Consider the following 256,645-nt stretch of genomic DNA (forward strand, 5'->3'; position numbering starts at 1 on the left):
ATTATCCTTACTCAAATTGTACCTGCTATGTTTACTTCATTGCTTGGTATAGAGCTGGCAATATCAAGTATTGACTAAATTTTAAGTGAATTGAGGGCAGCAGAAGTTTAGACAGTAAAGCCTGAGTCTCGTTATCTCTAAAAAGATAGAGGAAGTAAAGATTTGGAGTTCTCCATGTTTAATCCCTTTTAATCCTTGACTCTGATGCTGAGAGGGATTGGGGGCAGGAGGAGAAGGGGACGACAGAGGATGAGATGGCTGGATGGCATCACTGATTCGATGGACGTGAGTCTCAGTGAACTCCGGGAGTTGGTGATGGACAGGGAGGCCTGGCGTGCTGCGATTCATGGGGTCGCAAAGAGTCGGACACGACTGAGCGACTGATCTGATCTGATCTGATCTGAATCCTTGTCAGAATATCTGATTCCTAGTGAATCAAATTCTGCCAAGCTTCACAGCCTTCTCGGGGAACCCGGTTCATTCTCTAGAATCACCCTGTGGCGCCATCTCCCGGAGCTGTCAAGAAACTTGGGATTTAAACCTCCACCCTCTTTCCTAGTTCTTTCATTACTCTCCTCCCGAGTCTTTTTCGGAGCCTCCCTGGACGCATGCGCCTTTGATGTGCAGCAAGCCATGGAGAGACTACAATTCCCAGAAGGCCTTGCCAAAGTGGGGGGAAATCCCATGGTCCGGAAAAGAGGGAGGGAAAGGCAGGAAAACTCGCGAGAGAACGAGCTTGCCGCGCCTGCGCGAAGTGGGTGGAGGCGGGTGGAGAAAGTGAGGAGGAAGAGGAGGAGGTGCTGTCCCACAATACCAGGCGGGAGGGCGGGCAGGCGGTTTGTATCCGGGCTGTGAGGTGCTGGGAGCCTCCGCGGACCTTGCTGTTGCCTCTGTCTCTTTAACGCGAGAGGAAGCGATGCGGAGGGGTGGAAAATGGCAGAGCTGCAGATGTTACTAGAGGAGGAAATCCCGTCCGGCAAGAGGGCGCTGATTGAGAGTTACCAGAACCTGACCCGGGTAGCGGAGTACTGTGAAAACAACTACATACAGGTGAGCCGCGCGGGCGGGCGCTGCCGGCCGGGCCGAGGACCCGCCACTGGCCGCCCGAGTGACCAGCCCACTGGGCGGGGTGGGGAACTGCCTAACCCCAGCGGCAACCCCAAAGCCCAGACCCAACCCCAAGCTCAGCCGGGGTAGATAGCGAGCGGCCAGGTTCGGGGAAGTCGGGCTGTGATACAGGAAGTGGCTGCGGTGGTTGAAACCCCAAGAAGCCGAAAGAGAAAATGGGCGAGGGATCCCGGAGCCGCGGCCGCCGCAGCCCGGCGCCCCGCTGCCGTCCTCCTCCCGCGCGGGCTCGGCCCCCAGGACCGCGCTGCTCTCCAGCCGCCTTTCACCGCTGGGCTTCCGTCCCGGAGTCCCCCGCCGCCGGCCGAGGGTCTCGGAGCGGCCGACTGAGCGTTTAGCCGAGGGGACGAGGAGAGTCAGGAGCCGGAGGGGAAGCGGGGGTGCATCGGGGGAGGGTGGGGTGGGGGCGATTATGTCAGTTTCAGCCCAGAGGGTGTGTCTTTTATTTATTTATTTTTTAAAAAAACTGGTCATGAGTCACATCACATAGACCTCCCCGAGGAGAGGAGGAAGCGGGTGGGGAGCGAGGGAGGGCGTAGAGAAGTTAACCTCCGAATTCCCTTTAATTGAAGGTTTGTAAATCTGCCTGCCTGTCGGTTTTCAAGTCGGGTTTTTTTTCCCTCTCATCAATTTCACTTCCGCCCCCACCACAATATATTCTAGAGACTGTTAGGGCGGTCGTTAGTGTAAAACACAAATTATCCTTAACTACTTGGGAAAATGGCTTGAATATTCTCTCTTCCCTAAAAGTTCTTGAACTGGTGGCTTCTTAAGTAAAAATAGAACGGTATAATCGCCGGTTGCTTTTTTTTCCTGAGGTTTGTCTCTTTCCATCCTAAATACATGGACAGAATGAATCTCCGAACTACAAGTGTAACGTCAAATATGTTACTGTAAATTTATTAGAAAATTCTTGTCACTTTTCTATGACAGGGGTTGGTTGTTTGCTTTTAATGTTTGAAAGTGAATTATGTTGTGTGATAGTTTAATTTGTAGATCTTTAACTGCGTAAACTTAACAGTTTGCAGTAGAAGCAAATAAAAGTAGCAGAGTCCTTTGAATCAATGTAATGGCACGAAAAACTTGCTTGTTAGTGGAAAGGCATGACCAAAACGTGCTTTGAAAGGTTGGGGTTATTGCAATTGAGAACTAAAGTATTTATAGAAATGCATCCCATGCGATTATCGTTTTTAAGAACCAATCGTCTCTGTGTTGGCAAATACTTTTCCTCTTTATTTTTAGAAGGAGATACTGTTTTCAGAATATTTTGAATATTTCTCAATTCCCATATTAGTAACATTGTATTTTCAGTAGCACTACTAGGAATTTATCTCATAAATTTTTTCAGGCTTTTAGTTTAGAAATTCCACTGATAAACTTGTTGAGTGCCTGCCCCAACTACTGTATTACTTGTTTTTGCAAACTTTATATTTGGCTTTTAAGAAAATATTTTTTTTTTAAGAAAATATTCTTAAATCTAGTAGGAATGTGAATATAGTTTTCAAATAGAAACGCTATCTTACAGTTTATCGATATTAAAAGTAAACGCGTTTTATTTAACTTCACATGAAGAACCTTAAAATTGAGGTGAATCTCAGTTTGCTGCAGATATTAAAGATTTTGAAAGCCAAAGGAAGAGCACAGAAAGTTAAATTACCCACGTTCTAGAGAAGTCATTTCTTTGTAGAAGTCAGCAGACAGGCGCTTCATAAAGGGCTGGTTTCTTTCTGTTTTGCATGTTGGGAAATCTGACAAATACATGGTGTGGTAACTGCTACGTGTTTTAACCTGTCTGTTGACTGTTTCTTTTTCACGTAGTTGTGTGCTGTTTTTTTGTTTTTTTTTCTTCCTTGACCCCTTTTCTTTTCCCTTCTTGCTACCATCATGTAATTTTGAAGCACTGTAAAATTTCATTATATCTGTAAATAAATAAATCATTCTGTTTCTCTTGTGGTCTTTTAAGCATGTTAGTACCATGGTGCTAAGATGCACTGTCACTGGCCCCAAGTTGGTTTTTTTTTTTTTTTTTGGTGATCCTCAACACCAATGAGATACTCAGAAGTACTGGGGGGGCAGAGGGAAGGATGAAATTCACCCACAGCAGTGTTTATCTTTGTACCTTTGGGCTCATGAAGCTGGTCACTAGCTGCTTTCCCAGGAGGCTCAGACAGGCTCCAAAGATGACATGCACTTTGTGGAAGTTGATGTGGTGGTAGCTGATTTTGTGATCTGCCATGGTGCTGTGGAGAGGGGACAAATAGTACTGGAAATATCCGTTTGGAAGTCTTTTGAGATCTCTCTGTATCCCTTCTATGACTGACTGGGTAATGGCCAACACCCTGTGTAAACATAGCTTCACTTGGAGAAAGTATATGGTCACTTGTGTTTTGAGAATTTTTTTATACCCAAGGTGAGTTAAATTATTGCCTGAGTGATTTTCATCCTGAGAATTTAGTTTTGTGATTTTGTTTCTTTCCTACACTTTGGAAGTACAGTTCTGGTAAGGTGTTTAGCTGGCAAGTTCTTTTGGCTGTAGTGCAGTTGAGTCCTTGAGCACTTTGTTAGCTCTTTTGATCCTGTTGACTTTATTAAATTTTATTATTAATAGCAAAACTCCTCAGAAGAGTCTGCTATCTTTTAAAAAGGACAGGGCTTTTGAATTTCTTAGGGAAAATAGTATTCAAAATAGTGTATTTTATTTAGATATAAAGAAAAATCTTTGCCTTTTTCTACCTTAGTTAGAATTTTCTGGTGGTTATGTCAAGGACAGTCACTGTTCAACTCGAATTCATTTGTTCTGGCCAGTTCTCTGCACTCCACTTCAGGGTCCATACTGCCTTTATCATAGGGACTCTGGGGGAGTAGGAAGGAGATACAAGTTAAAAGGAGCAGAAACTGTTTACGAAAGATTTCTCAGCATAGGTTAAGTAAGGACAGGAAAGTCTTACTTACCTCTCAACTTTTAAATTTTTTCCTCTGGAATCCCCCCCATAGGGGCTTCTTTTGGGTCAATAGGTATATCCTGAAGTCTGGGAGGATGAGGGGATACCATCAGTGAGCTGCTTAGTTTAGCTTGATTTCCTATACCTGTGATGTTATTTGTATTCATTTGTTCATTAGACTGATAATCTTGGAAGGCAGGTAATTTTTTGAGTGGGAGCACTTTGGAGTAGGTAAAAACTGACTCTTTTGGTACTCTATAGTTTATTCCAGTTTATAAAGTGATGTCACTTAGGTATTACAGTAATTCTGTGATCTTTTTCTTTCTCCTTTCCTTTTCTTTTTTAAACAAATGAGCAATCTGAGGTACTGAGACATTGAATACCTAGCCTAAAGTTCCATATCATGTATGAGATAGCGCCTGGAATCAAACCCAGATTTTCTGATTCTGCATCCGAAGTGGATAAAAAGAATGTATGAAGAGGGTAATAGAAAAGGGAAGAGGAAGACACCTGCTTTGCTTATTGAGTACCTACTCTGTCCCAGTCTTTGCTGGTTGATTTGTATTATCTTTAATCCTTGCAAAAACTCTGTGATAGACAGTATTCTCTTACAAATGAAGAAATTAGGACTCGGAAAACATAAATCAGTTTTTATTTTATCATACAGTTAGGGATTGGCAGTCAGGATTTCTCTAACTCTCACAGGCTCTAAAAGCCATACTCTTTCCATATCACACTGTCTATAGATGCGAAGGAGTCCAGAAATGTCATGGAATAAACAGACTCTTGTGGGTTGTGTCTGGGATCCTCACAACTATTTAACTATTGTTTCCTCTGAATTCCACGCTATACTATAAGAACAGGTATGTTTGTAATTTGGCAACTTGCCTGAATCACAAAATACAGTAGCTTTGGCACTTGAAGTATTGAATTACAGGAGTTGTAGGCTCGTTTTTCACTGAGCTCACTGGTCCCTTTTCCTTTCTTGTGTGTTTTTGCCTTTTTTTTTTTCCTCTTCTGAATCAGCTTTGCAATTGTGATAAGGAAATTTTTAGAAAAATTAGTAGACGTTAACAAAACAAAAAACGTCTTGAAATATTTTGAGTAGTTCTGATTTCCACACAAATTGTGTTCAGGTAAAGACAGTCAGGATGATTGCAGAGATGAGGACAGGTTAGAAATGGTAGAAATCTTAATTGTACTTGAAAGTTTGAGTAAAACAGTAGTTTGAAAAATTAGAGAAATTAGAGATGTAGTTTGGAAATCTATAATACATGAATTAGGGTTTAGTAATGCTCAACATGGTGATTCTAGTTAATATTGTGTAATTGCTAGGAGTGTAAATCTTAAAAGTTCTCAGTATAAGAAAGAAAACTTGTAAATTTGTGTGGTGATGGTTAACTGGACTTACTGTGGTGATCATTTTGCAATATATACAAATAATAATGAATTATTATATTGCACACCTGAAACTAGTAGTGTTATATCTCAATAAACAGAATGGAATTTTAGATAATTTTATGGAAATTCCTCAGTTAATTGTTAGATTGACCTATATCGTGTCATAACATTAATTGAACATTAACGGCAACCCATTCTTGCTTTGAGAATCCCATGGACGGAGGAGTCCATGAGGTCTCAAAGAGTTGGATATGACCGAGCAACTAACACAGTGCTGCCACTAAACAGGCAGAATCTGACCTTGCATGTTAGGTCTTAAAGAAAGTCCATTCGTAAGAGTGGAGTTTTATGCCAGTTCTTACTGATGCTCTCAAGAGTACTGAATATTCTTTAGGGCTGCATATCATTTGAATGTTTGTATTAAAACAAACATCTTTTTTTCACTTTGTAACTACAGTACCACTAAGAACTTTACATGTGATACTGTGATCTAGTTCTGGTCTGTGATTAGATTCTCAGTTTTAGCTTGTTTTTGTCTTTTGGAGAGAAGTGGTTTTTTTTTTTTTTTTTTTTTTGAAAATTGTTGAAATAATCCCTTCAAATAAGAACACTTTTGTAATTCCTCTTCTGTGTGTGTGCTTTCTCCAGTTGGTTCTGATAGGTGGTGAATGCTAATACTCCTTAAAGTAGAAAAGAGATGTTTGGGCCATTTGAGTTCTGATCAGTGCTATTTATTTATTTATTGACATATAGGATCTTAGTTCCCTGAAGAGGGATCAGCAGTGGAAGCATAGTCTTAAGCACTGGATGGCTGGGGAAGTCCCTCTAGGGCTATTTAGGATAACTGTTTATCTTAGGTTAAATTATATTCTAGGAATTAGGCATTTGTGAGTTAGCAGACAAGAATGTATTAGCCAGAGAGGAAGATGCTAATACTGGGACAAGAGGTTGAGTCAAATATTAGAAGAGATACAGACTGTAATTCCATGAAAATAGTGGTAGTACAAAAAGTAAGGTAAAAGTCATAGTTAAAAGCTAATTTTGGAGCATTTAAAAAGTTTGAATTTGGGGGGAGCTGTGTATTTTTTCTAATGCCTTTTATTGTTGATTATAACTTTTACTGAAATTACGGCTTGGTTTTTGAAGAATATTTTGAAGAATAAAGAAGTCAAGCCCTGGAACTAAAAACTTTTTAGACCTTAATATTTATTTAATACGACATCATGCTAAAAATAAGGGATTTTTTTTTAACTGCAAAATTAAGAAGATAAGGCATTTGGAAAATAGTGATTACTGGATTTTGTTTTTAAAGCAAATAGCTGACACATACTTTAATTCCATAGAAAGGAGACTTGAAGTTTTTTAAAGTACTCAAATAGGTACGCTTAACTAATTTACCAATTTTCTTCATTTACAAAATGAAGTTTTCTGAGATATAGTTGGTAGTGAACTAGTATTTGTGAAAAAAACCTAAAACCAAAACATCCTAAGGAATGTTATGTGTGTTTGGCGCATGGGCTTAGTTGCTCCATGGCATGTGGGATCTTCCTGAATCGGGGTTCAAACTCACATCTCCTGCATTGGCAGGTGGAGCCACCAGGGAAGCCCTGAAGTCTTATTTTACTAATTTTTAGCATAGTAAATTTCAAATGTACTCAAAAATAAAGAGAATAGTGTAATGATACCCCCAAATGTTCATCATCTGGCTTTAATGATTGCCAGCTCATGGCCATCTATCATCCTCTCCTGTCTCTTTACTGTTCTGGTAAAGTCCATCTTTGACATACCGTCTCATCCATAAATATTTTAATATGTATCTCTACAAGATAAAAGTCTTATTAAATCCACTGCACAACTGCTATATGTGGGGAAAAAGATAATGAATGTTACTATAGTTTATTTATGACAGTAAGGAGTAGAGAGCTTCAGAATTGTTAATATATTTTAAATTTACAACCAGTTTTGTTAGTAACTCCTGCCATAGATTGATTAGAATATTGCTATATTATTTGCTTCATAATGCAGTTTTAGAAATTGAGCTATAAGTCATATAATATAAAACCAGGAATTTTAAAGTATACAGTTCAGTGGTATTTAGTACATTCAATGTTATGCAACCACTGCCTTGATGTATTCTAAAACATTTTCATTGCTCCTCAGAAAAGCCTGAGACTGTTAAGCAGGTTGTCCCCATCTCAACCACCCTGCCCCCAGCACTTGGGATCCACCAATTTGCCTTGTGTCTATTAATTTACTTATTCTATATATTTCATATGAATGGAATTATACAATATGTGGCCTTTTGTGTCTCTTTGACTTGTATTAGGTGTAATATTTTTAAGCTTGGTTCATTCACTTGTTAGCATGTGTTAGTACTGTATTCCTTTTTATGGCTGAGTAATACTCTAGTGTGTGTATATAATACCACATTTTGTTTATTCATCTCTTGGCTCCTCCATTATGCTTCCCTGGCACCTCCTTACCCAGCTACCACCACTGATTGATCTGTACCACGTCCTGTTGATTCTTCCTCTTAAATCTCTCTTTAAATTAGTCTTCTCTGTCTCCATTGTACTACCCTAGTGTAAAGCTTAGCAACTGCTCTAGCTTCTGTCTTTACATTACCACATATCCCCTCTGATCACATCCCCATTATCCACACTGTGGCTTAACCGGCACTTTCAAAATGGAAATCTGATCATGTCACTCCCCTGCTTAAAAGTTAGTCAGTGATTCTTCATAAATATGCAGCCTCGCAGTGAGGCCTGTCAGGCCATATATGATATAGCTCCCGTCTTTCTAGTCTTGCTATGTTCATTCTGTTGCTCTAGTCTTACCAGTTATAACGCCCTTTCAGTTTTTTGAAATTTGATTCTTCTCTACCTTTGCAAATGGTGTTCTCTAACTAGAAAAATTGTTCGTCTTGGTCTAAATATCACTTATGTGTCAGGTCTTGTAGTTCAGGTGAAAAATTACCACATTCATTCATCGTTCTTCATTTGATCCAAATCTTTTGAGTACCTTCCAGGTACCACAGATAAAATAGTAAGTGAGGCCAAGTTCCTACCCTTAGGAAGTTTTCATTATAGAGGGGAGGGGACAGAGGATCCCCAACCCCCCCTCCCTAAAAAAAAACAGACTTTCACATAGGGAGAAGTGCTGTTTGGAAAGTTAAATAGGGTGACAGGATGCAGAAACCTGGGATTGGGCAGGAGGAAGTGACACTCTATGGAGGTGACCTTTGAAATGAGACCTGGAGGATAGGGCATCTTCCCTGTGAGGATCTAGGAAAAAGGCAAGTTCAGAGGCTCTGAGATGGGAAAAATCTCTCTAAGGGTAATGTCTACAGGGTAATGAGAAGGAGACTGGTGGGAGAGAGTCAGAGAGATTGTCAGGGGTCAGATCACATGTAGGCCTTGAAAAGTGGTTGGATTTTATTCCAGGTGTGATGGGATTATCATTGCAGTACTTAATTTACTTTTTGAAAGAATCATTCAGGCAACTGAGTGGAAAACATACTGAAGGGAAAGCAAGAGCAGAATTTCCAGGAGGAAGGGTATTATTATACTAGTCCGGGCAAAGAATGAGAATTGCTTGTACTTTGTTATGGGTTGAGGAATTCAGGGGAGAGAGGTTGGCCGTTTTTAAGGCAGAGCTGAATAGGGCTTACTGATGGATTGACTATGCGGTATGAGGGAAAGAGGAATTGAAGGATGACTCCTAGTCGGAATTATTTTCGTAACTGTGTCAGTGGATGGCTACACATGGGTGGGGGGCTATCAAGAGTGCACTTGTGGATGTGTGTTCAGTCCGCATTAGATTTGACAGTGAAGTAGATAGGCTAGGTAGATAGTCCTTCTGGAGTTTAAGGAGGAGTCAGAGTTAGAGATCCACATTTAGGAGTCATCACAGAATAGATTACCACTGCCTCATAGAACTATAATGTGAGTCCCATATCTAATTTAAAATTTTTATAATAGCCATATTAAAGTATAGAGAAATAGGTTGAAATTAATTTTAATAACATTTTATTTACTCAGTGCATCCAAAATATAATTATTTCAATAAGTAATCAACAGAGTTTGTTAATGAGATATTTGCGTTCTTTTTAAAGTACCAAGTCTTTGGAATTTGATGTGTATTTTATACTTGGAGCACATCTTAGTTGCAAAGTAGATAGTGAAAAACTGGGACAATTAGTGAATGGGAAGTCCTGTGAAATCTAAGGATTGTTTAAATTGAGGTGCTAGAGCAGGTGAACTGCAGAGATACAAGAAGAAATTGGATGTTCAGAATACAGGATTTTTAAAAATCTAGATTTTTGAAAATGGTGTAAATACTAGTGATGACCATGGCGGGTTTTGACAGTGATAAAGAAAAAAATGTTTTAGTTCAGGAAGTCTGGAGACTGAGAGGCCAGGGTTTGGGGTGGATTATCTGAGTGAATGTTGACATCACTAATAATAATGACAGGAATGGTGATGAATTAATGAGTCCTTAGCAAAAGAGGGAGTGATGAGGATGTTGGTAGATGACAGTAACGAGGTTACTTTCTTAGAGATCTCTTCCCTCCGAGCTCAGTTTATACTCCGTTCCGTGCTCCCCTAGAATCCAGTGTGTTTCCTCTGTGCACGCGTTACATCTGTTTGACAGGACGCTGATCTCCAAGAAAGCAGGTGTGCCAGGTTTGTCTTGTTCATGCCCATGTCTCCAGTGCCTGCCCGTTGCCTGGTATGTGAGCTCGGGAAAGTTTACACGGACTATTCAGGGAGTCTGGAAGGTTAGTTCTCATCCTCATTCTATCACGAATTAGTTGTATTTTAACCAACCTTTAACTCTTTTGTTCTTGATATTTAGTTACTAAGTCATGTCTGACTCTGCAGTCCCATGGACTGTAGCCCACTAGGCTCCTCTGTCTTTGGGATTTCCCAGGCAAGAATACTGGAGTGGATTGCCATTTCCTTCTGCTAACTCTTATCTTCTGTAAAAGGACAAGTTTAAACTAGATTATGTCCAATTGCAGTTCTGATGGTTTTTATTAGTTTGCTTCTGACTTTTTAGTCTTGTAATTCCGGTGCTTTTCATGTGTTTGTTTCTGAGTTATTTCTTCAGTTTCCTCTTAAAAACCCTCTGATTTACTTCCACTTATTCCTTCTGTTTTGTATGTTGAAATGTTTACTTTGTCATTGAATAAATAAGTTCAGTCTTACTGAGGAGAGAAAATATAAGTGAGATTGTGTTAAATTAGAACGTCTTTGTCTTTATCTCTTCACAGTATATATCAACCGTATCGAAATGTAAAGGTCTCAGGACTCCTTTATACTCCTAAAAAAAGCCAAAGACCCCAGAGAACGTTTTTTAGATGGGTTATATTTATCAGTATGTACTGTATCAAAAATTAAAATGGAGAAATTTAAAACATTTATTAATTCGTTTAAAATAACATGTGATGGGTTTTAACATAAATAATATAAATAGTAATATTTTGAAAAATATCCATAGGTTTCCAAAACAAAAAAAAGTTTGAAAAGAGTGGCATAGTTTTATGACTCCAAATCTCTTTAGTGTGTGGCTGCTGCTGCTGCTAAGTCACTTTAGTCGTGTCCGACTCTGTGCAACCCCATAGATGGCAGCCCACCAGGCTCCCCCATCAAGACTCCCCAGGCAAGAACAATAGAGTGGGTTGCCATTTCCTTCTCCAATGCATGAAAGTGAAAAGTGAAAGTGAAGTCGCTTAGTTGTGTCTGATCCTCAGCGACCTCATGGACACAGCCTTCCAGTCTCCTCCGTCCATGGGATTCTCCAGGCAAGAGCGCTAGAGTGGGGTGCCACTGCCTTCTCCAGTGTGTGGCTGGAAGACAACTAAATTCTCGTATCTACTTCCGCATTCAACCTATTGTGATACTTTATTTTGGTTGAAGTATATGGGAAAAATCTGGCTTCATACACTTATGTAGTTTGAAAAAGAGAAGTATTTTAATAGTCCATGTATAGAACTGTGGATAATTTTGTTTGATATTGTATCGAAACTTAGATAGTAGTTCTTAATGGTTTGTTGCAGTGTGGATTCTGAAACAATGTCAACATTTTATACTCCAGTACATTAAAAATTATTGCATGGGTCATTTGGATGGAAAATATTTGTTCACTTAGTTATGTGGATCCTTCTGAATGTTGACCCATTCCATTATAGGATATTAAAAAAAAAATCACATTCATTAATATCACTGTAGATCTTCATGAGTCTTAAGTATTGAAAAGCTTCCAAGCTCACATTGGTGGATTAAAGGTTTCCAAAATTCTAATGTTTACTTGAAAGCTCGAATTTTACTGTTGGCAACAAACATTGCCAAACAAAACAAACAAGAATTTTCCTTGAAATGATAGGCTTACTTCATTCACTTTAAGGAAGATGTCTGCCAAATGTCCAGTCTGATTAACCATAGTTTGTCAGTTGTCTTTCGAGGTAACACGTAGTTTTTAAAGTTGTTTTTTGAAGTTCCATGGAAAAATGACTTACTTAGCTTGCACAAGTGTTTTTTCCTATTATACTTAGAATGCAGCAGAATTATTTTAAAGTATTTTTCCTTTTGTTACACAGAATATTAAAAGACATCTTGTCAGAAAAACAGGCAAATAGCGTTAGTATTACTATGAAAACAATAGTTTTGACCTTGGGAATCTCCTGAAAGGGTGTGAGGGATCCTCAGTAGCCTGCAGACCACACTTGGAGAAACTTTGATATGAATAGTTGGTTTAGAAGGCTTAACATCAAGTTCCTTCTGCAAGAATTCTGTTAATACAGCATATTCTGTTTTAATCATTTTTGATAGTTTCTTATATTCTGGGTGTTAGTTTTCCTCTGTATATTTTACTTTTCAGCACTAATTTCCAAATAGTTTTAGTTTCATATATCTGTTTTCTCCAAATCTTACCCAAGTCCAAAGTTTGGTAATTTGTTTGAATAAATTTATTTGATTAATAGGAAGTTGTTTACATTATATGATTTTTATAAAGTAATATGAAACACTGATCTTAAATTGTTTATAGTAATCATTTAATTTTTTTCTAATTTGAGTATGTTCCAAATTAGATTTGAAGAAATCCGTTGTTGATATTACCTATGGCCACCTCATGCGAAGAGTTGACTCACTGGAAAAGACTCTGATGCTGGGAGGGATTGGGGGCAGGACGAAAAGGGGACGACAGAGGATGAGATGGCTGGATGGCATCACTGACTCGATGGACGTGAGTCTCAGTGAACTCCGGGAGTTGATGATGGACAGGGAGGCTTGGCGTGCTGCGATTCACAGGGTTGCAAAGAGTCGGACACGACTGAGCGACTGATCTGATCTGATGGTACATATATCCCTTTTCTGTACTGATTTATTTATGTCTTAAAAGAAACCCAACTAAAGTGGGAGAAAAAGTAAAAAAAAAAAACAACAACAACAACAACAAAAACTGGCTTTTTGTTTTGTTTCAGCTCTTTCTCTGGCATTTTTCCTCTTAGGCTTTTTTTATATTTTTAATAAAAAAAACTTTGGATTAATCCATCTCTCTTTCATAAAGGTTGAGAAGTCTTTTTGTTTTCAGCTCCATGTTTCATTACAATTAATAATTAATCATATTCAGAGCTTGCTTAGGGAGACAGACTGGTGATACTCCCATTCTTTCAGAATAATCAGAGAATGCCATAAAAATCCTAAAGAAAACAGGCAGATTTTTACAAGTTTCTAAGTTTGGAACCATGGGAATGCCCAGTAAAATGAAACATGCATAATTATATGTAATGTACTTCATTGTATTACAGAATATATTAGTTTGTCCCCTATTTACTTATTCAGCAATTTTTGACTGCCTATTATGCCCTGAGTGTATTTTGCGAATCAGATATAATTTCTGCCTCCCTCACTAATCAAATCATGTGCTGTAATAAATTTTATCTGGGGAAACACATGTTGACATGAGAGTGTCCTGTCAGGTGGTTCCACCTAGCCTGGCAAACCAAGGAAGGAACGCTGGGATGGAGATCTGAAGGGTGGCTATATTGATAGTTAACCAAGAAATTGTGAGGGAAGGAACAGCGCTGTCCCTACCAGAGGGAACCAGGAGCATTATATGTGCAGGCCCAAAGGTGAGGGAAGGCAGAATGATTTTGAATGAGTTATTAATATAAACCCTTGTGCTCTAAAGTATAGTGAGCAGAGAGAGGGTAGTGATCTGAGAGGAGTTAGGTGAGGACCAGATCATTAAGGTTTTATAGGCTGTGTTAAGGGTGTTGGTCTTTTTTTCTGAAGCTGATAAGAAGACATTGAGAATTTTAAGCAATGGGATGGCATTATCATTTTTACTTTTTAAAGATGACTCGTGTTTAGAGTGGAGAACAGATTGGAAGGAGGCTGGAGTACGTATGGATTGGAAAGAGCTCAAGAGGAGATGGGGGAGGCTGGTCTTGCATGATGATAGTGAGTGGTGGTGAATTATCTGAATTTTCTTGTGCCTGGAATTGTTGTGATAGGCTGTGACTACTTATTTTTCTTTGCTAGAAGGAAGAGTGTTTGAGGCTGTAGAACTGTTTTAAAAGTAACTCAACAAATAGTTATTTCATGCTCAAAAAATAGTTATTAATTGCATTCTCTGTAAAAGACTCTTTGCTAGGTGTTGTGATGTCAATATTATATGTAGTATAGTTATGTGAAAAATCATTGAACCATAGCTTATAAAGCCTTAAATTTTGGGAAGAGGAAACATTCTGTATGGAAGAAAATTGTTGCTTTTGAAAGGTTTTTGGTTTTAGTTTTGGCAGTCAGTAGAATTTTGCTTATGCAAAGAACAAATGTCAAGCAGCATTTTTTTTTTAAGGAGCACATAGGTAATGAAAAGATCGCTGTAAAAGATTCTCATAATTCAGTTGCAGTCAAAGCAGAACCGAAAGTCCCCCTTCCTCCTCCTTCCCATTTGCCTACCTACCCCTCCTCCCAACCAATGTCAGTCTGTTTTGTATCGTTGCACTTTTTGCTCGGAGGATGAGGATGCAGAGTGACCAGGTAGAGGACGGTTGCATTTGTCCACACATAAAGGGTATTTCTTGAATTGAGATAGCTGTAGTTAAGAGAGAAAAGGACGGAATAGGTGCCAGAAGAATCAGGAAGCTTGGTAAAGGGGATACGGTTGATAGGAAAGGGAGAACTCAGAGATGACTTATTTTACCTGGAACCGTTCTCCAGCATAAAGCTAGTACACCCACAGAAAGTAATTTGCAGTCACAGAAGTGAATCTATAGACCTCTTTTTCAGCTGTTAGTACACAGTTGGTTCCACCACACTCCAGCTTTTACTCCTCCACAGTTGAATTGATTGGCAGAGCAGTGGGCTGGAGAATAGGAATACGGCTTGATGTTAGCTGGCAGCGTGGGCAGCAGGGGAGCAGGAGAGAGGAAAGGGAGGGACCCTGAGTTCTTGGCTGTGTACTGTTGGGTCAGGAGGCGAGGGGCAAGTTTCTCCTTCTGATGTTAACTGATGTTCTGTCATAATCTCCTGTGTTACAGATCGCTGCATTTTTAGACATGTGGATTGAGAACTCCCCCTTTCAGAAAGGATCTTGTAGAGAGAATTTTAAGGAACAGAGCAGTGTTTGGGGGTTTCAGGGAAGTTTGAATGCCTCATAGCGTGAGTTTGTCTGAGTCATGAGTAACACGGAAGGGGAGGTTGACAAGCGAGGGATCTAGGTAGTAAGTACAAAATGTGCACCAGGGCACATTTGAAAGAGCTGAAAGTTGTTTGATTTTGATAGTGTCAGTTGCCAGGGAGGGTAGTGGGGGAGATGAAGGCTTGGTCAAAAATATCCCTCAACTACTGTCCTTCAACTGTAGAAAACCAGTGTAGTGTTTCCCAGCTTGGAAAACAGAGAAACCACATTTTAAATGTAAGGTAACATTGTTAAGGTAAAATTGTGCTTTTGCTATGTCCTGATATATACTCTGTTCTTTTGTGTGGACCCATTTGGTATAATCAACAGATGTCATTCAAAAGTGGGTAAATGTAGCAGAAATGAATTACAGGTCTGAATAAATCACTTTTGTATCAACCATGTGTCATAACTTGGGGACTCCTTGCATTAGTGGGCTTATTATTTGTATTTAATAATGTGGAATATAGAGCCACCTTATCTCCAGTTTAGTGGTGCATTTCTTTCACACTCATCCTTATTCTCCCTACTCCTCCTGCCTCACTCTCCACCCCACCCCATCCCAACCCCCCGCCAAAAAGAGAAGAAAGGCAGGCAGGGAGCAGGGTACTGTCTGTATGAAATCCTGCCACTCTGAGGATTTTTGTTTGTTTTTTGGGCTGTTGTTTTTTTGGGCTAAGAGGTAAGGTGAGAAGAATAAATATGTTCACAATCCAGAGAAAAATTATAATAAAGCTTTCCTTTTACAGTCAGGCTGAAGTCTTAGAAAAAAATTGAGTTTCACCAAAATGTTTTGACCTCACGGATACTGTAAATCCTATAGTGATCTTGTTTCTTTGCAGACTCGTGGAGATCAGAGCCAGACTTATGGCTCCAGTTTATCATGTAGTTCTCTGTGGTCTCTGTGGTCTGTGTATTAGGGTCCTGCCTTTATCTTCTGTATTATTGGGTATCCTGATTTTTATCTTGTATATTTTCCTGTTTTATTGTACACATGTTTCTGTTGGTATGGTAATAGCTAATGGTCCTACCCCTAGGCCAATTAAATTGTAATCTTTTTAGAGGGGAGGTAAGGATTAGGTTGGGTCTAGGGCTCTGGAATTTTTTAAAAAGCTCACTGGGAATGTCATTATCCACTTCAGGTTGGAAATCTCTGTTCCAGAGCAAGAGTGGTCAGTGTTTTCCCAAAGGGCCAGGTAATATCAGTATTTCAGGCATTGCAGGCCAAGGGGTCTGTCACAACTACTCAGCTGTGTCACTGTAGTAAGAAAGCCATAGATGCATGTGAATTAATAGCTGTGAAGGTGTTCTCATAGAACTTTGTTTGCCGAAGGTGAGTATTTGGCCTGAGGGTCATAGTTTGTTGAGCTCTGTTCCACAGCCTGCACTAGTCACACTGCTGATGCATCAGAACTGTGCTTGAGCTAACATACTGAGGTGAACGCATTTATTTTTTTTTCTTTCACTTTTTTCCCCCAATAGACTTTTTAGAGCAAGTTTAGCTTCACAGCCAACTTGAATGGAGGGCACAGAGATTTCCATATGCTGTCTGCCCCACATATGCACAGCCACCCCATTATCAACACCAAGATCGAATTGTCAGGATGGCATATTCATTACAGTTGAGGAACCTACATGGACACATCATTAGCACCCAGAGTCTAGAGTTTGTTTACGTAGCTTAGGGTTCACTCTTGGTGCTGTACATTCTTTGTTTTTGGTTTTCTTTTTCATTCTTTGGGTTTTGACAAACGTAGAATGACATGTGTCCACCATTATACTATAGTACAGGGTAGTTTCACTGCCTTGAAAATCCTTTGTTTTTCACTTACTCATCTCTCCCTCTTTCCTGACTTTTGGCAGTAAATGATCTTTTTACTGTCTCTACATGCAAATAGTTGACTCATTGGAAAACACTCTGATGCTGGGAGAGATTGGGGGCAGGAGGAGAAGAGGACGCCAGAGGATGAGATGGCTGGATGGCATCACTGACTCGATGGACGTGAGTCTGAGTGGACTCCGGGAGTTGGTGATGGACAGGGAGGCCTGGCGTGCTGCGATTCATGGGGTCACAAAAGAGTCGGACACGACTGAGCGACTGAACTGAATTGAACTGAAGGTTTGCTTTTTAAAGACTGTTATATAGGTGGACTCATACAATTTGTAGCCTTTCAGGTTGGCTTCTTTCACTTAGTAATACTCATCTAAGGTTTCTCTGTGTCCTTTCATGGTTTGATAGCTCATTTATTTTTGGCTTTGAATAGTATTCCATTGTGTGGATATACCACAGTTTATCTGTTCACCCAATGAAGCACACCTTGGTTGCTTCTAGGCTTTGGTAATTATAAATAAAAGCTGCTATACACTTTCGTGTACGGGTTTTTGTACGTACCTATGTTTTCACCTCTAAAGTGACTGTACAGTTTTGTATGCACATCATCAGTGAATGAAAGTTTAGTTGCTCTGTATCCTCACCAGCATTTGGTGCTGTTAATATTCTGGATTTTGGCCATTCTGATAGATGTGTAGTGATAACTCATTTTGATTTCGATTCCCCTAAGGATGTGGAGCATCTTTCCCTATGTGTATTTGCTATCTGTGTCTCTTCTTTGATAACGTGTTTGTAAGGTCTTTGGTCCATTAACTCGGGTGTCCAAATCTCTCTCCAGATTTGGGAAGTCCTGTGCTATTATTTCTTTAAAAAGACTTTGTGCCCTCTTCTCCATCTCTTCTTCCTGTGGGACTCCAATAATTCACAGATTGTTTCTTTTAATCATATCCCCCAAATCATGTAGCCATTTTTCACTCGTTTTCATTATTTTTTTTTCTCCAGTGTTTGAAGTTTCTGTCTCCTGTTTCACACATTCTTTCTCCTATTTGATCCATGCTGCTGTTGATGGTCTCTTGGATTTTTTATTTCATTGATTGCATTTTTTAGCTCCAGAACTTGTTTCTTTATTAGGATTTTTATCTCTTTGTTAAACACATTTTGTTCATGTGTTTACTGATTTCATTAAATGATCTTTCTGATTTCTTGTAGCTCATTGCGTTTCCTTGAAACACTGTTTTGAGTTCTTTATTGGGTAAATCACAGAACTCTTTGTCTTTGGGATTGGTTACTGGAATATTGTGAGCCTTTGATGGTGTCCTTTTTTCTTGAATTTTCATATTCTTTGAATTCTTGTGTTGCTGTCTTCACACTTGAAGTAGAGCTGTCAGCTCTTTCAGTCTTTACTAATTGACTGCAGGAGAGAAATATCTTGTCACATCTGCTAGGAATTCCAAGGCTTTGATAGATCTTCTAAGAATATGCCTGCTCTAAATATCTTGCTCCTCCTTGTGACAGAATTTTTAAGCTTGCTTGCATTCTTTTGATCCTGTGAAGTAACAGGCATTGTTTTTTGCTTTTCTGAGGGTGGTGCTTATGGCTCAAGTTTATGGTCTTTCCCAGGCCACAGGTTCAGTCTGCCTCTCTGCGTGCTCACTGATCTTTTGCAAAAGCTCACTCTGCCACTATCAGGAGCGCTCTCTTGAGCCAGTTATGAGGTGGGGATATGGAAGGCTGGGCACGTTGGGGCACTGTGGGCAAAGCGTTCTCAGAAGCTTGTGGTCGGGTTTCCTAGTGGAGTCTTTGACATGCTCAGTAGGATCTACATCCGTTTTGTTGTGTACCAGCCACTCACCACCTCCTAGAGGTGCTGTTCACACTTCAGAATTCTGGATGGGGCGAGAAGGAAATGGGCTTTGCAGTGTGTCCCACAGCCGGGAAGCCAGGGGCTCCCTCACCTGCTCTCACTTGACCCAGCAGAGAAGTCGTTGGTTGAGAAGGGCTCTCTTGGCACTGAGCTGTGCTGCCTTGGAGGGATGTGTGAAGTGGGTGAAATCAGACTGTTCTTCTTACCCTTTCCAGTGCATCTTATCTCGCATTTCTTTTGCTCCAGTGGTGGGCTGGAACTTCTCTATGGTACTCCTGGACTTTCACAGAGGTTCTCTCATCTCTGGGTGATTGTCTAAATTAGTGTTCTCTAGGGGCTCCTGAACTGCAGCTGCAAGGAACTGGAGCTGGTTCACAGGTCAGTGCATGGTTGACCTTTGAGACTGATGTCTGTATATGTATTACCTGATTACAAGTGGGTAAGAGTCCTCCTATGCCCCTGGCATCTGGTGCTGGTGTCAGAACCAAAGCTAACTGGGGCTGTAGCTATGGCCTCTGGTATAGAGCCAGTTTTAAATCCAGCTGAGACCATGGGTACAAGTCTGTTTTAAAACAGCTTTCCTTGATCTTGTACTACACCTGGGTTTTACAGTTTGTTCCCTGGATCCCACAGCTCCCTTTTGCCCAAGGATGGATGCAAAATTGTTGAAGGTAGATGTGACGAAGGACATCATATTCAGCTGTCTGACATCATCCTTCCATATATACTTCATAATCACTTTGTCGATATTCACAAAGTAACTTCCTCGGATTTTGATTGGAGTTCTGTTGAATCTGTAGATCATGGTGGGGAGATGTGATGTCTTGATAGTATCAGGTCTTCTTAGGCATGACAATGGATTCTCTCTGTTTAGTTTTTTTTTATTTCTTTCATCAGAGTTTTGTCGTTTTCCTCATACAGATCTTGTACATATCTTGTTAGATGGCTTTCTTTTTAATATTATTGTATATCCTTAATTGGTATTTAGATTTCTGAATGGTTATTTGGTTTGTATTCAGTATGTGGTATTTTGTTAATAAAGTGTCTTTTATCTCTGTTTTATAACTGATGGATGGGAACAGAATATCCCTCTGTCCATGTCTCAGGCTTTTTTTTGGAATACTTGTAAAAATGACTCTATGTCTCACATATTTTGGGAATAGCTATAATTTAGAAAATTTAGCTGCTTTCAATAAGACTTGTTAACTGAGTCTTAATATCACTGTAATTCTTACACTTTTATATAATAGATGAAGAAATTAGGGGAAAATATAGTTTGTCAGATTGTGTCATGCTCGTAATTTTTTGGTTTGGAAAATGTGGTCAGTGAGTGAATCAGTCTAGGATGGAGACCTCCAGTACTGATTCTGTGAGGCTGTTTTGTGAGCTGGTGTGAGGAAATAGGCAGTCAGTGGTAGCACAAGTTACTTTTGTCGGTATTTATAGGACCTTGATTTTTGTTTGTTTGTTTTAAAGCAGGAGTGCTTAGTTTTCCCCACTCAGTTAATTAAGGGTGGTGCTGATTGTGATGGTATTAACTACCACTCTACCTTGTAGTTTGTGAAACGATGCTTTGTATTCCTTAAGTAATTACCTCGCAAACTCGCATTTATTTGAGTATGAATTAAAGATATGAATGTGTTCCTGTATGAAGAATAACTTGGAAAAGTGTTAAATGTTTGTTTTTTTCTCCATTTATAGATCTCTTATGTAGAGCTTTAATTGTTTCATTGGCCAAGAATGAACTATCTGGAGGAACTATTTCTCCTCAACTATCTGGAGAAAACTTTCTCACTCTATTCCTTTTTCCCTTCCGGTTAATTAAAATTCACGTGGTGTTCAAATCTTGGAGGAAACACTTCAGTGGATTCACTGACATTTTAAAACTGTACTTCGTTCACTCCTAGAATCATAGGCTGGGAGGCAGTGGTCTCCCCCTATGCCATTTCTTTTTTTCTTTTTATATTTATTATTTTTTTTTGAAGGATAATTGCTTTACATATGCCATTTCTTTTTAAAAAAGCAGGTACATAGTCATTTTATAACTTGCTTTTATTACTGTTTTATATACCTTTTCTTGTGATGTATACTCCACAAGGTGTATACTTAAGCTCCTGTTTCTTTGCTTCTTCACTCTCAGTCCACGCTTACGGCCTCATGAGGAGTCCCAGTTAACTGAGGAAAAAACAATTTAGGTTTAGTTTACAAATGGTTCTACATGATATGCTGGTGCCAGCATGGGCATCTGTAGCCCTATAGCCACAGTCAGCCGTGACCTGGAGCGCAGTGGTGAAGGGAAATTCCCTCTATGGGCAGATCTTTTTGTTTTAATTGACGTATAGTTGATTCACAATATTGTGTTAGTTTCAGATATACAGCAAAATGATTATATATATATGTATATTTTTTTCTTTCAGATGAGTTTCCATTATAGATTATTAATTATTACAAGATACTGAATATAGTTCCCTGTGCTATATGGTAAATCCTTGTTGAAGCTCACTGGTACATCTTTGAGCAGCACACCTAGTTGTTTTGTCTGGAGAGAGAGATGGTTAGAGATGTGGACCCCCTCAGTTCATGGCAGTAGCTAATCGTTTGGCTAATTGATCATGGGCTTGGAAGGAACATAATTGGAAGTATGGGGAATAGATATACAGACATACTTCCAAATGGACACTAATATTTGGGTTTATTGTGAATGCCCATCAAAGAGCAGCCTCGGCAGAGAAGGATCTTAATGATCAGGTGGACAGGATATCACGTCTGGATTTCAGCCTTTCCCCGTCTACCTCAGTCCTTTCCCAAAGGGCTGATGAAAAAGATATCACAGTGATGGGCATGGAGATGGTGTGTATGCTCAGACACATCACGACTGGCTTAGAGCCCACTACCGCTGAATGAACACCTTGCTAATGGTAGAGGGCCCGCACTGTGACCCCCTAAGATGACACCATTTCTCTGGAGGGACCAGCCAGATACCTGGTGGCGGGTGGTTTGCGTTGGACTACTTCCATAACGAAGAGGACAATACTTTGTTCTCCTTGAAAAAGCTGCTTGCCCTGGGCATGTATTTGCTTCCCCTTCCTGCATTGTTTCTGCCAAAACTCCTTATTGACTTTCAGAATGCCTTAATTATGTCTTGGTATTTTGTATCACATTACTTCTGACCAGGCAATTGATTTTACAGCAAGTGAAATGTGGCATTGGGCTCATGTTCACGGAATCCCTGGTCTTAGCATATTCCCCATTACCTTGAAGAAGCTGAAAGGATAGAACAGTGGAATGGCCTTCTGAAGACTCACTGTACCTGCTGGTGGCAGTTCTTTGCAGTGCTGGTGTGATGTTCTCTGAGATGGGGTCTGGTCTCTGAATCAGTCACAGATGTGTGGTGGGGTTTCTCCTGTAGCCAGCATTCATAGGTCTGGGGCTCAAGAGGTGGAAATAAAGTGACCTTTTCTCACTTACCCCTAATGATCTGCTGGCAAAAATTTTTCTTCTTTATCTTCGACTCTGGGGCGTGCCAGTATAGAGTTCTGAGTTCCAAAGAGGAGTGCTTTTACTGGGAAATGCAGCATTGGTTCTATTAAACTGGAAATTGAACACCTGGCCACTTTGCCTTCCTTGTGCCAGTAAACTAACAGGCAAAGCAGGAGATTGCTGTATTGGTTATGGTGATTGATCCCAACTGGTGATTGATCCCCACTGTCAGTGGAAACTGGGTTGCTACTACACAGTGGGGTGGAGAGGAGTATGTCTGGAATGCAGGAGGTCCCTGGAGTGCCTCTTAACCACTCCTGAGTCCTATACTATAAAAGTTAATGGAAAGCTAATGCAACACAATACAAGAAGGGCTGCTGATGGTAAAGAAGGTTTGAGTCACTGGGCTTCCTTCCCCAGTGGCTCAGCAGGTAAAGAATCTGCCTACAGTGCAGGAGACACATGATGTCCCTGGGTCCTGAACATTCCCTGGAGAAGGGAATGGCAACCCACTCCAATATTCTTGCCTGAAAAATTACATGAACAGAGGAGCCTGGCAGGCTGCAGTCCATGGGATCGCAAAGACGCAGACACAACTGAGCAACTAAGCACAGACACGTCAGGCAAGGAACAGTGACCGGATGAGATGACTGCAGAGGGCAAACAAAATGGTGATGGATAGTGGGAGAAGAAAATGATAAACACTAGCTGCTCTTGGTCACCTCATGACCAGTTATAGAATGAAAACGAGTAGTTATGAATATTTGTTCTATATCTTTCTTAATATTTATGTATATAGTAACCAATTCTTCCCCCCTAGTCTTCTGTATTTAACTTAAGATATGTTATTACTGGTTAACCTTGTATTTCAGTATTTAAGTCACAAGATATCAAAGGGGAAGTACAACTCAATTAGGAAAGGAAAGAACTTTACTCGAAGAGAAGATAGACTTTGTATTCTGTTTTGAGGAGATAGCATCTTTTCGGTTGTATAAGGGATGGTTGCATCATGTTACACTGGAGTGTGATTTTGCTGTTGCTTTAATTCAGGAGTTGAATATGATGACAGAGCTGTGTGTGTACCATATTGACCAGGGGTGCCATGGTAGTTAGTACTGTGTCAGTTTACTTAAGCTGAAGCTGGGTATGGCTAGAATTGGCCGAAAGAGAATTAAGCAGCCCTCACTAAACCTCTGAAGGTTTTTGTGGTGATATGCAGTGAGAGACGTGGAGGTGTTGGTGAGGTCCAGCCAGACTTTGATCTCCTTTGCTCTGCATTCAGCTATTTTTTTCTGATTGCTGATAGTTTGGTTAACAGATGCATCAGGCCCACTCACTTGGTGGGAGACCTGAGCTTCTCAGATCTCTCCAGGAGTCTTTGCTTTGCAGCCACGTTTTTGTAGCTGAATGTGTCAGATGTCTCAAACAGACTCTCGTTGATGACTCTGATCTTCCTACTTCCCTTTGGGACCTTCACAGCTTTCCCAGCTAGTCCTATAATTGTGTAAGGTAAAATTCTATAATTATTCTGTAACTCACAGTGGTTCTACTTCCCAGTTTGAATTCTAACTTAATGCATTTTCCTTGTTGGTAAATATCTAGATTACTTTTATTGACTGCATGGTATTCTAATACATGAATATTTTAAACACTAATCATTGGCCACTTAGGTTGTTTCTGGTTTTTTTTGTTTTTCCTTTTTTGCTGTTTTAAACAAGGTGTGGACATTCTTGAACATACAGTTTCTTTGCACTTTGCCTTTTATTTAAGTAAATTCCTAGAAGTGAAGGATATATACATTTTAAAGAACTGTGATACTTGTTGTCTAATTGCACCCTCCAGCAGAATGTGAAAGTGTGTGTCCAAGCTGCACTCTTCATCATGGCTTTTTCAGTTTAATTCCTTTTAAGAAGAAATAAGATTATATGAGAAGATAGTTAACATGGAAGGAGTTGATGGAAGGAACCCAGTGTCTTGGACTCCTATGGAATATATTCTGTTAGTAATACATTTAACTAATTTTTTGTTTAAATGTAGTTGCTCTTTCTAAAATTTGGTTTTTGCAGGTTTTGCCTGTTTTTAATAAATATAATTCATTGACTGAGGCTATAATTAGGGTGAAACCTAAAATTTCAGAACTTAATTATCTAGTTATTGAAAGTGCCCTGGACGTATAAATTGACCTGTGAAGGTTTGAAAACATAATCTACGTTAGAGTTGAATTTGGAACGTTATTTAATGAGGATACTAGTTGTTGGTTGTTTTGTATTTGCTCTTCAGTTAAAGAGCATGCGCCACAACTCAGGTTCCTGCCCATCAGCGCTGTGTGACTCAGTAGGCAGCAGAGGTTTTCCCTGGATTTTGTTGGGAATGAAAGGATCATAGACTGTGAGCAGTTGCTTAAGTGGGAGGTGGTGGGGAGGAGCTATGCTGGGGTTACAGTGACTAGGTTTCAACTTGAATTGTTCTGCAAAAAATTTATTCTTTTTGCTGGATAAATACCAGCTGTAACCTGGTAGGGTTTCTTTTTATTTCCTTTTTACTTTTATTGGAATGGAAATTGTGTTGGAGAAAATTAGATCCTTTCACTGTTAGCTGGGTATTGCGCGTGTGCATACCCTGAGCCCCATGGCTCCAACCAGGATTTGGCCTGTGTGCTCCTGTCAGCCCTTGCCACAAAGGGATTCTGGATTCCCTCTGGAAATGTTCTCAAGCCAGACCTTTAAGTGGCCTTCAGCAAAATAGATGTTTTGTTTTGTGTATATATAACCCTTCCTTACAAGTATTGAAAGCTGACATTTTAAATCCTTAATTGACAGAAACCTTAACCTTATAGAGTATATTTTAGCAGTTCTAAGAAACTTTCTCCTCACCCCTACATTTTAAAATTTCTGTTCTTGGGATGCATTTTACAATTAATGTTGTCCTTAGAAAGCTATCAGCCAGGCAGCAGTTGTCATTGTTCCCACTTGTATGAATTTGGATGGTTTTACTGTTGGTATAACTGGATTATTGCAGCCTGTCATCAAACCATTTGAGGAAGGGCTAGAGTCAAAACATTTAAAGACCATTTGAGGGAAGAAAAGAGTCTTGGGTTTTGTCTTAAATTTTTTTTTTTTTTTTTTTGGTTACCCCCTTGTAAGATAGCACCAGCATCAAAGTTTGCAGAATTGGTGTCAGGAGTTTGGAAGAAAATCATGGAAATAAAGATGGAGCCTTATTTTAAAAGATGTATTGCTTATAGTGGGAAGTTTATAGCATCACCTGTTCTTCTAGCCACTCTGCTTAATCTGAATCTAATCATGAGGAAACAATCAGACAAATCCAGATTGTAGGACTTCCTATAAGACAACTGACCTGGAATTTTAAAACAAAGTCTGTGTTTTGAAAGAAAAAAAAAAAAGGTCAGAGTCGAAGGGGATGTTCTAGATTTAGAAACTGAACAGACATGACTGTCAAGACTTGGGAGCTGTGTTTTGTTGGATCTTGAATCATACAAAATAAAAGATACAAAGGGTTTCTTTTGGAAGTTGGATGAATCTATAGCTGGTATTACTGTATGATTAAGAGTGACCTTCCTTGGTGGCTCAGACGAAGCGTCTGTCTACAATGCGGGAGACCCGGGTTCGATCCCTGGATTGGGAAGATCCCCTGGAGAAGGAAATGGCAATCCACTCCAGTACTGTTGCCTGGAAAATCCCATGGACAGAGGAGCCTGGTAGGCTACAGTCCATGGGGTCGCAAAGAGTTGGACACAACTGAGCGACTTCACTTCACTGAGAGTGACATACAAAGCTCACCATCTAAATAAATCCCAAAGAGCATTTTCTGTTAAGTATAAAATAAAATTTATTCATAAGAAAGCATTCTGACATAATGGAGTTGGCCGGTTTTTCCCTGAGTGATACATAAAAATGGTGCATCTGACATAGCTGTTTTGTTGGAGTCATTGAAATATGGTGTGTTTTGGTAGATGTGGGTAATTTTTTAATGAATTACCATGAAATAGCTTCCATTCTATTAATATAATTGGAAAAACCTTATTTAAATATTCGAGATATTCTGTGGGAAAAATAACTTACTTTGGAAAAGTTTCTGGCAAGTTTGGATTAGAGTTAAGTTAAAGTTGTTAAAAAGATATGATGTGGTATCATTTCTACAAAGAGTGGGAGGAAAAGTAAAGACAGAAGCAAGATGGAGAAACTTTTTTTTAAAAAATGCGTAAGACCCCTGTTTTGTTACCTAGTTCGGTTCAGTACAGTTGCTCAGTTGTGTCCGACTCTTTGCGACCCCGTGAATCGCAGCACGCTAGGCCTCCCTGTCCATCACCATCTCCCAGAGTTCACTCAAACTCACTTTCATCGAGTCGGTGATGCCATCCAGCCATCTCATCCTCTGGCGTCCCCTTCTCCTCCTGCCCCCAATCCCTCCCAGCATCAGAGTCTTTTCCAATGAGTCAACTCTTCGCATGAGGTGGCCAAAGTACTGGAGTTTCAGCTTTAGCACCATTCCTTCCAAAGAAATCCCAGGGCTGATCTCCTTCAGAATGGACTGGTTGGATCTCCTTGCAGTCCAAGGGACTCTCAAGAGTCTTCTCTAACACCGCAGTTCAGAAGCATCAATTCTTCGGCGCTCAGCCTTCTTCACAGTCCAACTCTCACATCCATACATGACCACAGGAAAAACCATAACCTTGACTAGACGGACCTTTGTTGGCAAAGTAATGTCTCTGCTTTTGAATATGCTATCTAGGTTGATCATAACTTTCCTTCCAAGGAGTAAGCGTCTTTTAATTTCATGGCTGCAGTCACCATCTGCAGTGATTTTGGAGCCCCCAAAAAATGAAGTCTGACATTGTTTCCACTGTTTCCCCATCTATTTCCCATGAAGTGATGGGACCAGATGCCATGATCTTCGTTTTCTGAATGTTGAGCTTTAAGCTAACTTTTTCACTCTCCTCTTTCACTTTCATCAAGAGGCTTTTTAGTTCCTCTTCACTTTCTGCCATAAGGTGTCATCTGCATATCTAAGGTTATTGATATTTCTCCCGGCAATCTTGATTCCATCTTGTGCTTCTTCCAGCCCAGCATTTCTCATGATGTACTCTGCATAGAAGTTAAATAAGCAGGGAGACAATATACAGCCTTGACATACTCCTTTTCCTATTTGGAACCAGTCTGTTATTCCATGTCCAGTTCTAACTGTTGCCCCTGACCTGCATATAGGTTTCTCGAGAGGCAGGTCAGGTGGTCTGGTATCCCCATCTCTTTCAGAATTTTCCACAGTTTATTGTGATCCACACAGTTAAAGGCTTTGGCATAGTCAATAAAGCAGAAATAGATGCTTTTCTGGAACTCTCTTCCTTTTTCCATGATCCAGCGGATGTTGGCAATTTGATCTCTGGTTTCTCTGCCTTTTCTAAAACCAGCTGAACATCAGGAAGTTCACGGTTCACATATTGCTGAAGCCTGGCTTGGAGAATTTTGAGCATTACTTTACTAGCATGTGAGAAGAGTGCAATTATGGGGTAGTTTGAGCATTCTTTGGCATTGCCTTTCTTTGGGATTGGAATGAAAATGGACCTTTTCCAGTCCTGTGGCCACTGCTGCATTTTCCAGATTTGCTGGCATATTGAGTGCAGCACTTTCACAGCGTCATCTTTCAGGATTTGAAATAGCTCGACTGGAATTCCATCACCTCCACTAGCTTTGTTCGTAATGATGCTTTCGAAGGCCCACTTGACTTCACATTCCAGGATATCTGGCTCTAGGTGAGTGATCATACCATTGTGATTATCTTGGTTGTGAAGATCTTTTTTGTACAGTTCTTCTGTGTATTCTTGCCACCTCTTCTTAATATCTTCTGCTTCTGTTAGGTCCATACCATTTCTGTCCTTTATCGAGCCCATCTTTGCATGAACTGTTCCCTTGGCATCTCTAATTTTCTTGAAGAGATGTCTAGTCTTTTCCATTCTGTTGTTTTCCTCTATTTCTTTGCATTGATCGCTGAGGAAGGCTTTCTTATCTCTTGCTATTCTTTGGAACTCTGCATTCAGATGTTTATATCTTTCCTTTTCTCCTTTGCTTTTCACTTCTCTTCTTTTCACAGCTATTTGTAAGGTCTCCCCAGACAGCCATTTTGCTTTTTTGCATTTCTTTTCCATGGGGATGGTCTTGATCCCTGTCTCCTGTACAATGTCACGAACCTCATTCCATAGTTCATCAGGCATTCTATCTGTCAGATCTAGGCCCTTAAATCTATTTCTCACTTCTACTGTATAATCATAAGGGATTTGATTTAGGTCATACCTGAATGGTCTAGTGGTTTTCCCTACTTTCTTCAATTTCAGTCTGAATTTGGCAATAAGGAGTTCATGATCTGAGCCACAGTCAGCTCCTGGTCTTGTTTTTGCTGACTGTATAGCACTTCTCCATCTTTGGCTGCAAAGGATATAATCAATCTGATTTCGGTGTTGACCATCTGGTGATGTCCATGTGTAGAGTCTTCTCTTGTGTTGTTGGAAGAGGGTGTTTGCTATCACCAGTGGGTTCTCTTGGCAAAACTCTATTAGCCTTTGCCCTGCTTCATTCCGTATTCCAAGGCCAAATTTGCCTGTTACTCCAGGTGTTTCTTAACTTGCTACTTTGTTACCTAAGCAGGATCATTAAACCAATTGCAGTTAAAAGTGCAAGTCACTCAGTCCTGTCCACTCTTTGCAACCCCATGGACTATACCCATACAGTCCATGGAATTCTCCAGACCAGGATACTGGAGGGGGTAGCCTTTCCCTTCTTCAGGGGATCTTCCCAACCCAGGTATTGAACCCAGGTCTCCCACATTGCAGGCGGATTCTTCAGCTGAGCCACAAGGGAAGCCTTATGTCTTGCAGTTAAGACATGGAGAAAGATTGTTCCTCAGAGCAAACATAATTTTCCGAACTTCCTGTCAGAGTTTAGGGAAGGGTTCAGGTGAGTGATAAAAAGTACACTGTAATTTAACTTAACCTGTTTTTCTGAAATGTTTTTAGACAGGCTAGTACTACAGGGCATGTTCCAGGTCTCTCAGTAGTCGGGCCCTAACTTGGAAATGGTGTTTTTAGCCTTAGCTTACAGGTTAATGTTTGGAAATAATGCCATCTCTTGTTTGGTTATTTAGAGGAAGCTGGATTTGAATCTGCATACATTGATGTCCTGATTAAAATCAGGGTCTTAATATTAGAGGAATTAAAAGGAAAACAGTCAGCTAACAGTTACTGCCATTATTGTGTAGCTATTGAAAATTCTTTTTTGAAAAAGAATAGGAATAGAAGAATAACACATGGGGAAATGCTCATCATACATTTTTAAATGAAAAAAGCAGGGTTAGTTTTGCATTCTTGTAAGATAAACACATGTACTTGAGAGATTTGAAGAACTTATACTAAAATGTTAGTAAGGTCCATTTCCATGATGGTGCATTAATTTTGTAAATTTCTCTCTCTGTTTAAAAAAAGGCAAAAATTAAACCATGCAATTTGTTTTCACCTAGAATGTATTACTTTCTAAGCATACTTACTGCGAGGATGTTCTTAGTTGTAATAGAGGGAGAGAGGTTTTTCTTCTGATCACAGGTGGAAGTTGAGAACGGGGACGAGGAGGTGGGGTTAAAGATAAATGTATGAGTATGAGAGAGATTGCTTATAGCATCATCATTTCCATTTTAAACAGTGAAAAACAAGAGATTACTTTGCCTGTTTAGTCACCTTGAGGGGCAAGAAAAGGATGTAATAGGAGTAGGTACTGCTTGAAAAGGTTCTTTCCTCCAGCAAGCAGATCTTAACTCAGTAAAACTTGGTTTCCACAGGTGGATATGGGAGGAAGAAGACAGTTTTATATATGGGCTGTTGAGAAAATTCAGTTATCTAAGGAATTTCCTGTTAAGTTCTTGGCCTACATTATTTATTTTGAGTTTAGCTCTTTTAAATAATTAACTTTTCTTTTAAAGCCATATGTTTATTTCCATTTTAAGCCAACTTCCTCAGTGGCATAAGACAGGGATGGCAGATTGATTACAATCACATGTCACGTCCTAGAGTGATCAGTTAAGAGTGTTTAGACTTTTGGAGGAAGGCTGTTGTAATTGATTAACGATGTCTGTTTTAGCTCTGTGAAGAAGTCTTCTGATTTATAATCCATTTTGTGTGATCCTTTGGACATATTAAGGCTGCTTGGTATCAAAAGTTATCAAAAGCGAAAGTATCAAAGAATGAGGGAGACCAACTATTGGACACCAAACAAGTGAAATAAGTGAAAACAGTAATTCTTGTGCAGACTTAACTTTTAAATCCATGGTTTAAAGAGGAAATTAACTGTGACTAGAACTGCAGTCTCTCCAGTAAGGCCACAATCCATATATGACTGTTGAGCTGTTTAAAATGTGGCTAGTTTGAGAATATGAATTTTAAAATTTTATTTAATTTTAATTATTTTAAATTTAAAAATGGAAGCAGTGTACAACGGTTTCTGTTAAGTACAATTTAGTTTTTTTGATTCAGTTCAGTTGCTCAGTCGTGTCCAACTCTTTTCGACCCCATGAACCGCAGCACGCCAGGCCTCCCTGTCCATCACCAACTCCCGGAGCCTGCTCAAACTCATGTCCGTCCAGTTGGTGATGCCATTATACCAATCATCATACCAATTTTTTTGGTAGGACTGCATTTTACTTTTAACCTTTGCATCCAAACAATGCAGGGATGCTTTTATGTCTAGGCCTGGAAGTGGCACTTGTATCTGCTATCGACAGTACTTAGTTAGCACATGCATCACCTCATGTGTATCTCCCCTCCCCGCTTGCTGAGGACATCAGGCCTGTCCTTTTAGCAAATTTCAATTTTACAGTACAGTGTTATCAACTACAGTCACCATTTAGGCTTTTTTTTGTTGGCTATTGGTATATAAAATGTGATACCATAAAAATTAAGTTCAGATTAATGTTTTCAGCTTAAATGCAGAACTACAGGTTTTTCTTCTTACATCAGAATGTCTTTTGAATTATGCCCCAAATCTCAGCTCTCAGTGACCTAAACATATTTAATGACTTGCTTTATTCCACACCACACAAACAGCAGTCTCTGGGTAATAATTCCAAAACTACCATCAGCAATAAAGTGACTGAAAACAGATTCAGTATTTTTCTTCCCTCTTTTAATTGTTTTTGTCCTAAGGATAAACCCCATTAGAAATGTGCAATCAAATTACTGTGCTTTGAAGCCACTTGTAGGCTCTCTGGTTAAGCCACTAATTGGATGCACAGTTAGGCTCATTTGATTAATTTGACATTTAATTTTGGGGAATTCCTTTTTAAAATTTAATTTTGTTTTATAATTGTGTAAATTGTATGCATAGTTGCAAAAAGCAAATCTAAAAAACAAGGTATGTTTAAAGAATCTTATCCATATTCTTGCCAACCTGTTGACCCTTGGCCCCATATGCAATTATTTTTTAAAGATGTTATGTTTTATCCTTTTTTCTTAAAAAGTAAAGGAATATGTTTTTGTATCTTTTCCATTTCATAAGTGGTAGCATTCTATAAACATTTTTTTTTTATTTTTCACCTTAGCAATATTCTGGAGATTGGGTGTGGTGGTAATAACAGTATCTCTCTACATTACTTCTTACTGCAGTGTAGTACCCTAATGTTTGGAGATCCCATAATTTATTTGACCAATCCCCCATCAGTGGTTGTATTGGTTGTTTCTAGTCTTTTCCTATTGCAAATAGTGCTGTAGTGAATAATTACATATATATTTTTGCCAGTGATTCTTTGAGATTCCTAAAAGTGAGTTTGCTGGGACAAAAAATAAGCCCGTGTGTAATTTTGCTGGATATCACCAGCAGAGAGTGTATCAGAGTCTTTCCCTGCAACTTTGCAGAGTACTTTGTCCTGCTTTTAGATTTTTGCTGGGTGGATAGATGAGAAATATTATCTCATATTAGTTTGTGGTTGCATTGCTTTTTTTTTTTTGAACTCTTAGATCTGTTTCATTTTTTTCTATCCTTGGCCTTTTTGTTTTTAGATTCTATATTAATTGTAATATAAGTTGCTGGCTACCTTGCTTGCTTCCCACTCATCCCCTCCCTCACTCTCTCAGAGTTTATCACTTGTCTTTGAATTTTTCTCTGAACTTAGCTTTGAACTTGGTCTCTGAACATTTCTTACTGTCTGACTGTGCACTGGAGTTTGGGGAAAACGGATGGGTAAAGGATGGGGTCATAAGAGTACAGTAGTTTTTGTGGAGATGAGAAGCTTGGTTGTAATGGTTAACAGGTGGTTTGGTTTCTGATGTTCACTGATGTAAACAGGATTGTAAGATAGAATGGATTTAGTCCATATCATTGTACTAGTGGATGTTGTGATTTTTGTTGTTGTTGTTAAGTTACCGTTTGTTAAGTAGAGCCCTGGGGTGTCATGGATGGTGAGCTCAAAGTTCAACAAAAGACTGTAAGGGAAAATGAAATGGAGAAATTTATTACTCACAGGTCCTGGAGGAGGTTCATAGCTTGCCTTGAGGGGACACATGGGGAGGTCGGGGCAGGCAGAGAGTAAGCCAGCAGGACTTGAGGCACCTGCCTTTATTAGGGTCAGAGGATGGAGTGCTTTGTGGTTCATCAAACTGGTCTGCTAAGTTCTTTGATTCAGTTGGGCTTTTCTATTAAAAAAATATAATTCTAATACTGCCTTTCTTTTTTTTTATTTATTTAATTTTATTTTATTTTTAAACTTTACATAATTGTATTAGTTTTGCCAAATATCAAAATGAATCCGCCACAGGTATACATGTGTTCCCCATCCTGAACCCTCTTCCCTCCTCCCTCCCCTACCATCCCTCTGGGTCGTCCCAGTGCACTAGCCCCAAGCATCCAGTATCGTGCATCGAACCTGGACTGGCATCTCGTTTCTTACATGATATTTTACATGTTTCAATGTCATTCTCCCAAATCTTCCCATCCTCTGGGATATAATACTGCCTTTCTATAGAACAGATGTTTAATGAATGTTAACCAAAATAAATATTGGGCTTTTTTGTTCTTATTTCAGGCTACAGACAAGAGAAAAGCTTTAGAAGAGACCAAAGCCTATACAACCCAATCCCTAGCTAGTGTCGCTTATCAAATAAATGCATTGGCTAACAATGTGCTCCAACTGCTGGACATCCAAGCCTCTCAGCTCCGGAGAATGGAGTCTTCCATCAATCATATCTCACAGGTAACAGCTTGTAAAAACTTTAAATTCACATTTAATCAACTAGCAGCATGGTAGGTAGCCTGGAAATATGGATTCCTTACTCATCTTCTTACTGACTAGTCATTATCACTTTCAACTTTAGCTTTGAGTTCAGTAAGACTATTCTGTGTGTGTGTGTGTGTGTGTGTGTGTGTGTGTGTGTGTGTGTGTGTGTGGTAAAATACACACCCAGTGGTTACTGGTCTGTGGCTTTGTGTTAGTATAATGCCGACCTTACCAAATAACATTGGACAGTGTTCCCTTCTCTTCAGTTTTAAGCAAAGTGGGTGTAGAATTGATTTTCGTCTATTAAATTGATTTTCATTCTGGTCTTAATTATTTCTTTCTTTGTCCTTACCCATTTACCCTAAATGCTACATTTACTATGTATGTTTTTTTCCTGTAGTAAGGGAGTTTTTGAAAGGCAGTAGATTGTATTGTTATTTATTAAAAAAATTCTAGAACTTAGCACTAAACCTGTCATATTCTAAGCATTCAGTAAGTATTTGTTAAAATTTCTCTTTAGGAAGGATTGGTCTGTATACTATTCAGTACAATACCTGGAAATAGTTAATAAACATTTGAATAGAGAAATAAGTCCCATGGGCATGTCTTTTGGGTGGCATTGAAGGAGTGATGTTTAAGTTGGGGTTTGATGGGAGTCTGTGTATTTGATCATACGGACATGGAGTACAAATGCATTCCAGTCGGAGATAATGATCTTAGACAAAGTCATGATGACTTGTTCAGGGTGACTAAGATATCTGTTTTGTTTAGAATGAGGAATGTACCTGGAGCTTAGTTTTGAAAGATAAATCTGAAGTTCTAAGTTAAAATTCATTTCTCTCTGATTTGTTTTCATCGATGAAGCTGAATAATGGCTTGCATTTTGTTAGCGGAGTGGGTGTATCCTTTTGCTGCTTCTCTTATCTGCTTGCTGGGAAATATAAAACTCCTGAATCAGAGCAGCATGCTGAGCAGAAAAAGAGAGTATCCATCTTCCCTCACCATTGTCAGATGGCAGACTGATGTGATTCAGCCCTGAAGCGAAGATGGGAGTATCCTTCGAAAACTGAAGACTCTGTTCTTTACTTTCAAAGCAGACAGCAGCTATCCTGCCTCTGTTCAGTATGCTTTTTGGAGAAATGAATCACCCAAACCCACATTCTGCCTCAGATAATCTATTTGGGGTGTTGAGGAAGGAAACCTTCTGTGCCTCTTTTCTGTAATCTGTTTGTCTCCCTACTAATCACAAAGTTTGGGCTAAACCATATTTTTGTTGTTGTTTAGTCACTGAGTTGTATCCAACTCTTTTTGACCCCATGGACTTTAGCCCACCAGGCTCCTCTGTCCCTGGAATTCTCCAGACAAGAATATGGAGTGGGTTACCATTTCTTTCTTCAGGGAATCTTCCCAAACCGGGGATTGAACCTGAGTCTCCTGTATTGGCAGGCGGATTCTTTTCCCAGCCATTGGGAAGCCCAAGCCATATTTTAGTTCTGTCCTGATTAATAGTAATAACTGAAGACTGCTCTCATCTCACTTAGAATAAAGGCTGCGTTTTTCTAAAAAGAGGCTGGAGTCTTCCTTTTTCTGGTCTGATAATAAGAGGTTAGTTTGGGAGCCTCTTTGCAGATCTTCTGACCTTTTGGTTGTCTCTAAGCCGTGCCTCAGGCTACAGCTTGAACCTCCTAGTCAATTGCTGAGTCTTTACAGTTGCCAGTCTTGTTTCAAAGCCTGGAAATGGTTTTTTGCTTCCTATGGTTTTAAACCTCAGATGTCTTAGTGTGGTATAAAAGGCCCTTTGGTCTGGTCTCTTCCAACTCACATCACATTCCTGCCATGCTCAACTTGTTGAAGTCTTCTAAACATAGCATGCAATTTTGTGCCTCTTTTCTGTAATCTGTTGGTCTTACTTGGCATTAACTTTGTTCTGACTCTGTTCTGCTTAACATAAGCACCATCTGAAGTCTTCACTGATTAGCTCAGGGTAGATACTGCTGCTCTCTTTGTGCTGTGCCATCTTATTCGTTCCCCTGGTATCAGTGTCTTGAGGTCCATGTCTGTCTCCCCCTCCTCTCTTTAAAGGTGACGAGCATCCTGTGTAAGTACCATGTGCTGATTGTGCCCCAGGAGTTGTTTATCCGCAGTACATATCCTCTTTTTATCCTCAGTACATAGTTAACTGGCACGTAAGAGATGATTTAAAAAGTATTTTTTGGATGAGACAGTGTGGTGTAGTCTGCTTTGAACTCATAAAGATCTCAGTTTGAATCCTAGTTCTGCCTGCGTGTGATGTGTTCAAATTACCTAACTTTTTTGTGTTTAGTTTTGTCATATGCAGAGTTGGCCCATTAGTGCTGATCTTAAAGAATGAAATAAGGAATTGCATGTAAAGAATTTAGCCTAATACCTGGATATAGAATGTTGGCATTATTAGTCATCATAGCTAATCATCTGTTCTCTCCCTTTAACATTCGGCCTCTCTTGCATTAGCCCTCTAATCAACATTCAGCATTTTCTCTCCATCTTATAAAAAAGCTTTCCTTACCATACCTTTTGAGAGACTGCCTTTTCTCTTTTGACAATTCACAGACTTAAGTGCTTGAATCTGTCATCTTGTGGCAGTTTTCTTCCTGGAAACATATATGTGTGTCAGGCCATTGTGATTTGATTTTGTCTCTTATCCTTGGATGTTGCTTTTGCAAAAAGGAACAATGATATTTTTGTTCTAAATCTAGAAATACTTTTTCCCACCTCTTCCCTGTTGCTCTTATTTATGGCATGTGACAAATTTGTGATTGTGTTTGTGTGTTTACCTATTTAATGCGTGTTTCTTCTCTTAGAGGTAAATTTAATGATGATGAAACCTCATTTGTTGGGTTCATCACTGTGTCTTGTCCCCAGGGTCTCCCTTAGAATCTGACAAGGAGTAGATCCTTGAAACTTTAAGTTACCCCGAGGCACTTTTAAAAATCTAGTCTTCTGTGAATGAGGACTAATCATTTGTGAAATAGAGGAGAACAATAGAATGGAAAGACTAGAGATCTCTTCAAGAAAATTAGACATTCCAAGGGGACGTTTCATACAAAGATGGGCACAGTAAAGGACAGAAATGGTATGGACCTAACAGAAGCAGAAGATATTAAGAAGAGGTGGCAAGAATACACAGAAAAACTATACAAAAAAGATCTTCACAATCCAGATAACCACGATGGTGTGATCACTCACCTAGAGCCAGACATCCTGGAATATGAAGTCAAGTGGGCCTTAGGAAGCATCACTATGAACAAAGCTAGTGGAGGTGATGGAATTCCAGTTGAGCTATTCCAAATCCTGAAAGATGATGCTATGAAAGTGCCGCACTCAATTATGTCAGCAAATCTGGAAAATGCAGCACTGGCCACAGGACTGGAAAATGTCAGTTTTCATTCCAATCCCAAAGAGAGGCAATGCCAAACAATGCTCAAACTACCACACAATTACATTCATTTCACACTCTAGTAAAGTAATACTCAAAATTCTCCAAGCCAGGCTTCAACAGTACGTAAACCATGAACTTCCAGATGTTCAAGCTGGTTTTAGAAAAGGCAGAGGAACCAGAGATCAAATTGCCAACATCCATTGGATCATCGAAAAAGCAAGAGAGTTCCAGAAAAACATCTACTTCTGCTTTATTGACTACGCTAAAGCGTTTGACTGTGTGAATCACAACAAACTGGAAAATTCTGAAAGAAATGGGAATACCAGACCACCTGATCTGCCTCTTGAGAAATCTGTATGCAGGTCAAGAAGCAGCAGTGGAATAACAGACTGGTTCCAAATAGGAAAAGGAGTACGTCAGGGCTGTATATTGTCACCATGCTTATTTAACTTATATGCAGAATATATCATAAGAAACGCTGGGCTGGATGAAGCACAAACTGGGATCAGGATTGCCGGGAGGAATATCAGTAACCTCAGATATACAGATGACACCACCCATATGGCAGAAAGAGAAGAACTAAAGAGCCTCTTGGTGAAAGTGAAAGAGGACAGTGAAAAAGTTGGCTTAAAGCTCAAAATTCAGAAAACGAAGATCATGGCATCTGGTCCCATCACTTCATGGGAAATAGATGGGGAAACAGTGGAAATAGTGGCAGACTTTATTTTTGGGGCTCCAAAATCACTGCAGATGGTGACTGCAGCTATGAAATTAAAAGATGCTTACTCCTTAGAAGAAAAGTTATGACCAACCTAGACAGCATATTCAAAAGCAGAGACATTACTTTGCCAACACAGGTCTGTATAGTCAAAGCTATGGTTTTTCCAGTGGTCATGTATGGATGTGAGATTTGGACTATAAAGAAAGCTGAGCACCGAAGAATTGATGCTTTTGAACTGTGGTTTTGGAGAAGACTCTTGAGAGTCCCTTGGACTGCAAGGAGATCCAACCAGTCCATCCTAAAGGAAATTAGTCTGAATATTCATTGGAAGGACTGATACTGAGACTGAAACTCCAATACTTTGGCCACGTGATGCGAAGAACTGACTCACTGGAAAAGACCCTGATGCTGGGAAAGATTGAAGGTGGGAGGAAAAGGGGATGACAGAGGATGAGATGGTTGGATGGCACCACCAACGTGATGATCATGAGTTTGAGTAAACTCCAGGAGTTGATGATGGACAAGGAGGCCTGGTGTGCTGCAGTCCATGGGGTCGCAGAGTCAGACACCACTGAGTGACTGAACTGAACTAACCACTGTTGTGTTTAGAAAGTTCTCCATTTTAAAGGAAAATGAACATACCTTAGTGTAAATTTTGAATTACCATTTATTTGATGCAGAATCTTAAATATAGTATTCAGTGTGGTCACTGAATATATTTTTGCCCACTTGTTCCCTGAGAAAGTCCCAAGTATGAAGAATTAAGAGGCTGAAATGGATTAGGTCCTTTAATTAGATATTGTCAGTGTCTGCATTCATCTCCACACTTGGACTCTGCCTTGCAGTTCTTATGAAACAGCCAGGCAGGAGCTGGTCAATAAGTAAGAGCGAGAATTGACTTTTACCATTAAGAGGAAAATCTCTTTGCCTATTACTTTCATTAAAAACCCACCCATACCTTTGTCAAGTGATACCATGTCAGTGCTCACACTTTGCCTGCAGGACAAAGGCTGGATGGTTGATGGTATCAACATAAGCTCCGTCTTGTCTCCCCTTGCCTCTCTAGCTTCATTCTGTCTCTCCCTCCCTCCCCACTGTTGGCTTCACACCTCCTGATTCGCATAGTGCTTTAGCAGTGTGCCTTTGTTGTGGCCAGTCCCTTTGCTTGGAATGGGTACCTACTCGATTTCCTCTGCCTAACTCCTGGTCACTCTTCTGCTTCAGTGTAATTGCCTTGGCCTCATGGAAAGCATTTCATTGGTTCCAGAAGAGTAGATTTGATCTTTCCTAGTACTTCTGTTGGAGAAGGCAATGGCATCCCACTCCAGTACTCTTGCCTGGAGAATCCAACGGACGGAGGAGCTTGGTAGGCTGCAGTCCATGGGGTCACTAAGAGTTGGACACGACTGAGCGACTTCACTTTCACTTTTCACTTTGATGCATTGGAGAAGGAAATGGCAACCCACTCCAGTGTTCTTGCCTGGAGAATCCCAGGGACGGGGGAGCCTGGTGGGCTGCCGTCTATGGGGTCGCACAGAGTCGGACACGACTGAAGCGACTTAGCAGCAGCAGTACTTCTGTGCCTGCTGCTGTATGACAGATAAGTTCTGTTTGCTCTTCCTTGATTTTTCTCTCCCCTTTGGTCTTTGTCCTGGGAGGCTTACCGTATGGATTATGTCCATGGGCATCTGTAACTTCTGGCTTCAGAGAGAGTGCAGCCAGTGTGGACATGGGCAGGTCAGCAGCAGTGAGGAAGGAAAGCTCAGAACATTTATTACCCTGGTTTCTTCCCAGTGGACTGGCTGTGTTCAGGACAAGTCCCTGTTCCTCTCAAGGTGGCCTTGTCTGGGTGACTTCGTCCTCCTCATTCTGGTGATCCTCCTGCCCTTGTCCTTTTGGATTTAGGATTTTAGCTCTTCCTGCTGAGAACATTGGCTCCTGTACCTACTTCTGTTCCCGTGTCCCTTCCCATTCCTTTGTGTTTAATCCCTCTGTTATAAATGGTCTTTGAATTTTTCTAATTGGAATATTTCATCAGTTTCTGATTGGAAGTCTGGCTAATGCAGCCCAGCTTGTTATTTCTCATACTGAGCCCATCTCTTTTCTCCTGTTTTTGCCTTTGCTCTCACTTAGGAAAGCAGGAGGCTCAGCTGATGAAGTTCTAGAGCACTCTGTTTACACTTTAGCTAGGTTAGTGCTGCTTTTGTTTATATTACATATTGAGATTCTGTGTAAGCATTGACTTGAAATTAGGATGAACAATAAAAACGGTTTGGAAGTTAGTGACTGGACTGCAAGAATAAAAATCCTAAAATCTTTTTAACAGCATTTAAGGTTCTTTACGAGGCCTGGCACCTGCCTTTATTTTTGGCTTTATTTCTTATTACTAACCCATCTAGGATTTTTAAGTTGTAGGGATAAAAGTCTCTCTACATACATGACTCATATTGTTACAGGCATGTTTCATCTGGTCAGGTCCCTCCCACTCATCATTGAGGTCTTACCCTGAATTTTATTAAAGTGTGGTTTTCCTGAATGCCCCTTTCTGCCTTGTCTCTGACCTGTGCACATATTATTAGAATTCTCTGCTGATTGTTTTTACAGCATCCTATAGTTCCCTTTCAAATCATTTATTGTTAGAATTACCTAGTTAATTTGTCCTGTTCCTTTGCCTTCCATGGGGTTCTGCTGTGATCATCCCAGTGCGTAGCATGCATGCATCCATTAATTTCAACAAATGAAATTAAAGTAGAAGGTCACAGACTCTCTTTAGAGAAGCTCAATGCAAGAGACTTTAGAGTCATTGGAATTTGTTACAGTTTTGAATGGGGCCTGTCTCCTTTTAATTTCAGTTGATGGGGAAAAAAATCATTGTATCCTTATCTTAGAGAAATTTTTCTTGGTTGTGTTCCTTCATAGGTTAATGGAACATTGATTGCTAAATACCTCTGAATCAGGGAACTTAAAAAAAAAATCTTGCTCTCATTTTTGTGAGTAAGTAGTAAAGATGACTTCAAAATTTTTTTTTGGAGGGGAAGGAGCAACAATTTTAAACTCACAGAAAATTGCAAGTATAGGACAAAGAACTTTTTTGTTTTGGACTGTTTGAGAATAACCTGCTGCTGTGGTGCCCCATCAGTCCTGAAATCTTGGGTGTGTATTTTCTAGACACAAATACATGCTACTGGATAGCTGTTATACAAGCATCAAAATCAGGTGATTAACATGGATATATTACTACTCTCTACTCAAATTGCTACTTCAGTCTGCCAGTTTGTTCAGTAACTTTATGGGAAATTGAGCCAGTTCAGAAGCATTTAGTTATCCTGTCTCCTTGGCCTTCTTCAGTCTGCCACTGTTCCTCAGTCTACATTCAACTTTACCTGACCTTGATACTTTTGAAAACTATAGACCAGTTAATTTGTAGAATGTCGGTATGAATATGTTTAATCTTTCTTCATGAGTAAATTCATGTGATAAAGAGACTTTGGAGGCAGTAGCTTCCTATTTAAAAACCACTTTCATTGTCTTAATTTTTTTAAGAAAACTTTTTTGCTTACTTTTAAGTCTTTTTCTAAGTGTTTCTAGCATTAGGGCTTATAAATTCGTAATAATATCTAAAGATAGAGGAATTCTATTAAAGAATCTGGCATGACACACATCAAGGCATAACACTCCTAAGAATGTTTTGTTAGAGATCCAGCAAAATTTATTGTCATAGGAATTTTTATTTCAACTTGTCAAAAATAATTAACTGTGCTGTATTTTGCCATTAAGATCATTGCACATTTAAAAATCCTTTGGTCTCTGAGTTGCAAATGGTACTTGAGAACTTCTAAGACATAAATAAATGTATTTAATTATGGCAGAAATTATTTCTAAAATAACCCTCTTGGTTAAAAACAAATTGTGTGCATTTTAGCTCTGAAATAATTTGAAAATCCAAATGAAGGCATTAGACCGCTGTTCTAAGCCTATTTTTAGTTGTATTTCCTTTGAGCTGATTTCCTTTCTAGCCACCTGCAGTTTTATGTGCAGTTACACGTGTTCATTTTTTCTAAAATTGTCCCCTCCCTTTTCCAAGCTTGGCATGGAAGTAGCTTCTCTAATGTTTTTAGTTTGTTCTTTTTGAAGAGCAAAGTATAAATTATAAAACCTCCATTGAGTAAATTCATGTAAAACTATTTTTGATGAAAAACAGCATTAGTATGAAATAAAATATTCTCTGGCCCTCGAGTTTTTAAAAATTATAGCCTATTTTGTCTTGATATCATTAATATACTACATGTTAACATATAGAATATATCCTTCCCTTTCTTTTACTTTCCACTTTTTCCTGTTAAGATTTGCCTCTTCTAAGAATAACTGGATTTTATAAAAAATACAGTGTGGGAGTTCACTTGTAGACTAGTGGTTAGCATTCCTCCCAGCTTTCACTGCCATGGCCCAGGTTCAATCCCTCAATGGGGAGCTGACATCCCACAAGCCAACAATAAAAAATTAAAAACAAAAATAGTGTAACATTTCTTTTAACTGGGGCATCTATTGCATATACACTTAGTTATTGAACTATTTGGATTCAGATGAACCACCATTATTTTGTGCCTTTTATTCATGTCATCGATTCTCTTAGTTTCCTTTCTTCTGGATTAACATTCTCTTTCGGATTAACATCCTCTGGAGGCCTTACTGTGTAAGTGTGCACTTGTATATATGTGCGTATATGTGTGTATGCTGCTTCCTGCTTATGGTGAATTATTTCCTTATGTGTTGTATAAATTTTGGTTGTGAGCCCATCTTAAGATATCATCTTTGAGGTCTCTCTGCATGCTGAGGGTGATACATTGGTAAAATAAATTGAAGACGTATTCCTAGACAGTTTATTCTGTTATTCTGCCAAGTGTTCTTGGGGTACGATCAATCAAGGACTGTTAAGAGTTTTGTAGCTGAAAACATGGGAACTTGTTATACTTTCTTGGATAGCTGCCCTCCCCGCCCCCCCCTCAGGGGTGTGTGTGTGTGTGTGTGTGTGTGTGTGTATGTATATTAGTTTCGTAAACACTTTTGTGATGACATGAGCTCATATCAGTAATCCTGGATAATCTTTCTGTCTCAAGATTCTTAATCACATCTGCAGAGATCCTTTTGCCATGTCACTTCTACCTTCCCACATTCAGCAAACCAAGACCTTCTGTTTTGTTCCCATTTGAAAGTGAAAGTGTTAGTCGCAAAGTCATGTCTGACTCTTTGTGACCCCATAGATTGTAGCCTGCCAGGCTCCTCTGTCCATGGAATTCGCCAGGCAAGAATACTGGAGTGGGTAGCCATTTCCTTCTCCAGGGGGTCTTCCTGACCCAGGAATCGAACCGGAGTCTCCTGTATTGCAGGCAGATTCTTTACCAGCTGAGCTACCAGGGAAGCCCTTGTTCCCTTTTGGTGTAAGTCTTAAGTCTGTTAGTGGCCAGCAAACCCCTATGGAGTAACTTCTTTGATGTTTTCTGCTCTGATCTTTAGTCCCCCCTTCTCCCTCCTCCCTGGATATTGTTTGCTGTATTTAATATTGGACTCTGAATTTTTAAAGAGTCTATCAAGTATGTTTAGGCAGTTCATAACTGGGAGAGTTTGCAGGTGTCTAATCTGCCATATTGCCTCAGTTGGTATTCCTTTTTGTTTTCCTGTTATCTTTTAATTTTAAATGCTTTTAATTTAGCCTTAAAAAAAACCCTCAACCCCCAAACCTCAGTGAATCTCATCTTTGAACAAGCTTGTCATTTAACTGTGGCTAAAGTCAGTTTCTTGATGAAAGTGAAAGTGGAGAGTGAAAAAGTTGGCTTAAAGCTCAACATTCAGAAAACTAAGAACATGGCATCTGGTCCCATCACTTCATGGGAAATAGATGAGGAAACAGTGGAAACAGTGTTAGACTTTATTTTTTGGGCTCCAAAATCACTGCAGATAGTGATTGCAGCCATGAAATTAAAAGACGCTTGCTCCTTGGAAGGAAAGTTATGACCAACCTAGATAGCATATTCAAAAGCAGAGACATTACTTTGCCAACAAAGGTCCATCTAGTCAAGGCTATGATTTTTCCTGTGGTCGTGTATGGATGTGAGAGTTGGACTGTGAAGAAGGCTGAGCGCCGAAGAATTGATGCTTCTGAACTGTGGTTTTGGAGAAGACTCTTGAGAGTCCCTTGGACTGCAAGAAGATCCAACCAGTCCATTCTGAAGGAGGTCAGCCCTGGGATTTCTTTGGAGGGAATGATGCTGAAGCTGAAACTCCAGTACTTTGGCCAGCTCATGAAGAGCTGACTCATTGGAAAAGACTCTGATGCTGGGAGGGATTGAGGGCAGGAGGAGAAGGGGACGCCAGAGGATGAGATGGCTGGATGGCATCACTGACTCGATGGGCTTGAGTCTGAGTGAACTCCAGGAGTTTGTGATGGATAGGGAGGCCTGGTGTGCTGCGATTCATGGGGTTGCAAAGAGTCAGACAGGACTGAGCAACTGAACTGAACTGAAAGTCAGTTTCTTTTCTTTGAGTCCTCTGTTTTGCTCTTATTGACAAACTGCCTTTTTTCTTTTAACTGACCCCACCTGTCCTGGGTTATTCTGATTCTGATGCTCAGCCAGACCAAGACACTCTCTTATTACTTCCTGTTTCTATTCTTGACTGGTCAGGTGGTTCTCTTTCAATACAAATTTGTGTTTTCTATTTTTCTGTCTCGTTTGAACTAAAGGCGTATAGATATTATTCTCTACTGAGCAGTTATCATTGGACTTTGTTTCACAATTCCCTCCTCCTGTCTGATACTATGTGAGTGTGCCCAGGCCAGTCAGATACTACCAAAGGGATTATAGTTAAAAGCTGAGATCTGTTTTGCCCCTTTCTATACTCAGTCTTGTTCTCTAGAGCACTTTGATAGTAACTACTGGGTATCAGGCCTGCAATGCAGTAGACCCTGGGTTCAGTCCCTGGGTTGAGAAGATCCCCTGGAGAAGGGAAAGTCACCCTACTCCACTATTCTTGCCTGGGGGATCCCATGGACAGAGGAGCCTGGTGAGCCACAGTTCATGGGGTCGCAAAGAGTTGGACACGACTGAGCGACTAAGACACTACTGTGTATCAGATGTTTTACACATGTGAACACCTGTGAGTTAATTCACCCTCACAACAACCCCACTTCCCAGATGAAGAAACTGATATTCAAAGAGGTTATTTGACTTGTTCAGAATCATACGTTTATTAAATGGCATTATTTGAACCAGAAAGTCTGGCTTTAGAATCTGCTTTATTATCACTATGCTGGACTGCTTTGGTTTTAGAATGAAAATTATTTTCCCTCCATACTTTGAAAGGCAATCTAGTCCGTTTCTTCTAGCTTCCAGTATTGTCACTGAGATGTCTGATGTGTCTGATTCTTTGTATGTAATTTGCCTTTTTCTCTCTGAAAACTTCGGAATATTTATTCTTGTTAGCTGTGATATTTTGAAATTTCACAGGGATATAACTTGGTCTTTTGAAAGTACATTATGCTGGCATTTGGGGATATGCTCCTGTATTTTGGGGTGCTATGTGTTATTTCTTTGTTTTCCTGTTATTCTGGGAATATTCATAGATTCATATATTCCCATTTTTTCTAGATTCAGATATTAGACTTTTTAAATTAATGTTTTGGTGCTGTTTTCCTTTCTTGTTTCTTTACCTTTGGAAGACATCTCAAAAATAAATTTCAGTGTATCAGTTACTGTTCTTTTTAATTTTTCAGAATGTTTGTTTCTTTTTCACAAGTTGGGTTTTTGTCAATGAATTAATTACCTTCTATGCTTCATATAATACGTACATATATATTTCATGTAATATAAATCCTTTTCAGAAAAGGATTCCTCTAATCTGTGCAGAATTCGGGGGGGGAGGTTCTTTTTTTTTTAGTTTTAGTTTTGTTTTAGGTCTCCCCTCACCCTGCCATGCTGTGTTGTCTTAGATGATCTGGTGGTTCTAGTCTGCTTCTGTTTAAGAATGAGGGACTAAAATGCTTAAGTAGAAACTATAAATACGTGATGGAGACTGTCACTTGGTGGTGTGAGCAGGCCTTACCCAAATCTAATACAGTTAATTCTCCAGCTTTTAGCTCTGTTCCTCACTTTTTTTAAAAAATTTTTTTATTGAAGGATAATTGCTTTACAGAATTTTGTTTTCTGTCCAACCCCAACATGAATCAACCATAGGTATACATATATCCCCTCCCTTTTGAAGCTCCCTCCCATCTCCCGCCCCATCCCACCCCTCTCGGTTGATACAGAGCCCCTGTTAGAGTTTCCTGAGCCATACAGCAAATTTGTGTTGGCTGTCTATTTTACATATGGTAATATAAGTTTCCATGTTACTCTTTCCATACATCTCACCCTCTCTTCCCCTCGCCCCAAGTCCATAAGTCTGTTCTCTATGTCTGTTTCTCCACTGCTGCCCTGTAAGTGAATTCTTCAGTACCATTTTTCTAGATTCCATGTATATGCGTTAGAATATGATATTTATCTTTCTCTTTCTGACTTACTTCACTCTGTATGATAGGCTCTAGGTTCATCCACCTCATTAGAATTGACTCAAAGGCGTTCCTTTTTATGGCTGAGTAATATTCCATTGTGTATATGTCCACAACTTCTTTATCCATTCATCTGTTGATGGACATCTAGGTTGCTTCCATGTTCTAGCTATTGTAAATAGTGCTGCAATGAACAATGAGATACATGTGTCTCTTTCAATTTTGTTTTCCTCAGGGTATATGCCTAGGAGTGGGATTGCTGGGTCATATGGTAGTTTTATTCCTAGTTTTTAAAGGAATCTCCATACCGTCTTCCATAGTGATTGTATCAATTTACATTCCCACCAACAGTGCAAGATCATTCCCTTTTCTCCACACCTTCTCCGGCATTTATTGTTTGTAGACTTTTTGATGATGGCCATTCTGACCAGTGTGAGGTGATATCGCATTGTAGTTTTGATTTGCATTTCTCTAATAATGAGCGATAAAGGACTTCCCTGGTGGCTCAGATGGTAAAGCGTCTGCCTACAATGGGGGAGATCTGGGTTCGATCCCTGGGTTGGGAAGATCCCCTGGAGAAGGAAATGGCAACCCTTTCCACTATTCTTGCCTGGAAAATCCCATGGACGGAGGAGCCTGGTAGGCTACAGTCCATGGGGTCACAAAGAGTCGGACACTACTGAGTGACTTCACTTCACTTAATAATGAGCGATGATGAGCATCTTTTCATGTGTTTGTTAGCCATCTGTATGTCTTCTTTGGAGAAATGTCTGTTGAGGTCTTTTTCCTACTTTTTAATTGGGTTCTTTGTTTTTCTGGTATTGAGTTGTATGAGCTGCTTGCATATTTTGGAAATTAATCCTTTGTCAGTTGTTTCATTTGCTATTATTTTCTCCCATTTTGTGGGTTGTCTTTTCACCTTGCTTGTAGTTTCCTTTGCTGTGCCTTAAGTTTAATCAGGTCCCACTTGTTTACTTTTGTTTTTATTTCCGTTACTCTAGGAGGTGGGTCATAGAGGATCTTGCTTTGATTTATGTCATTGAGTGTTCTGTTTTCCTCTAAGAGTTTTATAGTTTCTGGTCTTACATTTACGTCTTTAATCCATTTTGAGTTTATCTTTGTGTGTGGTGTTTGGAAGTGTTCTATTTTCGTTCTTTTACATGTAGCTGTCCAGTTTTCCCAGCACCATTTATTGAAGAGGCTGTGGTTGCTCCATTTATACTCGTGCCTCCTTTGTCAAAAACAAGGTACCATTGGGCTCATGAGTTTATTTCTGGGCTTTCTGTCTTGTTCCATTGGTATATATTTCTGTTTTTGTGCCAGTACTGTACTGTCTTGATGAGTGTAGCTTTGTAGTATAATCTGAAGTCAAGAAGGTTGAGTCCTCCAGCTCCATTCTTCTTTCTCAGGACTGCTTTGGCTATTCGGGGTCTTTTGTGTTTCCATATGAATTGTGAATTCTTTTGTTCTAGTTCTGTGAAAAATGCCATTGGTAATTTGATAGGGACCACATTGAATCTGTAGATTGCATTTGGTAGTATAGTCATTTTCGTGATACTGATTCTTCCTACCCAGGAATTTGGAATATCTGTCCATCTGCTTATGTCATCTTTGATTTTTTTCATTAGTGTCTTATAATTTTCTGTGTACAGTTCTTTGTCTCCTTAGGTGAGTTTATTCCTCAGTATTTAATTCTTTTTGTTGCAGTAGTGAATGGGATTGATTCCTTAATTTCTCTTTCTGATTTTTCATTGTTAGTATATAGAAATGCAAGTGATTTCTGTGTATTGATTTTGTATCCTGCAACTTTGCTAAGTTAACTGATTGCTGCTACTGCTGCTAAGTCGCTTCCATCATGTCTGACTCTGTGCGACCCCATAGACGGCAGCCCACTGGGCTCCCCCGTCCCTGGGATTCTCCAGGCAAGAACACTGGAGTGGGTTGTCATTTCCTTCTCTAATGCATGAAAGTGAAAAGTTAAAGTGAAATTGCTCAGTTGTGTCCAACTCTTAGTGACCCCATGGACTGCAGCCTACCAGGGTCCTCCATCAATGGGATTTTCTAGGCAAGAGTACTGCAGTGGGGTGCCATTGCCTTCTCCGAGTTAACTGATTAGCTCTAGTAATTTTCTGATACTATCTTTAGGGTTTTCTATGTCCAGTATCATGTCATCTGTAAACAGTGAGAGCTTTACTTTTCCGATCTGAATTCCTTGTATATCTTTTTCTTCTCTGATTGGTGTAGCTAGGACTTCCAGAACTATGTTGAATAATAGTGGTAAAAGTGGACACCCTTGTCTTGTTCCTGATCTTAGAGGGAATGCTTTCAGTTTTTGACTGTTGAGACTAATGTTTGCTGTAGGCTTATCATATATGGGCTTCCCTTGTAGCTCAGTCGGTAAAGAATCTGCCTGCAGTGCAGGAGACCAGGGTTCAATCCCTGGGTTGGGAAGATTCCCCTGGAGAAGGAAATGGCAACCCACTCCAGTATCGTTGCCTGGAAAATCTCATGGACAGAGGAGCCTGGTGGGCTGCAGTCCATGGAGTCACAAAGAGTCGGGCACAACTGAGCAACTAACACTTACTTACCATATGTGGTGTTTACTGTATTGAGGTAGGTTCCTTCTATGCCCGTTTTTTGAAAAGTTTTAATCATAAATGGGTGCTGAATTTTGTCAAATTTTTTTTCTGCATCTATTGAGATGATCATATGGTTTTTATCTTTCAATTTGTTAATATGGTGTATCACATTGATTGATTTGTATATATTGAAGAATCCTTGCATTCCTGGAATAAACCCAACTTGATCATCAGCTTTTTGATGTGTTGTTGGATTCTGTTTGCTAAAATATTGTTGAGGATTTTTGCATCTATGTTTTTGCATTTATGTTGCAATACATTGATACTGACCTGTAGTTTTCTTTTTTGTGTGTGTTGTCTTTGATGGGACTTCCCTGGTGGCTCAGACGGTAAAGCGTCTGTCTACAATGCGGGAGACCTGGGTTCCATCACTGGGTCGGGAAGATCTGCTGGAGAAGGAAATGGCAATCCACTTCAGTACTATTGCCTGGAAAATCCCAGAGGATTTTCCTGGTAGGAGGACAGAGGAGCCTGGTAGGCTATACAGTCCATGGGGTTGCAAAGAGTTGGACACGACTGAGCGACTTCACTTTCACTTCATAGAATTGAGTTTGGAAATGTTCCTTCCTCTGCAATTTTTTGAAAGAGTTTTAGAAGGGTAGGCATTAGCTCTTCTCTAAATGTTTGGTAGAATTCTCCTGTGAAGCCATCTGGTCCTGGGCTTTTGGTTTTTGGGAGATTTTTGATCACAGCTTCAATTTCAGTGCTTGTAATCGGGTTTTTCATAATTTCTATTTCTTCCTGGTTCAGTCTTGGAAGAATGAGCTTTTCTAAGAATCTGTCCATTTCTTCCAGGTTATCCACTTTATTGCCATATAGTTGTTCATAATAGTCTCTTATAATCCTTTGTATTTCTGCATTGTCTGTTGTAACCTCTTCTTTGTTACTCACTTTTAAAAGAAAAACAGTTCTATTGAGATAGAATTCACATACCATACAGTTTTGTTATATTCATGGAGTTGCAGTGCATCACCACAGAAATTTTAGAATATTGTCATTACGTCAAAAGAAACTTCCATCTTCCTTAGCTCTCACTCCTCAGTCCCTGCCTTCTCTCTCCACCTAGCCCTCAGCAACTGGTCGTTTACTTTTTTCCCTATAGATTTGCCTGTTCTGGGAATTTCATGTAAATGGTATTATGTAGTAAGTGGTCGTTTGTGATGTCTTCTTTCACTTAGCATGATGTTCTCAAAGCTCATCCATATTGGAGCATGTGCCAGTGCTTATTCCTTTTTACTTCCAAATAGTATTCTATTTTGTGGAAATAGCAAATGTATCCATTTATTAGTTAATGAATATTTGTATTTTTTCCAGTTGGGGGTATTAACGGATAACACTGCTATGAACATCTGTGTACCAGTTTCTGTGTGGACATATGTTTTCAGGTACATTGGTTATATACCTATGAGAGGAATTGCTGGATCCTGTGGTAACTCTGTGTTTAACCCTTCAAGGGACTGCTGGCTGTTACCCTAAGTGGATGCACCATTTTACATTCCCACTGGCAGTGTGGCCCGGGTTCAGTTTCTCCACGTGCTCGGAAGCTCTGTTCTATTTTTTTTAAACAGCCATCCTAGTGGATATCAAGTAGTATCTCATTGTGATTTTGATTTTTTTCCCTCACTTTTGTAGTCTAAAGAACCTGTTGCTTCTGAATTCTCAGGCTCTCAGGGATCATTTTTTTTCTTGTAGAATAAATTGCCTTGCCATCTGAGGGTGTTTGGGGTTCTAGCTTCTCCTGTTGTTCTGTTCAGTTAGTTAACGTTGCCTCCATTTGCTTTCTGATATTTAACGATTTGTTGGACATTCTTGTCCACTCATTTTTCTCCTCTTATATCCCTTTAACATTCTGGAGAAGAAAAAAAAATGTGTATGTGTGTGGCAGGTGGTACATACCTGCCAGGTGCAGAGTGGTAAAGAATACACCTGCCAGCACAGGAGACGTAGGTTCAGCCTCTGGGTCAGGAAGATCCCCTAGAGAAGGACATGGCAACCCATTCTAATATTCTTGCCTGGGAAATCCCATGACAATCCATGGACAGAGGAGCCTGGCAGGCTGTAGGCCATGGAGTTGCAAAGAGTTGGACACAACTGAGCACCTAAACAGCACAGCAGCATGATGTGTGTATGTGTATAAATATATAAAACCAGTGTAATCAGTTCTCTTAATCTACCAACTTGTACCTTTAAATAATCTTTCTTTATGAATATCCCCAAATGATGTCCTTTCTTGTAAGAATTACAGGACCAAAAATATTCCTGTGATGAATATGAAAGAAATGAGGCTCGGAAGGGGTTATTATTAAGTACACTCCAAATCCCTTTGAAGTGTTGGGTTTAACCCTTCTGATTATACTGATTCGATTTGTACTCCTTATTATATGTTTAATGTAGCTGGAATAACATAAATGAACTAAGTAACAATTTTTAATTTCTAAGATTGCTTGTAAGAGTTGTGTTTGGTATAGGCTATAAGCTTTAACTGGTTTAACACCATCTGGTAAACTCAGTTAAACACTTGAGTATGGATTGGGGAACAAAGAATAACAACAAGAAAAGCTAACGTTAGTTTTTTCCAGATGATAGATAGTGTTGAAAATCCTTTATCCATATTAAAACCTTCATATTAACTGTGTGAAGTTGATAAAATTATTTGTTTTTAAACCTTGTCTGTTTGATAAGAAAACTGTGAGGGCATGGAATAGTTAAGTAGTTGCTCCAGGCTACACAACTAGTAAATGGTAGAGTTTACTTTTAAATCTATGCAGTTTGGTTCTTGAGTCTGTGCACTTGAAGTCATTATATTGCAATGCCTGAAATTTCTACAGAATTTTTAATGTATTATCTTTTTGAGAGGATAGGGACACTCCTGAAATATTAAAACATTTTTCGGGGCTCCAAAATCACTACAGATAGTGATTGCAGCCTTGAAATTAAAAGACGCTTACTCCCTGGAAGGAAAGTTATGACCAACCTAGATAGCATATTGAAAAGCAGAGACATTACTTTGTCAACAAAGGTCCGTCTAGTCAAGGCTATGGTTTTTCCAGTAGTCATGTATGGATGTGAGAGTTGGACTGTAAAGAAAGCTGAGTGCTGAAGAATTGATGCTTTTGAACTGTGGTGTGGAGAAGACTCTTGAGAGTCCCTTGGACTGCAAGGAGATCAACCAGTCCATCCTAAAGGAGATCAGTCCTGGATGTTCATTGGAAGGACTGATTTTGAAGCTGTAATTCCAATACTTTGGCCACCTGATGTGAAGAGCTGACTCATTGGAAAAGACACTGATGCTGGGAAAGATTGAGGGCAGGAGAAGGGGACGGCAGAGGATGAGATGGTTGGATGGCATCACCGACTCAGTGGACATGGGTTTGGGTGGACTCTGGGAGTTGGTGATGGACAGGGAGGCCTGGCGTGCTGCGATTGACAGGGTCGCAAAGAGTCGGACACGACTGAGCGACTGAACTCAACTGAACAACGAAAAGGAGTACTAGTTGGGAATAAGTACACGTTCATGACCTGACATGTAAAAGATGAACTGTGACCTAATGTTCTTTTTTTTTAAAAAAATTTTTTTGGGAGGAGAAAATTTCTTTACAGTGTTGTGTCAGTTTCTGCCATACAACACAAATCAACCATAGTTATATGTATATCACCTCCCTCTTGAGACTTCCCCCCTTCCTCCCTAATGTCCTCTTGAAAGTTCATATTTATTTTAAATCCTGGTTTGGATAAAATGATTAAATCAACCACATAACAAAAAATACATATTTTTGAGGTGGACACATAATTGCCATGTAGAGTGTTCTAAAGTGTGCATTATATTCTTAAGCAGGAGGTTAGCGGACAGAAAAATGTCCTTGGGTTGTACTAAAAAATTGGATGCAGGCCAGAGTATTAGTGACAGATTCAGTCTTTCTCAGGATAAAATATTTTGGAATAATTCTGAGTGTTTTATTATATTATGTTTTTCCACCAGAGTCTTATTTTGCAGCTCATCTTTTCTAAATAGATCTTTTTTTATAGTGTGTGTATATATAGGTCATTCTGAATCAAGTTAACTTCACAGTTGATTGGGACCTTGTTCCAGGCTTATTGAACAAAGGCTTGTAACACAGAATTTTGGGCAGTGGGCCATTTCCAAAGTCTGCTCCAAAAGAAGCCGTAACAGACAAAGATTGTCTCTTTCTCGGCTGAAGGCTTTCTGTGTGTGGCTTGTCTCAGGCCTCTTTTACACTTTTTCTACCCCTTTCATACTCCTCCTTTTTCTATTCAGGGCAAAAGTGTTTTGGTTTTCATTCTGTAGTTACTCTTTCAGTGAGCATTTATTGTGATTTTACTTACATACAAGATTCTTTGCTTGAAACCTATAATGCCTCCCTCTATGGGCGCGGGCATTTATGGGGACAGTAGCCCTCCCAATATGATAGTGTAGAAAATATGTGAAATATTAAGTAGTTTTGCTGCGTCATGTTCTTTCCAGTCTGTCTTTCGATAATTAAAAAGGATTTTTTTTTCTGGAGAATATATTTAAAAGGAGCATATGCTTTCTTTCCTTCCTTCCTGACTTTACCCCCTACCCCCTTTACCACCCTGGAACTTCCTAAAGTGCTAAGGGGGAGAATGGTTAAAACAATGTATTTCTGTACAATAACTTTATAAATAATCATGTCTTAAAAGGGAACAAGACAAAATGTTAATCTGTATTTAATCTGAGTGGTGTGTATGTGGATGTTTGTTTTATCATCGTATGTTTGAAGCATTTCATAATTTAAAATAGTTAAACCTGAAAAAAGGGCAATTTTAAATCTTGTCTACTTGTGAAATTTTTCTTTTTTATTTCAACATTCATTTTAGAAAACTTTTTCTTTCTAGATAGAATCACTCCTGGAATACTGTGCATGTTCTTTTCTTTGAACCTTTGCCTTCTATACAAGTTATTTTACCTATTCCTATTTACTTCCCCTTCCCATTTTATTAAGGGCTCACTCGACCCTTTAAAAAGAAACCATCAAATTTGGTTTTCCAGTTTTTTAGCCTTTCTTTAGTACCTCCTTAATATGAGTACTGTTCAACCTATTTTTATTCATGCTCTTTTAAATTGTCTCTTATCTCTAGGCAGATGTTGTGTTTTCATGCCTTTTGGCCTTTTTTTTGTTCTGTTCCTTTTGCTTGTTATCCCTCTCACCTCCACCTCCACTCCCCCACCGCCCCACCCCCAGTCTGCTTTCTTCTGTTTGGCCTGCCAAATACACCTGGCTAAAGTGAGGTTTCTTTTATGGAGTCTTATGATGGTGCTCCAGGAATATTAGTCATTTTTTTTCTCCCTGCTCTGTTTGTGCTTTTTGTGCAATTAAATACTTCAAAAAGTTATACTTAATAACATTCAAAAGAATAATGTGATGTAACATAAAATTTATAACAAAATAAACATGTGGTTCTACCACCAAAGTTTACTGGAAAATGGTCAGTTCTACCTGTGTGCTTCAGTCTACTCCCAAGGAGTGTTGTTATTTTCTTGCCCTTTTAAAGTTTATCATATATATGTGTATCCTTAAATAGTTTTGTTTGGGTTTGAGTTTTATAAAAATAGATTAAGGCTATATGTAGTCAAAACCAAAACCCTGTATATAACTTGCTTTTTAAAATTCAGCATTATGTTTCTACTATTTATCTGTAATTCGTATATTTTATTCATAGTAGTTCATTCTCATTAATGTAATAGTTCAAGTATAAATTTGCCACTTATTTGCATTTATATTTAATTAATCTGGAATTGGTTTTTCCTTCTAGTGAGTGTGAGATAGGGGTCCATTTTCTGTGTTTCTTTCTATCTGGCAAACAAGTTGCCCTATTTAAGTAATGCATTCTTTGGCCCTGTGCAGTCACTGTAAGGTAACAGGGTTCCTTATGATCATGAGTTTGTTTCTGAGCTCTGTCTTCTGTTGAATTGGTCCATTTATTTAACTCTGTTTAAGAACCCTGCTGTCTTACTTACTTTGGCTTTATAGTACATCTGGTTTATTGTAGTGGTTTCACCTGAGCTTCATGGGACCAGAGATTGCTGTAAGGGTGCTGCAACCTGCTAGTCCCTCTCAACTTGGGAGACTCTTGAATTTTATGTTTATTAGAATTAAAAATTAATTTTCTTTATATCAGACTGATTCTTTTGACAGCTAAAGATAAAGTGTGAAAGTAAGGAAATTCAAGTGTGAGAAGGAACCAGTCTCCCTGGAAAAGCTGACTTTGGCCTGGTGAACATAATCGTGCTGTCATACAGACGTTTCCGGCTTGTTCCCCTCCTGCTGCTGCCGCATTCACTCACCCTGCCATTTGGAGGGCTGTATACCACTGGTGGGGTAATGATGTAGACTCTCCTTATTCCCAGTTAGGAGACTGGTAAGGGAGTAAACTCAGAAAAAAGTTTTCAGGTAATTGGAAATAATGTCCTGAATAGTTCTACAGTGATTGAGGGAAATAAGGATTAAAAAAAAAGATGATTTTAAAGGGAGTTGTGGACACTGTGATATTTGAGCCATTTTGAATTTTTTTTTTCCCCATGAAGACTGGAAACTAAAATGGGATGTTCTTTTCAGAAGGATTAAGCAGATAGCTTCAGATTTTTTCATTTTGTCTTCGCAAGTTTAGTCTTTTTGGTGAAGATCACAGTGGTTATACTATGGAGAACAGTTGGAAAGAGGCTAGATTGGCTGCAAATGGGCCTGTTAGAAGACAGATGCAGTAGCCAGGGTGAGAGATGATAGTAGATTGACTAAATTGAAGTGTTGGAAACAAGGAAACACATTTCTGTTACTTAAAGGAAAATGTGACAAGATTTAATGATACTGGATATGAAGTGAGTTGTAGATGTCTGAACTGTTTAACTTGATAGAGAACTGAAGGAGGAAGGCTGGTTAAGGCAATTCTGTATATTTTGGGCACATTCATTTTGAGGTACCATTGAAATATCCAAGAGGAACATCACCGGTGTTTGTATGATTCTGTAGTGTAGAAGAGAGGTCTAGAATGGAGAAGAGCTTATGGAAGTGTAGTAGTAATTTAGACCTGAATGTGGATGAATTTGTCAGGGGTAGGTTGTAAAGGGGAAGAACCTATGACTAAACATGGAGGCACCTTACTTGTCAGGTGACCTTGTAAAGGAGACAGAGAATGAGCGTTGATGGGATCAGGAGCAAACCAAGGTGATCTATCTTTTTTAATATTCTGATGAAATCTCAGTATTTTCCCTTCTGTGGAGTAATAAGTAGCAAAACTTTAATTCCGTACCAAGCAAAATGTGTACTGGTTAATCTTGTGCTGGACCTGCTAGAAAAGAAAAGTATGTAAGACATGTAGGGGTACATGCGGACATGTGCACACACACATGAACACACACACACACAAATTTAGCTAACTCCAGTTTAACAAGTTAGCTCCCTCCATAGTTTCATGGATGTTGGTAGAAGACACAGGATTTCTCAGTAAGAGACATAAGACTTGATGACTCATGACAGGGGCAGGAGCCAGAGTTGGCATCCGTGCTGCTTTTCCCAACCCGGAGCTCCATAGACTGTGAGGAGGGTGGGTGATGCTTCCGGATGTGTAGTATAGTCTCTTACAGGAGAGGAGCCCCCCAGACTTCCATAATGGGCAGAAAGCCTGCCTGACCTTAACCCTGGTGGGAGATGACATCTTTTTGCGTGAGACAGTGAGCAAACCTGCCTGTTGTTCCTGAGGGTGACGTTTTTGTCCTTCCTGGCTGTTTACTATGTAGACGTACTTAAAACAGTCTGGGACAAAGAGACTGCCTCTACCTACAAGACGTACAGAAATGCGATGGGTCCAAGGGTAATTGCCTTCCAACAATATTCATTCCTCATTTCTCTACCTTCTTGGCTTCTGGCAAAATTTCCTGATTGACCACCCTGAGTAACCTGTCTAACAGAACCTGGGACCAGAGCCATTGAATTTGTCTCATAAAACATGTAATTCAGTTTACGTACTATCAACATGGTACTAGAATGAGGCCAAACTGCAATATTGACCTCAGTTTGGCTCCCCAGGGTCCTCGACCAGCCAGCTGAACAAATACTATAACCTTTCAGGGTCTACTCTAGAGAGCCAAGTGGCTTTCTCTTCCAAGTTTCTGCACTGACTTTCTACCTGATGCAAGTACTGCAAGAGAATGCTGTAGTGCACAGCCTTGGCCTGGTCTGCAGGAAGGAAGTCTGGGGCGGTTCTGTCTCATCCATAACAAGACTGGCCTGACCTGAATAGTTGACCCTGACCCGAATGGCTCCAGGGCTGATATGATGTCATTGTTCACCTCAGCTTAAGTCAGGGACAGTTCAAACCACCCTTTCTAATTAGATAACTCCCATTTTAGGGTTAAATAGTTTGGAACAGACTACACATAATTAAAAAATCAGTTATGCCTCTGGAGAGCTCTTCCTACTTAGTCAAGAATAGCTATACTTTGGAGAGGTCATAGCTGTCTGCGGGTATAGGATCTACTGGTGGTGCTTGCTTAAATGCTTGAGGATCTCTTAGAATCATCTCTAAAGTACAAGTCACCACATTTCTGATCTCTTAGAATCACCCCTAAAGTACAAGTCACCACATTTCTGGAGGGAGGTAAGTTAATGCCTGACTTCCGCTTAAGTACTTCTGTAAAGAGTGTCCTCCCCGTCCCCGCCCAGCACAGGTGTTAGGGAGCAGAGGCCAGCTGTTTCTCCAGTGTCCTCTCCTGCACAGATGGTAGGCATCAGGGATCCCAGTTCAGTACAAATATCTGAATCTAGTACTTGTTTTATTTTGGGAGGATTACCTGAAGGTAGTCAGTCAAATCTGTCTTACTTGTCTATGCCACCAGTGAGGTGGCATTCATCTGCCCCTTGCGGTGACTGAATGAAAAGCTACAGGAATTGGGGGTGGTGGTTGGAAAGACACCTGGAGGAATTGGCACCTGGAGTCAGCAGATTGGATCGGGATTGTAATACCATAACATGAAAGAGTGCCTTTGATGTGAGGCACCACTGATGGTCTGAAGATGGGGTTAAAGGTCTGTAGTTAGTAGTTAGTCTGCCAATAGTGGGAGATGTGGCATCTCTCTCCAGGAGACAGATGGGTCTTTCTCCTGGACTCACAGTGTGGGATGCAGTGGTTACCTCTGCATGAGGAACAGAGTCCTTTACTCTGCGTCTGTTCATGATGGTCCACGTGTTGACGCATCTGGAATGGTGATGGATCTGCCGGCAGTGATGGCGGCCTGGGCAGTGCAGGCTTCATCAGCAGCTGGACTGCAGCTGGCCTCGTCAAACCATGGGCCCTTACCGTGGCCATGTGTTAATGACCCACATGGTCTCATCAGCAACTGTGATTTGTCTCCACAATTTATATGGCCCATGTTTAAGATGTCAGTCTGTCATTTTCCAAGTAGCAGACCCAAACAGCTATTCCCAATGGGTACCAGCCTCAGATGAGTAAAAATCTCACAGGGTTTATCACAGGGAATATCGGCCAAATCTGTGAGAACATCCTTGAGCTCCGCCCACGGAGCATAGCAGCCATACCCACTTCTCAATTCTGTGTAGCTGTCTCTGAGGTCAAACAGCACAGCGGCCCATAGAACACCACGGGGTGTCAGCTTAGTTGAATTATTAATGCACCAGGCCCAGGCATTTAGAGGATCCTCTGTGAATCAATGGGCTTCCCTGGTGGCTCAGAAGTTAAAGCATCTGCCTCCAATGCGGGAGACCCGTGTTCGATCCCTGGGTCGGGAAGATCCCCTGGAGAAGGAAATGGTAATCCACTCCATTATTCTTGCCTGGAGAATCTCATGGACGGAGAAGCCTGGTAGGCTACAGTCCATGGGGTCGCAAAGAGTCGGACACGACTGAAAGACTTCACTTTCACTTTCTGTGAATCAACAGTGTTGGTTTAGGTAGCAGTATGGAAGAGACATTTTCCCTAAAGATGTAGCTGCCACTCTTTCATGTAAAGCTGGGATGTCATAGGAGCTGGACTGGCTGGATTCTTGAATACACCAAACCCAAGGGGCACCTCCAGTGGAGGCTGTTCCTCTTGCCAGAGGCTCCAGTCAGTACAATCATCCATGCACAGAAACTTGTACTCAGAAGGGTCCTAAGGATGGTGGGCACTGGGACCACTAGTGCTTTTCTACATGCCACTCTTTCCCAGTTGGCAAAATCTCCTCTGGCTCTTCAGAGCATTCACTGTGCAAGCATGAAGAATATCAATACCAATTATACATTCATTGTATAATTGGTGGAAGCATCACAGTAATCCATTGAGTTGGTCCCAAGAACCCCACCCAGAAGGGTGCATTAGCTTCTGTTCCCCACTGTGAACCACACCCAAAGCTGTAGCTGAAAGCAGATACCCTCTCCTTCCACAGGATGGGGACATGGGCTCCAATATGTTTATATCAGCCAGCTATAAAATGTCCTGCCTTCCCCAGAGTGCTCTCACACACCCAGGTATGCTTGGTCTTCAGTTTCTCTTGGGAACCTGGAGAACTTGGCCCCACCCTTAATCATCTTTCTCTTAAGGGTGTATGGGGAGGTTGGGAGAGAGTGGCTTTCAGTAAACAAGGTCAGTTTATTTGTTTTGAGCAGTGCTGTGGCTGGGAGCATTTCCGGCCCACCTAAAGGCCTGCATTCTGTTTTCTGTAGCAAAGTCATCATTACTGATGGACACCATCCATTCTGTTGGGAACACCTTTATTCAGCAGCTATAGCCTTATTACTTTTTGGCGGGGGGCCTGAATTTGTACTCTTTGGTTGACTTGGGCTTGATGTGCACGGTGGCATCATTGTTTTTAGGAGTTCACCTTATGTGGGCTCTTGGCTGCTCCATTGTCAAAAGACCAGCTCTATAATTCTTGTTTGATATCAACGTAGGACTGGGAGTTTTCTGAAGCTGGCAGGGCTGACAGAATTTAATCTTTGCGTGAGTTTCTCCTTCTCTGGTGAATTACCTTCATCATCATTTAAAACCCAGTTGAGGATGGAAGAGCCTGCAGGACAAATCAGTGCCCTTGGGAGATTGTTTCGGGGAAAGTTTCCCCAAAGGGCCAAAGCTGTCTCAGCAGACAGGGCCCACTGTCAAAAATGCCGAGGTCTTTGCCTCATCTCGAATGAATAGAAGGTTGAGAAGACAAACTGCAGGAGGGACTGAGCAGGAAGATAGCCAGCTGTTGCCTTTCTGCTTTAACAAACGTTATGTGTCCCCTCCGACCCCTCAGTCTCCCAGGCAAACTAGCCAGAGTTCTAGGTTCTCCTGGTTCTGTTTAGAGTGGTTACAGTTTTCCTTCTTTCATGCTCAGTATAGATACACTGAGAGAACCTTATATACCCTTGCCTCCCTCTGCAGATAAATATTACTAGTTGTTTTCAGGGTCCACCAGGTGAGCTTAGTGAGTAGCTGACAGTAGCCAGGGCATCATTCAGGCTGCTGTTTTTGAAACTACTTCCTGGTACTTGTCCTGAAGCTGCCGCCCCAGTTCAGCCTCATTACTAAGCCCTGAAGTAGAGGACCAGAGACTGCCTGGAGGACCACACGAGTTGATCATGTTCACTCACGATTCCCAGGGACTTCTCTCAGTTTTCATTAGCTATCCTTTCATTCCAACTCTAAAAAACTTTGTCTTTGTTAGCACTCCATCTTCATTACCAAAGCTTCAAACATTGCAAGGGTTTTGAGGTTTTACCCTTAGCGGATGCTCACAAGTTAAGCCAGCCACAATTCCATAGATGTGAGGAGAAGACGTGAGACTCCAGGTTAGAGACAAAGGTCATTATTGTCATAGTCAACACTGTATCAGACACCAGCCCCACTTTCTATAGGATATGTCCAAGACAGCCAGATGGTGCCTGGCTGTACACAGTCAGGTGTGTTCCAGGAAAGGAGCTCCCAGCTTAGGGGACCAGCTCTTTTATAATGGTCAGTAAGCCTTCTGCGGAGAAGGCAATGGCACCCCACTCCAGTACTCTTGCCTGGAGAATCCCATAGATGGAGGAGCCTGGTAGGCTATAGTCCATGGGGTCGCTAAGAGTCGGACACGACTGAGTGACTTCACTTTCACTCTTCACTTTCATGCATTGGAGAAGGAAATGGCAACCCACTCCAGTGTTCTTGCCTGGAGAATCCCAGGGACGGGGAAGCCTGGTTGGGCTGCTGTCTGTGGGGTCTCACAGAGTCGGACACGACTGAAGCGACTTAGCCGCAGCAGCAGCAGCAGCAGTAAGCCTTCTGACGTTATCTTTGTTATACTGGACAGTAAGCCTGCCTTTTGTACTTTGAGGAGACACTATGTCTTCTAAGGCCAGGGAATCAGCATCTCTTCTCACAAGGTGTGCAGAAATACACATAACATTAACCTTTATTTCCTGACAGTGCCCCCACCTCCACTCCCTTTCAGTTCATTTCACATGCTTCTGTTTTCTTACTGCTTTCTAACTGGTCTCATCCCAGTAGTCTTCTCTCTGTCCTCCTGTGCAAGAGGGATCTTTTAGAATATAGACCTGATGATATTGCTCAATTTGAATTTTTTATTGGTTTTTCATTACTATTGGGACTTCACTGATGGCTCAGATGGTAAAGGATCTGCCTGCAGTGCAGGAGACCTGAGTTCGATCCCTGGGTCAGGAAGGTCCTTTAGAGAAGGGAATGGCTACTCACTCATTACTGTTAGGCCAAAGCTTAAACTGCTGAGTGGTCGTGTAACTATTTCTCATGTGCTGACTACTATCCAGTTTTTTTTTTTAAAATACTGACAGTTAAATAAGAAAAACAAAAACCTACCTTCTTTAAAGCTATAAAGGCCAGTACTAATGACGTGCCAGACATCACCTCAGATGAGTGTGGCTCCCCTCGCTCCCAGGCTGCAGCCTGCCCCTCAACACCCAGAGCCCCCGGTGCACCAAGCCCAAGTGCCCATATGAACCTCTCTGCCCCAGCTGAGGGCAAGACTATCTTGAGGCCAGAAGATGCAGAAGCCAGAGTATGAAGTGGAATGAATGCTCCTGTTTTGAGAAGCACACTTGTAACTGCATCTTTTGGAATCTTTTTGGGGGGCAGGGATTTCTGTACTTTTATTTCAGAGATTCTCTGGTCACAGGTTTTCCCCAGGGAACTTCTGAGAAATTTGCAGTTTCTTACCAGATGAAACATGGAAATTTTGCCCTTAGTTCCATGCATCCCCACATCTCCTTCGCCCCCCCCCCCGACCCTTTTTTAGTTTTAATTTATTGGTTAAACTTATGGTGGCAATCCGTGAGGTGTGTCAAAGAATGTACAGATGTATGTGTGTATATTGTATGTATGCTAACATATTACTGAAGGACACATTTTAATAAATAAAAATTTCTGCCTTAAAAAAAAAAAAAAAGGCCAGTACTAGGTAGGCTGCAGATGTGTGGGCTCCTTGCTGCCAAATTGTAACCCCTGGTTTTCTCTGGTCTTCTTTTTTTTCCTTCTTAAACCTTTGTCTGTAATATGTTGTTCTTCTTGCCTTAAATAATTTCCATAATTTGCCTCTAATATTTGTTTATTTTTTAAAATGTACTTACTCTATTAAAGCCTTCTCAACCTAGTTGGATATCTTGCTCTGAACACCTTTAGAGTAATTGCAAATAAATTGTGCGTGTGTCACTATAGTAGTTACTTCATCTGGTTGTAATTTCTGATTTCTTTATCTGGTCTGTATCTACGCAAAATAAAGTGTAAGCGACACAGAGTAGGAGCCCTCCCTTTCCACACACACCAGGTCTTTGGGAGAGAAAATCGCTTCCCTCAGAATCACTTTGGAATCAAAACCAATAGTTTAGTTGGTGCTTTTAATCAGCTTTAGAGATCCCATGTTTCAGCGTCCAAGATATTAATTTGCTTAATTTTGAAGGGGAGCATGTAGTAGTATTCACTGAAAAATAGACATGTGATACATTCTTAATATGTGGACATTATATATATTATGTACTCTGCCAAACAATATTTTCTTGCTTTGTTCAAATTTAAAATATAGACTGTGGACATTCATAAAGAGAAAGTAGCTCGAAGAGAGATTGGTATTTTGACAACAAATAAAAATACATCAAGAACTCACAAAATAATAGCACCTGCGAACATGGAGCGACCTGTAAGGTATATTCGGAAACCTATTGACTATACAGTTCTGGATGATGTGGGCCACGGTGTCAAGGTAAGTGTCTTCATATTGTATTCTCTTAAAAATTTGCAGGCTATACAGTTTCAGAGTAAACTTGAATACATAGTAGAAACATTTAAAATTATTTGTTAATAATAATAGCTATAGAGCCTGGTTCATAACTTGTGAAGGATTTTCCACATATGTCTTTGTTTTCAAGCTTTGAAAAGATCATGTGATCTAAGGGTTGTTCTGTTTTATTAATGGAAACACTGAAGCTTTATAATACATAGGAATGGTGTTTTTAAAGGTTTCAGTTTTATTAAGAGGAATGAACTGTGGAATCATTTCAAAGAGGAACTGGCATCTTACAGACTTTCATTCCTGTGGTATGCGAAGCTTATGATCTACTTAGGGCCTGCAGAAAGGGTGGAATAAGAGAGTTCTATTGTTTTCAACCTTAGAGTCCAGGGAGCTGGTAAACTGACTCATCCATAAATGTAAATGTTAAGGAAATGAAGTGAGATCTTAAGGAAATAAAAAGCCTAGTTTTATTTCCTTAAGATGTTTTAGTTCTAAAACGTGCTTGGGAGACACTGAAATGGAAGTTTTTAAGTTGCTAACCAATTACATTTTGAGTTGTAAGGTATAGAGATCATTTCCTTCCAACGCTCCTAACATCTTTGTGTAAATTTACACACACTTAACAGAGGAGGCTGTGCTCCATAACAGGTAAAGGTTACACCATTACACAGTAGCAGAATTCAAGTAGAATTTTTATTCCCAAATAAATTATCCTTTCACCCTTTCATTTGGGACTAGTTTATACTTGAGTGCTATTTTTTTGTTTTCTCTTTGACTTGAAACAGCATATGAGGGAAGATGTATGGTCATATTTAGAATATTTCTAAGTTACTTTAGAATAGTATTTAGTGTATTTTAATGCTATCACATTAATATGTCTTTTCTTCAAAGATAATGAGGTTATTCAAATTTAATTTCTAAATCCAATTGTGAAATGTAGTGGCAAGGTAGGATTCCAGACATTGTTTAATCTAGATAATAATGAGCCGTGTTATTCTAAACAAATGTTAAAGAATACCAAAGTTCTGGCACAGTTTCTAGCAATAAGAATATGGGTCAAGCAAGGTATATTCCGTTTTTGGATGCTTTCCTTAATGTTGCTTTTATGGTCACTTGAAAAATGATAAGATACAAATTTAGAATGGCAAATGAGATGGAAAGAACTTGAGGGAACCCCTTTTTCCCCAGTGTAGAAAAAGTCTTCAATCTGAAGATAATTTTCCTTAAGTGGCATGTTGCAAGTAGGCTGCTTTGGACACATTAGTTCATATATATAAGCTGGCCAGGTTTTAAAGATGTAGCCTTTAGGATGAAAGCAGCTTTTTTTCAGTTCTGAATTTTGATCAGACTTGTTCAGAAGGAAATTTAGAACTAAAACAAACTCTATTTACTAGTGCTGGCCTCTTAGGATTTGGATTCTTAAGCTACACATGAGAGGGTTTCCAGACCCTATTTGTTTGTTTGTTCCTTAATTAGAATTTGGCTAAGATGTTATGGTGCATTGTAATTTTGTTTTAAACCCTGAGCTGCTAGGTCCTTTTCTGAATTTGGAAGCAACCCGTAATTTTGGATTTTAACATTTACAGTTGATCACTCTTTAAAATTCTGTACCATTCCAATAATGAAGCATGAGCATCCATTGTCCAGTAGGCTTAAGGTTTGTGCACTGAGGCATTAAAATAGCCATACGTTTAATGAGCTATGTGTTTGTATTTAAATCAGAGTTTGTTTTTTATCATCCATGATTCAGTTGAATTAGTTTGATAGGATAAAATACTGACCTAAGAAATTACATAATTTGCATGAGATTGGCATAATTAAGTGGTAATTTTCTTATGAATATATTACTTTGAATAAATATATGATACCTATGAATATTTCCCTACTGCTTGTGGATGTCTTTTCTTTATAAAATACTTAAAATATGACTGGGTAAAAGCTTATTAACATGAATCAAGTAATTGTCCTATCAGATAAGATATCTAGAATTAATTTCTACTTTTTCCCCCCTTTTTTGCCAACGTAAAGTGGCTAAAAGCCAAGGTAAGAGATACTACTTATCACTTGATCCACGGTATTCCTTCTGTATTGATAGAGGCTGCAGAGCCACTAAAACTTGAAAACTTCTCCTATGTCTGTCTGCTTTTTTCCCCATAGGATTTACATGGGTTAAATATACTCAAACCCAGTTCAAATCAGCAACATTTAGCTTGGATGTGTTAATATATCAAAGATATATTGACATCTGCATTTATATAGGAACATTAATTTTGCTAACATTTATTGCTTTGCTCATTTTTTGATAGTTGCCTTGCTTTTATTGACTTACAATTAGGAGGTTTCCCAGACATTACATGTGACTTTGTTACTGAGTTGTTGGGATAGAGATGATTTTTCAGATGAATATGTTAGCAAGCTGACACTGAGATCTGTAGTTTGTATTCATGCACACGTTTCGAAAATTTCAGGAAACCGAATATTTGAATTGCAGAAAAGTTAGATCTCAGTGAGCATGTATAACAATAAAATAATATATAAAATTGAGTAATCTCACCTGTATTTTGCAATTAATTGGCATGAAGGGCGCAAAATAATATGAAAAGCCAAGTGCAAGTGGTATTTTGACTTTTTAAAATATAGTACCAAAGTCTGTTATTAAAGCTGTCTGGGAATCCTTATTTCACATTCTGATATTTAAAAAATAATAATACATGGTGTCAAAACACCAAGAGAACAATTTGATATAAAAATAAAAGCGTTCCTTTCCACATTTTAGCATGGAAATAACCAGCCTGCAAGAACTGGCACGCTGTCGAGAACAAACCCTCCTACTCAGAAACCACCGAGTCCTCCCATGTCAGGCCGGGGGACGCTGGGGTAAGCACTCAGTTACATCTGTGTTCTTCAGATCCAGTGAAGGAAATCAAAGTGAATCCAAAATGAATCTGCCTGTTCTGTAATTTCTCTGAGGAACTCTGTACCAGAAAAGTTTTTTGTATGTGTATAAATGAGCATTGTCTATTATTTTCCAATTCATTATAAAAATTTTATATATATATATATAAATCTGACCTTAAAATGAAATATTTATTAAAATGAAATAACTAGAGGTTTCCGTATATATTGTCTTTACATGTATTTGCAATATTTATATTACAGAACTTTGAATAAGTGGCCTGTTTTGCATACTTGGTTTGGTAGCTTGCAGTTCTTCCATTTCCCCCATTTCTGCTTCCCCTGACACTTGGGAATCTTTACTGGGAATCCTTCTAACTGTGCTTCTGCTGGTCATTTTGGGGCCCTTCATTCTATAGTAGCTTTATGAGAAGGCCAGTGCAGAAGGAGAAAAGATAAGTTTGTGCCTTCTTCCTTCCCAATTTTCAATGCAATGCAAATACTGAATACTTGGTAAGACAGTCCTGAAAGATTATTCACGTTATTGTAGACTATAGACTCCTTGTTTTGGGGGGAGGGGTGGTAGAAGCGTTACTTTATAGTAACAGGAATCAGTAAGCAACATTTTTTGTAGGCTCTTAGTTTCAATTTTCATTTTGTGAACCCCTTGCCCCTGAAAAAAAACATGAAGTTGTTAAATAGAAAAGTTAAAATCATTTATTGGTAGAATCATTACTTTATAGTAACAGGAATCAGTAAGCAACATTTTTTGTAGGCTCTTAGTTTCAATTTTCATTTTGTGAACCCCTTGCCCCTGAAAAAAACCATGAAGTTGTTAAATAGAAAAGTTAAATCGTTTATTGAGAAATTAATGGCATCACTACTGGGGCCAGAATGTACTTGCCCATATATTAATATTCCCGTATTGAGGTAGGAATAAACTACAGAGGAGATATTTAGCTTCCACAATATATAAGGACAGTGCCTTGTGGGTTACTGAGTTGGGAATCATATGTATTTCAAAGTTTCATATTACTGAGCATTTAAAAAATTATAACTATTATTTTTAGAAAGAAAAGGTAACAGATTTTAGCTTTTGTTAAAGTAACAAAATTCATATGTTCCTATTAAAGCATTTTCTAAAAACAAACTTTAGTATTTAAAAAAAATTGTGTTATACTTGGTAATAAAGGGATAGTCACAAATTTGGGGGGGAAATACCATTTTATCTTTCTTATCCATTACTCCTTTCTCTATTATGCTTCTTTAGACGAAATACTCCTTACAAAACCCTTGAGCCTGTTAAACCTCCAACAGTTCCTAATGACTACATGACAAGTCCTGCAAGGCTGGGAAGTCAGCATAGTCCAGGCAGGACGGCTTCTTTAAATCAGAGACCGAGGACACACAGGTAAGTTTTTAGATTGAGCCTTTGAACAGCTGAGAATGTATGTTATTGATTGGTGACAGACTCCTGTAGAATTATAGGTAAAGGGCTCCTCTGATGCTAACATAGATGGTAAGGTTGAGGATGATAATACTGTATACATTTCTGTAAAGTTACATCATGACTTAACTATTTTTTTAGATTTTTTAGTATCTATACTGCTAGCAGATTGCTAGTATTTCTTCTTTTTGACAAAGGTACATATGTACATTTGGATGAAGACTAAAGAATTTTTTTTTTATGGTCATTTAGGAAAAAAAGATCAAGATAACCACTGTGAAATTTTTTGGGTAAATGGTTAAATATCAGAAACTATCCAATGAGATTTAAACTTGAAGCTCTGAGGAAGAATTTCTTAGGAGAGTTGATAGACTGCAGAGTATATTATTATATAAATTGTTTTTTTAAAAAGTTCTAGAAATCAACTACCCAGTGGATTTTTTTCCCCTTTGTTTTAAAAAATTTATTAATTTTTGGCTTGTGCTGGTTCTTCGTTGCTATGCGGGTTTTTCTCTAGTAGAGGTGAGCAGGGGCCACTCTCTAGTTGCAGCGCACAAGCTTTTCATTGTTGTGGCTTCTCTTGTTGTAGAGCATGGGCTTTAGTGGTGGCGGCACGTGGGCATAGCAGTTGTGCTTCACAGACTCTCGAGCACAGGCTCAGTAGCTGTGGCGCCCTGGGCTTTTAGTTGCCCTGCCGCGTGTGGGATCTTCGCAGATCAGGGATTGAACCTCTGTCTCCTGCATTGGCAGGTGGATTATTTACCACTGAGCCACCAGGGAATCTACCCAGTGGATTTTTAAAAACTTGATATGGAACATAACGTGCATTTCAGAAAAGGAGATAATTTATTAATATAAAACTTGATGTATTAATAGAAACTGAATATAGTCAAGTAACATCACGCAGATGAAAAAATGGAATAGTAGCAGCAACCCAGAAGTCCGCTTCAGGCCTTTCCCAGTGATTGCTTCTACTTCCCTCCCCCTAAAGTCACTACTTTTTTTGGGGAGTACTTTATTGTATAGTTTAATTTTTTCATTTAATTTTTACCTCTCTTTTAATAACTTGGGCAAGGAACTGCTCTTTCCCTTGATTTTTGGTTGGTTTTATTAGAGATATAACTTGGTAAAATTATTTTGAAGGATTCAGTTCCATAGGGTATACCAAGCTCTTAAATGCTATGTAATTGTTATTTGTTGTTACTATTCCTGTTAGTAAATAAATTGTCATATTGATGTCTGCAGTTATAGTATCAGTTACAGTATGAATTCAGTGAGGACCAAAATTGTTTTTTAAATTGTTTCTTTATATGTTTATTATTGAATTATTACATCAAAGTATGATTTTTCTCTGTAGTGATATAGTAATAGTTTAATCATATTCAACAACTAAGTTACTTCATTATACTAGGGATATATACCAGTGAGATAACGGTTTTTTTTTTTCCAGGAACTTGTTCTATTAGAATAGGGATCAACAAACTATTTTATCAAGGGCCAGGTTGATAGTAAAGTAAAGTCATTACTTTAGGATTTGTGGTCCATATGGTCTCTGCTGCAGTTACTCAGCTCAAGCACATAAGTGCATCTGTCTGTTATATGGTGGTGGCACAAAGCAGAGTATTGACTAGCTTGGGAGGAGGGAGGCCTTCACATCAGACCTTTTTTTGTTATATAAATATTTTTTCCCCTTCTGTTAGTATGTGACAGTGTAATTATAGATGGATCATATTGAAGAAAATAAATTAGACAGTGTAGATTATTACTCTGCTGGGTTTCTGGGCCTATTGAACCAATGATGTTGAGTTCTAAAAATATAATATGGAGCTTCAGGCTACATGGGTACATATGTATATTTGCATATGTGTACATGTGTACTCCTAAAAGGAATCAACCCTGAATATTCATTGGAAAGACTGAAGCTGAAGCTCTAATACTTTGGCCACCTGATGCAAAGAACTGACTCATTGGAAAAGACTCTGCTGGGAAAGATTGAGGACAAAAGAAGAAGGTGGTGGCAGAGGATGAGATGGCTAGATAGCATCACCGACTCAATGGACATGCCTTTGAGCAAATTCAGGGAGATAGTGAAGGACAGGGAAGCCTGGCATGCTTCAGTCCATGGGGTCACAAAGAGTCGGACATGGTTTAGCGACTGAACAACATGTCCACTCTACATTACTGAAACTGGTCAGTGTGAGGTTGTATACCTAAAGGGACAGTAAGTCCATAGAAGTTAAAATTTAATAGTATCCACTATTCTACAATGTTCCTTGGTGAAATTTCATTATTTTCTTTCTCATTTGCTTATTTTTCCAAAAGTTTCCCTGTCTTATTACTGTTCTTTGAGATTAATTAGAGATTAATTAGATTAATAAATTGCATACTAATTTCAGACTAAGGTTGGTTACCATTTTTATTCACTTCCATAGCATCTTTTGTGGCTTCCATCGCACTATTTTTTAACTTCTGTTTTCCCATTCTCAGCCAAGAGGTCCATGACAGTGTAGTTCATGTCTGCTTTGTTTACTGCTGTTTATACTAGGTTTTAAATAAATCCTTGCTGATTCATTGTATATGAGATTGTATTGGTCATTCATTTCTCAGTGATCTCTTAACAGTTCTGAGTACTATGTGATTATATTGGTTTTCCAGTAGATGGAGAAACATAGTGAAACACATGGACTTCCCTGTAGCTCAAACAGTAAAGAACCTGCCTGCGATGCAGGAAACCAGGGTTCAACCCCTGGGTTGGGAAGTTCCTCTGGAGAAGGAAATGGCAATCCACTCCAGTATTCTTGCCTGGAGAATTCCTTGGAGAGAGAAGCCTGGCGGGCTACAGTCCGTGGGGGCACAAAGAGTCGGACACAACTGAGCAACTAACACAAAGTCAAACACAAAAACCACTTCAGGTATTAGAGTTAAAATTTGTATCGGACAGTTAAAACGTTTCTTTCTATGTAAGCATGTGTATATATATCCACACACACATCCATCATAACAGTATCTGGTGGCTTTGAATTGATAATATTTTTTGAAGGAATCCCTAGAATTGCTGTTTTCATGGTTTTTCTCTCCCTTTTGCAGTGGAAGCAGCGGAGGAAGTGGCAGCCGAGAGAACAGTGGCAGCAGCAGTATTGGCATTCCCATCGCCGTGCCTACACCCTCACCACCCACCATTGGACCAGGTATGTCATCCACTAATCCATTGTCATATGTGGTAGTATTTATGAGCTTTATTATGGAAGTCTGAAGCAATTTAGTTACGTTAGATGAAACTATTAAATTTATGTGATTGTTGCCAGAATGAAAGCTAACACTTAAAAACAATTTTTGATTGGTTTTCAGAGTTTTTAGAGTTTTGCAGCTGTTTCTCTTTACTTATAAAAAAAGCATATTAAATAACTTTTGGGCCATTTTGCTTCAGAAATACTTGGTTACTAGTCAAGAATGATAATTATTATTTCAAGAGCAAACCAATAATTGTTGATAATTCAACTGAAAGATCAGTGTCTTTAATGTGAATTATGCATCACTGAACCTTGATGTTGCCTTGTAGGCTGCTAGGTGTATCAACTCTGGTGATAGCTGGTTGTGACCTTCCTGCTTTTATGTATGATATTCGATACATATGTCAGTAAAATGCTCTGAATGTAATGTGGGATTAAACTAAGAAAAGCTCTTTTACTTTTTAGATTATATAAAAATTTAAGAAATCATAGTAGAGCTATGATTAGTCCCTTGATTGTTTAGTAAATGAAAGGAAGACTTTTTGTTGTTAAAATATACATTTGAAAAGTGAGTTTGATAATCAAAACTGGGGAAAATTCTTAGTTTCTCAAGGATGTTGTTGAAAAAGGAGAAAAAGCTACTTATAAAAACAGGTGTATTTTATAGTTAATGAAAGTGTGAACTCAGTGACCTTTTTACCTTGTAAAATTCTTATTCTTTGGAACATATGCTTTGCATATGGGTATCTTTCTCTCTTTTTTTCTTCTTTCCAAAGCATTGTACTTTCTTACTGTTTCAGAATGATTAGTTCTCTTTCTTGCACTCTGACCTGAATTATAAACTATTTTATTAGAAAACATTTCTGTCCTTCCTCCTTCTGGAGCTCCACCAGCACCACCTCTTCCACTTCCCCTCCCTGCGAACACTGTGATAGGTGAGACTGCATAACCACTGGAGTGATTTAACTTACTGTGCCTAGTTCATAGTCAGCTCCTGTCAGACGGTTAGCTTGTGTAGTTATTAGGGGGTAGGTGGTAGTACAGAGTTTTAAGTATTAAATCTAATTTACACTAATTTCTCCTTGTGGAAGGCCTCTGAAGTTACACAGAAACTTCTCTGTGATGTCAAATGTGTCTCTGCCTTGTTTATAACCAATTTAATGTGGTTAAGCTTTTGTTTTGTTTAGATCTTTCTAAGAATATTATAGCAGTGATTGTTCAGAAAAAATTTTTTTATTAGTGATGCAGTATTTTTTAAAGTGAGACTTGATTTGGAACTCCCTGGTGTATACAACAGTCAAAGGAGTGGGGTGAAGGAAGAAAAATGGAAAAGAGAATGTATGGGGTGCTCTGAGGTTTTCCTGTGGCTCACAGTTGTAAGACTCTGATATAGTCGAGGATTTATGGCATCTGAGGGTGCAGTGAAAACAGTTTTTTTTATCAATAAAATACAGTTAAATTGTTCCCAGGTCGAGGGAGACTGGATTGAGCATATAAGAATTCTAAATATAGACTATATAAAACCATTCAGCCTAGAAATGCAGAGTAGCATTTGGGTGGAAATGGATAAAGAACTGTCTCAAATAATGGAGCTCAGGTGAAATAAAACCATCTAGCATCTTCTTTTAAAAACATTGGCACTTGTACTCAAAAGAAAAGGAAGTAATTAAAAAAGGCCCTAGTAATAGAAGTTGTTGGCAGAAAGTTCATCTGGAAAAAATAAATGCCCTCAACCTAATTAATAATCAGGAAGACAGAAAATAAAAACCAGTGGATACTGTTTTATAGCTACTAGATAGGTAAACATGTCAAAGTCCCCTAGTACCAAATGCCAGTGAGGGTGCGCAGTAACAGAAAGGTGCATTGCTGGGGGGAGTTTGTTAGTTAATATGCTCCCTTTAGAAAGTAATTTGTTGTTACTCAGTTAAGTTGAATCAGGTTTCTCACCTTAGATTTATCAATTTAATTTCTAGATATTTCCCCTAGAGTACTGGTTCTCAAAATATAGGTATGTGACTCCTGGGTGTTGCCAAAATCCTTTCTTGGCGTTTTTGAGGTTAGAATTATCTCCATAATAATACTAAGACTTGTTTGCCATTTTCATTCTCATTCTGGTACAAGGACACAGTGGAATTTTCCAGAGGCTACGTAACATTTGATAGCATCATTTTTGACAGCTAAAGGAATGTGTATTTGTGTATTTATGTGTTTTAAAGATAAATAAGTTTTAATTTCTAATATGGTAATTACCTATTCCTGTAACTCACTTCAATAAAATTTTTTTGAGGTTCTCTAATTTTAGAGTGGACCCTAAAGACCAAAAAGTTTAACCACCACTGTATTAGAGCAGTGGCTTTTGAAATATGATTTCCAGATCAACAGCATCATTGTTGTGGGAGCTAGTTAGGAATGTAAATTCTCAGGTCCCATTCCAGACCTCCTCATTCAGAAACTGAGACTGGAGCCAAGCAGCTTGTATCACAATACACCCTTAAGATAAAATTCTGATCAGTGTTTGAGAACCACTGTTTTCAGAGAAATTGAGGAACCATAATTAGGAATGTTCATAATGGTGGTATAATAATAGCAACAATCTAGATGCAATTCAAATGTCTAACAGTGGAATGGATAAGTAATTGTAATTGTGGCATGTTTGTATGTAAATAAAGCAAAAAAATGAATGATATATTGATATACTTATCAACGTGAATGAATCTTAATATAAAAGGAAAACAGCAAACCAACAGAATATATAATCCTGTATAATCAAATATACAAATAATATTTATATATATAAACAGATTATATATAACCATTGTAAATAGTTATATATATACATTAGTATATGTATTATTTATATGTACATAGCATATATAATTATATATACATCAGTCACATACGCTTTTTATGACTTATTTCATAATAAAATACTAAATTAAATTCTAAAATTGGCCTGGTTTGGAACTATATAAATAGGTCTATTTGGTTTTCAATCACCAAAAAAAATAACCTGGATTTTATATAGTTTTTATATAAGTCAAAGAAATATAAAAAATCATTTTAAGATTTCTATTAAAAATGGTTAAAGGATTACCTCTTAAGCTCCTTGGAAAACTTAGCTGTCCAGAATTACTCATTCTCAAAGGCATTTGAATAGACTGTTATTTTAAAAGTGTGTCTCTGTTTAGAAAATGAGTGTGTGAATGATTTAATTAGTGACTGCCTATGGCGGAGAAGGCAATGGCACTCCACTCCAGTACTCTTGCTTGGAAAATCCCATGGACGGAGGAGCCTGTTAGGCTGCAATCCATGGGGTCGCTAAGAGTCGGACACGACTGAAGTGACTTAGCATAGCATAGCATGGCTTGGGAGCTCCAAAATGTTAAATATTAGCACTTCTTTTAATGAACAGCCTCTGCTGTATGATTTTTCTAATAATTTGTATGGCCTCTAGGAGAGGTTAAATGAGATGACTGAATGAAAGGAAACCAGGATTCTGCCTTTTTATTTCTTCAGTCGTGATTAGATGTTTGGGAGAATGATATAAATCCTGAAGTTGCCTGGAAGATATAGTTAACTTTAGAGGCTTTGAACTTTATATTAACCTTTAAAATTTTAAACTTTGAAGATGTTGGTAAAGATGACATTGAATAACATTTTAAGTATTGTTAATACTTTAGTTAGTTTAAATATGTTTGAAATTAAAAAGAAAAGATTGCTTTGGATGTACTATGGGGGAAAAAAAGCCCTCCAAATATGTGGGGAAAGATAGTGGATTTTCTACCCAAAGCTGCCTTAAAATGTCCATATTTTACAGTCTTAAAGTTTTTTTCAGTTTTATCAGTCACAGAAATTATCAGTCACAGAAATTTAAGTGATAGGGTAAAGTGTGGAATTCTTAAAAGTTTGGCGATATACAACAAATCTGACACAGGTGCTTTGAAGCTAGAAATTGTGCTTCTCTAAAAAAATGATTCCACTATAATTTGCATTGATAATAACTGCTAATAACAGTAAACAGTCAAATATAGTAGTAAATGTGGAAAATAAGCTTACCTGTTTAGACTTTATAATTTAAGCGGGTTTGGCTGGCTAGATTCTTAGACTGTTGCTATAGACTTGCCAATGAAAAAGAAGTGTACAATCCAGATACTAAGGTATTCACATCTAAAAACAATGCTTTTCACCTCAGACTGTCATTTGGTACTTATCTTGTTGGAGAGACACAGTTGACATATAAAAACTATACATTCTGAAATAACAAAGAAAAAGATTATACATTTTATTAGCAAAATACCACTTGGGATTATGCTGAATTAAAAGGCTGAAGAATGTTTCATACTTAACTTTTGCACTTTCCACACAGTATCTGTTTTTTCTGCTTTTTTATAAGTTTTTTTAAGTTCAGAGATAGAGCTATTTGTGTTGTATCTTTACTTTTCTCTTTATTTTGTGCTGTGGACTTTAAAAAGTGATAAAAAGTGTTTCTTGCTGAGAGTCTGCTTCTCTCTGTTCTGCCATCGGAGGTTACCCGCGATGCTCAAGTTCTTTGTTGGTTGCCTTTGACTAATGCTTTCCAGCAGCCCCGGGCTCAGCTCCTGGTTCCCAGTATGGCACAATGACCAGGCAGATTTCTCGGCACAACTCTACCACTTCCTCGACATCTTCTGGTGGATACAGACGGACTCCCTCTGTGACGGCTCAGTTTTCTGCTCAGCCTCATGTTAATGGAGGTCCACTTTATTCTCAGAATTCAAGTAAGCTTGTGCTTAGCAGGCGCACGCAGCAGTGGAGCTCCTTTTGAAGGAAATTATTTTAAATTGTTCTTGCCAGTGATAGACAACAATTGAAACCATGTTATTTCATGTTTGTTTTAAGAAGTTAGACCTTGAATCATATAATTTTAAAAATAATTGCTTATCACTTTGAAAAACTTCCGATTCACTGAGTATACTGTAAATAGAACTAAAGAGGCAAAACTCTGAAATGAATTAAGCTGAATTTAAAAATAATGGCATGTTTGATACAGTTTGATAACAGTAAAATTAAAAATATTGTGACAATTTTTCTTTTCAATAATATAACAAAATTGCTGGCTATCACTTTTAAGCTTTTTAACCTATACTGAAATAAGTTCCAGACCATTAAAAACCATTCTTGATGTCTGCTTATTCTGTCTCTAATAATTATAACAGTGGGGAGGACTTTCTTTTGATAAATCCTTTCTGTTCACCTCAGAGTGCACATCTCAACACTAACTGCAATCAGTGTTTAAAGGCTGATAAGATTAGAAAATAACTTTGGCATAGAGTGAGTAGTCATTAATTTCACTTTCCATATCAGGATGCTCAATCCAACCAGGAGAAATCTGAAATGAGCCAGTTGTTCAGTATTTGTTATTGGCTTGAAACAGTGATCACCAGACATAGACTCAGACATGCTTTCTCATGTGGTTTTTCTGGCTACTTTCTGGAGCTGCATGTTATTTTATGTTACCTAAAAAATACTGAACACTCCATATTTACACAGGAAGTTGGGTTTTAAATTCTTTTTATTTATGATGCATGTTTTCAACAAGTGTTTTAAAGTAGAACTAAATTCTCTTTTTTTTGGTTAAATTTTAAAGACTTAATTGTGGTTATAAGCAAAAAGCCTTCTAAGAATTGAAAATCACTTTAGCAGAAATATCATAATTCACAAGTAATCCCAAAATTTATATTATAGAACCCTTTTCCAGACTGAAATTCTCATCCAAGCTCCTGAGAAGTGTTCCGTTAGAATTTTACCTCACATTTCCCCTATTCTCCTCTTGGTAAAGAAAAGTAGCTGGTGGCTGAGAATCCCGCAGTTAATCTGATCATTAGTCTCACTACTTTCATGAACCTTTTTTTTTCATATTATGCTGCATTTTTAGATCTCATCTTTGTGTTTTTTTTCTTTTCCACACTTAGACATTTACTGTTTACTCCGCAAATAGGGCTTCTGGTGACTCTTCACCTGATACCTGTTTGTGTAGTTCTGTTTTAACACCGCTTGGGTTGGTTGCTTATCCTCAAAGAAGACACTGTCATTACTGATTGTCCATATTTTTGGATATTGTAAAGCAAATTTGCTTCACATTTTAAACATACGATTATGTATTGTCAAATCAATTGTCCTTCAACCCGAGTTACTGTTGGTGTTGTAGTGGTAGCATGTGAGTGTTTTTAGTGTTTTGATGTGCATATTCTGTGCATATGATTAGTATTATTGCAGCATAACCTTTCTTTTCTTTATGTACTAACCAGCATGGCTAGTTACTAAGGGTTGTTTTTTAAAATTTTTAGGTTTGTGGAAGTTTTAAAAAAATTTTTTTTACATTGAAAAGGTATATAATCTTTTCTTTATTAAAACTATCATATATAAATGTGTATATACTGGAACATTATATACACACATGTATATACAAGTATATACACACATGTATATACTTCTATATACAGAGTATCAGAACGAACCAGGACTAATTTCATAGTGAATTCAGTGTTGTTTTTAGCCATACAATGGATATAAATACACATACATTGCTTTGTTGTTTATTTGTACACACTGAACCTCTTTGAGATTTTTATGCTTACCAATTTTTAGATTGGATTAATGGAAACAGTCTTTCAATTAAATGATCTTTGGGAGCCAGTAAATTTTCCCTGTCAATTTAGTGTCATTTCTTGGTGACTGCCAGTAAACAGAATTTTGTGATACAAAAGGAAGAAGGTCCCTTGAAATATCCCTTGAAATTCAGTAAACAATTAACATGGTATATGGAGCATTCTTATTCCCTAGTAAATTTAAGAGTGATGTATTTAAAATTGTCAACTTAAAAAATAATAGTAACCTTTTTTTTTTCCTAGAGAGCTGATACATAGAATATATTTAGCTACATAATGAGATTATATTACTGTATATAAGATTATATTATATAATCATACAATTGTTATATAATTATAATCATTATAATTTATTATTAAATCATGCAATTTACATGATAAATCATGATTTTATACTATCATGTAATTATATAATATACATTATATAGTTAATCTTATTATAACATACATGCATGTTATATATAATAAGATTATATTATATATAATTTAGATGTATGCTATAGATACATAAGAACTGTTTTTAAAGGAAACCTATAACTAATGCATTTATTTATACATGGAATAAACAGCTATACCATAACATTTTTGTTTTGTTTATGTGAATTCTGATTTACAGCATTACCCTTAAGCTAGACATACCTGTTAGGATTAGAGAGGTAAGGTAAACTAACAGTATCCTAGAAACCTTTATTGGTATTTTATTCTTACCTGTTTTGTTAAAGTCTTTTCTTAGAATTCAAAATTTTCATTGCATAAAAGTGAAGGTGATGGTAAATCTAAATCTTCCCCAAACACTATAACAGTAGGATTAAAATAAATGTATTTGTTTTTTAATAAAACTACCAGTTGGCTAAGCACAACTCAGCTTTAGGTTTGTTTGTGGGAAATGAAGGTTCTGCAGGTTTTTGTTTTGTTTCTTGTTTTGTTTTGTTTCATTTACAAACTGTTCTTTGCATACTTATGTTTGTGGTCCTTGTAACTGACTTCTGCTTTTTGTTTGTTTCCTTTTCTTTCCTTTATCTGTTTTACTTCCCCCATTCTGTGTTGTCATCGCCAGTTTCTATTGCTCCACCCCCTCCCCCTATGCCTCAGTTGACTCCACAGATACCTCTCACAGGCTTCGTGGCCAGGGTGCAGGAAAACAGTAAGTTTGGAAAACCTGAGCTGTCCAAGAGTAGAGGCTGTCTCCTTATAGCATGCATGGCTGATGAGTCATCATTTTCCTTACTTTTGTTGAGAAGCTAATCTTACCTTGAAAATAGGTGCAGATCCGTTATTGAAACTGAAGAGCACGATCTTCAGTTTTCCTCTGTGTGCATGGTTACTGACTCAGATGAATGTCACAACTGCAATTTCCTCTGTATTCACATGCTCTAAAACATGAAATCAGATCTTTGCAGATTCTTAAGGAAAGCATAATCAAAGCCTCAAATTAAAATTGTGTTGAAACTACTAGCTTTCAATAGTTTTTAGGGGAATTAGTTTTCTGTTGCCAGCTAACTCATCAAGATGCATCGTTACACTGTGAGATTAAATTTATTAGGACAGGTGGTTTGTTTTATTTTCTTTGTTTTGGTTTTTGGGTGGGTTTTTTTTGGCATTTTCTCCTTTAGTTACAAAACATTTGTGAAGAAAACTTTGTAGCCTTTGATTTTTATACATAAACAATTTTGAACTTATATAAAGATTTGTTCAAATTTTTATGCATAAACAGTTTTGAACCTATATAAAGATTTGTTATTAGGATAAACAAGGATCTGCAAGAATAAGTAAATTACATCCATGCACTCCATTTAAGTGATGATCCATGTAGAGCCCTCTTTATGTTTTGGCCCATGAGGATGATTTCTGAACAGGCAGACTTGTTACCTTTTTTAGATCTTTTTGAAGGAAGGTCAGATTGACTAGGAAATTCTTTTGAATATATGAATTAGGATAGAAGTTTTTATTTTTTAATTACCACCTGATTACTTTGACGTTCTGGGAGATACATAATCCTAACTACATGATAATAGTGAATGTTATTTGGCAAAATGGAAAATACTGCTATTATTGAATTATATTACGCCAAAAATGCTGAAGACGGTAAGGTGGTCGCGTACTAATTCACTTCATTTGGCATCATCACCATGCACATAAATCTCAGAAAGGTTTGAACAAGATGTGTAACTCAAATGACCAGCCCATCTTCCAGGAGAAAACATTGTGGCAAATTCCATCCTGCAGCTTCTCCTGACCTTGTTGTGTTATTCTCCACGTTTCCTCCCTTCGTCCAGTCAAATATTTGTTTACTCAGTGTTATGTCCCAGGCTCTGGGAGGAATATACATAGTCTAAGACAAAGTCCCCATCTTTAAGAAATGTGTGATTTAATAGACTTTCTATAAAAGTTTCATGATGCTGAAATTTCTGAGCCTAAACCAACCTTATCATTTACATTTGGTTGGAAACTCTTACGTGTTTAAACATGTAAAAATAAGCGAATCTTCTTTTTAAAAAATTAGTGGATAAAGGTAAATTGCTGATTCTTGGTGCTCCAAGAGTTTAAAAATTGTTTGCAAGAGTTTAAAAACAAAGCCAGTTCAACCTTTGAACTGCCTAATAGCCGAGAATTTTTAGGAAATGTTTTAAAATAGCCATAATAAACATCCATTTAGTGAGTCCAAAGCTCATTGATTAGATATTTGGTAATCCTTTTTTTAAACAGACATTCAGTGTAATGTACATGTATGGTCTTTGCTCTAGAAGCCATGGTACTATTTCAGTTCTTTTCCCAAACTTGTGATCTTGAGTCAGTAATTCTCTTGGTGCCACAGAATGCCTCGTTTCGTTTTATTTGGCATCTGTTTTCTTTGAAAGCATGTTAGGAAGATTGTTGTTAAATTGGTATCAGTATATTAAATGTTTTATGAATTACAAATTTTCTATGTTCTTTAATACTCACTTTCTTTGACAGAGTGGTAATAATGAATGCACAGAGCAGTTAACCTATTAATAAATGTGTTTCAGTTTAAGACATGAGCATCTAAAAAAGCAGTGTGTTTACATCTGTTTATGATTAACATCAGAAAGTGTTTTTGAACTAATTATACATGGTGTTAGACAGAGTATTATGCACAGAGAATTAGATGACAAGACGCTTGCCCCAGTGTATGCAATTTGAAGATAAGCCAATGTAAATTAACAGCAGTTGGGTATAAAGACAGTTGAATGAAAAATAGACTAGTAAGTTGTATATAAATCAAGAGTAAATGCACTTTAAGAATTCAGGCAAACATACATAATTTATTCATTAAGCCATATTAAGGATATGAGCTATGACTACTGTCAGAATGGATTCATATGCATTTTCTTCTCATCTCAATAATATTAGCAAGCTTTATGGAGAAGGGATTGGTAGAAATAAAATGGATCCTAGCATTTGTCAGAAGAATAAACTGCACACCTGTGTGAGAGCTGTCCATTCGAATGAGCATCAGCACACAGGACTTATTTCCTAATAGTCTTCTTTCTCACCCCAAATAGGATAAAATAGAAATCACAGAATTAAAGTGGTTGTCAGTAGGGCTCTTATGTGCATATGTTTTGCATATGTTTTAAATCTGGGTTCTTTGGTTATATTCTCAGCTCATTACTGCAAATAGGGTGTTGAAAACTTTAACACTATCTTAGAATAGATGATGACCATTTTCTTTGATCATATAAATAGCCCCAGAAATTGGCAGGTGAGGTAGTATGTTGGAATTATTAGTATGTTCGAATTCTGAATTCTCTCAGATACTGGAGACTATATAATTCTTTGTATCAAAATATTTTCTTTTTTTTTTTAAAGAAATTTGTGGATCAGAAATTTAAGAATTAGTTGTGCTTCAGCTCTGAATTCGTTAATATTGGGAGCATTTCTTACCTGGTATCATAGTAATTCATTGAAACAATTCTAGCATGACATTTTTTCCATTTCACTGTTTACACCTTTATTTAAATCACACATATACATACCACAGCCATCTAGAACTTGAGGTGTGAATCGTTTTTATTATTTTGCATGATTTGAGTTTTTTCTGTTGTTTTTTTTTTTTTTTTTTAAACATCTTCCTGCAGTACTTTATTTTTAAAATCTTTTATTGAGGATATATTCTTAGGAAATTGGATCTTTAGGATCTAGTCTTTCCCTCATTCCATTCTTAGTTTTATAAGCAATAATACAGAAGTCTTAGCTTGCTTTCTACATTGAAGAAGCTGATTATCTTTTTTTAAAGTTGATTATGAATACAAACATTAAAAAAATATTTAATGAGATTTTCTGCTAGCTTAGAATTATTTAACTTTAGATTTTTCTAAATCTTGTTAAATTTTCTTTTGTTAAAATTTAAATAATAGAAAACCTGCACACATAGAATCATACCTAACACCACAGCTTTTTTTCCCCCTTGCATAAAACAAATAAAAATCAACACATATCCACCCACTAGAGATTTCTTTGAAACTAAAGGTAACTAAAAGCCAAAATCGGGGACATGAATGTGCACAATAAATGGTTATCAAACCATTAAACTAACATTCATAATGTTTACCATAGTCCAAATGACAGATATGACATAAGGCTTATTTAAGGAGAGAGGCTAACTAAAGAGTGACATTTGTTGTGACCTGAACCTTGGAGTAAGGGAACTTCTTTCCTCCTGTAGTCTTATTTAAAAGAAAAAAGCAAAAAAAAAAGACATATTGTCTCCTAACCTCTGCATTCATTAATTTGTAGTACTTCCTAATACCTTTAATTTTAGCTCATTTTATTATTGCAAAATTATTCTTAAAAGTAGTAGAAGCTTTAACACACCAAGCTTTTATTTCTAATCTTGCATGTATTATTATAGTGCATGCTGTATATGATAGAGCTTCCTTAAATTCTGTTAACTTAGGAATTTCCATCTAATCTGATTTCTGATTTCAATTAATTATCTGAATTTTTTAGTTGCCGATAGTCCAACTCCACCACCACCACCTCCGCCAGACGACATCCCCATGTTTGATGACTCGCCACCTCCGCCACCGCCGCCGCCAGTGGATTATGAAGATGAGGAGGCCGCAGTAGTTCAGTATAACGACCCATACGCAGATGGGGATCCTGCTTGGGCCCCCAAGAATTATATTGAGAAAGGTAAGGTACAGTCATCACTGAATTGCTGTAACAGGAAGGAACCAGCGATGATCGTATTTTAGAGCTGTAAGGAACACCTAGTCCAGTATGTCTCTACCTTTTGAACACCCTTATTCAGCCAAGATGATTTAGTTCCTACACATTTCCCAATATAAAGCAAGGATTCTTTATTTTCTGTTTATTTTTTAATTGGAGTATAGTTGATTTACAGTGTTGTGTTAGTTTCTAGTGTACAGCAAAGTGATTCAGTTATATGCCGAAGTGTATGTGTGTGTATATATATCTGAATTCTTTTTCAGATTTCTTCCATTATAGTTTATTACAGGATATTGAATATAGCTTCCTGTGCTATACAGTAGGTCCTTGCTGTTTATATTATATATAGTCGTTTGTATCTGCTAATCCTAGACTCTTGAGTTTATCCCTACCCTGCCCCTTCCCCTTTGGTAACTTAAGTTTTTCTATGTTTGTGTGTCTGTTTCTATTTTTCTTTAAAATTCATTTTGTATCATTTTTTTGATTTCACATATAAGTGATATCACAAAGTATCTGTCTTTCTCTGACTGCTTCCCTTAATAAGTAGTAAGTGAGGTAATCTCTAGGGCCATCCATGTTGCTGTAAACGGCATCATTTTCGTCTTTACTATGGCTGAGTAGTATTCCACTGTATGTATTAAATACATATACCACATCTTTATCCTTTCATCTGGAGAGACATTTTTAATTTTTTAAATTGAAAATATAGTCTGTTAATTGTGATTTTTCAAATGACAAATTTCCAACTTGACTGTGATTTTTAAGATGATAAACAGATAAGGCACAGAGAAGGAGTTAAATGATTTACTAGTAAGTTCATGTAATTAAGATTTAAAACCAAGTTTCTAAGCTGTTACAATAAAAATAGAAAACTTTCATATCTAAATATTTTAAAATATATTGGGAGATATATGAGAAAAAAACCTCAATTAAGGTTTTCAGCTACTTGATCTTGTAAATGAGAAAATAATCACCAGAATGTTGAAATTATGTGTAACTCTGATGTCCAAATTCACCTGCATTATCTGACATTCACTGTAATTATTAAGTAGTAGTGGGTGGGAAGGAAACTGTTTTTTGTGAGTTTATTTGCTTTTTGTCATCTACTTCTATGCCAATAAAAATGTCTTTGTAGAGTTCTGAAAAATGCATGCTATGTAGTTGATCACATTTGATTGCCACCTTAAGCAAATACCTGTAGCATTCTTTCCTACCCAAGTTTTAAATACATGGTTGAAGTAAATAGGCTGTTTTCTTTTTATATTTTTAAACAGTAAATATTCTACATATTACTGAGGAAGTCTTGAATGTTCTACTTCATATTTAGATTCTCATGTACCTTCAAATAGATATGCTGTTGTTATTATGAGTGTGATAAATGTGAGCAGTCTTGAATTGTGTTTTGACCCATATTTTCTGGTATGGAAAAGCAAATTTAAATAACTATGAAAATGGGACAAGTTATATTTACATAACAGATTTGGAATGATATAATGGTTAATGTATTTGGTAATAGAGCAGGATTAAAGAAATCTCTTCACAAGTTGAATGAAATAATGAGTCTTAAACCAGGAGTCAGCAGATTTTTTGGAAAAGACCAAATAATAAACTTTTTAAGTAATCAAGGTATATTGACATATTAGTTTCAGGTGTACAACATAATTCTTTGATATTTGTATATATTTGCAAAATGAAATATCTTAAACTTTGCTGGTCATTCAGACTTGTCACAGCTACTCAACCCCACTGTTGTAGCGCAGAAGCAGTCGTTGAGAATCCCCTGGCGGTCCAGTGGTTAGGACTTCACGCTTCCGGGCTGAGGGCCCGGGTTCAAACCCTGGTTGGGGAACTGAGATCCCACAAGCCATGCAGTGCAACCAAAGGGGGAAAAACAAAACAAGCAGTCGTAGACAGAACACAAGTGAGGATGTGGCTGTGCCCCAGTAAAATCTATTGACAGAAAGCCTTTGGTTTGAATTTGGTCATGGGCCATTGTTTACGGACTCCTGGTCTTAATCAGAAAGTTGGTATTTAGTAGGGTTATATTTAAAGCCTTTAATAGTCACCTTTATAAGTCACAAGATGATTAAAACCAGGTTTAATAGGATTTCAATTGAATATGTTAATCCAACAGTACGACATGACTGTTGCAGAAGCCAGATTCAGTCATTTATATTAGACTAATAGTATGTTTAATTTTGAGGACGATATTCAGGAGGCTGAAATATTTTAATAAGACAGTGTATCTATAACGAGTTAAAAGCATTGTTTCTAAGTTGAGGAAAAAGAAGATTTCAGAGGGACTAGATAGCTATCTCCAAATTTTTATCATGTAGACAGATGTAGGGGTTTCCCTGTTGGCTCACATCTGCCTGCAATTCAAGGGACACATGTTTGATCCCCGGGTCTGGAGGAGGCATGGCAACCCACTCCAGTATTCTTGCCTGGGAAATCCCATGGACAGAGGAGCCTGGCAGGCTGCAAAGCATCCATAGGGTCACACAGAGTTGGACACGACTGAAGTGACTTAGCATGCATGCATTCATGACAGATGTAGATAAGAATACTAGATGTCTAGGCCCACAGAACCCTACAGTGAGTATATAGAGAAGGGAGAGTTCAGACCTTTATGTGGACTAGGCTCCTACACACTAGGATGGACGCACATTGTTAATGGTTAAATACTCAGCAGTGAGAACTGTTACATGAGAATATATGCATTGGGCAAGGGGAGGGGCGACTAAGTTTCATTTACAGAGGGGGTTTGGCAAATAGAGACAATGAGTTGGGTGTAGTGTTTTTTATCAGCTCTTAGTATAAGTGGAACTAAGAAGATGAGGAAATACTATTTTAATTTTGCTGAATGACTTTGAGGATATCAGGCATTGTCATGATCAGTTTAAAACTCATCTATACCACTAAAAATGTGACGGAATACAAAAGAAAATGTTTCTTTCTAGCAGTCACTTGGTTTTCTTGGGTGGTTATTTAGCCAAAAATACCAGGATAATTAATGTTATTTATGCTGTATGTTTTGGTGTTTTGAAACTGGGCATGTTAATTGAGCCTGTGATTACACTGTGATTTCACTGCAGGATTATAATGGAGGAAAATGTACTTGTTGAGTTTACTTCATATACTGTTTGGTAAAGGGGAAAAAAAAGATCGCCTGTTTTACTTTATCAAATGATGCTGTGGATCAGTACTTCGGGTCTCTTCCTTATTGTAATTTATTGATTCAGAATAATTATGGAGCATAGCCACCTTTCTTAAGGAAAAAATGAATTCCAAAATATCTTAAATGTCTTAAAAATCCTCTTTTAAGAAAAAGATTACATGAGGTAATGAAAAAAATTTTGTATGACATACTTTCACATATATTGGAAAATTGCATATTCCAGAATGATCATGTTATAAAGCCAGAAAGAAGGAATACTTAATAAACCAGTGGTTTGGAAAGCTAGTGATTTTTTGATGTCTTTCCTCTCCACAACTGTTTGCAAGGAAATGGATATTTTGTACTCAGCATAATCACAGATAACACAATAAATGGCAAAAATGTTCTCTTAAGTCTTATGTGAGTCTTTACTTACCTATTTCTCCTTTAAAAATAAAGAAAAATTCTTGCTGACCTCTAAGGTGTATATATATTTAAATCTAGGTATAGCCCCATAAATTATATGAACATATGAGTATTTTTCTGGGATGAGCAGGATGAGATTTACTTCACAATATATGTATATTTTTAAATTAGATAGCTCGGGTTGTTACCTGGTTTACTGATTGGCTCTGCAGCTTCACTCAATAGTTACTTTGATAAATGGTGCTTTGCATATGGTTGGCACTTAGTAGATATTTGAACAAATGAATTGAAACATGTAATAAATACTAAAATTCAGAGACCTTTCCGAAATAGGTTGGTAGAACTCTTGACTTCTCAAGTTATTTGTCAGTTTGGCCTGAAGATCAAGCTAGTGATTTAGGCACACAGTTGGGTACTTGACTTACCTGGATATATAGATTTAAGAATTAAGAGTATTCATAAAAAGCTTGGGTTTGCTATACTATTTGTTGGCATTACATTTAAAAATTCAATTAAACTTTGGATATAATGCACTCACATGATCTTCCAATTCTTCTCCACAGTTGTGGCAATATACGATTATACAAAAGACAAGGATGATGAGCTGTCGTTTATGGAGGGTGCAATCATCTATGTAATAAAGAAAAACGACGATGGCTGGTATGAAGGAGTCTGCAATCGAGTGACTGGTCTGTTCCCAGGAAACTATGTGGAATCAATCATGCACTATACTGATTAAATTTTTGCTTTTAAAGTAGATTCGTATTATCACTCAGTCATACTGTGGGACTATTATGGTTAACAGAATTGTCTTAAAATGTTTTAAAATGTGCCCATATTTTCAGAACATGCTGTTTTATTGGTATAATTGAATGTCTACTTATAAGCATAAATCTCTGAGGCAGTTTGTGGATTGCTGAGCAGCATTCTACACGAGGCTGCCTGTCACAGATTATGCTTACATACTTACTTACACATTGTTAACCTGATGACCAGCCTAAATATTCTGGGGGTGTGGGATCTATTTAATAAATCGTGATTCAGATCGTGCCATCACATGTCTCAGTGCAGCATGGTTACTAACGCTCTGTCAAACTAATACTAAAAATCAGAAAACTTAAATGCTGGTGCTGGTCATACTTTTTGTTTAGACTCTCTCATTCTTGAAATATAGTTTGTTTAAAGCATGCATACAAATTTATGTATTGAAATATACTTAAAAAAAATCCAAGATGCTTCCAATTTGTGTAATTCTTGGAGTACACGTACTTAGGTCTCTTGAAATGAACTGAGTCTCTAAGTTCTCCACGTAAAACAAAAACAAAGGGTTACCTGTAATGTTGTAATTTGTACCTAAGTTTTTTAATCAGTGAATTTGCATTATAAATTTTTTCCATTCATAAATACGTAAGTGAACCAAAGGTTTTTTTGTCCTTTCCTTCACTGGTTTGCTTTAAAAATAATGATAAATAAAAGATACCGATTTATTGCAGAATTATGGTTCTATTTTCTCAATATATTAACTTGGAAAAAAATTTAGCCTTATCTCAACCTATCCCAATAGCAGTGGCTGATTTTTGCAGAATTTAAAATCACAGATGGTTATTTACAAGTCAGTCTACTGAATTCCTTTTCTAAAGTAGCTTTTTCAAAGCTAAGATAATATGTCAAAGTGCACATGCTGTAGGTGAGATTCTTAAGGACTGCTCCAAGTCCTCTGGTTTTCCAGTGGACTGTCATATACTGATTCAATGATAGGAAATGCTAATTATCTTTTACATATTTTTTTTTTGGTAGAAGTGAATGCAATGGATTTTTGAATAGGCACTGTTTAACCCATTACCTGGCACTTGCAACATAAAAAGATTTTAAATGTAAAGTAATTGGGGGGAAAAGGTGCGCCATGTATTAATCATTGAACAGGGATATACCTGGCCAACAGATCTGTGCTGTCTTTTGACATAATTGAAATGCAACATGTGCACTTTGTGTGTCTCCCCTTAAGGGAGGGTTCGAGGGGTGTTTTCTCATCGTGTATAATTCTCTGTTGCCTAGGACACTGAAGTAGAGCACTCAGTCGTGGGTTTCTGTGTTTCAATGATTTGTTTGGATTTCTAGTTATGTACTACTGGGCGTTTCAGACTTACCACAGTATAGTAAATGTTAAGACTAGTGCAAGATGTTTATTTCTGAAAATTAAAGGCCATTATTGCTACCAAATCAATGTGACTGTTGCATACGCATTTTGCCTTTGTTAATCTTAAACATGATTTTAGTATCACTGGTGATCAGCTACCTTCTTCATTTTTTTCAAGTGGACTGTTCTCTTAATTTTGTATATAACCTGTTGTCTAAATTTTATGTACAGTCTTTTATAATAAACCATTCTCCTATATGAAATTTTGGATACTGTTAAAATCTAACGTGGACTGAAATGTAGACTTCAGTTTTATGATCTTTACTCCTATGGTGAAACAAGATAAACCATATGAATTTTAACATTGATTATTTATTTGTGTAATGGCTTTACATGTGGCTACTATAACTGTGTAAACAATACCACATATAACCATCAAGATACCTCGATTAGAGTTTATAGGACTAGAATGACAGATTCAGATGGTTTAAATACATTTAGAAAGTTTTCTGAAAAACTTTGCCAATAAAAAAAAAGTCCCATTAATAAGGAAATGATCTTTTTAAATGATTTTTTTGGTTATCTGCACATGAAGCAAAGTGTATTCCACAGAATTTTTGAGGCACAATCTGGTAAAATAGCTGCCAGAAATACCAGAAAGAGGTGTCATTTGTCTCTTGTGAGCACCATCTCTGAAAGCTGTATGAGGGCGTCTCTTTCTGGGGATGGTCGAAGTTTACTGATCTCGCTCACCGCTTTGTGGCAGTACCGCTGGGCGAGGTAGGTTGTCTGCTGCACACCGTCACTCTACCGGACGCGGAAGAAAATACAACAGAACAGATGCACGTCAGCCACTGGGGTCAGCTCTTTAAAGTCCTGCTACAGTGAGTTAAAACATCCTCTGGAGATCTGATTAAGAGCTGGACGTTGTTTCTAATGTTCTCTGTGTCTCTCCCACTTTCTCAGACTGAAGCACATTTTTATTCTATTACCATGCCAAGCAGTGAACTCATTAATACCAAGTAGCCATCTATTTTCCCCCTATTTTTCATTTAAGTATTAGTTTTTAAGTTACACATACACTAAAATTGATACAGTAAAACTCTAAGTGCAACTTAACATAATACATTCATAATATAGAAGAGCTTAAATGAAAATCAAGTTTCTTCTTCCAAAGGCACCAGTTTTGTCTGTTGGTTTTAATTATCTATTGCCTTTCTGTTAAGACGTGTTTAAGCCCAGCCGTACTGTCTCCCAGCTTGACCAGACTGTTTGTCTTCAGTCCTTCTATTGGTCACTGTTGTCGTCATGTAGCATCAACTTCTGACTTCATCTCATCTGAGACGAGGAAACCACTGCTCCTTCTCTTTCCTCTATCTTTACCCTATAGAGATTTGCATTCCATTTTGTAACCATGTTTTTATGTTGGTTCTTTCAAAAAGCTAAACACTAGTAAAATAATTATATTTACTATTTCTATTATGTCAAAATGTTTATGGAAATATCAAGACATATAGTTGATTTTATTTTCTTCTGCTTGGTTCCCTGTCATTCAGAACAAGATATCTGTAGCATCATGATTGAAAGGACTCAGATTTTCTTTACCAAGTGTTTCAAAATATGACACGTTTTAGACACAAAAATCCTCAACAAGGTACTACCAAACCAAATTTGACAACACATTAACAGGTTTATACATCATGACCAAGTAAGATTTATCCCAGGGATACAAGGATTCTTCAGTATATGCAATTCAACCAGTGTCACACACCATATTAACAAACTGAAGAATGTAAACCATATGATCATTTCTAATAGATGCAGAAAAAGCTTTTGACAAAATTGACAGAAACTGCAGAGAAGTGGACGTAGAGGGAACCTACCTCAACATGAAGGCCACCTATGATAAACCACCAGCAAACAACATTCTCCTTGGCGAAAAAGCATTTCTGCCAAGATCAGGAACAAGACAAGGATGTCCACTCACTGCTATTACTCAACAGTGATTGCCTCGCATAGAAAAGTAAAGCCATCATGGTCTGTAGATGATATACTATACTACACATCAGTCAGTTCAGTTCATTCAGTCAGTCTTGTCCAACTCTTTGTGGCCCCATGGACTGCAGCAGGCTTCCCCGTCCATCACCAACTCGTGGAGCTTACTCGGACTCGTGTCTGGGGACGGTCCATTGAGTTGGTGATCCCATCTAACCATCTCATCCTCTGTTGTCCCCTTCTCCTCTTGCCTTCAATCCTTCCCAGCATCAGGGTCTTTTCAAATGAGTCAGGTCTTTGCATGAGGTGGTCAAAGTATTGGAGTTTCAGCTTCAGCATCAGTCCTTCCAGTGAAGATTCAGGACTGACTGCTTTTAGGATGGACTGCTTGGATCTCCTTGTTGTCCAAGGCACTCTCAAGAAGCTTCTCCAACACCACAGTTCAAAAGTATCAATTCTTCAGCACTCAGCTTTCTTTACAGTCCAACTCTCATATTTATACATGACTACTGGAAAAACCATAGCTTTGACTAGACAGACCTTTGTTGGTAAAGTAATGTCTCTGCTTTTTAATATGCTGTCTAGGTTGGTCATAACTTTTCTTTCAAGGGGCAAGCGTCTTTTAATTTCATGGCTGCAGTCTCCATCTGCAGTGATTTTGGAACCCAAAAAAATAGTCTGTCACTGTTTCCATTGTTTCCCCATTTATTTGCCATGAAGTGATGGGACCAGATGCCATGATCTTAATTTTCTGAATGTTGAGTTTTAAGCCAACTTTTTCACTCTCCTATTTCATCAAGAGGCTCTTTAGTTCTTCACTTTCTGCCATAAGGGTGGTGTCACCTGCATATCTGAGGTTATTGACATTTCTCTTGGCAGTCTCGACTCCAGCTTGTGCTTCATCCAGCCCAGCATTTCTCATGATGTACTCTGAATATAAGTTAAATAAGCAGGGTGACAATATACAGCCTTGACATACTCCTTTCCCCATTTGGAACCAGTCTTTTTCCATGTCCGGTTCTAACTGTTGCTTCTTGACCTTCATACAGATTTCTCAGGAGACTGGTCAGGTGGTCTGGTATTCCCACCTCTAAGAATTTTCCACCGTTTGTTGTGATCCACACAGTCAAACGCTTTGGCATAGTCAATAAAGCAGAAGTAGATGTTTTTCTGGAACTCTCTTTCTTTTTCGATGATACTATACATAGAAAATCCTCAATATGCCACCAGAAAATAGTAAAGTTGCATAATACAAAATACATATAAATCTCTTGCATTGCTATACACTAATAATGAAGGATCAGAAAGAGAAACTAAGGAAACAGTCCCATTTGCCACTGGAACAAAAAGGATAAAATGCCTAGGGATAAACCTACATAAGAAGGCAAAAGAACTGTATGCAGGAAACGAAGATACTAATGAAAGACACCATGAACGGAGGGAGAGACATACCACGTCCTCGAAAGAATATTGTCAGAAGGACTTCTGTTACCTGAGACAAGCTACAGATTCAGTGCAATCCCTATCAAATTACCAACAATGGTGTTTTTCATAAAATTGGAACAAAAAATTTTACAATTTGTATGGAAACACAAAAGACCCTCAATAACCAAAACTATCTTAAGGAAAATGAAGCTGGAGGAATCGGGCTTCCTGACTTCAGACTGTACCTACTCTACAGCTATAGTAATCGAGACAGTATGATACTGGCATGAAAGCAAATGCAGGTCAGTGGCAGAGGATGGAAAGCCCACGCACCTATGGTCACCTCATCTCACAAAAGAGATGAGACTATACAGTGATTTTCAGTCTCTTCAGTAAACACTGCTGGGAAAACTGGACAGCCTCATGTAAAACTAAATTAGCAAGGACACTCCCTAACACCACACACAAAAATAAACTCAGAATGGATTAAAGACCTGAACATAGGCCAGACATAATAAAACTCTTGGAGGAAAACATAGAACACTCCCTGACCAAACTTGGTCTTGCATCTAAAACTCGTTACATTAATTTGGTTACCAAAGGACTCTTCCACTGCACCATACCTACTGTTGCCACTCTTCCTTTTGAAATCGTCTCACCTGTAATACGTACTGTAGCGCTCTGTCCACGTCTCCTGGTGAACCGAACCGTCTCATTATCATAGCATTCATTTCTGGGAACTAACCAGAAAGAAAACCTATTTAGAGCTCTTGGGAGAAATCAAATGTTAAAGCTTCAGTTTGTAAGAACAGGTTAAAAAAAGAAGATGATCAAAGGTTTAAATGATGGGGGTGGGGGAGCAGCAAGCTGTACCAATTACAGCAGCAGAGTGAAGAGGATGCCTCCTTCCAGGCCCAGCGACGAGCCACGCCCTGAGAGGTGCCTCGACCAGTGCTCACTCTGCCGCGTGTTCTCTGCTGGGTCCAACGCTGAGTGAGAGGGGAGGAGCCAGCGTGCACCCCGACAGCTGCTGGCTTCCCTCAGGGTCTCAAGCTCTCGGCTGCCCAAGTCACTGGGGGCCCACTGGGCCTCTCCCCTGAAGTTTCTGACTCAGCAGCCATGGGGCCTGAGGGTGCCCTTCTAGTGCATTCCCAGGGGATGCCGGTCCTGCCTACAAACTACGAAAATCAAATCACCGGCCTAAGACGAGGATGAGCCTTGTGCTTTTTAGTCCTAAACTGCGTCTCACTTGAGAGAGACACCAGTCTCTGAGCAGAGGGACTCCCAGGAAAAGCTCAGCTCATGGATGGACCAGGGCAGCACTGCTAGACGCCCACCGGCCCTGCAGTCAGCTGGGGAGGCTTCCGGTGCAGCTGCCTGGATCTGCTCCCTAAGGTTCTGACTCAGCTGGCTTGGGGTTTGGCCCCGGCGTCATATTTTAAAAACTTCGGGCATTTCTAATATGCAGCCAAGGTTGAGAATCATGGAGTTAGAGGAGACCAAGACAGAAGCGGCAGTCAGGTTACTGGAGTGAATTCTAAACACCAGTTTAAGCAGATGGCAGTTAAGAGGAAAACAGAAAACAGGTCCAAGGTGCAATGAGGAGAAAAATCTGTCCTGTAGTACTTAGCAACCAGGTAAGGGTACTGTCACCAGGAACAGAACCAGGAAGCCAAGACACCAAATCACTTCCTCCTCTAGACTCAAGCTCAGGGCCTGCCGCTGCCACAGCTGAGCTCCTCCACCTCGTCTATGTTAGGAAGGAGCCAAGCTACACGATCAGAAACCTGTTCTAACAGCTTATAGTCCGTGAAATGAGGTTACAAGGTGTGTGGTTCCGGCCAGGCAGTGCTCAGGGCAGTGGCCAGTGCTCCCCTGGCAGGGCGCCTGGGGGATGAAGTCAGCTTTGTCCTGGAACCACCATGGTGTTAGTAATCCTGGAAGGGAAAATAGGTCACACAGAAAAATCTCAACTAGATGGCAGCAAATGACGAATGAAGAATGTTCCTTTTGGAACAAAGTACGTGTCCAGACAAAGGAGAGGCGGCTGATAACTTTATGAAATGTAAAGAGCGGCACCTGGTTAGGTCTTAAAGGAAAACCAGTGATTAGTTTCAGGTACTGGTCTTTTAAGAACCAAAAATGTAAGTTTCATAGGAAAGCTCCCATCAGTCAATTTTAGTGGTAAGAGTCAAACCAAGTAGGGTCTCAGTTACTTAACACCACATTTCACAACTGGATTTCTAGAAGGCTGCGTATCCTCAAAGCTAATGTGATACTGGTCCAACAACTGGTAAAACTGCCTTTTTTAGGGGAGATGAGCATTTTCCTGCAGTACCAACAACTGGAGTAAAATATGCTGATGGGATGGTTTCTCTTGATTCCTTTTACTATGAAAAGCACTGAGAAAGCAAAATTTGGGGGAAAAATTTTTTTTTTCCATTGAGTGTTGACTACATCTTTCCTTTGAAGCATGAAGTATATGCAGTTTTAATATGCAAATATCAAACTCTTCCCGTAGGCGTTCCTGTTCCAGAAACTTGAGAGAATTCATGAGAAATGCACCAGGCGGGAGGAGTGCCGGCCTGCCTGCAGACGCACTGAGACAGGAAGGTTCTTCTTGCCTGGGCTCTGATCTTAAGAGGATGTCACCTGTGGCCGAAATCAGAGTCTTGACTGTGAGGTCTGTCCGTAAACTAATGACAAAAGGTGGTCGGTAAACTGTGGTGTGCTTGTTACTCAAGCAAAAGTTGGGGGTGACTCTAAGGCGGCAACACTCACAACAATAGCAGAAGCCCGTGCAGCTGGTGCGGGGCTGGTGGTGGTGGTGTCGGCAGTTGGAAGCATGACTACAGGTTGACATTTAGGTCTGCTGACTGATCACAGAAGGAAGAGATGCAGAAGAAGGAAGGAGAGAGCTTTTCAAGGGTATTTGGGAACAAATATAATCTCACCAAAGAAGAAAACAACTTCCATTTGGTTTCTGAAGATCCTGAAATCCAATCTCTATTCTTTAAAGGTTTACTTTAACGTTAAGGTTTGTGTCTTTTATAGATAGTAGCATGTGTACACATGCACATGGAGCGTGCTGCCATCTCCGGGACTGCCCCAGAGACGTGGAAGAGTTTCTTTAATTCCCAGTGGACTGAAAAACCCCTTCTGAGAGATTTTAAAAACAGTGAGTTCCAAACAGAAGGGGTTTCTATCAACAAACTCCCAACTGTAAGACAAGTCAGCATGCTAAATGAAAGGAATAGTGGTCTTCCAAAGTTGCTTGTCTTGGTGCAATGAAACTCAATGTTCTTAAGTGGAAAAATTCAAAAATTAATCTGCAAACAAAACACACCTACCTATGGAAAAAGATGACAGGCATCTTGGAATTACTCCACTAAATGGGCAAATAGCAAAGGCTTGACACGGACTCCTGAGTGTCTTCAGAGCCTTTCCAGCATGGGAGAAGCCAGTTCCCTGCTCTGGGTGGCCTCTGGGGGCTCAGACAGGCCCTTTGGACACCAGCGCTGATCCCCACAGGCAGCAGCAGTAATACTGAGCATGTGGGGACATGACACTGGTCTGAGAGGATGCAAAGCCTGCTGTACCATTTACCCGAGGCTTCCTTCTGGCCAAGTCTGAGCATCACTTTCTTATTTGCAGAAGGGACATACGACCTACCCACAAAGGAGCTGTGAGATCAGAGGTTAAGAGCAATGCGTTTGCCTTCAGTGGAGATACTGCACAGTCTCATGTTATTTTATGGAAACTGTTTTATCCCAAGTCAATTTTAGGCCCACAAATCTTGACAAATTTCTGACCAAGAATCTTAATTTTTGACAGTGTGAACTAGTAGAGCCTGGACATGATGTTTTATTTGAAAAGAACTAAAACATTTGACTAACAGTAGGCCCGTGCGCCTCAAGACAGAAAAGTCAGTCTGCTCAGGAAACAAGTCCTGTCTGGAGCGTCATCCTGCTCGGCCTCACTCCAAAGGCTGTGCCTTAACTCCTTTTCTGGGCAGGTGGGAGAAGCCTGGCCAGTGAGGGTGAGTCGCGATGCTGGGGCGTCCCCGTGATACACAGCTGTGCTTTCGTACACTGCATGCTTTTGTTTGTCCCTTTTCCTTTTTTAAAAGACCATCACTTCTTAATCTCGTAGACAACTGACAAGTCCATCTGTGGGAGTGCTCCACTGCCCTCCGATGTCACTCCCTCCATATCTGCAGGCAGAATTAGTGATACTCCTTCGAGGATAGGAAAGTAAATGTGTTTCTTCTGAAATAGATTCGTGGTCAAACACAATCAGAAGAGGCAAACACTCCGCATCCTAAGGTTGAAGTGGGACCCTGCTGTTAACTGAGTCCCAGGGGCTCAGGACAGTTAGGTAGGCTTGGGGAGACTTCTGACGGCACAGCCCCCTGAGACTTTCAGCAGACTGCAGGCTTCTTTAGGGAGAGGCGCGTTCCCCAGGCATCCTGATAGCCCAGGGACCAGGGCTTGTGGCTGGGCCACAAGAGTGCCGGGCCCAGCTTGTGGCTCCTCACCCTAGTTTTCCTCACTGGGGCCCGGGAAGGAGCCGCGGGTCTGCAGCCAGTGCTGCCTCTTTCTAATCAGAGGCGTGGATTACATGGACGTGGCTTGTGAATCCTCTGCTTTTTTGAGCTCAGAGTTAAAAAAAAAAAAAAAGTCCCTCACTCACGCTTTAATGCACACAAGGTGATCTGGCAGATTTCTGTCAGAACGTATTGCTCTGAATTCTGGCTGGGCAAGTCAGAAGAAAGGAGCCACTCCTAGCAGCCCTCACACTTCTCACCTCTGCCTCAGCTTCCCGAGGGGCCACCCAGAGCCTGTCCCCGGCCTCGCTCTTCTGTCCCCTGCTGCCCCCAGGCACCCGCCTTCTCTGAGTATCTCCCTGTGTATGGCTAAAAGATAAGACTGTTTTCTTATACCAGAAACTGAGCAAAAGCAAGGTCACTGGTTTTTAGAATATCAAAATGGATCCAATTTTTAAAAATCTGACCATAAGAAAAAACAAACACAAATGGAATCACTGAGGTCTATGGAAAACATGAGTTATCTTTGTAAATTCTGAGAGAAATGGAGGCAAAATCTTCAGCAGACGACAAGTTACAACATTCTGAACCAAAGAGCTAATTCTAAATTTCACAGCCTGGTGATGAACATTTAGCTTTGCTAAGTAATGAATTAAACATGAAGATGAAAATCTATTAGAAAGAAGTCCAAATACCAGCTAATGTCCTACTTCTTTCAAAGAGAGCATTTGGCAAGCCAGAAGCAGCGTGGCCGGGGGCCAGAGCAGGATCTGGACGGGTCCGCCCTGCAAGTCACTGAGGCTTCTCCGAAGCTTCCAGTTTTTCATGCATATTAAGGGGAAGATGATGGAAGCTTTACTTCCTTCCTTAATAGACAGCCCCTCAATCTGGACCAAGAAGAAACTGTGGTCCCAGTGCATCCCTCTGCTCTTGACATTTTTGAGGCAATGGCAGAGGCTCGCTGAGAGCAGCCAACAGTCCGGTTAAATTTCTAGAACTGGAGAATTACTCCTGCTGGGGGCCTTCCTGTGCCTGTTTAATGGGCTCTGATGCACAAAGTCCAGCCCTATAATGGAGATGTGGAAACTGCCTACCCTGTCAGTGCCCAAGACACACAGAAATGATCGCAGTGTTTCCTTAAATGCACATGGCACTTAATGCACACAGTATCTCCATGAATATCATCCTTACAGTGGCCCTGGAAGGAAGCTTATAATCTTCTCCATGTTACAGACAAGGAACCAGAGTTCAGAGGCAAAAATGACTGGCTTGGATGCTTCAGTCCTGTACTTGGGATCACATCTAGAACTCTGGTCTATTAGAAACGCTCCCACCTCATCTAACCTTCCCATCAGCTATGCCCGGCAGGTACCGGTCTCACAGGGCCTCCCGGAAGTGTGTCCCAGGCAAGTGCATAAAACCTACCTGCTGACATGCAAATAAGACGGGGCCAGTGGCTAACCCAAGCTTCAGGTCAGCTGAAGTCGGTTTGCCCATCTGTTCAGAACACGAGGTGAAGTCCAGGACGTCGTCTATCAGCTGGAGAGGAAGAAAGGGCTGTCACAGCCCCGCCACACCAGTATCCCCACCGCCATGCCCGCTGGACCGCACCCCTCCAGAGCAGTAGACCAACCTGAAAAGCGATGCCCACGTTCTTCCCATACTGATAGGCAATCTCATGCACCGCTGGGTCAGGGCATCCCAGGACAGAGACCTGAAACAGAGGATCCCGAGGTAAGCTGCTGGAGGGCAGACGCAGGGTGGCGGCCCCACGGGGATTCACACCACCTCCTCAGGAAAGGGGCCCTGAGGCTGGGTGTGCAGCCAGGAGAGACTGCTCTCAGGAGACCAATCACAGAGTGCCTGTGTGTCTGACCTATGGAATAAAGGACTTCAGTCTCAGACTGTTTTTTTAAATTTCAAGAAAACTCGCCTTTCCCACCTCTTTTCACTAGACAGGCCATCTTTCCCACCGCTTAGGGAAAAATGAGATAGGACTAGACCACTTCTGCAATGCGGGAGACCTCCGTTGGGAAGATCCCCTGGAGACGGGAAAGGCTACCCACTCCACTATTCTGGCCTGGAGAATTCCATGGACAGTCCATGGGGTTGCAAAGAGTTGGACACGACTGAGCGACTTTCAAAAGAAAAAAAAAAGACCAGTTCTGCTAGTCAGTCTTTCTGACGTGCAAACCAAACAGACTACAGTATCTGAAATGCTGTCTTCCAGTGCCTGGCAAACCTGGTCCAACTGCTGGCATTATTTTTATTTTTCTACTGACTTACCCTTATTTTAGGAGTAGAGATCTGATCTAATCGTACACAGGATGTGGCCATACTTCATTTCCCCATTTGTAGTCCTTATAATCATTTTTGTTGATTTCACTTGATTCTGAAAAGCTGTTTTTTCTTGGTGTCTGTACCAGCCTCAAGCCTCACGCTTCAGACACAGGTGTGGTTCTTGCGTTACCTAAGGACAGTCCCCGGTCCTACCGTTTCCATGCTTCTCTCACAAGAAGTCAGGTAACTGTATAAAAGCTTTTTTCCCTGGTCACTGAGGGAGTAGGACTTCTAAGTCTCCTGTAAAACTCAAAAAGCCCAGCTGGCACTGGTTACTCAGCACTTTTCCCACTGCTCTGCTAAGCATGCAAAGCAGGCCCAGCCACACTTCAGAGAAGGGGGGTGGGGTGGGGGAGAACACTCCTCCAGGGGAGAGAGGGCCTGGACTGGCCCCGAGAGCCAGACAGAGCTCTTCTGGGCCTCCTGTCTGACCTCAGCCCTCACCTTCGTCGGCCTCTGGGGACACGGGGGACCCTGCTGGGCACAGGCAGGTGGGCGCCACAGTGACCTGGGCCTCCCGTCTGACCTCAGCCCTCTCCTTCGTCGGCCTCTGGGGACACGGAGGACCCTGCTGGGCACAGGCAGGTGGGCGCCACAGTGACCTGGGCCTCCTGTCTGACCTCAGCCCTCTCCTTCGTTGGCCTCTGGGGACACGGGGGACCCTGCTGGGCACAGGCAGGTGGGCGCCACAGTGAGCCTGGGGGGCTGCTCTTCTGCCCCTCAGTTACCACGTGACCTTCGTGATCCTGTCTGTGCTTCAGTTTCCTTGTCTGTAAAGCCAAGGCTCACAAGCGCCCACAGCAGAGGCTGGAAGGAGGACACGTGACGCCACCCATGCTCTCTGCACACCGCGGGCGTCTAGCTGTAACCCCGAGTGTCTGCCGAGACTGTGACCAGCCCTCCTCCTCCGCTGCTGTGCCTACAGGAGCCGGGGAGTGTCCTGGTCTGCTGCCGCAGCCGGAACACATAACCTGAGCAGGTTTTCAGGGACTGAGTGAAGCCCATGCCTGTGTCATGTTTGGTCATGTGTCCTCGATAAAAACGCACACGTGGTAAAAGGCCAGGCGGCCGCTCACTTGAGTGAATGAAAAACTGAACTGCTCTCAACAGCAGAGACCTTACCACCGGCAGGCACTGACCCACAGTGGGCTGTAGGGAGGGATCCATGAGACCACCGGGGGAGACAGTGCAGAAATTGTGAAAGAAGTCAAGAAGTGCATCAACCTGGCTGAGAGAATGAGTGCATAGCCAGGCTCGGGCAGCCTGGGACATGCTGAGCCCAGAAAACAAAGACATCCCCTTTCTAGACAGAAATAACTCGTAAAGCAGTTCTGTAGAGGGTGATGCTATTTCCTATGCACAAAGCAGCACAGAAATACAAACTTCCTTCCTGAGAAGTCGATTTTTAAAAACGCCATTCTATTTCTAAACTCAGTGGATTAAAATGTCTGGAGTACATAGGATAAGCACTGTGCCTCATCTTAGATCTCACAACAGCCTATAATACCTCTTCTGGGGCTGATAAGGGTAAAAGTCAACAACCACTTAGCACTCTGCTGGGCACTATCCTGAGATTTCTCACGTTGCCACTCACTGAGGAGGCCGGCGCCGAGACACAGCGGAGACCAGGTGTCACAGGATGAGGAGGTGGCGAAATCAGGACCGAACCCCAGGCGGTCTGCCTCAGATTGGTCCCGATCACATGGATCTGCTGCCTTTAACGGGCCTCAAAGTCGAGGCTCAGAGAGGCCGGTCATGGCGCTCAGGAAGCAGAGAGCCCTGAGTTCGCCTCACCGCCCCCGCAAAGCCAGGCAGTAAAGAGACACTGCTGCTCAGATTGCCCAAGATGGCGTGAAGAGCACCCCTCCCCTGCTGCCCCTGCCCCGTGAGGCCTGTCTGACCAGGAAAGTCAGAAGGGACACAACCCAAACCAGAAAGGGGGCAGGCTGACACGCATGCGTCTCGTCTCAGCCTCAGAGTCGCCCCCCACCTGAGTCCTGGGGAGGGTGGAGCGGAGCTCAGCTAACTGTTCTGTCTGAAGCAGGTCCACAGCCAGGCCACAGGGCGCACGAGTCGAGGGTGGGCGGTAAGGACCACACCTCTCAGGAGACTCCTCTGCACCTCGCCTCAAAACCAGCAGAAAGATCACATCGACAAGGGCACAGCCCTTGGCATCTATCGAGCATCTCTGTCTCTAAAAGGAGTGTTTACATCACTATGAGAGTTAATATACGTACTGTGGTCTTATTTATTAAAAATAATGGAGATTATTGGAGCTCCACCATTATATTAAAAAAATACCAAAACAGGTGGGTGTCAGAAACCAATGGAAAACACTGGGAGAAAACTTTTTCAACATAAAATCACAGATAAAGGGTTAATGTTCTTCATATATAAAGAACTTTTTAAAACTGAGGAGAAAAGACCAACCACCCATCAAGAAAATGGGCAAAAGACATGAATATACAATTCACAAAAATTAAAGAACTGAAAACAGCCCTTCAGCATCTTAAAAGGAGTTCTACTTCACCAGAAAAGAGAGGTGTAAATTAGAACTCCATTGTAACACCATTTCTCATCTGTCAGACTGTCAAACACTCAAGTCTAAGGCTACATTTGGTTAGCGTGGCTGTGGGAAAACAGGCAACCATGTTAACCATGGGCCTTGGGCAGACAGCCCCTGGGAGGAGCACACAGCGGTTCAGTCCCCAGCCGACAGCTCTGGTTTGCCCGCCTCACACCCCTGCTTGGAGCTGGATCTGGGCCAACAGGTCCTGGGAGAGGCCGGCCACAGAGGCAGCCCAGGTCCCAGGCCACAGCCCAAGCTCCGCAGCCACGGTGCCCAGGCCCCAGCCCAGCCCACTCCACACCATGGCCTAGCACCACGTCTGCGACACACACACACCCAGCGTGCATGGCAGCAGCCTTACGAAGCCAAGACACGGAAGCAACCCAAGTGCCCAGCAATAGAAAACTGGTTTAAGAAGATGTGTATGTGTGTGTGTACACACACACACACACACACTGGAATATCCTTCAGTCACAAAAAGGAATAAAATACTGCTATTTGCAGCAATATGGATGGAACTTGAGAATACTATACTAAGTGAAGTAAGTCAGAGGAAAAATATTATACGATGTCACTTATATGTGAAATCTAAAAAATAATAAGAATGAATCATTAAATACAAACCAGAAACAGGCACAGCAAACAAACTTATGTTTACCACTGGATGCAGGGATAAATTAGGAATATGGGATTAAGAGACAGAAACTACTGTAAGTAAAACAGATAAACAACAAGGATTTACTATACAGCCAGAGAATTATATTCAATACCTTATAATAAGCTATAGTGGAAATAATCATATATATATATATATATAAAATCACTGAATCATTTTCCTATATGCCTAAAATACAACTACATTTCAAATTGAAAAAAAAAAAAAGATTCTCGACAACTAAATGCAACATGAGATCCTAGACTAGATCCTGGGCCAGAAAACAACGTTCCCACTTGTTCTAACAATATTATGAGAGCTACTAACATTTGAATAAGGACTACGTGTAGACTAGATAAGAATATCATATAAAAAGTAGGCGTTCTCCAGCTCTGACTCACAACCCGAGGCTCTGGGGCGGCCCTCTGCAGCTTTGACAGTAGCTCACTGATTCCAGGCCACATGCAGCACTCGAGAGAACAGAAATTCAGGGGAAAAACAAACGAGAAAATGAATGAATACATGAATCTGCAGGGTTATCATACCCAGTTCTGGTTCAAATCTCCGCTCAGCTACCGTCTGACTGGAAAACACTGGATGGGCTGCCAGACCCTCTGGCCTCATTCCCGTGAGGCTTTCTGGGGAACAAGGCACAGTGCTCACGGGTAAACTACATAATGTATTTTGCGTGACTATGTACAGAAACAAAGAGCCAATCACCTTTTAAGATTACTTCTATTTTAACATCAGTCAGTGTCCCAAAACAATCCTGAACAGCCCTCTCTTAGATTTAATACCATTTTTCATTAAACAGTCCTTAGGACAATGAACTGCAAGCTGTGAGGTTTCCTTCAAATTGCCATGACGTCCTGAGGTTCATTAGTTCTTCTCTAATGCTTCTGATGTTTAAATTCTTACCCCTTCTTTTTGGTGTCTCTAATTTGCTTTGCGTGTGTTCTCTCAGAGCCCACGTGTCTGCGTTTAAATACCAAAACCACATAAAAATAGTTTTGAATATATAACACCTCTGGAACATCTCTCCCCATAGGCACTTATATATAAAAACTTTTATTCAGGGAGCTCACACTAGCATCCTGCTTTATTAATTCTAACAGCTCTGGAGCTCAGGAATAAATCACAAGAAAAGTGGCAGTTCAGGGCTGATGGCAGCCTGCCTCCTAGTGGACAGCCTGAGACATTTCATTTTTAATGAGGTCCACCTGTACCTGCCTACCTGTGAGGGACCAGGCCCTCTTTATGAACGAATACACGTGCGGCCCTGTCTTTGGCTTCCTAAGCAGAGGACAGCGAATGCAGTCTCTCCTCGATGGCGTGGCTCACTGAGTGCGCGCTCCCGTTCTGGCTCCGGGGCAGCAAGCGCCGCTGCCCTGTGGAATGTCCACTCTGCGGACAATGACCCTCAGTGTTTCAGATCCAACTGCCCCACTAACGGCTGTGCTTCTCTCTCTGCAGCCTCAGGCCTGGGACGATTTCACTGTCACCTAACACACTAGTGAGCCTGGGTCTCCAGCTGCATGGAGACATTGGCCATCAAGGGTATGATGAACAATGAAACATCAATGTTCTTAAGATTAATTAAGATTGAAGGCCACCATTTAAAATTTTTCTTTTTTCTAATTTAGCATTCTCGGGCCTATCCTATTTTTGTCTCTCTTTTTTTAGAAAACCACACTCACAATTTCTGGGAAATTAAGAAAAAATGCTCTTTCAATAAAAAGACAAAAATGGCTGAGATTGTGGCCATCATGGTCTACATAATTCACATTCCTTTGGGTTTTAATTGGGTCTTTTTAGGAAGAAGTGTTGTCTTCATTCTTTTTTGGCTCAATTACAATTACACATTTCTTGATACTTTTCCAGACACATTACTGGCAAGGGGCTTTTTCACCTAAGAGGCCTGAGAAAAAGCTCTCTTCAACTGTAATTATGTTAAGAGTGTATCATGAGAGCAACTGACACGTGCCCCTTAGCAGTCTCCCCTTCTTGCTGCTTTAATCACAGGGACTCTTACTTGGCCCAGTTTTCATCCTGCGTCTCTGCTAGGCTGAAAGACGGTCAGATGAATAATTCTAGGTAGAGAACTGTCTCTCATCCGTGGGCTAGCACTGAATGATTAAAGACAATATTGATTTTTAAAAAAGGAAATTATGTGAAGAGTGGAGGGAAGGCCATGAGAAAGCAATGGGTACAGAAAAGTTATGGTTCAGGCTCAGCTGATACTCAGAAGCAGAAGGACTTTTTTATAGTCCCTAGAACTGGGAGGGATTTATTACTCATAGAAAAGGACACAGAACACTGGTACAATCTGTTAGTCGGATATTTTCACCCAGGTCAATATTTAAGAACACAGCAGAGCACTTTATAACTTTTTACATGTAAAATGTACAAAACGGGGTGTGGTAACCATGAGGGAGACCATTTAGTTGTTCAAAATGTTGCACCCATTTGGAAATCAGGTTGGGGAATATATTAGAAAGCTTGTCTTGATTCGACTCCTAGGAGGAAAGATAAAAAGTTGATGCCTAAACAGCAAAAATGAAAACCACAGCAGAAGTTCTCTGCTGTCTGGGGATGCAATTCTTTTCTCAATTACTCTTGGGATTTTGGTCACTATTTTAAGATTTTCCAGTGCAACTTTTTCTATGAGAATTAGCTCCCAAGAAAGAGCTGCTCCTGCTGCTAAGTCACTTCAGTCGTGTCCGACTCTGTGCGACCCCATAGACAGCAGCCCACCAGGCTCCCCCATCCCTGGGATTCTCCAGGTAAGAACACTGGAGTGGGTTGCCATTTCCTTCTCCAGTGCATCAAAGTGAAAGTGAAGTCGCTCAGTAGTGTCCGACCCTCAGCGACCCCATGGACTGCAGCCTTCCAGGCTCCTCCATCCATGGGATTTTCCTGGCAGGTGTACTGGAGTGGGGTGCCACTGCCTTCTCCGAAGAAAGAGCTAGAAAGCTTTTTTTTTTTAACTTGAAAAGAAACAGAACGTACATACTGCTTTACAACTGTTGGCGATCAGACTTGCAGTCTTCTTGAAAGTCTTCTCAAGGTAGTGTGCAAATCTTTCATTTTCATTTTCTTTTGACCCGAGCTGAAGAAATTCACCTACAAAGAAGGAAAGTGGCCAGGTGAGGGTTTTGTTTTGTTTTTGGCAGGGGGCGGGGGGGGGAGAGCTGGTAAAATACTAAGAATGAATAAAGAAGAAAAGTCAGAATTAACCTACCACGCACCAAATCTTCAATCACTTGGGTTAAAATAGATATAACAGTTGTATTTCCAATTCGTGCCAGAGCTATTGATGCTGCAGAAAGAATTAAGTCACCAGCAAGGACAGCCTAGAAAAGAAGAAAAACCTTCAGAGAAAAGTGTCCGAGCACTGGAGCCAACAATGAAGTTTCTCAGGAGAGAAGTCCAGAATGGGAGGGAGAGAGGGCTCATCCTGGGTCTCCGTTTTTCCTCTTCCTCAGCGGGATTATTTTACACGTTTGGGACCCTGTTTGAAATCTCTTGGCTCTCAGAGATTACCCAGTCTGTCTCTCCAGTTGAGAGCTGAAGAAACGAACGCCTGGAGATGGGAAGTGCCTGACGCCCTGGCTTCATCCTTGGCCACCACAAAATGCATCCCACTGCCTTCATTTAGTTCTGGACCATTCGTTCTCCCATCACACCGTGTGGCTACACCTCTGCACTTACTGTTTCTTCTGCTCAAAAAGCCCCTCCCCTTCACCTGGTGCCTCGTGTGCAGGGTTAGCTCAGGCGGTACCTGCAGGAGGTCCACTGAGACCCCTCGGTCTGACCTGTGAGCACAGCGCCCCTCGGGCACTGCTCTCTTCCCACTTTTTTCCTATTTGCCAAACCCCTAAGGGCACAGATTGTGAATCACCCAGCTAGTACTTGGCACACACCATGGCCCCACGCGTGCTTTGCTCAATGAAACCTAAACCAAGGAACCCTGGCTCCAAGTTCAAAGCTCTTAGTACACTATTACACGGCCTATCATTCCAGAACAAGACATTTTTTCACTGAACATGCATGGATACTTTTTCAATCTTCTTTAGATGATGAGTTAAATGTTTGCACTGTTTGCCATTAATTATAAACCATATGATTGGATTATATGCAATAATCAAGTATACTAATTTGCATACTTAAAGGATATGCATAAGTGTTAAAGAGTAGTTATAAATGATAGAGTTCATGGAAATTTTAATCCCTAGAATATGCAACATAACCACATTTTCAGTCTTTATTCCACACAGCACGTGGGACCTAAGTTCCTCAACTAGGGATTGAACCCATGCCCCCTGCAGTGGAAGCGTGGAGTCTTAACTGCTGGACCACCAGAGAAGTTCCAAGTTTTTATTGTCTATTAGTTCTCCGGCATTTAAAAATTAGTGATGTTCAGTTTGTTTACCAACTAAACATCATTTTATACAACATACACTGTATGAGGTACCCTGACATAACTGTAAATGCACACTGATAAAGTCACTGTACACATCGTGACTTACAGGCTCACAACATCCACCTCCACCCCACAGCTCGAGCAGCTGAAGGCTCAGGGTCTCCCAGCTCCTGCCTCTTTCCTCTCGGCCCTGGGGATCCCTGGGGCCAAAAGGGAAGTGAAGCTGCCAGACTGGGGATGGCTGGGATGAGGGGTGAAAGCAAAGCGGCGCTAGAGACACAGGCAGGGAAACCAGGGCTCACGGGGCAGTACTGTGTGGATGGACCTTTACTGGTAACACGCGGTCTTGTCTGAGGGCCAGGGAAGGGGAGGTGGCTCCGGGCAGGGCGGACCAGCCACGCAGCTGAGAGAGGCAGTGAGGGTCGAAACACGATCTCCCGTTTGCACCCAGGAGGCCCCCAACAGCAGAGGCACTCAGGAGAGGGGCCAGGCAGGAGAAAACGCCAACTTGTTCACTTAGCCTCCTCTGCCCAAGCGCTCAAGTGGCCCTGAAAATGGACACAGCAAACTGCAGGCCACGTCACAGGACACAAAACCCTTTCATCTAAAATTGGCGATAAGAGGCTTACAATTCAAACTGCGGACTTGATTATACAACAGAATTGTGTATACTACAGCAAAACTGGCATGCAAACATAGTAATTAAGGCGTTATTTCTTCTTTGAATACGACTGGCAAACAGGTGGGAACCAGGTACTACAGACATGTGAGGGATGGGAAGGAATGGAGAGGGAATACGTGTGTGCGTGTGTGTGTGTGTGTGCGTGTGTGTGTGTGTGTGTGCGTGCGTGCGTGCATGCTTGGGTATTTATACTTTTTTTTTTAGTTTTATTTACTTGCCCTGACACTCTCACATGTGGTGGTTAAGGAATTCAGGTGAATCTGAGTAATCTGAGCCCGAGTAAAAGGTGTGGCTCCTCATAAGAGACACTTTTTGGATAACTACAAATATGCTTTCCTTAACCGAATTCTATGTAAAACTGTGATTAAATAGAAATAGTAAGTTTATCTTTCTATGGTATTATCTACAATCAAACATCTGTATATAGACGAAAGCTATATACAAGAAACTATTTTGAAAGCTAGAAGACCACATTTGATGAAACACATTTTCATCATTTGAGACAAATCTGAAAAATAAATGCAATCCAAAGAGTGTGGCATTTAATATGAAAGATGAAAAAAACCAAAAAGCTGCACGTACCTTCTTTTCACCCCAGATCTTATTAACGGTGTGTTTTCCTCTCCGAGAACTTGCATCATCAATGATATCATCATGCACCAGACTGGCAGTATGGATCATTTCTGCAATTAAGGCAATGGCACGCTGGCTTGCTTGCACATTTCTAGTTAACAGAAAGCAATGCTTTTTAACAGAGATGCTGCCTAATAACCTTCTCAGCAATCATCTTGTGAAAAGTGGACACTGGATCTAGGATAAAGAATTTTATTTCTCTGAAAGAAACTGTATAAAAACTTCGGCTTCCCTACACAGCCAATGCTATCATTTGGAGAACATTTAAAAACACAGGAGATACTGTGAATCAAGATTATGCTTCCGGGACACCACATTAAGAAGTAAAATTTGTATAATGAACAACAAAAGGAGGATAAATAGCTTATAAGTCTGGGCACTGGACTGATAACAATTGTCTTTATGTCTTGTAACAGCGATCTTGGTCAGTTGATCAAGTTTACAATTAGATTACAACTAAATTTCAGAAATTGATGGGGAAGATAGGCGAAAAGCAACCTAGAGAATCGTGTGTTAAAGAACCACCAATCACTATTCAAACCTTTTTATACCATCTTACACATTTAGTATGGAGAAGGAAATGGCAACCCACTCCAGTATTCTTGCCTGGAGAATCCCATGGACAGAGGAGCCTGGCGGGCTACATTCCATGCGGTTACAAGAGTCGGACACGACTTAGTGACTAAATCACCACCACCACATGTTTAGCACGAAGACCTCCATAACCAAGATAGCTGAAATTCATAATTCCACTTGGCTACTGACACTGGTTATCAATATGAATTGATAATTCATTCATACTGGAGTATGAGTTCCAATTCATGTTTAACCTGTGCATTTGAAATTTAAACTTTCATTTCCCATATTTAACAGAAAATACAGGAAAAGCACTCCAAGAAGATACATGGATGTGAGTTCTACAGCTAAAAGAGGACTTCAATTTCTTTTTAATCATGATTATTATCACCATAATCTTCTAGGGAAATTTAAAAAAACCGAATTTTGAGAAAATCAAACTGGGAAAATAACCAACTGAATTTTCTGAACCTAAAAACAGAAGCCTGGATCAAACACATGCTAACCAAATGTTTCACTTATTCTCTAGCTTACTTTTCAAATATCACATTCTCTCAGGAGAAAAGTGAAGGGGATCCTGAAATGTGATGTTTTCTTTAAAAATCTAACCTGAAAATCTACAAAAGACAGTGCTCCTTCTAATGCCTCAGTTCTAGCAGAAAGCCATGAAAAATGATGTACAGCTACAGTACAGATGCTAGAATTTAACTACTAAATCAGCCTGAAGACTATCTTCCCGTTTTGCCTTATATATAATTTTAAAATATAGTACTTTGCCAGCAACTCTTACCTAAGATTTTTAGAACTAAACCTCAGAACCTTCCAGCTGCTTTTAGCTTGGAAACAAACTGTAAAGTGTGGCTTATTATTTATTAATGTCACACTTATAACTGTTCTAAATACTTCTGGATCACAGCCTCCTTCATAGTAGGGAGGGACAAATGATCTGGTAAGACCACTTTAGTGAGTGAGAAAATGGAGCTTCAAAGGGCTTCCAGGAGCTTGATCCAAATTTCTCAGTGAGACACTCACAGACCCTACAGGAAGAAGCTTGGACCTTAAATATTTTCCAGGTACATTTACTGGATCCTATCTTTTTTTGAGTTGAATGCACAAAAAAAGATGTATACTTTTATGGTCATTTTTTAAATAGACTATTTTTTTTAGAACACTTTCTCAATGAATTTCAGTCTGATGAAATATGTACTTGCTATTGGTTAATAGCAGAGTCACCTTCAGGCAACTGGGAGAGTCATCCAGCCTCCCTCGGGCGCCACTGCCATTATCGCAGCAGCAGGCGGGGCCCTGCCGAGAAGCTGCAGCAAAGTGGCAGTGCTCACTGAGACACTGGGGTGGCTTTTATTTTGTAATTTTTAAATACTTAAAAACAAAGATTTCTTGAAATATTTTGAAATTTCATAGACTCTTCATGTATGTAAAAATGCCATTTTGTATGCCTAAATTGACGAAACCAAGATTCTTGCTTAGAACATTCTGTGGCGTCATGACACAGCCCTATGTAGGATGAGCCTCACATTTTCGACGCTTCCTCATTTTATCTGATATACTTTTTCCTGCACACGTAGGCTTTCACGTGTGTGAGATTCTATCTGGAAAATGCTGCCACTGCATACCCAAGCACAGCATAATAGTCTGGAAGTCAAATTTACAGATTCCGGAAACGACTCACACTGTGTGAAAACGAAATCCTACAAGTACTGAACCGAATCATACCTTCAAAAAAATGGGCACCGTTTCTACTTCCCGCTGTGAAAGAGCGGCCACACTTTCCCAGCTCCTGAGAGAGGTGCTAGGAAAACCTGCCAGGCGAGACAGCAGGAGAAAGGAGGCCCCGAACCTCAGAAAGCAGAGGTTCTTGTACCCTGCACTCCACACCTGCAAGAGCGAGCGATGACTCAGCCAGCCCCTCACCACCATCAGGGGTTCCCCCTCACCAGATTCTAAATATTAGAATGAAGAATTAGAAGCACAGATGGGATAGATGGAATAATGACCTCTCCACGTACGCTTCACCAAGCTGACATGTGACTGAAATAAAACACTTTTTCCTCCCATTCATGCTGATATATAACGCCAAGTCTTTAAATGACAAGCAAACCCTGAGAGTGAGGTTGTCTCCAAAAAGAAAATCAAACCTTGTCAATGGATTACCCTGACTTGCAACAAATGAGGCGGCAGATAAATTTAAATAGTAAATGCGGTTTTCACTTTAACAGGCATAGTGGCACATCTATTCCTAAAACTACAGGGACTGTATGAAGACCAGAGAGTTCTCAGGTGGGTTACAGGAGGCTCTACTTCTAAATAGTACACTATGTTCTGTTTATCTCTTCTGGCAATTCTAAAGAGAAGCGTTTCACTTTGCTTGTTAGCACTAGCTTACTATTCCTTAAATCTCATCTCTGGCCCACCTCGTCAAAAACCAATTGTCTTGAAAACGCAGACTGAAAGTTCCTCAGACACAGCAATTGGGATCTCTCATGATGGGGCTCAGGAACTGGGATTCTGAAGTGGCAGACCCACTGAGTCTGATGCACAGAGTCAGGGAAATGCTGATCTGTGAGTGGGGGGCATTCACCTGCCTTACCGCAAGCCCCAAAACGAAGCGGCTCCTAAGGAATTTGACAGAAGCGTGGTCTCTGCTGCCTCCCTGTGGCCAAGCCTCTAAACTGCAGGCATGAGAAGTCTCTCCAGCCTGAAAGGCAACCTGAACTCGGCGGCTCAGTTCAAGCAAGGTCTTGTGCCAACTTCTCTCCAAGTGTCTTCACAGCTTGCGGGCAGGCAGTGCCCCCTGCTCTGAAGGGCGCAGTCACAGGAGGGTGACCTCTCCTCTGACACTTCATGTCATCTCGAGTTTTAAAGGATAAGAATGGACACTATCAGTTTGGTACTGAAGAAATTCTCTATTTAAAAGGCAACAAAGTCTCTGTCTCTAAAGTTCTTCAGGATGTGAACTGTTATCTGATGAAAGTATATATAGCCACGTTTTCAGTACACTGAATATATCCGCACAGACGCACTTTAGAGTCTCTTATCTGCCACTGAGCCGGGTGGGCCCGCAAAGCGCGACACGTGGACAGCGTCCCGCTTTCCTGCTGGGCCTGCGCTGCCAGTCCTGGCGCATCCCGAAGAGGCACCTCCAGAGGGAGGGAGCAGCCCGCCAGGCACACTCCCCGCACGGACAGGACACGATGCGAACAACGGCATTTATGCTAGTTTCCTGGGCTCTGAGACAGGTCACCACAAACGTGCTGGTTTAAATGGACAGAAATTCTCCCACCGTTCTGGAGACCACAAGTCCAGAAACAGTTCCCCTGAACTGGAACCAAGGTGTTGGCAAGGCCAGGCTCCCTGGAGGGCCTCAAGGGCAGGGTCCTCTCCTCACTCCTTCCAGTTCTCCTGGCTGCTGGTGACCTTTGCTTGTGGCCACAAGCTGGAAGGCGCCCCTGCAAGCCCCTCCATTTCGTCTTCACATGCCCTCTCCTGTGTGAGGCGATCTCCTCTGCCCCCCTCTTTAGGGCTACCAGTGACTGCATTTAGGGCGCGTCCGAAAACCCGGGATGATGCCTCCATTCCACAATCCTAGCTGAAAGCACACCCGCAAAGACCGTTTTCCTGCCACAAAATGCAGCACTTTATAGGTCCCAAGGCTTAGGACGTGGATGCCTTTTGTGGAGCCATTTTTCAGCTTAACACAGTGCCTGCTTTCGCCAGCCTCTTCTGTTGATGCTCAAATGTTTCCTTTTCAGTGATCTCATTCCTAAAATTACTTGATTTTGCTGCTTCTGTCTAAAAGCTTGTTTTTCCACATTATTGATACAACCTTGAAGTGTCTCCCCATCTGCAGCGGCACTCAGGGTGCAGGCTGAACTTGGGGTGAGGGGGCCATGGAAGGGTTCCTCACCATCTCTCACTCGCCGCATCTCGTCCTCTACCCGTTTCTTGGCCTTGGTCTCTGGCCCTGCAATCTGCTCTTTTGCTGTACTCCTCACTGGCACAATGGGGACACTACCGGCATGAACGTCAAAGGTGCCCTCCATCGCAGGGACAGCAGAGGTGCCTGCGAGCTCTGACTCGCTTTGCAGGTCACTGTCCTTGGTCACTGGCCACTCACCTCTGAAAACTCAAACAAGCGCACCAGACTAGTATCAAGACTGTCTTTCTTTGAAGGGAATGGCAGTTTTAAACTTAACCCTACAGTCATGAATCCATTAACAGTTTTAATATCAGGAGAAAAGAACTGACACCCAAGGGCAGCAGCTCTTGAATATTTCAGATCTATCTCCAGATAAAAATAGATGCCTGCAAAGCTGCCTTGTAAATGATGCAGGACCCACGCTATTGGCTGTTTTCTTGCCTCTGAAGCACTGCATTTAGAATCCTTAGACATGTGGAGAGTGACCCCCATGGTGATATCTCAGACCTGCAGTTGTCCAGGATGGCTTTCTCCACAGGACCCACGGTGACATCGAATGATGCAGTGCTGGGGTTTTGCAAATGGATCCAGCTGATGAAGGTGCAGAAGGTGATTCCTTCAGTGATGGACTCAGCCTCCCCTGGGGGCCAGGAGCCTGAAGAGCGAGCCCTACAGTCGTCCTGATCTCAGTGATGTTCCTTTCAGTTGGAGCTTGACCTCACCCATGAAGTGGACAAGCCTCTGGTTACTAAAGCCTTCTCTACCTCAGTAGGTGTCCTCTGTTACAGACTTTACTTGTAGATCCATGTTAATAATGAGTATGGACACATGAAAAGTGCCATCTCCTGGCTTAAAGACAAAAACATTTCCTAGGGCACCAAACTTCCTAACCCACAAACAGCCACGGCAGTACCTGGCTCAATGATTCACAACACATTCTAGACCAGGAATGGGTCTAGAATCTTTAGCGGCCTGACCCAAGAAATCATTCAAGTGAGCTGGTGCTCTTATGACTATTTTGTTACAGCTTTCCTACAGTAAGCTTTTGTAATTTCCTTTGCTGTCATGAGGATCATAAGTTACTTCCAATGAATTTAAGACTTTTTCACATTTGGAAGCTTGACCTGTTAACTAATGTGAAGACTGCGTTATTTAAACACACACACACACACACACACACACACATCATCCGATCTGTTCTATCTAATCAAATGTCTGGCTTTGCAAAGTGCAATAATAGGATTCAGGGGCACTTGACTGCCTGTACAGTCACAATCAATAGATCTGTGCCCAGTGTAACTGCAGTAGGCCTGTTATCTCACTGGTCCCGATACCCACTCTCCAGGGCTGCAAGATTTCCACGAGAAACAGGTGGTGTCAACACCAATGGTAAGAACAGGTACCTTTAAGGAGGTCTCTAAACAGGACAGGTTTGGCTCATTGGAGAAGAGACACTAATCGTGCTATGGTCGGTAAGCAGAGCATTTCACAGAAATCTTCTTTCTTACAGAGCTCGTTTTTCAACTGGATTCTCTGATAAAGTGAGCTCTGACTTACAGGTAGCTAGCTGGGTTTTACTGAACCCTTCTGAGGGCACGGTGCTCCAGGAAGCAGACTCTCAGGTTCGGAGCACAGGATGTCTGCTCAGGACCCCTGGGATGAACACGTGAGGCGGGGAGGGGTTTCTTCGAGGCAGGCCTGTCCGAAGCTGCTGCCATTTCACCGTGTGTCGTGGCGCTAGAATGGCCCTTCATCTACCAGTCCCTGCATGTGGACGGGCTCAGGTGAGAGGACTCTCGGCTGCCGGCACAGCCCTTGAGGAGCCCAAGAAGCAAAGGCTTTCCTCCAGCAACACGGGTTCAGCAGTGTGGCCAGAAGGTCCTTCATTTAAGGCGGGCTCTGGGCACATGGCTCGGAATCCACCACAACTCTGTGTTCTGGACTCTCAAGTCTCATTATCTGCTACGTGCATTCTACTTTACCTGGCCAGGTGCTGTGGTTACCAGGATACACAGAAGAAAACTGAAGATTAAGTCTTAAGCCTCTGGGGCCATATCACCCTTTGACAATATAAGCCATGTATGCCTTTCCCTTAGAAAAGGCAGAGGGACCAGAGATCAAATTGCCAACATCTGCTGGATCAGAAAAAGCAAAACAGTTCCAGAAAAACGTCTACTTCTGCTTTACTGACTACGCCAAAGCCTTTGACTGTGTGGATCACAACAAACGGTGGAAAATTCTTCAAGAGATGGGAATACCAGACCACCTGACCTGCCTGAGAAATCTGTATGCAGGTCAAGAAGCAACAGTTAGAACCAGACTTGGAACAGACTGGTTCCAAATCGGGAAAGGAGTACGTCAAGGAGAACGTCACCCTGTTTAACTTATATTCAGAGTACATCACGTGAAATGCTGGGTTGGTTGAAGCACAAGTTGGAATCAAGACTGGAGGCAGAAATATCAATAACCTCAGATATGCAGATGACACCACCCTATGGCAGAAAGTGAAGAACTAAAGAGCCCCTTTATGAAAGTGAAAGAGGAGAGTGAAAAAGCTGGCTTGATACTCAACATTCAAAAAATGAATATCATGGCATCCGATCCTATCACTTCATGGCAATAGACAGGGCAACAGTGGAAACAGTGACAGACTTTATTTTCTTGGGCTCCAAAATCACTGCAGATGGTGACTGCACCTATGAAATGAAAAGACGCTTGCTCCTTGGAAGAAAAGTTATGGGCAACCTAGACAGCACATTAAAAAGTAAAGACATTACTTTGCCGACAAAGGTCCGTCTAGTCAAAGCTATGGTTTTTCCAGTAGTCATGTATGGATGTGAGAATTGGACCATAAAGAAAGCTGAACACTGAAGAATTGATGTTTTTGAACTGTGGTGTTGGAGAAGACTCTTGAGAGTTCCTTGGACTGCAAGAAGATCAAACCAGTCTATCCTAAAGGAAATCAGTTCTAAATATACTTTGGAAGGACTGACGCTGAAGCTGAGGCTCCAATACTTGGGCCACCTGACGTGAAGAACTGATTCCTTGGAAAAGACCCTGATGCTGGGAAAGACTGAAGGCAGGAGGAGAAGGGGACAACAGAGGATGAGATGGTTGGATGGCATCACTGACTCTATGGACATGAGTTTGAGCAGGCTCCGGGAGTTAGTGATGGACACGGAGGCCTGGCATGCTGCAGTCCATGAGGTCACAAAGAGTCGGACACAACTGAGCAACTGAGCTGAACTGATACCATTCCCTAGAAAAATGAAAAGGTATGAACAATTTTGCATACGATTCCAAGGGGCTCACAGATTCCCCAACAACTTCCACAGACCTCAGGTTAAGAATTCCCAATAATCTAGTAGGGAACATATAATGGACAAGTGAAAAAGCTTAATGAAGGAAAAAAAATAAAGCAACAGAAGGTAGTTTTCCCCCTATTTCTTACGGTTTCTGTTCTGTTTTCTAAAGTCCCCTCCAGGATTACCCTTAACTTATTTAATACACAGAAGCAGGAGGAAAATGTCTGACACTCAACTTCGACTGTCAAATGATGAAGCAATCCTGACGACACTGACGAGGAGGTAGTTGAAGAGGGGAACAGGTTCTGGGGCCTCTGCTGCAAATAGGCCCGTGGGGCCCTCCTGGGATCGTCAGTCACCTTCGCTCACACTGTTCTCATAAACCTCTTACAGGAAAAGCACAGACGGCCCCTGCTCTCCAGAAGCTCTCCCCCTGCTCCCAAACCGCTCCTGTAAGAGGGAAGACACCCGGGCCACCAAGTGCCTGAAGCTCTCCCCCCGCTCCCAACCCGCTCCTGTAAGAGGGAAGACACCCGGGCCACCAAGTGCCTGAAGCTCTCCCCCCGCTCCCAACCCGCTCCTGTAAGAGGGAAGACACCCGGGCCACCAAGTGCCTGAAGCTCTCCCCCCGCTCCCAACCCGCTCCTGTAAGAGGGAAGACACCCGGGCCACCAAGTGCCTGAAGCTCTCCCCCCGCTCCCAACCCGCTCCTGTAAGAGGGAAGACACCCGGGCCACCAAGTGCCTGAAGCTCTCCCCCCCGCTCCCAACCCGCTCCTGTAAGAGGGAAGACACCCGGGCCACCAAGTGCCTGAAGCTCTCCCCCCGCTCCCAACCCGCTCCTGTAAGAGGGAAGGCACCCGGGCCACCAAGTGCCTGAAGCTCTCCCCCCGCTCCCAACCCGCTCCTGTAAGAGGGAAGGCACCCGGGCCACCAAGTGCCTGAAGCTCTCCCCCCGCTCCCAACCCGCTCCTGTAAGAGGGAAGGCACCCGGGCCACCAAGTGCCTGAAGCTCTCCCCCCGCCCACAACCCGCTCCTGTAAGAGGGAAGGCACCCGGTCCATTAAGTGCCTGAAGCTCTCCCCCCCGCTCCCAACCCGCTCCTGTAAGAGGGAAGGCACCCGGTCCATTAAGTGCCTGAAGCTCTCCCCCCGCTCCCAACCCGCTCCTGTAAGAGGGAAGGCACCCGGGCCACCAAGTGCCTGAAGCTCTCCCCCCGCTCCCAACCCGCTCCTGTAAGAGGGAAGGCACCCGGGCCACCAAGTGCCTGAAGCTCTCCCCCCGCTCCCAACCCGCTCCTGTAAGAGGGAAGGCACCCGGGCCACCAAGTGCCTGAAGCTCTCCCCCCGCTCCCAACCCGCTCCTGTAAGAGGGAAGGCACCCGGGCCACCAAGTGCCTGAAGCTCTCCCCCCGCTCCCAACCCGCTCCTGTAAGAGGGAAGGCACCCGGGCCACCAAGTGCCTGAAGCTCTCCCCCCGCTCCCAACCCGCTCCTGTAAGAGGGAAGGCACCCGGGCCACCAAGTGCCTGAAGCTCTCCCCCCGCTCCCAACCCGCTCCTGTAAGAGGGAAGGCACCCGGGCCACCAAGTGCCTGAAGCTCTCCCCCCGCTCCCAACCCGCTCTGTAAGAGGGAAGGCACCCGGGCCACCAAGTGCCTGAAGCTCTCCCCCCGCTCCCAACCCGCTCTGTAAGAGGGAAGGCACCCGGGCCACCAAGTGCCTGAAGCTCTCCCCCCGCTCCCAACCCGCTCCTGTAAGAGGGAAGGCACCCGGGCCACCAAGTGCCTGAAGCTCTCCCCCCGCTCCCAACCCGCTCCTGTAAGAGGGAAGGCACCCGGGCCACCAAGTGCCTGAAGCTCTCCTCCCGCTCCCAACCCGCTCCTGTAAGAGGGAAGGCACCCGGGCCACCAAGTGCCTGAAGCTCTCCCCCCGCTCCCAACCCGCTCCTGTAAGAGGGAAGGCACCCGGGCCACCAAGTGCCTGAAGCTCTCCCCCCGCTCCCAACCCGCTCCTGTAAGAGGGAAGGCACCCGGGCCACCAAGTGCCTGAAGCTCTCCCCCCGCTCCCAACCCGCTCCTGTAAGAGGGAAGGCACCCGGGCCACCAAGTGCCTGAAGCTCTCCCCCCGCTCCCAACCCGCTCCTGTAAGAGGGAAGGCACCCGGGCCACCAAGTGCCTGAAGCTCTCCCCCCGCTCCCAACCCGCTCCTGTAAGAGGGAAGGCACCCGGGCCACCAAGTGCCTGAAGCTCTCCCCCCGCTCCCAACCCGCTCCTGTAAGAGGGAAGGCACCCGGGCCACCAAGTGCCTGAAGCTCTCCCCCGGCTCCCAACCCGCTCCTGTAAGAGGGAAGGCACCCGGGCCACCAAGTGCCTGAAGCTCTCCCCCCGCTCCCAACCCGCTCCTGTAAGAGGGAAGGCACCCGGGCCACCAAGTGCCTGAAGCTCTCCCCCCGCTCCCAACCCGCTCCTGTAAGAGGGAAGGCACCCGGGCCACCAAGTGCCTGAAGCTCGCCCCCCGCTCCCAACCCGCTCCTGTAAGAGGGAAGGCACCCGGGCCACCAAGTGCCTGAAGCTCTCCCCCCGCTCCCAACCCGCTCCTGTAAGAGGGAAGGCACCCGGGCCACCAAGTGCCTGAAGCTCTCCCCCCGCTCCCAACCCGCTCCTGTAAGAGGGAAGGCACCCGGGCCACCAAGTGCCTGAAGCTCTCCCCCCGCTCCCAACCCGCTCCTGTAAGAGGGAAGGCACCCGGGCCACCAAGTGCCTGAAGCTCTCCCCCCGCTCCCAACCCGCTCTGTAAGAGGGAAGGCACCCGGGCCACCAAGTGCCTGAAGCTCTCCCCCCGCTCCCAACCCGCTCTGTAAGAGGGAAGGCACCCGGGCCACCAAGTGCCTGAAGCTCTCCCCCCGCTCCCAACCCGCTCCTGTAAGAGGGAAGGCACCCGGGCCACCAAGTGCCTGAAGCTCTCCCCCCGCTCCCAACCCGCTCCTGTAAGAGGGAAGGCACCCGGGCCACCAAGTGCCTGAAGCTCTCCCCCCGCTCCCAACCCGCTCCTGTAAGAGGGAAGGCACCCGGGCCACCAAGTGCCTGAAGCTCTCCCCCCGCTCCCAACCCGCTCCTGTAAGAGGGAAGGCACCCGGGCCACCAAGTGCCTGAAGCTCTCCCCCCGCTCCCAACCCGCTCCTGTAAGAGGGAAGGCACCCGGGCCACCAAGTGCCTGAAGCTCTCCCCCCGCTCCCAACCCGCTCCTGTAAGAGGGAAGGCACCCGGGCCACCAAGTGCCTGAAGCTCTCCCCCCGCTCCCAACCCGCTCCTGTAAGAGGGAAGGCACCCGGGCCACCAAGTGCCTGAAGCTCTCCCCCCGCTCCCAACCCGCTCCTGTAAGAGGGAAGGCACCCGGGCCACCAAGTGCCTGAAGCTCTCCCCCCGCTCCCAACCCGCTCCTGTAAGAGGGAAGGCACCCGGGCCACCAAGTGCCTGAAGCTCTCCCCCCGCTCCCAACCCGCTCCTGTAAGAGGGAAGGCACCCGGGCCACCAAGTGCCTGAAGCTCTCCCCCCGCTCCCAACCCGCTCCTGTAAGAGGGAAGGCACCCGGGCCACCAAGTGCCTGAAGCTCTCCCCCCGCTCCCAACCCGCTCCTGTAAGAGGGAAGGCACCCGGGCCACCAAGTGCCTGAAGCTCTCCCCCCGCTCCCAACCCGCTCCTGTAAGAGGGAAGGCACCCGGGCCACCAAGTGCCTGAAGCTCTCCCCCCGCTCCCAACCCGCTCCTGTAAGAGGGAAGGCACCCGGGCCACCAAGTGCCTGAAGCTCTCCCCCCGCTCCCAACCCGCTCCTGTAAGAGGGAAGGCACCCGGGCCACCAAGTGCCTGAAGCTCTCCCCCCGCTCCCAACCCGCTCCTGTAAGAGGGAAGGCACCCGGGCCACCAAGTGCCTGAAGCTCTCCCCCCGCTCCCAACCCGCTCCTGTAAGAGGGAAGGCACCCGGGCCACCAAGTGCCTGAAGCTCTCCCCCCGCTCCCAACCCGCTCCTGTAAGAGGGAAGGCACCCGGGCCACCAAGTGCCTGAAGCTCTCCCCCCGCTCCCAACCCGCTCCTGTAAGAGGGAAGGCACCCGGGCCACCAAGTGCCTGAAGCTCTCCCCCCGCTCCCAACCCGCTCCTGTAAGAGGGAAGGCACCCGGGCCACCAAGTGCCTGAAGCTCTCCCCCCGCTCCCAACCCGCTCCTGTAAGAGGGAAGGCACCCGGGCCACCAAGTGCCTGAAGCTCTCCCCCCGCTCCCAACCCGCTCCTGTAAGAGGGAAGGCACCCGGGCCACCAAGTGCCTGAAGCTCTCCCCCCGCTCCCAACCCGCTCCTGTAAGAGGGAAGGCACCCGGGCCACCAAGTGCCTGAAGCTCTCCCCCCGCTCCCAACCCGCTCCTGTAAGAGGGAAGACACCCGGGCCACCAAGTGCCTGAAGCTCTCCCCCCGCTCCCAACCCGCTCCTGTAAGAGGGAAGACACCCGGGCCACCAAGTGCCTGATCCACAAGGGCCCTTAGGCAGTGAGTATTCCCAAGAAGTTGGGGCTCAGAGGGTAATCGTGCTAGGCTACTGTGCCAAGAATGCACACCAGTCATGAGGCACGTCTCAATGCTGGACACAGCTCTGTGCTCAGTCTTCAGTCAGCCTTGCTCCCACCACGAGAAGAATGAAGCTGGAGCCAGGACATCCCCAGGGAGGGCAGAATGGAACTTACTTTTTAAACCAGCAATGCCTTTTCTGTATCATAGTCTCCTATTTATTCCTGCAAACCAACAATTTCTATAGTTTCAATGACATCAACTGAAGGCTCTGACAATGGGGATAACAGCTGACAGGATTTAAAGCAAGCAACGCAGAATATTTTCCTTCCCATGTCATCTCTGAGGGTGATGAGCTGTACCAGGTGTTAAATCTGAGGAATTAAAGATATAAACACTATCTCTACACCAGAGGTTCTCAGCCAGGGATAATTCTACTCCTCAGGGGACACCTGGCAATGTCTGGAGACATTTTTTGGTTGTCATCGACTGGGGAAGGGGTACCACTGGCATCTACTGGATGGAGGCCAGGAATAGCTGCCAAAAGCCCTACAAGACCCAGAACAGTCCCCATAGCAAGGGACTACCTGGCTCCCAAAGTCAGCAGAGGCAAGGCTGAGGAACCTAGTTCCAGACCTCATGAGAGGTATTTCAAGTTTGGTTCAGAGGGAATATTTCTGCTGCTCTGCCTTCTAGGTGAAGTGGTCCTGATGATGGGCAAACAGCTACCCCCAGAGACCCCACTGTTTGTCCAGACTCTCCTGTGAGCACTTAGAAAGTCTCAGGGCAAACGGGAGGCACAGCGTCGTGCCCTGGAGCTGACACAGAGGGCACAAGTAGCTGAGCATGTGCCAGGAAGCGACACCTGACGCCCACTCTTACAACGTCCTTACATTTGGTGCTGGCAAAGCTTTGCTGCTGTTGTTCAGGTGCCAAGTCTTGCTCGACTCTTTGCGATGCTATGGACTGCATCATGCCAGGCCTCCCTGTCCCTCACCATCTCCCAAAGTTTGCCCAAGTTCACGTCCACTGAACTTGGGCAAAGTCTGCGTGATAACATCCAACCACTCATGGTCCGTCACCCTCTTCTCCTGCCTTCGGTCTTTCCCAGTGTGGCAAACCCGAGGCCCTCCCTAAGGGCTACATCTTTTCTTGAGCTATCTACAGATAAAAGGGAGGAGAATGCAAACATTCAACACCAGGAAGACGTGCCAGCACAGTATGGTCCACTGCAGTGTCCATCCGTAGACTGCCTGATGTAAAAATAAACACAGTGAAGAGACTCCAGTAACATGGCAGAGTTTTAAGAATAGTGGCAATGGGTAAGTCCTCTGTCGTTTCAACGTTTCTTTTAAAGTTAAAACATGGCAGTTGTTTTAATAGTTGAAAATTTTACATATATTTGCAACACAGAAGTTGAGGACCAAAAGTCAAAATGCCTTAAGAAAAATTTTCTTTGGCATGTTTCTTAAGGCCACAGGAAGTCCGGGCCTGCAGGGGGTGTGGTGGCCAGAATCTGGGCCTAACTCATGACTTCATAAGCATCAACCTTCGGAATAATGGCCCCGTGTGTACGACAGTTACAAGTAGGCATACGTGCTGGCATTCTTTACTTCTGCATGAGAAAACTCAATGTAGCTTTGAAAATTCTTTCTAAAATGTTTATTTGCTGCTGAAGTTGCTCTCCCGTGGATATTAAAAAGCGTGGAAAAGGAAGATGCCCAGACTAGACTCCAGGGTGACCTTGGGAACACAAAGCTGGAAATTACTCACCACAAAGTAAGTTCGCAGACACAAGTACCAAGAAAGTAAACGGTAACCTTGGGAAGGAAGGTTTGCCGAATAGAAAACAGAGGAGAGAACGTAAGTAACTCACCGGGCGTTATTGTGATGAATGTTACAGGCTCGGGCCATTAGCACCACAATAATTGGTCGAAAGGCTTTTCCTTTTCCATCAAAATGGTATTCAGACATTTCCCTGAGTTCTGCTGTAGATATGAAGAGCTCCTGAAACAAAGTTTCTCTGCATCAACAGGGTGGCATAACTACACAAAACGTCAGTGGAATTTCTTTCACACAGCTTTGATTTTAGTGCATTCATTTCAACGGGGAAATCCAACACTTGGTAGGAAGAGGTGCCGACACCATGTGGCCACAAAGCTGGCTCCTGCGGCTGGGCCTCAGGCAGCGCCTGGCCACCCCCGCCAGGGGCCTAAGTGCTGGGTGGGCCTCCCGCTGGCGGAGACCCTGTGCGACCGCGGAGGAGGGGGATCGCCAGATGGCTGGTGACAGCTGGAGAGGGAGGGAAACAGGGCTGCTTGCAGCCTGGAGGGTGGAGGCAGGAGGACAAAGAGGCAGGGTGCAGGGGAAGCAGAAGGTGGGGGGGGGGTGGCAGACGAGATGAGGAGAGAGAAGGGCAGCGTCAGCGTCTGGCTTAGGTGTTTCTCAGCCACACAAGCCAAAGGTTCACAGGGAAAGTGTACCACACGCTATGCATGATTGCAAGGAGCTTACGATGGCATTAGGGAAGCAAAATTTTTTAAAATATGAAATATTCAGTGAGTGATACAGTGGCAACTTGAACAATGGCCGTATGTTAAATGCATTAAGGGTCAAAGAATGGAGAGATCAGTGTGGACGAGGAAATTTGAGCAGTTCACGGAGGAGACAAGCTATGCCTGGCGAACAGAAGCTCAGGAGGATTTTTGCTTCCTGAAGAGGAGGGAGAGCTGTCCTGGGGATGGGCACTTGTGTGTCCTGTCTCTCTCAGGGACTTGCTGGGAAGAATCAGAGCTTGTGTCCCAGGAGCAACAGACGGGCCCAGCAGCCCTTCACAGGGCTCAAGCGCACACGATCCAGCAGGCCCGGCACTCCCCCGTCGGTGCCAAGGATGATAATAAACGCAGAGGTTTCAGAGATAAATGGGACAGCCTCTCGTCTACACGGAGCTCAGAGTCTAGGCAGGGGAAGGGAAACAGGACTGCAGTGTAGTGTGGCAGGGTGAGGACTCCTGTCCTGGAGCTGAGAGCTGCTGCCCGGGAGCACACAGGAGGCACCTCTGGCTCAGGCTGAGGCAAGAGCCGGGGCAGTGGGGTGACAGAAACCCAGGGCTGGAGAATGAAGGCCAGATTCCGAGGAGGGACTTCCCTGAGGGTCCAGTGGATAAGAACCTGCCTGCCAATGCAAGGACACCGGTTTGATCCCTGGTCCGGGAAGATCCCACATGCCTCGGAGCAACGAAGCCTGAAAACCACAGCTACTGGATCCTGTGCACCTAGCACCCGGGCTCTGCAAGAGAAATCACCACAAAGAGTAGCCTGGGCACTACAGCTAGAGAGGAGCCCCTCTGCTTGCCGCAACGAGAGAAAAACTCTCGTGCAGCAACAAAGATCCCACACAACCAAAAATAAATAAAAACAACTTTCAGGAGAGAGAGAGAGAGAGATGAGATGAGGAGGGTATGGAGGAGAAGGAGAGTGCCAAGTCAAGGATCCTCCCCAAGGTCCTGGGTGATAACTTTGCATCAACAGGATAAACAAGAGAAAAAACAATTTGTAGGAAAAAGCGGAGCTTCAGATCTGCCAGTGTGAAACAGCGATGGACACTCCATAGAGCTGCCCAGGGAGCAGGCAAGAGTTTAGGAGAGAACATTCAGTCTGGGCCAGAGCCAGTACGTGGGAGTCTTTAGCACGGAAACGGGGAAACTGAAGACAGAGCAAGAAGAGGAGCAAACAACCCCAAGGAACAGCTGGAGGGGACGGAGAGGGGCCCAGGAAGCCGACTGAAGCATGGCCTGAGAAACACAAGGGCAGTGCAGAAGCCAAGGGCTGGGCTTCAAGGAAGGGCTGTGGGCAACAGGGTCCAATGTTCAGAGGGTCTGGAAGATTCAAGCCAGCAGTGCCTGTCGGATTTAGTAGAAGGGGGCAAAGGCAGTTTCAGGTGAGAGGCTGATAGGAAGGCAAAGGGCGGTGGTGGAGCCGTGATGAGGGGGCAGAACAGAGAGAGAGAGGCTGGCAATACTGGAGCGGAACCGGGAGGACAGAGGGTGAGGGGATGGTCCTTTAAATGATGAACAGGAAGAAGCTGGAGCATCTGAAATGGATCCAGAGGAGAATCAAGAGGGCAAGTCTGCAGACCTTCACGGAGAACAGGGAATTGGGGGAGAAGAACCTAGGGCCCCAGGGGAGAGGCAAAGGGCGTGGGACTTAACCAGACACAGGGCCAACGCTGGAGGAGGCAGGCACTGCAACGGCCGGGGCAGGCGTTCAGGGAGCTCCTCCTCCACAGCTTCTGCATGGCTCCTCGGACAGGAAGTGCTGGTGCCATGCGGATAGCAGAGTGGGGCGGGGGCTGGCGAGGGAAAATGCAGAACCTTGAAAGGGGAAGGAAGCTGACCAGGGGAACATGAGCATCTTGGGCAGCAGAGGAGAATCCACGTGAGGCTGGGGGCCACTGAAAATTTGGGCAACAGAATGCCTGATGAAGAAAGTCCTGTAGGGGGCATCCCAGCACTGATATTCAGAACTGGAGAGAAGGACAGTGGCAGGAGGCACTGGAGGCTTCAGAGCCGCACCAGGCCGGGTGCAGGGGGCCGATCTGGGGGGAAGAGTCAGAGGACTCTGTGCACATGCACTTGTGGCTGGAACCTTCTCTTTTTTCAGTTTCCCATTCCTGCCATCGCCCGCCTCCGGGCAGTGACTTGTATCGCATCTTCCACACTGCCCCATACTCACGGCTCAAGAAACATTTAAAACCAGACATTTGGGAATCAGGTCTGCAATGGCATGGCACACATGGGAAAACCTGCACTGTTTTTTCATAATTCAAAGAAATCAACCTAACTTCACAGTATCGTCAAAAATCTCTTACCTTCCTGATGTCCTCATAGAGACCTTTCAAGTCTCTCCAGCCAATCTTAAAAGGGTCGGTGTACTTCTCACCGCTCAGTGTTTCACTGAAGCAGCAAGCTACTGGCGTCGTGTGATGGAACCTAAGCAGAAATGCACACAATGGAAGACTGGGCACTGTTTTACCGAGTTACTTCATTTTAAAGTAAGAATTACACAGACCTGGAGGATGGCAAATTGAAGCCTAGACACTTGCTGGGAATTAAGCATGAATGCAAAAAGGTCATTATAATTTCAAAGATCATATAAAATTCTGATCCTGCTCAACACTACACCAATTTTCATAACCAGGACCTAGGGAGCCACAAAATGAAAAGAAATATAAACCATGTTCACTGTGTTCTGACTTTAAAATTTTTTTTAAAGGTCAGATTTTTTTTTTTTTTTTGGCTATGCTGGGTCTTCAGTTGCTGTGAGGGCTTTTCTCCAGGTGCAATGTATCAGGTTGGCAGTGCAGTGGCCTCTCTACCTGCAGAGCATGAGCTCTAGGGTGCACGGGCTCAGCAGCTGCAGCACAAAGGCTCACTGGTTTCCGCTTCTGGGCTCTAGAGCGCGGGCTCAGAACTTGTGGTGCATGGCTTAGTTGCTCTGAGGCGTATGGGATCTTCCCCAATCAGGGATCGAATCAGGCGGATTCTTTACCCTGAGCTACCAGAGAAGTCCAAGTTTAAATTTTATTATACAGTTGGGCCTCTCTGTCTATGGGTTCCACATCTCTGGATTCAAACCACCTCATTTTGAAAATATATATGTGTGTGTGTATATTTAATTCCAGAAAGTTTCAAAAAGCAAAATTTGAATTTACCATGCTTAGGCAACTATTTGGCTAGCATTTATATTAGGTATTATAATCATCTAAAAATGACAAAGTATAAGGGATGATGTGTGTAGGTTATATGCAAATATTATGCCATTTTATATAAAGGACTTGAGCATCCCTAATTTTGGTATCTGAGGTGAGAGTACCCTAGAACCAATGTCCCCTCCCCCGCCCCCACCAATGGACGACTGTTTTTTTTTTTTTTAAGAAGACCAAGATCACACAAAGCAGGTATTATGGCACTTAAATAGCACAGTCAATTTCCTGAATTGAATAGCCCACCGCAATTTAGAATAGACATTTACCGGCAATATATATAACTAATAATTTTAGCTGCAATATGGATAATAAACTTACCGTGATACACCATACATATTTCGAAAGGCAGATGTTAAACTCTTCATAAGATTACAATAGGACATCTATAAAATAAAATATTAAGAAACTTCTAAAAGAATATTCATGAAAAACTTTTATAACACTACATAAGAATTCCCATAATTTATAAAAAATAGTAATCTTTTATCTTTTACAGTCAGCAAAAACAAGACTGGGAGCTGACTGTGGCTCAGATCATGAACTCCTTATTGCCAAATTCAGACTTAAATTGAAGAGAGTAGAGAAAACCACTAGACCATTCAGGTATGACCTAAATCAAATCCCTTATGATTATACAGTGGAAATGAGAAATAGATTTAAGGGACTAGATCTGAAAGAGTGCCTGATGAACTATGGACTGAGGTTCATGACATTGTACAGGAGACAGGGATCAAGACCATCCCCATGGAAAAGAAATGCAAAAAAGCAAAATGACTATCTGGGGAGGCCTTACAAATAGCTGTGAAAAGAAGAGAAGCGAAAAGCAAAGGAGAAAAGGAAAGATATAAACATCTGAATGCAGAGTTCCAAAGAATAGCAAGGAGAGATAAGAAAACCTTCCTCAGCGATCAGTGTAAAGAAACAGAGGAAAACAACAGAATGGGAAAGACTAGAGATCTCTTCAAGAATATCAGAGATACCAAGGGAATATTTCATGCAAAGATGGGCTCGATAAAGGACAGAAATGGTATGGACCTAACAGAAGCAGAAGATATTAAGAAGAGATGGCAAGAATACACAGAAGAACTGTACCAAAAGGATCTTCACGACCCAGATAATCATGATGGTGTGATCACTGACCTAGAACCAGATATCCTGGAATGTGAAGTCAAGTGGGCCTTAGAAAGCATCACTACGAACAAAGCTAGTGGAGGTGATGGAATTCCAGTTGAGCTATTTCAAATCCTGAAAGATGATGCTGTGAAAGTGCTGCACTCAATATGCCAGCAAATTTGGAAAACTCAGCAGTGGCCACAGGACTGGAAAAGGTCCGTTTTCATTCCAATCCCAAAGAAAGGCAATGCCAAAGAATGCTCAAACTGCTGCACAATTGCACTCATCTCACATGCTAGTAAAGTAATGCTCAAAATTCTCCAAGCCAGGCTTCAGCAATACATGAACCGTGAACTTCCAGATGTTCAACTGGTTTTAGAAAAGGCAGAGGAACCAGAGATCAAATTGCCAACATCCACTGGATCATCGAAAAAGCAAGACGGTTCCAGAAAAACACCTATTTCTGCTTTGTTGACTATGCCAAAGCCTTTAACTGTGTGGATCACAATAAACTGTGGAAAATTCTGTAAGAGATGGGAATACCAGACCACCTGACCTGGCTCTTGAGAAATTTGTATGCAGGTCAGGAAGCAACAGTTAGAACTGGACATAGAACAACAGACTGGTTCCAAATAGGAAAAGGAGTACGTCAAGGCTGTATATTGTCACCCTGCTTATTTAACTTCTACGCAGAGTACATCATGAGAAACGCTGGGCTGGAAGAAGCACAAGCTGGAATCAAGATTGCTGGGAGAAATATCAATAACCTCATTTATGCAGATGACACCACCCTTATGGCAGAAAGTGAAGAGGAACTAAAAAGCCTCTTGATGAAAATGAAAGAAGAGAGTGAAAAAGTTGGCTTAAAGCTCAACATTCAGAAAACAAAGATCATGGCATCTGGTCCCATCACTTCATGGGAAATAGATGGGGAAACAGTGGAAACAGTGTCAGACTTTTTTTGGGGGGGCTCCAAAATCTCTGCAGATGGTGACTTCAGCCATGAAATTAAAAGACTCTTACTCCTTGGAAGTTATGACCAACCTAGATAGCATATTCAAAAGCAGAGACATTACTTGGCCAACAAAGGTCTGTCTAGTCAAGGCTATGGTTTTTCCTGTGGTCATGTATGGATGTGAGAGTTGGACTGTGAAGAAAGCTGAGCGCCGAAGAATTGATGCTTTTGAACTGTGGTGTTGGAGAAGACTCCTGAGAGTCCCTTGGACTGCAAGGAGATCCAACCAGTCCATTCTAAAGGAGATCAGCCCTGGGATTTCTTTGGAAGGAATGATGCTAAAGCTGAAACTCCAGTACTTTGGCCACCTCATGCAAAGAGTTGACTCATTGGAAAAGACTCTGATGCTGGGAGGGTTTGGGGGCAGGAGGAGAAGGGAACAGAGGATGAGATGGCTGGATGGCATCACTGACTCGAAGGACGTGAGTCTGAGTGAACTCCGGGAGTTGGTGATGGACAGGGAGGCTTGGCATGCTGCAATTCATGGGGTCGCAAAGAGTCGGACACGACTGAGTGACTGAACTGAACTGACTGAACTAATCTTTTAGTTGTCCATTTAGAGACTGCAAACCAGAGAAAATGGTAAGAAAGTTTCCCCTCCATATTACAAAAGCAGTATCTGTCATTACAGAAAATATAAATATGAAAAAAAGCAGGAAATAGAAAACATCTATTATCTATGCCTTCCCCCAAAGACTGCTCCACATTTATACCTATCTTTCCAGATCTGAAAGTCCCTTCCATTTAACTAACACTGGACAGAGAGTAGTAAGGATTAGTGTGGCTTACACTCTTAAAATCTTAAATTGGTTTAAGACAATAATCAAGATCCCCAAAGCACCTGCCCAGACAGTGAAAGAGGATTTCAGTGTTAAGAAATTTAGTTACACAAACACCGCCTGTGTCAAGCCACTGTTCCTGAATATACTTGGAAATGGTACTTCTTCAAAAGTAGTATTAACAAACAAGCTCAGCAGCACACTTTGATAATATTAACTTAATCAGAGATCAAGAACAACAGAAGATGGCCTCTAGAAGACTCAGAGGTTGTGGTGACAATTGCTGTGCACTATCATGGGTCAGGAAATGTGACAGGCCCTGGTGACCCAGAGATACAGCAGGCAAACTTGAAGAATTCAGGGACACAGGCATTTCAAAAACTACTAATCTGATGTAGGAAGGCCATTATAGGATATTTAAAGAAAACATTTTGACCAAGGACAGATTTAGCACTAGCAAAAAGAAAACGAATCCACTGTATTGGTCTTACAACCAAGACTTTACAATAAAGTTCTACAGTGTGGGCTTGACTCTGACAACTACGTGTTATACAGCCAGGGAACTTGAAATTCAGAAAAGTCTGAAAAACTGATCATACAGATATGTTTACAACACATCGATAGAGAAAAGCACCTACAGAAGAGTGCGCACTATGTGATTCCACTAAAAATTTGTATAACTATACAAATAAAATCCCGGGTTTGGAATCACATAAGGGGGGTATTAAAAATGGTTGTTTTGAAATAAATCAGATCATGGGAGTTTTTCTGCTTTTTGTTTTTAATTCATATTTTCTGAATTTTCTCTAGTGAACACATACTGCTTTAGATGTATTAAAATGACAATAGGGACTTCCTTGGTGGACAAGTAGGGGAGAATCCACCTTGCAATGCAGGGTACATGGGTTCAATCCCTCATCAGGGAACCAGGATCCAACATGCCTTGAAGCAAGGCATCCTTCCTATGCTGCAAGGAAGGATCCCATGTGTTGCAACTAAGACCCAAGGCAGTCAAATAAATAATTTTTTAAATGGCCCACTATTTAAAAAAAAATAAATAAAATGACAATAAATGCTGACTTTGCCTGGCAGGTAGTGGCCGAAGAAGGTGGCCCAGAGTTGTATCTTCTCCATGGCATTACATATCCATTAATGACGTCCCAGGCATTACAATGTCCTAAGAAAAAAACTGACAATCCTCCTTTGAATTCAACCTAACGTGACACTTAACCTACTTCTTCAGCCTTCACACATAAATAATTCACATGAATTTAGTATTTATTATAATACTTATTCAATTTGAAATCTAAGCTCTAAGTGCAGTGAAGAGTTAAAATTACACAGCTAGCATAGACGGCTCTTAATTACTGGGCAACGTGTAGCTTGTTTAAAGGTTAGAGGGTGGGTCTTGGCTCAAATCCCAACATTTCCTAGTAGTTATCTTGAGACAGCTTTCTGATAAAATGTATGCCAAAGACGCTGGGACTAATTGAGCGATTACAGGTAAAGCTCTCGGCTGTGAAGATTTACAGGATGTATTCAGCCAAGCTATCTTCTGCTTTAGAAGTATCTTGGGGTGAGGTTTTTTGAAGTGAGGTTAGAGATACACAGAAGAGCTGTATTCAAAGGGTGTTGTGGAACCAGGGCCACCTAGGGGCCACGACTAGTGCGAACATCAACCATCTCCCAAATCTGATTTTCTATCTTCCATCTCATACTCTCCCCTGAAGCTCAACTTGCCTCCCACGAAGCTACTTTAAAAAAAGAGAGAGAGAGAAAATGCTGAGTAAGAATCAAGACATACCGACTAGTGATTTGGCACAATCGGACACAGCCTGGTTTCTGTACTATCACAAGATACATGAACACTCTCAGTGAAGAGGTCGAGAGAACGTACAAACATCAGTAAGAGTGGAGCTTTGCTGGGAGAGCCGGGCGTGGCTTTACTGTTGCTGCTCTTTGTCCCCAAGGACCATGAGGCCCTATGAGACTTGAACTAGCCAAAACACACTCTCTCCTAAGGCAGACACCAGAAGGCTCCCGTATTAATTTACAGTGAAAAATACCACTGACACAGAAATCAGAAATATACGGGATTGGGTTTCCCTGCTGGCTGAGAGTTAAAGAATTTGCCTGCCAATGCAGGAGACACGAGTTCGATCCCTGGTCCCAAAAGATCCCACATGCTGGGGAGCAACAAAGCCTGTGTGCTACAATTATTGAGCCTGTGCTCTACAGCCTGGGAGACCAACTACCGAGCCCACGTGGCACAATTACTGACACCTTCACGCCCTAGAGCCCGCGCTCCGCAACTAGAGAAGCCAGTGCACTGCAACTGGAGAGTGGCCCTGCTCGCTGCAGTTAGAGAAAAGCCCACGCAGCAAGACCCAACACAGCCAATAAATAAATAAAATTAATAAAAGAGAGAGAGATACGGTACTGGGATTATCAGCAAAGCTCCTCCAACAATTCTCTCCAGGCACCCTTTATGTACCTAAGTTAATTGCTTAACAGGCATGGGTTTTTTTAAAAACAGGAGCGGCAAGGAAGAATCAATGTCATCAGTGGTGGGTGCATCCCTCTCTGCAAATCACATCCTCATTTGCAGTACTAGGAATATCTGAAGCCTGGCTAGGACAGCACCTACACGGATCCCACAGTCTCTCTATTCCCCATATTCTCTCTTTACTGTCTCTTCTGTAGACCAGCCCAACTGCCTTTCTCTCTTCAAGTGTCTGTTCTGAGTAAGTTGTGATTTATGTACCCATATGTATCCAAAAGCAGACACTTAGAAATGCTACATATTTCATACTGGGAAATGGTATTTGATGGGTACACGGAAGTGTACCAAATCTGAGAAGAAAGCCCTAAATTCAAATAAACTTTTTTAAAAAAAAATGAGTTTTGCATATGAGAGGCAAACACATAACAATAGCTATGTGACGGGAGACGTCTCCAAAAGACAGCGAGCCCATCGATCTTGCGTGGTTGTACTATCCAATATGAGCTTAGCCTACAGCAAGTTAATCACTAGAGTGCAGAAAAGGATTCACAGAGCCACAGAAACTTGTCAATACACAGGAGCTAAACTGACCACAAAGGGAGAAAGAGATGGAGTCCAAAGGCAGCAGGAGAGAACACCAAAGTTTAGTACTCAGATTCTGACTCTACTTCAAGAAGTCAGACTTAAACATCAAGGTTTCTCCACTTCTGCGGCATCCTTGGGCCTCTTCTTCCAGCCCGTCCAGTTAGTTGTGCCCTCCCTCCGAAGCAACTACCGCACAACCGATCTCCGGTTCACTCTGAGCATCATCCCTGCGTTCTCCACGAGACCTATTCCTAGGCTACCCCGGCCCTCCGCATGTCTGAGCGCTCAGAGCACCTTTTGCCCTGAAATCCCAATTAAGTTCGGTTGCCCCCGAAGCCTTGACTGTTAACTCGAAAGGAAACACCTGCAGGCGCTCTCCACGCGTTACACAGACTCCAGGAGAAAACTGGGCTACACCTGCGCTGCCCAGGATCCGGCTCCTCGTCGTCCCTTCCTGACACCCAAGATGCTCCCCGGTCCCAGGACATCGCTCTACAGACCAGCGTGGGGCAGTGTTAATTCAGGCGGCCGCCAGGCGCCCAACCCTCGGCTCGGTCCCATCCTCGGAGCTCCGCCAGCCCAGGGTGGCATCCCAGCGCGGCCCCACGGTCCCCGCCCGTCGCGCGTGCAGCTTGCTCCCCATTCATTCCGCGGCCCCGCTGTCATTGGCGCCGTGACCTCTGAGTCCGGCCGCGGCGTGCGCTCCCCAGCCTCACCTGCGCGCGGGCGACGGCGACAGTGGCAGCGGCGGCGACGGCGGCAGCCCGCGGCGCATACAGTGCCGCGCGGCCGGCGGAGTTGGGCCCGGGGCTCCGCGCCGCCGGCCTCCAAGAGCAGCCGCGCCGCCACCGCCACGGCCACCAGCACGAGGCCATGGTCCGAGTCTGAAAGTCGCGGCAGGGGGGCGGCTCCGCCTCTGGCCCGGCGGCCCCGCCTCCCGGGACCCGGAGCCGGAAGTCCGGAACCGGAAGAGCTTGGCGTCGCACGCCCCGCCTTTTCCCTCTCCTGATGGAGGACCTTCTAGCTGGAGAGCTGGAGGGACGGCCACAAAGGTTACCTTGCGACGGCTGGACCCTTCGTACCTCCGCCGGCCGCTGGGCCGGGAGAAGCCAGCGGGATCTTCCTCCCGGGAAGCGGCCTCTCCCGATCCAGCTCGTGCCTCCGGCAGTCACCGCCACAATCTACCCCTGGCGGAAACCAGCTGTCACCTGGAAATGCTGCGGGGCGCCCGACGAACAGTCCTTAACTTTCCTTCTCCGTTTTTAGGCGAAAATTGGACGCAGAGGATCAAGTTCCCGTTTTGCTGCCTAATTTGGAGGCTCCAGTTTCCGCCGCTGCTTCTCTTGGGCGTCACCTGCCACGCCGTTGTCGGCTCCTTATGGCGACCTAGCCTTCAGGGAAATGCCAACCTTTTGCACCTTTCCAGAAACAGGTCAAACCCCGAGCAGGGCTATTGTGAAAGAGGAGCTAGATTAGTCTCGTCTCTCGACTTCTGGACTCTCTCCTCTGAAAACCTCATAGGTATATCGTGGTCTAGTTTGGCGGTCTTGCTCACATCTGGATGTGTGAGCCCCGCGCGTGGGTGTACTGAGCTGTGTGGAGTTATTTCCTATTTGATAATGTTGAAGCTACTTGTAAACAGCCCAGGGGATACTGGAGAGTGGACAAGACTAATACCGAGAAGGGTTAGAAAGTCCTTTCCTTAATCCTATATCCACATCTATTCTTGTCATGGTACCAACAGGGCGTCTTTGGACTGTAGACCTCCAGGTTCTTCTGTCCATGGAATTCTCCAGGCAAGAATACTGGAGTGGGTAGCCATTCTCGTCTCCTGAGGATCTTCCCCACCCAGGGATCGAACCCAGGTCTCCCGCATAGGCAGATTCTTTACCGTCTGAGCCTTTATAACAGAAGTTGTGATACAATTAATCATTCAACACAAGCACATAAATGCACAAAGCTGATCAGACAGTGTAAGCATCAGGGATACAGAAATGGAAACTTGCTCTGTCCTCCTCAAAAAGAAACAAAAAATAACTCTCCTATGAGGAAGTAGACCAGCAAGCAGACAACTGTGATTCTCTGATATTTTTTTCTTATTCTTCTTACCCATGCATTTTGCACTTAAAAAAACATAAGTACCCAAATAGCTGAGCACAGTATTTTTAGATTTATCTTCAAAGTGTTTCTTCAACTGAATAAAAGAATAAAAAAAATTTTTTAATGTCCATTTAATCCAGGTGTTCTCCCACTCCAATCTTGAAAATTATGTAAGAGATGTGTCAGGTGCTTTAGATTAAGGTTGTTACTATGTACCTGGTGGCTTATCTTGACCTAGGTTTACATATTAAGAAATAACCAACAGGTAGAATTTGCCAAAATAGAGTTGCAGTAAACCCTTGAACTTGTAACAATCCTGTGACATCAAATAGGGACAAAAAATAGCCCTTTTTTTCTAGATAGGGAGACAGAGAGGAATTAAGTGTCTTGCCCAAGCTCACATAGTTGGTAGAACAGGATTCTGCATGATTCTGTTAAGCTGTTTTCATTGAGACATTGTTTGCCAGATTAAAACAACAACCTGGCTGTTACAAAGGTGTAGTAATGGCGAGGCTCAGTAGGGAAAGCAGCTGAAATTAGTCAAGGCCTCTTTCACTTTTCCCTTTCATGCACTGGAGAAGGAAATGGCAACCCACTCCAGTGTTCTTGCCTGGAGAATCCCAGGGACGGGGTAGCCTGGTGGGCCGCCGTCTATGGGGTCGCAAAGAGTCGGACACGACTGAAGTGAGTTAGCAGCAGCAGCAGCACCAACATTATAACTAAACTTCTGATGAACAATAACCCACCAACTGGACACCCAGAGTATACAAAGTAGTTCTTTTGACCCAACTAAGTCAAGCAGAAAGAGATGGGAATACCAGACCACCTGACCTGGCTCTTGAGAAACCTATATGCAGGTCAGGAAGCAACAGTTAGAACTGGACATGGAACAACAGACTGGTTCCAAATAGGAAAAGGAGTACGTCAAGGCTGTATATTGTCACCCTGTTTATTTACTTTCTATGCAGAGTACATCATGAGAAATGCTGGGCTGGAAGAAGCACAAGCTGGAATCAAAATTGTTGGGAGAAATACCAATAACCTCAGATATGCAGATGACACCACCCTTACAGCAGAAAGTGAAGAGGAACTAAAAAGCCTCTTGATGAAAATGAAAGAGGAGAGTGAAAAAGTTGGCTTAAAGCTCAACATTCAGAAAATGAAGATCATGGCATCTGGTGATGGACAGGGAGGCCTGGCGTGCTGCGATTCATGGGGTCACAGAGAGTCGGACAAACTGAGCGACTGAATTGAACTGAACTGAAGTCAAGCATGAGTCTAGGAAGTTAACACACAGTCTATGCCAAGCAATTAACTGCCAAAGAACAGGCTCCTTTTGTGTAGTCTTTTTCACTACCCTTAAAAGAAACAACTAGCAATACTGATAAAAATGGAATAAATGGATTGCTAAAAACGTTTTCAAAGTTATCTTGATATTGCAGAATTGGCAACATTTCCATCATGAAGATACTGTTGATAACACTAGGTAGGACTAGGCTTTACAGCCAAGGAAGGATTATACATATACTATATATGTGTTAACCATATATTGTTTCATAGTACTGCATAGAAGTACCTTATTTTGAGGTTATTCAATAACTGATAAAATTATCAATATAACTGTGATAAGAACATTTACTGAGAGAAGCGTTTCAAACATGATTGCACTGAAAGGTTAGCCATTTTTGTACATTGCATATTCTGAGGCCCCACTGAATTCTGAAGAATTGAAACGATACCCTAACTTCTATTACCAGTTTCTCCAAAACATTAAGATAAAGCGTTAACATATATTTGGAATTTTTGCTGGGGTCTTGGACTCGGACTGATGAGTTGGCTGAATGTAATAAGGGTGAGGACTGACTGCCTGTGAAAGTCTTTTTTTGTTCCATGGTCAGTGATCACAGGTATTAGCTGATGAACTACCTTGCCAAAGTATGAGTCCATCTACAAAATCACAAATATCAGTTAAACATCATATACTTGCCATGCTCTACTGAAATTGTATAGCACCGTAAAAGAAAATGCCTTTATTATATAATTTAGTCTGTTTCCACACAGTGGCTCTCCTAGAGAGAAGAAAACAAGCTATTGGATCATCTAGTAATCAGAGGTTTTGTTGGTGGATAATTTCCCATGATGCTGCCTTATTCCCCATGTACTTAGGGAAAACTATGAAGACCTAAATCTGACCCACATTTGCCTGTTTTTCACTCCCATGGAGGAGATATAAGAATTCTCTTGTTTCTATTATAACTGATACTTAGTTCACCTAGGCTTGGGTGGAATAATAGGAGTTATTCCAAACAGTTTAGCAAATCAACCTGATGCCACCTTTCTCCACAGATTCAAAAGAATCATTTTCATTATACAGGGAACTCTTACATTACTTTTACTGTGCTTTTGGTGTCCCATTGATTTTTGCATCTATTTTGGGGATAGCAATATTTTTATAAGTTTGAAAATGATAAGGAAGCTCCTATCTCTCTTAGTTTAAAAAAAAGTCTTTATTTTCCTATATTTACACTTTGTTTCTTCAAAAAAGAAATTCTACTAGGATTTTGATTGGATTTCCATTATGTTTGGTAAATAATTTGGTGACAGTGGTAACTTGATGATATCTTTATCCAGAAACATAGATTTTTGTGTTTCTTATATCTTAGTAATACACCTAGTCTCTTTTATATTTTTGTTTTAATTGGTTTAGATTAGGAGAACATTAAGGTTTTAAGAATTATACTTAAAAGTAAGCATGTTCAAAGCTCTCCCTTTTCCTCTACAGCTTTTAAAATATGTAGTTTAATGTATGCTGCTGCTAAGTCACTTCAGTCGTGTCCGACTCTGTGCGACCCCATAGACAGCAGCCCACCAGGCTCCCCCATCCCTGGGATTCTCCAGGCAAGAACACTGGAGTGGGTTGCCATTTCCTTCTCCAGTGCATAAAAGTGAAAAGTGAAAGTGGAGTCGCTCAGTCATATCCAACTCTTAGTGACCCCATGGACTGCAGCCTACCAGGCTCCTCCATCCATGGGATTTTCCAGGCAAGAGTACTGGAGTTGGGTGCCATTGCCTTCTCCAAGTTTAGTGTATGGACCTTATGAAACATAACTCTTTAGAGGCAATTGTTAAATTTCTAGCATTGTGAACAGGCATGTATCAAATGTTTTGAAGTTTCTCACTGAGACTGGAATCAGAAAATGGTTGAAAATAATGGGATAGCTTTAAATAGCAAAGTGTGAACAAAATAGTAGTTCAAGTCGATTTTCTTGAAGAACTGTAGCCTTTCTAAGGATTATTAATGCTGTATATGCAACAAATGAGAACATTAAGAAGGTCTTTTTTTTTTTTTTTTTGTCAGCTGTGTTGCCAACTGATCCTGTTAAAGAAAATTATGTGCGTAAAGTGAAAAACTGTGTTTTTTCAATTGCCTTCCCCACTCCTTTCCAATCAAGAGTACGTCTTGTAGCAGTTTCAAAGGTTAGGCTTTACTTTTTCACAACACAAATACTTAACTCACTATAATTTTGTCTAAAAATTAGTAACAGTTTTTGGAGTTAACTTGTTAGTCTATTGATAAATGATTTGTGTTTAAACTTTATAACTTGGAAAATGTCATTCTTAGAAATCACTTTTGAATACTTATTCCTGGGACTGGTACTTAGTTTCATTTTAAAATTATCTTACAAGGAAAACACACTTTTGTGGGAAAAAAAAAAAAAAAGAGGTAAATGAATTAAATTCTTAGAAAGGGGCTCTAATAACAAATTCTAAATTGTTCTCTCAAGATATAAATGAATTTGAAATTTAAAAAAAAGGACATTTACTTTTTTCTACTTCCTTGAAAAAATATGTGCTAGGAAGAATATTATTTTACCATGCATAATAAGAAATCCACAAAAATTTTAGAACTATCTAATAGAACTAATTTTCCCAAGTAGCATAAATAATCCTAAAAAGTATGGTACATCTCTTCTGGGAAGATATTAGTCTAATTTTGTAAGAAGTTTATTCTTTTAATTTTCCTTCTTCCATAAAGTTTATTTTGTCAAAAACTATTAAAGGATTACTTAAGTTTGCAAGAAGTTTTTTTTTTTTTTTTTTTTTCCCTGCCTCAGGAAGTGCTAGAAGATATTTTGGACCTTGATTTATCTGTCTCAGAAACAGATGATTTTATCCAGCTTGTAAGTGGTGGAAAGATAGTATTTGGATCCATTCCATTGGCTCACAGATATGGCGGCCACCAGGTAAGAATAGTACCAGGACTCTCCTGGTGGTGCAGTGGCTAAGACTCAGCACTCCCAAGGCAGGGGGCCTGGGATCGAAGCCTTCTTAGGGAACTAGATCCCACACACCACAACTAAAAGATTCCGCAGCCACAACACATTGAATATCCCAAGGGCCTAAGACCTGGCACAGCCAAATTAATTAATTACAAAAAATAGTACCAGTATCACTTCCTTATGCAAATATAAGCAGCTGGTGGAAATGCTATCCCATTATAGAAATGTGTGCATGCTAAGTCACTTCAGTCGTATCCGACTCTCTGCAAGCCCATGAACTATAGCCCATCAGGCTTCTCTGTCCATGGGATTCTCCCAGCAAGAATACTGGACTGGGTTGCCATTTCCTTCTCCTTGCATTAATTTATCTAATATTAGTATGTTGAAACTTCACCAAGATGTTTCTAGAGCAATGTGTCATGAAATGTTTAATCTATTAGCTGATGTGATTTCCTAAGTTTCTCTGATAAAACTGAGGAAACTGAGGCAGCACAATATAATAGCTGTGTGAATTACTGCAAAAAAACTCATTCTGTGGAGCTCTTGGCAAGAGATTTAAGTGAAGTCAGGTTGCATGATGCATCAGTATAAAAGCCTCAGAAGGACAAATAGAATACAATTTTGCCAGAATCGCTGTAAAGCAAAGTTTTAGAACTGCTTTTAATAGAAACTGGTAGAAATTAAATCGGGATTAATTGGGGATGTTGTACATGCAAAAGCAATTGGAAATAAAGCAAAGATGTTGCTTTATATCTAATGTTGTCTTCTAGAAGTAAAGCAAGATGTTGAAGCAAGTTCAAGGTGTGCAATCTGACTGATTTAAAAAAAAAAAAAGGAGGACACAGAACCAATTGTTGAAATTGCTGTGACTTTCTTGTGAGTTTGATTAATTTAAGAAAATAGAGTGATCTTTAACTTAGCAAGTAACCATTAGCAATAATAATAATTACCATTTTTTGAGCACTTGGGTGCGTTGGACATAGTGCAAGACATTTTTCATATATTAATATTCATTCTTACAACAATCTGGCAAGGGTTTTCCCATTTTATGTAAGTGAAAAGTCAGTCTCACTGAGATTAAGTAACCCAAACAAATTTCCACAGCTAGTAAGTGGCATAGCTGGGAGCTGAACAACCACAAACAAATCTTAATGCAAAAGTCTGGAAACAGTTAATCATGTCCATTCAAAAGCAATTTTTTCCAGGTACAGTATGTTCCTGGTTTTATATTGTATATGTATAGTACAGGCAAATTTTCTACTGACAATTATTACTAGTTCATGTTCTGGAATTAAATAGGTCAGTTGTCAGTATTCTACCAAACAAGCTTGAGCTCAGCTATAAAATGATGAAGAAATTAATTATATGTCTTAAATTTATAATTTTAAAATGAATTTGACTTATGGATTGAATTTTATTTTCACCTTTATTCAGGTTGTTGATTATTATAATCTTAAAAATGCACTGTTCCAGTATCATTTGACAAAGTAACTTTGAATATAAGATTACAATAAACACTTTAAAGTTTAATAAACATGAATAATTTTCTCTTTTCCCTTTTAGTTTGGGATATGGGCAGATCAGCTTGGGGATGGAAGAGCCCATCTTATTGGAATTTACATGAACAGGTACTGCATGTTTTCTTGTAGAATAGCTTTTCTGCTAAATATTAACACAAATCTTCTAATATTTAGTTTTTTTTTTTTTTCCCTAAGGCAAGGTGAAAAATGGGAGCTGCAATTAAAAGGCTCAGGAAAGACCCCATATTCCCGGTACATTTTGGTTTTGTTTTTTTTTTCTTTTTTAAATTTTAGTCATCTAAGTAAAAATTAATGTTATCTGAATTATAACTGAAAATCTTTTTTATCGTTTTACCCATAGAAATGGCGATGGCAGAGCCATCCTTCGTTCCTCTCTGAGAGAATTTCTGTGTAGTGAAGCTATGCATTATCTCGGAATTCCCACCAGCAGAGCTGCAAGGTAATTCCTTTCCTGTAAGCTAACTTTCAGCACTGCGTCACATTACCTTCAGAAACACATCAGTGAAGTGAGCAGATAAACCCCCAAGAGCGTGACTTCTCATTATTTCTTACAGTTTTCAGTTCAGTTCAGACGCTCAGTCGTGTCTGACTCTTTGCGACCCCATGGACTGCAGCACGCCAGGCTTCCCTGTCCATCACCAACTCCCAGAGCTTGCTCAAACTCATGTCCATTGTCAGTGATGCCATCCAACCATCTCATTCTCTGTCATCCCCGTCTCCTCCTGCCTTCAACCTTTCCCAGCATCAGGGTCTTTTCCAATGAGTCAGCTCTTTGCATCAGGTGGCCAAAGTATTGGAGTTTCAGCTTCAACATCAGTCCTTCCAATGAATATTCAGGACTGATTTCCTTTAGGATGGACTGGTTGGATCTCCTTACAGTCCAAGGGACTCTCAAGAGTCTTCTCCAACATCACAGTTCAAAGGGATCAATTCTTCAGCACTCAGCTTTCTTTATGGTCCTGTTCTCACATCCATACATAAATAGGTATAGCTTATAACTTGATAGCTTGCTAGCAGTTAAAAGTATAACTTGGATGGTTCTCTTACCTTTCAGTCTGGTTGTGAGTGATGATGTGGTATGGAGAGATCAATTCTACAATGGAAACCTTGCAAAAGAACGAGGTAAGACAGTTCTTAGAATGCTTACATAAAATCACTAACTTCTTCGGGAATAACAGATATTGGGCATCTCAGCAGTCTTCGTAAAACATGGCCTGTGGGGACTTCCTGATGATTTAGTGGTTAAGACTTCGCTTTCCAGTGCAAGGGGTGCAGGTTCAATCCCTAGTTGGGGAGCTAGGATCCCACATGGCTTGCAGCCAAAAAGCCAAAATATAGAAAGCAATATTGTAACAAATTCAGTAAAGACTTTAAAATACTAAATAACAAAAGATCAAAAACTTGAGCTGTGGATCGTCATGATGTAAGTTCAGCGTTATGATATTATCATAGAATATCCTTTCTCATATGCTTATATCACTAAGCCATCCTTTTGAAATAGCAAAACATCTGGGAAGTGAACATGGGAAATTCATGGACAACCAATACAAAACATCCCAGAACGTCACAAAGCCAGTGCACCAACATTCATACACTTCCTTCCCAGAAGACGCCCCCAACCCCCAATTGCTCTTACTTCCTGTTTACTTCCAGTAAGTTTGGTTACTTTTCCCATCAGCTCTTAGTAGGTCAGAAGTAAAAAATCAGAAAGTGCCATAGAGCAGTAAAAACAGAAAGAGCAAGGGAAACCTTGTCTCTAAATCTCTGGCGAGGGAGGAGACCTGAAAACCAATAATAAACATATTTAACTAGTTATAAAGCAGAGCTATTGAGAACGGCTGACAGCATTACTTGCTTTATTAGGTAAAGAAAGAGATAAAAGCCTTGGCCCTTTGTAGGATGTAAATTAATTGTTTTTCTGATAAATTCAATCACTCTATTTTTTATTAAAATAATTTCATTTTTAAGAAGAGCATGTTATGCTGTATTTGCACAGTTTAAAATAGTTTATGCTAAAATAAATGTTTCTTTTCCAGGCGCAGTAGTGCTGCGTGTTGCAAAATCCTGGTTTAGAATTGGATCATTAGAAATTTTGACTCATTCTGGTGAACTGGATTTACTAAGGTTAGAAAACCACTTTTGTTTTTTTTTTAATGGTAGAAGACAGTGGAAAGAAATGCTTGTTTATGTGCTGTGAAGTTAAAATATTTTTGGTTTTCTTGTAAGACTTCAAATTTCAATTAATAGATATTTTTAACATCTATTAGATACGTGTGTGTCTACTATCGTGTGGGTTTCTAGGAGGCTGAAAAAGATGTGTTTAGACTCAGTAGACTCTCTTCTCAAGAAGTGTTTTTATCTAGTATGAAACCCAGTTGGAACTGAGGGCCTCTGTGCCACCCAGACACCAGGTGGAAGCAACTCGAACTCCTGAATTCTGCAGCCTCACGAGGTTCCAGAGCTCTCCTCCAACATCAGGGGTTCCCAGGATGAGTGCTCTGGCTCATGTGTCTTCTTTCCCGGGCTCCAGTTTTGACATGTGTGTGATGCCTGTTACATACTGGGTTGACCCAGTCCCTTCAACAGGGCGAGAGCAAACAAACGGTAGACTGAAACTGCACACAGCATTTATGAACAAATCTTACTGAAGATTTCTTCAGGTAAGGCAGAGGAACAATGCCCTCAAAACATCAAAAGCTCTCCCCCTTGTGTCACGCAGCGTAGCTTCCACCAAACTCCAATGTCTTGGGGCCTACGGAATCAGCACTCACAAAATTCTGTCTTCCTCAAAGCTGACTTAGCAGGATGTTTCTTCAAACAAAAACATTTCCTCCTTTAAGAGGAATTCTGTTTCCATTTGTTAAGATCATACAGTTTTAAAAAGCCACTAGAAATAATATAAGAAAATTCTCTTGGACAAACTAGAATCATTTGGATCATGAATCCTCACTGTAGTTATCAGCTTGAAAGTGAAGTGAAAGTGAAAGTTGCTTAGTTGTGTCCAACTCTTTGCGACCCCATGGACTGTAGAGTCCATGGAATTCTCCAGGCCAGAATACTGGAGTGGGTAGCCTTTCCCTTCTTCAGGGGATCTTCCCAATCCAAGTATTGAATCCAGGGCTCTTGCATTGCAGGCAGATTCTTTACCAGCTGATCCACAAGGGAAGCCCAAGAATACTGGAGTGGGTATCCTATCCCCTCTCCAGCGAATTTTTCCAACCCAGAAATCGAAAACCAGGGTCTCCTCCATTGCAGGCGGATTCTTTACCAACTGAGCTATCAGGGAAGTTATCAGCTTAGTAAGTCCAAATTCCTGGTCCACGAAGAGTATGGGGAGAGAGAAAAGCAGAGAAGTCATCACCATTGTCATGACTCTTCTCCCAAGTCTCTTTAGCAAGTGTTTACTGGACTCAGTGGTGCTGGAGAAGACTCTTGACAGCCCTTTGGACTGCAAAGAGATCAAACCATGTCAATCCTAAAGGAAATCAGTCCTGAATATTCGTTGGAAGGACTGCTGCTGAAGCCGAAGCTCCAATACTCTGGCCACCTGATGCAAAGAACTGACTCATTGGAAAAGAACCTGATGCTGGGAAAGATTGAAGGCAAAAGAAGGGGACAGTAGAGGAGGAGATGGTTAGATAGCAGCACTGACCTGGTGGACATGAATTTGAGCAAATCCCAAGAGACAGTGAAGGACAGGGGAGCCTGGCATGCCTCAGTCCATGGGGTCTCAAGAGTCAGACTAGACTTAGTGACTGAACAACAACACTGAACTGAGGGTCATCCAAGCTTATTGAGAGAGGAGTCTCCTCTCAAAGGGCGCTGTTTCTAACTTTTCATTTTTCTGGGGGGTGGTCATTCCACTCAGATTTACCAGATCACTGAAATTGTTCCATCTGGTGTTCATACTTCAATTATATCTCACTTACTCTCTCTGACATTTGATGTATACTGGTGACCAGTTTATCCTGAAAATGCCTATGTTGGCTACCACAACCATGTATATATTCCGTTTTGTTTCCCAAGTGCCTGAAGCAGGTCTCTAATCCACTCTAAATAAACTCTAATCCACTCCTATTGTTTTGTTTTTTTTCACTCCTATTGTTTTGAATGGGTTTTAATAATTCCCAAATCATATCTGCAGTCCCCAGCTTTTTTTCAGGATTCTCTCTCATCCAGTGCAAGAAACACTAGTAGTCAACTAAGCAGAGTAGTCAGTTAAAGTACAGAATGGAACATGATACACAACTTTAATATTTTAACTTCAAACACTGACCAATTTCTTTGAAACCTTATTTGTGAAGCCTTACACGACCTTTTGTACATAAATAATCATTCCCTGCTCTGTTATCTTTGTCCTTTTTATATATTTCTATGATTGCATGTATTAGACAGTGAGGTCATTATTTCTTTGGATGTTTTTCTCCCCAGTAGACTCTGCTCTTTAATGTCTGGGTTTGGCTTTTGTCATTTTTCCTAGCACTTGGAGGTTCTCCATAGATGTTTGCTGAACCGATCTGAGTTGCATCATAAGATGGCATCTAATATGATCTTAGAAACGTATTTCCAGTTGTGATTGGCATTGAGGAAATATTTCTCTGTGGCTGGGCATAAAATCTTATTTAATTTTTAAAATGATAAGCATGCATTCTAATGAATTCATGAATGTTGGGAGTGGGCTGAGATGATTGATATTCGATACTGTATTCTGAGGAACACTGATGGCTATCTCCCCTTATCTCTAGGATGTTATTAGACTTCATCATACAGGAGTACTTCCCCTTAGTAGATGTCAAGGAACCTAACAGATATGTGGTAAGTTTGTTTTTAAAACAAAGGGCAATACTCTTTTTCTCTATTGGCTGGCCACCATCAAGGTTACAACCTAGTGCTTAAAAAACTAAAGTTAAAAAGGAAAACGTAGAGCACTTTGAACATATTGTGAAAGGAAAAGATGATGAACTACCTTGAAAACAAGACTTGGATAAGGAAGTTGTAAGACCATCCCCATGGAAGAGAAATGCAAAAAAGCAAAATGGCTGTCTGGGGAGGCCTTACAAATAGCTGTGAAAAGAAGAGAAGCGAAAAGCAAAGGAGAAAAGGAAAGATATAAACATCTGAATGCAGAGTTCCAAAGAATAGCAAGAAGAGATAAGAAAGCCTTCTTCAGCGATCAATGCAAAGAAATAGAGGAAAACAACAGAATGGGAAAGACAAGAGATCTCTTCAAGAATATCAGAGATACCAAAGGAATATTTCATGCAAAGATGGGCTCGATAAAGGACAGAAATGGTATGGCCTAACAGAAGCAGAAGATATTAAGAAGAGATGGCAAGAATACACAGAAGAACTGTACAAAAAAGATCTTCACGACCCAGATAATCACGATGGTGTGATCACTGACTTAGAGCCAGACATCCTGGAATGTGAAGTCAAGTGGGCCTTAGAAAGCATCACTATGAACAAGGCTAGTGGAGGTGATGGCATTCCAGTTGAGCTATTCCAAATTCTGAAAGATGATGCTGTGAAAGTGTTGCACTCAATATGCCAGCAAATCTGGAAAACTCAGCAGTGGCCACAGGACTGGAAAAGGTCAGTTTTCATTCCAATCCCAAAGAAAGGCAATGCCAAAGAATGCTCAAACTACCGCACAATTGCACTCATCTCATACGCTAGTAAAGTAATGCTTAAAATTCTCCAAGCCAGGCTTCAGCAATATGTGAACCATGAACTTCCTGATGTTCAAGCTGGTTTTAGAAAACGCAGAGGAACCAGAGATCAAATTGCCAACATCCGCTGGATCATCGAAAAAGCAAGAGAGTTCCAGAAAAACATCTACTTCTGCTTTATTGACTATGCCAAAGCTTTTAACTGTGTGGATCACAATAAACTGTGGGAAATTCTGTAAGAGAAGGGAATACCAGACTACCTGACCTGCCTCTTAAGAAATTTGTATGCAGATCAGGAAGCAACAGTTAGAACTGCACATGGAACAAAAGACTGGTTCCAAATAGGAAAAGGAGTACGTCAAGGCTATATATTGTCACCCTGCTTATTTAACTTATATGCAGAGTACATCATGAGAAACTCTGGACTGGAAGAAACACAAGCTGGAATCAAGATTGCCAGGAGAAATCTCAATAACCTCAGATATGCAGATGACACCACCCTTATGGCAGAAAGTGAAGAGGAACTCAAAAGCCTCTTGATGAAAGTGAAAGTGGAGAGTGAACAAGTTGGCTTAAAGCTCAACATTCAGAAAACGAAGATCATGGCATCCCGTCCCATCACTTCATGGGAAATAGATGGGGAAACAGTGTCAGACTTTATTTTTCTGGGCTCCAAAATCACTGCAGATGGTGACTGCAGCCATGAAATTAAAAGATGCTTACTCCTTGGAAGGAAAGTTATGACCAACCTAGATAGCATATTCAAAAGCAGAGACATTACTTTGCCAACAAAGGTCCGTCTAGTCAAGGCTATGGTTTTTCCTGTGATCATGTATGGATCTGAGTTGGACTGTGAAGAAGGCTGAGAGCCGAAGAATTGATGCTTTTGAACTGTGGTGTTGGAGAAGACTCTTGAGAGTCCCTTGGACTGCAAGGAGATCCAACCAGTCCATTCTGAAGGAGATCAGCCCTGGGATTTCCTTGGAAGGAATGATGCTCAAGCTGAAACTCCAGTACTTTGGCCACCTCATGTGAAGAGTTGACTCATTGGAAAAGACTCTGATGCTGGGAGGGATTGGGGGCAAGAGGAGAAGGGGACGACAGAGGATGAGATGGCTGGATGGCATCACTGACTCGATGGACATGAGTCTGAGTGAACTCAGGGAGTTGGTGATGGACAGGGAGGCCTGGCGTGCTGGGATTCATGGGGTCGCAAAGAGTCGGACACGACTGAGCGACTGATCTGAAGTGTGACTACATCCTGACTACATATGTTGTTTTTTGTAACTTGTCACATATATTCTTTTCTCACACATTTGATATATAGATATTTCTATAGTAGTGGCTGTAAAAAAAAAATACATACATCATATGCAAATGAGATTTTCTATTCATATGGAATTTGATCTATTCATATGGAAATTTTTGATCTGCATAATCTTTTTCTTTTAACAGCTACAAAGAAATTCCATTATTTTTCTTGGTGACTTATTTCAAATTTTAATAACTCATTTTGTTTACATTTAGCTCCATGTTTACATTTAACTCAGCATAAAACTTTATGCTGAATTCTAATGTTTTTCCTTTTCTTACTGTGCATGGAGAAAATCTGATCATAATACTGTGCCTGAGCCTTTTATATGTTATTTCTGGGTCAATAATTCTATGTTCTTCCGTTGTTTTCTTACACGTACTAATTTCCATCCCTTTAATCATCTTTTGGCCCACCTTTGAGGGGATCTTTCCGTGTTGGAAACAAAGATCCTAAAAGCATAGACACTACTGAGGAGTATGAAAATTTTCTAAATTTTATTTTAGGATTTCTTTTCTATTGTGGTGTTTGAGACGGCACAGCTCATTGCCTTGTGGATGTCTGTTGGTTTTGCTCATGGTAAGTTATCTACTGATGTTTCAGTCTTCTGATAAGAAAGTAGAATCAATCTGTTGAAGCCAGAAGACTTCTTTTTTGTGTGTATTTTAAATATTCCCACCAGTGAGCAGGAATAACATTTATAATATATGAATTTGTTTTTAGCAAAAGAGAAACAATTCTCTCATGTTTAAAATGATTTTGAATGGAACAGATACACAAAATAGAATAAGCATCCTTGATTTGATAGGGGTATTGTTACCTGTAAAGCTTTTTACCCTTGTGAGTATATATTATATTAGGTCTTTTAAAAGCTTTTTTTAAAAAAAAAAAAAAAAGAAAAAAACCTTAATCATAAAAGCACTATCTGCGCTTATGGTAAAGAATTTAAAATATACAGAAGTGCCTGTGAGTTCTGTCTTCCAGGATATTCTTGATCTTCCAGGATCATTAGTAATGATTTCATCTCAATTCTTCTAGACTTTTTTTGGATGGTATTCATACATCTATAAAAACAGGGCTGGCTTGTGTGTGTTGTAAGCCATTCACTGTGTGGGGTTACACTGGAAGGAATATCTGCCTGAACTGAGAATGCTATGCTATGCTAAGTTGCTTCAGTCGTGTCTGACTCTGTGCAACCCCATAGACGGCAGCCCACCAGGCTCCCCTGTCCCTGGGAGTCTCCAGGCAAGAACACTGGAGTGGGTTGTCATTTCCTTCTCCAATGCAGGAAAGTGAAAAGTTAAAGTGAAGTTGCTCAGTCGTGCCCGACTCTTAGCAACCCCATGGACTGCAGCCCACCAGGCTCCTCCGTCCATGGGATTTTCCAGGCAAGAGTACTGGAGTGGGGTGCCAAAAGCAAATCATATATATACTAAGATCTCTGGCTAAATACCAAAGAGGATTCTCACGTTGCAAAACCTCTTGAACTCTGCCTTAATTACATACTCACTATGTCTCACTTGGGATGGGTTGGGGTGGTGAGCAGGGAGGTGTTTCAGAGTTTTTGCTTTTACGAATTATGCTGCAGTGACCACAGTGCAGCTGTATCTGAAGGTGAGTTTCTGAGGATAAACTCCTGAAAGTGGAATGGCTGGATTAGAGAGTATATATATACTGAACACTTTGACAAGCTGAGTCATCCTGCTCTGATAAAGGGTGAAACCGTCTACCGTGGACACTGCTGCCACCACATCCAATTCTCCTACATTAGGCTGGTGTATGCACGCCCAGCCTCCCTCCTTCCCCGCACTCTGCCATGACCCCCTCCCCTAGGAGGTCACACTCCCTCCCCACTCTGCTGGTGGTCTGCAGCTAAGGACTGTTAGTTATGGGGTACATGGATATGTACCAATATGGATATTTTTACCTTTCCCCCACTCTTACAACTTTTGAAACTTAATGTTACTTTAGTAGTCTCAGTTGCATTCCAAACTACATATATTTTCAAATAAATGCTAGAAATTCAGGACAAATGAGAGGAACTTTTATTTCTTGGGGCTTTTATTCCTGTAGTATTTGAAATCTTTGGGGAGGGGAAGTATACAACAAAAGGCTAAATTTAATTTTAAAATACAGTTTTAATATATATTAAGCTACTTGACTTCACCAGTTAAACTTTCAATTGATAAACTGATTTTGTTTCATTTCTAAAACAGATGCATCTTCATGACCTCTCCTATTCTGTATAGTTTTATACAGTTAAAAATGCTTTATTATTTTATTATCATGCTTTTGGCATTTTGTTGTTGTTGTTAGGTGTTTGTAATACTGATAACTTCAGTTTGTTATCCATTACAATTGACTATGGTCCATTTGGTTTTATGGAGGCCTATAATCCAGGTATGTATGATTTATATATATATTCTTTATTTCACTAAAAAAAATTATCACTGGTTTATTTTAGATAAACCATTATGGCTAACACAAGGCTGAGGTAGTAGAAAGAATTGGGTTCATTGATTAAACAGTTGTGTTATGTGCTACTCAATCTTCCAGGTGCCACAGGGAGATAATATTGAGTCCTCAAAGATGGGAACTCCCATCCATGGGTGGTGCAGAGATTAGGACTCTGAGCTTTCACTGCCAAGGGCACAGGTTCAATCCCTGGTCTGGGAACTAAGATCCCGCAAGCCCCTAGGAGTGGCAAAAAAACCCAGAAAGCCAAAAAATTACTTATTAAGAGAAGATGCCATGAAGGGAGGAAGGGCCTTCATTGTCAGACAGACATGAGTCTGAACTCTGGCATCTGATCGATCCTTAATCTGTGCCCTTGGTCAAGTAATTTAACCTCCCCCTTACTAATCTGTTATAGGATCAGGGTTGGGGAACATGCTATTGAGATGGAGTGTGAAGTACATGTGATAACCCAGAAATTCTTGTAGGTTAGAAATGTGTGCCTTTATTAGGCAAATATTCATATTTTAAAAGATTTTCATGAGCATGGGTATTAAGTATTTACATTACTCTTGAGTTAAATGTTTAAATGTCAGAAATGTTTTTATCTAATAAATATAAATTCATTAAGTTTAAATGTAAACTTAAAAATGAAGAAAGAACTATTATAATTGTCATCATTGTAAAACGGTTGTTTTTTGTTCTAAACAGATTTTGTACCAAACACATCTGATGATGAAAGAAGATATAAAATAGGAAATCAGGCCAATATTGGGATGTTTAATTTAAACAAGTTGTTACAAGCACTAAACCCATTATTGAATCCTAGGCAAAAGCAACTGTGAGTAAACCTAAAATCTACTAATTAAATCAGTGTGAAAATATATCTGTATAGTGATCACTTTTTTAAAACCAAGAAACATTTTAAAAACAATCTTTAATATTTAATAATGAAGGCTTCCAAACTATATGTATGTTTATATATATATATTTTTTTTTTGGGGGGGGGAGGGTACATTGTTGGCCTTTTTCCATACTTATAAGGATAAAATGTTCTCCTATTTATTGTTTTTTAGGTGTTGTGAAATCATAGTTTATTTCTTCTTTGATCCAAAGGTTATTTATTACTGTTTTTCTGAATTTCTAAGTAGTCGGGCTTTTTATTTAACAGACATATATAGGCTATTCACATTGATTATAATAATTGATATATTTTATTCCTTCTGTTTTATGTTGTGCATTATCTTTAACTTTCCCCCTACTTTCCTTACCTTTTAATGATTTGAGCAGCTCACTCATTCCTCCCCCACCCCACCCACTTTGATTTGGAAACTATTACATTTCCCAACCCCCACAGTTATCTTCCCTTCTCTGCCACTTTCTCTACTGTTAAAAGAGAACAAGTTTTTCAGATATTTTCCCTCACTAAACATCTATTTGTGTGTTATTTTCCCTTCCATCCCATTCAGGCAAATAAAATGTCATTGTACTGAGTGAGGTATCTAATGCATTGTTTGGGGTTTAAGATAAGTTTTAAAATACACCAGATTCTTTTGGTATTATGGAGACATATCAGCATTTATCCTCTAAGCTAATTGTATATAGTGATATTTCAGGAGTGACATGATTTGACCTGTACTGTCTTCAAATCTTTGAGACAGTAAATTTATATGGACAATTTTCTCTAAGATATGATATATAATTAAATTACTAAAATAGAATCAGTAGACATATCGAACATTATTTAATATATGAGAAGGTTCACTTTGTTCACATAAAATGTAACTCAAGAATGTGAATATTAAATTCAGGTTTACCTATGCTCTCCTTTCTTCTCCCTACAGTGCCACTCAGATCCTTAAGGAGTATCCCGTTCTTTACTATACAAGGTTCGTTTGTTTGAACACATATTAAAGCATCCTGCTTGGTTTGAGGGCAATTCTTAAAATAGTGAGAATTTTAATAACGAATTGGCGTTTTCCCTTTTAGATTTAGAGAACTGTTCAAAGCCAAATTGGGATTACTTGGAAAAAGCGAGGGTGATGATGATTTAATTGCATTTCTCTTACATGTGAGTTTATTATCGTTTTATCTTTTTTTCCTGATTAACATTTGACTGAATACACTGTATATTCTTGGAATGACTGAGGTTGCTAAATGTAATTATTTTCATTAGCTCATGGAAAAGACAGAAGCTGACTTTACAATGACATTTCGGCAGCTCAGTGAGATCACTCAAAGCCAATTACAGGAACTAGTCATTCCTCAGGTATTTATTCATGCCTTTTGGCTTTTTTCTTAACTCACTTTTCTTTAACAGGTTTGATAAGGCATAATTTACATACCCTAAAATCCCATTCATTTTAAGTGTACAATTCAGTGATTTTTAAATAATGTGCAGATTTTTTGCAGCTATGCCACAGTTCAGTTTTAGAGCAATTCCATCACTCTAAAAGATCCTTTGTGCCCATTTGCAGTGAATCCCTTTTTTCTGCTTCTGTTCTCAAGCAACTACTAATCTTCTTTCTGTCTCTTAAGATTTCCTTTCTAGACATTCTCTGTAAATGGAATCATATGATATGTAATCTTTAGTATCTGGCTTATTTTTGAGGTTCACCCATGTCATAACCTATATCAGTGGTTCTTTCCTCTTTATTACTTTTAAGATCTCTTAAGTATATCTTAAAATATTATTTTCTGTTTATTACTTTATAACTCCCTTATAAGGATAGACCACGTTCTGTTTATCCAGTTACTAGTTGATGGACATTTGGATCATTTCCATTTTCTGGCTATTGTGGATATGGATATTAACTAGAAGTAATGCTCAAAATTCTCCAAGCAAGGCTTCAACAGTACACAAACCAAGAACTTCCAGATGTTCAAGCTAGATTTAGAAAAGGCAAAGGAACCAGAGATCAGATTGCCAACATCTGCTGGATCATCGAAAAAGCAAGAGAGTTCCAGAAAAACATCTACTTTTGCTTTATTGACTACGCCAAAGCCTTTGACTGGGTGGATCACAACAAACTGAAAAATTCTTCAAGAGACGGGAATACCAGACCACGTGACCTGCCTCCTGAGAAATCTGTATGCAGGTCAAGAAGCAACAGTTAGAACTGGACATGGGACAACAGACTGGTTCCAAATTGGGAAAGGAGTACAATATACAAGGCTGTATATTGTCACCCTGCTTATTTAACTTAAATGCAGAGTATATCATGCAAAATGCCGGGCTGGATGAAGCACAAGCTGAAATCAAGATTGCCGGGAGAAATATCAGTAACCTCAGATATGCAGATGACACCACCCTTATGGCAGAAAGTGAAGAACTAAAGAGCCTCTTGATGAAAAGTGAAAGAGGAGAGTGAAAAAGCTGGCTTAAAACTCAACATTCAGAAAACTAAGATCATGGCATCCAGTCCCATCACTTCATGGCAAATAGATGGGGAAACAATGGAAACAGCGACAGACTTTATTTTCTTGGGCTCCAAAATCACTATAGATGGTGACTGTAGCCATGAAATTAAAAGACACTTGCCCCTTGGAAGAAAAGTTATGACCAACCTAGACAGCATATTAAAAAGCAGAGATATTACTTTGCTGACAAAGGTCTGTCTAGTCAAAGCTATGGTTTTTCCAGTAGTCATGTATGGATGTGAGAGTTGGACTGTAAAGAAAGCTGAGCACCGAAGAATTGATGTTTTTGAACTGTGATGTTGGAGAAGACTCTTGAGAGTCCTCTGGACCGCAAGGAGATCCAACCAGTCCATCCTAAAGGAAATCAGTCCTGAATATTCATTGGCAGGACTGATGCGGAAGCTGAAACTCCAATACTTGGATGCGAAGAACCGACTCATTGGAAAAGACCCTGATGCTGGGAAAGATTGAAGGCAGGAGGAGAAGGGGACGACAGAGGATGAGATGGTTGGATGGCATCACCGACATGATGGACATGAGTTTGAGTAAACTCCGGGAGTTGGTGATGGACAGGGAAGCCTGGCGTCTTGCTGTCCATAGCGTCACAAAGAGTTGGACACAACTGAGCAACTGAACTGAACTGAACTAACCAGAAGACTCCTACTTATTATAGATTTTTATAAATTAGATCTACTTATAGGGTGTGAATCTTTTATATTGATCATTGTTTTTATTATTTTCAGATAAAAACATAGCCATATTTTTAAAAATTTGTTTCTTCATTATATTTTATGATCTTTTCTGTGTTAACCAAAGAAATATATACATATATACACACATAAAATTATGTGTGTATATATATATATATATATATATATAGTACTCACAGGTGTGAAATAGCCATAAATTATGTTTTTAGAAGTGATTTGAATAAAAGAATGTCTACTTATACAGTAAAATATTAACTATTAAGCATCTTGGATATAATTTTAAAATTAGAAATGATTTGCCTATCAGAACTAATTATCATATAATGTGTAGAAAACTGACACAAAGTAATGTTAACGTGATCTGAACAAGTTCTTGACAAGTGTTAATATTTAAATTACTGAATATTGGGAAAATCTAGGAGAGTAGATCATAACGCCTTTATTTAATAGTTCATTTCTGTGTCTTCTGAATTTGAAATTTTTTCAACCCCATAACACTTAGCTAGAGCTAATTGCTTATTTCTGTTCCCTTAACCATTATGTATATTTCTGTAACACTTCTAAAATGGCACTGAAGTATCTGTTTACACATTTTCCTTTTTAAAAGCAGAGGCTATGTCTTATTAATTTTTATATGCTTCCCAACTAACATAGTTCCTAACACATAGCTGACATAATGAATTGATAGATAAATAAAAGTTACAGATTAAATTTTGAAAGTAAATAATAAATTAAGCAAGTTAAGCATTAAGCAAGTTCCCTATTTAAAGGAAGGGTTTTGATAAGTATTCACGTGTAATGTCTATTTATAAGAACTCTGTATATTTTTTTATTTCTTTTAAATCATTCCATGACATGGATTTCCATGAATTAGAATTTGAGTTGAATGTTATATAAAGAAAAGGAAAACACTGTTCCTTTTTACTGCTTCTGCTTGAAATAGAGAACCTCAAAAGAAATCTGGATGTTATAAATTATTAATATTGGAACGTACAATTTAAGGAACATACAGTTAAAATAAGCAGTCTATTACTGTATTTTCTCTAGGAATTCTGGGCACTGAAAATGATCTCAAAGCACAAACTCTTTCCTGCCTGGGTGTCCCAGTACCTTTCGAGACTCAAGAGGTAAAGTAACCTAATCTTACTTCTTGAAAGAGCATGTAATGTGTTACTTTAGCATCATCAACCCATCAGATTCCTCACTTCCTTTCCATTTTCCAACACTTCCTTCTAACTCCCGGGAAGTCTGCTCTGGATGAGGCGTGTCTGCTAACATCTCACCCACACTGAGAGCACCCCCTCTGTTCACCTCAGCTCTGCTAACACCGCCCAAGGACCAACCCCCTCAAAGCCTTGAAGCTCTGGAGAGAGCCCACCAGGATTTCATCCAGTGTCTCGTAACTGTCCTCACATCTTCTACAATTGTCAGAAGTTGCTCTGCTTCATAACCATCACAATGAATCGGAAGCAACAAACAGCAAAGAGTATGCAGTTGTAGGTGGCACACGAAAAAGTTGAAGAGGGAGACCACAGCATGCACAGAAGCAAATAGCCTTTCACAGTTTAATGACAGCTGAGGGTTTTCATAAAGCTGACCGTGAGTAACAAAGAACAAGTTATTTTCAGAAAACTGTGTTTAAGATAAAAATAGGTGCCAGGGAGTTTAAATTCTTTTTTTAAGACAAAATTATTTTTTTTAATTGGTAAAAATAAAACTTTTGGGCTTATCTCAAATAACTAAATCGGCTTCCCTGGTGGCTCATACAGCAAAAAATTTGTGGGCAATGTGGGAGGCCTGGGTTCATTCCCTGGGTTGGGAAGATCCCCTGGAGAAGGGAATGGCAACCCACTCCAGTGTTCTTGCCTGGAGAATCCCATAGAGAGAGGAGCCTGGCAGGCTACAAGACCATGAGGTTGCAGAGTAGGATACAACTGAGTGACTAAGCACAGCACAGCACAAATAACTAAATAAGGCATTATTTTATGTATTGTTTAATCAAACAGTATTTTCTGTCTTCCTTTCAGGTACTGATTCAGTGTAATTAAAACTTTTTCTTTTCAATATTTGTCTTGTGAAATAATATTCACCCTTTTGGAAAAATGATATGATTTGGGGAGACAGTGATTAATTCCGTCCTTTGTTCTGTTCATTTTTTAGTAACATCAGTGACTCAGATTCTGAAAGAAGAAAAAGAATGACAGGTAAGTAATCCTTTTGATTTTTTTCATCTTTAAAGATTCTTATATAAAAGTGATAAGCTTTGGAACCTGGGAAGTAATTACTTGAGGGAACTGAATTTGTTGTTTTGCTTTTAACTACAGTAACTTTAGATGAGTGTATTTTCATAGAGCTGAAGTGTCAAATAGAAGCCTTTCTGGTTTGAGCAGGTGACTTAGTTTGAGTATGATACCCCTGCTTTCAATACATTTGCCGATTGATGTTTAAATAATATGGTCTTCAAAGATGGTGGAGAGACAAGGAAAATGATGTGGTTTATGGCAGAAAGAACATGAGTTTTAGAATCTGACAGATGACTCTCATCTTGCCACTTTTTTTGCTGTATAATATAAAGTTTCAATGCTCTCAGCTATTTTTAAAGGGGGAATATTTTGTAGGAATGTTGTAATCGTGAGTAATAATATTTGTAAGTTATCTTGTTACAGTGCCTGGGCCTTAATACACATCCACTAAATGACGGAGCTAAAAAAAAAAAATCACCTTTATATACTGCTTTCAGTTTACCATGCAACATCATGCTTGGTAAAAGAAATGGAAGAAAAAAATGGAAGTTAGTTCTTTCTGCACTGTGGGCTCTAAAGGATCAAATAAGTTAAGACAGAAGGACTCCAGTCCTGGAGAGGAGAGCTAGTAAGTTGGTATCATCAGGGCGGCTGATCCATGTGGATGAAATAAGGGGATGCTAATATCCCACATTAAGTTAGTGGATGAGATTGCTTCTTGACTCAGGACATCATTGTAGAAATAAAAGCAAGCAGAGTTTTTACAAGGAAGTGAATAACCTATTTGGGGCTCAGCATGGGTTCAGTTGCCAGGCACTTATGTACATTGATGCAGTCATACAGAATTTATAGGGAAGCTCAGTATGGATACTCTCAGCAATTAAGAGAAAAAAAGAAATTGAAAGAAGAAAATATGCCTGACAGGGAGGCCTGGCGTGCTGTGGTTCATGAGGTCACAAAGAGTCAAACACGACTGAGCGACTGAACTGACTGACTTTAGGATTTGGATTTGTTTGGTCATGACAGGATGGATGAGATGGTAAAATGAAAGATATTTAAGTGAATTCAAGGCTGCAGCTTTGAGTAAAAGAAATAATTAAGTGTTGAACAGTGTACTTTTAATTTCCACAATGAGCAATGGTCAAGTTCCAGACCAGATTTTACAAATGTATGGAATTAGGTAGCTCTTCAAAGAATTCTATAAGCAGATCTACAATTTTCTGATTTCAGATAGTTTGTATGTGTATAATTTGATCCAAGCTACTTCTGTTTGCAGCTGCAAGTCCTAGTATATTTTAACAGTATTCCATTGCCAGGTTTCTATAGTGTTAAGATTGTCAGACTTTAAATTGGGTGAGCTAATTTAAGATAACTACTTTTAAGATAACTACAAGATAACTACTCCCTCTGCCTAAGCTGACTGCTTCCACAATTTTCTTTGCATGCCAATTTCCTTTTCATCTATGGACTGTATATATTTATTGTATGTATGTGTTCTTATTTTAAAAGGGTTCTCTATGAATTCTTTATGTTTTTATGTATTCTTTAAAATTTGGAAAATGCAAATTTGTAGAAAGAATAAAAACACTTCCATCACTCAAGCACAACTGCTATTCACTCTTTGATGCATTTCCTTCTGGTCTCTCTTTTTCTGTGTGTATTGATTATGAGAAAATATTGTAGTAATCATATTATGGTATAATTTTAGATCTTTTTTAACTAAAAATATACATTTTTCTTACTTCACCCTTTATAATGTAACATTTTTAGTGACTGCATAATGTATCTTTGAAAGGATGTGTATTGTTTCACTTCAGTTCAGTTCAGTCGCTCAGTCGTGTCCAACTCTTTGAGACCCCATGAACCACAGCACACCAGGCCTCCCTGTCCATCACTAACTCCCGGAGTCCACCCAAACCCATGTCCATTGAGTCAGTGATGCCATCTAACCATCTCATCCTCTGTCGTCCCCTTTTCCTCCTGCCCTCAATCTTTCCCAGCATCAGGGTCTTTTCAAATGAGTCAGCTCTTCACATCAGGTGGCCAAAGTAATGGAGTTTCAGTTTCACCATCAGTCCTACCAATGAACACCCAGGACTGATCTCCTTCAGGATGGACTGGTTGGATCTCCTTACAGTCCAAGGGACTCTCAAGAGTCTTCTCCAACACCACAGTTCAAAAGCATCAATTCTTTGATGCTCAGCTTTCTTTATAGTCCAATTCTCACATCCATACATGACCACTAGAAAAACCATAGCCTGGACTAGACGGACCTTTGTTGACAAAGTAATGTCTCTGCTTTTTAATATGCTGTCTAGGTTGGTCATAACTTTCCTTCCAAGGAGTAAGTGTCTTTTAATTTCATGGCTGCAGTCACCATCTGCAGTGATTTTGGAGCCCAGAAAAATAAAGTCAGCCACTGTTTCCCCATCTACTTGCCATGAAGTGATGGGACCAGTCTAAGATGCCATGGTCTTAGTTTTCTGAATGTTGAACTTTTTAAGGCAACTTTTTCATTCTCCTCTTTCACTTCTTCTTCACTTTCTGCCATAGGGGTAGTGTCATGTGTATATCTGAGGTTATTGATATTTCTCCTGGCAATCTTGAGTCCAGCTTGTGCTTCCTCCAGCCCGGAATTTCTCATGATGTACTTTGCATATAAGTTAAATAAGCAGGGTGACAATATATAGCCTTGACGAAGTCCTCTTCCTTTTTGGAACCAGTCTGTTGTTCCATGTCCAGTTCTAACTGTTGCTTCCTGATCTGCATACAGGTTTCTCAAGAGGCAGGTCAGGTGGTCTGGTATTCCCATCTCTTTCAGAATTTTCCACAGTTTGTTGTGATCCACACAGTCAAAGGCTTTGGCGTAGTCAATAAAGCAGAAATAGATGTTTCTCTGGAACTCTCTTGCTTTTTTGATGATCCAGGGATGTTGGCAGTTTGTTGTTTCACTTAGTTACCTATTAATAGGTATCTATGTTGCTTCTCAGAGAAGGCAATGGCAGCCCACTCCAGTACTCTTGCCTGGAAAATCCCATGGATGGAGGATCCTGGAAGGCTGCAGTCCATGGGGTGGCTGAGGTTCGGACACGACTGAAGTGACTTAGCAGCAGCAGCAGCATGTTGCTTCTAATTTTCCATAATATAAATAATGCTTTTGAATGTTTAAATTTGTTTCCAAAGACTACATTCCTAGAGAAATAGGATTACTTGGGTCACAGGGAAGTTCTGTTTCAGAAGTTGTTTTCCAATTTAGATTATCTGTCATGTCTTGGCAGATATTTAAAACCAAGTTGAAATGGAATTTGTATGTTCTATCCATTCAAGTAACTCAGAAGAATGCTGTTGAGAATCACAAAATGGTGATATCAGGAGTCCTCTCTGAATTCCCATTATGCCACTGGGGAAAAACTTGCCTCCTCTCCACCCACTTGATAACTTATTTTGGAAAAGGTTCACCTCAAATAAAGACATAGTTTCTGCAGTGTCCCAGTATTATAATACTTTTTAGTATGAAAAATGCATGGTTACTGTAAAAAATATAAATTTACAGAGAGTTTTGCTTGCATGTAACCCATCCTGTTTGTCATTGGCAACATCAGCATTAAACAGTCTTAGAGTCAGACCTTAATTCTGTTTGAAGATGTTAAAAGCAACAAATTTTTTCCTTTCTTCATGTGGGCTACAGGATGAATTTGCTACTTTCTCTGCACTGTATAAAATGCTTAGTGAACTGAACATGGTGAAGAACCAAATCGATGAAGCACTGAGAAGATAAACCATAATATTGTTCATAATGCTAAACAAAGGTTTTTCTGTGCCACAAGGTCAGAATACTGTGCATTATTTGTAAACAATCAGAATTGACTGACACTGATCATTGTTCTCATTTGGGCCTTCCAGCAAAGTTCTTAAAGGTTATCTCATTTCAGTGGTAATTTCTTGTGGCCTGTGTGGACTTAGTAATCATTGTTCCACGATGCACCTCTCCCTCTTTGTTTAAGCTGTTAATCCTAGATATGTGCTGAAGAACTGGATGGCAGAATCCGCAGTGCAAAAAGCAGAAAGGAATGATTTTTCAGAGGTAAGGTCGTTGACTTTTCTGGACTTATTTTTTTTCATTTTTAAATGTATCATCTTTTAAACACACTTATTTTTTTTTCTTTGCAGACTTACTAACCACGTCATTGCTAGCACTAGCTTCCCAGGATTCTCATTGCCTGGTCTCTCTTTCTGTTTTCAGTGGAGCATTTTCTTGTATTTCAAAATTTATTCTTTAATGTGTTTAAAAATTTTAATATTCATTTGATATCACATACCTACATTATTTGAACTCCTGAGGGTCTGGGTCTGCTAGTCACTGTTCACGTTGGGGGTTTTGGATTTTAGTCTCAGAAATCTGGTGAAGCCTGATTTGAGCATCTCTCCAAAGGGAGTTAGGTTTTGTTTTCACCAGGCTTCCATGGCTCTAGTGACCTGGGTCCACTGAAATGAGCCTTGACATCCATGAAGATGAAGGTACCATCTACACTCTTCAGCTTGGATGAATCTCACATATAATATTAGCAAAATAACCCAAGGAATGCATATAATGTGTCACCACCCCAATTTCATGTAACACATGTAAAATCATACGTTTTTAGTGATACATGCATATATAATAGAAGTAACAAAAATGAAGAGAGATCATAACGTCACCTTTGGTCGGTGGTTGCTTAGCAACAAGGAGGAAGTTTGGGTTAGGGAAGGATACTCAGGGCTTGAGCCATACGGGAAGCATTTTATTTCTGAAGCTGAGTAGAGGGCACACAGGTGTTTATCATTCTGTATACCTTCTGTGTCTTAAATATTTCCTAATTGTTTAAAAATGCATCACACACAATGTATTTTTTGGAAGAGGAATGGGCCTGGCACTCGTGCTGTCGCTCTTTGGGCCTGCAGACACTGGTGATGGTCACGGCCCTCTCCTGCCCACATGGGTCACAGCCTCAGAATCTTCATCACAGCGTACTGGGTAGCCACCACAACTCACCAGAGCCGGCATGACAGAACTGTTCTTGCCATTTCTGATGTGGAGCTTGCATTAACTTTTCATTTCAGTAGTTCAATTAGCCTGACAAAATACAGGTTTTCATCTTAGAAAATAAAATATTTTAAAGTGTAACCTTCTTAGAGTATTAGGGAGAAACAAAGAGAAAGGAGTTGTCGGTATTATCTTTAGATAAATCAGTCTAAGCTGGGGAACTAAACAGTGTTTAATAAGGTGTTTTGTTGACTTGTTTTGCCTTCCTTCCCTCTCTTTTGTTCACTCCCTCTTTTCTCTCTCTCCTCAAAATTATATTTAAGTAAGGATGCAGTGTCCACCGTGGGAGGGGAGGTGTCTTCCTAGGCTCAAGTAAACATTCAGCGTCCTAAGATTATTACAGGCTGCTCTTGGCCCTACTTGATTCAGAAAGACATAGGACAGAAGCACAGCTTACCAGCAGGCACCAGCAGGCTCCTCTTTGCAGTTCTCGCAGTGTCCCCACAGGCAGGCAGGGACAGTGGTAAAGCTCGGGTGCAGGAGGACACGATCCATGCTGGGAAGACGCAGGGGTGGCCCTGGCTGAAAAGTCGCATGTTCCACATAAACCAGTGGCTCCTATAACTCCATGGGCATAGTTTCCAATATCCCCGCAGAGACCTGCCTTATCCCACACGTCCTCACACTCAAGGAAGCCCGGCGTTCTCTCAGGTGTTTACAGTTCTCCCAGGCCAAGTGTTGTCAGTCACGAGCCATGTTGTAAGGTGATACAGTGGACAAACCACTTAGCAGGTTATTAGGAAACAGACCCAGAAAGTTAACCAAGGGTTAAATTCTCATTGCAGGAAAAGAAGAAGATTCTGTCAAACCTTTAGACCTATAACCCTTGACACATACCTCTTGTGTTTACCTTTCTGCATCAAACATTTCTTGAGAATCCACTCTCTGCAAGGTGCTGTGGAAAAGTATAAACATATATTCAGTTCAGTTCACTTCAGTTGCTCAGTCGTGTCCGACTCTTTGCGACCCCATAAATCGCAGCACACCAGGCCTCTCTGTCCATCACCAACTCCCGGAGTTCACCCAGACTCACGTCCATCAAGTCAGTGATGCCATCCAGCCATCTCATCCTCTGTCATCCCCTTCTCCTCCTGCCCTCATCCCTCCTAGCATCAGAGTCTTTTCCAATGAGTCAACTCTTCGCATGAGGTGGCCCAAGTACTGGAGTTTCAGCTTTAGCATCATTCCTTCCAAAGAAATCCCAGGGCTGATCTCCTTCAGAATGGACTGGTTGGATCTTCTTGCAGTCCAAGGGACTCTCAAGAGTCTTCTCTAACACCACAGTTCAAAAGCATCAGTTCCTCGGTGCTCAGCCTTCCTCACAGTCCAACTCTCAGATCCATACATGACCACAGGAAAAACCATAGCCTTGACTAGACGAACCTTTGTTGGCAAAGTAATGTCTCTGCTTTTGAATATGCTATCCAGGTTGGTCATAACTTTCCTTCCAAGGAGTAAGCATCTTTTAATTTCATGGCTGCAGTCACCATCTGCAGTGATTTTGGAGCCTAAAAAAATAGTCTGACACTGTTTCCACTGTTTCTGCGTCTATTTCCCATGAAGTGATGGGACGGGATGCCATGATCTTCGTTTTCTGAATGTTGAGCTTTAAGCCAACTTGTTCACTCTCCACTTTCACTTTCATCAAGAGGCTTTTGAGTTCCTCTTCACTTTCTGCCGTAAGGGTGGTGTCATCTGCATATCTGAGGTTATTGATATTTCTCCCGGAAATCTTGATTCCAGCTTGTGTTTCTTCCAGTCCAGCGTTTCTCATGATGTACTCTGCATGTAAGTTAAATAAGCAGGGTGACAATATCCAGCCTTGACGTACTCCTTTTCCTATTTGGAACCAGTCTGTTGCCCCATGTCCAGTTCTAACTGTTGCTTCCTGACCTGCATACAAATTTCTCAAGAGGCAGGTCAGGTGGTCTGGTATTCCCATCTCTTTCAGAATTTTCCACAGTTTATTGTGATCCACACAGTCAAAGGCTTTGGCATAGTCAATAAAGCAGAAATAGATGTTTTTCTGGAACTCTCTTGCTTTTTCAACGATCCAGCAGATGTTGGCAATTTGATCTCTGGTTCCTCTGCGTTTTCTAAAACCAGCTTGAACATCAGGAAGTTCACAGTTCACATATTGCTGAAGCCTGGCTTGGAGAATTTTGAACATTACTTTACTAACGTGTGAGATGAGTGCAATTGTGCGGTAGTTTGAGCATTCTTTGGCATTGCCTTTCTTTGGGATTGGAATGAAAACGGACCTTTTCCAGTCCTGTGGCCACTGCTGAGTTTTCCAGATTTGCTAGCATATTGAGTGCAGCACTTTCACAGCATCATCTTTCAGGATTTGAAATAGCTCAACTGGAATTCCATCACCTCCACTAGCTTTGTTCGTAGTGATGCTTTCTAAGGCCCACTTGACTTCACATTCCAGGATATCTGGTTCTAGGTCAGTGATCACACCATCATGATTATCTGGGTCGTGAAGATCCTTTTTGTACAGTTCTTCTGTGTATTCTTGCCACCTCTTCTTAATATCTTCTGCTTCTTTTAGGTCCATACCATTTCTGTCCTTTATCGAGCCCATCTTTGCATGAAATATTCCCTTGGTATCTCTGATATTCTTGAAGAGATCTCTAGTCTTTCCCATTCTGTTGTTTTCCTCTATTTCTTTGCATTGATCGCTGAGGAAGGCTTTCTTATCTCTTCTTGCTATTCTTTGGAACTCTGCATTCAGATGCTTATATCTTTCCTTTTCTCTTTTGCTTTTCGCTTCTCTTCTTTTCACAGCTATTTGTAAGGTCTCCCCAGACAGCCATTTTGCTTTTTTGCATTTCTTTTCCATGGGGATGGTCTTGACCCCTGTCTCCTGTACCGTGTCACGAACCTCATTCCATAGTTCATCAGGCACTCTGTCTATCAGATCTAGGCCCTTAAATCTATTTCTCACTTCCACTGTATAATCATAAGGGATTTGATTTAGGTCATACCTGAATGATCTAGTGGTTTTCCCTACTTTCTTCAATTTAAGTCTGAATTTGGCAATAAGGAGTTCATGATCTGAGCCACAGTCAGCTCCTGGTCTTATTTTTGTTGACTGTATAGAGCTTCTCCATCTTTGGCTGCAAAGAATATAATCAATCTGATTTCGGTGTTGACCATCTGGTGATGTCCATGTGTAGAGTCTTCTCTTGTGTTGTTGGAAGATGGTGTTTGTTATGACCAGTGCATTTTCTTGGCAAAACTCTATTAGTCTTTGCCCTGCTTCATTCTGTACTCCAAGGCCAAATTTGCCTGTTACTCCAGGTGTTTCTTGACTTCCTACTTTTGCATTCCAGTCCCCTATAATGAAAAGGACATCTTTTTTGGGTGTTAGTTCTAAAAGGTCTTGTAGGTCTTCATAGAACAGTTCAATTTCAGCTTCTTCAGCGTTACTGGTGGGGGCATACATAGACTTGGATTACTGTGATATTGAATGGTTTGCCTTGGAAACGTACAGAGACCATTCTGTCATTTTTGAGATTGCATCCAAGTACTGCATTTTGGACTCTTTTGTTGACCATGATGGCTACTCCTTTTATTCTGAGGGATTCCTGCCTGCAGTAGTAGATATAATGGTCATCTGAGTTAAATTCACCCATTCCAGTCCATTTTAGTTCACTGATTCCTAGAATGTCGAAATTCACTCTTGCCATCTCCTGTTTGACCACTTCCAATTTGCCTTGATTCATGGACCTAACATTCAGGTTCCTATGCAATATTGCTCTTTACAGCATCGGACCTTGCTTCTATCACCAGTCACATCCACAGCTGGGTATTGTTTTTGCTTTGGCTCCATCCCTTCATTCTTGCTGGAGTTATTTCTCCACTGATCTCCAGTAGCATATTGCACACCTACTGACCTGGGGAAGTTCCTCTTTCAGTATCCTATCATTTTGCCTTTTCATACTGTTCATGGGGTTCTCAAGGCAAGAATACTGAAGTGGTTTGCCATTCCCTTCTCCAGTGGACCACATTCTGGGAGCTTTTAAACTAGCAGGTGAGATTAGATAGGTTTAATATATGTTATCCATACTTTTTAAATTGAGGTATAGTTGGCATGTAACATTTTATTAATTTCAGGTGTACAGCATAATGATTTGATACTTGTGTATTTTGTGAAATGCTTACCACAGTAAGTCTAGTTGACATCCATCGCCATACATAGCTACATTTTTTTTTTCTTGTGATGAGGACTTTTGAGAGCTATTCTTTTTTTTTTTTGAGATTCTCTAAGCAACTTTCAAATATACAGTACAGTATTATTAACTATAGTCACCATTCTGTATATCCCCATGACTTAATTATTTTATAACTAAATGAAAATACACATTTCGATCCCAGAATTTATTGTTGAAAGAGGTGAGTTCTTTGATGCCTCAGTTTACGTCACAGGGCAAAATTGCAAATGAGGAAGCAGCGTCAGTTGGAATCCATACCCTTGATCTGGAAATAGTGTAAATCACTGACATCCTCTTATTTTTATAAATGTTTTAGAAAATTATAATTCTCTTAATGCTGTGAAGGAATTAAGAAATGATCAGGATGTATACGTATTCTTCGTGACACTGTACATATTCACTCTCCTGTTTTAGCAAAAAAACTAGTACCTAAGGAACTTTCTGTGGAACAACAGAAATCGTAAGTAACAGCCATAGTTGTAATGAAACAGAAAATGTTTAAGCAGCTTCATATACATTTAAAATTTACCTAGTTGTTTTGAAAATTTAGAAAATTCATAAGGGTCCTAAGTAAGAGAATCTGTATTTATCTAGTTTAAATTGTTTCCCAGGTCCACCTCCTCCAGCAAGTTCTCCGCCATCCTTTCCAGAAGCATTCTGCAGCTGAGAGAGCAGGCTATTCCTCCCCAACTCCTTCCTGGGCCAGAGATCTCAGGGTTAGCTGCTCATCTTAATTTGGGGCAAATCAATTAAGGAATACTTCTGTCATCAAACCCAGGATAGAACAATCTATTTGATAAGTTCTTAATGACCACCTACATTTTCTTGACAATATTGCACTCTATAATAATGGTAATGTATACAAATATTTTTTTAACCAAATAAACTTGGCCTATTCTCTGGAACATCTTTGTGATCGTTTTTGTTTTAATTAATAAATTTAATAAATAATAAGCCACCTGAGTTATTTTCAATAACTAAAAAAAACATATGACAGTCTTTTAATGAATTTATAAGTTTTTTCTAAAACTAGCAACCTAACACCATGTACCTAGAAATTTGAGTTATATCAAATAATATAATTTAATCGTACTCCTCAAGCTTTTTTCGTCTATTATGGTAATTTCAGTCATTTACCAAAATAGAATAGTTTAATGAACCTGATTTTACCAATCTTACCAATTTTACCAATCTACCAATAAATTCAACCAATTTATTATCAATGCATGATCAGTCTTGCTTCATTTATACCCTTACACACTTTCCATTTCTAGTTATTGTTTTCATTGAAGTAGAATTTACATATCCCCAAGTATTTTAAAGGAATTCTAACATAGTTTCACTTAATCTATGAATATTTCTGTATCTCCAAACATTAATGACTTGACACATATGTATAATACCTTATCACCTTAAGACACTTTTCTGTCTGTACATAAACTGAATAACAAATATTCAGTGATCAATCCCTAACAGGCGTTGAAAGAAGGGATTTAACTGGTCACTGATCATGATGCATATCTGTTACTTTTATAGTGATTTGTGGGTTGAAAACCTAACAGCAAAGTTTGTACTCCATATAATTACTTACTAGTTAAAACTAATTACTGGTTAAAACGCTATGGCAGCATATACGAACCATGTTGGGGGTCTAGTGTTATTTAACTAAATTGTGCTAATTGCAACTTGTGCAGGCAGAACTATGCAAAGCAAGGGCTGTCTGGACCATCTACTTCCAAGTGTTTTCATTTACATCCTGTAACAAAGGCAGGGATAGAGAGAAACAGAGCATTCAACCTTTTGGTCCACTAAAACTGCCTCAATATTTTGACCACAAAATCAGCTAATTCTCTTCTGTAGTTTTTAAAAAATATATATCATCTAATACTAAAACTCAAGAACATTTTAAAGTTTGCATTTTTATATTTCTGTATGTTTGAATTGATGGTTTGGGGGTCTCCACTGAAGCCCGTAATAAACACCTCTCTCCCTCTCCCTTTCTCAGTCCCCTGGTCCTGCTCTCTGAGCCCTTCCTTTCCATGGCCATTGGTCCCAGTGTTTAGGAAAAACTGAGTGCACCTTACCAGGTTTAATGATTAAATATTTTGGTCTGAAAAGCTGAATTTGCTTTTTGTCTTAAATGTCAATTTAGAGCTTACTTTTATCCAAATAGTAAAATATCAGGTTAATCATCTTCCTTAAGTAGAAAATAACACATTAATTATTATTTTCTACCCACTTTAAGAAGATTTTGAGGTGTTTTACGTTTAAAAAGAAAATAAAACAGAACCATGGAAATAAAACTAAAAAAATCTAAAAGGATTCTCAGCCAATTAGAAAGAGGAGATAAGGGTAACAGGAACTTAGGATAAATTGGTTATTAAAATAGCATTAAGTTTATCTGAGGGAAAACATTCCACATTGAAGAATGATTGTCTATTCCTGTCTCTAAATTTTTATAGTAATTTATAGCATCATAACAACTTATAGCAAATAACAGTATAACAGAGAATCCAAAAACTATCTAAAAAGCTTCCCCTTCAACCAATTACTATGTTATTCAGCCACTAGAAGACCAAAACCAAGTTAGGGTATGTCCAGGACTTAGGGTATGTCCAACCAAACAATGAAATCTCAAAGAAACTAAATTCACTCTACGTCTCCTGGTTTTTTCTTTCTCCTCTTTCGACTTTTCTGAAAATCCTGGAGGTTACTGAGGCAGAGATGGAACATATTTCGAAGATCAACAAGACTTTAGAAGGCCTAGGATTTGTAAAAGGTCAAGTATATATTATAAAATAGGATTGATATTGCACTAGATTTATACTGATATTTCTAGAAATACAATTTTCAGATAAAACATTTTAAACTTTTATTAATTTGATGGTTCAGAACAAAAACGGAAGACAAAAATCTATCGAGATGTAAATACACAGAAAAGAACGTACATTGACGTAGATAGTCTCAATTCTGTGCAGGTTAAGGATTACTAATGTACTTGAGCAACTGGGAGAAGTTTACATTTGCATTTCCAGTCTGAATACGTCAATACTGTATCTAAAATGAACATGATGTCATGGAAACAAACTAGCAAAAATGCACTTCAGGTTAACAATGTTACGCCCATCACCCAAAAGTATTTCTAAGCTTCCCTTTAGGACACGTTGCCTCTCTTCTTCTGCAAAGCTTTCATGAGATCCGACATGAAATCTTGCTCCCCGCCTCCCCCGCCCGGTGGTCCTGGGTTTTCCTGCCTCTTTGGCGGAGGCGGCGGCCTTTTGACGACAACCGGGGGCGTCCTCACGGATTCGGGGGCGAGGGCGGGTGGGGGGTGGCGGCGGCGGCGGCAGATCCTCCGCAAAAGACGGCGGCGGAGGAGGCACGAAGTCCGGGGGCGCGTCGTTAAAGTCGGGGGGTGGCGGGGGGAGTTCGTCATCCTGCAGGGGCGGCGGCGGCGGCGGGGGCGGCGGCAGGAAGTCGTCGGGCGGGGCGGGGAAGCGAGCGGCCGCGCCCTTGGCCTTGGGGGGCGTCCCCGGGCTGCCACCGCCCACGTCCGAGGACCGGCGCACGGGAGGAGGGGGCGGGGGCAAGCTGGACTTGGGAAGGGGCTGGGCCCTGGGCGCTCCGGGGTCGTGGCTGCCGAGGCCGGGGCCGGGCTTCTTGTCCTTCAACAAAGCGACAACAGCGTTATGCTTGTGACCACAGGGCCGTGCGGATGTGACATTTACCTGGACAGCTGAGTCTGCGGATTTAGGAAGCATCTGTCCCGCCCCCCAACCCCCGCCAGGGGTGGCCCCCAATCTCTCAGTCTTGAGACTCCAGGTCGTTCCTGAGCTCTGTGAGCACGTCCCTCTGTGCTCTGGGCCACAGAACGACTCCAAATGCCCTTCAACAGGATCATCAATAATAAAACGTTATCACCTGGTGCTGATCTACCTTGTATTCCCTACATGGAAGACTTTGCCCTATTCCACAGGTATTTATTATAATACTAATAACGTATCTTCTAGGAACTGCTCGATACAAGGTTGCCAGTGTCTTAGAGCTCTAGTGGTACAGAGTTTAGTTTGGGGTTACCTCAGTCTTTACCCTTGTTTTTTCAGTTGCTAAGTCCTGTCCAGCTCTTTTGGGACCCCCTGGACTGTAGCCTTCCAGGCTCTTCTGTCATTGGGATTTCCCAGGCAAGGATACTGGAGTGGGTTGCCATGCCCTTCTCCAGGGGATCTTCCCCACCCAAGGATGGATCCAACTCAAGCCTCCTGCTTGGCAGTTGATTCTTTACCACTGTGCCTAGAGAAGCCCTGCTAGGGTTGTAGGCGTACACAGATACATTTTTCTTGGTCTGAGTTGAGCTGGTTGTGAAATGCAGTCGGCAGGAGCGGGCGTCTGAAATTCCTTTGCTCCTCTACCACACATACACAAGGGCTTCCTTCCCAGGTGGCCCTTTTAAAGACTTAATTTTTTTTCAAAAATTATAAGCAGCTCAATAACTATATGACTTGTTTCCACCACTGGCTGATGGGACAAAGTAAAAGGGGAGAGTGAGGTGGGAAACTTCTGAAGGTACATTTATAGTTGGTTTGAGTCACATATAAGATACATATTCAGTGCAACTTGTATAGTCAATTGAGATGTTAACAACTGGACTAGTAACTAAATTATAACTTGTAGCTAAAATTTTAGATTTAAATAACTCTTCATTATATCTCCTCTACTGAAAAAAAAAAAAAACCAGTTATGGAGAATGTTATACAAATTTGGCTATTATTTTCAAATGTGTTTTATTCTCCATTAGCCTGAAGATGTACGTAGAACATTAACAGAAAAATACAAAATGCATATTTTACAGTGGAGCCTTATCAGTGGTTTGGGGCCCAGTTAGCATTTAATAAAGGGCTTCTGACTATCACACTGCTCTAAGTTATTCAGAAAACAATAATTTAAAATCCCAAGGGTTTAAAATGTAGGTGCCACTTTCAGAGAGGGCTAAAACCACTTGAATTAAACAAACAAAAATCACTTCAGTCAAAATAAGTGTAGCTAAACTAAAAATAGTTACCAATCCTCACTATTAAAAAAGATTCTTACATTTTCCTGAAGCTGTGTTGGTTTTAATTTTCCTTTCTAGCCTATGTAATTTTAAGATAATATATATATGGAGCAATTGTCTAAATCAAATTATAGTGACTTGAATTGTTGGAACTGTATTTTTTCTTTTTTAAAGAAGCAGTTACTTGAACACAGTGTAGAATATGGGCCTACAAGAGACAGTCTGATAGAAGTGGGTCAGGTACCCCCAGTCTTACCTTGGTGGTTTCAAGCTGTCTCCAGTCTTCTCCGAGAGCAGTATTCATAGACTGTGTTGCCTGGGGGAGCTGACCATTGGCTTGGGTGGTGCCTGTTTTAACTCCTAAGAGGCAGAGAAGAGTAGATAATGGGGGAGGGAAAGTTAGGAGTATGGAATCAATAGATACAAACTATTGTACATAAAATAGGTGAGCAACAAGGAGTTACTGTATAACATAGGGAACTATATTCAGTGTCTCGCATTATAATAACCTATAATGGAAAATAATCTGAACAGAAAACTGAATCCCTTTGCTGTACACCTGAAACTAATACAATATTGTAAATCAACTATACTTCACTAAAAATAAGAATAGTCGGTGAGGTATTTGCAACATTCTTGAGAGTTAATCTGAAAAGATAAAGCAGTTTGTCTCCAAAGTGAAAGGATTCACAGGTACACAGGGTTTACAAAAAAATCTGAGCTTCTATCACAATACTTCATAAGGTTCAGCAAAACATGCAGGGAAGTGAATGCTTTCTACAAGCCACAGAATCTGGATTAACTGGGGTCCCAAACAATAGTATGTTCTGCTTTTAAAATCCTTTTGGTAACTGAGGAATAAATTTCAAAAACCTCCCTTCTAAAAGAATTCTTCCTGTGGGTGATTTTTCCTGAAATGGATGTATCTTGGTTTGCACCATGCTGTGTACAGAAACAACTTTTGAACGTTATCCTCAACAAAAAAATACTTTGGGCACAAAAACAGTAGACAGAGGGGACTGAGCAAAATGTACAAACCTTGAATATACCCTACCATTAGGTTTATTTTCCCCAGAAAGTTCTGGTATGTGCTTCTTTTCCTGTCTTTTTTATTTGCACTTTCGCACAAGTGTGCCTAGCTGAGGTTTCACAGTTCTAAGAGAGTCAGTCAGAGAGAAGCAGCTGTGTGTTGATCTCCGGCTCCTAAGAGGCATCCTGGGGTGGGGTGGGGGGCAGGTGGGGTGGGGATGGGGGGGTTGCAGGTGGCTGCTCCTCCCACAGCTGAACTGCCTCCTAGCCTGAGACATGAGGTCTCCCATTTGAGCGCATCTGAGCTTGCCTTAGCTCTCTGCTCAGGACCAGCTCTTCTGTCAAACATTTATGAAATGACTGTGTGCTTCCTTCTTCACATATTTTCCCAATATTTTGAAAAGCCCATAAATCTACAGAACAACTCAAAGAAGGTCATTAAGCACTTCAGGAAAAGGGGAAGAAGGGAAAGTTTGATACGGACTCAGACACTTCTGCTGTCTCCAAGTATCTGCACAAATTATTAAATACAACACGAAAAAGCTGCACAGGAGAGAAGCTGGACAGCGCCTTAGCTAAGCGGCCAGAGTGAATGTTCCCAGGGGGCCACAGACACCACAGGCTTCCAAAGGCAGCACCCCGAAAAGGACCCAGCAGCTCAGTCCTGCCCCAAACGCGTCACTTGAGATGAGTTATTAGGAAACATCAGACACATCCAAACTGAGGGACATTCTATAAAATAAATGGCCTTTATTCTTTAAGAAAAGTTAATGTCCCGGCAGACAAAGAAAGGATGAGGAAATGTGCCAAATGAAAGAGGAAGAAAGAAATATGATGTCGAAATGCAATTCTGGAGGGAACCCATGCTAGGAAAGAGCACCGCTGTAGTGGCACCACTGAGACATCTGGCAAAACGAAATACAGGCTGTGGTTTACCTAAAAATACTGTCTATCAACATGAAAAGTTAAATTTCCACAATTTGATAACTGCACTGTTGTAAGTAAGAAAATGGCCTCATTTTACTTTTTATTTTTTAGGAAATACAAAGGGAAGATTTAATGGGCCAAGGGACACGATAGTCAATCTACTTACTCTCAAGAGGTTCCAAAAAAATAATAAGCAGGAACACTCCCAGTATGGTTTAACATCTCAGCACATTTGTTCTCTGTAGGGCTTATTTCTGATAAAACTCTACAGCAGAACCAACATGGGTTAATTTACTGTCTACTAACGGATTTTCCATTACGGGAAAGATCCCTTTTTTTGATCAATGGACATCTCATCTGACTGCTGTGATAGTGTTCTACAAAAATTGGATTTAAGCAATTCATTTAGGAAAATGGATTGAACATGTATCGAACATTTAGTATTGAGTGTTTATATTACTTCACTTTCAGAGAAACCCTACAAGGTATTAATTTATTGTCATCCCAACCATGTTCAAATTCTAGCCTATTGTCTGCCAAGCATTCTCCTTCCTTCTGGGAAAACTTACCAAGCTGGCTTTAAGCTCAACATTCAAAAAGCTAAGATCATGGCACCCGGTCCTATCACTTCATGACAATGGAAACAGGGACAGACTTTATTTTGGGGGGCTCCAAAATCACTGCAGATGGTGACTGCAGCCATGAAATTAAAAGACGCTTGCTCCTTGGAGGAAAAGCTATGACCAACCTAGACACCAAATTAAAAAGCAGAGACATTACTTTGCCGACAAAGGTCCGTCTAGTCAAAGCTATGGTTTTTCCAGTGGTCTTTATGGATGTGAGAGTTGGACTATAAAGAAAGCTGAGCGCCTAAGAATTGACGCTTTTGAACTGTGGTGTTGGAGAAGACTTGAGAGTCCCCTGGACTGCAAGGAGATCAGTCCTGAATATTCACTGGAAGGACTGATGCTGAAGGTGAAACTCCAATACTTTGGCCACCTGATGCAAAGAACCCACTCAATGGAAAAGACCCTGATGCTGGGAAAGGTTGAAGGTAGGAGGAAAAGGGGACAACAGAGGATGAGATGGTTGGATGGCATCACCAACTCAATGGACATGAGTCTGAGCAAGCTCCGGGAGTTGGTGATAGACAGGAAGCCTGGCGTGCTGCAGTCCATGGGGTCACAAAGAGTCAGACACGACTGAGTGACTGAACTGACCATACAGAAACAGTCCCTGACAGCATGGTTTCCTTCAGTTTCTAGAGGAGGTAACAGACAGTAAACGAACAGTTACACAGATTATTAATTATGACTGGCCTACAAAGGACAATTTATTTGAGATCTAAAAATGGGCAGAAATTAGCTGCAGGAAAGAAAGAGCACCACAGGGACTTGCAGTGGCTAAGACTCTGTGTGCCCAGTGCTGAGGAGGCAGGTTCGATTCCTGGTCAGAGAACTAGATCCCACATGCTGAAGCTAAGAGTTCACCTGTGTGCTGGGTCACTTCAGTCGTGTCTGACTCTTTGCAACCCCATGGACTATAGCATGCCAGGCTCCTCTTTCCATGGGATTTTCCAGGCAAGAATACTGGAATAGATTGTGATACCCTCCCCCAGGGGATCTTCCCAACCCAGGAATCGAACCCACATCTCTTATGTCTCCTGCATTGGCAGGTGGGTTCTTTACTAGTAGTGCCACTTGGGAAGAGTTCACATGCGGCCACTGAAAGATCCCACTTAGGAGACCCTGGTTTCATTCCTGGGTCAGGAAGATCTCCTGGAGAAGGGAAAGGCTACCCACTCTCATATTCTTGGGCTTTCCTTGTGGCTCAGCTGGTAAAGAATCTGCCTGCAGTGCAGAAGACCTGGGTTGGATCCCTGGGTTGGGAAGATCTACTGGAGAAGGGAACAGCTACCCACTCCAGTATTCTGGCCTGGAGTATGTATGGGAAAAGATTCCACAGGATACAACTAAAGACCTGGTATAGCCAAATGAATAATAAATAATAAACATGAAAAAAAAAAAAGAGATCTAGTTAAAGAAAGTGAAAGTGAAGTCGATCAGTCGCATCCGACTCTTTGCGACCCCGTGGACTGTAGCCCAGCAGGCTCCTTTGTCCATGGGATTCTCCAGGCAAGAATACTGGAGTGGGTTGCCATTTCCTTCTCCAGGGAAAGAAAAGAGCCTCATAAACAAGGAAGAGCATCTGTGAAGTCCCTAAGAAAGGAGGGTGCTTGGGGCTTTGAGAAATTGGGAAAAAAAACAACAGATGGGTTTTGTGACAGGAACAGGAAGACAGGTGGGGAAAGAGGTGAAATGTGCGAGGCTCATTTCATGCAGGTTCTGGTGGCCTTGCTGGGGACCGGGGACTTATCTGAGAGCAGCAGAAAGCGTCGGGAGGACTGGAGCACCAGCCTGTGGGGCCACGTGAAGATGGTGGCAGTCTGGATTTGATGGCAATAGAGACAGACAGGCACGGACAGATTTGACCAATACTCAGAAGGTAGAATCAACAAGATTGAGGAGTGACTGGATTTGAAGGTGAATGAGCTTTTCTTAGTCAAAAGCTATGGTTTTTCCAGTAGTCATGTACGGATGTGAGAGCTGGACTATAAAGAAAGCTGAATGCCGAAGAATTGATGCTTTCAAATTGTGGTGCTGGAAAAGACTCTTGAGTGTCCTTTGGACTGCAAGGAGACCAATCACTCCTTTGGGAAGTTAACCCTGAATATTCATTGGAAGGACTGATGCTGAAGCTGAAGCTCCAATACTTTGGCCACCTGATGTGAAGAGCAGACTCACTGGAAAAGACCCTGATGCTGGGAAAGATTGAAAGCAGGAGGAGAAGGGGAGGACAGAGGACAAGATGATTATATAGCATCACCGATTCAATGGACATAAATTTGAGCAAACTGTGGGAGACAGTGAAGGACAGGGAAGCATGGCATGCTGTAGTCCATGGGGTTGCAAAGAGTCAGACACGATTGACAACAATGAGCTTTTCTTGCATGTTTCCTGCAGGAGTAATTGGGCAGATGATGATGTTATTTGTGGGAACAGAACAATCACGGGGGAGCAAGTCGGGAGAGGAAGAGGATGGGCTCAGTTTTACAGATGTTGAGTTTGAGGTCTGGGGTGCATTCAGATGAAGCCACTGAGCAGACAGTTGGATACATGGGTTTGAAGGTCAACAGAGAAGCCTGGATTGGATTTATGTAGTTACAGGGGTCAACGTGTAGACAGTGCTGGGGGGTAGATCAGATCACTTAGGGAGATAGTATGAGAGTAGGGTTAGGATTGACTCGGCCTTGAGTAATTTAAGTTGGGGTAGAAGAAGAATAAACCTGCTCTAATAAAGAGCGCGTTGAAAAAGGGTGGCTAGAGAAGTTAAGGTCGGGTGTGGGACTTGGAGTAATACCCCAGAAAAGGGGTTGGCTCCAGGAGGAGTGGTCAGTTGTGTTGGGGTTGCTGAAAGGTCAGCTAGAAGGAAGGGTTTATGGGATTTCCTTGGTGGTCCAGAAGTTAAGACTCTACACGGCCAATGCAGGGGGCTGGGGTTTGATCCCTGGTAGGGGAACTGAGATCCCCATGCTGTGGGGGGATAGCTGGGAAGTTTAAATTAAAAAAAAAAAGAGGAGTCTATAGTAGTTTGATTTAGCAAGAGCATTTTCCATGATGTACTAGAGGCAGGAGCCTGACTGAAATGGTTATGAAGAGTGAACAGTCATTGCTGTTTCCACACTAAGTCGTGTCTCACTCTTTTGCGACCCCATGGACTGTAGCCTGCCAGCCTCCTCTATCCAGAGGATTTCCCTGGCAAGAATACTGGAGTGGGTTGCCATTTCCTTCTCCACAGGATCTTCCCAGCCCAGTGACTGAACCCAGGTCTCCTGCATTGGCAGGCAGATTCTTTACCACTGAGCCACCTGGGAAGCCCTGGGGAGTGAACAGGAAGTAGAATAACAGAGACAGCAAATACAGTCCACTCTTTAGAATAGTCTACTTGTCCGATGGAGCAGGAGGGGGATTTAGAGTCATAGGAGGGTTTTAAATTTGTTTCTTTGAAGAAGGGATCGGTGTTGATGAGAAGGACACAGTAGAGCAGGAGAGAAAGTGGGAGAGAATGGCATAATAATGCATCCAGGTCTGGTCTTTGTCCTGGGATTCTGGCATCCAACTGCGTATCTTCCAGTTGAGCACAAGCTCTGAGCTTGGAACGGGTGTCAGAATCTCCCCCCCGCGTGGTACCTGTGGAAGGCGGGGCTGGTGGCGCTGCGTTGACTGTGCCCAGGTTGGTCCACCGAGAGGCAAGCCCTGCCCTGGCCATGGCCCGCTGATAGTTATCATAGAGCGTCTTGCCATACTAGAGAGAGAACACAAAAGAAGCAACAGAGCAATCCATTTATCCCAAACTCTGCACTCCACTGCAATCTACAAATTCAGGGAAAAGAGGACCTCGTGACTATTTGTTTTACTCCTTTCCTGATATACTTGTAGTAGAAGTATTTCCATTAAAAAGAAAAATCTACAAACCATGTTTTCATATGTGAAATAATATTCCAGATTAGCAAAATCAGGTAATATTTGTACCTCCCCACGCGAAGGGAGCTTTAGCTCTGCAATGTGATGACACATGTCTCTATGTAATTTTGCCATTGTTTGTATCTCATGTTTCTTTATTACGCATAACACTTGCAAAGCTCTCCAGAAATCAATATCTGCAATGGCTCATGTGAAAATAAATCCCTGCTTCTCAGGTCATGGGAAAGGTCCATGTGTCAACCACTCCCACTTAACTCAATAAAAAACCAATGGGCAAACAAACGAGGTGATAGTGGTGGCATTGATCCATTAATGACACTGACTTAGTGAGAATGGATCAGGTGCTGGGACTTTCCTCGTGGTCTAGCGGTTAAGACTCTGAGCTCCCAGTTCAGGGGGCCTGGGTTTGATCCCCGGTCAGGGAACTAGATCCCACAGGCCACAACTAAGATCTTGTGCAGCCAAAAAAAAAAAGAATGAATCAGCTGTTTCCGAGTAACACAAAGATTGGACCCACGTCAATTTGCCAGGCTAGCTGGCAAATTCAAGGTCGGGTGGGCCCACCCATTCTCTCACCTTGGCGATCCTGATTCCCGTGACCCACTGGCTTAGCGCTCTGGCATCATCACAGCACAGATACTTGATATACTGGGACTCCTTCTGAATCTGGGGATGCTGGAAAAGAGTCATTCCAAAGACCATTTGTAAACTCTTCACAAATTAGCACCTTTCAAAAAATGTTTAGAAAATTCTCACAGCGTCTGAAATTTCCTGAGATGGTGGCCAAAATCACTGGCAGCAATTTTAGAATTAGGAATAGGGGTACTTTTTATAGAGGCTAAATTTGTAAAGAATTGACATGATTTATCACAAGCACTTTTTACTATATTATCAACAGTCATGTCCATTCCTGCTTTTTTAACATCTGGAAACCTTCACATCTTTCATGCTTCTAGCCCTACAAGAAATCCAAATCACTTCTCCATTTATCAGATAAGGGAACTTACGTGCTGTAATTCTCATGTCAAGGAATCAATGCTTTTGTGACGCTCATGCAGGCCTAGGGTTATTTCTGCTACGAGGAATTCAGGGTTTTGCCCTGTCTTCTGTCATCTCTTCCCCACATGGATGGCCCAGAGAAGGAATATTTCTGTCTAACTTTAAGTGGCAGTGAGCTGGGTGCTGCACTAGGGGGTCACCCGGGCCTTCCAGGAGCTCCCGGTCAAAGAGAGCAGTGATGGGCAGGTGCAAAGGGGATGGAGTGTTCAAGGTCCAAGGTCATACAGAATGTTCTTGTCTTTCAGCACCAGAAACACAGCTCCCTGACTTCCAACCAAACTTTCCAACTGAACCAGAACAGAACTTTCTGGTCTGGCCCTTGTGTAAGAGGGGCAAAACATGGGTGTCTCCAGCAATCTGATGTTTATAATTGTTCTTAGAAAACAGCTATTTTTTTTTCCCCTGGAGGAATTAAAAAAGTTGGTTTTTGTGACCTTGGGCTTGGCGTATTAAAATTTGTTTGTGTGTGTGTGTGTACATGCATGTCATGTGACAGGAAAGCTGGGTTCCCAGGAGCAGACTGTGAATCATTTGTGCTTGGAGTGAAAGGCAGGAAGCAACTGTCTGGGTAGAGGGATCCACTTAAACAGCACTATCAACAATCTCTTAAGTGTGTTCATCCAGAGTAAACTGTGGTTCTTCCTTTAAACACAGAGGCTACTGAGCACGAAACACAGGCAAGAATACTTGACCTTGAGTTCTAACCACCGCTCCTCCTGTGATGAAGAGGTTGATGTACAGACTTTGGTTCATTCTCCCCAACATGAGTGGGGTGCATCTCACCAACTTCCTCATATCACAAGCATACCAGGATTGGATACAGGAGAATTAAACATCAGGTGATCTTGAAGATGACCTCAAAGATCACTTGTAAGCCTCAGATTTTATGATTCTAAGACGAGCTGCCCGGTGGGCTCAAGGCTCCCTTCTGGCTCCCCCATCAAGGCAGGAACCCCACAGGCTCCCAGGACATCACTCAGCAAGTCCCTGGGCTTAATCCTCTGTCATGTCTTGGGACCCTGCCAAGGCGTTTACTCCCTTGAGCTTCTGGCCCGAAAATATTTGCAAAGAAGTTTAAGGAAAAATGCCAGTTCCATGCCACTGGCCAGCCTCTTCTGCCATTGGTTTGGTTGCTCCTGACCACAGAAAGGGAGAAGCTCCCGCAGACATGCCATGCAGCACACAAAGGTCAGGGCAGCTGCAGACCCTTGTCCAAAGGGATCTTACGGATCCTCGAAACAGTGGGAGACCAGAGAGGTTAAGCTATGTATCCAAGGTCACACTGAGAGGCAGAACCCTAATGAGAACCAAGGGCTCGTGCGTCCAGTAGATACCTCTGGGTGGTTAGGCAGAGATGAGGAAGAGTGGTTCACATCGTACTTAGGAAGTGGTGGCTGGGGTGTTGGTGAGGGAGATGTATGTAAACAAATGCATGATCACTCAATGACATGGTAAAGTCTGAAGCAAAAGTTGGAAAACAGAGAAGGGTTCTTTGAAAAGGTGACAGATGTGGAAGGAAGAGGCAGATAAGAACCTGGAAGCTTGGTGGACGTGCAAACTCCTGGGCCAGATCCTAGACACACAGAATCAGAAGCTCTGGGGGCCCAACCATCTGTCTTAACAGCTCTCCAGGTGAGCCCCATGCAGTCTCAAGTTTGAGAAATGCTGGTCAACAGACATGTTTAACTGGTACTAGAGTGCAATAAGAATGACTCCAATTCTTGCTCACTGGTTATGTCTGTCAACATTGCACTAATAGTCTTACGGGCAGAGATGGTTTAATCTGCACGGGAAGTGTTATTTCCACTTCTTAGCAGAGGGCAGTGAAGCTTAGAGAGTCTTGACACTGTGCCAGGAAACAGAGCCAGGACTCAAACTCCCATGTTCCTGGCAGCACCCTCCATGGATGGTCGTAATCCACAGGTTCATCCTGAGTAAGAAGCTCCTGGGTTGAACTTCTCAGCCTGTGGGTGTCTGTGGACTCACACGATCTCTTAACATGCTACTCTAATCCTGAACCCTTTCTGCAATGTATGTGCATATGCTCTGAATTCTGTCAATCTGCTCACCTCATGAAATATGTGCATATCCAGAGTTTCTTCTGCCCTCCAGAGTGGACAGAAAGGGAAATGAATGACCAAAATGTTTGTAAAAAAAAAAGTAAGTTCTCCAAAGGATGACTGACCCTTCTACTTAGCAAATGCATAAAAATTCCCAGCATTTTGGGAAGGAAGTGAGAAGTGTGCCTAAGCGCAAAACGAGCAGGGCGACTGCCCATAAGGAACCTGGCTTTAGAACAGAATCTGTCATCATCATTTGAGAAAAGGGAAATGCATGTTCCTGGTGGGTTGTTTGTTTATTCTGATTCTTGTTTGTTCTCGAATCATCAGACCTGCATTTTTCTCCACCTCAGAGCCCTTGGCCCCGTCTGTGGGAGGCCCTCTGCTGGGTCTCAGCATCGCCATTCTCAGTGCAGCCCAGGGTGCCCACGTCCCAGGCCAGATAGTTCAACACATGATCCTGGGACCTAGTCCCAAGTTTGTGAGTCAGCACTAGAAACCACATTCCCACCCGGCTCACTGGGTCTAAATCCTCAGCCTGGAGCCCTCTAGGTCCGAGATCTCTGCTTTCTCTTGCTGAAAATCTCTGTTACAGCCTCTGGCCATGGGTTTATGGGCCCTTCTGACAACTTTCATTATATTTGTCTGCTCTGAAGCGTATTTCATCACCAGCAGAGAAGCCCTGACTGTTGATGCTTAGAGCCAGAAGACATTCTTATGCTGTGCAGGCATCGGGATGCCCATGTGCAAAGGAGGGTCTCTGCGTTCTTAAGTTCTGAGTCTCAGGGTTGCAAACGAGGGCCCCGAGGGCTGACAGCAACACAGTGAAAACACAGTTCAAGAGCAGCTGGGGCTGGGGTTAGGGGAGGCTGAGAAGAGATTTTGTGTGCCAGCTAACAGTGTCTGAGAGAATAGCCTCCTCACACCGCCCTCCCCGCCTTGGCTTCTCATCCTGGTTCAGCTAGTTCCTGGCTGAGAGTCTCTGTGCCCAGATTCCACATCTACAAACTACGGAGAGAGGCTTGCCTGGTGGCTCAGTGGTAAAGAATCCATCTGCCATTGCAGGAGACACAGGTTCGATCCCTGGTCCAGAAGGATCCCACATGCCATGGAGCAGCTAAGCCTGTGCACCAGAACTACTGAGCCTGTGTGCTCTAGAACCTGGGAGCTGCAACACGACAAGTCACCACACGAGAAGCCCGTGCGCCATAACTAGAGAGTAGCCTTCGCTCTCCGCAACTAGAGAAAGCCCGTGCGCCATAACTAGAGAGTAGCCTTCGCTCTCCGCAACTAGAGAAAGCCCGTGTGTGGCAAGGAAGACCCAGCACAGCCAAAAATAAATACAGAAATCAAACTAGGGAGAACTGGGTTCTTACCACAGAAGGCTGATAAAGGATTAAATGAATTCATCTATTCATTAACATATGAAAAGTGCTTAAATCACTGCATTGCAGATGCGATGTATAATGTGTTTGCTGCTGTTCTCATGGCCCTTTCTATGCCAGGATTTTATTACTGTAAGTGGAGTATAACCTTTAAAAATGGTGAATCACTATATTGTACGCCTGTAATTTATATAAATTAACATTGCACAGCAATGTTTATAATTTAATAAAAAATAATAAAGTATATTTGCAGGAAAAAAACAAATTCTGCACACAGCCTTGCACCCGAGCCGAATGGAATGAGATAACCTGAGTTTTTCTGGTGTGAACTTGTGAAGGGGAATTTGTGGTGTTGGAGGCAATGACATGGCCAGAGGAGCTCCATATATTCCTTGAGTCCATTTCTAGGAGTCAGTTGTTACATTTGGCAGAGAAAAGTTACTTCTGCCCAACCTTCCAAAATATGGTGCTAATGTCAACCTTACCAGACATCTGATAATACATACTGTCTTTTGATAATGTGCACTTTAAAAAGTTTCAAGACCCACTAATACTATTTTTAGAAAAAGATTTTTTTTCTATTTTCTATATTTTTCTAGGAAGTCTTGTCAACTTTCTCATTTCTCAAAATATCTTACAATGGAATAAGGACCTGATAAAGAACTGAACAATCAATCATTTTGTCAATAAAATTAAAAATAAAATCTGTCCAAAATGTAGAGCTTTTATTCTCATAAGATGAGAAGAAATCCAGACAGGCTAACTTGAAAGTTTTAGACTCAATAACAGACTTTGGGGAAAATGATCTGAATAGGGTAGAAATGCTTTCTCCTTTCCTACTTTGGTTTACAACAAAAAGCTTCTTATGTTATACTTGTAGTTAACTATATAACACTGAACATTTCTAAAAAGGAAATAACTGATTCAAACTGCTTACAGATCTAAGGTAAGGACTTAAAACCTACCTTTAGAACAAAGCAGTAGTCAGTGGGTGCTTTGTATTTCATTTTACACTGAATCCCATAGTAAATGTTGACATTTTCAAACTGTATAAAACAGGCCAGATCTCGAGATGTCTGAAAGAGAAGGAAAAAATAACCTCAACCTAGCTGACAGGTAATGTTTTCCCAAGGTTGTTCACGGCACAATGAAGGGTTACATTTTAGTAGAAAAATACAGAATTTCAGGTGTTACTTAAGCATTTACCATGTAGTCTTCTAAAAGCCAGGCCTACATTTTAAGAAGTGAAAGAGCACATCTAAGGCAGAACAGCGTGCCACAGGTGGAGCAAAAGATTACACTGCTGTCCTAGCTCCTCACATGGACCCCTAGAGACGACTGGCTGACCTGGAGACATCATTACTGTATTGATGTGGTCCAGACACAGTGACTGAGCACCTTGTCAGACGTTTTATTTTGGCTTTTGCCATTCTAAGTCACTGATGGATTTCTGACTGAGCATTTAGGACAAAAGTCCCTCGTGGATGAACAATGAGTGGTATTTGATGCTCAGAAAATCAGCACACACTTCATGCATCTCTTCTTGAGGAGAAAAGATTCCTTGCATGCCATCTCTTTAGGGTTGGCAGTGTTGCTATGGAAACAGAATCCTCTCCTTACGTATAACACACATCGTGAGACCTCTAATCTACATATTGGTGACACATCAACTACAAATCTGTCCTATTACTTCCCCCCTCACCTTCTCTTTTTTAATCAATAAAAAATAAAGGGCAGAATTACTACATCTCAATGCACAATTATTCTTTTATATATGGCAGTACATTTTTTTCTTGTGAGAGCTTTTCTTCTGGATTTTCAAAGTTTTAGTATTTTTAATTAGAAAAATAAAGCATTCTTCATAATTTAAAAATATATATATACTTCTATTTAAAGATAAATATAAATATATATTTAAAAGAAAAATGAAAATCTTCCTTCACTCTTCTCTTCTCATTTCATTTCTCTTCTCCAGAGAAGAGATTCTTCCAAATGTTTTTGGGAATATATTTATATGCCTATGTATGTGTAGACATATTCACATATAAAATTTTAAAAATATATGAGATCTTACTCAATATTTTTTCATGAATTTATTCTTTTTCTTAACATTATATCTTGGAGTCTATGTCAGGATGTATGAAAGGCAATATCGCATTGTATAGCTGCATAACATTACACTGTAGAGATGTAATTATTTATTCAATCATCCTACTATAGAGGACCAGAGGTTATTTTAATATCTTGCTATTACAAAAAATACTTAAAAATACTCTGTGGGATAGATTGCTAAACATGGAGCCGGCCTTTGAAGGGGCATTCCCTTTTACATTTGCCTAGATCTTGCTAAACTGTCCCCCAATTTGGCTATACCCAGATGTATGATTCCAGGTAAAAGAAGTCTTACTCTTATGCCTACAGAACAATAGAGTAAAAAGGGAGGGGAAAAAGTCCTCTGAAATCAATATGTTAAAAAATGAATTAATCTTTAGAGAAATGCTTTGGTCATAATTTCTGAGACCTGATTTTTAAAGTAGATAGATTTCTTTACCTTTAAAAGAAAGCAACTGAAAGATTCAGAAGGATTTCTGAAACTCTATCCTAAAAGTATATTTATTTGAATAAACACTGTCATCATATGAATCTCGCAGCAAAAGGCAGAGTACTGAAATTTCCACCTGAGGATTTCTTTAGTTTTTCCCTGGTAGCTCAGCTGTTAAACAATCCACCTTCAGTGCAGGAGACCCCAGTTCAATTCCTGCATTGGGAAGATCCACTGGAGATGGGATAGGCCACCCACTCCAGTATTCTTGGGCTTCCCTTGCGGCTCAGCTGGAAAAGAATCTGCCTGCAATGCAGGAGACCTGGGTTTGATCCCTGGGTTGGGAAGATCCCCTGGAGAAGGGAAAGGCTACCCACTCCAGTATTGGGAAAGGGTACCCACTCCAGTATTCTGGCCTGGAGAATTCCATGGATCGTATAGTCCATGGGGTTGCAAAGAGTTGGACACGACTGAGTGACTTTCACTTTCATGAAATGCCTTTTTTATAAGCATATTTTTTTTTTCTTTCTGACCTTAGTCTTTCCTTTGGGGACATAATAAATTCCAGAAGCTCGTAAAAGAAAATAGCGCCTTTTCCAGGATTTCTTCCCATCTTCTTTCAAATACAGAGCTCCCTCGAGTTCTGGCACAATGACGGATGTTCCACAGAAACTCTCCTGAAATTGAGATTCCAATGATATAAAACCCATCAGAGATAAACATACATTTTGTTCACATTGAAATAAACTGTGGCAAGCTAGCCTGCAAACTAAAAATCATTTTGTCTACAGCTCTAATTGAATGCATATATTGACACTGCATACTATTTGCCAAAAGACAGGAAGAACATGGTGATTGAATTTCAGCTCCAGAGTTCGACTTCTAGGCTCCTTGACCACTTAGCTCTGTGATTCCGAGCAAGTGACTCAACCTCAGTGCCTTTACTTGCAAAATAAGAGTGCTGACAGCCCCAACTTCATAAGGAAGGTAGTGAGTACAATCTTGGTACATATTGTGGAAGTATTACATAAAATCTATTTCTGATACTGTAGGTAGATAAATATATAACTTATTCCTTTACCTGTAAGTGGAAAAGTTATGATTTCACTGCTAGTAAATAGAAAATTTTTTATCATTAATTCTGTACATAAAATATGTATAAATTAGTATTTTATTTTTGGCATACTTTTAAATGGAGATACAGCTGACATAGAAAATTGCATTAGATTTAGGTATATGACATAATGATTTGATGTATGTATATATTGCAAAATGATCACCATCATAAGTGCAGTTAACATCTATCACCCCACATAGTTATACAGTTTTTTCCTCATGATGAGCCATCAGTGAACTGGCTCTGGGTGGGAATGTGGGCCCAGGTGTCACCAGGTCTTCTGACTTTTCAAGAGAAGCCACAAATCTCCTAATTCAAAAGGTCATCATGTTGTTGGGGCAACAAAAATCTGGGGCTCCCATGCCCGTTTGTGACCTGTGGCCTGGCAGGTATTTGCATTATAGGCGGGGACCAGGGCCTCAATTTTTAGCAAAGTTGCAATGTGAAAAGTCATTCTGAAGTTTCAAAAGAATCAAATGAACTTCAGCAATACAGCCTTGAGTGATACTCAGACATGTGCCCCATACTTTACACATGGTGCTTCCACTCTCTTGCTAAATCTTTGTAATAATGCAATACGATACAGGAAACCAACGTTCTTGAACTCGCCCAATAACACATGAATCTCAACAGGCAGAACCAAACTTGGATCAGATCTCCAACTGCCATCTCAACTTTCCACCACACCTGCCTGCTGGAGGGGCACCGGAGAATTCACTGCAAAGAAGCCACGCCTGACTTCTGTTAAGAGCATGTAAGCAATGACATCTATGGAATGTTAGAGACGAGTTTCATGTGGATTATTGTCTTTTAGTCAAGACTTACCAATCCAACTTCATGAAGAGTAAACTATATTGTCTAAAACAATACTTTTGAACAACCAACTCCAAGAACCAGTTTAATGATCTAAATAGCTATAATTTAGTAATAATTTGATCTTAAAACCCCAAGTTAAAATGTCAGTGTGTCTCTCAATCGTCCATTATTCTAAGAAGCAAATAGTTTAAAAAGATACAGCTAATATTCCTCTCTTTTCTACTGCTCTGCAAAATTAATCTTACCTCAAGCAAGGATTCCTTGTTCTTCGCATTCATTTTCTCATTTGTTTCCTTGTTTTCTTTTTTTCCTTTGTTATCCAGGTAAAAATTCTAAATAAAATAGTAAAAGATAGGATCAGTAAGGGTTCATCACCATGGTAGCCACTGCACAGAACCCACAGTCTTGCTGGAGAGGGACACATACGTGGAGGAGGTAAACTGAGGACCACAGTATATGGTCTCTGTCGACCAAGTGCTTACTGAGGGGCTTACCAAGTGCTGAGCACTGCCCCACTGGCCAGAAGTAACACCTACCCTTCCCTGCACGGTGTATAATCAATGAGGAAACAAGCACAAGAGAGAAAACACTAGCAAAGGATACAACTGTCATTTAATTTAACCATGGTCTAGAATTCCATGTCAAATGCTGGAAGCCTGGAGACCCCAGGGCCCTTGGAAAAGCCCAGAACTGGAGGATAGTGGAGCATCCCAGATCCCAGGTCCTTGGTCACCATGTAGGGTCCCTGAGGACTAGAGACTCTGGCTTCTCCAGAGAAGTGTGAAATCTGGACTTTTATCAGTGTGGGCAACCAATTTTAATTTTTAAAAACTGCATGAGTCAGTCAAAACACAGACTTTGCTACTTGGCAACTTGCAGAGACAGAGAGAAGCAGAAAGGACATCTCTGGAAAGAGAACCAGCTTAGCAAATGCAAGGAAGACCACCATTTAGAAGCACTCACGATTTGGGGGGAGCACCTACTATATGGCATATCTTCAGTCAGGTGCTTCGCAAACACCACCTCCAATCCTAATGACAAAGCTGCGAGGTAAGTGACAGTCCCCTCCACTTTACAGGTTCGGACACTGAAGCTCAGCCAGGTTAAACAGCTAGGGTACTGCAGTGCGAATGAACACCAGAGCTAAATGTATCTTATGTGTGGGCTCTTACCACCACAGTTACCCCTGAAACTGAAGGTCAGTGCAGTTCAAGGGCAGAGAGACCAAACCTACTCTAATTCCAGCAGCTCCTGACTCAGGGAGGAGGCAGGGTCCTCGCCTTTCCCATGATTATCCCTTTGGAACATCTGCTTGTGGACTATGTCAGGCGGAACCATTACCATAGTTAAAGCATTTAAGGACTTCTAGGTGGAAACAAGGGAGAAGGCAATGGCACCCCACTCCAGTACTCTTGTCTGGAAAAGCCCATGGGGGGGTGAGCCTGATGGGCTGCAGTCCATGGGGTCGTGAAGAGTTGGATACAACTGAGCAACTTCCCTTTCACTTTTCACTTTCATGCACTGGAGAAGGAAATGGCAACCCACTCCAATGTTCTTGCCTGGAGAATCCCAGGGACGGGGGAGCCTGGTGGGCTGCAGTCCATGGGGTCGCACAGAGTCGGACACGACTGAAGCGACTTAGCAGCAGCAGCAACAGCAGGTGGAAACAGTTTATAAAATAATGCCTGAAAAAAAATGTATTAAAACTACAGCATATAACCCTGGAGGGTAGTAACTAAGTTAAGGAGCCTCCTGAGTCTAGATACAAATGTTTATTTACATGATGAGAGTGCTTCCCCAAGTGTGACCCCCAGACCACCCCAGTGCTCTGTTAAATTCATGTTCCCAGGGCCCCCAACCTACTGAAGTGGACTCTCAGGGGACCTGAGAATCTGCATTCCAGCACACTTCCTGGATGATTTCTACTTACATTGAAGTTTGAAAATAAAGAGGAAGCAAACTGCAAAGCAAACTTTGCAGAATTAGGAGATCTCCTAGAAATACAATGTACCACGATGACAAATTGTTACCAGAGGAAATAAGCCAGGTACAACTCCTTCCATAAATCTTACTGAATTATCTTTCTGTGTTGTTCAGTCACTCAGTCATTTTCGACTGTTTGTGATCCCATGAATTGGCTTCCCTGTCCTTCACTATCTCCCCAAGTTTGCTCAAACTCATGTCCATCGAGTCGGTGATGCCATCCAACCATCTCACTCCTCTGTCGCCCCCTTCTCCTCCTGCCCTCAATCTTTCCCAGCATCAGGATCTTTTCCAATCAGTAGGCTCTTCTCATCAGGTGGCCAAAGTATTGGAGCTTCAGCTTCAGCATCAGTCCTTCCAGGCAATGTTCAAGGTTGATATCCTTGAATTATCTTTTAATGCATTTTTAAAGACAAACTTTTATGTATTATTTCAAAAGATAGCATATTGTGAATTAGCGTGGTTATTCTATCAGTTCAGTTCAGTTCAGTCGCTCAGTCATGTCCGATTCTTTGAGACCCCATGAATCGCAGCACACCAGGCTTCCCTGTCCATCACCAACTCCCGGAGTTCACTCAGACTCACGTCCATCGAGTCAGTGATGCCATCCAGCCATCTCATCCTCTGCCGTCCCCTTCTCCTCCTGCCCTCAATCCCTCCCAGCATCAGAGTCTTTTCCAATGAGTCAACTCTTCGCATGAGGTGGCCAAAGTACTGGTTATTCTATAGGGTTTGGAAATTATTCTAATTTTATGTATTTGGCTTGCAGACTGTGATTAATGTAATATGGAGCATATACCACCTGCCCCAACTCTATACTAAGACTTTACAGGTACACTTTTCATTTCATCCTCACAGCAACCCCACAATGTAGGTGTGACTGCTATTTCACAGATAAGGAAACAGATAAGTGACTGCCCAAGAACAATTAGTGCCAGAGCTTTGAATTTGTCATGATCTTTCTCAGTATTAAACTGCTCTCAACACCACAGGAAAGAATCCAGTGTGGCAGAGTGGATGGACTTACCACCACTGAACTGCACACCAAAAAGTGACTAAAATGGTAAACCCCGTGTTATGTGTATGTCACCAAAATTAAAAAAAACGTGATAACTTAGCCCTGACAATGAACACAGAGTGTGGTGCTAGCAAGGACACTTGCTTTAGGGCCCTGGAAAAATGTGATCATGTATGCATTGAAAGAAGGGAGAGGAACAAGAGGAAGACTGCAGAGCGTGTGTGGGTCGTCATCATTTGAGAAAAGGAGAGCATGTTTCGCCCTCTGCAGGACAGACAGGGAAAGAGCCTTTCTAAACTATAGTAAGTGTTAGTAGCTCAGTCGTGCCCGACTCTTTGCGACCCCATGGGCTGCAGCCCACCAGGCTCCTCTGTCCATGAGATTTTCCAGGCAAGGATACTGGAGTGGATTGCCATTTCCTTCTCCATTATGAACTACGAAGGGTCTCATTTTATTAGGGTATTGTGAAGCCATAATCTTTTCTGAGACCCCTCTCGCTTTTTCAGCTTCTGAATACCTTTTCCCCTTCCAGGTGGTAGTACTATACTATGCTTTTGCTTTAATGAAATTCCAAGCTGGAGATCATGCAGGGCAATCCTTACAAGGACTGACTGGTCTTGGGTGAGAATTTGGGGGGCTCTGTAGCAAGTGGCAGAACTTAATAGTTAATCCATTATCTGTTAGGGACAATCTGAGCTGAAAAATAAAGGAACTTTAAAATGGGAAATGAGACTTTCAGCTGCAGTCCGCCCCTCTTTCTCACAGCTTCAGAAAATGCAAGCTTTGAGAGCAGCAGGATAGGAAAGAAACGGCAAATCCATTGTTTAAAATCACCTTGTTGGGATAATGAATAAAGCAAGCAAACACTTACCAATCCATGAGTAAATATTTGTACTTTTCACATGTAAAATATCCCTGTTTTAAGAATCATTTTATCACACTGAGAAGATAAATGTAAGTAGATGGCTATATATCTATAGATGGGGGAGCTGTATAAGACTGCACAAATTAAAAATGAGCCAAGTTCTGTAGGTTTGCAGAGAGGAGGAAATTACTGTGGGCTGAGATGATCAAGGAAGACTTCACAGAGGAGGTGTAAGTTGTAACTTGAAAGATGTTTATATTCAGATAGAGGAAAAGAAAGAAAGAGAGCATTCAGGGCAGGAGGAACAGCGTGGACAAAGGCCCAGAGGTGGTTAAACACTGGGGCTCTTTGAAGCAAACTAAATGTCCATGGACAGATGAACAGATAAAGAAGATGTGGTATATACATACAATGGAATACCACTAAGCCATAAAAGAATGAAATAACGCCATTTGCAGCAAAATGGATGGACCCAGAGATGATCATATTACGCAAATCAGACGAGAAAGAAATGTCATGTATTATTTATATGTGGAATCTAAAATAATGATACAAGTGAACTTATCTACAAAACAGAAATATTAACAGATTCACGGACACAGAAAACCAGTTTATGGTTACCAAGGGGAGAGTGGGGGCAAGGGGAGAGAGAAAGTCGTAGCCTGGGATTAACATACACACACTGCTATATATAAAAGAGGTGAACAACAAGGACCTACTGTATAGCTCGGTAATGCTACGCAGTATCTTGTATTACCTGTAATGGAAAATTATCTGAAAAAGAATATATATGTGTGTGTGTGTGTATGACCAAATCACTTTCCTGTACACTTGAATCTAACACAATGTTATAAATTAACAAAATTTAAAAAAATTAAAAAAATTTAACAAAATTTTAAAAATTACTGGGTTATCTTTGGGGCACTGCTCAACAACCAGCCTGGCTAGAACTGGGGCGCAGCTGATGCAGCCCAGCCCATCACCCCAAGCTCTCTTCCATCCTGTGTCAGAATTCAGTGATGCCTGTCACCTGTGCAGTGCCCGCCCCCCGGGATGGCTGGAGCGCACGTCCTGGCCACCTTATGCTCGCTTTGGCCACGTGACTTGTGTGGGCCAGCAAAATGTGGGTGGGAGAACAGGATGTGGGTCCATGGGAGCAGAGGGCCTGAGAGCTGGCAGGGTGTTTTTCCACGGCTTCTCCAGCACGCTTGCCCTTCACCAGGAGGAGAGTGTTTCACAGGTGGCTGCTGGTCTAAGGACAGTAAGAGGCATGTGGAACTCTCTTGATCTGACTCACATTGTGGAGCCAGGGACAGAGGACCTGCTGACCTGCAGGCCCTGGAGAGAGGAGATACCTGCTGCTAGAAGCCACTGGGACCCTCAGGTTGTGTTCACAACCCTGACTGATACACACGCCCATGCTGGCTGGGCAGGGGCTCTGGGCACTGAAGTCGAGAGAAGACTTTGTTTTAAAGGAGAAGCCCCTCCCAGGGACTTCCCTGGTGCTCGAGAAGTTAAGATTCCACCCTTCCAAAGCAGGAGGCCCGGGTTTGATCCCTGGTCAGGGATAGTGCATATGCTGCAACTGAAAGCCTGCATGCCACAACTAAAGATCTTGCTGCAACTAAGATCCTTAGTGCTGCAACTAAGGCCCAGGGTAGCCAAATAAGTAAAATCAATCAATAAAAAATAAAATAAAAGCCCCTTCTGGAAGTTGTAAATGTGATGCCTGTATGACTCTCCTTCCAGCTGGGCCTGGTCCCAGATGGTCAGAGATGAACCTTGGCAGGAGAGAAAGGCTGGAAAGGAGGGGAGAGACCATGAGGTCATTTTCCCCCATGGCGGTTGGTGCCCTTCTGCACCCAGGGGGAAGCATGCCATTGTGGTTCCGTCTCTGCTTCTTACTTATGCAACTAAATAAACCACCACCACTACCAAATTTCGGTTAAGAAACAGAACAATGGAACGAAAATTGCCTGAAGTATCAATAGTGATGATCACTGAACTGTGGGAATACTTAAATTTCCTTTCTTCTACTTTTCAGTTTTTTTCCAATAAATTGATATTAATTTTGAAGTCAGAAACATAAAAGATGTTTATAAAAAGAAATGAACAGCAATACAGCAAGCAGGTGGCCTTAATTTATTTTCACAACACGTTCTCTGAAAAAGACATTCTTCGGGGCTCCTGGCAAGAAGGTCGGCTAATGTTAATACCAAGGGGGGTCACCCTCTCCAGACACAGACCCCAGGCCTCACACTTCTGATTTTTTTTTGGGCCCCACTGGTCTTCGCACAGTGGGGGCTACATGTAGGCACAGCTGGGAAAAGAAAACTCTTTGGGTTACAGCTGAGGTTCATGTGTTCATTTGAACACCTGGCATTTTTTTAGGAGGAGCAGACCACCCTGTGACCACAGTTAACTGGGAAGAGGCACTTTCCCAACGCCAGCTGGCCTGAGAAACTGAGAGAGACTCAGCTGCTTCATCAACAAAGTTGCTCTAATTAGGACAGTAAGGTTGTACTGCCCCAACCTACTTCACCCCAGAGAGGCAGGCCCACGTGGCACAAGGGGCCCCTGTCCTGACCCCTAAGCGTTGAGTTTGTATTTCTTTGAAAGGAATACATTTGTGATATTTTGTGAGATAATGAATAATGTGAAATTTTGTGAGGTATCTTGTGAGGACACAGCTGACATTACAGAATGAATATTTTATATGGTTTAACAATATACAAATTATCTTACCTGGGGGTTTTTAAATACAGCATACTTTTCCTCTTTCTCCAAAAATAACAGTTTATTTTCTGTGTCTCTTGTCCAGTCTGATAAGATTTCAACAACATTTTCATGGTCTTCAAAAAACCTTTCTGATGTAACAAGAGAAAGCATTTTTTCAGACCCAAGACAGCAGGGTTTCCAACAAAGAAATAAGTTGGTACTGAGCTAACACAATGCTTCATACTTCTCATTGGTTTTAGAAATTCCTAATTCTTACATTAGAGAAGGCAATGGCACCCCACTCCAGTACGTTTGCCTGGAAAATCCCATGGATGGAGGAGCCTGGTAGGCTGCAGTCCATGGGGTCACACAGAGTCAGACACAACTGAGCGACTTCACTTTCACTTTTCACTTTCATGTGTTGGAGAAGGAAATGGCAACCCACTCCAGTGTTCTTGCCTGGAGAATCCCAGGGACGGGGGAGCCTGGTGGGCCGCCGTCTATGGGGTCGCACAGAGTTGGACACGACTGAAGTGACTTAGCAGCAGGAGCAATTCTTACATGATGTCATACTGTAACATCTCTGTTATGTCTATTCTTCAGTCTCAGGTCTTCAACTTATTTCCCGTAAAAAAACATGGTAGATAAGCCTATAATATAGTGGTAGCGGTCAGCCATTGCTCCTTTTTTGTATTAGGGTTTTTTACTATTTTAAATAGCCCTCCACCCTGTCTGGAAGGAGGACAATTAGGCAGTAATTGGGTAAATAACTTTGAATCAAATTGTGAGATAACTGCTGCTGCTGCTGCTGCTGCTAAGTCACTTCAGTCGTGTCTGACTCTGTGTGACCCCATAGACGGCAGCCTATCAGGCTCCCCCGTCCCTGGGATTCTCCAGGCAAGAACACTGGAGTGGGTAGCCATTTCCTTCTCCAATGCATGAAAGTGAAAAGTGAAAGTGAAGTCGTGTCCAACTCTTCGCAACCCCATGGACTGCAGTCTACCAGGCTCCGCCGCCCATGGGATTTTCCAGGCAAGAGTACTGGAGTGGGGTGCCACTGCCTTCTCTGGTGAGATAACTAATAAGCACTTATACAAAGGTCCTCAACCTTTCTGGCATCAGGGACCAGTTTCATGGAAGACAATTTTTCCACCCACCGGAGATGGAGGATGGTTTCAGGATGATTCAAGGGTATTACATTTATTGTGCACTTTATTTCTATTATTATTAATACATTAGCTCCACCTCAGATCATCATCAATTAGATCCTAGAGGTTGGGGGCCCCACAAAACATTGCTCCCTAAACACATATAAAATACATATAAAACACAATGTATTATACGAATATCGAAACCAACCCTAAACCTTCCTTCCTGTCTTTTCTCTATCTGACTCTGAGAACTGAAGAAAACTTGGAGGATTATTTCCTTGTAGATCATTTCCTCCAGTAAGACATATCCCCAAAGCTTCTAAAACAGGCAACCCTGTATCCCAACAATTCTGTATCCCAGCTCTTCCATATCCCAACTCTCCCGGGAGACAACTGTTCTGTGAGTGGATTAAGAATGAGAAGTAACAGAATCTTTCTTTAACTGCTTTTTTAGTTCATCAAATTCTATCAACTGTCCTTTGCTCTTTGGGGCTGAGCCTCTTCCACTAGACAAAGTATCAGATACTACGTGAGTGAGCCGTGGAGGAAGAAAAGTGGACAGGGACATGAGGCCTCAGGGCAGAGTTACCCAAGAGCAGGGGTCACCAGCTCCTGGGCCACAGGCTGGTACTGGTCCATGGCCTGTTAGGAACCCACCTGAGCAGCAGGTGAGCGGCGGGCGAGTGCATGAAGTGGCTTCATCTGCATTTACAGCTGCTCCCCATTGCTCGTACTGCTGCCAGAGACCTAACTGCTCCTGTTCAGTGAACTCAGTAAATGTAACACGTTTGAAATATCCCAATACTATCCCGACCAGGTCTATGGGAAAACTGACTTGCATGAAACTGGCCCCTGGCATCAAAAAGGTGGGGGATGACTGCCTTAGAGTTTAAAGAAGCAAACTTTAAAGAGACATTGGCTGATCAGCACCCAGGCCCATCAGCTCAGCTGGCTAAACAGTAAGAAGCATCATCTTGTCACTCACTTTCCTTTTGGATCTGCTAGAGAAGTAGCTGCAATAATGCACACCCTCCCCCGGGTCTGGCCACCTGCTTCCATCTGAGTCTCTTCACCACACATCAAGCAAGAGACAAGCACTGAATCCAAAATAAGGAAAGTGATGGGTGGGGTGGTCTTCACAGCCTTGAACAAAACTCTTCTTCATAATTAGATCAAAACCCATAATATAATAAAGCAAACCACAGGTTTCTGGAATACAGCCTGCCGTTAGGACTGGGACTTACCAATTTGCAGCTCTGGATATATTTCATAAAGACACCAATCCACCTTACAGTCACAGTGGGTTTTCTCAAAAAGGTTGTCGAGAACATCTCGGGCTAACTGCCGCTCATCCACCATCAGTGACTTCGAGCTGTTATCATTCATAAGTATCTTGACAACAAGCTGAGGATAAAGCCACAGGACAGCTAGTAAATTCCAGCAACTGGAGAAGGCCACTGAGAAAGGTTCAGGTTTCCACTTCTATTGCTTCTGCATATTTAGGTAAGAAGGTATCCCACAGACTCATTCATGTGCCAGGAATACAGACAGGTGCTGGAGAAACCAATTCACAAAACCAGAAATAATACACAATAAGCGAAGTCCTTGCCCAGTCCTCAGAGACTCTCCATTCTGATGAGGGAGATCTGGGCTCTGTGACCCCATGGACTGTAGCCCACCAGGCTCCTCTGTCCATGGAATTCTTCAGGCAAAAATACTGGGGTGGGTTGCCATGCCCTTCTCCAGGGAATCTTCCTGATCCAAGGACTGAACCTGGGTCTCCTGCATTGCAGGCAGATTCTTTACTGTCTGAGCCACCAGGGAAGCCCACCAAAATCACTGGTCCTCCCTGATTCAGAGTCTGTCTCTGCCACCTGGGATTGTCTTTCCCTTTCCAGACCATCCCCATCCAACCTACAGCCTGCAGTGCTTGAAGCTACTCCACACACCACCAGCAGAGCATTCCTGAAGCAACATCGTCACCCAGAACCCCCAGACACTCTTGCTTAAATTTCTGTTCTAGCTTGAAAAGAGAAGTGTGGGATAGAGACAAGTTCTGCCTATTGTTTGTCTAAGGTTGGTCCTGGTTAGTCACATAGGAAGTGCATCTTTATTTAAAAAGTATTGGGACTTTGCTGCTGGGCCAGTGGCTGGGTCTCCACGCTTCCAATGCAGGGGGCACAGGTTTGATCCCTGGATGGGGAACCAGGTCGATGTGCCACAACAGGAGTTCTCATGCCACAGCTAAAGATGCCCGCATGCCTCAGCAAAGACTGAAGATCCTGTGTGCGGCAACCAACATCCGGTGCAGCCAAACAAATACACACATTTTAAAAATAAATAAATAAAAAGTATTTCGAGAGAATGGAAAGAGAAGTCATACAACTGGCAACATTTCTTCCTCCCCTAAAGTTTGGGCCACATTCTGAGCAGCAGGTAAACTGCCTCGCTGGACCCACGCAGTCGGATCCTGAAGACACTGTGCAGTGAATGGTGACGGGCACACAGTGCCTGCGGACTGCTGTGCAGAGATACTGAGAGCAACCAAGGGTGTGGGTGGTGATAAGAATCTGGGTGAGGAGCAGCAAAGACCACATGAAGAAGCGCACCTAGTATCTCCCCTTCCCCCACTTGCACTCGTGAGACTCAAATGCAAACACTGGGGCAGTAAAGTGCGTTTCCTCCTGCAGAGGCCATTTGAATCAGGCTTTTATTCCAGGCTTGGCCAAAGAATACTTTTTTCCCTTTGAAACCTGTAGTCCAGGAACTTCTAGTTGGACACTTTGTTTCTGTTGTCTGTTCATCTTTTGATGTATTTAACACAACAGGCTCAAATAAATACCACAGTGTCACAGACATTCATCTGGGGATTTTCCTGACAGTTCAATGCTTAAGACTCCACCCTTCCACTGCAGGATACAGGGTTCAATCCCTGGTCGGGGAAGTAAGATCCCATATGCCACACCACATGGCCAAAAAAACCCACACAAAACATTCATCTGACCTGAGAAATCACGCTTGGAGGGGTGCCCGGAAAAACAGAAATTCCTCAAATATCGGAATGACCGTGGCTTATTTTCCATAGAAGGCATACCCATTGCTCTCTGCTGAGGATTATTGCTATAAAGTAGCTACGGGTCCTAAGAAACCCTACCAATGTTAGGATTTAGAGGACAATGTTCCCCATGGGAAAATCAATAACTTTTGACCACATTTTTTCTCGCTTAGGAATTCTTGAAAAAACAAAACATAGCTTGGTGTTATCTTTTGTTTTTAAAGAGAGAAAAAAACCAAACCGCACACATAGTTTGACAATGATGCAGTGATGGAAAGGGCTTGGTTTTTTCTTTTGGCAGAAACTGCAAACTAAATTTAACGCACATGTAGTTACAAATGTCCACAATCATGAAACTTAGGGAAAAAACCAAGAGAAGGCAGGTGACGTTTAGTGAAAAGAAACCATGTTGACTCTTCTTCAGCTCTCTTCCCATTTCCAAGCTGAAGGGTAGTTCTGTATCAGCACATGACACCCTAAAGCACGGTTACGTGCTGTAGCAAGCTGAGTACTTCTCACATCAATCAGTTTAGTTCAGTCGCTCAGTCATGTCCGACTCCTTGCGACCCCATTTCACATCAATACCATATCATATAGGGCAAATTGATTCCAGAATGAAAAGACTTCCCCTTTCTGACCCATTGTAGTAAAGACCATGGGATTTTCCAGGGAAGAATACTGGAGTGGGCTGCCATTCTCTCCTCCAGGGGATCTTTCTCACCCAGGGATCAAACCGACACCTCTGGCTTCTCCTGCATTGGTAGGCAGACTCTTAACCACAAAGAAACAAATACAGTCAATGAGTGAGTCTGATACTCTTTCCAGTTCTAAAAACGTTGCACCACAAACTACGTATATCATTCCTGATCCAAAAAGATGACAACACCCAGCAGAATATTTGAGGACAGAGTACTTCAGGTCAACTTGATTTCCAGCCTTTATAAAACATGCTGTAGATTATGTGTTAGTATACCTTACTAACTTTATTAACAGATGAGTATGACTCAGTTATTTTTTTTTAATTATCTGTGCCACACAGCCTTTTCTTTTTAGAAATAAGTCTCGAGTACCTCAAGTGAGAAAAAAATAAACACCTTGGCTTCTTAATTTTCTTTTCTCTCCCCCCGATCAGAGCGGCTTCTGTTTCACGTACACTTTGTTGACTAGAGGCAGGTGCTGCTTTTCGCTGCCGCTACAATTCACCTCAACTGAATTATGGCAACTTTCTCTAGCTTCTGGTCTCCAGCAGGAAATACTGCTCGCTCGTCCCTGTCCTCTTCATCTCCGGTTAAGCACACGAAGGAGCCGGTTTTAGAAACACGACAGGCCATCCACGGGACAAGACTATGGACCAGCGGCCGGAGGTGCAGGCGGGCAGGAGGCCATTGTGTTAGGAGCTGGTAGAACCTTTCTTTGGGTCGCTTCTACTTCTCCGCAATGGGTGGCAACATCACGAGGAAGAGGAGGGAGGTATTGGAGGTTTTCAGGGAGAGGACAAGGTGGAAGCAGTTCTCTAGGTTCGTGAGACAGAGACTGGAGTGGCAAGCTCTGGCAGCACTGAGAGCCCGGGCTGAGCAGAAGGGGAGCTGGATTTAACCAGGGATTCACAGAGGCATCAGCTCAGTAACCGACCACAGAATGTAATTACACATAGAGAACAGGAAGGGAAATAGTAAGAAGGTGCATGCATGCTTGAAATGGAAGGAACCAGGCTGATCTGGAAACATTCTCACAGATGAACCTTGACTGTCTGGATCCCGGGGTAATGAAGGAATATTTATTAAATGTCAATCAGCATGTGTTGAACTCCTTCATTCAAAGAACCATGAGAGAGGCTGCAGGAACATAAAATCGAACACCCTCTATGAAAAGAATAATTCACCCAACTGTAATTAAAAAGCTCTTAATGAGTCTCAGTCATAGCATATGCCTCAGGGGTCGAGGTGAGACTTTATCTTTCTCTTAATTTACCAAATTAACTATTATTAACACTTTATTATTAGGCAGATGCTTTTACTGAGGTTAAATATGTGTGTTTCTGATACAATACAGTAAATGCGTCTCTGGAAAAAGCTACAGAAAATGCACAATAAATTACACGCTTATTGGGACCACAGGGTTGGGGCAGGTCACTCAAAACCTATGCAACTTTGAACGCACAGCACCAGCCAGAATAACATTTGGAACTTCAGGGGAGAACTCAGACACCCAGGGCAGTCTAGGGGCTGCCCCAGGGGGTATATGACATGCACAAAAGCAACTGTGGGAATGAGGTGATGCCAGTGGAAGCTGAACTCTAACCAAATTGAGATGGGCCCAGAAGAGGATGCCACCTGCTATTACCCAAGAGTGAGCAGAACCCAGAGGGCATCCTCAGGGGAGGGAGCCCTGGGGGTAGAAACCTGGAAACATCCACATTGACACTAACATAGGTTCCCTATTTATCAATCACAAATGAGCCATTGATGTCATGGAAAGAATAATTTATCTTTGTCCTTAAGCTAAAAAAAATACAACTCATTGGAAAGTACCACTTGAATGTAAAACTTTTTTACCCTTAAGCATATGAAGAAGTTGTTAATTTGACTGCCCCGTGTAAAAGTGATTCGTAGTTTACCTTCTTGACCTTGGCCTCCTTCAGTTTTTCCAATGCCAGTTTTATTTTATCAGCCTTGGCTTGAGCTTCTTCTTCTTCCTGTAAAATGTTATGACGTCAACACAGTCCATTAATCATACAAGCGAGTAAGTATTCCCAACATCGCCAGTGTCTTAGTCACTTTCTGTTGATAAAAGCCTGTATTGGTACTTGCCTGGCTGTCCAGTGGTTAAGACTCATCATGTTGTGTAACTTAAACTTGTATAGTCGTGCTTGTGCTCAGCTGCTAAGTTGTGTCTGACTCTTTGTGATCCCAAGGACTGTAGCCCACCAGGCTCCTCTGTCTGTGGGATTTCCCAGGCAAGAATACTGGAGTGGGTTGCCATGTCCTTCAGGGAATATTCCCAGCCCAGGGATCGAACCTGCATCTCCTATACTGGCAGCTGGATTCTTTACCACTGAGCCACCAGGGAAGTCTTTTGTTATTGCATATGTGCATGCTAAGTCTCTTCAGTCATGTCCAACTCTTTGCGATGCTATGGATGTAGCCCACCAGGCTCCACTGTCCGTGGGATTCTCCAGGCAAGAATAATGGAGTGGGTTGCCATGCCCTCCTCCAGGGGATCTTCCTAACCCAGGGATGGAACCCATGTCTCCTGTGGCTCCTGACTTGCAGGCAGATTCTTTACTGCCGAGCCACTGGGGAAGCCCTATGTTACTGTATCTTGCTGTAAATAATATAAATGTACAAAATTCTCTCTGAAAAGTTTTTTGGACTCAACCAGGCCCTTTGAAACTTCTCTAATATTATACATCAATTATATCTCAATAAACTGGAGGGAAAAAAAAGCCCCTGATCTAAATGGATCACCAATTTTCAAATAATTTTTATACAAGAATCACACAATACAGCAATGAGTAGTATTTGATATTTGTTTATATTTCATATTTATTCATCCAAAAGATATTGTAGGGATTTTCAGGGTTACTAGTGTTGTATTTATAAGTACTGATCAGCATACAGTACAATAAATGTGAGAGCCACAGGAAATAGAGCTAGGTTATTTCTCTGAAATATTTTAAAAGTGGCTTACCCTAGGCAAAATCCTTAAAGCACCCTTTTTGCGTTGATGAGGGACATAAACTGACATCCCAAATAATGACAATATGAACTTCCCAGAAATCTATTAATATCACTTACCACCTGCTTGCCCATAACACCCCTTCCAACTTTGACCTTACAAGTGATATCTTTGCCAATGAACAAGGCTGTCAAATTCAGCAAAATTCCATTTAGTTCAATTTAGAAATATGTAAGGAATGCCTTCTATTCTTTATGTACTGGGCAAGGACCAGGGACACAGCAATGTGTAAATCATTTCCACAGCTCATACCAGGTTAATCATGTATGACCCCCAGAGGTGAGTATCATCAGGAAAAGCCACGTACAAATGTAGACTTTAGCCAAACTGTACTACTTCCTGAATATGGCCGTAGTAAGTTCCTTATACTCACCAACGTGTCCTTCATGGCCATTTTATGTCTGACTGCAGTGAACACATCTGGGATCCTTGTTTTTTGAATCTTAGAGCTCTGGGCATACACATTTATGAATGGAACTGTCACTTTGAAGAAAGTCAGAGATCATGGGTGGCAGAGGTCAAGAGTCCTGATCCCATGGACTTACCTGAGAGATGGGTCCTGGAGGGGGTGGTGGCAGAGGAAGGTCTAACATTGGATCAGCTGGTGGAGGTGGTAAGTCATCATCATATTGACTCGGTGCAGCAACATTTGCTCCGTAACCAAGAGAGGCTGTATCACTGAAACTTGGCACACACAGGGATGCTGAAGGAGGCTGCTTCTGAGGGGACTCTTTCTGGGCCTGGATTGTCCTCTGCTCAGCTTCACTTATGTCTGCTACCAGATCTGCCATGAGAGCATCTAAATCTTGGTCTTCCAGTGCATTTAAGGACTCTGATAGGGAAAATCACATTCATGAGCAAGATAATGATGTGTACCTGGAAAAACTAAATGAAAGTCATTGTAAAGAGTCAGTTTTTCTGTAAAGCAATTACCCTTCAATTAAAAAATAAATTAATTTTTAAAAAAAGATTAAATTTGAGTACAGGTTGCCAGGGACTGGGGTTGGGGAAATAGGATGAGGTTGGTGAAAGAATATGAACATTTATAAGGCAAATAAGGTCTGAGGATCTAAGTATACCACGATGACTCTAGTTGCTAACACTGTGTGGTATAATTGAAATCTGCTGAAAGAGTAGAACTTAAACATTCTCACTAAAATAAGAAGTAAATATGTGAGGTGATGGATAGGTTAATTGTCTTGATAGGGCAAATCTTTTCACAATGTATATGCACAGCAAATCCTCACGTTGTACACTTTAGGTATCATACAGTTTTATTCATCAGTTAAACCTCAATAAAGCTAAAAATATCCTTTCCTTCCAAAAAAAAAAAAAAAAAGAAAGGGAGGCAAATGCCTTCCCTACATTGAGCATCCTCACAGGCCACCTATAAAGTCAAATCTAAGTGCTGACTGGATGCCTATGGAGGAAATTCTTGTGCATTCTGGTGCAAGATCTTAGAGTTTTACAAAGTAGGGGAGGGGGGAGGCTGGAAATGGATGGAAAATTCTCCCAGGTCTTTGGACAGCAGCAAACAGAGCAACACTAATGAATATACTTGGAAGAGAGTCGGTCTCCACCAACTGGGATTTATTTAATATGCCTTGAGATTTGGGGTGAGGATAGAGTTTCTGTGGGCACACCATCCAACTGTAGGAACTCTCACATCTCAAAAGAGCAACTAATGATAAACAGCAGGAAACAAAGCACAAAGGGCATTAAGGAGTGAAAAAAATGTTTTTGAAAAATTGGGATTAACTGGTGAAGACTTCATAAGATTGTGAGTTGGAAGTTAATTCTCTCTTTTTTTAAAGAATTTTCTCTTGTTGTTTTCAAGACTTTCTATACATTAATACTAGTAGTTAAGGATTGTTTTGTTTTTTTGACTGCACCACATGGTTTGTGGGATCCTGACCAGGGATCAAACCTGGGCCTACTGCATTGGGAGCACGGAGGAGTCTCAACCACTCCACCACAGGGAAGTCCTGGGAGTTAACTCTTAAAGGAAACAGCAGACCCAGATTTTCAGAGTGAGCGGGAGGGGGGATGGTTTCGCTGGAATTTCTTCCACGTGTGAGATTACTGTGGTGATCAGACATGGGATACTGAAAACTAATGAGACCACATGCACCCAGGGAGCCATGGCCGTGAATCGAGCTGGGACCGCACTTGGCTGATCAGGCAGTCACCGGATGGTGAGTGTGATGAACACAGGGTGAGCAGGGTGGAAGCGACGATGAGGAAGACAAATCTAGCTGCTGTGTGCAACGTGAACGAGATTGAGGAAATGGGAATGGGGGAAATACAGCCTTCTCAGGAACAAAGGATCAGAAAGCATGGGGAAATCATTTATTGCCCAACATCATCAGCATGAACACCATGCAGCATATTATTACATTAATGCTAATGGTTTAACCCTGAATATTCACTGGAAGGACTGTTGCTGAAGCTCTGATACCTTGGCCACCTGATGCAAAGAGCTGAATCACTGGAAAAGACTCTGATGCTGGGAAAGACTGAAGGCAAAAGGAAAGGCGGGTGGAAAAGGATAAGATGGTTAGATCTCATGGACACCAACCCGATGGACATGAATTTGAGCCAACTCCAGGTGATAGTGGAAACTGAGGAGCCTGGCATGCTGCAGTCCATGGGGTCGCTGAGTTGGACATGACTTAGTCACTGAACAACAATGGCTCCATGTACAGCACCTGGACTGAAGGCTGGATCTCCTAACTATGTAACAAGGGTTTATTTCCTCCTAAGCCAGTGTTGTTTTGCATACAACTTCTTCATAAAATTAAGTGAAATCAATTTTTAAAATCTCAGAAAGAATATATGTAGAACTAAGGAAGTGTATTCCTAGTTTTCTAGTGCTGCGAATTACACTCTGACAGATTTTAGTCATTGCTATGATTTCAAATCACTCAAGAAAACAAATGATGGTGCTTACCATTTAAATCCTTAAACCCCACACTGTAGTTAAATTCAGCTCTCGGCGGTTTAGGATCTGGAGGAGGGAGAATGTCGACTCCTAAACTCTGTGAAAACAGAGCCCCAGCCCCAAAGTTATTCAGGATACTCACATTTTTGCAGGGCAAATTGTTCATTAAGTTAAGAATCGTCTACTGTTTACCCATGTTCTCTCTAAACATGTTCTCTAAAAACTGTATTATTTGCACATTTTAGGTGATTTTTTTCCCTACAGAAAACGATAAGTTAAAAATTATTCTAGAAAGTACACTTTGAAACAAAACAGATCAACTGAGACTGATGAGAATGAAGTTGTTTGCTTTTATAAACAACAGAAAAAACTTCTGGTAATGGTGCATTTGTGACACATACACTATATATATAATTCATTAAGACTTAAGTTATGACATCAAAGAAAGGAATATTTAGTCACTTGAAGAAAAGAACTGTTCAGGATGCAATCTTTTATTATACAGTAAAATGTTAATGCTGTTGCTCTTATTTAATAAAACTCGTTAAAAAGAAATGAAGACACAGTAAGTTACTAATTTTGTAAGTAACATTATTTTTTAAGTGAAAAAGTGACTTCTTGTATGATTTAAAAGCTAATATTTAAAAATATTTTTACATCCGTAGTTTGAGAAGTGATTTCACCTGTTCCTACTCATGAATGTTTTCATGACAGTAAGTGTATTTTTTATGTTAATTTGATGTAGTAAATCCTTGTTCACGTTTTAAATTTCTGAAAGAAGCAATCATTATACTTTTGAGAATAAATTAATGAGATACTATCAGTTATAAGTAGAAAAAAAAAGACCATTAATCAAGAAGCTTAAAAAAATGAACCAAAGAAAGTTAGAATCAAGGATAAAATGTAGGGAAGAGTGACTGCAACCCCAGAATTCATTCTAAAAACCAGAATAAGCTTGCAAAAATTGCCAAGAAAAGGGAAGGTTGATAGAGAAACTATGGGGCAGATACCGGAGCACAGAAAATAGAGAAAGGAAGTGCACACACACACACAAATGCTCATTAACTAGTTGCTTTTTAAACACTATAATTAGGAAGTATAACATTGCAATTAGAGGAGCCAACTCATTTTTTCTCAGGAATATATCAGGCTACTTAAAGAAATTAGAAATAGTTCTCTATCAAAATGTGTATCTATGAATGTGTGATGTAACAGGCTTTGAGTAAAATAGAGAGGGAAAGAAGAGCAAGGAATAGTTTTAGGAAGAAACTCCTTTAATCACTTTTAGCCAAGCAAACCCTGTGACTGGGCTCACTCGAGCACAGTGAAGATCAAAACTCAGAAAGGCTCTCAGTAAAGGCAGATCCAAGACACTCTGAGGGGTCCCCATCTTACTCTGGAGGTTATACCAACAATACTCAACTATGAAAATCCCAAACTGACCAAACAGGATAGTCATTCCTCTATGGAGCAGAAGTGAGTGGACAGAGACAAGCAGACGTTCAACAAACCCTCCCCCTTCACAGGTGGAAAAAAGTCCTCGTATCTACAGAAATGTGGCTACCATCCCTCTGGTTTTTAGTCAGCACCCCTTTTCTTTAAGCCTGTTGTCTCATCTTTTGTCTCTTCCTTCATAGAGTCTGAACTTCCTTGAATTTCATATAGAATATAAAGTAGATGCTAACTAGTATTGATTTATTTTTCTAAAATAAACATAAAAAATAGATTAGTCTTCATTTATTTTGTAGAAAACTTTGGGATCCCTGTCTTTCTTATTTAGGAATATTGGATGATTCTTATTTTAGTGCTTTATGCAGAAAGTCATGAGCTGATTAGCCTTTACATAAAGGTAACTGCCAGGGAAATTGTTCAGTGAGGGTGGTGGTTGCAGAGGGTTTGCTTGGGGAAAATTCCTCCATTGGCATTCCTAAGTATTGGGATACCATGAGCATGAGAACTGCCATAACAGAATGTGTGTGTGATCCATGTATTCAGTTAACTGAACTCAGAAGGGTATAATCAGGAAAAAAGCTTTATTTTTTTCCCCAACTACAGTTAGAGCAGGACTATATAACATTGTCAATTTCCAGTCGTTAGAAAGATAGCTCTCTTGTCATATTAGAATCAAATTCAGTAACACTGTGTTTTTTTTCCCCCTAATTTGAAAGTTAAGAAGGAGAATTTACCTGAGTCAGGAGATCCATCTCTCCCAGCAAATTGCTGAACATTTGGTCTATATCTTCGTTTGACTCACCCATCTGAAAAAGGAAGAAATCCAGAAATAAACAGTCTAATAAAAGCCTGGTCCTTGGGGATAATTGTCCCATCTCTTTTTTTCCTCCAAAAGGCCCATCAATGGGCAAGTAAGTCAAGAAGAAAAGCTTGTGGAGAGGAAGGTTCACTTCAGCCTGCACGTCCATGCCTGACCTCTCTGCAATTTGCTTGGTCCAAGATTGAGCCGAACTCCAGGGACTGTCTCAGAGTATCAATGGGACTGTTTTCCCAGACAGAACTAGTCTCCTTGGGGCCAACTGGACAAGTGGGTGACATTCAGGAATTCACAACCAGGTAGGACACCCTGATTGGAAAAAGAGAATGCCTCAGGTCGTGGGCGATGGCACCAGAGCCACAAAGAACTTCATTTCCACTTGAAAACGAACACAAAAATGATGTCAGGTGTGAGAGAGCAAATTTACCAAAAAATTCCTTGCTTTACAAGTTTTTATCTGAAACAGCAGTTTTCAGCACATTTATTTGGAAATATTAGGGTGCCACACAGTTAGAACTAAAACGGCCACATGATCAAGTGATAAGAGATGGAAATAAAACGTATTTTACATTATAACCTTTCTCTACCTAAACCAAGCGAAGGAAGTGGCCACGGGAGAAAAAGTGCTTCCGTAAAGTGTGAGGAGGGACGCCCTGGGAGGTATAACTAATTGCTTTGGTCCTGACATTGTTGGTGAGGCTGGATTAGGACATTAGGAGGCACGGTCACAAGGCTTAATTAGTAATGTGTTGTTTGGCAATAAAGACTCAACTGCTTCATCTGTAAGATAAGGACTTTGTTGCAGATAATTTCTAAGGGTCAGAAATGCTCTAAAACACTAGAAAATTAGTGCTCATTACAGTTCAAGCTAAGAAGTCTGGTGAATGGATGAGATCAGCATGGATTACTTAAACCAAACAATATGTATGTGTGTGTATGCATGTGTTTGTATCCATTATTTTATATGAAACTTAAATACATACAAAAGTTGAGAAAATAATGTAATTATCTTCATGTACCCATTGTCCAGCTTTAACAATGACCAACTCATGACTGATCTTTTTTACGTAAATATCATATATGTAACATTAAAGGTTTTTTTTCTCACATAACCATAATAATATTATCTCTGCACACACACTTGTGTGTATTTGTATTTAAAATAAATTACTTGAATTGCCAAGATACAGAAGCAACCTAAGTGTCTATCAATAGATGAATGGATAAAGAAGATGTGGTAAACGTACACAGTGGAATATTACTCAGCCATAACAAGGAGTGAAATCTTGCCATTTGCAGCAACACAGATGACTTGGTGGGCATTATGCTAAGTGAAATAAGTCAGGCAGAGAAAGACAAATACTGTATGATATCACTTATCTGTAGAATCTAAAAAAAGACAATAAATTAGTAGATAAAACAAAAAAAGAAGCAGATTCACAGGTATTGAGAACAAATTAGTGGTTACCAGTGGGGAGAGAGAGGAGGGGAGGGGCAACATAGGGGTGCAGGGTAAGAGGTGCAAACAATCTGGTATGAAGTAAACTGCAAGGATGTATTGCACGACACGAGAATATAGCCACTGTTTTATAATAGCTATAGATGAGGTATAACCTTTAAAAATCGTGAATCACTATACTATATACCTGTAACTTACATAATACCAACAGCAACTATACGTCAATAAAAAATATTTGGCTAAAATAGGCAAAGTCAAGGTGAGTTTATCTTTCCATGACTAAATTATCATGAAAACTTATAGTTCTCCCTTTACTATAACCTCAAACTAATACTTAAGCAATAATACCTTTTCATATTTAATAGCTTTAGTTAATCAGGATTTAACTAAACCCTCTGTCTCTTTATATGTAGCTAAAAGACCTCTGTCATACTGACTCTGCTTATTTAAAACTGACCTAAATGATTAAAAAAACCAGTTCTTGAAAGTACAGAGATGTAATGATGACAATGATGAAGACATATCTAGCACTTAACCTTGTTCTAGGAACTGATCTGTAAGCCAGGTTGATATTAACAGTAAACAGCTAGAACGGCACTGACACTGAGAAATCAGAACGAATGAGTGCTGTAAAAACCATCTGGAGTCCATCAGTGCATATCTGCCAGACATCCACCCTGTGGACTTCCCTGGTGGCCCAGTGGCTAAGACGTGGCATCGATGGGTCAGAATATCCATTGAGCCCAAACACCTTAGATTTTCAGACTGTATACACCACTGATACAGAATGGGTTGAGGCATACACACACCACTATATATAGAATAGATAACCAACAAGAACCTACTGTGGAGCACAGAAACTCTACTCATATTCTGTAATCACCTATATGGGAAAAGAATCTGAAAAAGAATGAATATATGTATAACTGAATCACTTTCTTGTACACCTGAAACTAACACAACATTGTAAATCAACTATACTCCAATACACAATAAAAATTAAATTAAAAATTTAAAAAACCAAAACAGGTTGAGGACATGCCAGAGTGAATCATACACCTAATGTGGAAATAACTTGAAACAGCAGCACATACTTGTGACCTCTGCTGACTCCCCCGATGTTCATCAAAGTAGAAAAATCCTCCCCCTGCCCTCTCATTCCTTTTCCCTAGAGTCTGTTGATACTGAATTACTTAAAGGAGTTAACATCAAAATTATTCTGTAAATCTTGTTTTAAGCAAAGTAGGTTGCTGAAGTTGACTAATGTCCCTACTTGGAGAAGGAAATGGCAACCCACTCCAGTACTCTTGCCTGGAGAATCCCAGGGAAGGCGGAGCCTGGTGGGCTGCCGTCTATGGGGTCGCACAGAGTTGGACACAACTGAAGCAACTTAGCAGCAGCAGCAGCAGCAGGTTGCTGAAGGGATCACAGTTTAAAAGCGTTGTTTGGAGAAGGAACTGGCAGCCCACTCCAGTGTTCTTGCCTGGAGAATCCCAGGGACGGAGGAGCCTGTTGGGCTGCCGTCTTTGGGGTCGCACAGAGTCGGACACGACTGAAGTGACTTAGCAGCAGCAGCAGGAGATAAAGGCATCTTCTGAAAAACAGGTGACTTGGGGAAGAGGGGCACTTATCGGAAAACAAATAACATTTCAGAAAGATAAATGGTACTTCAGGAGGATATATGGGAGATAGGGGAGTTTTGTGAAAATGTCTGTCTGGTGCTTGGAACTTTCCTTAATTGTAAGACTTTTTCCAAAACTCAAACAACAATGATAGGTTGATAGGTAAAGAAAAGGTGAAAAGTCTTTGTCAAATCTTATTTATCTATGAGGAACTTTTCTCTAATTTTAAGACTCTTTCCAAGAGTAAAAAAGTCAATTAAAATGGACTTAAATGCATTCCTTTTTAGAGCTGAATAATACACAACTTCTTTATCCATTCATCTGTTGATGGACATTTAGGTTGCTTCCATGCCCTAACTATTATAAATGCTAGGAAATACATAGAATGAAAAGAATGAAAGAAATCCATAGACATTTTTTTAAAGCTATGAACATAACTGCAATGAACACTGCAGTACACGGTTTTTTTTTTTTTTTTTTGAATTTGCTGTATGATGCAGAGAACCCAAAGCTGGTGATTTGTGACAAACTAGAGGGCTGGAATCGGGAGGGAGGTGGGAGGGTGGTTCAGGAAGGAGGGTTCATATGTATCTATGGCTGATTCAGGTTGATGTATGGCAGAAACCATCACAATATTGTAAAGTGATTATCCTCTGATTAAAAATAAAAATTAGGACAAGTTAACTCATTTAAAAAAATAAAATAAAATAAAAGCGTTGTTATTCTTGGTGAAAATCCTGAAACATTTAGTTAAGAGCTATTAATAACGTAAATGTGTATTGATGTGTAAATTCAAACCAGATTACATATTTATCTTCCCTACAAGAAAACCTTGCTTTTGGAATGAACAGAATCAGAGTTCCATGGATATATACAGTGTCCATACACACACACACACACACACACACACACACACACACACGGACAAGAAAATAGGGCTGTGTCTATTTATATGTGCATTATTTCCTGAAGGTCAAAATCAAGAGTAAACAGACAGAAAGAGAGAAAAGAAACACCCAGCCCTGAGCACTCAAAGTGTTGTATGGGTTAACAGCCAAAAGAGAAAGGGTGGAGGAGCCTCAGTGAAGCAATGGATTGTGAAACAAGCAACGTGCACATAGCGACTGGGTGGAACTAACATCTTTTTGTGAGTATGTCATCTCTGAACTCCTTTTGTGTGAGTATGTCATCTCTGAACTCCTTTTGTGTATTGGGGAGGAACAACACATTGTTGATTAAAAACATCTGGAATCATTCTTTATCAGATAGATTTTGCTGGTTTGTTTTTTTTTTGGAGGGCGCAGAGAGTTGGATAGGAGTGGGATGGGGTGGTTGAGGCTGTACATTCAGGCCGAAATTCTGCCTTAGAGTCCCTGAATGACGGTGGGATTTTCCCTAATGCTCTGTCTTTCCCTAAGGCTCAAACTTCTGAGCCTGTTTTTATCTACAGATAGTTTTTCTTCTCCACATATATACATTTCCTATAAAAGCTTTAAATATGCATATTTAAAAAAATCTGCCTGTAAGAGAAAACATGGTGACTCTAAGGAGGTGTTAATGCAACTTGTGATGACTGTTTCACAGTGTATACATATACCATATCATTATGGCGGATGCCTTAGTGTCAGATGTCAGTCAGATCCCCAGAGTGCAGGAAGAAGTGTATCCCGACAGCATTCTAATATATACTTATGTTGCATGTTATATAATATACTTATATACAACTTATATAACATATATTATGAAAATATATATCTATATATTGCTTAATAGGACATCTGTTTATATCTATGGCAAAGTCAACCTTGTCTATTTAACTCAATTTGGACACGGGTTTCATTGCCACTTGGATGAGCAATTCCAGCCATGATTTTGGACCTGAGTGACTCACCTAAAGCAGCCCATTCAATATTCCACAAGCTTTTCCATCATTCTTCCCCCTCTGGTGCGTTCTCCTCCTATATGCCCTAGCTTGACTATTGGTCATTATCCATCTATTAGTCTAATTTAGAAACCCTGGCACAGTCCCCAGACTCTTCCCATTTTTCCACCCCCATCAGTCAAAAAAAAAAAAAAATCCCGTCGGTGGTTCCTGCAGAGAGCTTTCCTTTCCTTCATCCTCAGTGTTGAGACTCTCATCAGCTCATCAAGCCTCCAGAATTCCTCATCAAGTCCCATCACTATCATTTCAAATTTGAAGTGGGGATCTGAATGTTTCAATCTCCTGTTCTGTGGCTGATCACGATGAAGCAGGGAGAGTTCAAGTCTCGCCACATCTTTAAGTCCTTCGTAATTTGCCCCAACCTACTCTTCAGGGTTCAACTCTTGACACTGTCTGAACAGGATTTTAAACATTCTGTTTTGGTACACACTATTCCCTTCAAGTAGCATCCTCCTCTGTCCACTCATCCTTCATATAACCCTACTGATCATTTGGAATCCAACTTTCATGGATGTCAGCATACCTCGTGGAGAGACTTGCTGTCCATTGCACTTGGCAACCCTATCAGTAAATCCAGATGCCAACAACAACAACCTGGATAAGGTTTTTAAACCTCCCTGGGTTAGTTTCCTCATCTGTAAAATGAAGAGATTAACATGTAATTCGTAGGATTTCTGTGACATTCATATTGGTGTGCAACCATGACCACCATTCATTTCCAGAACCTTTTCATCTTCCTCAACTGAAATTTCATACCCATTAAATAGTAACTCCCCATCCCTCCCACCCCCAGCCCCGAATCCTAGGATCCATCACCCTACTTTCTCTGTTTATGCATCTGGCTACTCTAGACATCTCATGTAAGTGGACAGAAATATTTGTCCTCAAGATTCACCCTGGTTGTAGCACTATTGTGTACCGCGTACTATCGTGTATCATGCACTATTGTGCAAGTGAAGTGGTGTCTGAGTCTATAGCTAGATTGCCAGAATTAAACTATAACTATTAACAGAATTCATGAGAAAGAAAGTTGGAAAATCTGAGGTTCTTTCAGTATCAATTTGCTTTGATATTTTTATTATTTTTAAATTAAAAAAACCCCAACTGGCTGTGTTTATTTTTTCCAGGGAAAAAAAATCAGCCCACACATTGTTGCTGTTTAGCCATTCAGTCTGTCTGACTCTTTTGTGACTCCATGGACTGTAGCCTGCCTGGATCCTCTGTCCATGGGATTTCCCAGGCAAGAATACTGGAGCGGGTTGCCATGTCTTCTCCAGGGGATCTTCCTAACCCAGGGATCGAACCATTTGGTCCATGGATTATTTATCACTGAGCCACCAGGGAAGCCCCAGCCCACATATGACAACTACAGATACAAAAGAGGAGATAATTTTTAAAAAATCTGTTGGTGATAGGAATCACACTTGGTATGGAATATGTAGTGCAGAATCCAGGTCCTCAAATGCTGGTGGAGATCGTGAGGTAGCCAGTGTATGTACAACTGGAAAATAACAGACAATATTGCATTTTACCCAATTCCTGCTGTGTAGTTTTTTTTCAAAATGCAATGAAAGCCCTCCTCAAGAGGAAGTGGTTCATGGAACAACGCAGCCCGTGGTTAAAGGTTCTCGCAATGTGTGGGGGAGGAGGGAGGTAAAACTTCTGTGTAGCATAAAACAGGAAGCAGAAACATCTCTAAAATTACACACAGGATCAAATAATACTCAACAAAGAACCATAAGAAATGTCTTGGGTCAACTTAACTGGCTTTGCACAGTATACTTGAGGTCAGTGAAAAAAATGTTTTTATTGGAGTATAATTGCTTTAAAATGTTGTGTTTCTGCTGTACAACATCATGAGTCAGCTACATGTATACATATACCCCTTCCTCTGGAGTCTCCCTCCCAACCCCCACTTCCCACCCCTCTAGGTCATCACAGAGCACCGAATTGAGCTCTCTGTGGTATACAGCGGCGTCCCACTGGCTAGCTATTTCACACATGGCTCTGTGTGTGTGTGTGTGTGTGTGTATCAATGCTTCTCTCACAGTTCTTCCCACTTTTCCCTTCCCCTTCCCTGTGTCCACATTTCAGTTCTCTATATCTGCATTTCCATCCTTCTCCTGCAAATAGGTTCACGTGTACCACTTTTCTAGATTCCATATCTGCCTTAACATACAATATTTGTTGTTCTTTCTGACTTACTTTACTCTGTATGATAGACTCTAGGTTCATCCACATCACTACAAATGATCCAATCCCATTCTTTTTTATGTCTGAGTAATAGTCCATTATATATATGTACCACATCTTCTTTATCCATTCGTGGGTGGAAGTCAGTGAAAATTTTGAGAACTAGGCTAACAAATTGTTATGAAGTTAACAGGATAATCACTATGGTCATATGAACAATGCAGACCAATACAACAATCAATCACAAAGGAAATTCATGGGGGTGTCGTTAAGTGTGTGTATGTATGACCATGCAAAAGGAACAGCCAAGACAACAGGATTCTTTGGTAGGCAGTATTGTGATGGCAGAAGTTTGATGGAAAAAACATTTGTAAATGGAAGAGTGATCATGAAATGACATATTTTATTTAATAATTAAAAAAACACCAAAGGGGTATTTGAAAAAGTCTTAGAATTTGTTGACAGTGTAGACATACACATGTACATAACATGAAATGGATTACTGTATTTTTTAAAAGATATGTTTTTTTTTAATATTTGTATGTATTTATTTGGCTGCACTGGGTCTCACTGGTGGCATGCAAACTCTTAGTTGGGGCACGTGGGCTCCAGCTCCTGACCAGGGATTGAACGCAGGCCCCCTGTGTTGGGAGTGTGGTGTCTCAGTCACTGCACCACCAGGGAAGCACCAAAAGTATGATTTTTAAATGGACTTCTTTCCAAATTGTTTTAGTTTTGAGTGAATGCAGGGTGGAGTGGGCAGAGTAATAATGTACTCTGCTAAGTCAAGCTCCAGGGAGGTGAAAAGTGAGACGGCAGAAAGAGACCCAAAAATATTCAACAGCATCAAAAGTTAACCACATGTGACATGGGGGAAGGGCAGCTTATATGAATGCAAATTCTCACTTGCATCTACTGACTTTTCTATATCTTTAGAAGACAAGAAGTAGACTAGTGTCACTTGTATATACTTGGGCTGAAAAGAGATCTTGAGATTTTCTTAAGTTCCCTTTTTATTCTAATTTGAGCATTTACATAAAGTATGGGGAACTGCTTTCGTATTTAGAATCTACTGTGGCATCAAACAAAAGTGACAACATAATTTAGGGCTTCTTGAAGAGATAAAAATAGAAAAATGTATTATTCACTCATTTGTAAGTAAGAATAATGGGAACTAACTTTCATAACACAACGCCTACAGATAGTTATATGTATTGACTGTTTCCTACTTGTCCCTGTTTTCTCTTGAATTTACCCCGCTATGGCTGAATGTTTGTGTCCCACGTACCCCCTGTCCCTGCCCCCAAATTCATTTGTTGCAACCCTAATATCCAATGTGACGGTATCTGTAGACGGAGCCTCTGGGAGGAAATTAGGTCATGAGAGTGGAGCCTTCATGTTGAGATTACTGCTTGTATAAGAAGAGATTTGAGGGACTTCCCTGGTAGTCCAGTGGCTAAGACTCTTTGCTCCCAATGCAAGGGGCCTGGGTTCAATCCCTGGTCAGGGAACTAGATCTTACATGCCACAGCTAAGACCTGGTGCAGCCAGATAAATGAAGAGACACAAGAGAGCTTGCTTCTCTCTCTCTCTCTGCCATGTGAAGATGCAGCAAGAAGACGGCCATTGCAAACCAGGAAGAAGACCCTCACCAGACACGGGATCTGCTCACACCTTGGTCTCTGACTTTTCAGCTTCCAGAATGGATGAGACATAAATGTCTGTTGCTTAAGCTGCCCAGTCTATGGTATTTTTGTTCTAGCATCTCAAACTGACGAAATGAAGTGTGTTAGTTGCTCAGTCAGTCATATCTGACTCTTTGCAACACCATGGACTGGGGCCTGCCAGGCTTCTCTGTCCATGGACTTCTCCAGGCAAGAATACAGGAGTGGGTAGCCACTCCCTTCTGCAGGGGATCTTCCCAGGGATCAAACCCCGGTCTCCCGCATTGCAGGCATCTTCTTTACCATGAACTTTTGTTTCTACCCTGTCACCAAACTGTGTCAAGATCACCAACAACCATCACATTTCTAAGTCCAATAGTTAATTCTCAGCCTCTTAAGCAGCATTTAACACCATTCACCGATCACCTTGTTTTGGAAATACTTTTTTCACTTGGCTTCCATGAAAGCTTTCCTTCCTGCTTTTCCTCCTAACAGAGACCAACTGAACTTGAAGTTAGTAAAAGTTAAGTTTCAGGGATTCCAGGGACTTCTGGTGGTCCAGTGGCTTAGAATCCACCTTGCAATAGAGGCGACTCGGATTCAATCCCTGGTCTGGGAACTAGGATCCCTCATGCTGCAGAGCAACCAAGCCCATGAGCCATAGCTGGGCCTGTGTGCCACAGTGAAGGTCCCACGTGCCGCAACTGAGACTGACGCAGCCAAATAAGTAAACTTTTTTTTTTAAGTTTCAGGGATCCTCACTTACAGGCTCTTTCTAAGACTGTACTTCTCTTCTGGCCGCCAAGCCACAGCATGGAACACTGCTTTCTTGCTGAGAGAGTGGTAGTGGTCTCAGGGCTTGGAGTGGGGCTAGTGGGCTGCCAGCATCACTTCCACTTCACCTGGACTCCAGCAAGAGCTGGACCTAAGGTAAATCTCACAGACTGTGGATGCCATCCTCTATTCCAAGGAGAATCTCTGAAGCAAACACTGTTCTGCTCTGTTACTTGCCTGCAGTCACCTTGACCCAGGCTCCATGGCCACCTGACCTCACCAGCAGGACCAGCTTAGCAGCTGGGAGGGGGCAGGAGCTGTGTGGTCCCAGTTAAACTGGACCAGCTGCTTCTTGAGCCACTGGGAGCCATGGGTACCACGTTATATCTAGCAAAAGCAAGTGACTCAGTTCTCTGAGATCTTGCTGCTGGGCAAGAAGCACCTCCAGTGGAAGAAACCACAGAGCAAGTTACAGATGAGGCCTGACAATGGAGAGTTAAGCGACTGAAGCAAAACTTTTTCTAAATTACCAGTAACACAATTAATGTTGAGTAACCAAGCTGGAGGAAAGACTAAATTAGCTATTTCCACTACAGAAGATTGTATTTCAAATCCATCCCCATATGGAGAGCTGATCAGAGAATATGCAGTCTAAAATGCAGGAAGACATACGTCAGGCAGTTAGTAATAATAAAAACGTGCTTTGGGGATACTATGATATTTGTGGCATGTATGTTCTTTTAATGGAGAAGGAAATGGCAACCCACTCCAGTATTCTTGCCTGGAGAATCCCATGAACAAAGGAGCCTGGTGGGCTACAGTCCACAGGGTCGAAAAGAGTCGGACACGACTGAACGACTTAACACACACACACACGTTATTTTAAAACTGAAATACAGTTGATTTACTGTAATATTTCAGGTGTACAGCAGTGATTCAGCTTATACATATATATGTATAGTATATATACATCATATTACATATAATGCACATATATATATATTATTTTTCAGGTTATTTTCCATTATAGGTTAAGGTATTTAATACTGTTCCCTGTGCTATATGGTAGGTCCTTGCTGTTTGTCTATTTTATATATAGTAGTGTGTATCTGTTAATCCCAAACTTCTGATTCATCCTCCCCTTCCCTTTCCCCTTTGGTAACCATGGTTTCTTTATTTTTTTAAATTTTGATATATTTAATTAAAATTTTTTACAGTTGGAGTATAAGTGCTTTAAAATGAAATGAATCAGCCATATGTATACATATATATACAGCCCCTCCTACTCCGCCCCAGCGCCATCCCACCCATCTAGGTCACTACAGGGCACAGAGCTGAGCTTCCTGTGCTTTATAGCAGGCTCCCACTAGCTATCTATTTTACCCATCATGATCAGTCACTCAGTCGTGTCTGACTCTGCAACCCCATTAACTCTAACCCGCCAGGCTTCACTGTCCATGGAATTCTCCAGGCAAGAATACTGAAGTGGGTTGCCATTTCCTCCTTCAGATGATCTTCCCGACCCAGGGATTGAACCTGAGTCTCCTGCATCTCCTGCTTGGCAGGATTCTTTACCGCCAAGCCACCTGGGAAGCCCCTGTTTTACACATAGCAGCATATAAATGTCAACCCTGATTTCCCAATTCCTCCCACCCTCCCCTTTCTGCCCTGTGACCACATGTCCCTTCCCTACATCTGTGTCTGTATTCCTGCCCTGCAAATAGGTTCATCTGTACCATTTTTCTCGGAGAAGGCAATGGCACCCCACTCCAGTACTCTTGCCTGGAAAATCCCATGGATGGAGGAGCCAGGTAGGCTGCAGTCCATGGGGTCGCGAAGAGTTGGACACAACTGAGCAGCTTCACTTTCACTTTCCTGCATTGGAGAAGGAAACGGCAACCCACTCCAGTGTTCTTGCCTGGAGAATCCCAGGGACAGGGGAGCCTGATAGGCTGCCATCGATGGGGTCGCACAGAGTCGGACACGACTGAAGCAACTTAGCAGCATCAGCAGCAGTACCATTTTTCTAGATTCCACCATAGGTTTGTTTCCTATGTCTGTGAGTCTATTTCTGTTTTGTAAGTAAGTTCATTTGTATCATTTTTTTTTTTTTTTAGATTTGTGGTAAGTACTTTAAAAAATTAGCCATTTGTTGTGATTCCTTTCTCACTCTAAATATTTACTATTTTAAATTTTATTCATCATTTTGTACTCTTTTTTTTTTTTTTGAAGGGAATGTCCTCAAAATGTGTAAGATTCAGGAACCTCACTGGCTTCTCCTTTCAGCCTCTCCCATCAGCCCCTCATTTCCCAGATCTCCTGGTCTTCCCTCTGGCCTCTCTACACTCACTCCGGGCTGATCTCACACCATCTTGTGGCTTAAAACTCTGCATACAAGCTGCCGAAAACCAGTGTGCATCTCCAGCCCAAACTTCTCTCTTATTTCACATATTCAACTACTACTTGGCCCCGCCCCATCCCTCGAGTCTCTGATTTTATCTTCTTTATTTCTTCTGCTCCTGGGAGCCCCCCAGCTGCTTTAAGGACCCTGCCTGCATCTGCACATGTTTTTCTCTTTATCTGAACACCTGTTTCCTGCTGACCTAAATGGCTTACTCCCCACAGCCTTTAGGTGGTTGCTTAAATGTTCCCTCAGTGTTCCCCGACCTCTTTCAAAATCAACTCTTTACCACAAGCCCACTTCTCCCTGTTTACATTCTCTTTCCACTTATCAACTAGGATGTAAGCTCCATGAGGGCAGGGATTTGACTGTTTTTGTTTCTTGATGGGTTCCCAGGAAGCTGAGCAATGCAGAAACACGATAGACACTGAGTGAATACTTGTCACATGAATGAATGAAAAAAAAAGTAAAATGCAATACATTCATTTAAGTTTCACGAGGGCAAGGATTACTTCTGCGTTCCTAACGCCAAACATAGTGCCTGTCTTGGTCACAGAAGACCTACAAAAGTCTTCCCTGAATGGATGAATGGCTTCAAGCGGAAGCAGTGGAGGCGAAACGATGAGAGGGGGAGACAGATAAGAAAAGGGAAATGGGGACTTACATGATGGTCCAGTTATTAAGACTCTGTGCGTCCGCTGCAGGGAGTGAGGTTCAATCCCTGGTCAAGGAACTAACCTCCCAAATGCCACACAGTGTGGCCAAAAACATTTTAATAAAGAAAAGAGAAGGAAAACGTTTCTACAGCCACCGTAGTGGGTGGTAAGAGTGAACAGGAGGGAATTCCCTGGGGGTCCAGCGGTTAGGACTCTGAACTTTCACTGCCAATGGACCAGGTCTGGGGAACTAAGATCCCATAAGCCTTGAGGTACAGTCAAGAAAAGAGAGAAAAAAAGAGAAGGAAAGGAAAGAAAAAAGATGATGCTTTGCTAAGTCAAGCTCCAGGTAGGTGAGAGGTGAGATGCATGAATAAGACCCCAAAACGTTCAACAGAATTTGGAAATAGTAAGTGACACAAGAGTATTCTTTAATGCTTTCAAAGGGGATACCTTTAAATGGAAAAATCTGGTGGACACACTTTCAACCAAATAATCAAAGACTTAGGATCACCACTGATGGGACAACCTGACATCACTGCCCCTGTGGTAATGCCCCCCAGACGTGGCATCACCTCTACACTAACACACCAGAGTATTTCACTGGAGTCTAGTCTGGAGGGGTCAATCCAACAAATCTCCATTGAGGGACTTTCTGCAGAACAAACAAAATGACTTGTCTAGACTCTTCGGGGGAAAAAAAAAGATGTTATTGGGATAATTTGGAAAATGTGAATATGAACTGTATCAGAAATGTGAATATGAACTGTATCAGAAAATTATTAAGTCAATGAAATTTCCTGGGTGTGATAACTGTGGTTTGTGTTTGAGAAGGTCTTTGCTCTTAAGAGATAAATGGTGAAAAACATAAAGCACACACCGTAAAATGTAAACAATGAGTGAATCTGGGTGATGGGAATACGGCTGTCTGTTGCACTTATTCTTACTTTTTTGTTGTTGTTGAAGTATTGAAACTTTTCAAGAGAAAAAGCTGAGGAGGAGGGAAAGAACCAAAATCTTCTAAGTCCGGTGGATCTGAATTTAAAAAAGCAAAGCAGGGACTTCCCTGGTGGTACAGAGGAGAAGAATCCGCCTGCCAAGTCAGGGGATGCAGGTTTGATTCCTGGTCTGGGAAGGTTCGGAGCAACTAAAGCCCATGTGCCACAGCTACTGAGCCCAAGTACTGCAGCTACTGAAGCCCGTGTGCCTAGAGCCTGTGCTGCACAAGAGAAACCAGTGCAATGAGAAGCCATGCACTGCAATGACGAGTGGCCCCAGCTCACTGCAACTAGAGAAAGCCTGTGCGCAGCAACAAAGACCCAGAGCAATAAAAAAACAAACAAAATAAATAAATAAAATGGTACCCCTTTAAAAAAAAAAAAAAAGCCAAGCAAAAAAAGAAAAGAAAGAAAGAGGAACAGGGAGAGAATGTAATGTGAGATGCTGGCAAAGACAATACAAAAGAAAAAAAATATCTATCCTGAGCAGAGCTGATTTGTTATCTCATCTAATTATCATAAAACCCTGCAGGGGTGGATAACCCTACTACTCCCATCTTCATAGATGAAGAGCTGTTTGAGTGACAGGCCCAAGATCACACAGGACAGGACTCAAACTCAAGTCCTGTCTCTTCCATCGTGCTGCTTGCTCCTGCCTTATGCAGAAAACAAGCCACATAGTCAAAAAGTCACAGCATGGGAGTCGTAGTGAAAGAAAAACGTAGGTGCAAAGTACACCTGGACACTCGCAGCACGTCTGCCTAGAGATGACACATGGTCACAGGCACCAGGAAAATGTAAGAGGAGAAAAAGGCACACGCAGTATAGGAAACCAAACTGAAATAGGATTTCACGCAGTAACATCTCAGCTCAAAGGGAGGCTCTTTCACATCAGAGCTTCTAAAGACTCCAGGATGGGGTTTTGTCTTCATAGACATGACTGTGGGTGCTATCATAGCATCTCCCTGCTCAGCTATGCTAAGCTAGGGTCCCTGTCAGGCCATGGTCCTGACATCCACCCCTTAGGATAGATAGAAAGGGAGGGGCCGCCTGGGTCTTAACACTGTGCGCAACAAACAGGTGGAAACAAATTATCTGGCAATCACAAGATTTTGATGCATGATTTTAAAACAGTAATATTCCCTTCTTCCAACTCCTAGTTGAAAGCGGAAAAGGATGAAGGGAAAGAGGTCAAAACACTTTGGCTTCAATTTCTCATTTTTGCTGTGGCAGTGAAGACCAATGTGTTCTAGTGCAAGGAGGATTTCCCTGAGCGATTGCTGAAATTCTTAAATATCCAAGCATGAGAATATTAGTGTCAGATGGCTTTTTAATTTGCAGGAGGGCAGCAGGGATATTTCCTAAAGATTCCTAAGAATGAAGAGTCATGACCTAGGCCATAAGTGGAGTAAAAAGGACCAATGTCCCCTGAGATGCATGGAATAGTGCCCAGCAGAGCACATGTTCCAGGCTTTGCTTAGAAAGCAGGAAACAGCTCCTCAGGGCTGAATCTGCCACAACAACACTCTAAGACTGTTGGCCAGCTTTGTGAGTCATTTCTTATAGCAAAATAGACCCACAGGTTGCTATACACCATAAAAAAAAAATCACTGAAACCAAAAGAAAAACTAAAGGCAACTTATTTCCTCAACTCAAAAACATATTTTGACATTCAAATACTTCTGAAGCCATGATTCATATCGTCGAATATGAAATCTGGCTACCACCAGTAGGAATCAGCTATGACATAGTATTCCTTAACCACACACGTGTCAACTGAGTGGAACAGAAAAGGTGTCTTTTTATCTTATCGTCATTTTATTTGTTATCTGCATTGGTAGTAGAAGACACACTTGATTTAAAAAGCTATCAGGGATTCCCCTGGTGGTCCAGTGCTTAAGAATCCACACTTCCATTTTGGGTTTATTTTTGTGTATGGTGTTAGGAAGTGTTCTGGTTTCATTCTTTCACATGTAGCTGTCCAGTTTTCCCAGCACGACTTATTGAAAAGGCTGTTTTTTCTCCACTGTATATTCTTGTCTCCTTTGTCAAAGATAAGATGCCCATATGTGTGTGGGTTTATCTCTGGGCTTTCTATCTTGTTCCACCGGTCTTTATTTCTGTTTTTGTGTCAGTATCATTCTGTCTTGATGACTGTAGCAATTTGAGTCTGTTCTAGTGAGGTGGATGAAGCTAGAACCTGTTATACAGAGTGAAGTTAAGTCAGAAAGAGGAAAACCAACATCGTATATTAATGCATATATATGGAATCTAGAAAAATAGTATTAATGAACCTATTTGCAGGGAAGGAATGCAGATGCAGATACAGAAAACAGACTTGTGGATACAGTGGGGGAAGGAAAAAGGGCGACAGAGAAAGCAGCATCGACATACGTACCCCACCACCTGTGAAATCGACAGCTGGTGAGAAGCTGCTATACAACATAGGGAGCTCAGCTTGGCGCGCTGTGATGGCCTAGAAGGGTGGGATGCGGGAGGGAAGGAAAGCTGATCTGCACTGTCGTAGGGCAGAAACCAACACAACATTGTAAAGCAATTTTCCTCCAAATAAAAAATAAATTAAAAAAAAAAAAAGAATCCATGTTTCCATTGCACTGGGTTCAATCTCTGGTTGGGAAACTAAGATCCTGCATGCTGCACAACCAAAAAATAAATAAATAAAATTAAAATTAAAAATATATAAAAAGCTTAAAAAAAAATTCAGTGATGCAGCACTGAAATGTAAAGTTAAGGTCTGGCGAAGACTGACATTCATAGACCAGGACATACAATTCATGGCAGCAGGAATTACTAGAGTGCTCAGACTGTAATTTTCAAACTCAAAAGAGATGGATTTCACAGATTTATGTATCATGAAGAATTATCATTTAGGTACCAAAGGCCTACTTACTAAACACTTGTAATTGGAATCCAAAAGCTGTTTCGCTTCCAAAAATATTTAAGACAATAAAGAAAAATAAATCTTTGTATTTAAGCAAATAAATATTTTTAAAATTCATGACTTTTTTCATTTCAGTCGCTCGGTTGTGTCTGACTCTTTGCGACCCCATTGACTGCAGCATGCCAGGCCTCCCTGTCCATCACCAACTCCCAGAGTTTACTCAAACTCATGTCTGTTAAGTCGGTGATGCCATCCAACTATCTCATCCTCTGTCGTCCCCTTCTCCGCCTGCCTTCAAACTTTCCCAGCATCAGGGTCTTTACACATGAGTTAGTTCTTCACATCAGGTGGCCAAAGTATTGTCAGTCCATCCAATGAATATTCAGGACTGATTTCCTTTAGGATGGACTGACTTTTTTGGATGAGCCTAAAAATTGCACTGTGAACTCTAAAGGTTGAAAGGAACAGGCTTGGCTAAGTGTCTGGCACGCTCAGCCTGTCTTAGAATCTTAAGATTCTCAATATGAAGAGGTAAAGGCTCACATTTTATTTGTAATACCAAGAAGAAACAATATGAAATTCTATAAGCAACTGTATGCTGTTATGTCCTAAAATGTCCCTGAACATTTGATGCAGTGTCTTCCACCTCCAAAAAGAAACTGTTAAGGAACTGATCAATGAAATAGGATAAGGATGCTGAATGTTCTCAAGATGAGAAGTGAACAATGACCTTTGGCTTTAACCACATAAAAGTCACTGGTTATCTCTGGAGAAGCGTTGAGGGTGGAAACCAAATGGAGCCCCTTCAGAAGGGAGTGGGGAAGAGAGAGAAGACAAGACAACCTATCTGAGAAGGTGAGTCCATTCAGTCAGTAGCAATTATAACGTGCGTTCCTGTCACTCACAGTTCTTCCAATTTCACGGCTCCAAACATCTTTCTTTTAAACTGAAATTTTATTTTTATCTACTTATTTTTTTCTTTCGGCTACACCACACAGCATGTGGGATCTTAGTTCCCCAACCAGGGCTCAAACCCATGGCCCCTGCAATGGAAGTATGAAGTCCTAACCACCAGACCCCCAAGAAGTCCCCCACAGATGTGCTGTGCCATCATTTAACCACTTCTGTATTGCTGGAAATGGATTATTTGTCCTTCTTTTCAAGAAATAATGTTACGAGCCAGATGTTTTCCTTTGCTGAAAAATTATTTGCAGCAAGGCTTAAGGATAAAACTGGAAATATCAATTAATTCTTGTTGCCTTTCTGTGGGGTAAGAAAATCTCTGGTTTTGGGTCCTGGTCAGTATTCTGCACCTGGTACCAAAACCCCCAAAGGACTGGGGCTGTTGGTAAAAATAACAGTCAAGGGTGGTAAACTCTGCATTAATGAGCTCAAGCAGTGTGTGTCCCCACCATGCATGCCCTGGCCTCCTCTCTATTTTCAAGTACTTGTGGCCATTTCTGTGAGCGCGTGTGTCCAAAACACGATATACCACGTGCCATGGAAAATATATCAGAAAAATCTGAGGTGCATTTAAGAGTTTTCAGCGGAAACCCAGTTCTAATTCTTTTTCTATAAATTTTACTAAAACCTTTTGGTAAATTCTAATGTATTTTACTAAAATTTTAGTAAATAAGTAAATTTTTACTAAATTTTAAAATTAGTAAATTCTCTCTCTTTTTCCTCAAAGATGCACTGAAAATGTTTTTTACTCTATTTTGAAGTTAGAACTGAAGTTAGAACTATTTTCAAGATAGGAGCTGAATTTTTACTCCCACACATTCACGATGATTCATCCTTTAAAAAAAAAAAAAAAGCAAAAAACATCTATTAACAGTATTTTTCTCCCAAATCAGCTTCCATAAGTAGTTGGGGTGCAGTGTGTGTGTGGTGGTGGGGCGCTCCTATTTTGCTCACATTTGCCTTGAGACACGTGGGCCCACCCACGGCCGAGGCTGGGGGACCACGAGCCAGCTGGGGCAGACAAGACCCTTCCCCAGGGACAGAGCAGAGTCTAGAACTCCGAGACAAAACCCAGCACTGTGACTTATTGGCTGGGTAACCTTGGGCAAGTTACTTAAACTTCTCGGCACTTTAGTTTTCTCATCTTCAAAAGGTGTGATAACTAGCTGCCTCGTGGGGTCCAGGTGGGAGTCTATAAATGAATGCATGTACGGGGATGGGGGAGCCTGGGGGGCTGCCGTCTATGGGGTCGCACAGAGTCGGACACGACTGAAGTGACTTAGCCGTAGCTGTACAGTCTGTACAACAGGCCTGGCTGAGCTCTGTGCACTCAGTAACTGTAGCCCCAGTACATAAGCAACTGGAACTGAAGCCTTCTTTAGCCTCTGAAAGGCCTGGAAGGCTGAAGACATGCCGATAATAATCCTTTAGAAGCTGGTATTATTTTTCCTATTTTACAAAGTTTAAGCAACTTATCCTAGATCAGAAAATTAGTTAGCTGCAATAGTATGGAATCACTAATTACTTTACTTAAAGTAAGTGCCACTTTGAATCACTGCCTTAGATCCATTATTTAGAGTCTTATTAGCAGCTTAGGGTTTAAGGAGAGAGATTTTAGGTGAATGCAGTAGCTTTGGTGCTTGAGACTCAGCTTAAATGCCACCCCTCAAAGAAAAGCAGGCCCCCTCAAGATCTCCACCAAATCATATTGGATGCTCCAATGCTCAAGAATACGGGCTGATCGGATATTCTGATCATGGTTGTGGAGAGAAGGGTGACAGTGAGCAGTGCACGTCACACTGTTCCAGCCAACAGTCTCCTGACCAGGAGCCTAATGCTCAGCCCATCCTTTCCCCACCAAGAAAACCAACTGGCTCCACAGGCATTCTTGGTTGTGACTGGCAGGGGTGGGAAAGTCATGAATGGAAAGAAAAGGGAGAGTGTTTTAAAATATATACATATCTTTTTTTTTTCTTTTTACAATAGCCTCTTTAAAGATTCTTTTTTTTAGTTGGAGTATTGTTCATTTACAATGTTGTGTGAGTCTTAAGTGTACAGCAAACTGGTTCAGTTATACATATACAAATTATTTTTCAGATTCTTTCCCATATAGGTTATTACAGAGTATTGAATATAGTTCCCTGTGCTATACAGTAGGACCTAAATAGACATTTCTCCAAAGAAGACACAAAGATGGCCAACAGGCTTGTGAAAAGATGCTCAATATCACCAACAAGACAAAAAGTGAAAGAGAAACCGTTAGTCGCTCAGTCGTGTCCAATGCTTTGCAGTCCCATAGACTGTAGCCTGCCAAGTTCCTCTGTCCATGGAATTCTCCAGGCAAGAATACTGAAGTGGGTAGCCATTCCTTTCTCCAGGGGATCTTCCCAACCCAGGGATCAAGCCCAGGTCTCCTGCATTGCAAGCAGATTCTTTACCATCTGAGTCACCAGGGAAATGAAAATCAAAACTACAAATCCAAATAGTCAGGATGGCCATCATTAAAAAGTCCACAAATAATAAATACTATAGAGGGTATGGAGAAAAAGGAACCCTCCTTCACTATTGGTGGGAATATGAGTTGGTGCAGCCTCTGTGGTTATCAGTATGTACATGCATGTTAAGTCGCTTCAGTAGTGTCTGCCTCTATGCAACCCTATGGACTGTAGCCCACCAGGCTTTGGGGATTCTCCAGGCAAGAATACTGGAGAGGGTTGCCATGCCCTCTCCAGGAGATCTTCCCAACCCAGGGATTGAACACACGTCTTCTGCGTCTCCTGCACTGGCAGCTGGGTTCTTTACCACTAGCCCCACCTGGGAAGCCCTCAGATATCAGTATGGAGGCTCCTTAAAAAAATAAACCTAGAGTTACTGTATGATGCTGCAATCCCACTCCCGGGTATACATCCAGAGATCATTCTAATTTAAAAATGTACATGCACAACCCCAACTGCACTATTTACAATAGCCAAGATACGGAAGCAACCTAAATGTCTATTGACAGATGGATGGATAAAAAAGATGTGGTATGTATGTATGTATCTATGTAGGTATCTATATACACACATACACATGATGGAGTATTACTCAGCCAAAAGAGAATGAAATAATGCCATTTGCTGCAATATGGATGGACCTAGAGATGATCATATGAAGTGAATTAAGTCAGACAAAGACAAATATCATATAATAGCACTTATCTGTGGAATCGAAAAAAATGACACAAAACAGAAACAGACTTACAGACATAAAAAATAAACTTTTGGTTACCAAAGCGGATAGCAGGGCAGGGACTAGGAGAGAGATAAATTGGAAGTTTGGGATGAACATATACACACCACGATATACAAAACAGGTAAAAAACGAAAAGTAAACAGACTATCTTTTGTTTTCCTACAGGAAACCAAGAACACAGGTCTGCTTTATGGGGCCATTAAGTAGGTGCTGTTATAATAACCATATTTCTTACTCATTCTCTTAGGTTGGGATGACCTAGAGAAATGGGTGATACAAAGACAGATATACCTAGAGACCACTTGTTTATTTTCGCATGAACTCATTGAAGTACACAGTGATAGGTCATAGTTTTAGACCATGATTCTTTACTTCCTAATTCATTCATTATCTCAAGAAGCAATAATGGGATGCAAGCTTTCTGCCAGAATTTATGGTAATGCTAGAATCCATACCTTGAATATCTGGTGAATGGATGAATAAAGTTCAGTCTAGACAGGATGGCAGATGTGAAAATAATTTAACACCATGTAACAATAATTTAAGGGCTCCCCCCAGGAGTAGAGAATTCGCCTGCAATGGAAGAGCCACAGGAGACGCAGGTTCAATCCCTGGGTAGGGAAGATCCCCGAAGTACAAGATGGCAACCCACTCCAGTCTCTTGCCTAGAGAATCCCGTGGACAGAGGAGCCTGGTGGGCTATAGTCCACAGAGCCACAAATAGTCAAACACAACTGAGCGGCTGAGCACACACAAACAATAATATGAAAGATATAAAATAATAAGGGATCAGAGAAGAGAGATCATTCACTGTGCAGAGAAGTTGTTCTCTGCAGCCTGAGACGATGGTGGGATGCACAGCAGCTAAGAGCATGGGCCAGCACTTTGGATTCTGGAAGACCTGGGGTTCAGCCCCACCTTCACTGTGGTAAGATCTGGGGTTCAGCCCTGCCCTCATTGTGGTAAAATGTTGAGAAACTTGGCCTTAACAGTGTTGGTTTCTCAACCTATTAAACAAAGATATTTCACTGAATTTTTGTAAAGATTAAATAACACCGAATGCCTCATACATGTGAGATGCTCAGAAAGTGCTAAGAGTGATCACATCACCATTGCCCTTTTGAGTCAGTACGTATATCCTATGAGAAGAATGCCAGACTCTGGAAGCACACGGTGGGTTCACAGAGTTGGGAAATCTAGTGAGGCCCAAGCTCATCTTTTTGGATTTGGATCTGCACTTTCTTTGCAGCCTGCCTGCTGCCCTCTTAGTCTCTCAGTCGTGTCTGACTCCTTGCGACCCTGCAGACTGTAGCCCTCCAAGCTCCTCTGTCCGTGGGATTTTTCAGGCAAGAATACTGGAGTCTGTTCCCATTTCCTCCTCCAGGGGATCTTCCTGAATCAGGGACCGAACCCAGGTCTCCTTCACTGCAGGTGGATTCTTTATGGCTGAGCCATCAGGGAAGCCCCTTTTTTCGCAACAGTAGTTCTCAAAGTGTGAGTCTCAGACCAATAGCCACAGCATCACCCAGATACTTGGAAATGCAAATTCTTCAGCCCCACTCCAAAAATTATTGAATCAGAAACTCTGGGGGTGAGGACTGCTGCTGCTAAGTCGCTTCAGTCGTGTCCGACTCTGTGCGACCCCATAGATGGCAGCCCACCAGGCTCCCCCGTCCCTGGGATTCTCCAGGCAAGAATACTGGAGTGGGTTGCCATTTCCTTCTCCAATGCATGAAAGTGAAAAGTCAAAGCGAAGTCGCTCAGTCGTGTCTGACTCTTAGCGACCTCATGGACTGCAGCCTTCCAGGGTCCTCCGTCCATGGGATTTTCCAGGCAAGAGTACTGGAGTGGGGTGCCATTGCCTTCTCCAGGGGGTGAGGACTAACACTCTGTATTTTAAAAAGCTGCCCACGTGATTTGTTTGCATGCTAAAGTTTGAGAACCACTGGTTTACAAATAGATGGTAAAAAAAGTATGGGAGGTGGGAGGGAGGTTCAAGAGGGAGGAGACATGTATATACCAATGGCTGATTCATGTTGATGTATGGCAGAAACCAACACAATATTATAATTATCTCCAATTAAAAACAAATAAAAATGTTATAGGCAAGTACAGGGTGTATGAAGATTATGAGAATTAAAAGTTTTAGCCAAGACAAAAATGGCTTGTGCTTTACGTCAAATGCAAGGAAAGAAGGCACTTGCCACGTGCCATGCCCTGTATTATTTCTGTGTTAAAAACACATAAGAAACTGTCTATTTACTGTTTAAAGGTACGGAATGAGGGAATTCCCTGGCGGTCAGTGGTTTAGACTGCACTATCACTGCCCAAGGGCCCAGGCGCGATCCCTGGTTGGGGAACTAAGCTTTGTGGCATGGCTGAAAAAAAAAGATTTAAAAAAAACAACAGTATGGAACGAAAAAGAACCTGGTTAGATACTGGAAAATCCAGCTTATTTTTATCACTACCTAGATAGCATATTCAAAAGCAGAGACATTACTTTGCCAACAAAGGTCCGTCTAGTCAAGGCTATGGTTTTTCCTGTGGTCATGTATGGATGTGAGAGGTAGACTATAAAGAGGGCTGAGCGCAGAAGAACTGATGCTTTTGAACTGTGGCGTTGGAGAAGACTCTTGAGAGTCCCTTGGACTGCAAGGAGATCCAACCAGTCCATTCTGAAGGAGATCAGCCCTGGGATTTCTTTGGAAGGAATGATGCTAAAGCTGAAACTCCAGTACTTTGGCCACCTCATGCGAAGAGTTGACTCATTGGAAAAGACTCTGATGCTGGGAGGGATTGGGGGCAGGAGGAGAAGGGGACGACAGAGGATGAGATGGCTGGATGGCATCACTGACTCGATGGACGTGAGTCTGAGTGAACTCCGGGAGTTGGTGATGGACAGGGAGGCCTGGCGTGCTGCGATTCATGGGGTCTCGAAGAGTCGGACACGACTGAGCGACTGAACTGAACTGAATGTTCCTTTCCTAGGCAACATGTAACCTCTTGAGGAAAATGTTCTCTCAATTGCTATGGGACTTGGAAGCACTTCCTTTCCTTATTCATAAGAAGCAGATTCACAGTGTAAAGATGGCAATGACAATGATGGTTTTAAACAAGGCATCCTGTTCTTTGATGTGGGGTCTCTGTCCCCTCCCCTTGACTCTGAGCAGTCTCTGACTGCTATGACGGATGCAGTATCAGGGAAGTGACGCTCTGTGTGCAGGGCAGGCCAGGAGAGGCCATCCACAAAGTCACTTAGAACTCCCCCCATACACTCCCTGTGCAAGCCCAGCTGTCACCCTGTGAGAAGCCAGAGCCACCTGGAGGGGCTACAGGAGACACTCTGGTTACCAGTCCTGGCCCAGCTCAGGGGCCAGGCTGGTGAGTGAAAAATCCTCCAGGTAAGCCCAGTCTCCAGCAGTTTGCACCACCTCCAGCTGTTCAAGTATCCCCAGCTGAGGTCACAGACATCACTCAGAGCTGAGGCCAGCTAGCCCTGTGGTGGCGAGTCCTGACCCACACAATCCGTGATCACAATAAAACTGTCTGTCACGCAGCACTGAGTTTGGGGTAGTCTGTTACACAGCTGTTGATAGTGGAGCAAATGATCAGTGCAGCTACCACTCCAGAGTACCTTCTACAACTCCAGCATGGTACTATGCTCTTACGCTAGATTCTGGCTTGTTGCACCTGCTCTGCAAAATATGTTAGTCCCATCTGCAAGTGAAGAAATGGAGGCTGTGAGCAGAAAAGTGTCATGCAAAGGAACACGCGGTAAATGACTATTTATGTCAATATTCAGTGCATTAAAAAAGAGCCAAAATATCAGTATTTATCCAAAAATAATAATGAGAAAACGGCAAAAATTGTGGTGGTCATTTTGTAATGAATAGAAAGATCAAATCACTACGTTGTGCACCAGGAACTAACACAGTGGTTGAAGGTCAACTATACTTCAAAACAAAGAAATTCATAGAAAAAGATATTAGATGTGTGGTCACTGGGGGTGGCATGGGGATTGGAAGAAGGTGATCAAAAGTTATGAACTTCTGCTTATAGGATAAATGAGCATTAGGGATGTAGTGTATATCATGATCGGAGAAGGCAATGGCACCCCACTCCAGTACTCTTGCCTGGAAAATCCCATGGACGGAGGAGCCTGGAAGGCTGCAGTCCATGGGGTCGCTAGAGTCGGACACGACTGAGCGACTTCACTTTCACTTTTCACTTTCATGCATTGTAGAAGGAAATGGCAACCCACTCCAGTGTTCTTGCCTGGAGAATCCCAGGGACGGGGGAGCCTGGTGGGCTGTCATCTATGGGGTCACACAGAGTCGGACACGACTGAAGTGACTTAGCAGCAGCAGCAGCAGCAGTACATCATGATGCATATAGTTAACACTGCTGTATGTTATATATGAAGGATGTTAAGAGAGTAAATCCTAAGAGTTCTCAACACAAGGAAAAAAAATATTACTTAGATTTTATATCTATATGAGATGATGGATATTCATCAAACTTATTGTGGTAACTGTTTCATGATCTACGTAATTCAAATCACTTAAATACACTGATAGGGGCTTCCCTGGTGGCTCAGTAGCGAAGAATCCACCTGCCAATGCAGGAGACACAGTTTCTACCCCTAATCCGAGAAGATCCCACAACTAAGTCCACGCACTACAACTACAGAGGCTGTGCTCTAGAGCCCAGTAGCTCTAGAACTACTGAAGCCGGTGTGCCCTGGAGCCCATGCTCCACAAGAGAAGCCACTGCAGTGAGAAACCCGCCCCCACCCCCCTGCAACTAGAGAGGAGCCCCTGCTCTCTGCAGCTAGAGGAAAAGCCCACATAGCAATGAAGACCAGCACAGCCAAAGATAAATAAAATCATTCTTAAAAAAATAAATGCACTGATAACTTCTGATCAGTGGGCAGTGAATACACATCCTTTCCTACGATTCAAGTGAAATGACTCCAGAGCAGTCTGGAAAGCAAGGAAGGATGCCGCTGCTAGATGAAAAACCTTGAGGAATTTCTGGAAGATGTTAAGGAGAAGGGACTGTATAGAGAACCACTAGAGCAAGGGAAGCAGTGGTCCATTGTGGGTCTGGAGGAGGGCTGTCAAACACAGAGCCGAGGAAAACGGCCCAAACTCGGGGTCAGCAAAGATGGAAGTCCATGGACAAACTGGAGTAATTAAGGACCGATGCTATGGGCCATTTGACTCCTCTGTCACAAGGAACAAAGAGAAACTACAACTGCCCTGGGTCTAAAATCAGCAAGAACCCTTGCCCTATACACTATGGGAGAACTGGCTCACAGGTTCTTAAGGTGGGACTTGAGCCAGGAAAACAAAAACAAATAAAGCAGTGTGGGGCTCTGTAACAGACATGAGATCCCAGTTCAATCAGCCAACTATTCATCCATCCTTCCATCCATTAGAAGGGGTTGAGAAAAGAAATGCCCACATTCAGTGAAATGCACGAAGAATTCTTAGGAGCTCCACTTTCAGCATAAGTGGAGGCCAGCATATTGCTGACCTCAGCAAATAGCCCCCAAGGAGGGCTGAAACTTACACACATGATCTTTATCCAAACCAAACAGGAAAGCTGCCTTCTGTCAGTCACCACATCCATCTATAGAACCTGTCAGCCTCATAGTCAAGAAAGAGGCTGTTCAGCTGCCAAGTAAGTCATACCACCTTCTTATGTTATTCTAGCCTTTCAATAAAAGTATGAATCAACAACCAAGATTTCAAAAAATCTTTTCAGCTATGCTGAGAGGGGCAGCATTTTATTTGTATTATATTTGTATTGGACAGGGCTCCAAAGAACCACAGTCTTCTGTTTTTACAAGTGCCTAAGCATTTTGACTCAGCTCTCCCAGTAGCTGACACAGTGCTATGGTTGGATAACAGTTCAACTATTGGAACCCAGTGGATAACAGTTCATGTATTAGCACCTTTAAAAAAGAATAGTAGGAGTTATAAATATGGGACAATTACTATAGATCAGACGCATATAGGATCTTATTTAACTCTCAAAGCAATCTTAGGATGTAGTGACATTATTCTAATTTTATAGGTTATACAACTTAGGGCTGGAGAAAGTAATTTGCACAAGCTCACGTGAGTGGAGGACTGGACTGTGCCCAGGTCTCAGTTGAAAGCTCATGTTCACAATCATGCCACACAGCCTTCTGAAGACACAGACTGACGGTGATCATTAAGAGGTAGAATTTGGCAGCTATTTTGCTAATGGTGCTATTACAGTATCTATTTGTCCAGTTTGAATGCAACTGAGTTCGTGACTGTCTTTCACACCACACTGAGGTTAGGCAGAAAATCTTGTATTTTCATCCAAGCCTGTGACACACATCACGTACTCAGTAAATGTATTCAGCTGTTGGGTGATCCTGGCTAAGTGATTTAACCTGAGTCTTTGGTATAGTGTCTGATATACTATACTAAGCCATTATTATTATCCCCACCATCATCATTTTTGTTACTGTATCTCCCTCTAAAACCACCATGTGCTAAAAACTACTGTGTACTGTTGAGTCCGACTCTGCGACCCTATGGACTGTAGCCCGCCAGGCTCCTCTGTCCATGGGGTTTCCCTAGGCAAGAATACTGGAGTGGGGTGCCATTTCCTTCTCCAGGGGATCTAAAACCACAGGTGGAAACAAGTGTCCGTCACTTACTCACACACCACGTACCGGTTCCCAAGTCCCAAGCAGGACTTGCTTACTTCTGCCTGTTGCATTTTTGTGTACCCGAACTGCCATTTTCCCATAGACTAGGCACAGTTTTAAAATACCAAGCTACTGGAAAGGACATCTGTAAGTTGTGTTTCTAGGACAGAGATTGTTATTTTATTTTTTTTTGGCCACGCCACACAGCATGTGAGTTCTTAATTCCTCACTAGACCACCAGGGAAATCCCTAGGACAGAGATTCTTAACCATTCGGAACTATAGAGGAACTGCATCTGGAATCTCCCTAAAGCTTTTTCAAACTGTACCCATGGCACTTTTACAACTCCACAATCCAAATCTTATCACTACCTTCCACGCTGGAAGTGAAGTCGCTCAGTCGTGTCCGACTCTTTGCGACCCCATGGACGGTAGCCCACCAGGCTCCCCCGTCCATGGGATTTTCCAGGCAAGGGTACTGGAGTGGGGCTGCCATTGCCTTCTCCACCCTGGAAGGGAGGTGTATTTTTGGAGTTGAAGACCATCACAGAGAGCTGCTGTTGTGAGGGTGTGTTATGCTTGTGAGCTAGCAGATGAAAGCTAAAGAGAAAAAAAAAAAAGAGTTGACAACCACCGTTGCCTAGGGCAACCGATCTTATTTGCCGGATGTGGGTTTAGGGTATCCTGCTCTACGTTTTACTTCCACTCTTTCTCCAGTGCCTGTTACTTTTAAGAAGAATCCAAAAAAATAAGGGTGAGGATGGGAGGGTGGGCAGAGGGGACGATAAAGAATAAAAAGTAAGCCATGGCAATTTGTTGTTGTTTTTTTTGCTTAGAGGGCTAATGAAGCATTTTGGGTGTAGGCTGAGCTATGCATTAAAATCTGGTTCCAAGGACACACCCCACAGTAACAGAAAATGCTTTTTGTTTCTTTTTGCCCTTAGTTTTCTTCATAAGGCATCTAGTATCCTCCCAACAGCCGAACCGTCAACACTTAGTTAGGATACAGTATTTGTGCAATTACCTAGAGCTGCACCGTCCAGTTCAGTAGCCACTAGCCACAGGTGGCCACTGAGCACTTGAATTGTGGCTCGTCCAAACTGAAATGTGCTCTAAGTGTAAGACACGCTGGATTTCGTATGAAGAAAGAAAAAGAATTCATCCACAATTTCAATATGACTTACATTTACTGTAATTTAGTATAATTAATATTAATTCATTAAATGGTCATTTTGGATACATACATACTAAATAAAATAGGTTACTAAATTAACACCCTGTGTTTCTCTTTGACTGTTTCTAGTGTGGCTTCTTGAAAATGTAAAGTTATTTATGTGGGGACTTTCCTGGCAGTCCAACGGTTAGGATGCCGCACTTTCACTGCAGGGGGCATGGGTTCAATCCCTGATCAGGGAACTAAGATCCTTCATGCCGCATGGCGTGGCAAAATAAATAAATGAATAAAAATAATCTATGTCGCTTGCATTATACTCGTGTTGGACAGGGCTCCAGAGAACCAGAGTTTTCTGTCTTTACAAGTGCTAAGCATTTTGACTCAAAGGTGGTAGACTGTGGGGATTGTACCATATAAATGTGATCTGAGTACTACGCACTAAGATTTAAACCCAAATCTCCCCGTTTCCCTTCCCCCTGCCCTGTATGCTCCAGCTCTGCCGAACAATTTCATGCATGTAGTGCCTGAGATAGCTTTCTTCCACTGGGCCTCCTGGAAATATCTTTATCCTTCAAAATGCCTTTGGTTCCCCCCATACTATGTCTTCCCTACAGTCACTCCCATCACCGTCTTATGCTCATCACAAACTGGAATGTGTTTATTTGCAGGCCTGGGTCTCCCAGTAGGCCAGAAGCTTCTGGAGCTTTGGTGCCATATCTTATTTTGTTTTACACCTTCTACTCTGTCTGGCACATGATCAGCCCTCAACAGATATAAGACTGGAGAAAAAGTTCCAGTGTCAGCGTGTTCAGCAGAGTGTTATTCAACTTGAGTGTGCATGTAAGCACAGAGCTCCCTTCTGTGAATCTCGAATGAGGGGCACTTTTCTGCTCTGATGGTCAGGGCAGTGAGCTCCCTGGACGTTTCAGCCTTTCTCTTCTATGGCAATCTTGGGAGCCGCTTGCTCACAGCATCGCACTGCACTTACCCACGTCCCGGGCCCAAGCCACTTCATTTCTGTTTGCCACATACAATGGCAGAAATTTAAGTACCATGTCAGTCAACAAATAGTCTTAATCTGCTAAGAAACAGTCTTGACTTGCTAAGCCATATCATCTAGGAATTTAACTAGAAGGGAGTCATTCCCCTTAAAAAATAATAAAATAAATGATTTTTTTAATGCCACATCCCAAACTTCATCAGTTCATTGACCCATCAACTGGGAATTTTATGTTAGCAGCAGAGATGAAAGAGTTCATTAATACCATAAATACAGTAGCTTTAGACAAATTCATTTAGTTAGCTCACTGAATTGAGATCATTCTGTAAACTGCCTGAAAAAGATTTTGTGGTATTTTTTTCTGTCAATAACTGATTTGTTCATCCTTTTCTTTTTGAGACGAAATTCTAATAATGCACTTAACTGAAAAACAAACTTTCGCTTGTGGGGGAAAAAATAAGTCTACGACATGAACTGTGATGCAGACAATGAAGTAAGCAGAATTCCACTAAGTGCTACTATGTCACAATTATACTGCCCTGACACCTACTGTAGCCAAAACAAATGAAATGTCAGCTATCTTGACCTCAGTAGTTACTTCCTAGAAGCCACTTCCAATGTCAGGGCAATGTTACCTACCACTCTTCAACAGCTGCTAGTGAAGTCTTGGCCCTGCTCTAACTCGTGCATCCATTTAAAATCCATCTGGTTTTAGATTTTGAAAATATAAGTATCTTAACCTTGGGGCACAAAAACCTCCTTTGTGCAAAGGGCCGTTATCTTCCCTTCCTCAGAATCCTGATGTTAAACTCATAATCTTAGAGGTGACTTCCCTGATGGTCCAGTGGTTAAAAATCCACCTTTCAGAGCAGGAGACGTGGGTTCAATCCCTGGTCCGAAAACTAAGATCCCACAGGGCACAGGGCAACTAAGCCCACGAGCCACAACTAGAGAGAAGCCTGCATGCTCCAGTGAAGAGTCAATGTGCCGCAACTAAGACCCAACACAGCCAAATAAATAAATAAATTCCCAAAACCCTCACAAGCACAGAAACCTTTTACAAGGCCCATGTCACTGGTTGTGAATTCATGTATAAGTATGGGGCTTTTCAATATTCATTTCCCGCTCTCTCCTTTATTAAAAAGAACTCTCACTGTCTTGAGTTTCAAGGGCATGAAATGTTACTGATTAGCTGACTATATTCTTATTTCATTTATATGATAAAGATTGCTGGTCAATTCTTTCAGCAAGTTTCAAAAGAAGAGTTTAAAGCATTAGGATCCTAAAGACCTAGTTTTACATCCCAGTTCTTAAAATGTAATCTTGGGTAAAATTCTTAACACTCTCTAAACTGTCATTTCTAATCTGTACAATGAGAATTAATGATAGTACCTTCCCCAAAAGTTACTTAGGCTGAATGACTGTAGCCTTTTATGTAATAAGCACATAGTGATAACAAGTTGACATTTCATATCCATGTCCAAAACTTTCTTTTTCCAGATTTTTCAATTTATTTTTAATTGGAGTGTAATTCCTTTACAATGTTGTAGTTTCTGCTGTACCACAACATGAGTCAACTATATGTATACATATGTCCCCTCCCTCTGAAGCCTCCCTCCCCAAAACTCAACTTGTCACAGCTTTCCCTCTAAACTGCCCACGTGGTTGATGCCACTTCCATCCTTCTCATTGTTTGGGTCAAGAACTTTGGAGACATCTTTGGTTCCTCTTTCTCTGAAATCCCACATCCACTTTGCCAGGAAATCCTGTTGGCTCTGCCATTAAAATATATGCCGATTCCCAAAGCTTCTTAATAGATTTCTGACTTTATCCAGCTTTTTGTCAAGCAATCACAGTGAGCCTTTGACATGTAAGTGAGATCACATTATTCCTCTTCTCAGAATCCTGTAACGGCCCCTCAGTTTAACTCAATGTAAAAGCCAATGTTTTCATGATGGGTTACAAGACCCTACGTGATCTGCCATCTCTTCACCTTCCCCCTATGTCTCCAACCACACCTCCTATTACCCTCTCCCTCCAGGCCACACAGGTGCCTTTTCCCTCGAAGGCACCAGGCTTACCTGTGCCTTATGGCCTCAGCACTAGCTGTTCCCTCTGCTCAGAACACTGTTCCCTCAGACAGTCAGCTCCTTCAAACCCTGGCTCAGGTCTTCCCAATGAGGCCAAGCCTGACCATCTTATTTAACCCCGCAATTTTATTTCGTTCAACTTTATCTTTTTAAATGGGACTCTTCACTCACCAATATTATTTACTTATTTTTGATGCTTACTGATGATTATCTGCGTCTCCTAACTGGAATACAGCTCCCCAAACGCAGAGATCTCTGTCTCTTTCATTCACCTGGAATCAGTTCAGTTCAGTTCAGTTCAGTCACTCAGTCGTGTCCGACTCTTTGCATGAATCGCAGCACGCCAGGCCTCCCTATCCATCACCAACTCCCGGAGTTCACTCAGACTCACGTCCATCGAGTCAGTGATGCCATCCAGCCATCTCATCCTCTGTCATCCCCTTCTCCTCCTGCCCCCAATCCCTCCCAGCATCAGAGTCTTTTCCAATGAGTCAACTCTTCGCATGAGGTGGCCAAAGTATTAGAGTTTCAGCTTTAGCATCATTCCTTCCAAAGAAATCCCAGGGCTGATCTCCTTCAGAATGGACTGGTTGGATCTCCTTGCAGTCCAAGGGACTCTCAAGAGTCTTCTCCAACACCACAGTTCAAAAGCATCAATTTTTCGGTGCTCAGCCTTCTTCACAGTCCAACTCACCTGGAATAGTGCTTGGCAAATATTTTTTTGGATGACTGAATTCTATTTAAAGTAGAAATTGAAGTCATATGGAAATTAGCAGTTCCTAACTTACGTATGCTTTACCATACTTAAAAGTTACAGTTATCCTCTGATATCTTGGTTACTTCATTAATAACTAAGATTCTACTACTTCCATGGTACTTCCTCTTCAACATTTGTAATCCACTTTGTTTTCATGCTATTTAAATTAAAATAAGTTCTCTTTACTTTATAGGACACTCTATTTATGACCACGCTTTGAGTCAGTGAAGATTCTAATTTCAGTTTCCCAGGGGACTTCCCTGGAGGTCCAGTGGCTAAAATTCTGTGCTCGAAATGCAGGGAGCCCAAGTTACACACCTGGTCAGGGAAGTAGATCCCGGATGTGGCAAGTGAGACCCAGTGCAACCAAATGAATAAACTAATAATAAATAAATATTAAAAAATAATTTCAGTTTCCCAAGTACCAATATACTCTAATTCCCAGTTTGATATCTTTGTAAATGTATTTACCTGCTTTCTAAATCCTTTTCAAATAATCAGCACAGTCAGAATAATGATGACCTCTATCAAGAAAAAGTGAAGTGAAGTCACTCAGTTGTGTCCAACTCTGCAACCCCATGGACTGTAGCCTACCAGGCAAGAATACTGAAGTGGGTTGCCATTTCCTTCTCCAGGAGATCTTCCCAACCCAGGGATTGAACCCAGGTCTCCCACATTGTAGGCAGACGCTTTACCATCTGAGCCACCAGGGAAGTCCATCAAGAAAAAAGGGTAATGCTATTGAGAGGAAGTCAGAGGTACTAATATTATTTTACTTCTTAAGCTAGATGATATGTATCCTGATGTTGGTTTTATTATTATTTGCTGTAATAATATGTATGGGCTTGCCTTGTGGCTCAGCTGGTGAAGAATCCACCTGCTATGCAGGAGACCTGGGTTCAATCCCTGGGTTGGGAAGATCCCCTGGAGAAAGGGAAGGCTACCCACTCCAGTATTCTGGCCTGGAGAATTCCACAGACTGTATAGTGCATGGGGTTGCAGAGAGTCGGACACAACTAAGGGACTTTCACACACTCACGTATGTATCTTACATCATCTACTGTATTTATGGAATATTTCATAGTGAAAAAGGGAAAATAAATCTAATGTTTGCTTGTTCTATCACTCTGTATTTTCCCTCCAGTTTGATATGATCTATGGACATAAATCTTCTGGCCAGTTTGCGCAAACATAACTATTGTGTGATTTAGCATTTATCCCCACTCCCAGCCTGCAGCCATTTCACTGATGAGTCTGTGATATGAGATCAAATCAGAAGGATCCCCAGCAGAAGTAGGAAAAAAAAAAAGCTACTCACTATTCATTGATTTAATTAACACAGCCCATTATCAAGAGGATTGGAAATATAATAAAGCTAAAAATGAAACCACATGGGGACTTCCCTGGTGGTCTAGTGGTTAAGACTCCATGGTTCCAATGCAGAGGGTATGGGTTCAATCCCTGGTCTGGGAACTAAGACCCCACATACTGTGCAACACAGCCAAAAATTAAATCAAATGGTTGCTGCTAAAGAAGATTATTTTTTCGAAAGACATGTTTTCCCACTCTAAAAAGGCATGTTCTTTGCTGGGCCTACCTTCACTTCATCCTCCCTGACCCCCGTGCGGTGTAGGAATCTGATGGGTGCTCCCACAGCACAAGGCCTTGGTCGTGTGTGGGGCTGTAATTGCCCATTTATGTCTCCCCTAGTAAACTCGAACTTCACTGAGGAAAGGCCTCCTGTTCTTTTTCACCATTTAAGCCCTTGCCCTTGGTATAGCGCCTCAGTGCTGGTGTTATACTGACTCAGTTCAAAGGTCAGCTCTGCTTCTCACTCCCTGGGTAAGCTTCTTAACCTCTCTGCACTTTCATTTCCTCAACGATAAAGGGTTAACAGTGGTATAAGCCCACGTGCGTGCATGCAGGTACGCTAAGTTGCTTCAGTCGTGTCCAACTCTTTGTGACCCTATGGACCATAGCCCGCCAGGCTCCTCTGTCCATGCAATTCTCCAGGCAAGACTACTGGAGTGGGTTGCCATGCCCTCCTCCAGAGATCTTCCTGACCCAGAGATAGAACCCAAGCCTCATTATGGTTCCTGCACTGGCAGGCAGGAAACAGCGCCACAGGGGAAGCCCCATAAACCCAGCATGTGAAGCTTACTGAAACAACACATCCACATTAGTTAACACAGGGTCTGGTACAAAATATAAGCTAAATAAATATAATAACTGTTTATGATGACCAGTTGGTGATAAAGAGGAAACTGAGTTGACAGAGAAGAAAGACTAGCTCTTATAATATGATTCTTGGTGATTCAAGTGCATAGATGATGTTTAGAAAATGTTTGGAAATGGTGTCAGGAATTCAAGCTTTAGAACAGGAGCTGAGAAGGTGTGGTGCCTTGGGGCGATGCTATAGGTCTGCCTGCTCAAGCGTCAGGGTTGGTAGGGGGCCAGCTGGGTCTCAGGGCTTAGACGGATGGATTGATGGTACCACCCAGAAGAGGTACTAATATCACTGGACATTTAGTAAATGTTATTTGAGTCCCAACTATGGTGCAAGGAATTTGGCTAGGTGATGGGGATGCAGTGCAATTGTAAATGTTTTGGTGTGACAGACTAAGGCACACAATTTATTACAAGGTTCTGCACTACTAAAAGGTACTGAGCATAAAAATAATTAACACTGAAGATGATTAGAAGTAAATTAAAATCATGTTTGTGAAAGTGGGATGGTTTAAAGAAACTGGAAGTGGTATATTAAATATAGGCATTTTCAGCGATGCATTTTTAAAATGCTTTTTATGTGAACCATTTTTAAAGTATTGAATTTGTTACAATACTGCTTCTGTTTTATGTTTTGGTTTTTTGGCTTCAAGGCATGTGGGATCTTAGCTACCTGACCAGGAATGGAACTGGTATGCCCTGCATTGGAAAGGAAAGTCTTAATCATTGGACCACTTAATCAAGTCCCAGCAATGCATTTTATGAGCAGTTCATTCTAATAGTAATATGAAGATATCTAGAACTTTTAATTTGTTATTGAAAAAAGTCAAAAAATAGTAGGTGATTGGTATACATTCTCAGGATATAAAAATACAAAAGATTTAATAGACACTACAAAATTTAGTGTTAAGTGTTAGTTGCTCGATCATGTCCAACTCTTTGCAACCCCACGGACTATAGCCTGCCAGGCTCCTCGGTCCATGAAATTTTCCAGGCAAGAATACTGGAGTGGGTTGCCATTCCCTTCACCAGAAGATCTTCCCATCACAGGGATCGAACATGGGTCTCCTGCATTGCAGGCAGATTTTTTACCATCTGAGCCACCAAGGAACAAAACCTAGTAAGCAGTGCTTAGGATTTAAAGAAACTGAGTCATAAAGTAATCCATATTACAAAGTTATATTTCCTGAGAATTAACACTTGAAAAAATTTGAAATCGATTATATAGACCTACCCAACCTTGGGGTCATCAATTTCCTATTGAAGTTTTTCAATAGAATGGAAATGCGCCTTCTTACATGTTGACCAGAAATCTACTGTTTCTTGAGGAACTTCTCAGAAACAAAAGACCTCAAAAGATTTGACTCTAACATCTGTTATCATCATTTTCTCCATTCTTTTTTGTTAGTGATCAGCCATTCTTTGTCAGCATTCAAGACAGGACAGATTCAAAGAATTCTGGAAACTCCTCAATTGCTATTTTAATGATAGATATCAGGTAGGCCAGTAATCTTTACTGATAAGGTTAGAGAGATCAAAGCAACTTAATTAACATCATTTTTTCTCTAGCTAAAGGCAGGTCTGGAAAAGAACCCAAGTCTCCCAAATATCCGGGAAAGATATAAATATCAGTAATAATGTGAAAATGACTAAGAATCGGAAAGAAAGTGAAGTTGCTCAGTCGGGTCCTACTCTTTGCGACCCCGTGGACTCTAGCCTGCCAGGCTCCTCTGTCCATGGGATTCTCCAGGCAAGGATACTGGAGTGGGTTGCCATTTTCTTCTCCAGGGGATCTTCCCAACCCAGGGAACGAACCTGGGTCTCCCACCTTGCATGCAGACTCTTTACCATCTGTTTCCCTGGTGGCTCAGAATCTGAAGATGACATTAAATTTCTTAGACCTTTCACAACACGTTGAGCAGACAGGAAACACCACCATGAAGACCTTACAGAAATTTCCTAGTAGATTCTCTGTTAATTTTGCTAGCCAGCGTTACTGTAAGGCTGCCCATGGGCTGTCCCAGTATTTCAGTATTCGGGCCAGAGAGAAAATTGACCCTGAGGTTTACTCAAAGAGGCAAAGGCCTGGAAACCTCCATTCGGAGGCCTAGACTTTAAAATCAGTAGTAGTTAGTACTCTGGCCTTTGTTTAAACCACGTTATACCTGAGCAGTAATAAACCCCTGAGCCTTTTCTGTTTGTTATTTCTGCTGATACTCCATTTCTTTCTATAACAATTGCATTTAAAGTTATTTTTGAACCGCTTTGCAGTGAGTAGCACCAGGAACAAACACATTTAGCGTTCCACAACGGTCTGAACGATGAGATACACCTTCCCTGAAGGAAGATAAGGGGTGCGCTTGGATGAGGTATTCTGGGGGACCCCTACCCGAGATCCTCCTGGATATAACGACATCCTGGTTAATTTGCTTCGTGCTTCTAAAAGGACGCTCTGGATATTCATTCCAAACAAAATTACAACACCTGTGCCTGGTGTCCAGCTCGTTCCTCTCTGCTATTTTAAAGCGAAAAGGACAATAATTCGGATGCAAAGTTATTTTTAAAAAGAAGAAACAGCCGTCTGAAAGTTTTCAAGGAAAGAAACACTAGGACGCGACAGACTTGTGACCGTCACTCTCAAATTCTCACATGACCTGCACTCAATGCACGGCGCCCGGAAATGCCCCCGGAAATGCCCCCTGGAAATGCCCCCTGAAATGCCCCTGGAAGCCCTTCAGCACTGGTCAGGCTGCGGCTCCCGGACCCGCTGGACAGGAGAGGGTACACCGGTTCCCCGTCTGACTTGGGAGCAATTTTCTGGGCAGGAAATCAGTCAAATCTGACGAAACCCAACTCGGGGAAGGCGAACCCCAGCCCCAAACCCCGCGGAGCTGGGTCAAGGGCAGGGGTCGGCGAAGGGCACCGCCCTCCAGGGCCCAGCGGAGCCGCGCGTTCACCGGGCCCGGCCTCGGGCACGACCCTGGTCGGGAGACATCCCGGGGAGGGGAGTCGGGGGCCGGGGCGGCCCGGGTGCCGCTCCCAGGGCTCCCGGGGCAGGCGGGCCGGCGCCACTTACCTCGACGGCTGCTCGGGGCGCGCGGGCACTTGGCGGAGACTCGTGCGCGGGGCAGCTTCGGGGCGGCGGCCGGGAGGCTTCGCGGAGCGCGGGCTGCGCCCCGGCTCGGGTCGGCGGCTGGGGAGGAAGTGGTGTCAGCCCGGCCCGGCCCTCGCGGCGCGCAGACGTGGGGCGCTCGGCGCGCGGCTCCGCATGGAGGTGCGAGGAGGGCGCCTGGTGGGAAACACCCACGGACGCGGATGCAGACGCCTGAAGCCCCGGGGCCGCTTTTTCCGACTCGAAGGCTCTGTGCCTCCGCGCATCTTACCCCTCCCCCTCCCCACCTCCCACGGCCCAGCTCCCCCTTCCTCCTCCTCTCCCCCCACCCTCCCCAAAGAAGACCACAACTTGGGTTGCAAGCCGGGGGAAAGGTGCGCCTTCCTCTCACCCTCCCCTACCTGCGTCGCGGGCCCTCCCCTCTCGGAGGCGTCCTCTGGATTGTCGCCTCGGTGTTTCTATTACCGGCCAAGGGATTGGGGCCCAAACGGCGGTTCCACCAAAGCCCCAGAAGCCGGTTTCTTTTGCAGCGGTGTTCGTAAGTGTCGACTTCAGCCCTTTTGGGGCTTCCTCTTTTCGGGCCAGTTGTGCAAGGCCCTGCTTGCAGGCCGCGCGCCGCCCGCGGTTGGGCGGTCTCCGTGGTAGAGCTGGGGCGGGGAAGGGTGCGCTCCGCAGGGGCAGTGTCTTGATTATCGGGTTGGCAACCCCCTAAAGACTAATAATGACACTCAGTTGGCGGGCGAGCCTGTGGCCTCTCCCATATAGCTGTGGAAATCCAAAATAGCCAAAACCTTGTGCACGGGGATTCGGCCACAGAGATTTAACTTACATCTGCAGTGACCCTTTGACCCAGCGATCTAAGATCTAATTTAACACATACTAAGAATGGGCTACAGATATGCAGTGATGCGCACCCGCCAGGCCACTCTTAGCCGCAGGATTTGTAATCTCAAAGGACTAACTGGAAAGAACCCGGTGACTTAATCTCCAGAGGGAAAGTGGGTGAAATCTGAAAACACAGCAGTTAAACCCAAATTTGGAAATGTGGTTGAAGTCACCTCCTCTGTCGTTCTACAGCTGGATCTGTGAGGAAGGTGGTAGAGACCTGATGGCATAAATTAGACCCATAAATTCATTAGGTAATTTCAGATAGTTCAGCCATTAAATACTTAAGGAAAAACTGTTTACCACCTACCCTTCTAAGAACAAGCAAAACAGTAGAGAGTAATTCCTGCTCTCATGGAAGGTACATTCTAGTTGGGAGAAAACAGACAATATACAAATTAATATTTAACATGTCAAGTAATGTCAGCATTTTGACAGCAATTAAAAGGGGAGGAATAGAGTGGGGATGGAGGTGCTGTATTAATTAGTGTCATCAAGGAAGATCTAGCTAAGTGACACTTTAGCCAGACCTAGAAAACTAAGATCATGGCATCTGGTCCCATCACTTCATGGGAAATAGATGGGGAAACAGTGGAAACAGTGTCACACTGTTTTGGGGGGGGCTCCAAAATCACTGCAGATGGTGATTGCAGCCATGAAATTAAAAGACACTTACTCCTTGGAAGGAAAGTTATGACCAACCTAGATAGCATATTCAAAAGCAGAGACGTTACTTTGCCATCAAAGGTCCGTCTAGTCAAGGCTATGGTTTTTCCAGTGGTCATGTATGGATGTGAGAGTTGGACTGTGAAGAAAGCTGAGCGCCAAAAAACTGATGCTTTTGAACTGTGGTATTGGAGAAGACTCTTGAATGTCCCTTGGACTGCAAGGAGATCCAACCAGTCCATTCTGAAGGAGATCAGCCCTGGGATTTCTTTGGAAGGAATGATGCTAAAGCTGAAACTCCAGTACTTTGGCCACCTCATGCGAAGAGTTGACTCATTGGAAAAGACTCTGATGCTGGGAGGGGTTGGAGGCAGGAGGAGAAGGGGATGACAGAGGATGAGATGGCTGGATGGCATCACCGACTTGATGGACATGAATTTGAGTGAACTCCGGGAGTTGGTGATGGACAGGGAGGCCTGGCGTGCTGTGATTCATGCAAAGAGTCGGACATGACTGAGCGACTGAACTGAACTGAACTGAAATGGATGAGAGAGCAGTCCATGTGGATTTTTGGATGAGAATATTCCAAGCAAAAGGAGAAGCACATTCAAAAGCTTGGGTTAGGAGGGCACTCAAGATGTTAGAAAAACAGCAAGGAAGGGACTGTTCTGGTCTAGTAGGGGTCTTGCTCTGAGTGATGGGCAGCCAGTGGGAGGTTCTGAACAGTCTCAGTACTGGGTGAAGAGGCAGAGCCAAGCAGCAGAGTGACTTTCATGGCAAAAGAGGTTAAGGAACACCTCTGCAAAATAATGGAAAGGGGCAGCCATTCAGAGACTTGGAAAAGCATTCATAGTGAAGAAAGCAAGAAAAGATCTTGAGGAAGGAACGGAGAGGGTTAAAAAGGCAGGGTAACTGGAATATGGCAAAAGAGTCGGGCAGTGGTAAAGGCTGGGGACAGAGAGGTAGGCAGGTGCCAGACCAAGCAGGGCTGGGAGTCAGCCTTGAGGACGTTGGGTTTTATTCTAATTGTAGCGGGGAGATATTGGAAGGTTTTTAGCAAGTGATTCGATTTCTGCTGTGTGCCATCGTGCTGGCCCGTGATTGGAAGCTCAGTCAGATGGGACAAGAGGAAAAGCAGTAAGAGGACATTTAGGAGGCTGTGGGGACCATCCAGATGAAGGATGGTGGTAGCTTTGATCAGGATTTGAACAGTGGGGATAATGAGAAGAGTTTGGATCCAAGATACAGTATGAAACCAGAACCTGCAGTATTGCTGATGGGCTGGGTTGGGGGTGGGAGAGGGGCAGAAGGGATTAGAAATTAAGTGTAAACCAGTGAGACTGGCATCCTGGGAGCACTGGTATGAGGCAGGGCTACTGAAGAAAGATCAGTAGGGACAAGCCAGGTTAGGACCATGGGGACCATGTCCAGGATTGTTTTCTCATCCATGAGATTGTGTAAAATAGTATCTGAAGCCTTTAGTTTCTTTGTAAAGTAAAAAAAGAAGTAGGATCATCTGCTGGGGGAGGGGGTTGATAGGAGGTTAGCAGGTCATAGATTTAGGGAGCTGGAGAAAGTTTAACAAGGGCATTGCTAAGAATCCAAGAGTGAGTTGCTTAGAAGAATATAATGGGATTTCCAGGCAGCCTGAGTCTGAAATTGGTGATGGTGGCAGAAGCAGTCTGCTCATTCATGTGGCCCTCCTGCAGAGCTGGTTACCTAGGTTTGGAGAACATTTAGCTGTAATAGGAGTGGCCAAAACAAGCCAGCTGGAAGGATGGGTCATTGTGGTCAGAAGGGAGGCAGTTTGAAGTTTGCTTCTGGAGGCAGTGAGATTATGGATGTTGACAATGTCCAGGGTGTGACCAAGGGCCTGGGTGTCTGAGATGGTCAAGGAAGTAAGATGCCAAAAAGTAGCAAAATGTTAAGTCACCCAGGGTTAGGGTGATCACATAGAACTGTTGAGATGGGACACTTTTGAGGGGACCAGAGCGCCAACTGGATGAGAAATTGGGAAACAGGTGTAATGCATGACTCTTCTGGACAAACAGAATGACAACAAGATTTAAGGTCATCTTAAAGGAAGATTGGGAGTCAAGTGTCAGGGTTCTTGTGAGAGAGCAGGAGTGACTGAAATTAGGGGAGATGGCTGTTCTGAAGAGGTAAACGGAATAGTTTACCCAAATGGCATGAGCCTCGAGAGAAACATGTGTTTGCTTTTTGTATTATTTTAAATAAAAAGTTGAGCCACTAGAATGTCTGCAGGTAGCAATGGGGAGCACAGAGAACAGCAAACTCACCCTCTGAGCTTAAGGTACATAGAGTGTGAGAGAATAGACCGCCTACTATTGAGAAAGTTGCAGTGGCAAGTCTGCAAGGGCAGAGTTAATGCCCCAATAGAGGGACGCTCCAGAAATAGCTTCAGGACACAGGAGTGGCAGTGACTGAGTTTGGAAGATGGGGAAGAGAATGCCTGATGGAATTACAGGCAAGGAAGAACTGATTATCCTGGTACGATGGAGTGGAAGAAAATTCTCCAGGTGGCTTCCTGTTTGGGGAGGGCCTCCCTGGAATATCTCTGCAGAGGGTGGCTCGTGGATAGAGAGTGCAGGGGAACTCGGTTTCACTGAGCTGGATTTTCAGTTTCTTACAACCTTGCTCTTTGGGCACATCCACCAAGTCCAACTTGTGTTTTGGCTCATTTCCTTCCAGCTAAAGGGCGCTTTCATCTTCTGGCAAGGGGCCTGGGTTGACCTGAGGTAAAAATCTTGCTACCTTTGTTTCCTCCAGGGGAGAGGGATTTTTTTTTTTTCTTTTGGTTTAGCATTTTGTATAGTTTTGCCCATTTATTTTATTTGCCTTGCTCTTAATCATAAGGAATATCTGTTTCTGATATAAATGTCTAACTTTTATGCCCCCTGCAGTGGACTGTATTTTCCAAAAATGGCCACAACCATCTCTCTCTTTCCCCATGAAGAGGTGGAATCCATTTCTTTCCCTCCCCCTTGAATCCAGGCAGGCGCTGTGACTGTTCTGACAGATAGAGGACAGCAGAAGTGGTGGCGGGCTTAGCCCTTCACGGGCTCTTTCAGCCCGCAGCGGGGTGAGGCCATTTGGAGAAACACAGAGGCACCAGGGATGAGGTGAAGGCACCCAGCCCCCTTATCTAAATAAAGCTGCAGGAGAGAGACCAGGGTGAAAAAACCACCCAGCGGAGTTCAATCAACCCACAGATTCCCTGAGAGATAATGATAAACAGCTGTGTGAGCCTCTGACTTTCAGCTTGTTCACAGCCAGAGATGCTCAGGATATCATCTTGGGTATCTGCTTCTCCTTTTTCTGTCCTGGTAAAGGTGTACTTACAAATGGGTAGTAAAAAAAAAAATAACTCTGCTCATGATTTCTATTTTAACCATAACACCTATGTGTAATTAGGATGCTATTACTAGGGCTTCCCAGGTGGGGCTAGTGATAAAAAAAAAAAACAAAAAACAAAAAAAAACCCACCTGCCAAAACAGGACATGTAAGCAACTCGGGTTCGATCCCTGGGTTGGGAAGATTCCTTGGAGGAGGGCATGGCAACCCACTCCAGTGTTCTTGCCTGGAGAATCCCATGGACGGAGGATGGGTTTTCTTTAATAAAAATTTTAGTCGCACTGTGTGGCATATGGGACCTTAGTTTCCTGACCAGGGATCAAACCCATGCTCCCTAAAGTGGAGTCTTAATCCTTGGACTGCCAGGGAAGTCCATATATGTTTTATATATAGTATATATCTTTCCTCTTCCTTGTTAGTAAAACCCTCCCTCTGCCTGACCACTTAGTCCTCTGACCTTTGTTCACATCTTTCAGCCAACCCTTTCCTGCTCCACACCCTGGTGCTAGTGAGTGGGAGGAAAATCAGAATAGAAGAGATGGAAGAATAACCCCAGGAGGAGAAGGATGGGGAAGAAGACAATGCCCAAGAAAGCTTGGGAGAGAATTTTTGGTGGGGAACTGAGAGCTAAGCAGGGAGAAGGATGTTTGGGGACACTGCAGGGTAAGAGAGAGGCAGAAAGTGAGAAGAAAGGGAAGAAGGGGGGTTTAAGAATTGTAGGCTTGGTTTAAAATTAAATGTGGTTGTTGGTTTCTTTGCATTGACACTGCACAGAGACTATGCCCATGGGAGCCTAGTGTTCAGTTACTTAATAAGCATTAACATCTGTGAAATACTGAGATGCGCGCATACACTGTGCCTCCCTAGACCTTGTGACTCTGGAGCCGTTATCATTGCCACCTAGTATCACTGATTTATAAGGAACAAATTCCATTCAACATGGCTCAGGCATAAAGGAGAAGTTCTTGGAGAAAAGCTCTGATGGCTCATTGAACTTGGGAAGTATAGCTGGGTCTCTTGAGGGACTACACTAAGAACCAGGGGACTACCAGGAAGGCTCTGAATCTTTTTTTTTCTTTTCCAATTTTTAAAATTGTGGTAAAAAAAAATATGTATCATAAAATTTATCATCTTAAACATTTTAAAGGGTACAGTTCAGTGGTATTAGATAGCATCACCAACTCAATGGACAGAAATTTGAACAAACTCCAGGAGGTAGTGGAGGACAGAGGAGTCTGGTGGGCTGCTGTCTGTGGGGTCTCAAAGAGTCAGACATGACTTAGCAATTCAACAACAACAACAACAATTAAATGCATTTATAATGTTGTGGGACCATCGCCACCATTCATCTCCATTGCTTTCTTCATCTTGTAAAAACCAAAACTCTGTACCTATTGAACACTAACTCCCTAGTCTTCCCTACCTCTAGCCCCCGGCAACCACCTTTCTGCTTTCTCTGTGATTCTCACTGTTTCATATAAGGAGAATCATACAATGTTTGTCTTTTTGAAACTGGCTTATTTCACTTCCATGTTGTCCTTAAGCTCCATCCATGTGGTAGCATAAATCAAAATTTCCTGCCTTTTTAAGGCTGAATAATATTCCATTCCTTGTGTATTCACATTTTGCTTATTTGTTCTTTTATCCATGGACACTTGGCTTACTTCTGCCTCTTAGCTTTTGTGAATAAAGCTGCCTCAATATGGGTGTACAAATATCTCTTTGAACCCCTGCTTTTAATAAATTCAGGTATATACCCAGAAGTAGAATTGCTGGATCGTATCTATTTTTTATTTTTGAGGAACTGTTGTGCTGGAATCCACAGTGGCTGTACAATTTCACATTCCCATTAGCAGTGCTCAAGTGTTCCAATTTCTCCACACCCTCCCTCTTTCTGCTGCTGCTGCTGCTAAGTCGCTTCAGTCGTGTCCGACTCTGTGCGACCCCAGAGACGGCAGCCCACCAGGCTCCCCCGTCCCTGGGATTCTCCAGGCAAGAACACTGGAGTGGGTTGCCATTTCCTTCTCCCATGCATGAAAGTGAAAAGTGAAAGTGAAGTCTCTCAGTCGTGTCCGACTCTAGCGACCCCATGGACTGTAGCCCACCAGGCCTCTCCGTCCATGGGATTTTCCAGGCAAAAGTACTGGAGTGGGGTGCCATTGCTTTCTCCGTCCCTCTTTCTAGTAGCTGTTAATCAGTGTGAGGCAGTAGGCACCTCATTGTAGCTTTAATGTACGACATGATAATTCAGTACATAAATATGTTGTGAAATGATCACCAGGATAAGTCTAGTTAACATCTGTTACCACACACAGACACACAGTTACAATTTTTTTTCCTTGTGATGAGATCTTTTAAGATCTACTGTATCAGTAACTTGCAAATAGACAATCCAGTATTATTAACTGTAGTTATCACTCTATACATTTTTTTGCCTTCTCCATTTTTATTTGGCTTTGTTGTATTATTGTTGAGTAATGAGTTCTTTGTACATTATGAGAATATTAAATTTTTGTGATTAAGTTTTTTAAAGTCGAAGTATAGTCAATTTACAATATTATATTAGTTTCAGGTGTAAAATATAGTAGTTCAGTATTTTTACTTAGCAGCAGCAGCAGCATACACCATTTAGATTTATTATAAAATATTGGCTGTATTCCCTGTGCAGTACAATATACTGGGTAGTTTATTTGTTTTTTTTTTTTTAATTGAGGTATAGTTGATGAACAATAAGTTTCAGGTGTGACAGAAGTTTCACAATTTTTAAGTTTATACTCCATTTAAAGTGATTGTAAAATATTGGCCATATCCCCTGTACTGTACAATATATCCTTGTAGATTATTTATTTTATCTGTTCTGGTTTGTGTCACTTAATCCTCACCCCTATATTATCTCACCCTCTTCCCTCTCTCCAGTGGTAACCCTAGTTTGATCTCTATATCTGTGAGCCTGTTTCTGTTTTGTTAGATAATTTTACATTTTTAATATCCACTTTCTGCTCACTCAGTTGTTAACTCTGCTGCTGCTGCTGCTGCTACTGCTAAGTCGCTTCAGCCGTGTCCAACTCTGTGCGACCCCATAGACGGCAGCCCACCAGGCTCCCCCGTCCATGGGATTCTCCAGGCAAGAACACTGGAATGGGTTGCCATTTCCTTCTCCAAAGCATGAAAGTGAAAAGTAAAAGTGAAGTCGCTCAGTTGTGTCCAACTCCTAGCGACCACATGTACTGCAGCCTACCAGGGATTTTCCAGGCAAGAGTACCGGAGTGGGTTGCCATTGCCTTCTCAGTGTTAACTCTAGCAAAACCTAAAAAAAAAAAAAAAAAGAAAAAAAGAAAACACCTGTTCTTCCACACCATTTCTTTTCACACAGTAATGGCAAATGGCAACATCCAGCAGTCAGCTTTTGTATGAAAGACCAAACCTGGTGAAAAGTGGTTTAGGGCTGTCAAAGTAAAATGTGTGAAAATGCAAGCTATAAAACCAATATTTAAAGTCTTTCCTCTGTATGCTTCATCCAGTTTGATTGCCACGCCTGGGTGTAAATGAAAACCACGAGCAGAACCCTGAAAAATACTTATGCCTTAACCAAAATCTTAAAAAACTTGTTGATATCAAAACTGCTGCACTGACTGAAACCATATGAGGCACTACTACATACTTATCCTGCTGCTGCGTCGCTTCAGTCGTGTCCGACTCTGTGCGACCCCATAGACGGAAGCCCACCAGGCTCCCCCGTCCCTGGGACTCTCCAGGCAAGAACACTGGAGTGGGTTGCCATTTCCTTCTCCAGTGCATGAAAGTGAAAAGTGAAAGTGAAGTCGCTCAGTCGTGTCCGACCCTCAGCGACCCCATGAACTGCAGCCTACCTGTCTCCTCCATCCATGGGATTTTCCAGGCAAGAGTACTGGAGTGGGGTGCCATCGCCTTCTCCCATACTTATCCTAGTATGGCTAAAATTAAAAAGAGTGATTATAGTAAGTGTTGGCAAGGGTGTGGAGGAAGTGGAACTCTCTGATACTGCTTGCAGGAATGGAAATGGTACAGCCTTGGAAAATGGCTTAGCAGGTGATTACAAAGTTAAACACATACTGTGCTGCTGCTCCTGCTAAGTTGCTTCAGTCATGTCTGACTCTGTGCAACCCCAGAGACGGCAGCCCACCAGGATCCCCCATCCCTGGGATTCTCCAGGCAAGAACACCGGAGTGGGTTGCCATTTCCTTCTCCAATGCATGAAACTGAAAAGTGAAAGTGAAGTCGCTCAGTCGTGTCTGACTCTTCGTGACCCCATGGACTGCAGCCTACCAGGCTCCTCCGTCCATGGGATTTTCCAGGCAAGAGTACTGGAGTGGGGTGCCATTGCCTTCTCCGGAGCTGGATATAAGATCAATACAACTTATTTCCTTAAGGCACTGGGGTTACCAACAAGGTCTTATTCAATAGAACCATTTATATTATGCAGTGGCTAAGACTGTGCTCCCAAGATTCTAACAGCTTTGACTGTTACATTTACCTGGTTTTACATAACTGTTTTATTGACCTTTCCACTTGAATTTTATTTTAAAGTCTTTATTGAATTTGCAACAAGTTGCCTGAAACTTATTTTGGATAAAATAGAAATTTTTATTTTCCCTTAAACCAGTGCTCCTCTCAGTCTTTCTCATTTCAGTAAAACCTATCTCTCCCCTTCATACCTCAATCCTAAACCCCAAAACCATTATTAATTCTGTCTTTTAATTCTTACCCTTTTCGAATGCAGCAGATGTCCTTCTGGCTCTCCCCAAATGTATATCCCTTTGTCTCTTGGACACCTACTTAGTCCAAGCCCCATAAACTATCCCTTGGGCCATTTCAATAACTTCCCAGCTGACCTTGCTCCTTACCCACTGCCCCCAATCCATTCTCCAAACAGCAGCCAGAATAATTAAAAATAAAATAAAAGCAAGTAATGTTTGTGGCTCAGACAGGAAAGAATCTGCCTGCAATGTGGTAGACTGGGGTTCTATCTCTGGCTCAGGAAGACCCCTGGAGAAGGGAAAGAGGAGCCTGGTGGGCTACAGTCCATGGGGTCGCAGAGAGCTGGACATGACTGACAACTAACACACCCATACACAATGTTTACCGATGCTTTTTAGACACGAGGCACCATTCCAAGTGATTTACAGTGAATCATTTCAATAGAGTCCTATGTTGGACTAGTGTTACCTTTGTTAAAGAGGAAACTGACATAATGAAATTAAATAATATGTCTTCATTTAATGGTAGAAATGGTGTTTGAATCTACATAGTCTGATTCTTGGAGAAGGAAATGGCGACCCACTCCAGTGTTCTTGCTTGGAGAATCCCAGGGACAGGGGAGCCTGGTAGGCTGCCGTCTATGGGGTCGCACGGAGTCGGACACGACTGAAGCGACTTAGCAGCAGCAGCAGCAGACTGATTCTAGAGCTTGAATTATTAACCATTATATATCACACCTCCCTGAACATGTCAGATTTGTCATTCTTTGCTACGGAAAATTTAAACTTGCCTTTGTACTTAGGATAAAATCTAAACTCCTTGCCATGACCTCCAAGGGTTTACAAGATCTGATGCCAGAGAATTCCAGTGGCGGTCCAGTGGTTAGGACTCCGTATTTTCACTGCTGAGGGCCTGGGTTCAATTCCCGCTCAGGGGAACTAAGATCTCACAAGCTGTGTAGCCATTAAAAAAAAAAAAAAAGATCTGATGCCAGCTCCACCTCTCTAACCTCATCTCATAGCATCTTGTATTCTCGTCCAAAGCAAGCTGAGTCCACACTACACTGGTGTATTCCTCTCTGTTCTTGATTGAGGAACTTGGAATTCTTACCTTCTGGCTTTTCCTGAATGGTGTCTTCACATCCTTTCAGTCTTAGCTTAAAGGTGGCCTCTGCCCTGTTAGGAAAGATCCAGGAAGACATGGAGGTGTTGCTGCACTGTGGGGAAAGGGGTGGTTTGAAGGTAGGGACAGAGGGAGCTTAGGGAGCTTTGTTTCTCCAAGTACAAAGCTACACTGCTACACTGGTGCCTTTTCTAAGAGAAATAGTTTGAAGTGTTCAGTTTAAATACGGAGATCAGACTGTGAAACATAAGGAGGTCAGAAGTTGGCATGTTTATGTTCTCACCCCACCCTTAGCTATAAAATGAGACTAATAATAATGTCTTCCTGCCCAAATCACAGTGTGGGGATGCAGATAACGTGGGCAAGTTTGCCTTGAAAACTGTAAACAGGAACCACCAATGCTTCAGGCTAATGTGGTCTTCACATCATGGCGGTGCCTTCCTTTGTGAATTCTGCCAAGGACCAATTAGAGAAGGTCAACAGGCTAGAGGAGATGCCCTTAGGATCATTTCATCGCCTGCTCTGGGGGCCTCAAGGGACCCACTGCCCATCATGCAGCAGCCTTCAGACACTAAGTTAGTGACAATATGCGTGTCTTATTTCAAAGAACACAGCAAAGAAATACATTTCATTTGATGTGGGCCATTTTAAAAGTCTTTATTGAATTTGCTACAATGTTGCTTCTTTTCTATGTTTTGGTTTCTTTGGCCAGGAGGCTTGTGGGATATTAGCTTCCTGACCGGGGATCATACCCACACTCCCTGCCCTGGAAGGTGAGTCTGAACCACTGGAGTACCAGGGAGGTCCCCCAAAATTAAATTTCAAATGAGAAAAATTTCTCTAGCTAACTTAGATCAGAATTCCCTTTTTCCCTCCCTCATTTACTGTCTCCCCTGTTTCCTTCCCATCTTTGTCAAGATTGAAGCAGGACACTGGTCAAAGTGGAAAACTTCCTATGAACAAATGAATGGCAAGCACAGTAAAATAGCTGGCAGTAGATATTTTAGTGTTACCCATTATTGATATTAGGGAATGTTGGTGTAATCAGATGACCCAGGGGAGCTGCTGAGGCCCCACAGAGGCTTCTTCTGTTTGCTTTGCTTCATTCAGTTTTATATCCTATCATCTAAGGTGAAAGTTTAAAAAAATCCATCACTGGATATGTAAATTTCTAATTAGAACTGTGTTGGGGGTGAAGTCTCCATCTTTTAACTGTAATTTATTCAAAATAAGGGACAAAGTCAGATTCTTTCTTTCCTAGAGCCATGCTTGCAATCAGTCAATTAGATGGTATTTGGTATAGCCATCAATGCATCTGTCAACAGGCTCCTTTATTTTTAGTTCCCATCCTTATTTTGCGCGATTCTTAGTGATTTTATTATTATTTTAAAAGGAATCTTACTCAAAAAAATTTCCCCCAATAATATTTCATGTTGATGTGATCTGCCTTCCTTTGAATCTTGTGAAGCTAATCCTGGCAGACTCCCACGAGCAGGGTCCCACAGGCTGTGTCCCTGGACTCTTCTGCCCCTTGAGTGAATGGCTGCTCTCTTGACTGAAAGCTCCCAGTGCCCTGTCTTCACCATTCTGAGCACTCAGGAGAAACATTTGTCTACTCCCCACGTCATGCTGAGGCTTGGGGACTGAGCTGTATTTTCTAACATATCTTCTTCAGCTTTTTGCCATGTGGCTGTCTTTACTCTCTGAGCCGTGGACAGGCGGGGGACAACGGCTCCCTCCACGGGCAACCAGAGTTGAGTCAGGGCACGGATCCACCTGATTCAAAACGCTCACCCCTGCAGACCAGCCCAAAAGGCTGGGCAACCCATACCAGCTCCCCTCCCTGTTCCTCTTCTCTTGGACTCTCTTCTTCTACTCCAAGCTTTGGAAGTACAAGTAAAAAATCAATTCTGCTCAGTCCTGTGTTATTTAAAATCTTTTCCTTCTCTTTCTTTCTTATGAGAAGGTGATTTATAACTCAGGCAACGTCTTGCTCAAAACTCCTCTCTTGTTCCTGTAGATAGTATTTGAGGAAAAAAAGAATGCATGGATGCAAAGGAAAATATCTCATCAGGCTAAATCATGCAGACGTTGTTAATAACAAATTTATAATGTATTCAAGTACAAATAAGCAGTATTTTTAGAGTCCAAATTGCATTTGCACAGAGAAGCTATTTAGTAACATACAATTAAACTACATCAGAAACACGTCGAAGTTAAAGTAGTCACACATAGTGTCACAGTTCAGTTCACATAACACTTTATTGAAAATAAGCCACCTGAAGGCCACATCCTGGTCTGAATCTATCAAAGGCTCTCACCAGCGCAGGCTTTACTTTTTCTTGTGATGCGTGGGCCAAGGAAGCCTTCCTGTCCCCCTTGATGAGGGGTTGCCTCTGTTGTCAGTCAAACCCAGTTACTCTTGTCCCCCTCTTTTGCTCCTCACTTTCTGGGACTCTAACTGTGTGTTAAGTGTTTCTGCTGTCTTACATGTATCTCTTATGCTATTTCTGTAATTTTGAATCCTATTTTTTCTTTCCGTGCTTTAATCTTCTGAGCTGTGTTCTGGTTCACCTGTTTGTGATCTACCGTTAAACCCAATTGATTTTGCTCATCGTTTCAGTTCTAGCATTTCCATTTGGTTCTTTTAAAAAAAGAGTTTCCAGTTCTCTACTGAGATTTTTCCATCGTATCATCTAATTTCTTGAACATATTAATCATAGCTGTTTTTTCCCAGCGTTCTGGAAATAAAATCAACATATAACATTTGGTAAATTGAAGGCGTGCAGTATAATGATTTATACACATATATTTGCAAAATGATTACCACACTAAGGTTAGTTAACATATCCTTTACCTCACATGGTTATCATTGTGGTGGTCTTGTGGCGAGAAAATTTAACCTCTCCTCTTACAGATATTTTCAAGTATATAATACAGGATTGGTAACTGTAGCACCATGCAGTACATAGTTCCCCAGAGCTTACTTATCCTATAC

The 256,645-nt window shown here is 41.7% G+C and overlaps 4 protein-coding genes across 25 annotated transcripts; 2 read left to right on the plus strand and 2 right to left on the minus strand.

Annotated features, from left to right (window-relative positions):
- Nucleotides 1-794: 794 nt before the first annotated feature.
- ABI1 (abl interactor 1) lies at nt 795-88,567 on the plus strand. 14 transcript variants are annotated; one of them, XM_019972965.2, is made up of 12 exons: nt 795-1,050; nt 33,410-33,577; nt 62,966-63,142; nt 65,201-65,215; nt 65,949-66,049; nt 67,338-67,478; nt 70,602-70,702; nt 71,599-71,679; nt 75,325-75,501; nt 78,449-78,535; nt 82,363-82,548; nt 86,731-88,567. In XM_019972965.2, exons 1-12 carry the CDS (start codon nt 934-936, stop codon nt 86,904-86,906), a joined length of 1,527 nt encoding a protein of 508 aa, XP_019828524.2. In that variant the 5' UTR covers nt 795-933; the 3' UTR covers nt 86,907-88,567. The 14 variants fall into 14 exon arrangements, with proteins under 14 accessions (XP_019828524.2, XP_019828525.2, XP_019828514.1 ...); XM_019972966.2 differs by lacking the exon at nt 78,449-78,535; XM_019972955.2 differs by lacking the exon at nt 71,599-71,679 and having other exon boundaries at nt 796-1,050; nt 75,328-75,501.
- An 89-nt stretch (nt 88,568-88,656) lies between these two features.
- PDSS1 (decaprenyl diphosphate synthase subunit 1) lies at nt 88,657-132,622 on the minus strand. Of its 4 annotated transcripts, none has more exons than XM_019972967.2 (11): nt 132,422-132,617; nt 126,029-126,093; nt 124,814-124,934; nt 121,821-121,951; nt 107,522-107,663; nt 105,076-105,187; nt 104,848-104,957; nt 97,904-97,984; nt 97,696-97,809; nt 92,384-92,464; nt 88,657-89,111 (listed from the first exon to the last, which is right to left on the minus strand). In XM_019972967.2, the coding sequence occupies exons 1-11, from the start codon at nt 132,578-132,580 to the stop codon at nt 88,971-88,973; spliced, it is 1,257 nt and encodes a 418-aa protein (XP_019828526.2). In that variant the 5' UTR covers nt 132,581-132,617; the 3' UTR covers nt 88,657-88,970. The 4 variants fall into 4 exon arrangements, with proteins under 4 accessions (XP_019828526.2, XP_070658111.1, XP_070658112.1 ...); XM_070802011.1 differs by lacking the exon at nt 88,657-89,111 and adding an exon at nt 89,809-91,497 and having other exon boundaries at nt 132,422-132,620; XM_070802010.1 differs by lacking the exon at nt 92,384-92,464 and having other exon boundaries at nt 132,422-132,620.
- Nucleotides 132,623-132,640: 18 nt separating this feature from the next.
- On the plus strand, nt 132,641-165,642 carry LOC109567913 (protein adenylyltransferase SelO). 6 transcript variants are annotated; one of them, XM_070802007.1, is made up of 20 exons: nt 133,109-133,226; nt 134,774-135,291; nt 137,164-137,282; nt 137,921-138,049; nt 139,649-139,713; nt 139,801-139,857; nt 139,967-140,065; nt 140,681-140,748; nt 141,663-141,750; nt 144,372-144,441; nt 147,114-147,186; nt 148,924-149,007; nt 149,773-149,902; nt 150,906-150,950; nt 151,051-151,132; nt 151,238-151,330; nt 154,239-154,318; nt 155,352-155,395; nt 159,439-159,518; nt 165,349-165,642. In XM_070802007.1, exons 2-20 carry the CDS (start codon nt 135,267-135,269, stop codon nt 165,469-165,471), a joined length of 1,554 nt encoding a protein of 517 aa, XP_070658108.1. In that variant the 5' UTR covers nt 133,109-133,226; nt 134,774-135,266; the 3' UTR covers nt 165,472-165,642. The 6 variants fall into 6 exon arrangements, 5 of the variants coding, with proteins under 5 accessions (XP_019828530.2, XP_019828533.2, XP_070658107.1 ...); XR_002182136.2 differs by lacking the exons at nt 134,774-135,291; nt 165,349-165,642 and adding an exon at nt 154,508-154,790 and having other exon boundaries at nt 132,641-133,226; nt 159,439-159,520; XM_019972971.2 differs by lacking the exon at nt 134,774-135,291 and having other exon boundaries at nt 132,641-133,226.
- A 1,953-nt stretch (nt 165,643-167,595) lies between these two features.
- Nucleotides 167,596-242,936, minus strand: APBB1IP (amyloid beta precursor protein binding family B member 1 interacting protein). Its single transcript, XM_019972969.2, is given in 15 exon segments — nt 167,596-168,063; nt 168,065-168,402; nt 170,044-170,147; nt 175,994-176,108; nt 176,864-176,962; nt 181,757-181,867; nt 183,867-184,010; nt 185,512-185,598; nt 191,878-191,999; nt 194,246-194,405; nt 198,674-198,751; nt 200,340-200,626; nt 202,745-202,832; nt 204,922-204,993; nt 242,826-242,936. Coding segments are annotated over 14 exon segments (1,977 nt in total). The 5' UTR covers nt 242,826-242,936; the 3' UTR covers nt 167,596-167,891.
- Nucleotides 242,937-256,645: the final 13,709 nt, after the last annotated feature.

This window comes from Bos indicus, chromosome 13, assembly GCF_029378745.1.
Source record: "Bos indicus isolate NIAB-ARS_2022 breed Sahiwal x Tharparkar chromosome 13, NIAB-ARS_B.indTharparkar_mat_pri_1.0, whole genome shotgun sequence".
NCBI lineage: Eukaryota > Metazoa > Chordata > Mammalia > Artiodactyla > Bovidae > Bos > Bos indicus.

Coding starts and splice junctions, on each gene's coding strand:
- ABI1 (XM_019972965.2), top strand. CDS start 934: ATGGCAGAGCTGCAGATGTTACTAGAGGAGGAAATCCCGTCCGGCAAG. Junction 78,536..82,362: donor GGCCAGGGTGCAGGAAAACA/GTAAGTTTGGAA, acceptor TGAATTTTTTAG/TTGCCGATAGTCCAACTCCA. Junction 82,549..86,730: donor CAAGAATTATATTGAGAAAG/GTAAGGTACAGT, acceptor TCTTCTCCACAG/TTGTGGCAATATACGATTAT.
- PDSS1 (XM_019972967.2), bottom strand. CDS start 132,580: ATGGCCTCGTGCTGGTGGCCGTGGCGGTGGCGGCGCGGCTGCTCTTGG. Junction 121,952..124,813: donor TCTATGAGGACATCAGGAAG/GTAAGAGATTTT, acceptor ACTTTGTTTCAG/GAGCTCTTCATATCTACAGC. Junction 104,958..105,075: donor GATTGAAGATTTGGTGCGTG/GTAGGTTAATTC, acceptor CCTTCTTTGTAG/GTGAATTTCTTCAGCTCGGG.
- LOC109567913 (XM_019972971.2), top strand. CDS start 132,920: ATGCTGCGGGGCGCCCGACGAACAGTCCTTAACTTTCCTTCTCCGTTT. Junction 150,951..151,050: donor CCCGTTCTTTACTATACAAG/GTTCGTTTGTTT, acceptor TTTCCCTTTTAG/ATTTAGAGAACTGTTCAAAG. Junction 151,331..154,238: donor AGGAACTAGTCATTCCTCAG/GTATTTATTCAT, acceptor TATTTTCTCTAG/GAATTCTGGGCACTGAAAAT.